Source organism: Periplaneta americana, chromosome 13 (assembly GCF_040183065.1).
Source record: "Periplaneta americana isolate PAMFEO1 chromosome 13, P.americana_PAMFEO1_priV1, whole genome shotgun sequence".
Taxonomy (NCBI): Eukaryota; Metazoa; Arthropoda; class Insecta; order Blattodea; family Blattidae; genus Periplaneta; species Periplaneta americana.
This window is the reverse complement of record NC_091129.1, coordinates 4,990,689-5,279,046: the sequence shown is the minus strand read 5'-3', so window position 1 is coordinate 5,279,046 and position 288,358 is coordinate 4,990,689. Positions and strand designations below refer to the sequence as shown.

Below are 288,358 nucleotides of genomic sequence, written 5' to 3'. Positions count from 1 at the left end.
GGGGTTGTATCCGTTTTCTTGTGCTATGTATTTGATTGTGTTTAGCTCTTCGTTGTAATCCTGTTGGTTCATTGGTATGTTGAGTAGTCTGTGTACCATTGTTCGGAATGCAGCTTGTTTGTGTTGTGTTGGGTGATTGGATGTGTTGTTGTTGTTGTTGGTTTTCAGTATACTTCGATTGTGTGTTTGTTGTCTACTTTTGTTATTGTGATGTATAGAAAATTTATGGATTTGTTGTTTTCAGTTTCTAATGTGTAGTGTAGCTTTAAAAATTTAGTGACAGTGTTAAACTTGTGTAATCTGGATGTATAATTCTCTTTTATAAACATATGAAACAAAAAAAAAAATGTTAAGGAAAGAGGGAATGAGTCTAAATTCCTTTGTTCAAGCAAATTATTGCGCATGATGTACGTACTATAACTACCTTTTGTAAACATATGAACGAGAAAATATTAATTGACAATGAATGAGTTAGAAGTTTCTTAGTTCGAGTTAATTACTGCACAGGAAATACTAGATTTGGAATTTGAAAACTGTGATTTAGAGGAACAGGTAAGTGAGTCTGACTCTGTTAGCTCTGCTTTTCTTTATTATCATTTTGTACAAAAGATGACGACGGCCTGTTAGGCGCTAAGTCCACTTCCGATGACTGCGGTTGATTTCTATTAAAATTGTTAAAATATAAAAGTCTGATAATTACGATTAAATTCCAGAAATTCAATTAGACCAACTGTATTATCTGAAATAACCTCATGTTGCACAATTGGAGTTTATTACCACGTTTTTCACTCTTCTCGCACGCTTCGCCCTTCAGTGTGAGTAATATTAATTCCCAAGTGTCTTGTGTAAAAAAAAAAAGGAGATCTATCTGATTTATCGCGAATTCCAAAAAAATGATGGCCGAATTAGGGACATTTTCCTATACTTCAACACGTAAGTTAGCCATTTGTAATCTTATTATTATGGCAATACGGTCAGGCTGTTACTGTGAGTTAAGAGACACAGGAACTACATAGGTCAGTTGTGCAAAGTTAATATTGCAAACGAGATGCTTTTCATTTTATTTTGCTGCCTTTATTGATCGCGAGGTCTAGTAACGATAAAAACCGGAATGTGAAAAAAACAGTTGGTGTTAATGTCAGACATCTAGTTGGTCTTTCTAGACTTACAGGTATTACGCAGGAACACTTCAGTGCCATGCATTAATAGACAATAGCAATATACGTTACAAGAGCGGTATGTTGATGTTTTCATGTTCGAGGAAAAGATTGAAAAAGCGAAACGTAGTTGAGCTTTTTTAATTTCCGAGAACATGAAAACAAACATACCGCTCGTGTATCGTACATTATTTTGTGAAAAGTTCGTTTATTACATACCTGAAAGAGGAATTTTCTAATTAGTTGCAATGAAATCTCCATCTTGGTTCCTGTTCAATGACGGCAACTTTGGAAAACAAATATATCTATCTTCAACATTGTTGCTATAAAATGTTTTCTGTGTTTACTATACTCCAGCAGGCCGTGATATACGTCTGTCTTTTTTCCCCCACTCTATAAATGCGAACTTAAAACAAACGGTACGGTTATGTAATGATTTATTTTTCATTTTAATATTTTAACAATATTGTTTATATAACATATTGCAGTAATAACATCGGCATCTGGAATCTTGTTGATTTTTTCACGGCTTCCTTAATGTTACTTGTATCAGGAATGCAGTAAGTTTCGTGGAGTAGTAGAGTTTACTTAATTTTTGCAATTATTTACAAACAATAATTAACATTGCAATTTAGATGAAATTGCAGTGGTAAGTTTCCAATTTATAATTATTATTATGTTAAACGTCTCTACAAATAATATGTTAAGAGCCTAAATTAGTAAAATGAATGTCGCGCTTAAGCGGTAAGAAGAGGGAAATTGTTGTGTGTTACGTTGGGAATACTGAATGTGGTATTTCACACTTACTGCGTATTGGTTTTGTGCGGAAAGCAAGCAAATACGCACGATCTCGCACAAAATTAGTTTTGCATGTGTTTTGGAAAACATGCGTGTGATCAGGATAAACCCTGAGTTCTGTAAGGATGGAATAGAGTCCCTTACAATGTTTTCAATCAGATGAAAGAAATGTCAATTATTGTTACTGTAATGTGCCGTGAATTGATCGCTGACATAGAAGACTTAACTATGTGCTGGCTTGCCTGTGCGAGAGGGGGGGGGGAGACGAATCCGTGTGCCTGCAACTTTTGCCCAATATGCTTCCTAAGAGCGGAAGGTTTTAGCTGCTCTTCAGACTTTAACATCTTTTTCCTCGGATAGACTACAACGAAAAATTGAAATTAATCTCAGATCAACACTTTTCTAAGACTGTTACACTTTTACTACGTCATACTACTTTTGACCAATAAAACGGTACGAAAGGACATATTTCAACAAATCATGGTTGCTTATCGCACAATTTTATCGCGTCCCTAGCATTTGTTTAATTTTATTGCGTCCCTAGCATTTGTTTCTTTGTTTGCCAACATTTCAAACTGCGCTGGCTTGCACGTCCAAAAAAAAAACAATAATAACAGAAAATTATAAACCACTCCATCGATGCACAGCAGTTTCAAATATGACTCGCATTGGTATTCAAGAACAAGAATTAATAAAGATCACTGGTCATAGCTATGCATCTTCCCTGAAACACTATTTACAAATAAATGAAGAGCATCATTCGGAAATCCTGAATAAGTTGAGGAATACACCATGTACATCAACGAGTTCACTTCTTTTAAGCACACGTCTAACATAAAACACTAACACCAACCACTAAATCATTCAAATATTTTACATTTTATTTTCAACAATTGTTTCTTTAAAATTATTCATGTTTATTTTTTATGTCATCATCGTTAATTAAACCTTTTCTTGTTTATTTCATCATCCCTAATTAAAACTTTTCTAACCCATATTTATATTATTTAGGTTATGTTATAGCTTCTGCTATATGATATTATGGATAGTCACGTATCAGAGATTGTTTAATACTAAGATTTATTGAAAATCATCTGTAAATTGGCGTTGTTTATTGGGATCCAGATAATTGAAGTGGAATGCAACTGTTTTAATAAAAATGAAATTGAATTAACAAAGTCTTCTTGACTAGTAACAGCCTACAGAGTTCAATGAAGATGCATAGTTGGCACACCTGATAACATCACGTAATCATAACACAGCACTGCCATCTAGCATGCATCTAGTGTAATATTTGTAATGTTGAGATGGTACAATAATACATTTGAAGATAGTTGTATTTTCGTAAGTCATTTAATATTTTATTGTATTGGAGTACTTCGTTACTTCTAATCTTTATATACTTTCTTCTAATCGTGTAATAGTCAATTAAATCCCTCTCGAGTTTTGATTTTCTGTAGATAAATCTAATTTTTAGTCTTATCATTAGAGAAATGATAAGGAATGATTTATCCCTTTGCAGTTTTTCGATAATATGGTAGGTTTTCTTGCTAATTAAATAAATATTTCGTATCGTTATTTCCACTGTTAGGAAGAATAAGATCTGTGCCGTAGTAACTAAGGCACGGAATGTTGCCCTTCAAACGTGAATTCGTGTGTATTTTTAGAACAGACAGTGATGAGCTATGGCCAAACTACACAGACATTCAGCCTAATTTTCTAATTAACCATGCACTTAATTATAAAACGCATAGGTAATAGATTAATGGAATACTTTGTCGTCTTGTATTCCGTTGCACTACAAATACTAATAGGCCTAAATGCACATTATATAGTCCAATGAAGTCCAGTGAATAGGGCAATGGGAGGCTCAGGATAAAGGAAGATGTACGCGGAAACGCGTCTGTGCAAAATATATTTGGGCCGAGAAGAACTGTATGAGGCCACCGGCGTGGCTCACTCGGTTAAGGCGCTTGCCTGTCAGTCTGATGTTGCGCTCGGGTGCGGGTTCGATCCCCGCTTGGGCTGATTATCTGGTTGGGGTTTTTCCGAGGTTTTCCCCAACCGTAAGGTGAATGCCAGGTAATGTATGGCGAATCCTCGGCCTCATCTCGCCAAATATCATCTCGCTATCATGAATCTCATTGACCCTAAATAGCGTAATAGTTGATACAGCGTCGTTAAATAAGCAATTAAAAAAAAAAGAACTGTATAGGCCTAGGTGAGGAGAGATTTATCGGAAGAGTTTTATGTGTATAATGGTTTACGACAAAGTGATCCACTCTCCCCAGTCATATTTAACTTAGCTCTCGAAAAAGCAATTAGAGCCATCAAAACAAACCCTGGAGTTACGATATACAATAGGTTAACCCAACGTCTAGCATATGCAGATGATGTGGCCATAATTGCAAGAACAAAGGCAGCACTATCAGGGTCACTACAAGAATTTGAGGAAGAAGCGAGAAAGCTTGGTTTGGAAATAAATGAAAGAAACCAAGTATATGAAAACATCTAGAAGAGAGGTACAGAAGCAGGACAAATATTTAGGTACAATGATTACGAACAATAATGATATATCCTCAGAAATAAAGACAAGAATAATGGCCGGTAATAGGTGCCTGTTTGGGCTTGGAAAACTATTTAAACTCGGTTCATTATCCAGATCTGCAAAGAAAATAATTTATAAAACTATTCTAAGACCAGTGGTTACATATGCTAGTGAAGCTTGGGTTTTAACAATAAATAACGAAAATATGCTAGCAGTTTGGGAAAGAAAAGTTCTGAGAAAGATATATGGTCCCCATTTTGAAAATGGTCAGTTTAGAAGTAGAACAAATAAAGAACTAATGGAACTGTATGGAGAGCCGAGTATAGTTTCCTTCATTAAGAAAGGCAGACTTAGATGGTTGGGACATCTTGAACGTATTCAGAAGGCCGACTACCTAAACGGGCATTATATGGACACCCAGGAGGATTAAGGAAGAGCGGAAGACCAAGGCTGAGGTGGCTTCAGGATGTGGAGGATGATCTGCGGAGAGTTGGATGCAAGAGATGGAGACAACGGGCTCAAGATAGAGATGAATTGTTTCTACTGATTAAGGAAGCCCAGGCCCTTCATGGGCTGTAGTGCTAATAATGAATGAATAGGCCTATGTGAACTCCAAGTCGTTTTGCCACTTGTCTCACTCCGATCTTCGCCTTCCTTTGAAGTAAGACTGCATGATTTTGAATGGGAATGCCGTGAATGGACATAATGTAATAGCAGCCACACAAAGGATAAGGAGAACCACGAGAGCAGCAACGACACAGGGTCGCCAAATATGTTAAAACCTGCACATCGCGTGAGACGCCGCATTCTTCACAAGAGAAGGGATCCGAACCCTTGTACTGTGTGATGGACACTCTAGGAAACTCTCTCTAGTACCCATGGCAATGTGTGAAAGCCAAGACTTCGATTTCAGAAGGCTTTGATTTGGAAAATATCGCAATTTGTACTTGTGTTGGGGTAAGAAGTGTATATATTCATACACTGTAGGTATGTAACAGTAATGGAAAACATTGCTTCCTATTTCAAAATTACCCCGCTACACAAATGCCAGTGTTACGTATTGTCTGTTTGACAGCGAACACGGATAAATTATTATAAAATATGTACTGAATATTATGACAAATTAAATGGTAATAAAATACAAAGAGGCCGAGAAGAAGACCTTGTGAACATTCGATTCGTAGTAAGTTTATAGTTAATTAATTAGGAATGACTTAAATGGGTTTGAAGTCTATCTTAAAAAAACACGCACTCTGCAAAATATTTCTAGCGAATTTATCTTTAAAAGGTTGAATAGTCGAAATATAAATATTCTGTTGTAACTGGTAATGGAAATTACTGGAAAACGGTTGGACGGATTTTAATAAATGACCCCTCATTTTGAAGCTTGGAACTCAGCGTTTTTCGGAAAAATAGTAGTTTTCAGTGAAATGTCAATTTTTAAACATAATTTTCCTATTTTCCAAAATCCATCTGTCGTCAGTTTTGAGAACTACCTAATAGCATTCACGGCCGACTTGATATACCCTTCCCTTTTTTGTAAATGAGAAGCGAAGCGAGCATCAAGTCGGCCGGTTGCATTTCAGAAAAAAAAAAAAACAAACAAAACACATACTACAGTAAACAATATTACACGAAGGCCATGATCTGCAAGAATGCTGACATATTTAGAGCTCAAATTAAATTGGTTATTAGAAACTTACCTTACTAAAAATAATTTACAGATTCGATTGTGTGGTGTGTAATTTTCTGGGTACAGCTGTGTATTAGATATTAAAAACTAGAAAACTTGAGGTGGTTTGATGACATTATTACCATTAGAAATGAAATATTATTGCAGTTAATGCCATGATGTGACTATTTTTCATTAATTATATATATTAAAGCTATATTGATGATATGAAAGTGAAACGTTTTGTGGTTATATAAGTAGATGTAGAGAATAACTTAAATTAGATTTTGATTTCTATATTTTACTGAGTGGCGGCTATATAGTATATGTTACTGAAAGCTATAAAACTTACGTAAGATAATAATATTATTAAAAATCAAATATTTTTATAATTATTAATCAAGTGGGGTTGGGTGTTTTTCATACATTTAATGGCGGTGTGGTGTAGGTATTTATATGCGTGGTTCTCTTCAGTATTGACTCGAGAGAGTATCTTTCATTGCTATGGAAGCAAATAACTTTCAGAATGTCTGGTATTCTTCATTGAAAATAAATTTGAAAAATGTTTATTTGAACGTCTAATGAACTTAGTTTGCAGCATTTGCTGCACAAGCCTCTAGTTATTTATAATCAGTCACCATACCTATGAAACACGCAGTTGTCGATGGCGAGTTGTCGAGGCTATGACCTTGCAACTATAGTCACAGTCTTAACCAGTGACAAAACTATGATAGCTACAAAATCACAGGTCATCAAATCACAGCCCGTGACTAATTATTATTATTATTATTATTATTATTATTATTATTATTATTACTACTACTACTACTACTACTACTACTACTACTACTACTACTACTACTACTACTACTACTACTACTACTACTACTACTACTACTACTACTGTAAAGAAGTCGAAAATGTTTTGGAAAATGTTCTTGCCTTCTTTTACAAGTCGCGTGTTGGACCTCGCTGCTGTAGACAATTGCTTCCGGCTTTTACTGATCACAGAATGAGTCACTGCATACCGACTATAGGAGATTGTTTATAATCGGTGAAATTGAAAGGCTTCAAAGACAAAATACGAGGAAGAATCAATAAACTACAAATTGAATTAGGTACAAGCAGCAACCAACATTTTTCAGCGAGGCGCTTAAAAATCTTCACCACAAGATGACGTTATTATCGATGGGCTCACAAGCGAAGCAAAGAAACAGCAGTTGCAAAAAGACGTGAACCGCTAATAGACTAATAGTGGTAGTGATGCAGCCAGGACTAACCTCTGCTATCCGCGATAGAATGCAGTCCCCTTCACCGCATCTGCTCGCATCAAATTATCAACCTGTTGCCTCCGTGAAAAATCTCCACTAGAAGACAGATTTGTTGTTCGATGCTTGTCTATGTTTCAGAGAACTACTGCATCCAAGTGTGGACAGCTTGACGCGACAGGCGATAGTCAACATACACGGGCAGCATTTCTTTCCGAATATCTGTTTCTCTCGAATCTTTTTCCCAGGAAAATCGCAGAACGTAGCCCCGGTCAACAATGACACAGTCCTGCACATGTTCCGCAATTTTGTAACTGCTGCTCTTTCTTTCGCTTGTGAGTACATCGATCACCTTGACGTAACCGTCATCTAGCGGTGCTAGAGCCAAAATTCTCATGAGAAGTATAAGGCGCTACTTCGATTTGTAGTTCGCCGTTATGGAGTAACGGTTACCACGTCTGACCGTGAAACTAGCTGGCCCGGGGTCAAATCCCATTTGGGACAGATTACCTGGTTGAGGTTTCTTCCTTCGTTTTTCCTAAAGTTATTAAGAGCAAATACTGGGAAATTTTCGGTGCTGACCCTGGACTCATCGTGCTAGTATTAACAAATTCATCTCATACAGACGCTAGATAAGTATATATCACATCATGATAAACCCAGAGGTATAATCTAAGGTTGAATATCACTGTTACAAATAATAGAAAATAAAACATTACTGTTCTCCAACCAGGAGATAAACCGTGAAAGGAATGTGCTTACTATTGAATCATCTATTGGAGCGAAGTAGATAGATAATATTACCGTTATAACGCGAGTTTAGAAACCATGTGCTCTCCTGCATATGTTATTTCCTGTATCGAGGGATTAAAAGACCAGGAGATTAACAGTGATCTAATTTTGTAACTATGGTAGTATAAATATGTGTGTAACAATGTTATTGTTTCTGCTGTGAGAGCGAGCCAATAGAGATACGAGTACCCACGTGTGTGACCTTATGACATCAACATTATTCACAGCATTACCCCGCTTCGTTTCATTCCGGAGAGACTTTCTCGTGGTCGGAGCACATTATCTTTACCACCGTCTTCGCCGCTATCTTCATCAAAGTATAGTGGAATTAAAGGCTACTACTTAAAACCCACCTGTTCAGATATTTATGAGATTGTAGATACGTAGATAATGTTAACTCTCAAGTTCTACAACTGTGATGTCGATACAGCTGACTATCAAGACCCACTGCATTGGCCCCCTAATCCAGATCTGCTGCTGAGGACTTTGTCTATGTTACTTCAGACATTGCGCCACTCTGATCTCTGGAGGAATATTCCCGGGTCAGTGAGACCTGCCAACCCATGCTGCAAAGGCTATCTCTGCTTTCTATTAATATCTGCAGACTGAATGCTGCAGTGCTAGAAGTGCGCTGTTGAGCTCTAATGGCGACGTGCATCAAACTCGGTCGAATTCAATGGTCAGAGCGCTTGGTACGTACAACCAAGGACCCGGGTTCGATCCCCGGCGTCGGATCGAATCTTTCTCCTCAAATATTAATTGTCAACATTACAGATATTATTTTGTAGGACAAATTATTAAAATCCATAATAAAATGCATTATATTTTAATTTGTGATAAAAATAATATTCAATATTAATTATTTTACTTCTGGAATGTATATTTTCCTTTATTTTCAGAACTAAAGTAAATAATGTAGGCTTAAAAATAGAATGAATGAATGAATGAATAAATGAATGAATGAATGAATGAATGAATACTAAGCCGCTCATATAATCAAACGTTTCCTTAAATCGTACAAAAATTATTTCCAGTAATCTATACTAATAATAAATCTGTAGCCGAAATTTTTCTGGTAATTTTCGATTTTCCAAAAATAATTGGTACTAACATATATAATTAACCACCCTGAAACCGAAAATCGCTTTTCTGAAATTTTTGTTTGTATGTCTGTCTGTATGTTTGTTACCTTTTCACGCGATAATGGCTGAACCGATTTCGATGAAAATTGGAATATAAATTAAGTTCGTTGTAACTTAGATTTTAGGCTATATGGCATTCAAAATACATTATTTAAAAGGGGGTTATAAGGGGGTCTAAATTAAATAAATCGAAATATCTCGCTTATTATTGACTTTTGTGAAAAATGTTACATAACAAAAATTTTAAAAAAAATCATTTGCGATAAGTTTTATTCTTTGACAAATTTTGATAGGACTGATATTTAATAATATAAATGAGTTTAAAATTAAAATAACAGCCATCTAAGGCGGTGTAATGAAATAAAAAACAAATGACTTCGTCTATAAGGGGCCTTGGTCAACAACAATCGAAAGCTATGAATCATAGCCTACAGAGAAAGTTTCTGTGTTCGTACGAAGTAATATCGGAAGCTAAATTAACCGATTTGTATAATTAATTATTATTTCACCATTGGAAAGTGTAGTTTCTATGTATGGACATAATGCTATAATGTTATTACAGTAACTTCGGAGTGAATTGAGGACAGGTAAGATTAAAATAGCTTCTTATGCACAAACAACTTGATAGGCTATTCTGTGTATTGGTTTCCAGTATTTCTTAAAATAATGTTTATCTCAGAGAATTAACGAACAACGAGAGTGTATTGATTTAGTATGCAGTAATAGTACGTTAGCTTAGCATTCCATTATTTTGTAATCCAAATTTTAACTATGCTCAATTGAATCTTGTCAAAATACATAAAATACATTTGCATTAAATGCAATGCAAAAAAATTGGGCAATGAGCCAAGCAGATTATGTTGCGCTGTTGTAAAATGAAATTTTTTCGTCCTGAGATTCAAGAGCCCCCATAACAAATTAAAAACTTACTTATCGGTGTACATCCGTTATCAACACATTTTATATAATATAATATAATTTAAGTTATTTGAAGGGTTCAGAACCATAGTGACCCAAGCGCCATTTACTGAATACGTAGAAAACAAGGGTTAAAATTAAGTTATTACCATAATTCAATGGAAACCTATAACAAGTAAAATAAAGTATACACATTAAATCTAAATGATATGTCAGTCTTCATTAAAGTATGGATGCATGTAATAAAAATTAAGAAAAATGTTAAAGGAATTGTCATTGCACCAAATGAGTGGTCTCTGGACCAAAATGATCGCATTATAATATTTTAAATACAATTTAAATTAAGTAACATATTAAACAATGTATCCTTCTATCAAACACAAATGTTCCCTGGATCAAATGTCCTATTTTAATTATGTAATTACTTTATATTTATTTCTAACGGGTGCAGCGGAGCGCACGGGTACGGCTAGTTAACAAATATATTTATGTTTCTCTTCCGTCGATGACCGCCGAACAGTTTAGATCAATAAATTTTCAAGTGTTCGAAGAAGTACACGGACTGGCAGACAATGGCAGTACAAGAAGAATAGACATGATTGCCATCCCACCAAATAACTACAATGGCTACATCATCGATCCCAACGTTAGATTTTAAAAACAAAAGAGCCAACCTGAAGATGTAAATAAGGGAAAAAAACGACATCTATGTAGCACCGTTCCATATTTCATGGACAAATACGGTCTACAACAAATTGAAGTAATATGCCTTATGGTTGAACTATTCCCGGTTTCTTCTTCCAGACCTGGCAACGTTTCGGCCTACAGAGGAAGGCAATTGATGACATCGTTCTTGCAGCTCTGAGAGGATCAATATTTATACTCCGCAACCATCTCTACGGTCAACAGTGACCTTCAACTGTTTAATTAGTACCTACTTATTTATTCAGTCATTTCTTGTCGTTGCTGTAAGACTGCCTTCAACTTGAACATATGTATATTATTTATACTTCCAACTGCCTATTGCACAATATGCTCTGTCTTTGTGGCAGCCTGTTAATACAGGGAGCTGTTATCGTTTAGATAACAAATAATTGTTTACTTACTAACTTACAAATTGTTTTAAGGAACCCGAAGGTTCATTGCCGCCCTCACATAAGCCCGCCATCGGTCCCTATCCTATCCAGTCTCTATCATCATATCCCACCTCCCTCAAATCCATTTTAATGTTATCCTCCCATCTACGTCTCGGCCTCCCTAAAGGTCTTTTTGCCTCCGGTCTCCCAACTAACACTCTATATTAATTTCTGGATTCGCCCATACGTGCTACATGCCCTGCCCATCTCAAACGTCTGGAGTTAATGTTCCTAATTATATCAGGTGAAGAATACAATCCGTGCAGTTCTGTTTTGTGTAACTTTCTCCATTCTCCTGTAACTTCATCCCTCTTAGCCCCAAATATTTTCCTAAGCACCTTGTTCTCAAACACCCTTAACCTATGTTCCGCTCTCAGAGTGAGAGTCCAAGTTTCACAACCATACAGAACAACCGGTAATATAACTGTTTTATAAATTCTAACTTTCAGATTTTTGGACAGCAGACTGGATGATAAGAGCTTCTCAACCGAATAATAACAGGCATTTCCCATATTTATTCTGCGTTTAATTTCCTCCCGAGTGTCATTTATATTTGTTACTGTTACTCCAAGATATTTGAATTTTTCCACCTCTTCGAAGGATAAATCTCCAATTTTTATATTTCCATTTCGTACAATATTCTCGCCACGAGACATAATCATATAATTTGTCTTTTCGGGATTTACTTCCAAACCGATCGCTTTACTTGCTGCAAGTAAAATTTACGTGATTTCCCTAATCGTTTGTGGATTTTCTCCTAACATATTTACGTCATCCGCATAGACAACCTAAATTAATTTAAATTAATTTATTTCAATTTATTTTAATGTTCACTTATATCATTTGTATTGGATTACCTTAATCAATTTATATTTATTCTACTTTATCTGACTGTTCACTTGTATATCGTCTTAGAACGAAGTTTCTGTGTATTGCATCTTTCTTAATTTCGTTTACTCTTCGTCATATTGACAGTCTGCTTTGCCAAGGTGATATTAAAATAAGAATAAACCATAAATAAACGAAGTATGTCTATAGCAGCGGTGCACTATGTTTACTGCGGCCCGATAATAAAGTTTCAAAATTAAAATTAAGAAATATAAATATTTGAACACTCCTGTATTATTAATTACTATAAATTACAGTAATCACTAGTTAATAAGACATTTAAGTAAATTATTTATTATTGGACGATGTCTCCGGAAATGTGTAGAACAAGTAAAAGCTGCTAACTTATTACTTCAGCGGTTAAATTCCGTTTACATTTCTGATTTATAGAGTTGAATAATATCTAAAACACTACATTTTCTCTGTAGAAATAAATAAAACTTTTATAAATAATACTTAAAGATTTTATAAATCTCATTAACATCTTAAATGAAGTATACATTTTAATTCCCTCCAATAACATTTTTTTAAATATTGGCCCGCAGTATTCATAAGGTTGAGACCCCTGGTCTATAGACTAAAGAGAGACGAACAGAGGAGATGATAATGAAATCAGTAACATTCCTCATACGCGCGATGATAAAAACAATGTAATAACAAATTCCTGTAGAATATAATATAACTTAAATACTTATTTGTTATTCAGTCTAAATGAGTTATCATCGTTTTAAAAAAGATCAATAAAATTTATAAATACAAATATTAAAGGGAGACTGTAGGTGAGTTAGGGTCAAAATCATTGATTTTTTGTTTTTGTAATTATCTGATAGTTTAGGGTCCGTTTTATCAAGATGTTATGTATTTTTTTCTGGAAATAGACCTAAAAGCACTTTAAAGGGCAATTTAAATTTCCTCTGCATGACATGCCACGCCCCCTTCAAGTTCTCCATCTCTATAGCTTTACTTTTCCTGTTTCCTGAGGTTTTAGAAAGAAATTTTGTGTTGTTTTGTTGCACAGTCTGTTTCACCATGCTCCTTTCAGCTGTTTCCCGCCAGTTTGTTGTTAGTGTTGTGTGTTTTTCTTGTAAGGGAAGAAAAATGCCTCGCCCTAGGAAAATTTTCTTGAAAAGAAAAGGAGGGGTGGAAGGAAGAAAAAAAGTGGTGTAAATAATGTTGTAAATAATGTAGATAATACTAGTAATATTGTAAATAGTGCAGTTATTGAAATTAATGAGAACAGTGATGAGGTTAGGTTAGAAACACCAGGTAGTTCCACTCCAAATTCACAATTCAGCTCTGTAAATAATTGTAGTGCATCACTGAAAGAGCTTGTTAGTGATGATACAAGACAGAATGAAACCCCAACAAGTGAAATAGAATAGACAATGGATGCAAAAATTACAATTGGGAATGTGATAGTGGATACTGAACTGTTGTCAGCTGCTATTTCTAGTTTTATGAAATGTAAATATTGTAATGCTTGTGATGAAATACTTTGTTATGAAAACTCTGATGAAAGACTAGGACTAGCAAGTTATTTAGTGTTTGAATGTAAATGTTGTAAGAAGAAACTCTCATTTTATTCTAGTAAAAGAACTGACAATGGTTATGAACATAATTTGAGATTTGTATACGGGCTGAGAAAAATAGGGAAAGGGGAAACAGCTGGGAAAAGTCTGTGTGCTGTAATGAATCTACCCCAAGGACCTACAAGATTTCAAAATTATAATAAGTATATTGGTGATGTGGTTAAAACTTATGCTCTGTCCTCTATGAAGAAGGCTGTGAAAGAATCTGTGAATGATAATGAAGGATGCACAGACATTGCTGTGGCCATCGATGGGAGCTGGCAGCGAAGAGGACATACAAGTCTAAATGGTGTGGTGTCTGCCACCAGTGTAGATAATGGGAAGGTGATAGACGTAGAAATTCTTTCAAAATACTGTCATAAATGTACCATTGAAACAAATGAAGAGAAACTGAAACAACACCAAGAAAGTGAGGAACGCAAAATGAATTACAAAGGTAGCAGTGGCGGTATGGAGGTGAAAGGAGCAAATGCTATTTTTTCTCGTTCTTTGGCTCTTCATGGTGTTAGATATACTAAATACTTGGGGGATGGAGACAGCAAAGGGTTCCTTAGTGTTGTGCAATCTAAGCCCAATGGTGATGTTGTGCCAGAAAAACTTGAATGTACTGGGCACGTGCAGAAGAGAATGGGGACACGTCTTCGAAAACTAAGACAACTACTCAAGAAAGAGCCATTGGAAGATGGTAAACTCATTTCTGGTAGGGGAAGACTGACTGACAAAGAAATTGACAACATACAAAATTATTATGGGCAGGCAATAAGAAGAAACATAGATAGTGAAAAGAAAATGCAGCAAGACATCTGGGCAATATATTTCCACAAACTTTCCACAGACGCTTCAACATTTCATCAACTCTGTCCATCGGGATCAACATCTTGGTGCAAATACAACCGTGCTCTGGTAACAGGAGAACAGTATAAGCACCAACATTCACTACCAGAAGCAGTATGTTTCACAATCAAGCCAATTTTCCGATCTCTAGCAGACCCAAGTCTTCTTCGCAAATGTCTCCATGGACGAACACAAAATCCTAACGAGTCCTTCAACAATGTGATAAGGACCAAATTGCCAAAAAATGTGTTTGTAGGTCATGACACTTTGTCATTTGGAGTGTATGAGGCAGTCCTAGCTTTTATTGAAGGTAACACTGGAAAGCTAGAGGTTATTAGATTGTTAGGAATGAATCCAGGAGTAAATATGGTTAGAATCTGTTAAAAATTAGACAAACTGAGGGTGAAGAAGGCTGACTAGGAGGTAGAATTGATTAGGAAAAAGATAAGACAACACTCCAGAGGTCTAAAAAGGGCAAGAGAAGAAGAAGAAAATGAGGATGACCCAGCATACGGAGCAGGAATGTTTTAGGTCAGTCATAAGATGTTGAAAATTGAATCCAGTTTTTCCAGAAATTTATTTTTGTGACATTAAGGATCAATTTTCTCAGGAGCTATAGGTCATAGAGCCATGAAATTTTTAGAGCATGTTTGTGTATAATCTGATAATGTTTTGTCATTTTTTGGAAGCCCTTGAACCCATAACAGTCATAACTCAATTTTGATTTTGGGTAAAAATGTTGAAAATATTTGTTTCTTGGAGAAAAATTCATAAAAAATACAATTTATGTTTAAATGAGTAAAAAAATAACAATATATTCAGGAAGGTTGTAACATACATTGCAGATAATTTGGTTACCATATCACAAATAGTTTCTGAGAAAATTCTACCTAAACTATGCTGATTTAACATTGCTTGTATAGGACGTACAGTCTCCCCTTAATTGAAGTTGAGGTTAAAATAATGCTAACGTTTTGCGCCTATTGGCATCTTCAGGCACTTTATCCAACAATATCATGTGATGCATTAATTTACACTAAAAGGTAAGGCTGTTGAATATATACATTAATCAATGTTAAAAGTAACATTAAAATCATTTTTGCAAATTAAATGATAAACTGTAGTTGAGTTGATTATTGTTTTGATATGTGTGACAGTTGAACTAATTATCCTCAACTCTACTTAAATTTACGACAATAATTAAAACAAATATAGGACACAAAGATTAAATTGTAGACATTAAAATGGATTCAAATTATATAAAATATTACCTTGTAATACAAATTGATTACTTCTATAATGTCTTATTGATGTATACATTTGGTCGTATATTTTTACAAATTACTGGTTTGTGTCATTGTTATTGATGTAATTATAAGCATTAAAATGATATAATCTTATGATTCTTATTGATTGCAATATTAAACGTCATATTGAGCGGACGTCGAAATAATTTCAGATGGTTGAAACGTAGAATGCAGGTATGGCTTTCAACAGAAAGTTGAGCTGTTCATGATGCAATTCGTTCTATACAGGGTGTTTAAAATATACGGGGCATAATTTCAGGTATGTATTTCCCACATGTAGACAATCAAAATATTTCATTACAACATGTGTCCGGAAATGCTTCATTTCCGAGTTATGGCCTTCACAACATTGAAATTCACCGGAACGTGTTTCTTTCCGCAGGTCGTTGTCATTACAGAAGATGTTCAAAATGTCCATCTCCTGCTTGAATACAGACCTCACATCGATGTCTCATTGACCTGCGAACACGATCCCAAACTCCAGGAGTATTGGGTATGTCCTCAGAACATGCCACAATTCGATTCCGAAGGGATTCCAAATCAGGCACCGGAAACGAATAAACTAGGAGAGTTAAATTTTCCATACTCGCACAGACGGTAATGGAGACGTACAAATGTCTTCCGATCTGGACATTGTCGCTGTGGGTACCTCTCCTGGTACAAACGACGAGCCAGCGCAACATTGCCGTCCGCCTTACCGTACATGAAGTGTATCTCTGCCAGCTCTTGATTTGAATACATGTCGCACAGTCTAACGCCTACACAACACTGAATGTAACCTTCGCCTCGGAATGAACTGTCAGAGTGCCCTCTTAATGTCTCCTTTGACGGCAACGACCTGCGGAAAGAAAAACGTTCTGGTGAATTTCAATGTTGTGAAGGCCATAACTCGGAAATAAAGCATTTCCGGACACGTGTTGTAATGAACTATTTTGATTGTCTACATGTGGGAAATACATACCTGAAATTATGCCCCGTATTTTTAAACACCCTGTATATATGTATCGTAAGTAACTAATATAAAATATTGCTCTGCTGCCTAAAGATGCTAATAGGCGAAAATGTTAGCATTATTTTAACCTTCAACTTCAATGAATATTTATATTTATAAATTTTATTGATCATTTTTTAAAACACTGATAAGTAGGGAACGGAATTTTGGAGTAGTAAAAGCTAGTATTGTCATCTACACAGCCATTTGTTCACAACCCTTTGTACCAAGTCCTCCCCTCCATGACATACTCGCAGATCTCTGCACGTCAACAACAGGTGAACGGGACAGTTGTCGCATAAGAACGTCAACATGCAGGTTTGCAGTTCAGAGTAGTGAAGTGCAGGTACAATGCCGAAAGTGAAACCAACTAGCAATACAAAATTGAAAGACTATATTTGTAAAAGCTCCAGATAGAGTATCAAAATTCAGGAAACAATTCCCGATGACGCGGCTGCGATTCAAATACGCCAGGAACTGTTAAATGATAGAACAATCTAAAAGGAAGTCAAGGATATTAAGTCAATTCTTTTATATTTACCGGATGCCATTATTTGGTTAGAAAAGTTAGGAGTAGAACTAGTTGAGCAAATAAATATTATGAGGACTATTGTAAATAAACTGAGTGCAGTAGAAGGTGAAGTAGGAAAATATGTTGGTGAAAAAATGAACATAGTTTGATTAAAATGATAGGTATAGTATTCTTAGTCGGATTTCAGATGTACTAACAAAGACGTGTCCCAATGACGTCATTCAATATGTGAATTTAATCGACGTATCTTGTTTCAAGTTCTCTCCAATTGTCTCTGCAGATGTAGAGCGGAGTTTTTCCATGTTAAAAAATTTCCTTCCTTGCAACAGAGCAAAGTTGTATTTTGAAAATTTGGAAATTATATTTACAATTTATTATAACAAGGCACAGCAGGAATAATTGTTTCATCAACAAAACCTAGCATTAATTGAAAATGCCATTTCGTTTGGTTCTACATTTTGATCAACATTTAATGATACTCTATTAGGCTATGTTGTAAATATTGTATATATTGTAAATACTGTAGTATACGTTGTATACATATTATCATATTTCATAATATTGTAAATAAAAGTTTTAATTTAACACGCTCCTGACAGAAAAACATACATATTCAGAGGCGAGTTCCATACAGAAGACAACTGTCTAACAGCCATCAATATTTCCACTGACACGCGAGGATGCAGAGGTTGATATTTAATTATGTATATTTGTAATGCTGAATAGTTTGAATAGTTTCGAGGGAAAAATTGTTCCGGAGCCGGGTATCGAACCCGGGACCTTTGGTTTAACGTACCAACGCTCTACCACTGAGCTACTCGGGAACTCTAACCGACACCGATCCAATTTTTCCCTCTATATCCACAGACCTCAAAGTGGGCTGACAACCGTCAAGCAACCAACTTCGAGTGCACACTAACTCCGTGTGACTTAAATTGTGGTTTTCTGTTAACGAACAGTAACGTGTATTATGCAAATCAAGATTTTCAGGTATAACTCCCTGTAAAGTTGATTTGAATAGTTTCGAGGGAAAAATTGTTCCGGAGCCGGGTATCGAACCCGGGACCTTTGGTTTAACGTACCAACGCTCTACCACTGAGCTACTCGGGAACTCTAACCGACACCGATCCAATTTTTTGCATAATACACGTTACTATTCGTTAACAGAAAACCACAATTTATGTCACACGGAGTTAGTGTGCACTCGAAGTTGGTTGCTTGACGGTTGTCAGCCCACTTTGAGGTCTGTGGATATAGAGGGAAAAATTGGATCGGTGTCGGTTAGAGTTCCCGAGTAGCTCAGTGGTAGAGCGTTGGTACGTTAAACCAAAGGTCCCGGGTTCGATACCCGGCTCCGGAACAATTTTTCCCTCGAAACTATTCAAATCAACTTTACAGGGAGTTATACCTGAAAATCTTGATTTGCATTTGTAATGCTGTTTATTGGTGTCTTGTGCGTTGCCAAGAAAAACACTTGTAGTTCAAAATGAAATGCAGATTTTGTATGTAGGCCACTATATGTCATTAAACTATTCCATATGTTTATTCTGAAATACGTTAACAGCACGTTGCGTGTAAGTTTGTATGAAGTGAACTGTACTCGTCCATGCGCCGTGACGCAGCTAGCTTGACAGTCACTGAGCTACGAATATCTATACTACGTTTCACCATTCTTTATAATACTCCAAATCCCTTTCCCCGCTGATAAGTCATTTAGACTGAATAACAAATAAATATTTATGTTAGTATATTGTATTGTATATTGACTTATCTGAAAATTACTACTACAAGAAAATTTTTGTAGGCCTATGTCGACAAGAACACAAGAGTTTCAACCTTATGGAATGTGAACAGAAACAGTCCTAAGGCGCCTCCCCCCTAGCCCAGTAACGTCGAGGGGAAGTAAGCAGTAGCCCTCTTAGACACTCTGTACTGTGATAATCACAACAAAACCGGCGTAAGTAACATTACGAGTTTTGCTGCTCTACGGCCAGTGTTTTCTTACAATAAACAGAAACTTGAAAAATAAAGCAAGAAAAGAAACGCAAATTAAATTTTATAAAGTAATGGCAGTACCATCTTTGCTATTTGGATCAGAAACCTGGACGATGACTGCAGCTGACAGCAAAAAATTACAGGCCGCTGAAATGAAGTTTCTAATGTCAGTCAAGGAATTTACTATATTGGATAAAATTAGAAATGATAAAATAAGAGAAGAATTGATGATCTTTTCCCTAGGAGAAAAAAATTAAGAATTATAGAAATCAGTTGGCAGAATATGTCAATAGAATGACACCAGAAAGAATCCCAAGAAGAATGATGAATTATAGACCTGGAGGGGGAAGACATCCGGGAAGACCTAGGAAGCGTTGGACGGATACACTATGAAGCCGGAATATGCTTTTTGTCTTATTACATGTATTTGTAACTTGAAAAAAAAATAATAAATCTATACTAATAATAAATCTGTAGCCGAAATGTTTCTGGTAATTTTAGATTTTCAAAAAATAATTGGTCCTAACATATACAATTAACCCCTCTGAAACCGAAAATAGCGTTTTTGACATTTTTGTTTGTATGTCTGTCTGTCTGTATGTTTGTTACCTTTTCACGCGATAATGGCTGAACCGATTTCGATGAAAATTGGAATATAAATTAAGTTCGTTGTACAATTCCAAATGTTGGAAAACTTGTCAATTTAAGTGTTCTTTGTACTGACTTTGCTATTATGCAGTGAAATCTATTTATACTAATTATACTTCGTTGTTGATTGCTGATAGTAGTATGGTGAAAAAATACAGCGCGAGCTACATTATAGTCTTTGACGGTTATATAGGCCTCCATTGATATAACGATGTTCAAACAACTGTTGTCGGAAAACTTTACTGAAAACCTATTAATTTTCAATTGCGAATATGCCGTGAAACAAAATGACAAAAATCCACAAATAAGTCGCAAATGTGATACATCCTTCTCTTCAGATGTTTTCTGCACGCTGTAGACAAATATTGTCTGTCATCTCCCAGTCCATGATATAAAAACGCTACACGTTCGAAATTATGTGCAGGTAAGTTGGCCGGCTCATGTGTAAACATTAATAAATAGACACAATTGACGAACCTCTAGCAAATGCGGCTGCGTGCATTCTAGGATCGAGTCCCGATCATATATTTCTCTCTATTTTTTCAGGCATTTCTAACTGAACTCAAGTTTTTCCATTTTACTGTATTACTTTTTGAAACAATCTTAAAAGAAATAAGCCAGTACTTATGGTCCATGACAGCGTAACTCCATTAGAGCTGTGCATACATCAACATTCAGCCTGTCTGACCTGCTAGGACTGGTGAACAGGCAAGAGCGTATTTAACCCAACAGTAAAAGCAAGTTTATATCACAGTTTAGTATATACAGTTGAGAAGCTTGGGATGATTTTTTGCAAATCTCGCGATAGTTGCTAGACGCTTGGAGCGCTGTGAGTACTAGGAACAATAGACTGTGTCACTGCCATCTAATAGAGGCCGTAAGGCAGACCATGTGACTCGCTTAACCCGATCGCGAAGGGAGGCGTTTCAACCATATAAATTAGTTAGAATGCATAAAGAGTAACATATATTTATCTAAAATGTAGTGTGATTCCATTAATAAAATTTAAAACAATGATTATGAGACACTTCAGACATAAATCGCTTGCGAGTTAAGATTAAATATTATTTTGGTGTGAAAATTACCTTATTTGTATGTGTAATACGGTACTTGCCTTTATTTCGATTAAATATTGCGAAATTCTTGTACATTCATTTATGCACAATTCAATAATTTTCAGTTGCACCGCACGGATATTTAGATATGTTGAAATTATAGGTTACTAGTGGCTTGTGAAGCAAATGCTGCTGCAAACTAAGTTCGTTAGACGTTCAAATAAAAATTTTTCAGATTTATTTTCAATGAAGAATACTTGTCTTTTTGATAGTTATTTGCTTCCATGATAATGAAACATACTCCCTCTGAATGGATTTTTTTAGACTAAATACTTTCTCTTGAACCTATCCAACTTCAGTTTTTGAGTTTCAACGCGAAAACGCAAGTATCAATGTCAGGACGATAGCAGTAGCTATTTCAGGTCATTGTGGATTGTAGGCAAAAGTTAAAAAAATGTCAGGTTTGCTAAGCTTTCGAAGAATAGCATTTTCGTATAGCTGCTGCATGTAGAGCTTGAAATGTAGAGCGTAAAATCATTTTATCCTACTAAGAGATCTTGCTGAAATGATCTGGAGACTACACAATTTTCTAGACCTCTTATTTTATCAGTGAGTAATACCATTTTATCTCTCCTTAGGAACTGTAATTTTTGCGCTCTCTCGAGCCAATACTGAAGACAATGACATATATCAATATCTACACTACACCGCCATTAAGTATATGAAAACGACCCACCCCCACTGGGTTAATAAGTATAAAAATATTTGATTTTTAATAACAATATTATTATATACTTAAGTTTTGTAGTTATATATAGCAGTCACTCAGTAAATTATAGAAATGAAGATCTAAATTAAGATATTCTCTACATTTACTTACATAACCTCAAAACGTTTCAACTTCACGTCATCAATATAGCATCAATATTATGTACAATTAATGAAAAATAGACGCATCATGGTATTAACTATAATAATATTTAATTTCTAATGATAATAATGTCATCAAACCACCTCAAGTTTCGTAGATTTGAATATCCAATAAACAGCTGTACTCAGAAAATTATACACTGCAGAATCAGTTTTTAATAACAAATTGTATTGAGCTCTAAATATGTCGGCAATCCTGCAGGTCATGGCCTTCGTGTAATAGCCTATTGTTTATTGTAGTGTGTGTTTTGTTCTGAAATTCAATCCAGTCGGCCGTGATTAAATATAATTAGTTCTCATAACTGACAACAGATGGATTTTGGAAAATTGGAAAATTATGTGGGAAAATTGACATTTCAGTGAAAACTACTACTTTTCCGAAAAAACATTGGATGCCAGGCATGAAAATGAGGGGTCACTAATTAAAATCCGTTCAGCCGTTTTCCCGTAATTTCCATTACCAGTTGAAATTATACATAGAGATGTTTACTGTCCCAGTTGCCCCTTTCTGTCTAATTTTAGTGGTCTATAATGCCCTGCTATTCATATGGAAATATTATAGGTTATGTTTACTATATCTTATATTCCTAAATTCGCAATTATACATTATAATTAAGCATAATGTCATGTTTGATACTCAGCACATTCAATTTGTCAGTATTTTAATACTACAATTGAGTATTGAATTATTGTATTTATCTACTACCTAAGAGACGAAGTAACAATCGTACGTACACTAATTTCATAGGAGTGGTATGATAAATTTTCTGTCTTTAATAAGGAAGGTAGATGTGCTATATTAAATCACAATATGAATTCTTTTTTATTAAACCTCAAAATAGCTTCCATTTTAAACTTGATGCGAAAAGATTTTGTTAACATATTATAAAATTCTCTTCACATTAAAATAACACAGTTTTGTAATTATTTCTTCCACATAGGCTATTATGCAACAAGAAGTAAAGGGAACTCATGGACACATTACAGTAAATAAAACTTATCAATGATACGCAATAAAGTTATAATATAATAATTCACTGAGGTCCATACACTGAAATAGAAAACCCGAACATACATTACGGCCTGGTCTAGATCGAAAAGGCATTGACTGTGCCGTGTTTCGCATTGTTGTGTAAACTGTGAAATGTTCGTTATCGGTTGTAATAACTGTAAATGGCTAAAATACAATAATTTCAATAATAATATGGGACAAGGAGACGTTTGTAGCACTGCAAATTCTAAGAAAAAGAGGTCAGAATTATCCTTCTTCCGAAAGTTCCAGGAAGGTGAGTTTATAAAATATAATATATACTTTATGAAAATAATATATAAACCTTATGTATTTCGTACATCAATAGTGGAACGAAAGTGTTAACTTTTCAAAAGAACACGATATCAAAAGTACAATACATTTTATCGTCTGCTAGGGAAAGAATCTGTGATGAGGTGATAGTAGCGATCCTGGTGGTGAGCAACTATTTATGGATGCATATTTTAACTGTCTGTGTTTGCATATTTAGTAAGTATTGAGCTTCGCAACTGTATATTCTAAACTGTGTTTATATGTTGTGTTGTGAGTCGGGTTCCACGTAAGCTTGCTCCTAGGATGGCAGACTCTTATCGTGCCTCTTCTGTTTTGTTTTACGTGTAGTTAGCTGTCACAGTCAGTACTGGATTCAATAAATATAAAAGTTGTGTCTAAGATAACCTATTAACTTTTTATTTTATTGTTAATTTCAAAGTTTATTTCTCGTAATGTAAAACTTCAATTATTGAAATAGGTCTAAGTAAATGCTGTTTTTAAGGAGAAAAAAAATATCCAATACGGCCTGTCCTAACTTTAAGAATCCTTTCCCTTCCACAGTAGAAATGATCTCAAAAGTTTCGCGCACATTTCCACACACCTTTCCACTGAAAAATCGTTATTAGTTTTCAAAATATTTTGTGCGAGATCGTGCGTATTTGCTTCGTTTCCGCACAAAACCAATCCGCGGAATGTGTAAAATTCCACATTCAGTATTCCCAACCTAACACACATAACAATTTCCCTCTTCTTACCGCTTAAGTGACATATTGATTTTTACTGCTTTAGGCTTTTAACATATTATTTTTAGAGACGTTTAACATAGTAATAATTATAAATTGGAAACTTACCACTGCAATTTCACCTAAATTGCACTGTTAATTATTGTTTTTAAATATTTGCAGAAATTAAGTAAAGTCTACTACTCTACGAAACTTATTGCATTCCTGATACAAGTAACATTAAGGAAGCCGTGAAAAAATCAACAAGATTCCAGATGCCGATGTTATTACTGCAATATATTATATAAATAATATTGTTGAAATATTAAAATGAATAATACATCATTACATAAACTTACCGTTTGTTTTAAGTTCGCATTTATAGACTGGGGGAAAAAAAAGATAGACGTATATCACGGCCTGCTGGAATATAGTAAACACAGAAAACATATTAAAGCAACAATGTTGAAGATAAATATTTTTGTTTTCCAAATTTGCCGTCATTAAACAGAAACTAAGATGGAGATTTCATTGCAATTAATTAGAAATTCCTCTTTCAGGTATGTAATAAACGATCTTCGCAAAAAATAATGTACGATACACGAGCAGTAAGTTTTCTTTCAATTGTCGGAAATTAAAAAAGGTCAACTACGTTTCGCTTTTTCAAACTTTTCCTCGAACATGAAAACTTCAACATACCGCTCTTGTAAAGCATATTACTATTACCCATCTTGAACTTTTCTTTCCACTTTACATAATATAGCTACACCTAAGAATGAAAACCTCGTATGTCTGATTTTCTAAATTTTACAGGAGAGAAAAATATCGATATAGAAGGTTTCCACATTTAAATAGATGACTCGTAAGTCGGAAATTCTATATGATTTCGACATATAAGGTTTTCACATTCAAATAGATGGCTCGTAAGTCGGATTTTCTATAATGACTAGAGATACGCGCTATTCATTTTAAAATTAAAGGATAAAGAGATACGTGGTTTTCAATTTTTCTCTTTTTTTCATGAAAAAGAAATTAAAAATGACAATTTTCCAATTGTAGACCATAAGAGCACGGGCTTTCCTATAAATTTGAGTGAAAATCGCATTTTCGAAAAAAAGTCGACTTACGAGGTTTTCATTCTTAGGTGTCGATAGGACGCAACATGCTTTAGGTATCTGTTTTCACTTTTAAAATCTTTCCGTACGTATTGAATTTCGCAGCACCCTCTGGTTTTAGTGTTTCTTTTTCATTTACACAAGAGAATTTTTTCCAGGCTTCAGATCCATTCCTATTTCCATTAACCAGAACATAGTCTCCGAACTTTAAATTTTCTTGCACTTCTTCTGAATCCATAGCGTACAGTTAAACTACACACAGGCTTCGTAGCAACCCATTGGGCTCGCTTGAGTCGCACTATGCTTGCGCTCTGCCTCTTGTTCACAAGGTCAAGAGCGGAATGTCAGACGTATTCTGAATGATGCGGGGCACGCAGTCTTGAATGGGAAAACGCACAGCTCAACTCCACGCTTGGCTCATGACCAGGCTTCGAGACTTGGGACCCGATACAATAAGTTTACTGTGCATGCACTATAGGTTGTTGACTCGCTGCAGGTAGATAGAGATGTGTTGAGGTAACAACGTTGCTGTTTAGAGTAGAGTATGGTAGTATGGGGAAACACACAAATGTAAATTCTGAAAGTAAGTATACATAACACAATGATAATGTCAAAAGAATGTGAAAAAGCATTTATTCTTCTATCTTTTATATGCATTTGTGTTTAATTATACACAGTGTTAATGGTGGAAATAAGCATGTAGCAGTTTTAATCTTTTCATTTATCCTATTGGTCGTCTTTAGGAAGTGCAGTTACAGTACCGAATTGCAATGTGCCTACTACAAGATACATTCTCAGTGTCTCAAACGTAAATCTTTTTCGGTTATCTGCCAAAATTTGTACTGTAGAAAGCTGCGTTCTACGTCGGATGACGTGATAGGAGCAACATGAAAAAACCTAACATCATTGCAGTCTCTAAGAGACAGTCCTTTATTCTCGGGTGACTCTATGTCCACTAATTTGCTGTTTATGTTACACAATGTTCCATATCCGTTATTTTTACATAAAATTGATTTCTACTTCTGTTTTACACGTTCAGTAACCGGTGTACTTGGTGTGTCATTAATTCTCTGCATCATTTTCTAAATTAATTTGAGGGCTTCCGGCATCTCTTCCCTGACTTTCCTAACCGTGTAATAGTTTCAGACAAAGTTTGTATGAAAACCAAATTATTTGTCAGAACCTTCAAATCCAGAGCGTTTTCCTTAGTGTATTTGTTGGTATTCATTCTACAGTACCCCCACCCACTGTACGCTTTACCACTATACTCAGTACGCCGTTATGCGGATTTACCACTGAACTGCTCTATTGGGTCAGAAGTCTCGAAGGCTGCTCATGACCAACTAGTTGAGGAGAATAGAGGTATGTAAAGAAAAATGAGTCCACGAGCCTTTAATCCTTTCATAACATACGTTATATAATAAGAAATAATATGTTCTGTTATTTTTATTCAAAGAATAGATTCATTTACTTGTATGCGAATATTATTATACATTGGTTGTAAATAAAGTAGTGGCAACACTGCTGAGAATGGGACATGCGCATTCGCATACGATGCGAAACAAATGGTGATCGCAATTGGACATATTGTCGATATAGTCAACGATAAAACCGGTTGCTAATAAAACAGACGTTGTTATTTTGCTTGGTTACATGCAGATCACACTTTTTAACACATCACTTTCATGTTTACTTATTTTGAACAACGATCGTGGATATAAATCGAGGTAACACGTAGTAGAATTTGCAAACCGATATCATCGAGGATTACTTGAAGCTTGTGGCAACGATGCACAACCGTATCGTTCTAATGCAAGATGGGTCTCCACATTTCATACGGGTCGGAATGAGACTCTCACAGGTCGCCCGTCCAATTGTGACGAACAGGTGGAGTTGGTGCGAGATCTGCTTGCTGTTGACCATCCCTGGACTGTACGAGGATTATCCAGCGAACTTGGACTCAGTCATCAAACTGTGTGACACATCCTTAAAAAAAACTTCCACATAAGAAAAACTGCAGCATGCTGACATCCTCATAACCTGAGAGAAGCATAGAAGTGGCACCGATACGCAATAGCTCAACTTCATGTACAGCAGTCTTGCGATGGAGACTAATAATTGCGAGCGAGAGCTCTTTCATGCCCGCGGCGCGCGCGCGGAGCTCTTTTACCAGTAAACATTGCTAAAGGATGTACAGATCTTAGAACACAGCGCATCATGAAGGAACGGAAGCGCTTAAAGCTTTCAAGGAAGAGTGGAAGATGCAATATTTATGCTTCGAACATGGTGATGAAGTCCAGTGTTTGTTGTGTAAAAAAACATGATTTGCATAAAAAAGCAACATAAAACGGCATTATGAGACGCAAAATAAAAAAAATATAGGCATTATTCAGGAGAAGAGAGAAATAAATTCATTCAATTGACATCGAAGGTAAATTAATTTACATTTGGGTCACCAGATAGTCTCTAGATTCCTTTTATTTCTTTATTTTAAATGTATTATTGATGTTTTATTTGTTGCTTGTTTCTGGATATTTACTTTTATTAGATCACGTCTTTATTTAATTTAGAAATAATATTTTATCTTTGATTGCACTTTGACTTATACTATTACTAAACTCAAAATGCTAATTCACTTTTATTCCGATATGTGTTTTCAGCATTTTTATCAAATATGAACTAAAGATTTTGAAAACTTTGATGCAAGGAGCTTTTTTAGTAACGTGAATATAAAATATACTTAAAAATATAATTTCAAAACTGTTAGACCTAATTGCACAAATTTTTATACAGGTGATATTATTATAGATCTGTGTGTATATAGTTTAAATTTCACAAATTTTGGCCGAAATTGTGGAAGTTGTAAAAGTCATACATATCCCCTCAAATGATCGACCCTAAAAATTACGATGGCTCTCATTATCTTAATTTAATGAATTTGTTTGTTTGTTTTTTTTTTTCATGTTACGTGGATTTCTCAAATCACTCTAAGAAAACTCATTACATAATCACGACAGGCGAGTAAGGACTACATTTTCACAATCACACAATAAATATACTCTATTTCAATCTATATTTCCATTATTATTTTTTCAACAAATACTCAAAAGTACTTAGAGATCACACACGTCGAGCAGGTAGACCCTATTAGTTTCTCCTAACCAATGAAGTGAAGTATTTACATAATAAATAATTGCTTTTAACAATAAAATGGTTTACATACAATTAACTTTTCCTATTTCTCTTTTTGTTCATAAAAAGCCTTCCCTTTGCGATTTGTTTATAAATGTACATGTATATTAAACAACTGAATAATTAGCCCTATTACATAGCCAGAAATTTAGTAACGCAAGTTATTGTAATAATTGCTGCCTTTATTCGCTGCATGTTACTGTACATCCCTGTTGTCTACGTTACTTTGGATGCACTATGCGAGCGTGATCAATGTCGAGCTCTTCTACCGTGATTGGGAGCTAATATCGCTTCATTCCTGATGTACCGAGATATCACAACGAAGGGACGTATGTATTCCAGCAACGTACCGTTGTCCACGCCTGTGGAGTAACGGTCAGCGCGTCTAGCCGCGAAACCAGGTGGCCCGGGTTCGATTCCCGGTCGGGGAAAGTTACCTGGTAGAGGTTTTTTCCAGGGTTTTCCCTCAACCCAATATGAGTAAATGCTGGGTTACCTTCGGTAACTACCGGCATTATCACCTTCATCTCATTCAGACGCTAAATAACCTAAGATGTTGATAAAGCGTCGTAAAATAACCTAGAAATGAAAATGGAAAATATCTTTGACATCTAATTCCTTAATGTTACTTGCATCACGAATGCAGTAACTTTAGTGGAGTTGTAGAGTTTACTTAATTTTTGCAAATATTTAAAAACAATACTTAACAGTGCAATTTAGGTGATATTTCAGTGGTAAGTTTCCAATTTATAATTATTACTATGTTAAACGTCTCTAAAAATAATATGTTAAAAGCCTAAAGCAGTAAAATCAATATGTCACTTAAGCGGTAAGAAGAGGGATATTGTTATGTGTGTTAGGTTGGGAATATTGAATGTGGAAATTTAGACTTTCCGCGGATTGGTTTCTTGCGGAAACGAAGCAAATACGCACGATCTCGCACAAAGGTATTTTCCATGCGAGTTAAGTAATATGTTTGTACAGTCTATGTTGCCACTATTTATTTACAACCCTCGTAACATATCCCATCAGATTAGTCAACACTGAGCCTTCTGAAGGAGCCCTCAAAGCCGAATAGATCAGAAGAGTCGAAGTCACCGCCTTGTCTTTTGCTCTCGTCGGACTTGAAGTTATCGTGTTGCAGGAACCAATCGTGGTAACTCTCTACTTTCTTAAGCCACAGATCTGAAACAGTCCCAGCAAGTCGTTAGACAGCAGCAAAACAAAATTTAGGAATAGTTTCGATAGAAATTGGGGCCAATGCACGACGCATTTTGTTAGCTATTTTGTTTTAATGTTATAAAGGTTTTTGAAAGGTAAAACATATTATGACTAGACCGCGGATTTGTGGGTAATAAATATAACAAGCTCTTTCAGTATCTCAATTTGGCTTTATATGCGTGAATCATAAAATACGCTTTAAAAGTGTAGGACAAAAACGCCTTAAATATTTAAATATTAAGAAACTAGCAAATTTATTGACAAAGAGGAAAAAGACAATCTTATACCCCTACAACTTAGTTGTAAACTGAAGGAACTTTCAGTTTATTGCCCAAAGCGTATTTATGTAAAATATTAAACTTTATCACATTTAAAGTATTGCTACTGTCACTTAAAATTATATGTATACACCGAAATATATTTCAGATTTGACACAAATTGTTTCAACTATTGAAACTTTAGTTGGCTTCGGAATAAATTACTAAAAACTTCTCTAAGTGTTGTAGAGAATAAGTTTGTCGGTGAAAAGGGTTCATAAGCAGAAATAAAATGTTCGACATTATCTGACGAGACTGGGGCTTATACAATTTTCGTTACACGTTGAACTAGAATTTTCCATTTAATTACAGCGGATTTCCCCACACGAGTACACTCTTTCTTCCACTTCTCTGACTATTTTCGCGAACCGTTGACTGCGAAAGGATTGATTGGTGGTAGTGTTTATGAAGAAATCACTTCAAAATTAGATTTTCTAGTTTCTAGAATAGAATGTTAGCTACCACATCTGCATGAGTAAAGTCACAGTAAAACTGATTTTTTTCTCTATTATTTAGAGGCTTGTCGTAAAGGGGTTGCTTACGTTTATATTTCTGTTTACTATTTGATAAAATAAAAACAGGGCCTATAACAATGTTAATTTTCATACAGTTAAATTGGGACACAATATTTTACTACTACTACACAAGTACGACTATACTTCTACTACTATTACTACTCTACTGCTACTACTACACTATTACTACTACTCTACTGCTACAACTACTACTGTAAAACTACTACTATTACTAATATTAATACTCTACTACTATTACTACTCTAGTACTATTATAATGCCACTACTATTACTACACTACTACTACTACTCTACTGCTACTACTACTACACAACTACTACTACTACTACCAATTACTGCTACTACTACTACTATACTGCTACTACTATTACTACTCTAGTACTACTATACTCCTACTAATATTACTAATCTACTACTACTACTCTACTGCTACTACTACTACACAACTACTACTACTCTACTGCTACTACTATTACTACAATACTACTACTACTACTCTACTGCTACTACTATTACTACTCTACTACTACAACTATTACTACTCTAGTACTAATATACTGCTACTACTATTAATATTCTACTAATACTACTACTACAACAAAACTACTACTATTACTCTACTGCTACTACTAATTCTACTCCACTACTACCACTCTACTGCTAATACTACTACTCTACTAAAACTACTGCTCTACTGCTACTCCACTACTACTACTACTACTGCTACTACTACTACTACTTCTACTACTACTATTACTACTACCACTACTACTACTGCTCTACTACTACTCCACTACTACTACTACTGCTACTACTACTACTACTACTATTACTACTACCACTACTACTACTGATCTACTACTACTCCACTACTACTACTATTACTACTACTACTACTACTACTCTACTGCTACTATTATTAGTACTCTACTACTACTACTACTACTAATTTACTCCTACTACTATTACTACTCTACTGCTACTACTACTACACAACTGCTACTACTACTCTACTTCTACTAATATTACTACTACTACTAGACTGCTACTACTCTACTCCTACTACTCATCTGCTACAACTACTACTACACAACTACTACTACTCTACTGCTAATAATATTACTACTCTACTGCTATTACTATTCTACTACTACTATTACTACTCTAGTACTACTATACTGCTACTACTATTACTACTCTACTGCTGCTGCTGCTACTACTACTATTCCACAACTACTACTACTACTACTACTACTACTACTCTACTGCTACTACTATTACTACTCTACTACTACTATTACTATTACTCTACTGCTACTATTATTACTACTCTACTACTACTCTCCTGCTACTGCTACTACTACTACTATTACACAACTACTACTACTCTACTGCTACTACTATTACTACTCTACTACTACTACTACTACTATTACTACTCTACTGCTACTACTATTACTACTATACTACTACTACTACTATTACTACTCTACTGCTACTACTATTACTACTCTACTACTACTACTATTACTACTCTACTGCTACTACTACACTACTACTACTACTACTACTACTACTACTACTACTACTACTACTACTCTACTGCCACTACTGTTACTACTCTAGTACTACTATACTGCTACTACTATTAGTACTCTACTACTACTACACTACTGCTACTACTATTACTACTGTACTACTACTACTATTACTACTCTAGTAGTACTATACTGCTACTGCTATTACTACTCTACTACTACTCTACTTCTACTGCTACTACTACTACTACTACTGCTACACGTTCTACTACTACTACTAAACGTTCCACTACTACTACTCTACTACTGCTACTTTTACTACTATTACTTCTACTACTACTACTACTACTACTACTCTACTACTACTGCTACTACTACTCTACTGCTACTATTACTACTCTACTGCTACTACTATTACTACTCTACTACTACTACTACTACTACTACTACTACTACTACTACTGCTACTAATAATAATATCTGTGATTTTTATAACTTCAGAATTACACTCTGGAAATTTTTACATAAATAGAATGTTAAAGAGGAAGTATAATAATTTTTTAACGTGAATAGGAAGAGAAATTGTACGGATTTAAGAAAATTTCCCCACGATGTCAAATAACTCACAGCTGTATGGGATTCTTTAATAACCTTATATCTATTGCTGTGCTGTACCGGTCAGCATGTCTTCCCGTTTAACGAACGGCTTCGGTTTCAATCCTGTTTAGGACAAGTAACATTCTTGACATATATTCGTGAACAAATTTGGAGGTAACTTTCAGCGCCAAACCCTGCAATCATTTTGCTCGCATTATCACATTAATTTCACACGCAATAGATTAACATAGCAGTTGATAAACAGTCGCAAAATGAACTAGCTAAAATAATATTACCGTGTAAGACTGTTGGTGGAAAATACAACTTTAAAATTATGGTTCGAATTAAAACACCAGCGCAAGTCCAGAAAACCAAATTTTACAGGTGAAGGTTTTATTTGAATTACTAGCCGTACCCGTGCGCTCCGCTGCACCCGTTAGATATAAATATAAATTAATTACATAATTAAAATAGGACTTTTGATCCAGGGAACATTCGTGTTTGATAGAAAGATAAATCGTTTAATATGTTACTTAATTTAAATTGTATTTAAATAATTAAAATGAGATCATTTTGGTCCAGAGACACTCATTTGGTGCAATGACAATTCCTGTAACATGTTTCTTAATTTTTATTAAATGCAACCAAAGTTAAATGAACATTGACATCATTTAGATTTAATTTGTATACTTTATTTTACTTGCTATATGTTTCCATTGAATTATGATAATAACTTAATTTTAACCCTTGATTTCTACGTATTCAGTAAATGGCGCTTGGGCCACTATGGTTCTGAACACTTCAAATAATTTAAATAACTCAAAAAATATTATAATGTAATATTTTATATTATATTATATTATATTATATTATATTATATTTTTATGTTATATTATGTTATGTTATGTTATGTTATATTATAATATATTATATTATATTATATTATATTATATTATATTATATTATATTATATTACATTATATTATATTATATTATATTATATTATATTATATTATATTACATTATATTACATTATATTATATCATATTATATTATATTATATTATATTATATTATATTATATTATATTATATTATATTATATTATATTATATTATATAAAATGTGTTGATAACGGATGTACACCGATAAGTATGTTTTTAATTTTGTTATGGGAGCTCTTGAATCTCAGGCGGAACAAATTTTATTTTACAACAGCGCAACATTATCTGCTTGGCTCATTACCTTTTTTTTTGTATTGCATTTAATGCATATGTATTTAATGTATTTTAACACGATTCAATTGAGCATAGATATTATTTTGATTATAAAATAATGGAATTCTAAGCTAACAAATTATTACTGCATACTAAATCAATACACTTTTGTTGTTCGTTAATTCTCTGAGATAAACATTATTTTAAGAAATACAGGAAACGAATACACAGAATAGCCTATCAAGTTTTCTGTGCATAAGAAGCTATTTTAATCTTACCTGTCCTCAATTCACTCAGAAGTTACTGTGATAACATTATAGCAGTATGTCCGTATAGAGAAACTACATTTTCCAATGGTGAAATAATAATTATTTACACAAATCAGTTAATTTAGCTTCCGATATTACTTCATACAAACACAGAAACATTATCTGTAGGCTATGATTCATAGCTTTCGATTGTTGTTGACCAAGGCCCCTTACAGACGAAGTCATTTGTTTTTTAATTCATTACACCGCCCTAGATAGCTGTCATTTTAATTTTGAAACTCATTTATCTCATTAAATATCAGTCCTATCAAAATTTGTCAAAGCATAAAACTTATCGGAAATGAGCTTTAAAGAAAGTTTTGTTATGTAACATTTTTCACAAAAATCAATAATAAGCGAGATATTTCGATTTATTTAATTTAGACCCCCTTATAACTCCCTTTTAAATAATGTATTTTGAATGCCATATAGCTTAAAATCTAAGTTACAACGAACTTAATTTATATTCCAATTTTCATCGAAATCGGTTCAGCCATTATCGCGTGAAAAGGTAACAAACATACAGACAGACAGACAGACAGACATACAAACAGAAATTGAAAAAAAAAAAAAAACAACAATTTTTCGGTTTCAGGGTGGTTAATTATATATGTTAGTACCAATTATTTTTGGAAAATCGAAAATTAACAGAAAAATTTCTGCTACAGATTTATTATTAGTATAGATTAATTTTTTCGTTGCATTTTCATAACAAATTCTAGGCTGTAAATTTACACAGGTAGGTAAACTGCATAAATCAACCATTTGTTTTATTTTAGCTCTTATTTCATATACTAAATTTAAAATACATAAAAATATATAAAATATAAAAATAGAAAAACATACAAACAAGCAAGAATGTCTACACAATATATATTTGAGATGGGAATAGTATTAAATTAGACCACATCTAAATATCGGTTATAAGAAAATTGCATAACATCACAAAAATATTGTCATCAACCTTGTCGTTTGACTTGCTTTTATGGAAAATTTTCTTCCATTTCCACATTTCAAGGGTAGTGTCATTTCCAACCAAGATTTTGGCATCCGAATCTTTACATTCTCAACAACACAAAATATTTTGGACGGTGAAAATTACTGTATAATCAAATTTATTGTAAAAGAAAACGAAATCTATTCAAAGATGCATGAGGTCTTTACTCAAGATTGAGTTCTGAATGCTTCTGGATGGACGTTGTTTGGTATAGTTTTGTCCTCACCAAAAATTTTCAATATCCTACGCTTATTTTGTATCCTTCCTACAGACTAGAGTTACCTCAATAACAGATTCACTCAAAACTTAGTTTGTCTGGTGAGTGCCCTCCATTTTCCAGACTTGTCAACCCAGTGACTTTCTAGCAACACACGATCCCAACTTGGCACTGCCGACAACGAAAGATAGACCAAGGCGATAAGCTTTAGATTTTGTTACATGGAAATGAAGGATGAACAGGTGACAAAATTTTATAAAGTCATGGACTTTGTCTATTTCTTGTCGATGGAAGGTCACTCAGCCTTAGTAGATCTAACATCTGAAGAAACCTGATTTTTGTAATGGAGGAGGAGATTTGGGCTATTGTTTTATTTGCGACCTCGATTGCATACTTAAATTTATTCCATTAATTCATTCGTTCATTCTTTCGTTTTTCGACTCTTCCACTCATTCATACATTAAATCAGGTGAATTCATACTATTACCATGTCATCCGAACTTCTCAGAATATCTACATTCATGTCACAACTCTCTCTTTTATTTTATTCCTGAAAGTCATCTATACAATATCATGCTCTTTCATCTACATTCCTTAATAAATAATGTTTTTCTTTAATTTTGTTTCAGAAGAAAATGCTGATACTTGACCATTTTTTAATGAATTTATTATTTATCAGACACTACCAAAGGTAGAGAAGTGATCTTGCATCATATTTTAGATATAACATACATAAATACACAATACACAATATTATAGTTAACAAATGTATGAATTATGAGGGAAACGCTTCATCACTACACAGTGAACTGCCACCATTTTGAATTTATCAAATAAATAAATAAATAATTTTTTAAATCGTAAAAAAATATATATTTTTTTAATATAGCAGAAGGACAGTGTCTTACACCTACCAATTTTCATTATTTTACAACATACAGTAATGGAGAAAAAAATGTTGAATATTTCCAAAAAATTTAATTCCTGTAAGATGTACCTAACCCCTTAAATACTTCGCAACGTCATAAATAATTTTAAGCGCGTCACTTTTCAAAAGCCTGCCGCGCACATTTGGTTCCCCTTCCATTATTATAAATCACAATCTGTTTCAACTATACACAATACGTCGAAATGGAATATTAATAATTGATTGAAAAGTGAAAGATTGGACGCGGACACGAGTGCTGTTTCGAATAGTTCAGAACGTACTCGCTGCGAGACGTCGACCAGGGAGCGCATCTACAACTCAACAGATCCCCTACTATGACAACCTGCGCACGAACGAACACTGGTTTGTGGCGCAGGATTTAATGTCAGTGGTCGGGCTATAATAATTGGTTAGCTGACACCTCATGTCCTTACAGTTTTCGATACATTCAACCTTATCTCAATAACTTTTAGTTAAAGCAATATAGTGTTCTGTGAAAAACTAGAAGAGGAAAAGGATCTTATTCTACTTGAATTTATCTTCCTTACAGATTATTCATAACACTTGACCTGTAACGAGACAGAAAAAGCAACGAAGAAACAACAAAAAGGAAAAACGGAACGGAATCGTGCATAGGAAATTCCTTCGTGTGAACCTGAACTGTCAAGGACTCAACCGAAGTCTTCCGAAGGGTACTTCTTGTCCAAGACTTTACTTCTATTAGAGTCTGTGTGATGTATCTTGTTTCACTGTGAAAAGAGAGAGAAAGGAGATATGTCTTACTTCGTCTGTATTGTTATGGCGATGGGGGAATGGAGCGGTGCCGTCCATCCATCCAGTGTCAGAAGGGACCAGTTGATACATTCTGTAGCGCAAAATAAAGTAACAAAATATCTCTCTTCGTACTGTGTAGTTCCGTCACTGAGCTTGTCTTACAAGAAATTGAGTTCCGGTAGCCTGCACAATAACAAGGTTTTGAAAGGAATACTGAAAATTTACAACCCTCCTGTAATCTCCACCCTCATTTGAAGGGACTTGGTTTTATTGCTACTGAGACAAGATAAACCTTACCAGGTATACCAGGCAGTACATCTCACTTGACGATGTGTGTCGGAGGAAGAACAATTAATGTTTGTATACATCTGAAATGCGATTAGTATAATCTGTTCATAGTCATCGATGTGTAGAAAAGAAGAAGTAATGAAACCGTCCAACCTACTAGATTATCTCCTGGATAAGTTCCCTCACCAGTAATACCTTACCTGTGTCCCTTATGAGATTTAAAACTTTCTTTGGACTGTTGACTTAACAGCACGGCCTACAGGTGTATAAAGAGATCTTTAAGGTCAGTCTAGCCCAGGCCTGCAGAAATGTAGCTCTTGAGAGCGACTGCTTTCCCCCCCTCTTTTACCCCACCCAACTTTTCTACCTGTGCGGTCACGGCGTTCTAGTTACGCTCGGCTAAATCAACATTCATTCTCGGGGCGGAAGTCGATCATCCCCAATAGAAGTGGAGTGAGGCTGACGTCATAGTTCCCCTACTTTGCGAGTTCTGCAGGCCAGGTCTAGCCCTCTACACGATCAGCGTATTCCGAATCTCACCGGTCCGGTGGCTTCAATGACGTCACGTTGCAGCGAAATATGGAACAAAACTGCTGGAAGGATCGATGGCTGTCATGGCGACTGTACAAGTTGTTGTCTGTGCTACGCTAGCAAAATTTTGCGAAATTTTCGTACTCCCATCTCGTTCAAAGAAAACCTAGCATAAACAATTTACTTCTTGAACCGGTAGTAATAGCTGGTCCGTTGACATGTTCGCTCATAAGCCATTACCATATTGTTTTTACGTTGTGCTCATTACAAACAATACAGCAGAACACACCGCCATGACACAACAGTGCACGATGTTATTCGTCTGCTAATTCCCGCCCTATACAAGAACCAATCAGATTCACTGATGGCGGCTGATGGAGACTGCCACCACCTCTGCAAGTTGATGGCACCGGTGCGACACCGATGGAGCATCAATGACGTCATCGGTGGAATTCGGAACACCGTGATGCCATCGGATTGCTCACCGTGAGATTCGGAATACGCTCTATAGTACAGGCCTGGGCGTAAATAACTCGATTGAGTCACTGCATACCATCTCTTAACTCCCCAGTCCACCCACCCCGGCTGAGACTGTATGTGTTGGTTCGGTATAAGTAGGCAGGACAATTATTATTTCAAGGAACATAAGTAAAAGTTACTTTAGGACAACGAATAATAGTTTTAATCTTTCGAACTCAGATGGTGTCAAATTTCGTGTAGATAATAAAGTAGGCCTAAATAACGAAAATGAACCGTTTTTGTTTCTTTCGTAATCCGCTGTTTCAAATTGTATCACTTAAATCTGTTTACAAAATAAATTAATCTTGCCGACACTCATTGTAACATAGACGCCACTTTTTCATATTTATAAGTTTTTATCATTAGCCATGCCGTACCTCAAGACCAAAATGGCAATGCAACGTACTACCAACAATTTCTGAAACACAACCTACGTCCAGCTATGCGACGCAAACTTCCATATTTCCTGAGAGATAATTCACCTTTCAACTTGCATCATAATGCTCGTTATCATGTCGCAGGAGCAATGGCTGAATTGCTACAGAGATGGGATTGGGAAGTATTGGAACATCCTCCGTATTCGCTCGATATGAGTTCTTGTGATTACGACTTGTTTCCACTGTTGAAAGAACAACTTAAGGTCAAGAGATATCCAGATATTTCATCACAGCTTCATGCAGTAGGGCATTCCATCAGAGAGATCTACAGAAACAACTTCGCTAAGGACATTTAACGGTTACCACAGATTTGCCAAAATATACAAGAACACAGCGGTGATTTTATTCAAGAATTGTAAATGTATTTTCCGTGTAAGTTCAATAATATGGTCGTACTGTCTATTTCCACTGCTTTATTTATAACCCTCGTAAAGTTCATCTTATATTTAGTCAACATTGAGCCTTCTGAAAGAGCCATCAAACCCGAAGAGTTCTCCAGAGTCGAAGTGACCTCCTTGCCTTTTGCTCTCGTCAGACTTGAAGTTATCGTGTTGCAGGAACCAGTCGTGGTAACTGTCTACTTTCTTAAGCCACAGATCTGAAACAGTCCCAGCAAGATGCTAGACAGTCGCAAAACAAAATGTAGAAATAGTTTAGGTAGAAATTGAGCCAAAGTACGACACATTTTGTTACCTATATTGTTTTAATATAATAAAGGCGTTTGAATGGAAAGTCGTGTTATGACTAGACCGCGGATTTGTGGGTAATAAAAAACAACAAGGTCTTTCAGTATCTCATTAAGCTTTATAAGCCTATGTTATAAAACATGCTTTAAAAGTGTAGGATAAAAACATAAATATTGAAAGAAATATTACAATATTAACAAATTAGCAAATTTATTGACAAAGGTGAAAAGGGCAAGATTATACCCCTAGAATTGATTTGTAAAAAGAAGGAAACTTTTGTTTATTATCCAAAGTGCGTTTGTGTAAAATATTAACCTTTATGAAATGTATCGGTACTGTCACTTAAAAATATATATGTACACCGAAATGCATTTCAGACTTTAAGGGGAGAGGATGGTATTTTTTTTTAATTTTTTTCCTATTTGGTGTAAAATATTAATTTTTTTAATGTAGAGAGCTCATAGCAGTGGAAACTCAACCAAATGAAAATATTTTGAAAAACAAATTATTTGGGGGCCCAAATTTGAAAACAAAAAATATCCAATGCAGGATTATACTAAAACCAATATATCTAAACCGTTTTTAAAGATAGATTCAAACAGTTATTGCAATGTATTTCCAAGCCATGCTCTACAAACTGTCGGTAACAGAATTTTGTTATTAGTCACTGCGTTTGTAAAATAAACAATTAAAATTTAATAACAATTTTGTGAGTTCCTTTCTTGCAAACAAACAGACGTATTTTTAAAATGAAATCAATTAACAAACTTCTGTTACAGAGAAACGTTTTCTAAAGGTCTAAAGAATGTGTGTTCTAAATTTCATGCATGTATGTTTAATAGTTCAGAAATTATATCCATTTTTGTCTGGCAATGTAGCAAAAAAAAAAATGAAGTTACTGGAAACCGAAAAAAAGCGGGCGTGTGATTTAAAAATCCATAGCGCAGGAAGTTGAAAAATGACGTCTCAACATCCGAAAAGGGCACAAATACCCACAAAATTTTATGCAATGCATTCCACACATCTTAAGGTGTATTTTAAAGATTTTTTTTTTTGAAAATGTAATTTACCGGAAACAAGAATAAAATTGGGCGAGTGATTTAAAAATCCATAAGGCAGGAAGTTTAAAAATGGCGACTCAACGTCCGATAAGGGCACAAATGTCTATAAAATGTTACGCTATGCATTCCACACACATATCAGTATATTTTAAAGATTTTTTTTTTAATTTATTCATTTTTCACCAAAAAATACCATCATCTACCCTTAACAAATTGTTTGAATTGTTTAAATCTTATTTGGCTTCGCAATGAATTACTAAAAACTTCTGTAGGTGTTCTAGAGATTACGTTTGGTACTTGTCGGTCAAAAGAATGTTCCACATTATCTGACCAGATGCGGGAATACAAAATTTATAGTACATGTTGAACTAGACTGTTGCATTCAATTACAACGGATTTCCCCACAAGAATATCTGCTGCTGCAGCACATTTCATTCAGTTACTTGTTTTTTGTAAAACACATTCCATATTTGTACACACTCTTTCTCACACTTCTTTTGCTCTCCCATGATTTTTCGTGTGAACTCCACCTAATGTAAGCCAAATCATGGGGGATGGAGGGATCTTGGAGTAACTGTGCCGCCGAAGTAACACAAGCAGAATCTTCGGGTAGATTTGTTATTATATGACTTACTGAATCTGAAAGAATTGCTCAGTATAGTACTTTGCTCGTATTCCATCAGTTAATTACTTGTTGATATGGCTGAGGAATATCTGAGATCTCATTTCTAAAAGCTCATATCTTTGACCGTAACTTACCGAAAATTTTATTCAGCGTAGAGATTTATTTATTGGCGCCAGGAATTTATACCCTTACTTCTGGTACGCGGTTCACATCTTAGGTAAGACCGTCAAGTGTAACATAAATGACAGAAAACACAAGGCAACGCCATTGCAACAAACATGCATGCCGTATTATCTATGTAGACGAACATCACTTTGTTTTCGTCAACTTTATTTGGATATAGTACTTTCGGTCCATTGTTCACAAATTGTGTGATTATTTCCTGGTTTGTGTAAGTAAGTTGGTATGTGTACGTAAGGTAAACTCGGAATGGCACATCTGGATTCAATATTCTGTCAACTAAATTCGCAATGTATCGACAGATATCGTCAGTCGTTTCGTCACTTGTTGTCCAGATATTAGTCGTTTCACTTGCTTTATGGAAAATTCTCGTCCATTTCAAGATGTCAAGAATTTGGCATCCGACTATTCACATTCTCCACAACATAAAACATTTCGGTCGGGGAAGAGCATAATCAAAATTATTGTGTAGAAAAAAAAAAACGAAAAAAATTCAAAGCTGCATGCTGTTTCACTCAAGATTGTTTGGTTTAGTTTTGTCCTCACCAAACGTTTTCTTTCCTTTACGCTTATTTTGTCTCATTTCTACAGACTTAACACTTCCAGAGTTATTTCAATATCAGATTCACTCGAAACTTAGATCGGCAGGTGAGTGCCCTCCGTTTTCCAGATATGTCAACCCGGTGACTTTCCAGCAACACACGATCCCAACTTGGCACTGCCGACAACGAAATAGAGACTGAGGCGATAAGCTTTAGATATTGTTACATGGAGACGAAGGATGAAGACGCCACAAACTTTATAAAGTCATGGACTTTGGCTATTTCTTGTCGATGGAAGCTCACTGAGCCTTAGCAGAGCTAACATCTGAAGAAACCTGAATTTTATAAAGCAGGCGATTTGGGATGTTGTCTCATTTGCGACCTCGATTGGATTATTCCGGCTTCTTCTATAAACGTATTTTAACTTTGCTCCATTAATTCATTCGTTCAGTCTTTCATTAATTCATTCTTCCACTCACCCACTCACTAATTCATTCATTAAATCTGGTGGATTCATACTGTTGCCATGTCATCCGAACTTCTCAGAACATCTACATTCATGTTACAGCTCTCAGTTTCAAAACTGCTTAGTACTCTGAGGATTTTGTGATTGTAGAATACTTACCCCAGTTCTCTTGCAGTGAACCTCCTGTCCCACCCAGATCATCGGGAAGGCACATTCGCGGTACTTGTTTACTGAAGTTTGTGAGATCCTTTCCATGAACAAATATCTGGAAATTGTAAGTTTTTTTTCTTTTTAGTACTATTCGCAATCGGATTGTTTTAATTATAAAATAGTTACAGAACTACAGTCAAGACAAATGAAATAATACTGCAAAAGTTATACAAATTAAATGATCAATTAAAGCCAAATATATCTAGTTCGTGAAGTAGGACTTTAACTTAATAAATGAGGTCCTGAAACCTGGAAGTTAATTATTTCAACAGAAAAGTGAAATTCGATTAATTAGCTATGTGGAGGAAAAGGTTTCGTTCTAGGTCTAACGTACTATGCATTAAGACACCCACCACTAACAAAGTATGCTACAAGATTTCACATAATGAACAAGACATAATTCTAAGTGTTTCATGAGGAACTTCCTGATTTATTTAACATCGAATCAGTAGAACTTGAATGAATTGCTAAATAATAGAATCAGAGGAGTTAAGGATTCTGAGAGGAAAGGATAAATATCAATGACGGGGAAAGAATAACTGTAAAAAATACCGACGATTACAGGTGAATCTTTCAAGATTCGCTGTGAAAGTAATTCATTTTAGTATTTTTAAATGGAATACCAAGAATGTATAATAGGGGACGGGGATTTATTTTCGTATTTTTATTTCAGTAGTGTAGTGAAAAAAAGTGCAGGGCAACTGAATTAATTCTGGGTCTCCACAAAACTTATCGGTCAGCTGCTCCTCAGACAGAATACTCTCTCTCTCTCTCTCTCTGTCTCTCTCTTTTTGCTTTATGTTTCCGCGATAAAATGGGAGTGTATATGTATATACTGAGGGTCCCTATCACCATAAGGAGTCACGGACACCCGATAGTGTTTTGACCTCCACCTTTTGGGTTTGGAGAAGGGCTAACAACACTTTACCGTAAAGCAAGGTGTTGTTACGAAACTCCAATGTAAACATCAGAATGTGACTGCTTCTTTGGCGCGGTAAATATTATAATCTCCAGCTAAGCACTTTAGCAGAGATTCTGTTTGTCATCCAATTAATCTCTTCCTTATATCTAACCTCTCCTGACGTATTTAAAATTAATATCTAATTCAGGAATCCACCCCTGAGGACGAGTTGTACTCTTTGAGCAGCGAGCTAAAGTTTGTCTGTACATATTATATTTTATGTTATAATTGTTAGCAAAATAAAAATAAATAAATTCACTGAATACGTTAATCCATGATTAGAGAAGGTAGATTTTCGAATTAACGATAGAAGTGAAATGTGGCCAAAAAGAGTGTAACAAAAGGTTCTGGTACAGTGAAAAAATCCATTTCTTTTTCAATTATATGATGGTAAGTAGCACATTGTCAGCGAAATTAATAATAAAGAGTTGCATCACTGCACAATAATGTAGTACCAACTCCTACACCTTGAAATTTGGTCATGGTTCCTGAGAAAATGGAAATTAGCAAAAGAGTAATTTTAACTTGCTCTTACAGAAACTTTTGTTACACACTGTATATTCAAAATTAGTAACTTTATGTCCAAAAACAAGTTATATATATATATATATATATATATATATATATATATTTATCATTTTAATTATTTTAAACTGGGGTGAAATATAAAAATTATTAAAAAATGCAGAACGTATGTGGTTCTGCAAAATAAGTTATAGATTACAATTTATGAGAACGTTTTAAAATCAGGGTTTACGTACCCGTAAACTGTCGCCACACGGATATTCTTACATAATTGGATCGTATTGTATTGTATTGTATTGTATCGTATTTATTAACATTCATGGTATTCATACATTGCTTACAGCTAGAATATGGAACAAGTCAAAAAACTTAATACTATTATTAAGTCTTAATTTATAGTGAAAGTCTAGTTGAAATATATGAGGTGTATATTTCCAAAACCCGACATTTGCTTTCTAAGTGGTTTAGAGAAAAAGCCAAAAAACTATATATAGTATTTCCAGTGTTGAGATGTGCAGGACATTTTTGTAATAGTCTTTAATAGTATACCTGAGGATAAAATTACATGTTTGAACTAAAAGTATGTATTTTTGTAAGAGTTATTAGATTATTAAATTTGGACATGTCGTGTTTTGGAACTAACTATTGCATATGTCGAATTTTGGAACTAACAATAAAATAGATGTTGGATTTTGGAACTAACAATAAAATTTATGTCGGGTTTTGGAAATTCTAATAATATTATTTCCCATAAATAATCCACATTTTATACTAAGAAGCTATTAATTTTATTGAATCCATGGAATATAATAAACAATTATCATTTATTTATTTATTTATATATATATATATATATATATATATATATCATCAGAAGATTATAACCTTTATTAAGTGTACATTTTAAATCCTGAAATTCTCTTCTCGCTATGGTTCACAGATAGTCAATCTTCTTCATACTGATCCTCGTTATAAATACGGTCTGTAATATTCTTGCAATATTCCAAAGTTTCCATGTCTCTCCAGTTATCTTAAACATTTCTTTAAGTAATTTGTTAACATTACTTAGTTCTTCCTTATAGATTATGCATGTGTTTTTGTGCAAGTGTGATTTTTCCATCCAGAGCACGTTTTCCCCTTGTTCAAAATCCTTTGTACAAATTTACAATTCTTCTATAGTTTTGTTCACCACTTATCGTAACTCCATTTTTATTCCTTTATCTTGATTCTTTTACAGAATTTTAGTTTGAAATGCCAGCCATTTGGTGGCTTCAAAACAGTTTGTATATTCGTTTTTCAGTCATAAACTGGACAGTCTATACTTAACTTGTTTATGGTGTCATTGTTAACGATATTGCAGTAATCTTCGGATTTCATAACGTTCATCTCCTTTGCCTCCTTCTCAATTTCATAAAAATTCTATCCGTTGGTATGGAGGAAATAGAGTAACTCATTTTACCTAATTGTTCGATGAAGTCTTTCATAGCATATCACTTTATTTCACATTTCTTGGTACATGTATCCTCTTCTCTTCTTTTTTTACTGGCGGAAGTCCAATTTTTAAATGCCACTTAAATAGAAGTCCCTCCCAATTCTTTGACACTTGCAAGATTTTTAAGAAAGTTTGTCGGTAAACTGGCAGAACACGACCTGCTCCCATCCCCTGATGTCTCACTGGTCTGTTAACAAAATATGTTTTAGGATAATCAGCTGTTGTGTATTGAGTATGAATTCATCTTGAACCAACTTATTGGGGACACTGTAAAACACTTATGCTGAGTTAGGAAACTTCATTGGTTTATGGATAAAGTTTTGAGTTCTGAGATAGTAGCTACCAATAATCAATACAAGAATGATCAAATACAGGCAAGCATCGAACAATCACTGTAAAGACAAACATAACAGTTACCATAAAACTTAACTTCCTATCCCTTTTCTATGTTTTGTCTAGTTCTTTGTGTCACCGACTCTCTTTCTTCCACGCCCAGGCTCTAAAGGCGAAATTTGTATGTGAGATTCTATGAAAATTTTACTTCTATAAGACGCTCACACAACACGTCAACACGTTGTAAAATTCTGCACAGCTCTGAAGTACCAATATAATGAAGCATATTCTTATTCAGCTAAAGTTCCATTGTCGATTTTCCCAGTAAGTTCCCTGCACTGAAGAAATATGATATTCTAAAAGAAAACACTAGTGGCATAAGGAAATCACACACTTTCTTTGTCTTGAGCAAAGATGTCGACTTCTGGAACATTACTGGCCTTCATAGTTCACACAATGGAAGTGTAAATGTCGGACTTTGGAATAAACTGCATATGTCGAGTTTTGGAACAATACCTTAACAAAATAAGTCGGGTTTTGGAAAAAAACTCCATATTTTAAAGCTTGATTTATGTTAGAAATATCGAGTTTTGGAGGATGAAATGGTATTTTTCCAATGTATTTCAACCCAAAGATATAAAACATGATCGTAACTCATTTTTCATAAAAATGGCAGATGTCGACTTTTGGAACTATACATCTCATATACAGAAGAGGTTTACAATAAAGTCTGCTAGTACAACATAGTGTTTAGGTGTCATTTTCAGCCCTCCATATTAGCTTTTGCAGTAGGAATAACAGAGGAAGGTGACCTATGTGACAGAGAGTAATAAGCACATACGAGAGAAGAAAACTTCATTCTAAAACAACAGAAAATTACCGTGGTGTTAAGCGCCAGGTCACGTTCTCAGAACTAAAAAACAAAGGAACGAAACATCGTGTTGAAAAAATGAGCATGTTGAAGGCACGATCTCTCTGTGTAAGAAGGTTCATGCCATGAGGCACGCTTCTTCATGGTGACAAATTCATTGCAGTGCAGTTCCTTTGCTTACTTATTATTTTCAAGAATTTGAACTAAAGCATGTAGAAAATTCACCTCTTCACTACCATGAAACTTCCTATTCTGTAGGTGAATTCATGGCATTCAATAACACTTCATGAAATTGATACTAAAACTATGTGTTGTACTAGTGGACTATTTTGTAAATCTCGTCTGTATATATTTCATCTAGACTCTGATTATAAATTAAGTCTTTATAATAGTATTAAGTTTTTTGACTTGTTCCATATTCTAGCTGTAAAGTAAAGTATGAATACCATGCAATGTTAATAAATGCAATACAATACAATACAATACAAGAAAAAAATATTATTTACACCAATTCAAAGTTTGTTAAATGCATTTGATAATTAAAGTACAATTTTCATTCTCATAAACTAGAAACTATGTACTTAATGGGATTTTACAAAGAGCAATCTGTGTTTCTTAATATTGGCCTGCTGAGATTTACATACTTTCGTATACTTTCCAGGCTTGTGTCACTTCTAATATGAAGATTAGGGATTTAAAATGATTTACTTGCTCTATTGTTTGGTATATTAATGTAAATGTGGATTTATTGGATAATAGGCGATATGTTTACTATGGAATCATAATTATATAATTTACCTTTAGTAAGAAAATACGTACCCTTGAAGTGAGTTTCGAGCTGAAAACAGCTTTCGTTATCGCTAAGAAGACTTCAGCATAAGAAGGTGCATTAATGATGTGAAGTGCTTTCATTCGAGTGCTGAACGCTTTCTGATAGTAGAAAAAATGCACATGATTAAAATCAAGCCTTTGTGTTTGTTGTGTAAGCAAGCAATCGCTATAGTAGTAACTGGGCATGACCATTTCAGGAAACATCTTCTACTAATGAGCTCATACAGCGAAAATTCCATCTGCATATCATTCGAGTTTTTGGGGTTCCAAAGGCAAAAACATGATACATCTTTCGAGCATATTCTTCCTTAAAAATTAAGAAAATACTGATGCTGAAATCCTTGTACATCATAAATGAACAGTAGTATGTAAACAAGAAACTAATAATCTTTCGTACTTAAGCCTTCAAAATTTTATAACCAGGCTTTGCATTTTTGTCACATTGAATTTATCTAGAAATATAAGCTTGTACGAAGAGAATTCAGATCTTTTTTGCTCACAGCATTAGGGGTAGTCTCCTTTAAGCCAAGCAACAACGATGTTCGATCACCTGAACCAGCCGTCGTGGTAAAGTCACTGAGAATGGAGAAGCATCTCCGAAACATGTCTGACTTTTACTAATTTTTAGTAATGTTATGTATTGTACAAGTGTCTGAGAAAATGTTACGCGCTTGCGGGAACCACGCTAACAGTGGGCCACAAATCACCCGCCATCTTCTCGCCTCGCGTCATAATAAAGTCCCTGTAGATTAAAATTTAAATAAAACGTTTTTCATTAGGAAATGAGGTTTGCGTTACCTATTGAGTTATTAGTGTGATACATTTAATTTCCTGTTTGCCTACAGTACTCGAATGAGAAATGTAGACGAGCAGATACTGTATGTCTAATTAATGAGAAGGTGAAAGATATCTTACCATAAAACAGACTTCGCCTTTCTTCACACTAGTAAACTTCATTTTGGAATTATGTCCGAGTGTAAAATTTTCCATATCCACTATAAGTATATCTGTGAAGCAATAATCTTCGCACATTCTGACTTCAGTTGTCATTAAAGTCATTCTAGCTTGATCTTCATACAGAAAATTAGTTGTATCCTTAGTCAGATATTTAATTATAATAACTCTGTCTCCTTCAGGTGTTAGTTCTGGCATTGGAAAGAAACAACTGTAACAACAGGAATCATATGTTTATTACTGGAGAATAATTTCCCAATGACCGCATTCAACAATAATAGGGTAATCATTTATGTAAATATCATTTACATAGATGAACGCCATCACCACCATTAACATCACTATTACCATCCTTATGACTGTAGACGATACATTGACCACGTGTAACATTACCAATACCACCACAGTAACCATGTCAGCACAATGATCGTTCCTGTTTGGCACCACATTATTAAAATCACCGCCATCATGTTCAATACTAGAATAGAGCCATGACTAATATTTAGTGCCTTCGATCTATCACAATACTTAATAAATAAACTATTTGAATTTAATCGATTTATCAGTTTTCTGTGATTTGTGACTATTTCACAACGAAGTTCAAAGTATCGTAGCAGAGTTTTCCCGCAACAAACTTTCTCATTTCAGTGTGTAGAAGCAAATCCCCGTAAGCAGAAACTATTTTTTCCAAGAGAGACAAAAACGTCCTCCTTTCCTATCATCATGACATATCACTTTTCACATACCACAGTAAACTGTTTTTTTTTTTCTTTATGAAACTAAACACACAACCTTCATATACATACTCAGTACAGAAACTGCAGCTCCAGCAAAAGTACAGTGGTCGAAACAGAAAACTGGGCCCTATCATAATCCGAATTATCAGATTTTACAAAAAAAAAGATAGTTACGCTCTTACTTGCGCACATTGTAGACATGGCTATTTTATAAGGAATGGGCGGGACGAATCCCAGAAAAGTATGTATTTGATATGCTAGGAAGATGAGCTGACAACAAGGTGGAAATTTTCTTGGAAAACCATAAAACTTAATAAGGGTTTTGCATTGTATTTCACCTTTCAATAGAGGAAGTCTAAGTCACTGTCTTCATATCACCATGTCTTTTATTTTTTACTTTATTGGGTTATTTTACGACTCTGCATCAACATCTTGGTTATTTAGCGTCTGAATGAAATGAAGGTGATAATGCCGATAAAGTGAGTCCGGTGTACAGCACCGAAAGTTACCCAGTATTTGCTAGTATTGGGTTGAGGGAAAACCCTGGAAAAAACTCTTGAATTTGATGCCAGCAAATATTAAGTCGTGGAAGGCGATTTTTTTTCCATTCTGTTAAGAGGGCATGCTTCAGGTCCAGTTTGTTCTTGAGTTGCGCTTCTCTGCATTTGGTTTCTAGCTACGCCCACATATGCTCTATTGGGTTTATATCTACTTACCATTAATAATATGCAAGGATCGATCACAAGCAGCGCTCATGCACCTCCAAACAAGAACATTGAGTTTCGGATTCATTTTCTGTAGCTTTGTGATTTTTTTTTCCTCCATACCATCCGAAGAAAATACATTAAAGTTGCTTTCGTCGGTAAATATGACTCTATTCCAAAACTTCTTTGCCATATTGACATGTATTTTAGCCAACATGTTCCTCTTTTTTTAATTTCTCTCATTGACATAACATTTTCTGCATGCTACTCTACTGTGAAAATTATTTGTTATGTAGGTTCTTACTGTTGAAGGACTGACCTTTAAATGAATTTCATGATTTAACTCGCAAGCTATTCTCGAAATACTGATTTGTGCATTTACTTCACTTTTCTGAGTATCATTGATTCAGCTCGTTTGTTGGAGGACCTGATCTCCTTCAACTTTTTAAAGATTTGGACTAAATAATTCTGTTAATTAAACTCCGAATGGATGCTCTAGGCCTTCCCAAAATTTTTGGTATTTCGAAAAGAGACTTACATTCATTACGCAAATTAATTATTACCTCACCTCTTCACTCGTTTCACGTCGTTTACACGTCATATTGCTATATTACTTCAACACAACACAAATGCGGCCTCCACTGGTACACAAATCGTAAAACTATCAACATTCAGTGTATTCCATCAAAATATAAGAAGTATAAGAAATAAGATTAATGAACTCCTTGCATCCTTAGATTCCGAACATTTAAATCCGAATGTGCTATGTATTACCGAACACCATATGAAACAACAGGAAATATTGTCTCTCTCACCGGAAGGATATAAATCAGGTGCTAGTTACTGCAGACAAACTCTTGAGGATGGAGGCGTGAGTGTATATCTCAACTCTGACCTTAATTTAAAAAATATTGATCTTTCATATTTTTCAAAAGAGAGGGATTTAGAAATTTGTGCTGTTGAATTAGAAAATGAAACATATAATTTCATTATAATATGTCTATATAGAGCACCATCTGGAGACTACGAAAATTTTATTCATTTATTGGAAAAGACACTACAACACTTACAGAAACTGAAACGTAAATGCATTATTTGCGGAAACATCAATGTCGATTATCTAACAGAATGCCATATGAAAGATCAACTAAATTCATTTCTAGCATCTTTCAATTTAATACACAAAGTAAACTTTCCGACCAGAATACAAGGGGATTCAGCTACTGCAATAGACAACATATTCGTCGGAAAAGAAAAAATAGGTACATCTCAAACAACCCCAATAATTAATGGTCTTTCGGATCATGATGTTCAACTCCTAAGTATAAATATTAACACATCGTCAAAAAAACCAACTGAAGTGAGATTCAGAATTATAACTAGGGAATCATTAAATAATTTTCACTAAATCTTAAAAGTGAAACATGGAAATCAGTGTACAGTCAAAGTGATATGAAAAGTAAATTCAACGAGTTTCATAAAACATTTCTAAATATTTTTGAATCCAGTTTTCCTGTAAAGTAAAAAATGAAACATTATGTAACAATAGATGGATTACACAAGGTATTAAAATCTCGTGCAAAACCAAGAGATCATTATACATACAGAGCAGAAATGGTAATAATACAAACTTAAAACAACACTATAAAAATTATTCAAAAATATTACACAAAGTAATTCAAAAAGCTAAAGATTTACACTATAACACAACAATACAAAACCCTGATAATAAAATTAAAACAACTTGGAACATAATCAAAAAGAAAAGTAGACGATCAAAAACTAAAGTAACAAACTATACCTTTATATCTAACAATACAAAAATATCAGACCAAAATGAAATTGCAAACATATTTAACAAATATTTTCTTACAATAACTGATAACCTCAACATCCCCCAACATAATGTTACCAACAGTTTAGATTATTTAGCACAATATTTTCCGACAAAATTCCCAAATATTCAAATATTTCCAACAAACAAACAAGAAGTAATTGCAATTATTAAAAATCTAAAGTAAAAAAACTCCTTAGGGCATGATGAAATAACAAACAAAATATTAAAAGCGAGTTCACTTATTATAGCTGGGCCATTAATTTATTTATGTAACTATTCAATGTTCAATGGTATATTTCCTTAGCGATTAAACTATTCAGTGGTTATTTCTATCTTCAAAATGGGAGAAACAATGTCTCCAGAAAATTACAGACCCTTAACACTTCTACGAGTCTTCTCCAAAATCTTTGAAAAAGTAATGTATAAAAGATTATATCATCATCTAGAAAGATACATTTTAGTCCCAGAACAATTTGGATTTAGGAAAAATGAAGGCACAGAAAATGCAACATTTAGTTTAACTGACAAAATCCTGGAGGCATCTAATAAAAAATTACAAGTTGGAGGGATTTCCTGTCATTTATCCAAAGCATTTGAATGTATAAATCATAAAATGCTGCTAGACAAATTAGAATATTATGGAATTAAAGGTGTTGCACACCAATGGTTTCATTCTTATCTCATAGATAGGAAACAAAGTTGAAATCAATACAACTATGAAATCTGCATCGACATGTGGAACTATTAATAGTGGAATTCCTCAAGAATCAATATTGGGTCCCCTACTTTTTCTAATGTTTATAAATGATCTTGCCCCACTAATAAAAGATGTAGGTCATCCCATATTATTTGCAGATGACACAAGTATAGTAATTACAGCCAATAACTCCAACACATTCCAATCTTCAACAGAGGAAATTCTCTTCAAAATATGTGACTGGTTCTCAGTCAATAAGTTGGTATTATATTGTAACAAAACTAATGTAATTCAATTTAAATCCTGTGCAAATTCAACCTCGCAAACTTCTAGCGCAATAATTAACAACAGATCCCTATTAGAAACAACGACAACAAAATTTCTTGGATTAAAAATCGATAATGCGTTAAATTGGAAAAATCATATTAAAGAAATTACCCCCAAACTAAATTCAGCTTGTTTTGCTATTAGAATTATGCAAAATATAGTAAATAACAATACCTTAAAACAATATACTTTGCATACTGCCACTCGGTAATGAGTTTTGGAAAAATATTCTGGGGAAATTCCACAGATAGTAACTGTATATTTCTATTACAAAGAAGAGTAATTAGAATAATAGTATGTGCCTAATGTAGGGAATCTTGTAGGACTACTTAAAAAAAAACTAAAAATAATACCCATGGCTTCTCAGGATATCTTTTCATTAATAGTCTTCCTCGTATGTAATCGTGAACACTTTATAAGTAATTAAACAGTTCATAGCATAAATACACGTCAAAGGAATGACTTTCATACTCCATCGGCAAGTATATCGTACTATCAAAGAGGAGTGCGTTGTATGGCAGTAAACATTTTTAATAGCCTCCCTATCGATATAAAAAATGAAACTCAAAACATGAAATTATTAAGGGCCAAATTAAAGATGTACCTAATTTCTCACGCCATCTATTCTGTAGGTGAATTCATGACATTCAATAACAATTCATGAAATTGATACTAAAACTTTGTGCTGTACTAGTTGACTATATTGTCTGTATATATTTCATCTAGACTGTGATTACAAGTTAAGACTTTATAATAGTATTAAGTTTTTTGAATTGTTCCATATTCTAGCTGTAAAGCAATGTACGAATACCATGGGATGTTAATAAATACAATACAATACAGTTGCATCTGGTTGTACCATGACCTGACCAGACTCTAGCTCCACCTGCTGCGAGGTTCACCTGTTTCAGAGGAAAACCTAGTTGTGTTTGAAGTCGTTTTTTGAGCATTGATTTGTAATATTTCTTTACATCTCTATTCTTTTAACAAATTTCCAAGTAGAGTTATTATTTTTCTTTCTTATATTTGTTTCATATTTGTATCTATCCCTCAACGTGATCTATATGTTATCAATTTCTATACTCAGGTTACAAACCGCTTCTTTAAGATATAATTATGTGGTTTTAATAGGTGTATGGTGACTTTCTACATTCATTGTGTGTTTGATTTGTAATAAGCTGGCTTCGGACCCAATAGAAGATTCCAGTGGGAAATCTGCATAACGGCGTACTGAGTATAGTGGTAAAGCGTACAGTGGGTTGGGGTACTGTAGAATGAATGCCAACAAATACGCAAAGGAAAACACTCTGGGTTTGAAGGTGCTGACGAATAATTTTGGTTTTCATACAAACTGTATCTGAAAGTATTACACGATTAGAAAAGTGAGAGCAAGAGGTACCGGAAGCCCTCAAATTAATTTAGAAAATGATGCAGAGAATTAATGAGACATCAAGTGTACCGGTTACTGAATGTGTAAAACAGAATTGGAAATTAATTTTGTGTAAAAATAATGGATATGGAACACTGTGTAACATAAAAAGCAATTTAGTAGACACAGAGTAACCCGAGAATAAAGGACTGTAACCTAGATGTTTATACAGCGTCGTAAAATAACCCAATAAAAATAAAGGACTGTCTCTTAGACACTGCAATGATGTTAGGTTTTTTCGATTTGCTCCTGTCACGACATGCGACGTAGAGCGCAGCTTTCTACAGTACAAAGTTTTGCAGATAACCGAAAAAGATTTACGATTGAGATACTGAAAATGTGTCTTGTATCACATTGAAATTCGGTACTGTAACTGCACTGCCTAAAGACGACCAATAGGATAAATGAAAAAAAATTAAAATTGCTACATGCTTATTTCCACCATTAACACTGTGTATAATTAAACACAAATGCTTATAAAAGACAGGAGAATAAATGCTTTTCACATTCTTTTGACGTTATCTTGTGTAATGTATATTTCCTTTCAGAATGTTCATATGTGTTTCCCCCTACTACCGTACTCTACTCTAAATAGCAACGTTGTTACCTCAACACATCTCTATCTACCTGCAGAGAATCAACTTATAGTGCATGCACAGTAAACTTGTTGTATCGGGTCCAAAGTCTCGAAGCCTGGTAATAAGAAAGATGACAGGACCGCACACGGCGATTAATTTTTAAACTCCGTGGATCAGTAAAATGGCGATATTCGTTCTTTGGCGGCGTTTCTACCAACCACCGCGATGTTATGGCTTTACTCCCAATAGTTTGTAATAGAGAGGTATTATTGATTATTGAATTGCGTCCATCTTCCATATCACTGCTATGGTTCAAGGATCGGCGAGATCACTGCAAGGGTGCTCGTGTTGTCTGAAGAATGTTCTGATGTATTTTATCTTTCGCCTAATGGAAGCGAATATAACCTTCCTTATGTTGAAAACATGGGTGAAAATGAATTACATACGGAAAGGTAGAAAACGGAGAATGTTTAACAAACTATGAAAGAATAATGTAGCAAGCGACGACGAATTACGACAAAGCTTGCAGAAGTAGTTCAGGAAAAATTGTGACAAAAAACTACAATACCTTTATTTATTTTTGTCACTCGAGAATGAATGTAAGATACTAATAACATAGGCGTATGCAGTGCAATGAAATGTTAGATTCAAGCTAGTGTCTGTCATTCAGGAACGACCATATTTCTGACAAGTTAGCAGCAAAACATTCAATCCAGTTGCTGCCAGAAGAAAATACGAGATGTCTACAGAGGAACAAACCATTTTCTGTAGGGAAACTGGAATCGAAAACCAACAGGATACATTTCTTATGGGATATTTGGAAAGGAGGACCATTAAGCAACATCAAAGAACTCTAAAACAACAGCACCGGTAATGTTTTTGAGTGTACAGTATCATGACTGAGAACAATTTTTATGCAAGTTCTTTATTCTGTAGTTGTTTAAAATATCTAAGAAAGAGTGATAACTGGACAAAAATTGGGAAAGTAGGTGTTGCCATAATGAGTAATGACAGAAATGAGAGGCAAACACTCCAATAATCCTAACAAGACTTGATGTTGTTTATGTTAAGTTATTAGGTCACTTAAAGTGGTGGGCCCTACAGTGTTTGTAAGCCTATATTATAGGTACTTTCAGTTAAAATGATAAAATGAAAAGAGTGGGATTAATTATTTGTAATGATATAAACATTTAGTAAACGAACACACTATATATGTATTTTTATTGTAGACAATACACTGTAATTACCTTCATTATTATAGTATAGATAAATACCTAGACTTGCATATAGAAATAAAGACAAGTTATCAGTATTGCAGTATTTTCAACGCTCCTCTATGGAAGAAGGGCTTAGTTAAAAGAAAGTGGGTGCTTCGTTCTCGTACAATATTGAAACATTAACCATGGAACTCATTGTAATCACAAGAGAACGTATCACCCTACAATATGTATGAATAGTGTCATATTCCAGCAAGAGATGCGGGTACAGATAGTTTTTGGGCATTATCTCAAAACTAAGCCTTCTTTGATACGGCTTTCTTGCAGCCAACCCCTAAATTATAGTTTCAAGCATTCAGAAATTAGGAGAAATATAAACGCTCACTACACATTGGAAAGCAGCAGAAATCTATTGGAATTCCGCGTAAGATAATATGAGAAAAGTGAATGAAAAATTTCACGCTTTTTTTTGGAGACAGAGAGAGAGAGAGATATCAAAATCATACATAATATAAAATCATAGAAAATAACAATTAAGAATATTACATCGACATGAATTCAAAAATATATCAATAAGTAATTAACATGACAATTTAACATAGGAATATAACTAGAGAATTTTTTATAGTCACCATATTTGAGCGGTGTCCTGAAACCATTTACTTCTAGGATTCCAGTCGCACATGATTTCTGGAGACAGGGACCTGAGTGTGTAGTACAAGTCTATGGACTGCTTGGTTCTCTCCATGCTGTTCTTGCAGCGTATCAACCAGCGTTCTAATCGGGCCTCGTGTAAACTGCCTGGTAGAGAAACTAAACAAATTACAGGCTTCCTAATTACCTCGGGAAATGTTGGAAAACCACGCAAAGAGACTACAATAACATTTTGAATTCATGAAGTTTAGGATATATCTTGGAGTGTGCGAAATTAAGATTTTGTTCACCACTCTAGGAAAACAAGTTTGAAGACTTTATTATATTTATAGTTATAGAAGGACCAAGTGAGAAAGAGATTAGAATTAATAAGTTAACATAGAAGTATCTAAAAAAGAATAACACAGAAGCTGAATAATTGACTCACACTTTCGCTTTATTGTTCTTGTTACATTAAGTAGACTTCATGGGATGTAAGTTTAAGGATGTTAGCGGGGACATCGGATGCACAAAATGAAAATTTTTAGGTGTATGTGAAATAATTTACTTAATTGCAAGATCGAATTCATACTATTTCATTTGCTGCCTGAATGTCAGCACAAATAAAATAGTTATTTCTGGTATTGTACTTGTGAGTTAAGTGCATCTTTATTGCACGAGTGGAATCATTTAAGCACGAGGCGGCAGCAGAGTGCCTAAATTACTCGAGTACAATAAAGATCACACTCACAAGTACCATATGTAATTTTATCCATGACCATAACGAAAAATTATGTTTTATGAAAGAAAATATGTTGAAAATAAGTCCTCATGTTCTTCTAGCTCAGTCACTCGAGTTCACAGTATCTCGAACCCCGGACCTTAGAGACAGTCCATTGAACTTCGAATTCAGGTCCCAAACTGCGGTCCACTGCACTCGAACTCAGTACTTCGGGCGCTCTCACAGCTGCAGACACACTCAAGTCGAACTGCGGTCTCGAAGCTGGCTTCACTGCTACACAAGACAGGCTGGCTTGCTGTCCAACGACTTCAACAACACTCCCGCTACTAAATTGCGTCTCTTCTTTTATAACCAAACCATAGTTACGAGAAACTTCGCGGTCAGTCGACTGATGCCCAGAAGATGACGCCTATCCAAACTTCTCTGGATTTCTCTCTTCAGCTGCTTTACTCCCTCCTCACCCTTCGTCACGTCCGCGCCGACACCTCGCGCCCCCTCTTACGTCTGCCCCCCCCCATGCCCCAGCGGCTGCAACCTTCTTCGCCGCGTTTTCCCGTGCTCCCCCGACCTATGTGGGACGCGATCGACTCCCGACTGTCACAATATACACAATTCTTCTTTCATTAGTTGTGTACTCATCGCTGGTTTAAGAGTACTCAATGATGTGCAACTATTGTCTACGCACGTGCCAATTACTAACGCCTCAGGTTTTCTGTGAGTTAAACTAGAATTCTGTTACTTACAGTGCAATTGTCTATGTAATTTTATAAAAAAATATCCACAGCGTCATATACAGTCGCGAAGCTCAATACGTAGTAAATATGCAAACAATATATAGTTGCTCACCACTAGGATCGCTAATATCGCCTCATAACAGGAAATGCAAAATAGTACCGTCACAGTCTTTTGTTTCTAACACCCTCAAAACTCAAGCTTCGTGACTGTATATAGTAGACTGTGGTCATATCATTCATTCGTCAATCATTCGTAAACTTACGAAGGCATTTACAAACGCAAAATTGTTTCATGTGGTAAGTTATTAATTATGGTTTCACTCATATCTCATAGATAGGAAACATAAAGTTGAAATCAATACAACTATGGAATCTACATCGACATGTGGAACTATTTATAATGGAATTCCTCAAGGATCAATATTAGGTCCCCTACTTTTTCTAGTGTTTATAAATGACCTTGCCCCCCTTATAAAAGATGTAGGTCATCCCATATTATTTGCTGATGACACAAGAATAGTAATTACAGCCAATAACGCCAACACATTCCAATCTTCAACAGAGGAAATTCTCTTCAAAATATGTGACTGGTTCTCAGTCAATAAATTAGTATTAAATTGTAAAAAACTAACATAATTAAATTTAAATCCTGTCCAAATTGAACGTCGCAAATTTCTAGCGCAATAATTAACAATAGATCCCTCTTAGAAACAACAACAACCAAATTTCTTGTCTTAAAAATCGATAATGTGTTAAATTGGAAAAATCATATTAAAGAAATTACCCCCAAACTAAATTCAGCTTGTTTTGCTATTAGATCTATGCAAAAGGTAGTAAATATCAATGTCTTCAAAACAATATACTTTGCATACTTCCACTCGGTAATGAGTTTAGGAATAATAATCTGGGGAAATTCCACAGATAGTAACAATATATTTCTATTACAAAAAAGAGTAACTAGAATAACAGTAGGTGCCAAATCTAGGGAATCGTGTAGGACTATTTTCAAAAAAGTACAAATAATACCCCTGGCTTGTCAGTATATCTTTTCTTTAATAGTCTTTCTCAAATGTAATCGTGAAAACTTTGTAACGAATTCAACAGTTGATAGCATAAATACACGTCAAAAAATGACTTTCATACTCCATCGGCAAGTCTATCGTGCTATCAAAAAGGAGTGCGTTATATGGCAGTAAAATTTTTAATAGCCTCCCTATCGATATAAAAAATGAAACTGAAAACATAAAATTATTTAGGGCCAAATTAAAGAAGTACCTAATTTCTCACGCCTTCTATTCTGTAGGTGAATTCATGACATTCAATAACACTTCATGAAATTGATACTAAAACTATGTGGTGTACTAGTAGACTAAATTGTAAATCTCATCTGTATATATTTCATCTAGACTATGACTATAAATTAAGACTTTATAATAGTATTAAGTTTTTTGACTTGTTCCATATTCTAGCTGTAAGCATGTATGAATACCATGGAATGTTAATAAATACAATACAATACAATACAATACAAATAGTATAGGCTACGCACGTATTGAGAAAAATTCTACAATAGTGGAAGTTTTCTAAAGAACGTTTTAAATTGTGGACTTTGCAAAGTTTTGAATGGGATATCAGCGCTCACTAACAATTTGCATCAATCTTCTCTTTACCCACATGTGTTAATTATCGCGGGGTTTGTAGCTACAACAGTAATTGCTTAGCAGAGGATGGCTCGACAAGAGGAACGGACATTGTTGCAGTCGATCAACAAAATCTAGGGAGTCTTATATTAGATCCGACAATACATTTGGATAAAGATCGGCACATCAATCAATGACGAATGCATCTAGAGTTTATGCACTTCTCATGTAATCGAGAGGAACAACATAGCAACAACTGCATGGGAGGTAAAGTGTCTCAGTCTTTGTGCAAGAGGAACATTAATAAATTTAAATTCACGAAATTCATAAAAATTCTCACTCACCTTCACAGTTGAAGATACAAAAATTATAATTTTATTATGATACTGAGGGATTCGTTATCCACTTTGCACAGTCATTTATATAGGGCCTAAATTTCTTTAAAATAATAATGTTGTCAGAATACTGTAGGGAATTTCTTCTTTTGCTTCAAATTGTTACTACAAACATTAATATGCTTATTATGTATTCTGGATTTCTTGTGTCGGCCGAAGTTTTCATTCAAATGTACCTTATTTTCAGATTTTTGTGCTGTAACTCATATTAAAATTAGATCTTTGTATATATATCTTCGCTTGCATTTAGAAGCGTATATTTGTTAATTTCCACAAACACATAACCTAGGTGTGTTCAGCGGGAGCATTTCTACCTTCTAAAGGAGGTGCAACATTAACCTAGAATATCTTTTAAGCGTATGCCTGCATACGATTCTGATATTCTACGTCACTATTGCATGTCATTTAGAACTAGAAATGCCCGCGCTAACATATCTGAAATGACACAAAAAATAGACTATGGCAGTGAACAAGCATATTGATTAACGTGCAACACATACGTGTATATTTGTTACGCACCAGATTCTTCAGGCAGATGGGGCTGCATAGCTAGCCAGTTCTTCAGAGCTTCTACTGATTCCTTCACTCTTTGCTCATTTAGTCCAAATTCTTGCCTGACTTTTTGTACCACGTCTTTGCCTGGGACACAGAATTCTTTCGCCATTATAATTTGTAGTCTGGAAATAAAAATTAATAAACAATAGTTTGATTAATAGATGTGTAATGCTTATATTTAAAATGATGTAGCTTTAATGAGTGGAAATATTGGTTCATACTGAATTCGTAGTCGTTCGTAACGTAGTGAATAAAATATAGTTCCTTAATACAACATTTTACACCTCCGATGTAACATACATAAATATTTAAAATAAGCGGCAGAACTTAACTTCTTGAGCCCTGAGATATTTCTTCTTTTATTTTAAAGTTTATATCAAAGAAATTGGCTGAAACGAGGAAAATGCTGAAAAAAATTGTGCACGTTACATTTAGCATACACATGCAATTTTATTCTTTACTACTGGTCTCTGCACATACATCTTATATCATAATCCTGTATAAAGTATGGTATTGTACACTATACTCTCAGGCCTCAGCAGCTTAATTTACGATCTTTGTCTCACATATCTTTGCCAACGATATAACGTTCCAGTAGACAGACGAAGTATCATTAACATGCCATTTATTTGAGAGCAGGGGACGATTTTCAATATTAACATGATCACATTTACAAATTGTTGCAGGTTTTTGGCACTTAATTTTGTGGGTCTATATTAAGAATAATCAAAGATTTATGAAGGGCTTAAATCATAACAAATATATTTGACATTAAGAATAAAGTAAATGAAGATAAAGAAAGAAGGAAAGTCAAGATAATTATAAAATCCATTTTTTTATATACAGGGACATCATTTTATTTGTACTTCAATTTTTATTGTACCTGAGTTTTTGAATGTACTTCACTCCCACACCTTCTACTCATGAAGTTCAACCGTTCTCCACACAGATCCATGTCCGCGTATACAGTCATAGTAGCCTTACGGTCATAGTAAACAGTACGTTCCAAAAATATGTACACGTTTTCCAGTGACGAAAGTGCTTTCAATATTGCATCATTTTCGCACAGGTACTGTCGTCCATTTGCCTACGACCCATCCCGGTTTCCCCCACCATCTTCTATTCGCCTCTCTGTAAAGGCTACTGGCTGGGCTGTCTTAGCTCTTTTCTGAGAATATCAATTTCTGTTAGGAATTGGACGTCTATTTAAAGTTATACACATACAACTGTTTAAAATAACTTAAATAGAAGGGTCTCGTTAATTAATTAACTGTCACGTGATTTCCCCCATTTCTACGACCCTGCGACATAACCACTTGAACGGACAGTAGATAGCATGTCTAAGTAATTTTATCTTTTCGGATCGGGTAGAAGTGAAGATTGAATTTACAGTACGTAAGGTACTCTTTTATAGAGTAGGTACAGGATTATTTGAGCATGAGTTACTAGTAGGAAGGACGAAACTGGTAATTGGAATTACACACATTAGAACTGAAGCCTGTATCAAAATGAACGGCCACCATTTTCAAAAATGTATTTAAAAATCCATTTTTTTTCAATTTAACTTCATTCTCTATAGTGTACGCTTATGTGCTGTAGACAGTATAATATACATTGCATAATGAATACGTCCACATGGACAGCTCAGTTTGTGAGTAAAAACACTCATTGTTAATACTGTACTGTATTTTGATTAAACAAAGCCCAATGAAAATTACCAAACTCAAAAGCGTGATATTTCCTAGTTTACGTTAATGGATGAAATACTTTTCTTCCGTCCTATACCTAGCAAAGCGATTTGTTTGTATATTATGCCAGTATCATCTAACTCCAGTCGTGGAAGGGGGTAGCAAACTGTTATCAACCGTTGATCCAAAGAAGGCATAGCCAGGTTAATATTAAAAATGTTAGTAAAAATGAAATGATGTCCCTGTATCATTATATGTAAAAATGTATTGATAAATTTATATGGAAATATTAAAGCCGTTCGTTCGTTCGTTGGTTTTTTCTTTGTCTTCCTTATTGACTCATTCGTAGATCCATTCCTTGTTTCATTCTTTCATTTATTGGTTTATTCGTTCTTTCATTCCTTTAAACATTCATCCACCTTTGCCTTTCTTTTTATTTTTTATATTTTCATAATTCGCAGAGCACTCGTGAAAAATGTTACTTTATATATATGTACAGTTTATGACAAAACTAAAATTATTTCAAACATTTATTAATATAATACATTGCTGTCTTAAATTGATTATGCATGTGGGGAATGAAATCTATGCCTTCCCCAAAACACGCAATATAAATAAACAATTATTGTCTTAAAAAGGAAGGAATATAATAAAAGTCGTATTAAACAATGTTGTTTGAAATAACTGAAAGAATGGCACCCTGAAATTAATGACATTGCTTACGGTTGACTCGCTGTACTTACATGCCATTATGATTAGTCATACGTTGACGTAATTGCTAGTTGTGAAGAAATGAAAATGATTTGAAATTAATGAGCACAGCTTGGGGAAAAGTAAGTACTCCTGTTCCTCGGTGCAGCTTGGCGCCACAAACAACTCATTCGTCTCAAAACTAAAGGCAGAACTGTTAGCTCTTAAGAATTGCTATATACAGGGTGTTTCCAAAGTGGTGTTACAAACTTTCAGAGATGATGGTGAAGGGCAAATGTATCAATTTTAGATCAGGAACAATGGTCCGGAAATGAGCCAGTCGAAAGTTATAAGAAAAAATAATTGTGTGGAAATAGAATTGTAATTTGGCACCACGTGCTCTCCTTCCCTTCTCTTCACTTTTCGAACAGTTGTGTAAAAATGATATGGTCCGGATGTCTCCTACGTGGGTACTTGTCCCGATACAGTCCGTGAGCTTGTCTACTGTTCCCATTGGCTCATCCGTATTCGAAAATCAGGTTTGCTTATTCCGCTCTCGTGTACTCCTCCATTTCACTAGAACTGATCGACTGGACAGTGCAATTTTTACACATACACTGCTGTCTACAGACCTGCATTTCAGGACCTTCCATGTCCGTTACACATTACGCTATCTGCATTGCTTGAAAGTAGTTTCCTGTCGCCATCCCTCAGATAGCGCATTGAATGGTATACTGTAAGTAGACAACGTAAACAACGTGAGATGAATACAGTAGGCTATGTGTAAGATGTAGGGGAGACTGTTGTACCTTTAAAGACTTTTCACATTTTATTTTTTTTTTAATTTGGGAAATTATATTTTTTAATTTAAAAAATACTTTAAATAATTATTGAAGATTCCTTTACAACTTCGTGTATATATTTTACTGTTCTACACATCTATTAAGGATGGAAAAAATAAAATGGAATATGTTCAAAGGTACAACAGGTTCATGTACCTTAAAACATATTCTCTTGTAAGTTGAAAAACATGTAATATAGGTGGGAATACAGCTGTAAGAACTGACAATCCTATTTAAAATGTATTTGCAATCATAAACCGTAGGAGGCTGCTCTGATTGAGATTTTATTTCCTGGAGGAGCAATAATTGCTTCAACAGCTTTCTTCAAGGCATCCAGATCAATTGAGGGGTTGGATGCAAGAAAGGCATTTCTCTCAAATGCAAGTTCTGAGAAAATTGATGTTGAAAATTCAAACCGTAATAATGTTACCTATGCACGCCTTTACATTTTGGGTACTCCTGCCTCCATGATCACAGTATTGAACTACAAATTGGTGATCATATGCTTAACAGATCAGAGAACAGAATGAAGCGTTTTACTCAAAAAGGGCACAGCCTCTAGAATGCCCTTCTTGCACCCAGCCCCTCAATTGTGGAACCTCTTAATTCCTGATTTAGTTCGTGGCATGATCTTAAATTAAAATAAAGCAAAAGCCAATAGTATTATGTACCTTCAAACATGTTCCGAGGTGCAAGATGTTCTGTGCTCAAAGGTACAAGAGGGTGTACGTTTAAACAAATGTGGCTACCAAAACTAGAGATTCGAATAAATCATGGAAATTAGAAAGTTTTTACTCACCAGATGATACGGAACACATTGTACTTAATGGATGGTAACATATGCAATCGGGTTTTATGTTAGATAACATATATCAATGAACGAAATGTTTACTTTTGGTACTAAAAAAGATTCTTTCGTTCACAGATCTCACACTTTGTATTAAATAAAACCAAATCTACGACCAGAGCTACTTAGCAGCTTTCTCTACAATCTACTTCAGTTTTAGTCCTCTAGGTAGTAGCAAAAAATGAAAAAACAAAAATGTTCAAAGGTACACTATGCTAAAGGTACAACAGTCTCCCCTACAGATAAATACACATAAATGAGGTATACAGAGGAATAAAATTATTTCATTTCCACACAACTATTTTTCTTTGTAAATTCCGACTCGGTCATTTCCGGACCAGGGTTCCTTATCTCAAATTGATACATGTGCCCTTCGCCATCATCCCTGAAAGTTTGTAACACCACCTCGGAAACACCCTGTATACATACATACACACAATATTACATAGAAATAATAGGGCTAACTGTCTGTGAAATTTCCGTACTTCAGAATTACTGTCCAGCATTATGAAAACTATATGTTAAAGTTCTCTTATTACTCGCATTTAACACGTCATAAAGCGCCATGATACAACTACCGACTACTGAGATAGTTCACTGAAGCCGACGACTCTGGTTACATTATACTCCGACCAATAAACATCATCCTGTATAAAATATATAACTGCTACAGATAATGCCATTTATTCAACATTTCCTTTCAGTTTCTTTTCTTCCATAACATCCACGTGTACATCAAAGGCAAATTACTTTAACAAGAGAGAATGAAACTAACACCGTGAGGATTGGAACTGAATTAGTTGTATGGAAGACATAATAAAAACATGCCACTCTTTGAAGGAAATAGAGTACACTAATTATGAAGTAGAGAAAGCAGATCTCGTTTTGTGTGTTAAACTATCAGTGAAGGTCCTATATGACGTCATGTGATACAAATTCGTACTTAACTAGTTCCAGCTCAGCTTACAGATTTGCAGACGTCCGTCAATCCGTGGTTTCCAGCTCTCACTGACTTTTTCTCTTGCAGACTGTTTCACGCTGTATTGTGAAATCGGTGGAACAGGTTTGTACGACATTTCTCATAATTGAAGATACGTCCTTTTTTATCGATTGCTATTTCAGTAAACGATTAAATCCTAACATCATTTCTAGTGAAAATAGTAAAATAAACTATCCATATACAGTAGCGTGCAAATTAATCCGAACACGACATATTTTTACATTTTCTGTCATTGTTGGCTCACAGCTGCTCATACCGCTTTAATTGACATCTGTAGTACGTGTAATTCCATTGTTGAAGGTCTGTCGTTATTATTTTTTATAATATGTCACAGTTTGCCTGTCGTCTTGTACTTATAAGCATTTCAGTTGTGTTGAAGACTTAATACTGCAATCCTGTGTGCATTCTGTCGTCTTCACAAATGGATACAACTCCACGAAAACGGTCTAAAATTATAACATTAGCAGAGCATTCTTCTATGACACAGAGGAAAATTGCTGCAGAATGTCACATCGGTTTGGCTACTGTTAATTCGATCATGAAACGATACAGGGAGACTAGATCCATCACACCCCAGGAAAAAAGGAAACTGTGGCCGAAAAAGGAAGACTTCACCTGCAGATGATCGTTTAATTGTCAGGAAAAGTAAATTAAATCCTAGACTAACTGCTGTCGACTAAACCCGCGAGTTAATGGCTACCACTGGAGCGAATATTCACGTCACAACAGTACGGCGTAGGCTTTTGGAAGCTGGACGAAGGGCTCGTAAGCCTATTAAGAAGCAACTGCTAACCCCTGTTATATGCAAAAACGCTTAATGTGGGCAAAATTACATCAACACTGGACAGTGAATGACTGGAAGAATGTACTTTTTTCCGATGAGTCTCATTTCGAGGTCCATGGCCACCGTGTTTCTTACGTACGGAAAGGATCCGAAAAAGTAACAGCAGCTCATCTCCAACAAGCACCCAAATACCCCCCTAAAGTAATGTTTTGGGGTTGTTTTACACATGAAGGGCCTGGAGCATTAATACCTATCAAGGGAATGACGAATTCTGACAAATATATTCACTTATTGGAAACCAGAATCGTACCCCAGCTGCAAAAATCATTTCCGGATGGCAGAGGTGTGTTCCAACAAGACCTGGCACCATGCCATACGTCTCGAAAAACTACAGAATTCTTCAACAAGAAGAATATTCAGGTTCTCCCCTGGCCAGGCAACTCACCCGACATCAACCCCATTGAGAACTTGTGGTCAATTTGCAAAAGAAGAATGCAAAAAATGGATTGTTCTACAAAGGAGAAGATGATTTCTGTCCTCATTGGTGTATGGTTTCGCGATGAAGAAATGAAGAATATTTGTGGGAAATTAGTGGAATCCATGCCAAATCGTCTCAGAGCTGTTATTAGGAACAAGGGAGGCCACATAGATTACTGAGGTATGTCTTAGATCCTTTTTTTTATCCCGTTTGAGTGTTTTTGCGTAAGTAATTACGTTGTTCGGATTAATTTGCACGCTACTGTATTTATGTAGAAAATTTAAATTAATGCGAAACACTTACGGAAATATATAACACGATAGTGCGCATATTAGCCTATATTAAATTACGAAACACAGAAGTACAACATGACTCCAATTCTGAGAGAGAGAGAGAGAGAGAGAGAGAAATAACTCGTCCGGCCTTAATTAAGGATGACCGCTAGGGTCCGGAAAATATTAGCAAACAAATATAATCAATTAAATATGAATACTGTTATAAAAATAAAATGTAATAATTAAGCACCATTGATTATCAATTATAAAATAAAATCTTACAAGATGACTATAAAATAAGACTTCTAAATAAAAGATTTTATTCAAAATTAGCATATTCTTAATTAAGGCCTTCTAAGTGGTATAAATGAAACTGTATAATCTGCAGGGAATCTTTAAGAATTTGCGAGATGATTTTTTGAATTTCAAAAGTTGATATTAATAATTGTTTTAAAAAAATTATATGTAAATTTTGGTAAAGAACTCCGACACCAAAAAATAAACCTGTCACTGACCAATTGAAGAGAGGGATGTTATGCTTGGCACTAAGGTAGGGAATACAAGGTTCATAAATGGCCCTCTTTTCCTGATCAACCTGATGAGCTTGGTTTAGATCTCTCTCCATGCGTATAGTTGGATCTATGATAATAGCCTTTTGTTGTTGCCTGTTTACTGCTATTATATCCGCTCTTCTGTGAGAGTCGTCTTCAGAAATACAGTGGACCTCTTCATGAACTTCCCAACCCTTGTTCCGAAGAAGACAGGCGATAGCTCCACGGACTCTATGATGCCTGTTGTTACGCAATAACTCTCCTTTCCGCCAAAAGCCCAACACGTGGCCAAGAGTTTCTGTCTCGTTGCAGTCTGGTTGACGGCAACGGGTCGTGCTGAAAGCTCTGCCAGGAACGGAGCGCACTGCAGTAAGGTTGCAGGACATCTTGATTGCATTAATATATTCCGAAGACTACAAATTATTTTTGGTGCTGACCCATGAATTGGCTCTTGGATATTCTTCATAGATGACTACCCTTTTTTCCTTTTGAGGTAACTGACACCAGGATTCAAACGATCTCTATCGCAACTCATCACGTACTGTAGATGTCTGGCAGTAGTTCGAGGTGTCATGCTGGTTGTAAGCGCACACTGGCATAGTAAACAATGATAAAGACAGTTCAGTTCAGGCTCTGGCACCGAGCACATTACAAACGGTAAGACATGTTTGTTAACCGGACGTCTTTACCCGTGCAACAGGAACTGCAAGTTATTCGTCGAATTGCAAACGACGGAAACTTTATAAGTGTCTCAGTAATTACAAAATTACTGCACTCACGTGATTTTTAATGTTACTGCCTGCTGGGTTAAGATTTGCACTGAAACCCTAGGGGCGGGCTGGAATAAGTTACTTACATATGAATCCGAAAGGACGACTTCTGAATAAAGTTCCCTCAAGTAAAATGCACCAGTCATAATGCTGGAGACACCACTCATACCAAAGCCGTTTGTAAAGTACTATTCAGTTTTTGTTTAAGAGAAGAGTAAAATTATACGAGTAACCTTGTTAAGGACTCTTTCAGTCCAAAAAATATCAGAGATCATAAAAGAAAAACAAAACCTGTTTATTTGATATATTTATTATTAAATGAATTAGATACAAATGAAGGAGTTCATAATCGTACCTATCTTTAAGATGGGGGACAAGAATAACTAGTAACTTTCGAGGAATATCACTTTTGTTGACGTCGTACAAAATTTTGTCCAATATTCTTTTGAGAAGATTAACTCCATATGTAGATGAAATTATTGGGGATCATCAGTGTGGTTTTTAGGCGTAACAGATCAACAATTGACCAGATATTTTGTATTCGACAGATAATGGAGAAAAAATGGGAGTATAAGGGTACAGTGCACCAGTTATTCATAGCTTTCAAAAAGGCATATGACTCGGTTAAGAGAGAAGTTTTATATTATATTCTTATTGAATTTGGTATTCCCAAGAATATAGATCGATTAATTAAAATGTGTCTCAGTGAAACATATTGCAGAGTCCGTATAGGTCAGTTTCTGTCAGATGCGTTTCCAATTCACTGCGGGCTAAAGAAAGGTGATGCACTATCACCTTTACTTTTTAACTTTGTTCTAGAGTATGCCATTAGGAAAGTCCAGGATAACAGAGAGGGTTTGGAATTCAACGTGTCACATCAGCTCCTTGTCTATGCGGATGATGTGAATATATTAGGAGAAAATCCACAAACGTTTAGGGAAAACACGGGAATTTTACTGGAAGCAAGTAAAGAGATAGGTCTGGAAGTAAATCCCGAAAAGACAAAGTATATGATTACGTCTCGTGAAGAGAATATTGTACGAAATAGAAATATAAAAAGTTGGAAATTTATCTTTAAATAGGTGGAGAAGTTCAAATATCTTGTAGTAACAGTAACAAATATATATGATACTCGGGAGGAAATTAAACATAGAATAAATTTGGGAAATGCCTGTTATTATTCGGTTCAGAAGCTTTTATCATCCAGTCTGCAGTCAAAAAATGTGAAAGGTAGAATTTATAAAACAGTTATAATACCGGTTGTTCTGTATGGTTGTGAAACTTGGACTCTCACTTTCAGTGAGGGACATAGGTAAAAGGTGTTTGAGAATAAGGTGCTTAGGAAAATATTTGGAGCTAAGAGGAATGAAATTACAGGAGAATGGAGAAAGTTACACAACACAGAACTGCACGCATTATATTCTTCACCTGACCTAATTAGGAACATTAAATCCAGACGTTTGAGATGAACGGGGCATGTAGCACGTATGGCCGAATCCAGAAATGCATATAGTGTGTTAGTATTAATAGTATTTAGTATTTATTTATTTAACCTGGTAGAGATAAGGCCGTCAGGCCTTCTCTGCCCCTCTACCAGGAGATTCCAACTACAATATCAACAATAAAATTACAGTTAGTATCAGATTTACAATTACAATTACAAATAACATTACAATTAGTATTAAATTTACAATTAGATGAGAGGCCGGAGGGATAAAGACCTTTAGGGAGGCCGAGACGTAGGAGGTAGGATAATATTAAAATGGATGTGAGGGAGGTGGTATATGATGATTGAGAATGGATTAATCTTGCTCAGGATAGGGACCAATGGCGTTCTTATGTGAGGACGGCAATGAACCTCCGGATTCCTTAAAAGCCAGTAAGTAAGTAAATGAATTAGATTGTGTTGAGCACTAACTTCGTATCTTCGTGTATCACATAATTCAATTTTTCAGGAGAGCGAAGAAATATTTTAATATCTCGATGTCATGAGGTGGTATTTATATCTCTTCTTGCGAAGTTTGTTTCCTTGCCTTGACTAAGATGTGTTTGCAGAGTTTTCAGGAAAGCTTCTTTAATGGGAATTGAGATAAACCTTAGCATATTGTCTTCATTTTCTCACACTTTCTGTACGAGGTTGGTGTTCAACACCATCGAAATATTGCATTATATAACACTGCGTACCTATTTGTTGCAGTATCGTGATTATGAATTTTCTCCTAATGTACCTGTATCACTGCAACCAAACGAGGTAGGCTCATTTAGTGAAGAATTTTGTACAGAATTGGATATGTTCTGTATTTCCGCTCACTTACTTATTTCCTTACTTACTTACTTACTTACTTACTTACAAATGGCTTTTAAGGAACCTGCAGGTTGAATGCCGCCCTCACATAAGCCCGCCATCGGTCCCTATCCTGAGCAAGATTAATCCAGTCTCTATCATATCACACCTTTCTCAAATCCATTTTAATATTACCATCTCATCTACGTCTCGGCCTCCCCAAAAGGTATTTTTCCCTCAGGCCTCCCAACTGACACTCTACATAAATTTCTGGATTCGCCCATGCGTTCTAGATGCTCTGCCCCTCTCAAACGTCTCAATTTAATGTTCCTAATTATGTCAGGTGAAGAATACAATGCGTGCAGTTCTCCATTCTCCTGTAACTTCATCCCTCTTAGCCCCAAATATTTTCCTAAGAACATTATTCTCAAACACGATTAATCTCTGATCCTCTCTCAAAGTGAGAGTCCAAGTTTCACAACCATACAGAACAACCGGTAATATAACTGTTTTATAAATTCTAAATTTCAGATTATTTTGACAGCAGACTAGATGACAAAAGCTTCTCACCCGAATAATAACAGGCATATCCCATAGTTATTCTGTGTTTAATTTCCTCCCGAGTGTCATTTATATTTGTTACTGTTGCTCCAAGATATTTGAATTTTTCCACAAACGATTAGGGAAAACACAGAAATTTTACTTGAAGCATGTAAGGCGATAGGTTTAGAAGTAGACCCCGAATAAACCAAGTGTATGATTATGTCTCGTGACTAGAATATTCTAAGAAATGAACATATAAAAATTGTAGATTTATCCTCTTAATGTGCTTGCATCACTGCAACCAAAAGAGGAAAGCTCCTTCAGTCAAGGATTTTATACATAGTTGGAGTTGTTCTGCATTTCCGCTTACAGACACATTTGTTGCCGCTCAGTACCTAGTAAGTCAACATTCTGATTTCTCACGTATTTCAAGACTCATTTGAAATGAGTTGGATGGCTTTAAAGTTATTAAAAGAGAAAATTTTACGCCGGCGCGCCGGAGGTCGAAACTGAAACTTCCAGTACTATGTCGAACCTAAATCCAGAGCACGCAAGGAATCTTTTTCGTTGGTACTCTTCCTTAGTACCCTTACTCCATTGTCGACATATTGTGTTATATTTAAATGTTAGGCCTATGTTTTATTTTACGACTTTCGCAACTGCCGAGGCTATACCAGCGTCCCCAGTGTGCCGGAATTTAGTCCCGCAGGAGCTCTTTTACATGCAATAAATCTACTAACATCAGCCTGTCGCAATTAAACACACTTAATTGCCATCAACCTGACCCGGGATCGAACCCGCAACCTCGGACATAAAAGGTTAGCGTTATACTAACTGTGCCAACCAGGCCGACTATTTTTTTAAGTTGAACAGTTAAGAAATATACACAATGAATATGAAGAGGCAAATTTGTGTGCGTGAATGTTAGTTTATACTGGGTAAAGGTAAAAGGTAAAGTATCCCCTTGAAATGCCATGAAGACACTTTGGGGCATGGAGGTAGAGCCCCATGCTTTCCGTGACCTAAGAACTAGAATGAGGTGGTGTGGTCGGCACCACGCTCTGACCACCTTTTACCCCCGGAAAAGTACCGGTACACAATTTCATTGGAGGCTGAGTGAACCTTGAGGCCGTCCGGGAAGTTCGGCAATGAGAAAAATCCCATCATCACCCAGGATCGAACCCCAGACATTCTAGTCCGTAGCCAGCTGCTGTACCAACTGAGCTACCAGGCCGCCGAATTTATACTGAGAATAAATTAAACTCCGGTGCTACGACTTAAAAGTTTTGGCTTTCAACACTCTTCAACAATGGATTTACTGCCCACCGGGCTTGAATGAAATGGAAGCTTTTCAGTCTATCACGACTGTATGCCCGCTGTTGCTTGATCAAACTATCATTAATTATTATTGGGAAGGACACAGGCATTAAATGTTTCTTTTATCTAGACTTATTGAGATGCAAAACTTGTCTTATCGAAAAATTAAAAAAAAAAAAAAAAATGAGTTAGCACATGTACAGACTTCTGGACTAATCACATAACAGTTCTACACAGGAAAGAATGAGATAAACGCACATAATTCTTAATAAAACAGGCACTGAAAATGCTCTGCTTATTCAAAACTTGTGTAATCCACTGAATAGTTAGATTCCAAACTTGTGTTATTCATATACGTATTTATGCAACAAAACTTGTTACATCCCAGGCACTTTCACTTCATATAATGAATATTTGTTTATGCTCGACCATGCCGAAATGTAGTAATTATACTCCTGGTAGCAGTCCTATAATGAATGTCATTAAAGTACACCTATTTATTAAAGTTCAGATTTTCGATTATTTTCGGATATGCAATCGAAAGACGAGGGAAACGTCACGGAGGCTGGAAATCCAATACTGTCGCAGAAGGTTATGTTCTGTTACTATAATAATTAGCGTTAATTGTAAATAATATTCAAATAAATTCAGTTTGTCATCTCGTTTTTCAATTCGAAATCAATTTCCAAGTTATACATTCTCTACATTACATCAAGGTCAATGACATTATTATTCCTCGGAAAAAAATCAATACTTTCGCGTCTGCGCACATCTCACAATTTCGAGCTATGAACAAGGTCAGTTCCGAACTACTGTCTTCATAAACAAACATACTTGCGTCTTAATTACTATCATTATAGGCTCGTTGCATAATGTACTATTTCAAAACTGTTGTAATCCAAAGATACTGTAGAATCACATTAATGATCAGTGTTGAGGAGGGAAAATTATAGAAAAATAAGGTAAAACCGGTCGAAAATTCTGTGTATTTTTGTTGGCATTACTTAATATAGGTTACGAGGTGCCAAAATAATGCATAAGACACACCCAGCTCCTTCCATTTCACTGAAGTTTGACTCTATAAAGAGTGCATTGTTAACTAGTGCAACATACAACTTTTTGCCTCTTTAAAAGTGATTATAACTCTACAGATTGTTTATTTTGAAATTGTATAAATTATAAAAATGAGTTTAAAGTTTTTTAGTTCGGGTTACTTACAGCACAGGAAGTACTAGACTTGAAATTTGTTAACTGAGATTTAAAGAAAGACGAGAGTGTGTGTGAACCTGTTTGCCCCGCCGTTCTTTCTTATCATTTTATATAGAAAAGTCTATCTGGCGCTAAGTCCACTTCGGAAGACTGCGGTTCATTTCTAATTGTTAAAAGATAAAATGTCTGATAGTGCCTATTAAAGTCAGGAAATTCTGTTATTATACAGGGTGTTTCAAAAATACGGGGCATAATTTCAGGTATGTATTTCCCACATGTAGACAATCAAAATAGTTCATTACAACGTGTGTCCGTAAATTCTTCATTTCCGAGTTATGGCCTTCACAACATTGAAATTCACCAGAACGTTTTTCTTTCCGCAGGTCGTTGTCATTACAGAAGATGTTCAAAATGTCCACCTCCTGCTTGAATACAGACCTCACATCGATGTCTCATTAACAGAACCTAACTCGAGCAGGGTAATCTGCTAGTGACAGGGCCTGTACACGTTGCAAATGATAAGGATATAATTGATACTCTTTAAACAGTCTCCAGACAGTCGTATGAGGAACATTGACTTGCAACGCTACCCTTCGTGTGCTGATAGAAGGAGTCATGTTCACAGCCTCCAGAATCTCCTCCTGTACTTCTGGAGTTGTAGATCTTGGTCGTCCCCTTCCCAAACCAGGAGACTTACATTTTCCATACTCGCACAGACGGTAATGGAGACGTAGCCTACAAATGTCTTCCGATCTGGACATTGTCGCTGCGGGTACCTCTCCTGGTACAAACGACGAGCCAGCGCAGCATTGCCGTCCGCCTTACCGTACATGAAGTGTATCTCTGCCAGCTCTTGATTTGAATGCATGTCGCACAGTCTAACGCCTACACAACACTGAATGTAACCTTCGCCTCGGAATGAACTGTCAGAGTGCCCTCTTAATGTCTGCTTTGAAGGCAACGACCTGCGGAAAGAAAAACGTTCCCGTTAATTTCAATGTTGTGAAGGCCATAACTCGGAAATAAAGCATTTCCGGACACATGTTGTAATGAACTATTTTGGTTGTCTACATGTGGGAAATACATACCTGAAATTATGCCCCGTATTTTTGAAACACCCTGTATTACCTCTCGTTGGATAATTAGAATTTATTACCACATTTCTCACTGTTTGCATTCACTTCTACCAACAGTGTGGAATGTTAATCCCCAAGTGTCTTTTGTATCGAATAGCGAATTTCGAATTACTGAAGTTGGAATTGCGACATTTCACTGTATTTCAACGAGTAGGCCTAAGTTGGCATTTATAATCTTAACATTATGTTAATGAGGTGGGGATATTACTGAGAGTTAATGTGTCAGGTCAGTGGTGCAATGTGAATAATACAAACGAGATGCTTTCCAGTTTATTGATTACGAGAGACTAATAATAATAAAAACCGATCTGTGAAGGACACTGTTGGTGTTGGCGTAACTGAACTTGCTAGACTTACAGGTGTTACGAAGTAAAATCTCAGGACCACACATCAATAGACAGAATTGTTGTTAACATGTGTTTTGGAAATCAAGCCTGCGATCAGGTAAACCCTGAGATCTGTACGGGTGGAATAAAGTGCCTGACAAAGTTTTCAATCAGATGAAAGAAATTAACACTACCGGCATGCCAGTTATTGTTACTGTTACATGCAGGGAATCGATCGCTAACACAGAAGACTTAACTCTGCTGGCTTGTGAGTGTGGGCCGAATAAGCGTAGGCCTACTTGCAAATCTTCCGCATTACGCTTTCTATATAGCTTCCTTACATGTTCTTTAGATTTTAATACAACCCGTAGAAGAGGGTAAAGTTGATCAAAATTTTGCAATTTTTTTATGATATTGAGGTTATGCAATGGAGAGAAGTTCCTCACAAAATACATTTTGTCGTCATATCCTTCACTTATGAAGACACGTTACAAGAATTTAATTACAATCTATAAAAAACTGTTTTTTTTTATTTGACTTGTGATCGAAGTTACCCGCTTAAATAGGGTAAAGTCGATCACCATTGAAGTTTTAGTTTAAGATCGATTTTAAAATATCGCGGAATAAAGTCGATCACTGTTAATGGTTTTACAAAACAAATTAAGTGTATTACATGTATTTTATTTGTTATAAGGTGTGTATAAACAATAATAAACTTCAAAATGCCTATAGCATTATATAGTGTATCTTTTGTTACTGTGATCATACTATTCGATACAATTAGGTCTATAGGTCTCCACTGTACAATCGTGACTATGATTGCCAACTTATAAAACACAAAAACACATTTTAATACTGCACATACCAACAAACAAAGATTTAAGAATTCAAAATTTGCATTGAAATACCACACTTCAATTATAAACTAACAGGCAATTCAAAATTGCTTAGGTTTATATAAGATGTTATTTGAAATCTTCCCCTCCTCATGTCACCTTAGAAACTACGTTGTTCCCATAGTCAGGTACAGAGGGGTGTAGGAAATATGTTCCTTTGGCAGTGCTTCTCTTACGCAAGAAATTCACCATAATTTCGTCTTCCTCTTTCCTCACTATCCCATTAATATGAGCAGTACTGTGCCACTTCTCTGTTTATAAGTGTTAGTTGGAGGTATTTCGGTGAACAATTTATTCTTCCTGCTGGTCCTATCTGTTTCGAGTAGGTCGATGGCATGATCGATTTAACCCTACGAAGGTGCAAGTTTTCTTAAAATAATAAGTTTCAATACTAACATTTACGGAATGCAAAACTATTATTTCAGGATACAGTCTCAACGAAAAGTACTTACGTATACTTCCAGTCTCTATTCACTACTGAAGATAATTTAGAGTTTGTAAAAAACTTTGTTTTCAATTAAGAGAAAAAGTTGAAAATACTAATTTTCACTTCAACGGTAATTACACAGTGTTCCCATTGTTGGCACTCGCTTACATTTAGAATGTAATGCAATGAAGTCAGCATAAAATTGTAACAAGTAACTGAGAAAATATATAATTTTCAATAAAAATCGGAAGTGATCGATTTTACACACAGTGATCGACTTTACCCACTTGTACGGTATTTCCTTGGGTAGACTACAAGAAATATTGAAATTGGTCTCAGATCAACACTTTCCTCAGATAAGAATATTTCTGCCAGATTGTGAACACATGTATCTTCAACATGTGGAATGCTTCTTCCTTTGTGAATGGCATTTTCCAAATAGGGAAATCACAGGGAGACGACTTGATGTGGACGAATAACCTAAGTTCACATGCAGTCACGAAGCTCAATACGTAGGGAATATGTATCGCATTACAGTTGAACATAAATTGCTAGCCAGTGCTTACGATTATCATTTATCTTCTACCAGTACAGTACGTACATAAACAACGTAACTTACAGAATTTCGCAGAAGATATCATTTTTGTTGTTTTGTGATTAAACAACAAAAATTAGAAAACATTTCCAGTAAAAGTTGTTTGTTATCAAAATAAGTTTCCAATGGAACATTCAGTGATCAACGTATGTTCTCATTTGAAATTTCGAATTTGACTACAGGCACTCCTATTTCCGGTTTGTTACTAGAGCTGGGGACGGAGCGAGTAGAACTGTTGAGTTGCTCGGTTCTATCGGTATATGTGCTTGGCAGCGGAGCACCGGAATTACTCGGTTAAGCGTAGCCGTTACCGGTCAGTTCACACGTTCAAACATAATTCACATGTTTTTCTTAATTCTAGCAGACAACAACGTAGGTACTGTTGTATTTAAATATTTTCTGCTGCAGGACAAATTATTTCCTTATCCCCAAGGCGGCCTGAAAGGCCTCTAGTATTGAAGACGAGTTCATCCTATTATATGACCTGTCAAGTGTGCCTTATGAACACTGACAGTCTGAACATATTACTGTACATAATAATAATAACAACAAAATTTTATGTTTTATTTAACGACGCTCGCAAATGTAGAGGTTATATCAGCGTCGCCGGATGTGCCGGAATTTGGTCCCACAGGAGTTCTTTTACATGCCTGTAAATCTACTGACATGAGCTTGTCGCATTTAAGCACACTTAAATGTCATCGACCTGACCTGGAATCGAACCAATAATAACACAACAAAAATAATAATAATAATAATAATAATAATAATAATAATAATAATAATAATAATAATTGAATAGGTTACATCAGCTTCTTGTCTATGCAGATGACGTGAATATGTTAGGAGAAAATACACAAACGATTAGGGAAAACACGGAAATTTTACTTGAAGCAAGTAAAGCGATCGGTTTGGAAGTAAATCCCGAAAAGACGAAGTATACGATTATGTCTCGTGACCAGAATATTGTACGAAATGGAAATATAAAAATTGGAGATTTATCCTTCGAAGAGGTGGAAAAATTCAAATACCTTGGAGCAACAGTAACAAATATAAATGATGCTAGGGAGGAAATTAAACGCAGAATAAATATGGAAAATGCGTGTTATTATTCGTTTCAGAAGTTCTTATCATCCAGTCTGCTGTCCAAAAATCTGAAAGTTAGAATTTATAAAACAGTTATATTACCTGTTCTTCTGTATGGTTGTGAAACTTGGACTCTCACTCTGAGAGAGGAACATAGGGTAAGGGTGTTTGAGAATAATGTGCTTAGGAAAATATTTGGGGCTAAGCGGGATGAAGCTACAGGAGAATGGAGAAAGTTACACAACACAGAACTGCACGCATTGTATTCTTCACCTAATATAATTAGGAACTTAAAATCCAGACGTTTGAGATGGGCAGGGCATGTAGCACGTATGGGCGAATCCAGAAATGCATATAGAGTGTTAGTTGGGAGACCGGAGGGAAAAATACCTATAGGGAGGCCGAGACGTAGATAGGAGGATAATATTAAAATGGATTTGAGGGAGGTGTGTTGTGATGATAGAGACTGGATTAAGCTTGCACAGGATAGGGACCGCTGGCGGGCTTATGTGAAGGCGGCAATGAACCTTCGGGTTCCTTAAAAGCCATTTGTAAGTAAGTAAGTAATAGTAATAATAATAATAATAATAATAATAATAATAATAATAATAATAATAGTGTGTTTGATTAATATCAAAGTATGTTAAAAAAGGAAGTGTATTATATTTTTCTTCTATTTGTGTTTATTGAATTTGTGTTACCTCATCAGTCATATTTTTATTTGTCTTTATTTCTACGAATTATATTACCTAATTACTTTAATTTATCAATAATATTAATTTTCACCAAAGAGAACATGATTGTATTGAAGGATAGTAATGTTATAAAATAAATAAACATTATGTTCATCAATTTAAGATTCCTCGTTTTATTGATTACTTTATCCACTTTCCGTAATAGTAAATAACTCTGTGTGTTATTTTTAAGATTTTAGGCAGCGCTTCATGGATCCCGGTTCTATCTTCTTTTTTTACTTAGCAGCAGCGTTTAACGTTTACCTCACATGTTAATTTATTAGCTGTTAATATTATAAATTATATTATTATCTTTATTTTGTCTGCCATATGTAACAATACTGAAAGTTAAATAGACATTTCGTACAAAATAACTCCGCAAATGGTTGTAATCACGCAAATGAAATTTGCTTGCAACCACCATTTTTTAATGAAGAGAAGCACTTTTTTCTCGTCAATTGGCAAAGCGAAAGCGTTTTAGTACAACGCTTTTAAGACACGATTGGTTTCACTTTCAAAGTACGTTTTAAAATCGACTCAATTTATCTAAATTTTAAATCTGCCGCGACAAATTTGTACTCGGTTCAACCGAGTAATGACGTCACAGTAACTGCTCCGAACCGAACCGCTCCGTCCCGAGCCCTATTGTTACGGAAAATAGTGCTACCACCAATCGATTTTTTTTACATAGGTTTTGGTGATCAATTTTTTTTTATGAATAACCAGTGTCATATAGTTTTCGAAAAAAATGCTGATACGGGTAGTCGTGGAGAACAGGTTGTCTTAGAGAGCAGGTAGAATGGAATGTGAACTAGCAGTGTACCGGGCGAGGATCGGAACCTGAGCGGAGTGGGCGGTGAAGTGGATAATGTTATGCTTTATTTGACGACGCTCGCAACTGCAGAGGTTATATCAGCGTCGCCGTAAGTGCCGGAATTGTGTCCCGCAGGAGTTCTTATACATGCCAGTAAATCTGCTAAAATGAGCCTGTCGCATTTAAGCACACTTAAATGCCATCGACCTGACCCGGGATCAAACCCGCAACCTTGGGCATAGAGGGCCAGCGCTATACCAACTCGCCAACCAGGTCGACGGGGGAAGAGGATCCCGGCAGCTTCGGACCAGGGCAGTGCGGAACACACACTAAGCAGTTTTGTGATCCTGATATTAGCCATGCTGTTGGTGATTGGAGGAGTGGAACTGAACCCAGGACCTGTGGAACCTGTGAAGTGTGGAGTATGCAGGAACAACTTGAGGACTGGTCTTCTGTGCAGCACTTGTCCGACGTGGTTTCATTTCAGCGGCCTAAAACTCAAGAGGAACCAGCATATTGAGGAGAACTCGAGGTTAAGGAATGTATGAGGGACATAGCTGTTGAGGCTATGGATACAGGAAATGAATCGCTGAAGAAAGACATGGCGGAACTGAAACGGAAGCTGCAGCAGACGGAAGAACGGCTGAGAGAGATGGAAACTGAGAACAGGCGACTATGCGAGGAACGACATTATCAAAATTTTGCATTGAATAAAAGTTATTGGAAATCATTTTGAAAGGAACTTTTGTTATGTAACATTTTTCACGAAAATCAATAAATGGGAGACATTTCGATTTATTTTATTCAGGTCCCTTATAACCCCCCTTTTGAATAACTTATTTTAAATGCCATAGAGACGAAAATCTAAGTTAGAACGAACTTACTTTATATTCAAATATTCATATAAATCGGTTCACCCATTATCGCGTGAAAGGTAAGAAACATCCAGACAGACAGACAGACAAACATACAAAAAAAAGTTTTTTGGTTTCAGGGTGATTAATTTTACATGTTGACACCAATTATTTTTGGAAAAGCTAAAATGACCATAAAAATTTCGGTTACAAATGTATTATTAGTATAGAGTAGATCCAAGATATGTTGTCCTACAAGTTAATCATACAACTTCCAATTGTCTGCAATCTGGAACTGTCATACACGTACAGAACCCTAGCAGCGTACAAAACCTTGTTCGCCCAATTATGGAATATGGAGCAGTAGGTTGGGATCCGTACAGACAAAACTTAATCCATTCAATAGAAACGGTCCAACGCAAGGCAGCAAAATATGAGAGATAGTAAAAGACTCAGGGTGGGAACCTCTCAAGTCAAGGCGACGAAAAACCAGACTCATCGCATTGTTTAAGGCACAAATGGGACACAAAGCATGGACCGATATCAATGCTAGATTAGCAACACCATCATACTTAGGAAGGACTGATCATATTAGGAAGTTTAAATGTAGAAAACAAAGAACGGACTTGGCAAAATTTTCCTTTGTTAACAGCACAATAGGAGACTGGAACAGCTTAACTGCGGCAATCTTTCAGGGTGGTCCTCTTAAAATCAATACATTTAAGGAAAGTTGAGAAGATTAGACTGAAAATGTAATTGGAGGTGCAGTGTAATTATTTAGGTTGTGTCATGCAATTAATTGAGTTGATATATAATTAATTACGTGGATATGTAATTAATGAAGATGATATGTAATTTAGTTGATATGTAAATAAATTAAGGCGATATGTAATTAATTAAGATGATATGTAATTAAGTTGTTATGTAAGTAATTAAGGTGATATGTAATTACTTAAATTGGTAATAGTTGTGTGAAAAAGAAGTAGTTATAAGTTAGATTTAATTTTGCTTATCGTAGGCATTGTTATAGAATAGTTTTTATTTATAGTCCTAGGTTTATTGCATCTACTATTTATAGATTTACGTTTATTTTATTTTATTTCATTTACTTTTATTTTATTTTATTTCATGTTGTAATTATTGTATATTACATATCAATACCACCGGGTGTATACCCAAATATAGTGTTAATACATACATGCATACGTCACCATAATTATGAAACACGTAGTTGTCGATGGCGAGTTTTCGGATCTCTGACCTTGCAACTGTAGTCATAGTCGGAACCAGTGACAAGCTTGTCATAGCCACAAAATTACAGATATTCAATTCACAGTCCGTGACTAATTATTATTATTATTATAATTATTATTATTGTTATTGTTTTGATTTTAAAGAATTCGAGAAAGTTTTGGAAAATATTCTTCCCTTCCCTTCCACGAGCCACGTGTTGGACCTCGCTGCTGTAGACTATTGCGTCCGGATTTAACTGATCACAGAACGAGACCCTGCATAACGACTGTATATAGGAGATTGTTATATAATTGGTGAAATTGGAAAGCTTGACCTGACATGATACGTGGAAGAATCAATAAAATACGAATTGAATTAGGTACGATGAGCAACTAACATTTTTAGTGGGGCGCTTAAAATCTTCATTAGTTGACGTTATTATAGATGGGCTCACAAGTGAAGCAAAGAAGCAGCAGTTGCAAAAACACGTGAAATTCGCGCAAGTGCACCATTGAGAACTTTATAAGATCATTAATTCACGCTATGTCTCTGACTGGTAGCGATGCAGCCAAGATTAACCTCTGGCTATCCGGGATAGAATATATTCCCGTTCATCGTATCTGCTGGCATCAAATTGTCAATCTGTTGCCTCCGTGAAAAATCTCCACTAGAAGACAGATTCGTTGTTCGATACTTGTCCATATTCCAGAGAATTACTGCATCCAAGTGTGGACAGCTTGACGCTACAGGCGATAGTCAACACACACGGGCAGCATTTCTTTACGAATATCCGTGTCTCTCGAATCTTTTGCCCAGGAAAGTCGCAGAACGTAGCCCAGGTCAACAATGACAGTCGTGCACATGTTCTGCAATTTTGTAACTGCTGCTCTTTCTTTCGCTTGTGAGTACATCGATCAACTTGACGTAACCGTCATCTAGCGGTGCTAGTGCCAAATTTCTCATGAGAAGTATAAGCCGCTACTTCGATTTGTAGTTCGCCGTTATGGAGTAAGGGTTACCACGTCTGACCGTGAAACCAGCTGGCCCGGGGTCAAATCCCATTTGGGACAGATTACCTGGTTGAGGTTTCTTCCTTCGTTTTTCCTGAAGCTATTAAGGGCAAATTCTGCGAAACTTTCGGAGCTGACCCTGACTCATCTTGCTAGTGTTACAAATTGATCTCATTCAGACGCTAGATAACTATATATCACATCATGATAAACCCAGAGGTATAATCTAAGGTTGAAGGTCACTGTTACGAATAATAGAAAAGAAAACATTACCTTTACCACCGTCTTCGCCGCTATCTTCATCAAAGTATAGTGGGATTAAAGGGTACTATTAAAACCTACCTGTTGAGATATTTATGAGATTGCAGTTACGTATATAATGTCAACTCTGAAATCCTTAGAAATGTGATGTCGGTAGAGCTATCAAGACCAACTGCATTAGCCCCCTAATCCAGATCTGCTGCTGAGGACTTTGTCTTTGTTAATCCTGACATTGCGTCGCTCTGAGCTCTGGAGAAAAATCTTCCGGGTCAGTGATATCTGCTCCTCGTGTAAACAAGTCAGCCGACCCATGCTGCAAAGGCTATCTCTGCTTTCTATTAATATCTGCAGACAGAATGCTGCAGTGCCACAAGTGCACTGTTGAGATCTCATGGCGACGTGCATCAAACTCAGTTAAAACGCAGTAGCCAAGGGTTAAGTACCACAGTTGGAAAACAACCGCTTTTAGAATGCAATTTCTGTGCACCATTCATTATCACAGGTTACTGTAGTTCGACCAACTAGAAAAAAACCTTCGACTTTTCCAATACTCACGTGGCCACGGAGGGGGAGACGTCATGTTCATGTTTAGTCAACTGTCCGAAGACAGGTCAAACAAACAAACAAATGAAACCAACAAGGCACCACTTATGAGGCAACTAAGCCTATAGATAATGGTATTTGGTGGCCAGTTCCTATCCTTCTAAAATGACAGCGTTACTCATAAAACATTTTGTACCTAAATCAGTTACTAGGAAATATATTTTTGCTATCGTAAATGGTGATCCTCTTCGTATTCCTTGGGAAATTTCGAATCTTACCCTTGACGCCTAAAGAACCTTATTTCCTAACCAAATTTCATGCCGTACTCTCAGTCATTCTAGCGGCAGAAACAATCCACATCAACTGAAAGGGGAACAAATGGAGAGAGAAGACAATTTTTTTTCAGGGAATGGTGTGAAAGGGATATTATTAGCACATTTGATCAGTTCCAAAGTGATGTTCAGCAAATAAATGTGGTTTCATTTATGATTGTTGTTTGAGGTGACTATGCTATTTTCTTAAATATGAAAGATGAAAGTGTAGATGAAGTTTCATCATTAATAGCCATACAAAGGTGTTGAACAAGAGAAAAACATTTCAAACCAATTATCGAGTAAAGTGAAAAGAAGTCATGACGATTTAGGCCTAAGTCTAAAATTGTCAAAACATAATGAACTGAAATTCAAGACGAATTAGGCTAAGAACCCTAGGTTCTCAACATCCATCTATTAAAATTAAAATATTAGCTGATTTATTATTAGTAGTACTAGTAGTGGTGGTGGTGGTGGTGGTGGTGGTGGTGGTAGTAGTAGTAGACCTTCTTGGTCTAATATTGGCTGACCTTGTTTATTTGTGTTATTGATTTTGAGTAAGTGTTATCGTTTTGTATGCCCAACAACTCAGGGAACATTTGCATTTACTGCAGTAACTCATGCGGAGTTCAGGATATGATTTTCAACTTTCTGAGAGCTATTTTCAGGCTGCGTTTGCACTGCCAAGTTCAAAACTTCATAGCAATGTGGTTCTACTCCTACCGTACTTACCTTGTTGTCTCGCTTTTGAAATTTAACCTAACATTGCTCATAAATTAACGCTGGACGTTTATTTAAGACAATATTTAGTAACTCAACTTAATAAATACGAAAAATTTAACTTTTTTGACATAAAGATATGGCAGAACCGTCTATATCAGATCAGGGCTGATCACTGTTGACTCGATTGAGTCACAAACACCTCCCCTCCTTTCCTCCCACTACTTCGCTGGCCGGTCGGTGCAGTTGTTTGTAGAAGATCATCATAAACATTCAGTGCCGTGTATTACTTCATCGTACGGTAATTGAAATATTTTAGTAGTACCATATGTGTTAGCAGTGCCATTATAATAGAATGTGGAAAGAAGAGGAAAGCTGAGAATAACCATAGGTACGATTTTCACTCTTTACTATCAGCAGACTGAAATAAAGCAGCATCAGCTTGTATATAATTTTACAACCTACAATGCGTAACTGATTATCCTACTGCGACCAGACGTCCACTTTTGTCTGGACTTGTCCTTTATAGACCTTCGTCCTGGGGCTGGGATGATTTAAAATAAATCAAGAATTGTCCTCCTTTCCATAACTTGCATGCCTAATATTTTGAAAGTACCTGCTTTGATGCCTTTTCAAGTAATCTCCTGTAGATGGCAGCAGCATTGATGGAATATACTCTTTGCCAACGATCATAACTCCCTTTGCTGCTCCTTGTTATGGTCGTTGCTCAGAGGTAGTTAATAAATCGAGGTGCGAATGTAAATCTAACTACAGGAACATCATTTTATTTTTACTTCTTTTGTCATTGTACCTGAGTTTTTGATCTAGTGAAAATCAACCGTCCTCCATACAGGTCCAAGACCGCATATACAGTCCTAGTAGCCTTACGGTCATAGTAAACAGTACGTTCCAAAAATATGTTCACGGTGTCCAGTGACGAAAGTGCTTTCATTATTGAATCATTTTCGCACAGATATTGTCGTCCATTTGCCTACGTCACATCCCGGTTTCCTCCACTAGCTTCTGTTTGCCTCTCAGTATAGGCTAGTGGCTAGGCTATCTTAGTTTTTTTCTGAAACATTAATTTCTGTTAAGAATTGGACGTCTACGTAACATTATACAACTGTTTAAAATAACTTAAATAAAAGGGCCTCGTTAAGTAATTAACTGTTACGTGATTTTCCCCCTTTGCACGACCCTGCAACGTGACCACTTGCACGGACAGTAGATAGCATGTCTGAGTAATTTTATCTTTTCGGATCGGGCAGAAGTGAAGATTGAATATAGAGTACGTATAGAGTATAGAGTGGGTACAGAATTATTTCAACATGAGTTACTAGTACGAAGGACGAAACTGATAATTCGAATTAGGTACAGTAATCTATAGACCGATAATATGCACAAAAGAACTGAAGCCTGTATCGAAATGAACGGCCACCATTTTCAAAAATGTGTTTAAATATCCATATTATTATTATTTTTCAATTTAACTTCATTCTCTATATTGTACGCTAATGTGCTGTAGACAGTATAATATACACTGCATAATCAATAAGTCCGCATGGACAGCTCAGTTCGTGAGTAAAAACACTTATTGTTAATACTGTACTGTATTTTTGATTAAACAAAAACCTAATGAAACTTATCAAACTCAAAAGCGCAATATTTCCAAGTTTACGTATATGGATGAACTATATTTCTTCCCTCCTATACTTCGTAAAGTGATTTGTTTTTATTTTACACCAGTATCATCGAACTCTAGTCGTGGAAGGGGGTAGCAAACGGTGTTTCCGGTTGTCAGCCGATCCAAAGGTATAGCCAGGCTAATATTAGAAATGTTAGTAAAAATAAAATGATATCCCTGTAGATATTTTCTGTTCTATTTAATAATTTTATTATAGTTCCCATGGCTTTCATATGTAGCTAAATGTAATATCAATATTAATTAGTTTTTCATAACTATTTTGTAATGAAATAGATATCAACATACTTTTAATATGATATAAGCATAAAACTGAACTGTAAATATTTTGTAATAAAATAGATATTGACGTGATATAAAATATAATATGTGGCTAAGCCTAAATCTAAGTACATTTTTCTGTTCTCCTTTTTCGAACAATATCCTCGTTTTTTAAGCTTTGTGCCCCCTTTCTTTATCGATGTGAATCTGCTCACCCCATATGATCCCTAATGAAGAGGCAGACAAAAACAGGAATTGTAGTGAATGGCAGAAATATTATTAGAAGAGAGACATTCATTCTTTCGCTCACGAATACATTACAGATCCAATTGTTAAAGTTGGCCCATTTTATATTGGACGCAGCTTTCAAAATCTAATTACTATAGCGTATAGAAATTCAACACAATATCTCTCCACCCCATATGATCCCTAATGAAGAGGCAGTCAAAAACGGGAATTGTACTGAATGACAGAAATATTATTGACAGAGAGACTTTCATGCTTTCGCGTATGAATACTTTACAGATACAGTTGTTTAAGTTGGCCCATTGGACGCAGCTTGGACGCAGCTTTCAAAATCAAATTACCATAGCGTATAGAAATTCAACAGAAGACCTCTCCACCCCATATGCTCCCTAATGAAGAGGCAGTCAAAAACAGGAATTGTAGTGAATGACATGAATATTATTGACCGAGAGACATTCATTCTTTCGCGCACGAATACTTTACAGATACAGTTGTTTAAGTTGGCCCATTTTTTATTGGACGCAGCTTTCAAAATCTAATTACCATAGCGTATAGAAATTCAACACAAGACCTCTCCACCCCATATGATCGCTAATGAAGAGGCAGTCAAAAACAGGAATTGTAGTGAATGACATGAATATTATTGGCCGAGAGACATTCATTCTTTCGCGCACGAATACTTTACAGATACAGTTGTTTAAGTTGGCCCATTTTTTATTGGACGCAGCTTTCAAAATGTAATTACCATAGCGTATAGAAATTCAACACAAGACCTCTCCACCCCATATGATTCCTAATGAAGAGGCAGTCAAAAACAGGAATTGTAGTGAATGACAAAAATATTATTGACAGAGAGACATTCATGCTTTCCCGCACGAATACTTTACAGATACAGTTGTTTAATTTGGCCCATTTTATATTGGACGCAGCTTTCAAAATCTAATTACCATAGCGTATAGAAATTCAACACAAGACCTCTCCACCCCATATGATCCCTAATGAAGAGGCAGTCAAAAACAGGAATTGTAGTGAATGACAGAAATATTATTGACAGAGAGACATTCATGCTTTCCCGCACGAATACTTTACAGATACAGTTGTTTAAGTTGGCCCATTTTATATTGGACGCAGGTTTGAAAATCTAATTACCATAGCGTACAGAAATTCAACACAAGACCTCTCCACCCCATATGATCCCTAATGAAGAGGCAGTCAAAAACAGGAATTGTAGTGAATGACAAAAATATTATTGACAGAGAGACATTCATGCTTTCCCGCACGAATACTTTACAGATACAGTTGTTTAAGTTGGCCCATTTTATATTGGACGCAGGTTTGAAAATCTAATTACCATAGCGTACAGAAATTCAACACAAGACCTCTCCACCCCATATGATCCCTAATGAAGAGGCAGTCAAAAACAGGAATTGTAGTGAATGACAGAAATATTATTGACAGAGAGACATTCATGCTTTCCCGCACGAATACTTTACAGATACAGTTGTTTAAGTTGGCCCATTTTATATTGGACGCAGGTTTGAAAATCTAATTACCATAGCGTACAGAAATTCAACACAAGACCTCTCCACCCCATATGATCCCTAATGAAGAGGCAGTCAAAAACAGGAATTGTAGTGAATGACAGAAATATTATTGACGGAGAGACATTCATGCTTTCCCGCACGAATACTTTACAGATACAGTTGTTTAAGTTGGCCCATTTTATATTGGACGCAGGTTTGAAAATCTAATTACCATAGCGTACAGAAATTCAACACAAGACCTCTCCACCCCATATGATCCCTAATGAAGAGGCAGTCAAAAACAGGAATTGTAGTGAATGACAGAAATATTATTGACAGAGAGACATTCATTCTTTCGCACACGAATACTTACAGATCCAATTGTTTAAGTTGGCGCATTTTATATTGGACGCGGCTTTCAAAATCTAATTACCATAGCGTATAGAAATTCAACACAAGACCTCTCCACCCCATATGATCCCTAATGAAGAGGCAGTCAAAAACAGGAATTGTACTGAATGACAGAAATATTATTGACAGAGAGACATTCATTCTTTCGCACACGAATACTTACAGATCCAATTGTTTAAGTTGGCGCATTTTATATTGGACGCGGCTTTCAAAATCTAATTACCATAGCGTATAGAAATTCAACACAAGACCTCTCCACCCCATATGATCCCTAATGAAGAGGCAGTCAAAAACAGGAATTGTAGTGAATGACAGAAATATTATTGACAGAGAGACATTCATTCTTTCGCACACGAATACTTACAGATCCAATTGTTTAAGTTGGCGCATTTTATATTGGACGCGGCTTTCAAAATCTAATTACCATAGCGTATAGAAATTCAACACAAGACCTCTCCACCCCATATGATCCCTAATGAAGAGGCAGTCAAAAACAGGAATTGTAGTGAATGACAGAAATATTATTGACAGAGAGACATTCATGCTTTCCCGCACGAATACTTTACAGATACAGTTGTTTAAGTTGGCCCATTTTATATTGGACGCAGCTTTCAAAATCTAATTACTATAGCGTATAGAAATTCAACACAATACCTCTCCACCCCATATGCTCCCTAATGAAGAGGCAGTCAAAAACAGGAATTGTAGTGAATGACAGAAATATTATTGACAGAGAGACTTTCATGCTTTCCCGCACGAATACTTTACAGACACAGTTGTTTAAGTTGGCCCATTTTTTATTGGACGCAGCTTTCAAAATCTAATTCCCATAGCGTATAGAAATTCAACACAAGACCTCTCCACCCCATATGATCCCTAATGAAGAGGCAGTCAAAAACAGGAATTGTAGTGAATGACAGAAATATTATTGACAGAGAGACATTCATGCTTTCCCCCACGAATACTTTACAGATACAGTTGTTTAAGTTGGCCCATTTTATATTGGACGCAGCTTTCAAAATCTAATTACCATAGCGTATAGAAATTCAATACAAGACCTCTCCACCCCATATGATCCCTAATGAAGAGGCAGTCAAAAACAGGAATTGTAGTGAATGACAGAAATATTATTGACAGAGAGACATTCATGCTTTCCCGCACGAATACTTTACAGATACAGTTGTTTAAGTTGGCCCATTTTATATTGGACGCAGCTTTCAAAATCTAATTACCATAGCGTATAGAAATTCAACACAAGATCTCTCCACCCCATATGATCCCTAATGAAGAGACAGTCAAACACGGGATTTGTAGTGAATGACAGAAATATTACAGACAGAGAGACATTCATTCTTTCGCACACGAATACCTACAGATCCAATTGTTTAAGTTGGCGCATTTTATATTGGACGCGGCTTTCAAAATCTAATTACCATAGCGTATAGAAATTCAACAAAAGACCTCTCCACCCCATATGCTCCCTAATGAAGAGGCAGTCAAAAACAGGAATTGTAGTGAATGAGAGAAATATTATTGACAGAGAGACATTCATTCTTTCGCACACGAATACTTACAGATCCAATTGTTTAAGTTGGCGTATTTTGTATTGGACGCGGCTTTCAAAATCTAATTACCATAGCGTATAGAAATTCAACACAAGACCTCTCCACCCCATATGATCCCTAATGAAGAGGCAGTCAAAAACAGGAATTGTAGTGAATGACAGAAATATTATTGACAGAGAGACATTCATTCTTTCGCACACGAATACTTACAGATCCAATTGTTTAAGTTGGCCCATTTTATATTGGACGCGGCTTTCAAAATCTAATTACCATAGCGTATAGAAATTCAACACAAGACCTCTCCACCCCATATGCTCCCTAATGAAGAGGCAGTCAAAAACGGGAATTGTAGTGAATGACAGAAATATTACTGACAGAGAGACATTCATTCTTTCGCACACGAATACCTACAGATCCAATTGTTTAAGTTGGCCCATTTTATATTGGACGCAGCTTTCAAAATCTAATTACCACTACCTATAGAAATTCAACACAATGAAGACTTCTCCACGCTATGGTCCTGAATAGACTACAGTAGCCCGTGATTGTCCATTCTTCTTTCATCGGCTTGTAAACAAACGGTAAGACTCTGTCAGGACCGTCTCCAGTACAGAGAAACGATAGCGACCGATGCGGTCCAACCATTTCCATTTATATCAGGCATGTCAGAAATCAGACTCTGAATGTGCAGTCATGTGCGCGGATTGCCGGTCTGTGCGGACTGCATCATTCAAGCGTTGCTCTTACCCGTTCTTAGCTGGAGGGATGTACAATAATCTATTCTGCGCTTCTAGGGTTGGATTAAATAGACATTTGGACATTATAAACGTAGTTAGCAGAACGAAAAAACACAATTATTAACATTGTCTATTTTTGACAATTGTAATACAAGAAACTTTAGGCTTACTCTGTTATACTTCACATAGAATTGGATTGTAAAGCATAATTTATTAAAATGATTTTTTATAGTACTTGAAGAAAAAAACTGCAGTATTTTCGAAACAACAAGAAACGAACAATTATTTCATTTTACGTAGTAGGTAGTAATTATTTTAAAGTAATAGACCCTACTCTTTCATTTTTCGTAAAGCATTATTATTTACTGTGACCATTGGTGCACAAATGTTGAAGAAAATATTATACTCCCAATTAATTACATGCAGTAGGACATTGTGAAGTTTTTACACTAAAATCATTTCTTTGCTGTATGTCAATATAAATTAATATTAATATTAATAGCCTATATATAAATTAAGTTTAGAATTTAAATTCACATATAGTTTATTTGAAAACGTTGAGAGCAAATATCGAAAAGCTGGGAGCGTTACGCAAAGGAATTAAAAGCGTAGTTCACAAGCTGTGAAGCGTCGATATTCCCTTTATGTCAGATATAAAGATTTATAAATATAAGTATATTGAATTAATATTGTGGCGTGAAATGGAAAATTTGATATTATTTATTTTCCCAGAAAATTTTTCCGCCTTGCAAATAGTTTTTTTCTTCTCTCCTTACAGCCTCAAGGGCCTCACATGTATTGCTCACTGTATTCTCATCATTTACCAGTTTATGAAATGAAAGTAGTAAGTCGTCTAACCTTTGATGGCTGTGTTAGTACAGAGTCCAAAACAACGCCATTGTCAAGTACGTTTTTCCGTGAGAGTACTGATTAAGAAATAAGCGTTGGCAATATCATATTTTGAGAACATTACAAATCTGATCTAAATTGTCACCTCACAACACTATTACCTCGACATATGCTGATGAAAGCATTATTATTGTTGGCTGAGGAAAACATTATAACAATTATTTTATATGATTCGTAAATTCTCCTCTCCGTTATCTGTGAACTCCTCACTTTATTTATCATAACTCATTCACAGACAGCCAAATCGGCACTCGTACTGAAACTGTGTTACTGAAACAAAAGCTGCTGCAGGTATTGTATAGCCCTGTCGCGTTCCCCTCCAAGGCGATTCACTCCCTCCAGGTAGGGGAATAGAGAGTGCACATCGCACAGAGACAGTTGCACAATGTACAGGATTTTGACATGCCTGTCTTATATAGACCAGGTATGCCCACAAGCAAACGGCAGGGGACGGATCTGGTGCTCCCAATCCGTCTTATACGTAGCGAAGTACAATCTACAGATAGCGGAATCTTGGCTATAGGTTTAACATGCACAATTTTTATTTCAAGGAACATAAGTAAAAATAACTTTATGACAACGAATAATAGTTTTAATCTTTCAAACTCAGATGGTGTCCCATTTAGTGTAGATAATAAGGTAGGCCTAAATAACGAAAATGAACCGTTTTTGTTTCTTTCGTAATCCGCTGTTTCAAATTGTATCACTTAAATCTGTTTACAAAATAAATTAATCTTCCCGACACTCATTGAAACATAGACGCATCTTTTTCATATTTGTAAGTTTTTATCATTAGCCATCCCGTACCTCAAGACCAAAATGGCAGTGCAACGTACTACCAACACTCTCCGAAACACAACTTACGTCCAGTTATGCGACGCAAACGTCTATATTCCCTGAGAGACAATCCAGGTTTCATCTTGCATGATAATGCTCGTTATCATGTAGCAGGAGCAGTGGCTGAATTGCTGCAGTGATGGAATTGGGAAGTACTGGAACACCCTCCGTATTCGTCCGATATGAGTCCTTGTGACTACGACTTGTTTCCACTGTTGAAAGAACAACTTAGAGGCAAGAGATTTCCAGATATTTCATCACAGCTTCATGCAGTAGGACAGTCCATCAGAGAGATCAACAGAAACAACTTCGCTAAGGACATTTAACGTTTACCACAGATTTGCCAAAATATACAGGAACACTCTCGTGACTGTATTGAAGCTATATAAATGTATTTTCCTTGCAAGTTCAACAATATGTTCGTACTGTCCATGTTTCCACTGCTTTATTTATAACCCTCGTAAAGTTCATCTTCTATTTAGTCAACATTGAGCCTTCTGAAAGAGCCATCAAACCCGAAGAGTTCTCCAGAGTCGAAGTCACCTCCTTGCCTTTTGCTCTCGTCAGACTTGAAGTTCTCGTGTTGCAGGAACCAGTCGTGGTAACTGTCTACTTTCTTAAGCCACAGATCTGAAACAGTCCCAGCAAGATGTTAGACAGTCGCAAAACAAGTTGTAGAAATAATTTAGATAAACTGTGGGACGAATGTACGACACATTTTGTTAGCTAGGCTATGTTGTTTTATTATAATAAGGCGCTTGAATGGAAGTGGAACTCGTTCTTGTACATGGTGTATTCCTGAACGTATTGGTGATTTCCAAATGGTGCTTTACATTTATTTGTAAATAAGGTTTAAGGGAAGATGCATTTTTATGGCCAGTGATCTTTATTAAGTCTTGTTGATGAATGTCAGACGAGTCATATTTAAAATGCTCTGCAGCGACTATAGTGTGGTTTGTAATTTTCTGTTTTTTTTTTTTTTTTTTTTTTTTACGTCCAGACAAGTACAGTTTGAAATGTCGGCAAACAAAGAAATAATTCTAGGTTATCGATAAGAAAAACAAATGCTAGGGAAGCGATAAGATTGTGCGATGACAGCCATTAACGGTTGAAAGACGTCATATCGTAAAATTTTTATTGGTCAAAAATAATGTGAAGTGTTAAAAGTGTAATAGTCACTTTAATTTCACATATTTAATTTTAAAATTGGCATTCGAAATAAAACACAAGCCCAAGTCTAGAAAACTAAATTTTACAAGTGAAGATTTTATGTGAATTACTAATTTCGGGGTCCTATTTTATCAACATTTGTTAGGTTGTAGTTTTACACAGATAGGCAAACTGCATAAAACATCCACTAGTGTTAATTTAGCTCTTCTCTGCTATAGTGGATTTAAATTGGGTTCATTAAAAATAAATGAAACATACAAAAATTCACACAAACAAACAAGAATGTCTAGACAAAATATATGTCAGAGAATAATACTATATTAGACCACATCTAAATATCGATTATAAGGAAATTCCATAACATGTTAAAAATAATCTTGTGAACCTAGTCGTTTGACTTGCTTTATGGAAAATTCTCGTCCATTTGAAGATGTCAAGAACAGTGTCATTTCCAACCAAGATTTCGGCTTCCGACTACTCACATTCTACACAAAATCAAACATTTTGGACGGGGAAAGCATAATCAAAATTATTGTGTAAAAAAACGAAAATATTTAAAGCTGCTTGTTGTTTTACTAAAGATTGTTTGGTATAATTTTGTCCCCACCAAACGTTTTCAATTCTTTACGCTTATTTTGTCTGATTTCTACAGATTTAACACTTCCAGAGTTATTTCAATATCAGATTCATTCAAAACATAGTTACGGTGGTGAGTGTGCTCCATTTTCCGTACTTGTCAACCCAGAGACTTTCCAGCAACATACGATCCCAACTTGGCACTGCCGACAACGAAATAGTGATCGAGGCGATAAGCTTTAGATATTGTTACATGAAGACAAAGGATGAAGACGCCACAAACTTTATAAAGTCATGGACTTTGGCTATTTCTTGTCGATGGAAGGTCACTGTGCCGTAGCAGAGCTAACATATGAAGAAACCTGAATTTCATAAAGAGGCGACTTGGGTTGTTGTCATATTTGCGACCTCAATTGGATTCTTCCGGCTTCTTCTATAAACGTATTTTAACGTTGTTCCATTAATTCAATCGTTCATTCTTTCATTTTTCCATTCTTCCACTCACCCACTCACTAATTCATTCGTTAAATCTGGTGGATTCATACTATTGCCATGTCATCCGAACTTCTCACAACATCTACATTCATATTACAACTCCCAGGTCGGAACTGCTTAGCACTCTGAGGATTTTGTGATTGTAGAATACTTACTCCAGTTCTCTTGCAATGAACCTCCTGTTCCACCCAGATCATCGGGAAGGCACATTTGCGGTACTTGTTTACGGAAGTTTGTGAGATCCTTTCCATGAACAAATATCTGGAAATTGTAAGTTTGTTTCCTTTTAGTACTATTCGCAATCGGATTGTTTTAATTATAAGATAGTTACAGACCTACAGTCAAGACAAATTAAATAATACTTCAAAAGTTATACAAAGTAAATGATCGATTAAAGCTAAATATATCTAATACGTGAAGTAGGACTTTAATTTAATAAATGAGGTCCTAAAACATAGAAGCTATTTCAAGAGAAAAGTGAAGTTCGATTAATTACCTTTGTGGAGGAAAAGGTTTCCTTCTAGTTCTAACGTACTATGCATTAAGACACCCACCACTAACAAAGTATGCTACAGGATTTCACATAATTAACAAGACATAACTCTGAGTGTTTTATGAGGAACATCCTGATTTTTTTAACATCGAATCAGAGGAAATTGAATGAATTGCTAAATAGTAGAATCAGAGGTGTTAAGGATTCTGAGAGGAAAGGATAAATATCAATGATGGGGAAAGAATAACTGTAAAAAATACCAACGATTACAGGTGAATCTTTAAAGATTTGCTGTGAAAGTAATTCATTTGAGTATTATTAAATTAAATACCAAGAATTTATAATAGGGGACAGGGATTTATTTTCTTTTTTTTCAGCAGTGAAGTGAGAAAAAGTGCAGGGCAACTGAATTAATTCTGGGTCTCCAAAATACTTACCGGTCAGCTGTTCCTCTCTCTCTCTCTCCCTCTCCCCTCTCTCTTTGTCTCTGTCTCTCTCTCTCTGTCTCTCTCTGTCTCTGTCTTTCTGTCTCTGTCTCTGTCTTTCTGTCTCTGTCTCTGTCTCTGTCTCTGTCTCTGTCTCTGTCACCATAAGGTGTCACGGACACCCGATAGTGTTTTGACTTCCACCTTGGGGGTTTGGATAAGGGCCAACAACACTTTACCGTAAAGGAAGGTGTTGTTACGAAACACCAATGTAAACATCGGAATGTGACTGCTTCTTTGGCGCGGTATATATTATAATCTCCAGCTAAGCACTTAAGCAACACTTAATTATTTTAGAATTTTGTAAGCAGAGATTCTGTTTGTGACCCAATTAATCTCTTCTTTATCTCTAACCTCTCCTGACTTATTTAAAATTAATATCTAAGTCAGGAATCCACCCCTGAGCACGAGTTGTACTCTTTCAGGGGCGAGCTGAAGTTTTTCTGTGCATATTACATTTTATGTTACAATTATTAGCAAAATAAAAATAAATAAATTCACTGCATATGGTTAATCCATGATTAGAGAAGGTACATTTTCGAATTAACGATAGAAGTGAAATGTGGCCAAATACGAGTGTAACAAAAGGTTCTGGTACAGTTAAAAATTGCAGATTTTTTTTCAATTATATGATGGTAAATACCACATTTTCAGCGACATTATTAATAAAGAGGTGCATCACTGCACAATAATGTAGTACCAACTCCTACACCGTGAAATTTGGTCATGGTTCCTGAGAAAATGGAAATTGGCAAAAGAATAATTTTAACTTACTCTTACAGAAACTTTTGTTACACACTGTATATTCAAAATTAGTAACTTTATGTCCAAAAACAAGTCATATGTATCACTTTAATTCTTTTAAACTGCGGTAAAATATAAAACTTATTAAAAATACAGAAGGTATGTGGTTCTGCAAAATAAGTTATAGACTACAATTCATGAGTACTTTTTAAAATCAGGATTTACGTACCCGTAAACTGTCGCCACACGGATATTCTTACATAATTGGATCGTATTTTATTGTATTGTATTTATTAACATTCCATGGTATTCATACATTGCTTACAGCTAGAATATGGAACAAGACATAAAACTTAATACTATTATTAAGTCTTAATTTATAGTGACAGTCTAGTTGAAATACATACAGACGAGGTTTACAATATCGTCTACTAGTACAACATAAAGTTTTGGTATCATTTCCACCCCTCCATATTAGATATTACAGTAGGAATAACTGAGTAAGGTGACCTATGTGACAGAGAGTAATAAGCACATACGAGAGAAGGAAAACTTCAATCTAAAGACAACAGAAAATTAACGTGGTGTTAAGCGCCAGGTCACGTTCTCAGAACTCAAAAACAAAGGAACGAAACATCGTGTTGAAAAAATGAGCATGTTGAAGGCACGATCTCTCTGTGTAAGAAGGTTCATGCCATGAGGCACGCTTCTTCCTGGTGACAAATTCATTGTAGTGCAGTTCCTTTGCTTACTTATTATTTTCAAGAATTTAAACTAAAGCATGTAGAAAATTCACCTCTTCATTACCATGAAACTTTCTATAAAACGTACCATCACAGAACGCTAAGTTATAACATTAAAAGTGCTGTAAAATGGTAAATTAAATTTTTTATAAGTAGTTCAATGCTAGCATCTCTACCTGTAATTTCTCCTTTCTTCTTACACCTGAATTGTTTTCAAGATGTAGGTCATCCCATATTATTTGCAGAGGACACAAGAATAGTAATTACAGCCAATAACTCCAACACATTCCAATCTTCAACAGAGGAAATTCTCTTCAAAATATGTGACTGGTTCTCAGTCAATAAATTGGTATTAAATTGTAACAAAACTAAGATACAATTCAATTTAAATCCTGTCCAAATTCAACGCCGCAAATTTCTAGAATAATAATTAGCAATAGATCCCTATTAGAAACAACAACAACCAAATTTCTTGGCTTAAAAATCGATAATGCGTGAAATTGGAAAACTCATGTTAAAGAAATTACCCCCAAACTAAATTCAGCATGTTTTGCTATTAGAACTATGCAAAAGATAGTAAATATCATTACCATTAAAAGAATATAACTTGCATACTTCCACTCGGTAATGAGTTTTGGAATAATATTCTGGGGAAATTCCACAGATAGTAACAGTATATTTCTATTACAAAAAAGAGTAATTACAATAATAGTAGGTGCCAAATCTAGGGAATTTTGTAGGACTATTTTCAAAAAAACAAAAATTAATGCCCATGGCTTGTCAGTATATTTTTTCATTATCCACGTATTTAATCGTGAATACTTTGTAACTAATTCAACAGTTCATAGCATAAATACACGTCAAAAAATGACTTTCATACTCCATCGGCAAGTCTATCGTGCTATCAAAAAGGAGTGCGTTATATGACAGTAAAAATTTTTAATAGCCTCCCTATCGATATAAAAAATGAAACTCAAAACATAAGATTATTTAGGGCCAAATTAAAGAAGTACCTAATTTCTAACGCCTTCTATTCTGTAGGTCAATTCATGACATTCAATAACACTTCATGAAATTGATACTAAAACTTTGTGTTGTACTAGTAGACTATATTGTAAATCTCGTCTGTATATATTGCATCTAGACTGTCACTATAAATTAAGACTTTTTAATAGTATTAAGTTTTTTAACTTGTTCCATATTCTAGCTGTAAAGTAATGTATGAATATCATGCAATATTAATAAATAAAATACAATACAATACAATGCAATACAATACAATACAATACAATAAAAAATATTATTTACACCAATTCAAAGTTTCTTAAATGCATTTGTTAATTAAAGTACAATTTTCATTCTCATAAACTAGAAACTATGTACTTAATGGGATTTTACAAAGAGCAATCTGTGTTTCTCAGTATTGGCCTGCTGAGATTTACGTACTTTCGTATACTTTCCAGGCTTGTGTCACTTCTAATATGAAGATTAGGGATTTAAAATGATTTACTTGCTCTATTGTTTGGTATTTTAATGTAAATGTGGATTTCTTGGATAATAGGCAATATATTTACTATGGAATCCTAATTATATCATTTACTTTTAGTAAGAAAATACGTACCCTTGAAGTGAGTTTCGAGCTGAAAACAGCTTTGATTATCGCTATGAAGACTTCAGCGAAAGAAGAAGCATTAATGATGTGAAGTGCTTTCAATCGAGTGCTGAACGCTTTCTGATAGTAGAAAAAATGCACATGATTAAAATCAAGCCTTTGTGTTTGTTGTGTAAGCTAGCAATCGCTATAGTAGTAACTGGACATGACCATATCAGCAAAAAACATCTTCAACTAATCAGTTCATACAGAGAAAATTCCATCTGCATATCATTCGAATTTTTGAGGTTCCAAAGGCAAAAACATGATACTTCTTTAGAGCCTATTCTTCCTTAAAAATTAAGAAAATACTGATGCTGAAATCCTTGTACATCATAAATGAACAGTAGTATGTAAACAAGAAACTAATAATCTTTCGTACTTAAGACTTTAAAACTTTATAACCAGGCTTTGCATTTTTGTCACACTGAATTTATCTAGAAATATAAGCTTGTACGAAGAGAATTCAGATCTTTTTTGCTCACAGCATAAGGGGCAGTCTCCTTTAAGCCAAGCAACAACGCGGTTCGATCACCTGAACCAGCCGTCGTAGTAAAGTCACTGAGGATGGAGAAGCATCTCCGAAACATGTCTGACTTTTACTAATTTTTTAAAAATTATATTATATTTATTAGTGTTCATATAACTGTAATATATAATTTATTTCGTTTCTTGTTAACAATTTGTTTATCTGAAGATGTCATTTGTGTGCGGCGGAAAATGGGGGGTCATTTTCAGCAACGCCTGTGAGCGAGGGCAATATAAATTATTTAAGATTTATTGTCAGTAATGTTATGTATTGTACAAGTGCCTGAGAAAAGGTTACGCGCTTGCCGAACCACGCTAGCAGTGGACCACAAATCACCCGCCATCTTCTCGCCTCACGTCATAATAAAGTCTGTGTGAGTAAAAATTTAAATAAATCGTTTTTCATTAGGATATGTGGTTTGTGTTACCTATTGAATTATTATTGTGATTCATTTAATTTCCTGATTGCCTACGGTAGTCGAATTAGAAATGTAGACGAACAGATACTATATGTGTAATTACTGAGAAGGTGAAAGATATCTTACCATAAAACAGACTTCGCCTTTCTTCGCAATAGTAAACTTTACTTTAGAATTATGTCCAAGTGTATAATTTTCCATATCGAGTATAAGTATATCTGTGAAGGAATAATCTTCGCACATTCTGACTTCAGTTGTCATTAAAAACATTCTAACTAGATCTTCATGCACAAAATTAGTTGCATCCTTAGTCAGATATTTAAGCATATTAACTCTGTCTCCTTCAGGCGTTAGTTCTGGCATTGGAAAGTAACAACTGTAACAACAGGAATCATATGTTTATTACTGGAGAATAATTTCCCAATGACCACATTCAACAATAATAGTGTAATCATTTATGGAAATATCATTTACATAGATGAACGCCATCACCACCATTAACATCACTATTACCATCCTTATGGCTCTAGACGATACAGTGACCTCCTGTAACATTACCAATACCACCACAGTAACCATGTCAGCACAGTGATCTTTCCTGTTTGGCACCACATTATTAAAGTCACCGCCATCATATTCAATACTAGATTAGAGCCATGACTGATATTTAGTGCCTTCGATGTATCAAAATACTTAATAAATTAAGTATTTGAATTTAATCGGTTTATTAGTTTTCTGTGATTTGTGACTATTTCACAACGAAGTTCAAAGAATCGTAGTAGAGTTTTCCCGCAACAAACAATCTCATTTCATTGTGTAGAAGCAGATCCCCATAAGCAGAAACTATTTTTTCCAAGAGAGACAAAAACGTCCTCTTTTTCTATCCTCATGACATATCACTTTTCATATACCACAGTAAACTGTTTGTTTTTCTTTATGAAACTAAACACACAACCTTCATATACATACTCAGTACAGAAACTGCAGCTCCAGCAAAAGTACAGCCCCTATTGTAATCCGAATTATCAGATTTTACAAAAAAAAAAGAAGATAGCACATTGTAGACATGGCTATTTTATAAAGAATGGGCGAGACGAATCCCAGAATGGTATGTATTTGATAAGCTAGGAAGATAAGCTGACAACAAGGCGGAAATTTTCTTGGAAAACTATAAAACTTAATAAGGGTTTTGCATTGTATTTCACCTTTCAATAGAGGAAGCCTAAGTCACTGTCTTCATATCTCCATGTCTTTTATTTTTTATTTTATTGGGTTATTTTACGACTCTGCATCAACATCTAGGTTATTTAGCGTCAGAATGAAATGAAGGTGATAATGTCGATGAAATGAGTACGGTGTACAGCACCGAAAGTTACCCAGTATTTGCTAGTATTGGGTTGAGGGAAAACCCTGGAAAGAACTCTTGAATTTGATGCCAGCAAATATTAAGTCGTGGAAGGCGATTTTTTTTTTCCATTCTGCTAAGAGGGCATGCTTCAGGTCCAGTTTGTTCTTGAGATGCCCTTCTCTGAATTTGGTTTCTAGCTACGTCCACATATGCTCTATTGGGTTCCTATCTGCTTAACATCAATAATATGCAACGATCGATCACAAGCAGCGCTCATGCACCTCCAAACAAGAACATTGAGTTTCGGATTCATATTCCGTAGCTTTGTGTTTTTTTCCTCCATACCATCCGACGAAATACATTAAAGTTGCTTACGTCGGTAAATATGACTCTATTCCAAAACTTCTTTGCCATATTTACCTGCATTTCAGCCAACATGATCCACTTTTTTGTATTTCATTCATTGACATAACATTTTCTGCACGCCACTCTTACTTACTTACTTGCTTACTGGCATTTAAGGAAACCGGAGGTTCATTGCCGCCCTCACATAAGCCCGCCATTGGTCCCTATCCTGAGCAAGATTAATCCAGTCTCTACCATCATATCCCACATCCCTCAAATCCATTTTAATATTATCTTCTCACCTACGTCTCGGCCTCCCCAAAGGTCTTTTTCCCTCCGGCCTCCCAACTAACACTCCATATGCATTTCTGGATTCGCCCATACGTGCTACATGTCCTGCCCATCTCAAACGTCTGGATTTTATGTTCCTAATTATGCCAGGTGAAGAATACAATGCGTGCAGCTCTGCGTTGTGTAACTTTCTCCATTCTCCTGTAACTTCATGCCTCTTAGCACCAAATATTTTCCTAAGAACTTTATTCTCAAACACCCTTAATCTCTGTTTCTCTCTCAAAGTGAGAGTCCAAGTTTCACAACCATACAGAAGAACCGGTAATATAACTGTTTTATAAATTCTAACTTTCAGATTTTTTGACAGAAGACTAGATGACAAAATCTTCTCAACCGAAAAATAACACGCATTTCCCATATTTATTCTGCGTTTAATATCCTCCCGAGTGTCATTTATATTTGTTACTGTTGCTCCAAGATATTTGAATTTTTCCACCTCTTCGAAAGATAAATCTCCAATTTTTATATTTCCATTTCGTAAAATATTCTGGTCACGAGACATAATCATATACTTAGTCTTTTCGGGATTTACTTCCAACCCTATCGGTTTACTTGCTTCAACTAGAATTTCCGCATTTTCCCTAATCGTTTGTGGATTTTCTCCTAACATATTCACGTCACCCGCATAGACAAGAAGCTGATGTAACCCGTTCAATTCCAAACCCTCTGTGTTATCCTGAACTTTCCTAATGGCATGTTCTAGAGGGAAGTTAAAATGTAAAGGTGATAGTGCATCTCCCTGCTTTAGCCCGCAGTGAATTGGAAAAGCATCAGATAGAACCTGGCCTATACGGACTCTGCTGTAAGTTTCACTAAGACACATTTTAATTAATCGAACTAGTTTCTTGGGAATATTAAATTCAATAAGAATATTATATAAAAGTTCTATCTTAACCGAGTCATGCGCCGTTTTGAAATCTATGAATAACTGATGTACTGTACCCTTATTCTCCCATTATTTCTCCAATATCTGTCGAATACAAAAAATCTGATCAATAGTCGATCTATTACGCCTAAAACCACAATGATGATCCCCAATAATTTCATCTACACATGGAGTTAATCTTCTTAAAAAGGTTATTCGACAAAATTTTGCACGCTACTCTATTGTGAAAATTATTTGTAATGCATTTTCTTACTGTTGAATGTCTGACCTTTAAGTGAATTTCATGATTTAACTCACTCGCTATTCTCGAAGTACTGATTTGTGCATTTACTTCACTTTTCTGAGAATCAGTGATTCAGCTCGTTTGTCGGAGGACCTGATCTCCTTCGACCTTTTAAAGATTTTGGCTAACAAATTCTGTTAATTATATTCTAGTCCCTCCTAAAATTTTTGGTATTTCGAAAAGAGACTTACATTCATTACGCAAATTAATTATAATCTCTCCTCTCCAGTCGTTTCACGTAGTTTACACTTCATATTGCTATATTACTTCAACACAAGACAAATGCGGCCTGCACTGGTACACAGATGCAGCTGGGTGTACCATGAACTGAACAGACGCTGCCTCCACCTGTAGCAGAATTTCAGCTGTTTCAGAGGAACACTTAGTTCCGTTTGAAGACGTTTTTTGAGCAATGATTTGTAATATTTCTTTACATCTCTATTATTTTGACGAAATTCCAAGTAGAATTATTATTTTTCTTTTTATATTTGTTGTGTATCTATCCCTCAACGTGATCTATATGTTATAAATTTCCGTACTCAGGTTACAAAAGGCTTCTTTAAGACATATTTATTTTATTTTAAAGGTGGATGGTGACTTTTTACATTCATTGTACGTATGATTTGTAATAAGCAGGCTTCGGACCCGATAGAGCGGTTCAGTGGGAAATCCGCATAACGGCGTTCTGAGTATAGTGGTAAAGCGTACAGTGGGTGGGGGTACTGTATAATGAATGCCAACAAATACGCAAAGGAAAACGCACGGGATTTGAAGGTTGTGACGAATAATTTGGTTTTCATACAAACTGTATCTGAAACTATTAAACGATTAGAAAAGTCAGAGCAAGAGATGACGGAAGCCCTCAAATTAATTTAGAAAATGATGCAGAGAATTAATGAGACATCAAGTGTACCGGTTACTGAATGTGTGAAACAGAAGTGGAAATCAATTTTATGTAAAGTAATGGATATGGAACACTGTGTAACATAAACAGCAATTTAGTGGACACAGTGTAACCCGAGAATAAAGGACTGTAACCTAGATGTTTATATAGCGTCGTAAAATAACCCAATAAAAAAAATAAAGGACTCACTCACAGAGACTGCAATGATGTTAGGTTTTTTCGTTTTGCTCCTGTCACGTCATGCGACGTAGAGCGCAGCTTTCTACAGTACAAACTTTGGCAGATAACCGAAAAAGATTTACCTTTGAGACACTGAGAATGTATCTTGTAGTACATTGCAATTCGGTACTGTAACTGCACTTCCTAAAGACGACCAATAGGATAAACGAAGAAATTAAAATTGCTACGGTGCATGTTTATTTCCACTATTAACACTGTGTATAATTAAACACAAATGCTTACAAAAGACAGGAGAATAAATGCGTTTCACATTCTTTTGACGTCATCTTTGTGTAACGTATATTTACTTTCAGAATGTACATGTGTGTGTGTGTTACCCCATACTACCGTAGTCTACTCTAAATAGCAACGTTGTTACCTCAACACATCTCTACCTACCTGCAGCGAGTCAACAACTTATAGTGCATGCACAGTAAACTTGTTGTATCGGGTCCAAATTCTCAAAGCCTGGTAATAAGAAGCAAGAGAGGATCGCACACGACCAATAATTTTAAAATCCGTGGATCCGTAAAGTGGCGATATTCGTTCTTTGGCGGCGTTTCTACCAACCACCGCGATGTTATGGCTCTATTCCCAATAGTTTGTAATAGAGAGGTATTATTGATTATTGAATTGCGTCCATCTTCCATATCACTGCTATGGTTCAAGGATCGGAGAGGTCACTGCAAGGGTGCTCGTGTTGTGTGAAGAATGTTCTGATCTTTCCTATCTTTCGCCTAATGGAAGCGAATATAACCTTCCTTATGTTGAAAGCATCAGTGGAAATGAATTCCATACGGAAAGGTAGAAAACGGAAAAGGTTTAACAAACTATGAAAGAATAATTTAGCAAGCGACGACGAATTACGACAAAGCTTACAGAAGTAGTTCAGGAAAAATTGTGACAAAAAAAATATACAATATTATTATTTATTTTTGTCGCTCGAGAATGAATGTAAGATACTAATAATACAGGCGTATGCAGTGCAATGAAATGTTAGATTCAAGCTAGTGTCTGTCATTTAGGAACGACCATATTTCAGACAGGTTAGCAGCAAAACATTTAAGCCAGTTGCTGCCAGAAGAAAATACGAGATGTCTACAGAGGAACAAACCATTTTCTGTTGAGGATTTTGGGAAACTGGAATCGAAAACCAACAGGATACATTTCTTATGGGATATTTGGAAAGGAGGACCATCAAGCAACATCAAATAACTCTAAATCAACAGCACCGGTTATGTTTTTGAGTATACAGTACCATGACCGAGAACAATTTTTATGCAAGTTCCTTATTCCGTCGTTGTTTAATATATCTAAGAAAGAGTGATAACTGGACAAAAATTGGGAAAGTAGGTGTTACTATAATGAGTAATGACAGAAAAGAGAGGCAAACACTCCAATAATCCTAACAAGACTTGATGTTGTTTATGTTAAGTTATTAGGTCACTTAAAGTGGTGGGCCCTACAGTGTTTGTAAGCCTATATTATAGGTACTTTCAGTTAAAATGATAAAATGAAAAGAGTGGGATTAATTATATTTAATGAGACTATTACACTCTTACTACGTCATACTACTTTTGACCAATAAATCGGTACGAAAGGACGTATTTCAACCAATCATGGCTGCTTATCGCACAATTTTATCGCGTCCCTAGCATTTGTTTAATTTTATCGCGTCCCTAGCATTTGTTAAATTTTATCGCGTCCCTAGCATTTGTTTCTATGTTTGCCAACATTTGAAACTGCGCTGGTCTGGACGTCAAAAAAAAAAAATATATATATATATATATATATATATATATATATATATATATATATATATATATATACAATTACAAACCACTCCAGTTGATGCACAGCAGTTTCAAATATGACTCGCATTGGCATTCAAGAACAAGAATTAATAAAAATCACTGATGATACCTATGCATCTTCTGAAATGCTATATACAAATAAATGAAGAACACCATTCGGAAATCCTGAATAAGTTGAATACACCATGTAGGCCTAAATCAACAAGTTCCACTTCTATTGCGCACACGTCCAATATAACATCAATTGAACCACCAACCACATTCAAATTTGAAAATTGTACATTCAATAATTATTCCCTTTAAAATTATTCATGTTTATTTTTATGTCATCGTCGTTAATTAAAACTTTTCTAACACTTGTGTATATTAGTTAGGTTATGTTATAGCTTCTGCTATATGATATTATGGATAGTCACGTATCAGAGATTGTTTATTATTAAGATATATTGAACATCATCTCTCAAGTGACGTTGATTACTGGGATTTGGATAATTGAAGTAGAATGTTGCATTTTAATAAAAATGAAACTGAATCAACAAAGCCTTCTTGACTAGTAACATTGCCATCGTGTATAATAGATCGATAACTTCTCGACGAGAAGGCATTGCTCACTACTGCCATCTAGCATGCATCTAGCGTAATATTTGTAATGTTGAGATGGTACAATAATACATTTGAAGACAGTTGTATTCTCGTAAGTCAATTAATATTTTATTGTATTGGAGTACTTCGTTACTTCTAATCTTTATATACTTTCTTCTAATCGTGTAATAGTCAATTAAATCCCACTCGAGTTTTGATTTTCTCTAGATGAATCAAAACGTCTAGTGAGATTACTATTGATAAACATTTAGTAAACGAACACATTATATATGTATTTTTATTGTAGACAATACACTGTAATTATCTTCATTATTGTAGTATAGACAAATACCTGGATTTTCTTATAGAAATAAAAGCAAGTTAACAGTATTGCAGTATTATCAACGCTCTTCTATGGAAGAAGGGCTTGGTTAAAAGAAAGTGGGTGCTTCGTTCTCGTACAATATTTAAACATTAACCATGGAACTCATTTTAATCACAGGATAACGTATTACCCTACAATATAAATGAATAGTGTCATATTCCAGCAAGAGATGCGGGTACAGATAGTTTTTATTGATTATCTCAAAACTAAGCCATCTGTGTTACGCCTTTCTCCCAGCCAACCCCCCTATTATAGTTTCATGAATTGAGAAATTAGGAGATATATAAACTCTCATTACACATTGGAAAGCAGCAGAAATCTATTGGAATTCCGCGTAAGATAATATGAGAAAAGTGGATGTAATTTTCAGGTTTTATTTTGGAGAGTGACAGATATCAATTCCATAGATACTATAAAATCATAGAAAATAACAATTAAGAATGTTACATAGACATGCATTAAAAATTATGACAATAAATAATTAACCTGACAATTTAACACAGAAATGTAACTAGAGAATTGTTTATAGTCACCATGCTTGAACGGCGTCCTGGAACCATTTACTCCTAGGATTCCAGTCGCACATGATTTCTGGAGACAGAGACCTGAGTGTGTAGTACAAGTCTATGGACTGCTTGGTTCTCTCCATGCTGTTCTTGCAGCGTATCAACCAGCGTTCTAATCGGGCCTCGTGTAAACTGCCTGGTAAAGAAACAAAACAAATTACAGGCTTCCTAATTTGGTTATTTAGATACAGTGTGGTAGCTCGTGCATCAGTGAAAAAGGAGGAAGAAATTACCTCGGGAAATGTTGGAAAACCACGCAAAGAAAATACAATAACATTTTTAATTCATGAAGTTTAGGATATATCTTGGAGTGTGCGAAATTAAGATTTTGTTCACCACTATAGGAAAACAAGTTTGAAGACTTTATTATATTTATAGTTATAGAAGGACCAAGTGGGAAAGAGATGAGAATTAATAAATTAACATACAAGTATCTAAAAAAGTATAACGCAGAAAATGAATAACTGACTCACACTGTCGCTTTATTGTTCTTGTTACATTAAGTAGACTTCATGGGATGTAAGTTTAAGGATGTTAGTGGGGACATCGGATGCACATAATGAAAATTTGTAGTTGTTTGTGAAATAATTTACGAAATTGCATTATCAAATTCATATTAGTTCAATTGCTGCCTGAATATCAGCACAAATAAAATAGTTATTTATGGTACTGTACTTGTGAGGTAAGTGCATCTTTATTGCACGAGTGGAAACTTTTAAGCACGAGGCGGCAGCAGAGTGCTTAAATTACACGAGTGCAATGAAGATCACGCTCACAAGTACCATACGTAATTTTATCCATGACCATAACGAAAAATTATATTTTATAAAAGAAAATATGTTGAAAATAAGTCCTCATGTTCTTCTAGCTCAGTCACTAGAGTTCACAGTATCTCGAACCCCGGACCTTAGAGACAGTTCATTGAATTTCGAACTCTGGTCTCCAACTGCGGTCCACTGCACTCGAACTCAGTACTTCGGACGCTCTCACAGGTGCGGACACACTCAAGTCGAACTCCGGTCTCGAGCTGGCTTCACTGCTACACAAGACAGGCTGGCTTGCTTTCCAACGACTACAACAACACTCCCACTACTAAATAGCGTCTCTTCTTTTATAACCACAACATAGTTACGAGAAACTTCGCGGTCAGTCGACAGATGCCTAGAAGATGACGCCTATCCAAACTTCTATGGATTTCTCTCTTCAGCTGCTTTACTCCCTCCTCACCTTTCGTCACGTCCGCGCCGACACCTCGCGCCCCCTCTTACGTCTGACCCCTCCAGACCCCCGCGGCCCTAATCTTCTTAACCGCGTTTTCCCGTGCGCCCCCGACCTCTGTAGGACGCGATCGACTCCCGACTGTCACAATATACACAATTCTTCTTTCTTCAGTTTTGTACTCATCGCTGGTTTAAGAGTACTCAATGAAGTGCAACTATTGTCTACGCACGTGCCAATTACTAACGCCTCAGGTTTTCTGTGAGTTACACTAGAATTCTGTTACTTACAGTGCAATTGTCTATGTAATTTTATAAAAAAAATCCACAGCGACATATACAGTCGCGAAGTTCAATACGTAGTAAATGTGCAAACAATAGATAGTTGCTCACCACTAGGATCGCTAATATCGCCTCATTACAGGAAATGCAAAATAGTACCGTCACAGTCTTGTGTTTCTAACACCCTCAAAACTGAAGCTTCGTGACTGTATATAGTAGACTGTGGTCATATCATTCATTCGTCAATCATTCGTAAACTTACGAAGGCTTTTACAAACGCAAAATTGTTTCATGTGGTAAGTTATTAATTATGGTTTCACTCATATCTCATAGATAGGAAACAGAAAGTTGAAATCAATACAACTATGAAATCTACATCGACAGGGGGAATTATTAATAATGGAATTCCTCAAGTATCAATATTAGGTCCACCACCTTTTCTAGTGATTATAAATGATCTTGCCCCACTTCTAAAAGATGTAGGTCATCCCATATTATTTGCAGATGACACAAGTATAGTAATTACAGCCAATAACTCCAACACATTCCAATCTTCAACAGAGAAAATTCTCTTCAAAATATGTGACTTGTTCTCAGTCAATAAATTAGTATTAAATTGTAACAAAACTAACATAATTCAATTTAAATCCTGTCCAAATTCAACGTCGCAAATTTCTAGCGCAATAATTAACAATAGATTCCTATTAGAAACAACAACAACCAAATTTCTTGTCTTAAAAATCGATAATGTGTTAAATTGGAAACATCATATTAAAGAAATTACCCCCAAACTAAATTCAGCTTGTTTTGCTATTAAATCTATGCAAAAGATTGTAAATATCAATACCTTAAAAACAATATACTTTGCATACTTCCACTCGGCAATGAGTTTTGAAATAATATTCTGGGGAAATTCCACAGATAGTAACAGAATATTTCCATTACAAAAAGGAGTGATTAGAATAATAATAGGTGCCAAATCTAGGGAATCTTGTAGGACTATTTTCAAAAAACTACAAATAATACTCATGGCTTGTCAGTATATCTTTTCATTAAGAGTCTTCCTCGTATATAATCGTGAAAACTTTGTAACAAATTCAACAGTTCATAGCATAAATACACGTCAAAAAATGGCTTTCATACTCCCTCGGCAAGTCTATCGTGCTATCAGAAAGGAGTGCGTTATATGGCAGTAAAAATTTTTAATAGCCTCCCTATCAATATAAAAAATGAAACTCAAAACATAAGATTATTTAGGGCCGAAATAAAGAAGTACCTAATTTCTCAGGCCTTCTATTCTGTAAGTGAATTCATGTCATTCAATAACACTTCATGAAATTGATACTAAAACTATGTGTTGTACTAGTAGACTATATTGTAATTTTCGTCTGTATATATATATATATATATATATATATATATTTCAACTAGACTGTGACTATAAATTAAGACTTTATAATAGTATTAAATTTTTTGACTTGTTCCATATTCTAGCTGTAAAGCAATGTATGAATACCATGGAATGTTAATAAGTACAATATAATACAATGCAATACAATACAACTCTAAATGCCCGCGCTAACATATTTGAAATAACACAAAAAAATAGACTATGTAACTGATCAAACTTGTCGATTAACGTGCGACACATACGTGTATATATGTTACCTACCAGATTCTTCAGGCAGATGGGGCTCCATGGCTAACCAGTTCTTCAGAGCTTCTACCGATTCCTTCACCCTTTGTTCATTCAGTCCAAATTCTTCCCAGATTTTTTGTATCAGGTCTTTACCCGGGGCAAGGAATTCTTTCGTCATTATAATTTGTAGTCTGGAAATAAAAATTAATAAACACTAGTATGTTTAATAGGTGTGTAAAGCTAATATTTATAATGTAGTAGCTTTAATGAGTGGAAATGATGGTTCATACTGAATTCGTAGCCGTTCGAAACGTAATGGTTAAAATATTGTTCCTTATTACAACATTTTACACCTCCGATGTAACATACGAAGCATAAATTTGCAATTATGGAAGATTTAATATAAGCAGCAGAACTTAAGCCCTGGATCCCTGAGATATTTCTGGTTTCATTTTTAAAGTTTATACCAAGGAAATTGGCTGAAACGAGGAAAATGCCAAAAAGAATTGTGCACGTTACATTTAGCATTTAAATGCAGGTATGTTATAGTACACTTCTGGTCTCTGCACATACATCTTATACGATAATCCTTTACGAAGCATGGTATAGCATAATATACTCTCAGGACTCGGGAACTTAATTTACAGTCCTTGTGTCCCATATCTTCCCGACGATACAACGTTCCAGGAAACAGACGAACCATCATTAACACACCATTTATTTGTCAGCAGGGGAGGAGTTTGAAAATGATCATGATCACATTTACAAATTATTTCTGGTTCTTGGCACTTCATTATGTGGGAATATATTAAGCATAATCGAAGATTCATGAAAGGTGTAAATCATAAACAAAATTTTTGGAATTTAAAATAAATTGAAGGCGAAGAAAGAGATAATGTCAAACTGATTATAAAATTCATTATTTTAATATATAATCCGCCATGTTTACCAACATATTATTGTCTTTTAGATCATCTCAGGTCATTGATGTATCATTATCATATGTAAAATTGTATTCACAAATTTATATGAAAATATTCCAGTCATTCTTTCCTTATCTTCCTTTATTGACTTTTTTGTATTCAATCAGACGTAGGTCCATTCCTCTGTCAATCCATTCCTTGTTTCAACCATTCATTCATTCTTTTATTGGTTTATTCGTCATTTCGTTCATTCGTTTCTTTGTACATTCATCCATCCATCTTTGCCTTTTAGTATTATTGACCAAATATCCGGCCTTCCTATAATTTATAGAAAGACCCCAGGATTGATAAAATTTGTTTAATATTTTGGCCATAAATTCCAAAACAAAAAAGATCTTGGGCAATCACTACTTGATCGTCTGCAAATTGTAAATTAATTAGGAATGTATCTTCTATTTTTATTCCCATTCCTTGACAGATTTGTTTCCATTGTTTCAATATCTGTTCGATGTACATATTGAACAGTATTGGTGAGAAGCTGCAGCCTTGTCTGAACACTTTGGAAGTTTGTATTTGTTTTGAAAAGGTTTTTCCAATTTTAATATAAGAACTATTATCTTTATACATTTCTCTTATGACGACAATTAATTTTTTATTTATATTGTTCTTCTTCAAAACTTCCCAAAGTTTATTGCTTGGTACTGTATCGTAGGCTTTTTCAAGATCTATTAATGCCAAATGTGTTTCTTCTCCAACTGCAATGCGTTTCGCAATTATCTGTTTTTACAAATAATGCCATTCATTCACCATTTCCTTTGTTCCTTTTCTTCCATAACACCCACGTGTACATCAAAGGCAAATTACTTTAACAAGAGAGAATGAAACTAACACCGTGAGGATTGGAACTGCATTAGTTGTATGTAAGGCCTAACAAATCATGCGTTTCGAAATACCACTACTTCATGGAAATAGGATACACTATGAAGAAGAGAAAGCAGCTATCTTTGTGAGCTGAACTATCAGTGAAGGTCCTATATGACGTCATGTGATAATTATAAATTCGTACTTAAGGGGCGAGGATGGTATTTTTTTTTTGGTGAAAAATGAGTAAATTTTCAAAAATTAAGTTTTTTCTTTAAAATGCTCTGTGATATGTGTCGAATGCATAGCATAATATTTTGTGAGTATTTGTGCCCTTATCAGATGCTGAGACGCCATTTTTCAACTTCTTGCGTTGTGGATTTTTAAATCACTCGACCAGTTTTATAATTGTCTCCGGTAAATTGAATTTTCAAAAAAAAAAAATGTTTTCTTTAAAATACTCTTTGATATGTGTGGAATGCATTGCAAAACATTTCGTGGGTATTTGTGCCCTTATCGGATGTTGAGACGTCATTTTTAAACTTCTTGCGCTATAGATTTTTAAATCACTCGCCCCCTTTCTTCGGTTTACAGTAACTTCATTCTTTTTGCTACATTGCCAGACAAAAATGGATATAATTTCTGAACTATTAAAGATCCATGCATGAAATTAACAACTCACATTCCTGAGACTAATAGGAAACTTTTCTCTGTAATATAATTTCGTTAATTGATTTCATTTTAAAACTACGTCCGTTAGTTTGCAAGAAAGGAATTCAGAAAAGTGTTATTAAATTTAATTTTTTCATTTTACAAACGTAGGGATCAATATCAAACTTCTGTCAAAGACAGTTTGTAGAGCATACGTTTGCAAGTACATTGCAAAAACCGGCACGAATCTACCTTTAAAAATGGTTTAGATATATGGATTTTAGTAAAATCCTGCATTGGGTATATTTTTTCAAATGTGGGCCCCCAAATTTTTTTTTTCAAAATATTTATTTTTAGTTGAGTTTCTACAGGTATGAGCTCTCTACATACAAAAAATTAATATTTTACACCAAATAGGAAAAAAGTTTAAAAAATACCGTCCTCTCCCCTTAACTAGTTCCGACTCAACTCACAGATTTGCAGACGTCCGTCACTCCCTGGTGTCCAGCTCTCAATAACTTTTTCTCTTGCAGACTATATTGTGAAATCGGTGGAACAGGTTGCACGACATTTCTCATAAATGAAGATACGACTATTTTTTATCGATTGTTATTTGAATAAATGGTTAGATCCTAAGATCATTTCTAATGGAAATAATGAAATAAAATATCTACACAATTATGTGGGAAATTTAAATTAATGCGAAATCTCTTACAGCAAAATATGACGCAATATCAAACACGATAGTGGGCGTATTATATTAAATTAAAAAACATATCGTATAAGACAAGTACAGCACGACTCAAATTCTATGAATGGTTGTAAGCGTAACGTGTCTTAGTAAACAATGATGATGCCAGTTCAATTCAGTTCTGGTACTGGCACCGAGACTGTAACAGATGTCTGTAAAGAGGACGTCTTTAAACGTGCATAAAAATGTGCAATTTATTCGTCGAATTGGAAACGACGGAAACCTTAAACATGTCGCAAGTGTTTTCAAAATTAGTGCTTCCACTCGATGAATAGTGTCGCTGCCTGCAGTGCTCAAATATGCACTGAAACTCTGAGGGCAGACTGGAATAAACTACTTGCATATGAATTCGAAAGGCCCATTTCTGAATAAAGATACCTTACGTAACGTCACCTGCCACTTTTTTTTTGCAGACACGTCTCCTATCAGATCCGTTTGTAAACTACTGTTCAGATTTTAAGAGCAAAGTAAAATTATACGAGCAAATTTGTTCAGAACTCTTTCAGCCCTAAAAATATTACAGTTCATAAAAAATAAAAACTGTGTCTTTGATATATTGAGATGAAATTTTCTGCCTAAAGTTAAAGAAATCAATGTTGTTGAACAGGAACCTTGTATCTTCGTTTATCATAAAACTCCATTTTACAAGAGAACGAAGAAACATCTTAATTAGTGCTGTCGTTCGATCAACATATTTAATCGATTAACGATTTGAATTTTGACTAACATAACGCCATTTAGACAAAACATTTACCATACCACTCCTATGAAATTATTGTACGTACAATTGTGTTACTTCGTCTCTTAAGTAATAGATAAATACAATAATTCAGTACCCAATTGTAGTATTAAAATAGAGACAAATTGAATGTCCGGGGTATCATACATGACATTATGCTTAATTATAATGTATGATTGCGAATTTAGGAATATAAGTTAAATATAGTAAACATAACCTATAATTTTCATGTGAATAGCAAGGCATTGGAGATCACTAAAATTAGACAGAAAGGGGCAACTGGTACAGTAAACATCTATATATATATATATATATATATATATATATATATATTGAACTGGTAATGGAAATTACGGGAAAACGGCTGAACGGATTTTAATAAATGGCCCCTCATTTTGAAGCTTGGAAGCCAAAGTTTTTCGGAAAAGTAGTAGTTTTCAGTGAAATGTCAATTTTCCTACATAATTTTCCTATTTTCCAAAATCCATCTGTTGTCAGTTTTGAGAACTAATTTTATCGAATAACGGCCGACTTGATTGAATTTCAGAACAAAACACACACTACAATAAACAATAGGCTATTACACGAAGGCCATGACCTGCAGGATTGACGACATATTTAGAGCTCAATTCAATTTGTTATTAAAACTGATTCTGTAGTATATAATAATTTTCTGAGTACAGCTGTGTATTGGATATTCAAATCTACGAAACTTGAGGTGGTTTGATGATATTATTATCATTAGAAATTAAATATTATTATAGTTAATATCATGATGCTTCTATTTTTCATTAATTGTACATAATATTGATGCTATATTGATGACATGGAAGTGAAACGTTTTGAGGTTATGTAAGTAAATGTAGAGAATATCTTAATTTAGATCTTCATTTCTATAATTTAGTGAGTGGCTGCTATATATAACTACAAAACTTAAGTAAGATAATAATATTGTTATTAAAAATCAAATATTTTTATACTTATTAGCCCAGTCGGGTTGGGTCTTTTTCATATACTTAATGGCGGTGTAGTGTAGATATTGATATGTGTCATTGTCTTCAGTATTGGCTCGACAGAGCGCAAAAATTACAGTTCCTGAGGAAAGATAAAAAAGTATTACTTACTGATAAAATAAGAGGCCTAGAAAATTTTGTAGTCTTCAGATCATTTCACCAAGATCTCTTAGTAGGATAAAATGATTTTGCGCTCTACATTTGAAGTTCTACATGCAGCAGCTATACGAAAATGCTATTGTTCGAAAGCTTAGCAAACCCGACATTTTTTTAATTTCTGCCTACAATCCACAGTGACCTGAAATACCTACTGCTATCGTCCTGACATTGATACTTGCGTTTTCGCGTTGAAACTCAAAAACTGAAGTTGGATAGGTTCAAGAAAAAGTATTTGGCCTAAAAAAATCCATTCAGAGGAAGTATGTTTCATTATTATGAAAGCAAATAACTATCAAAAAGACAAGTATTATTCATTGAAAATAAATCTAAAAAATTTTTATTTGAACGTCTAACGAACTTAGTTTGCAGCAGCATTTGCTGCACAAGCCACTAGTAACCTATAATTTCAACATATCGTGCGATGCAACTGAAAATTATTGAATCGTAAAGTACAAGAATTTCGCAATATTTAATCGAAATACAGGCAGTTATTACACATACGAACAACGTAATTTTCACACAAAAAATAATATTACACCTTTACTCGCAAGGAATTATGTCTGAAGTGTCCCTAATCATTGTTTTAAATCTTATAAATGCAATTACACTACATTTGATAAATATTTATTTTACCCTTTATGAATTCCAAATAATTTATATGATTGAAACGCAGCCCTTCGTGATCGGGTTAAGCGAGTCACATGGTCTGCCTTACGGCCTGTATTAGATCACGATGGCTGTGACACAGTCTATTGTCCCTAGTACTCACAGCGCTCCAAGCTGCTAGCAACTATCGCGAGAAATGTAACTCGTTGGCTAAAAATCATCCCAAGCTTCGTGACTGTATATAGTAGACTGTGCTATTACTCTGAGTTAAGAGAGACAGACGGTACCAGTAACTTGTGCAATGTGAATATTGCAAACGAGATGCTTTCCATTTTATATTATTGATCGCTAGAGTGTAGTGATAATAAAAACCGGAATATGAAGGACACTGTTGGTGTTAGTGTAAGATATCGCAACTTATCTTTATAGACTTAAGGCCGAATTCATAGTGAACACTTATCGTAAGGAAACACTTAAACAGTTGCTTATAATAATTTCCAATTCATAAATCCCACTGAAGTGAACACTTATTCAAATAAGGTAGCTTGTCAGCTTACTCAAGTGTTTCCTCATATGCATTGTAATCAGCTGATTCGGTATACAATAGATGATGATTATGATTTAATTTTATTTATTGAGTTCTGTAATTAAAATTAAAATGAGTTTCGGCAAGCAAAAGATATATCAGAAATATGGAAAACCTTTTAGAGATGTATAATGATCAACAATTTAAGAGGACAAGACAATAACACTGTTGTGAATATTCTGGTGTCTCTCGTTTCAATTCACAATACAACCATGAGGCTTACCGATTTCGCCACTGCTGAAAGTACTGGTTGCTTTGAGATTTTATGATACAGCAGCATTTCAGATAGGTTTGAGTGGTATTTTTTTTTTCCGAAAATTATTCTCGTCCCAACAAAGTGTCATTTGCATTTTTGTTTGTATTCTACCCAAGGAATAAGCTGTTAAAATTTGCGTGATTATATCATTTCCACTTTGTTTAGCATAGAAATAACTGAAAAATAAATGAAAATGATTTACTTACAGGAATATTTCCGGAGTTTGCATTAAACTCAACTGCAATTTTATTCCATGTCAACTTCTTCTTTTGGAGACAACAATTATCAATTAATTTTCCTTTCGACGATGTCTCCATATTTCATAACTAGTTATCTTCGCTCACTTTTTTCTTTTCTGTAAAATACTTTCTTGTATAATTTTAGCCCTATAATATTTACTTCTGTATTTGTGTATGACAATAATACCGATTTAACAATTTGAAGGCCCTGGAAAACAATTGAATGTAGGAAAGCGCTCACGTCTAGGCATGTTGCCATATTTCTTTCGATGTCAAGGGAATGCTCAGGGCATATGAATGAGTAGCGTCTCTGCAATACGATCTGAAATAAGTGCTAAGGAAATGCTCATTACTTAAGTGTTTCCTCATTTTATAAGTTAAGTCTATGAATTCGACCCTTACAGGTGTTACGCAGTAAAATGTGAGTGCCACACAATAATAGACAAAATTACAAGACGGTTGGTGAGTTGTGTTTTGGAAAACGAGCGTGTAATCAGGATAGACCCTAAGTTCTGTACGGATGGTTTACAGTGCCTGACAGATTTCACAATCCGATGATGTACACTGGAGTGAAATCCTCCCAGGCTGCTGAAGGGAATATGTGAAAGCCGATTGCAGAAGATTTACATTTGGAAAACATCGAAATTTGAGAGTGTGGGAGAGGGATATAATAGTCATAAGTATTGAACAGCAATGGAAATATTCCTTTCTATATTGAAATTACCCCGGTATACAAATGCGAGTTTTACGTATTTTCTGTGTGACAGCAAACACGGATGGTAAATCGTCGTGAATCACCCTGTAGCTACTGAGCAACATGATGTTAAATTGAGACGGAATATAATGAAGTCAGGGAAGAAGGACTTGTGAACAATCCATTCGCAGTAACTTTACAGTTAAAGAATGCAGGAAATGGGTACGAAGTCTACGTTAAGGGTACTTACTTACGTACTGGCTTTTAAGGAACCCGGAGGTTCATTGCCGCCCTCACATAAGCCCGCCATTGGTCCCTATCCTGAGCAAGATTAATCCATTCTCTACCATCACATTCCACCTCCCTCAAATCCATTTTAATAATATCATCCCACCTACGTCTCGGCCTCCCCAAAGGTCTTTTTCCCTCCGGCCTCCCAACTAACACTCTAAATGCATTTCTGGATTCGCCCATACGTGCTACATGTCCTGTCCATCTCAAACGTCTGGATTTAATGTTCCTGATTATGTCAGGTGAAGAATACAATGCGTGCAGCTCTGCGTTGTGTAACATTCTCCATTCTCGTGTAACTTCATCCCTCTTAGCCCCATATATTTTCCTAAGAACCTTATTCTCAAACACCCTTAATCTCTGTTCCTCTCTCAAAGTGAGAGTCCAAGTTTCACAACCATACAGAACAACCGGTAATAAAACTGTTTTATAAATTCTAACTTTCAGATTTTTTGACAGAAGACTAGATGACAAAAGATTCTCAACCGAATTATAACACGTAACCTAACAGTAAGCCTCGGAATGGGACTGATTCTCCTGCACGACCACAGCAAAGGAAAAAATTATAAGATTTGGTACATGGGACGTAATTAGTCTTTATACAACAGGAGGAGTAACATCAGTAGCAAAAGTACTAGCTAGATATAGAATAAAGTTCGTGGGAGTACAAGAGGTTAGGTTTGATGGGAATGGCATATCACAAATAGGCGATTACTTACTGTATTATGGGGAAGGAAACGGTAATCACCAATTAGGAACAGGATTCTTTGTACATAAAATAATAAAACCAGCAGTAAAATGTCGAATTTATCAGTGACAGGTTATCGTATTTAGCACTTAATGGTAGATGGTGCGATATCGTAGTTACAAATGCTCACGCCCCTATCTTATCAATATGCAATTTCTAGTGAATTTATCTTTAAAAGGGACATAGAATGTAGAGCCTGTTCCTGTAAATATTTTGTAATTTAGACTTCTGCTAATATTACTCAAGAATGGATTTTTCCCCCACAATCCCGAATTAATGAGATTCTACTGTAAGGATATTGATTGAAGCTGTAGTTATAATGCAGTAATCTGTGATATAATGCCGAAAAAGAAAGGATTTAACATAGGAATGTTGCCAATCATCGGTGGGGTTAGACAGCGATTTACAATCACTCCTCCGAACTGCAATAGCTACGGAAAAATCTCTGTGATAGATAATAGCGATTTTGTCACAGTGCGATTTTTGTGTTCGATTGGGAATGTTATAACGCCCTAGAATACACAGTCATTCATTGAAGTTGGCAGCAATACATTCCTAATTCCAACGGTATCGACGTCTGTCGTAATGTAAAAATTTGTTGTTGCTACAAGTTCCAAGTTGTCTATGTTCTTCACTTCTTTCATTCGCGATCATTTTACAAAATGAAGGAATATATTCTTTGCAAGGGAGACATACCGTGTCTATAATCCTTATGCGTACATATCCACAGTAGCGTGCAAATTAATCCGAACACGACATATATTTACATTTTCTGTCATTGTTGGCCTCACAGCTGCTCATACCGCTTTAATTGACATCTGTAGTACGTGTAATTCCATTGTTGAAAGTCTGTCATTATTTTTTTTATAATATGTGGCTTTTGCCTGTCGTTTTGTACTTATAAGCATTTCAGTTGTGTTGAAGACTTAATACTGCAATCCTGTGTACATTCTGTCGTCTTCACAAATGGATACAACTCCACGAAAACGGTCTAAAATTATAACATTTGCAGAGCATTCTTCTATGACACGAAGGCAAATTGCTGCAGAATGTCACATCGGTTTGGCTACTGTTAATTCGATCATAAAACGATACAGGGAGACTTGATCCATCACACCCCAGAAAAAAGGAAACTGTGGCCGAAAAAGGAAGACATCACCTGCATATTATCGTTTAATTGTCAGGAAAAGTAAATTAAATCCTAGACTAACTGCTGTCGACTTAACCCGCGAGTTAATTGCTACCACTGGGGCGAATATTCACGTCACAACAGTGCGGAGTAGGCTTTTGGAAGCTGGACGAAGGGCTCGTAAGCCTATTAAGAAGCAACTGTTAATCCCTTTTATGTGCAAAAAACGCTTAATGTGTGCAAAATTATATCAACACTGGACAGTGAATGACTGGAAGAATGTACTTTTTTCCGATGAGTCTCATGTCGAGGTCCACGGCCACCGTCTTTCTTACGTACGGAAAGGATCCGAAAAAGTAACAGCAGATCATCTCCAACAAGCACCCAAATACCCCCCTAAAGTAATGTTTTTGGGTTGTTTTACACATGAAGGGCCTGGAGCATTAATACCTATCAAGGGAATGATGAATTCTGATAAATATATTCACTTATTGGAAACCAGAATCGTACCCCAGCTGCAAAAATCCTTTCCGGGTGGCAGAGGTGTGTTCCAACAAGACCTGGCACCATGCCATACGTCTCGAAAAGCTACAGAATTCTTCAACAAGAAGAATAATCAGGTACTTCCCTGGCCAGGCAACTCACCCGACATCAACCCCATTGAGAACTTGTGGTCAATTTTCAAAAGAAGAATGCAAAAAATGGATTGTTCTACAAAGGAGAAGATGATTTCTGCCCTCATTGATGTATGGTTTCGCGATTAAGAAATGAAGAATATTAGTGGGAAATTAGTGGAATCCATACCAAACCGTCTCAGAGCTGTTATTAGGAATAAGGGAGGCCACATACATTACTGAGGTATGTCTTAGATCCTTTTTTTTATCCCGTTTGAGTGTTTTTGCATAAGTAATTACGTTGTTTGGATTAATTTGCACGCTACTGTAATTTAAACTAATAAGGCAACATTATGTACAAAATAATTATAGTCATATACTAATAATAGTGTACCATGCTTTAAAACTATTTCTTAGAACGTTAATTTACAATCAGTTTTTATTTTAAGCCATTATTAACAAAAATATTAATAAATACATTACTTTGAAAATAAAACTGTATATCATTTATATTCGTACATTTGAGTAATGTTGACTTATTCGGGGGTGCCGAGCCTTAATGGTAACAGCGAGTGTGCATTGCCGCGTGCTCTAGGGTTTGTTTTGGTTCAGCAGTCAGTTCTGTTCAAAATGGGCAAGTCGAAGGAACTCAGTGCCGAGCTAAGGGAGACGATATTTAGACTGGCTCTTAAAGGTTATTCTTTACGGAAAATAGGCAATATAGTGAACAAAAGTCATTCCACGATACAATACGTGGTTAATAAATTGAAATACCGTGGATCTACTGCAAATAAGAAGGGTAAACCAAAAGAAAAAATACTAAATGAGGGGGAAGAAGGTTTCATAAGACAGATAAAATCAAATCCACGGTCAAGTGTGCCGAAACCACGTTCTCTCATGACAAAAACCATAAGGAAGACTGTTAGTGAAACAACGGTGCGGCGTGTCCTATATAAATATGGATTTCATGGTAGAAGGATAAGATAAAGTCCTTTTGTAAGTAGAAAAAATCGAGACTTAAGAATTAAATTTGCTAAAGTTCATGTAAATAAGGAGAAAGAATTTTGGGACAGTGATGAGACCAAGAATAATATTTTCGGATCCGAGGTACCTATAGAGTGTGGAGAAAGGAGAATGAGGCCGATAAAGTGGATAACAATCTTCCCACTGTGAAACATGGAAGTGGCGTCATAATGATTTGGGGCTGTAAGTCCTCGAAAGGCGTGAGTAACATCGACATAATTGATGGAATTATGGACAATGTAGTCTATAACAACATCTTGAAAAATAATGTCAAGGAAAGTGCAATAAAATGCATTTGCCGTCTGTCTACATTTTCCAACAAGACAACGACAGCAAACATACGGCCGAAATGAACAAACACCGGTTTATATGGAACGCCACGAAACAACTCCATAGTCCTCCTCAAACACCCGATCTGAATCCCATTGAGCATTTGTGGTCAAGACTTAAGGAAAATGTACATAAAAATATAATTTCGTCCAAGGAACACCTCAAAACTGTTGTGCTGAAATAATTGTCAATATTCACTCTGCAGCAATGTAAAACGTTGGTAAATTCCATGCAGAGAAGGTGTCAGGCAGTGATCAAAGCAAGAGCATATGCAACTAGGCATTTGAACGTAATTGTTTATGTTATTTACCAATTGCACACATAAATTGTACAGCCTAAACACACAAACTATCTAAACTAAACGCACAAAAACGATACAATTGAACACAAAAATTATACTAACTAAATACATGAACTATACCACTATACACGGAATCAAACTATCCAAACTAAACACACAAACTTTACAATCCTGTAATGTATCGAACACAAAACGTAGCCTAAACATCCTTTTGAGACCCAAACCATTACTTCTAACTGGTGACCATTGATGTGTTTAGTCTTCTCTTTCAAATATTCCACAACATACGATTATTTGAGATTGTATAGTAATCAGTAATGAGTGTTCATTTGTTAAATTAATCTAAATTAATCGTCTTAGCAATATGGGCTAGGCCCATTTAAATTAGCAGTATATTTAACCGAACATTTCAATGTTTCTCATGACAAGTCGAGTTATGTTTATTCCTCTGTGAGTGGAATTGATACAGAATAAGTGAACAACGGTGTTATATCAACAATAGTGATTAGCGCGAAAAGTATACTAAAAACAAAACACAGTCTGGCCTGCGACACCGCCATGTGTCCTAGCAATGTTTACGAAGGTGAGTCAATCGAGGTAGAATATAGCGATTGCACATATCTTTCATCTTCAATATCCATGTGTAGTCCACTTTACCTTTAGAGTGGGTCGATAATTATTCGTAATTAGATCCAAGATATGTTGTCCTATATGTAAATCGTCCGACTTCCAGTTGTCTGCAATCTGGAGCTGTCATGCACGTACATCAGTCGGCATAACTATGAAACACGTAGTTTTCGAAGGCGAGTTGTCGAAGCTCTAATCTTGGAACTACAGTCACAGTCAGAACCAGTGACTAAACTATGATAGCTACAAAATCACAGGTCATCAAATCACAGCCCGTGATTAAGTATTATTATTATTATTATTATTATTATTATTATTATTATTATTATTATTATTATTACTACTGTAAAGAAGTCGACAATGGTTTGGAAAATGTTCTTCCCTTCTTTTATCAGTCGCGTGTTGGACCTCGCTGCTGTAGACAAATGCTTCCGGCTTTTACTGATCACAGAATCAGTCACTGTATAACGACTATAGGAGATTGTTTATAATCGGTGAAATTGAAAGGCTTCAAAGACAAAATAAGAGGAAGAATCAATAAACTACAAATTGAATTGTGTACAAGCAGCAACCAACATTTTTCAGTAAGGCGCTTAAAAATCTTCACCGCTAGATGACGTTATTATCGATAGACTCACAAGTGAAGCAAAGAAGCGGCATTTGCAAAAAGACGTCAATTTTGCGCAAGTGTACCATTGGGAACTTGATAAGATCATTAATTCACGCTATGTCTCGGACTGGAAGTGATGTACCCAAGACTAACCTCTGGCTGTCTGGGATAGAATATAGTCCCCTTCATCGTATCTGCTCGCATCAAATTGTCAACCTTTTGCCTCCGTGAAAAATCTTCTCTAGAAGACAGATTTCTTGTTCGATACTTGCCTATCTTCCAGAGAACAACTGCATCCAAGTGTGGACAGCTTGACGCGACAGGCGATAGTCAACATACACGGGCAGCATTTCTTTATGAATATTTGTTTCTCTCGGATCTTTTGCCCAGGAAAATCGCAGAACGTAGCCCAGGTCAACAATGACACAGTCGTGCACATGTTCCGCAATTTGCTAACTGCTGCTCTTTCTTTCGCTTGTGAGTACATCGATCACCTTGACGTAACCGTCATCTAGCGGTGCTAGAGCCAAAATTCCCATGAGAAATATAAACCGCTGTGGAGTAAAGGCTGGTTCACAATAAACCGGAAACGAGAATCAGAACGAAAACGAAAACCGGTAAAATTGTTAAAATGTATACATTTAAATGTGAACATTCACAGTTAACGAAAAGCTTGCCGGAGCCCGAGATCGGGAACGGAGATTTGGCCAAGTTTCAAATTTGGCGTTCACGTGTTCCGATCACAGCCCACTAGATTCAATCTATTGCCATCCAAAAGCTATTTTGTCGTAGTATATTTTGTAGCAAGAAGACCGTGACATAAACTGTGCATTATTTTGTTCTGTGCTGTGCATCATGGAGCAAGTTTTATTTGATGAGATTCTAATATCGAAATCCTCACATTTACGATAATCTGCGGACTCGTATAAAGATGAGAAAATGGAGGAGAATACGTGGCTTTGAATAGCTGCATCTTCGAACTCCGATCGGAAGCGAATCATATTTTATTACTGTATTGGTTGTATTACACACTACATATTCACGCTTCAATTCAATAACTACTGTTTTATTTATTTTTGTTCTATACAAATGTTTCTTTTCTAATTATTTTACGTTATGGTAGACTTAAAATAGGTTGTGATAATAAAGATGCATGGGCATATTTATAGTACCGTACCTAATGAAATGTTTCAGTTGAATTTCGAGGTTGGTTAACTGTGTTTATGTTGGCTGCTTTGTACTCATGAGAGAACGTTATTGGTCAATTATACACAAATAACATCAAAATGCGTAATATCGACTTTACATATCGTTATTGACATGCATATCGATATGCATAGTCGTCTACGTTCTCGATTTATTGTGAATCAAAAATTTTCACGTTCACGTCCTCTCCTTCCCGTTTTCATTCTTGTTCTCGTTCCCGGTTTATTGTGAACCAGCCTTAACGGTTACCACGTCTGACCGTAAAACTAGCTGGCCCGGGGTCAAATCCCATTTGGGACAGGTTACCTGGTTGAGGTTTCTTTCTTCGTTTTTCCTAAAACTATGAAGAGTAAATTCTGGGAAAGTCTCGGAGCTGACCCTGGACACATCTTGCTAGTATTAACAAATGCATATGATTCAGACGCTAGATAACTATATATCACACCATGATGAACCCAGAGCTGTAATCTAAGGTTGAATGTCACTGTTATAAATATTGGAAAAAGAAAACATTATTTATATCACCTTCTTCGCCGCTATCTTCATCAAAGTATAGAGGAATTAAAGGCTACTATTAAAACCTACCTGTTCAGATATTTATGAGATTGTAGATAAGTAGGTAATGTTAAATCTGAAATCCTACAACTGTAATATCGGTAGAGCTGATTATGAAGACCAACTGCATTGGCCCCCTAATCCGGATCTGCTGCTGAGGACTTTGTCTTTGTTAATCCAGATATCGCGTCACTCTGAGCTCTGGAGAAAAATCTTCCGGGTCAGTGACATCTGCTCCTCGTGTAAACAAGTCTTGCGACCCTTGCTGCAAAGGCTATCTCTGCTTTCTATTAATATCTGCAGACAGAATACTGCAATGCTAGAAGTGCGCTGTTGAGCTCTAATGGCGGAGTGCATCAAACTCGATTACAAACTTAGTAGCCAAGGATTAAGATTCACTGTTGAAAAACAACCCTTTTTAGAATGCAATTTATGTGCACCATTCATAATCACAGGTTACTTATAAATTGTTAGCTGACACCTGATATTCCTACAGTTATCGATTCATTCAATCATCATAATAACTTTTAAAGCAATATACTGTCCTGTGAAAAACTATAAGAGGAATATTGATATGGGTTACAAGAGCGGTATGTTGAAGTTTTCATATTAGAGGAGAAGTTTGAAAAAGCGAAATGTAGTTGAGCGTTTTTAATTTCCGTGAATTGAAAGAAAACATACCGCTCGTGTATCGTACATTATTTTGTGCGAAGATCGTTTATTACATACCTGAAAGAGGAATTTCTAATTAGTTACAATGATATCTCCATCTTGGTTTCTCTTCAATGACTGCAAATTTGCAGAACAAAAAAATCTATCTTCAACATTGTTGCTTTAAAATGTTTTCTGTGTTTACTATACTCCAGCAGGCCGTGATATACGTCTGTCTTTTTTTTCCCCAGTCTATGATGAGTCTGGAATCTTGTTGATTTTTGCACGGCTTCCTTAATGTTACTTGCATCACGAATGCAGTAACTTTAGTGGAGTTGTAAAGTTTAGTTAATTTTTGCAAATATTTGAAAACAATAATTAACAGTGCAATTTAGGTGAAATTGCAGTGGTAAGTTTCCAATTTATAATTATTACTATATTGAATGTCTCTAAAAATAATATGTTAAAAGCCTAAAGCAGTAAAATGAATATGTCACTTAAGCGGAAAGAAGAGGGAAATTGTTATGTGTGTTAGGTTGGGAATACTGAATGTGGAATTTTAGACTTTCCGCGGATTGGTTTTGTGTGGAAACCAAGCAAATACGCACGATCTCGCACAAAAGGATCTTACAGTCCTTGAATATATCTTCCTTATAGATTATTCTTATCACTTGATATATAAACAGACGGAAAAAAAACAAAGAAGCAACACAAAGTAAAAAACTAAGACTTTACGTCTAATTTCAGACAGTACATCTCACTTGACGATATGTGTCACAGGAGAACACCTTTATTGTTTGTATACATCTGAAGTCTTATTAGTGTAATCTGTAATTAGTGATAGATTTAAGCAATAGAAGAGGGTATGAATTGGCCAATCTACCAGGTTATCTCCTGGCTTAGTTCCCTCACGAGTGATGCCTTACCTGTGTCACATATCTTTCTTCGGACAGTTGACTTAGCAGCAAGGCCTGCAGGTGTATAAAGAGACCTTTAAGATCAAAATTTAGACCTCTACGCTATAGTATAGGCCTGGGCGTAAATAACTCAATTGAGTCACTGCATACTACCTCTTAACCCTCCACTCCACCCTCCCCGCCTGAGACTGTAATGTTTGGTGCGGTACAAGTAGGCAGGACGTCAGTCACGAGTTGTATCTGTTAGACATCATAATTTCTACGAACTTCTGGCATTCTTTGATCGCCTAAAGCCACCACTCATGCACAGAGTCTTGTCTGTTTATAAGTCTGTGTAAGCATAATGGACAAGGACGGGGGTTTCTCTGCACCTCTCACTTCCCCTTTGTGTCCAGGGCTCCTGTAGTCTATTCGGGACTATAGCGTGGAAAGGTCTTGATTGTGTTGAATTTCTATAGGCTATTGTAATTAGATTTTGAAAGCTGCGTGCAGTATAAAATGCACCAACTTAAACAATTGGATCTGTAAGTATCCGTGTGCGAAGGAATGAATGTCTCAATGTCAGTAATATTTCTGTCATTCACTACAATTCCTGTTTTTGTCTGCCTCTTCATTAGGAATCATATGGGGTGACCAGATTGACATCGATAAAGAAAGAGGGCACAACGCTTAAAAAACGAAGACATTGTTCGAAAAAAGAGAACAGAAAATATGTACTTAGATTTATGCCTAGGCTCACGGACAGGAGAACGCGAATTCGATTATGCGCACTGTTCAAAACATACAGAGGTGAGCCTGCCTGGAGAGAAATAAAAAATAGGTTGCAGTCGCCAAATTACTCTTCAAGGAACGACCACTCATATAAAATGAGGGAAAGAAGGCAGAGGACGGACACTGGAAAGTTTTCTTTTCTCAATCGTACTATCAGGGACTGGAATGCTTTACCTGCAGACTTACTATAGGCTTTACCAACAACCAAAAGTGTATTTAAAAATAGGCTTAAGGACTTTACTAATAGACGGTAATTATACACAGTATTTAAAGGGTGTAAATGATATGTTGTTATTGAAGTGTTGTATCAGTGAAGAAGTATGTTGTGTCAGTGCAGTGTGCTGTGTAAGTGAAACGTGTTCCTGTCAGTGAAGCTTTATAGTTTATAGTGGCAGTGCATAGTATTTGAACAGTGAAATGTTTTTGAAGTGTTAGTGAAATCAGGATAGAATCAGTGAAATGTGTCGTAGTTCCATTGCAGTGGGTGAGTTGACAGCGAAATGAGTGTAATTTGTGCAGATATGAACATATCATACTCGTGGGTTTTAGTTCGATCTTAGTTTTAAGATACAAATTAGATTTATGTCAAATGTTATTTTAAGTGATCGTTTCATTTGATTTAGTATATTCCCTGTTGTTGTTGTTGCTATTATTATTATTATTATTATTATTATTATTATTATTATTATTATTATTATTGTTATTAATTATTGTTAGTATTAATTATTAGTATTATTATTAATTGTATTTTTAATTAATAAGTTTATTAATGTCATTATTGAGTGTAATTAGCTACCACTGCCACCGAGTATAGGCTATACCCACTGCAGTGTGAATAAATACATACACATATATTATACTTCAATTACGTCAATATTTATTTTATTACAAAATATTTACAGTACAGATTTAGGCTTATATCATATTAAAAGGATGTTGGTATCTGTTTTATTACAAACTAATTATGAAAAACTTAATAATATTGATTTTACAGTGATGCACATATGAACTACCATTATTATTATTATTATTATTATTATTATTATTATTATTATTATTATTATTATTATTATTATCATCATCATAATTATTATTGTCATTATAAAGCTCATGCAAGCTGAGTTTATAATAACCTGCCTTTAGGCACAATACTATCATGTGAGTGAGTGAGTGAGTGAGTGAGAATCTTTTTCATTTTTGATAGATTGTTTCTTAGAGAATAACTGTACACTTTTCCACATTTTCTACCAACAGCCGTGAATAGTACATAAAATCTTGTCATTTCTTTGTTTTGCAGCCAGGATTCGGATTTAGACATCTACAACTGAACTTCACTCCCCCTGCTGTTCCTGTAGTACCGATTGGTGAGCTTTTTACGATAATATATGTTAGTAATCACCGCCACTCCCATCATCATCATCATCACAATCATCGCCAAAGTGAAAGCACTTGGCCTTGTACTAGAAAAGTTATGGCTCCAGTTTATTTTCGTATTTGCTGATATTTTCTTCCTTTGGCTTGTATAGCATAGCTGAATAATATAGCTTGATGACATCCAATCTAGTATTTGTAGCAGGTTTCTTCCTTCTTTGTTTGGTTTTCTGCAATTTCATGATTAATACAGAATGTATATATCTGGTCTCATATACAGTGTGTAAGGTGCATAAGAGCCATTATTTTAACAGATGATTATTCATGTCATAAGGAAGAAAAAATGTCCTTACAATTTTTTTTCTAATTGCAATATATAACTAATTTTTTAAGTGTACAGTATTAGACGTTTTTCAACGTTGCTGAAAGGAGAGGAGGAGGTTTAGAAGTACACAGTACAGCTCAGGCAGGGAAGAGGGATTTACAAGTACACAGTACAGCTCAAGCGGATACAGACATACGGGACAAAACAGATGCTCTGTTCTAATGCAGGAGCGGGCCATGACAATACTGTTGTCTACATAAAACGATCATCAAAAACAAACTTTCAATCTCATTAATAGAACATTATGATAAATTCACATTTTATGTAACAATATTGTTCCATTTTTTTATTGTACGTCTAAAAAATGAACAAAATGGTTTTCTGCACAAAATCACAGAAACGTTTTTTTTCTAATGCAACATTGTAATCTCTCCCGGTTCCGTAAAGTAGTATCATTTTTAAACAAATGTCTGGTTGTGTGATTTTCGAAACGGGGTAAGATACTTCCGGTTTCTAATAATCGTTGAGAAATTGCTACAAAAGTCCGCCGACTAGGTAATCTTGTTTGAGGAAAACGTTGACGGTACATATTTCTTGCCTCGCTTGAATTATGGCGACTTTCTCCATTAATTAATAACATACGATATTCCTAAACTGTGAATTACATTGTAAGTTGTTATCGAATACCCTGTACTGAACTGCCATCCGCTCGGCAGTAGAGCTATGGACAGGGTGCTTGAACTCAGCTGACTCGTACTTACGTCTGTGCAGAGTACTGCCTGCTGAACACGTTGCCACGTCTCTCACGCCAGAATATCAACAGATTTAAGCATGCATTTGTATTTAATTTCACGAAAACGCAATATAACAGACAAATATTAATTTAAAATAATATTAACTCTTTGCTAGATATATCTACTGATGTAAATTGTTTTCGTAATTTTAGGAACGATATAAGCAGTATAAAGCAAATTATATAAGGATATAAATATTTTTCCTCGGAAAACTATCGAGTTTTGACCCTATGTTGTATGGACAATTTTTGATCCTGTAGACCAGTCATGTCAATTGATGCCCATAGCAGCAAGTGCGCGCTTTAGAGCTCAGGAGAGCCTGAGCGCTTTACAGCGGAAAGGAAAGAGAGTATATTGTATATATATGTATATATATATATGTATATATATATATCCATCGATTCATAGAGTCATTCTACCTAAGAGCCAACTGACTAGTCTCTGAAATTGAGACAACTCATCCTGCCTAAGGTTTTTCCGTAGTTTTCCTAAGGCGCTAAGACAAATGTCGGGATGAGCCCTAAAAGAAATGGGCCATGGACCTGCACTCATATCCCCATAAATCCCCCTAAATACTATAAATTCATTAATAATTACATCTCTCCCCTCTCTTCGTAATTGAGTCACCATAAAGCCAAATGGCTGGTCTCAAAATTTAGGCGATTCAACAAGGCTCATGACAACAATCACCTACTACCTAGCCAAATTGTCTAGTCTCTTATATGAGACAACTCATCCTTCCTAAGGCGTAAGACAAATGTCGGGATGAGCCCTATAAGAAATGGGCCACGGACCTATATGCCCTTCCCCATATATATTCCCCTTTTCTTGTAAACGACGTATGCTCTAGTTCAGAACCTATAAATTGTCTAGTAAATGTACGAGGTCACTCAATTAGTCGCAATTTGAAAGGTCAGGGAACCTCTCAAATCGCAGATTTAGATTTCACGGCGCTTCTTCTGACGGCCTTCACTTGCCTTGTCATCGAACAACAGATGACAGAGTCTTCACGACTCAACTCCATGAGACTCCATGGATAGTGCAACCGCTTTGAAATGACCTTGTCTTAACTGGGCTAAACAAAATCCCTCCCTAACAATATCTACATTTGTTGATCGATGGAACAATCATAGAGCCAATGGGCTATAATATACCTGGTTGAGGATTTTCCGGGGTTTTCCCTCAACCCAATACGAGCAAATGCTGGGTAACTTTCGGTGTTGGACCCCGGACTCATTTCACCCGTATTATCACCTTCACATCATTCAGACGCTAAATAACCTAGATGTTGATACAGCGTCGTAAAATAACCCAATAAAAAAAGAACAAAATGTCAATTCAGCGTACTACCAAACACAATCTCGAACACAACCTACGTCCAACTATACAGCGCAAACTTCCACAATTTCTGTGAAACAATCCACCTTTCATCTTGCATGATAATGCTCTTTGTCATATCGCAGGAGTAGTCACTGAATTGCTACAGAGATTTATTTATTTATTTATTTATTTATTTATTTATTTATTTATTTATTTATTTATTTATTATTTTGCTAATAATTGTAACATAAAATATAAAATATACAGAGACACTTCAGCTCGCCCCTGAAAGAGTAAAACTCGCGCTCAGGGGCGGATTCCTGAATTGAAATTAATAATTGTACAATACAATTATAATTAATAATTATACAATACAATTTGCAATTATAGTATATAAATTTAAATTTACAATTTTTCAATTTTTATAAAATCCATACATAACTTTTTAAATATAATACTAGAACTATTTGAATTGACAAGATTAGGATATTTAAATATAAATTTGTTATATATTCTTGGGCCTAAATTACTACTATGATTAAATACTGTAACAGTGTTGCATTTTGGTTCAAACAAGCTTAAAGAATTCATACCTTTTGTTTCATAACTATGAGAAAACAATTCAAAATTATTTCGATTTTTATGTATGAATTTTATTAATAGAATATAATAAATTTGTCTTACGTTAAGTACATTAAAGTCTATAAACAAATTTTGAGATGGAAAATCAATAGGTTTATGAAGACACATTTTAATTATTTTCTTCTGTAATAAATAAAGTGGATTAAAATTGGATATAAATGAGCTACTCCATCCTATGAGATTGGGAAGTATTGGAACATCCTCCGTATTCGCCTGACAAGAGTCCTTGTGACTACGACTTGTTTGCACTGCTGAAAGAACCGCTTAGAGGCGAGATTTTTCCAGATATTGTATCAGTGCTTCATGAAGTAGGACAGTGCGACAGAGAGATCAGAATAAACAACTTCGCTAACGACATTTAACGGTTACCACGGATTTGCGAAAATATACAGGAACACGCTGGTGGTTATATTGAAGGGATGTAAATGTATTTTCCATGTAAGTTCAGTAATATGTTAGTACTGTCCATGTTGCCACTACTTTATTTATAATCCTCGTGAAGTTTATCTTCAATTTAGTCAACATTGAGCCTTCTGAAGGAGCCATCAAACCCGAAGAGATCTCCAGAGTCGATGACACCACTTATCCTTTTGCTTTCGTCAGATCTGAAGTTCTCGTGTTGCAGGAACCAGTCGTGGTAACTGTCTAATTTCTTCAGCCACAAATCTGAAACAGTCCCAGGAAGATGCTAGACAGACATAAAAAATTTAGATGCAATGTAGATAGAAAGTAGGGTCAATGTACGACATATTTTATTAGCTATGTTTTCTTAATTTAATAAAGAAGTTTCAATGATATGATGTGTTATGACTAGATCTGTAATAATCAGTTGATTGTCATAAAAAGGTTGCTTACGTTTAGATTTGAGTTTGCTCATAGAATACTATTTGATAAAATATAAGAGCGTTCAGTTCCATACAGTTGCATTGGCGCGCATTGTAATAATATTAATAATAATAATAATAATAATAATAATAATAATAATATTAATAATAATAATAGTAATAATAATAATAATAATAATAATAATAAATTATGTGTTTAATTACAGAACTACACTTTGGAAATTATTTTTACACTAAATATAATGATAAGGAGAAAATAGAGTATTTATGCAACGAGAATAGGAGAAGTAATTTTATGAATTTCAAGAAATCTTCCCCATGGAGTCAAATATCTCATGGGTTTCAACGAATTCGATTATCAATATATACAGGGACATCATTTTATTTTTACTAACATTTATGATGTTAACCTGCCTATACCTTTGAATCAACGGTTGCTAACCCCTTCCATGACTGGAGTTCGATGGCGTAATATACAAACAAATCACTTTACTAGGTATAGGAGAGAAGAAAAGTAATTCATCCATTTACGTAAACTATGAAATATTAAGCTTTTGAGTTTGATAATTTTCATTATGTTTTTGTTTAATCAGAATACAGCACAGTATTAACAATTAGTGTTTTTACTCACGAACTGAGCTGTCCATGTGGACGTATTTATTATGCAGTGTATATTATACTGTCCACAGCACATTAGCGTACACTATAGAGAATGAAGTTAAATTGAAAAATAATCATCATATGGATATTTAATCATATTTTTTCAAAATGGTGGCGGTTCATTTCGATTAATGTATGTAATTCCAATTACCAGTTTCGTCCTTCGTACTAGTAACTCATGTTGAAATAATTCTGTACCTACTCTCTAAAAGTGTACCTTACGTACTGTAAATTCAATCTTCACTTCTGCTCGATCCGAAAAGATAAAATTACTCAGACATGCTATCTACTGTCCATCCAAGTGGTTATGTCGCAGGGTCGTAGAAAGGGGGGAAATCACGTGACAGTTAATTACTTAACGAGGTCCTTTCATTTAAGTTACTTTAAACAGTTGTATGGATATAATATTACGTATATGTCCAATTCCTAACAGAAATTAATGTTCTCAGAAAAGAGCTAAGACAGCCCAGCCACTAGCCTTTACCGAGAGGCGAATAGAAGCTGGTGGGGAAAACCGGAATGCGACGTAGGCAAATGGACGACAGTACCTGTGCGAATATGATACAATATTGAAAGCTCTTTCGTCATTGGAAAACGCGAACATATTTTTGGAACGTACTGTGACGGTAAGGCTACTATGACTGTATATGCGGTCTTGGATCTGTGTGGAAGACGGTTGAAATTCATTCGCAGAAGGGGTGGGAGTGAAGTACATTAAAAAACTCAGGTACAATAAAAATTGAAGTAAAAATAAAATGAAGTCCCTGTACTTCAAGAACCATGTATTCCATCGCTGTGCTGTACCGGTTAACATTTCTGGCCGTAAAACGAGCGGGCTTGGAATCAATCCTGGTTGGGGGAAGTAACATTGTTGATGTATTTTCCTCAATAGAATAGAAGCAAAATCCTGGGTAAAGTTCGGCGCTAGACCCTGAATCATTTCGCTGGCATTATCACCTTGATTCCATCCAGACGCTACAATACCATAACTGTTGATAGAGCGTTTCACAATAAACATACAGTGCGTTAGTAGCTCGGCCGGACCGTTACGCGGCGGCCTTGGACTGGGTGAAGATTGGCGCGCCTGCCAACATTAGGCTTACCTGCAGCACAACAGATTTTGAAAGTGATGACCTTCAACTCGAACACATTTCCTACATATCCGAAAACATTCTGGTTCACTTGCAAAAGTTCATGTTGACTGATTGTCTATATTTCTCTCGTGATGTTGTCCTTCAATTCTTGTAACGTGTGCGGATTTGATGTGTACATTTTATTCTTTAACGTTCCCCATAAATAAAAATCGCATGGTGATAGGTCAGGGTAACGTGGTGGCCACAATCCTCGACTGATTATTCTGTCACCAAACACTGAATCCTGCTGAAACCAGTCACTCAATCGTTCATTTCTTGTTAGTTGCGGAAAAAATTATTTGAAATTGAAGTTACATAAACGTGTGAATCAACTGTTGTGTTGAAAAATATGGGACCGATAATTCTACTCGCACTCACTGCACACCAAACCCCAATCTTTGCAGCGTGGTGAGAAACTTCATGAATAATATGGGGATTTTCGGTAGCCCAGTATCTATTGCTCTGAGTAGAAACGTGACCGGGAAGATGAAACCACGCTTCATCAGTGAAGAACGTTACGAGTGGGTCCAAGTCGCCATTATGAACGACTGCACAAACCAATTGCAATAATTAACCCTACTTACAGGATCTTGTTGTTGTAAAGCATGAACTACAGTTACCCTGTACGGCTTAAGTTTCAGACGTTTCGTTGCCACAAAAGCTGTCGTCTTGGAAATGTTAACCTCTTGTGTTAAACGTCGCAGTGATTTGCGGGGTGAGTGCTCTAACCGGGTCCCTACTTCATCAAGCTTCTCTTCTGTCAGTACAAGGCGTTGTTGAACACGTTTCTTGTTCAAAAAAGATCTTGTATGTCTGACTTTATTGACAAGGTCATGAGCAGTTGATCTGCTAGGAATTCGAACACCTGCAAACCGATGTTCAAATTCTCTTCGACACCTTCTTGTACAAGAGTATTTTACATACGCATCATACAGAAAAATATGTTGTTCTAAAGTGTACTCAATCATTGTTAATAGACACTTTATCACCACGAGACAACACAATTTTATTCACAACACGCGCACATACGTCTTTCCCTCACGACAGATCCAACTCGACTGACTGGCGCGTCAGCGGTAGCTATAGCGCTACTCTGGCGGCAGGCGCGCCGATCTTCACCCAGTCCAAGGCTGCGGCGGAAAGGTCCAGCCCAGCTACGAACGCACTGTACTAAAATAATAGAAGCGTGTTCCATTGTAGATAGAAAATAGTAATATGCGTTACAAGAGCGGTATGTTGAAGTTTTCATGTTCGAGGAAAAGTTTGAAAAAGCGAAACGTAGTTGAGCTTTTTTAATTTCCGGGAAATGAACGAAAACATACCGCTCTTGTATCGTACATTATTTTGTGCGAAGATCGTTTATTACATACCTCAAAGAGGAATTTCTAATTAGTTGCAATAAAATCTCCATCTTGGTTTCTGTTCAGTGACGGCAACTTTACAAAACATAAATATCTATCTTCAACATTGTTGCTTTAAAATGTTTTCTGTGTTTATTATACTCCAGCAGGCCGTGATATACGTCTATCTTTTTTTTTTCCCCCAGTCTATGATGAGTCTGGAATCTTGTTGATTTTTTCACGGCTTCCTTAATGTTACTAGCATCACGAATGCAGTAACTTTAGTGGAGTTTTAGAGTTTACTTAATTTTTGCAAATATTTAAAAACAATAATTAACATTGCAATTTAGGTGAAATTGCAGTGGTAAGTTTCCAATTTATAATTATTACTATATTGAACGTCTCTAAAAATAATATGTTATAAGCCTAAAGCAGTAAAATCAATATGTCACTTAAGCGGTAAGAAGAGGGAAATTGTTATGTGTGTTAGGTTGGGAATACTGAATGTGGAATTTTAGACTTTCCGCGGATTGGTTTTGTGCGGAAACCAAGCAAATATGCACGATCTCGCACAAAATAACTTTACAATATTGGATCCGAAATGAAACACCAGTCCAAGTCTAGAAAAGCAAATTTTACAGGTGAAGGTTTTATTTTATTTTTATTAACAAATTTTGGACATAGTTTTAGACATAGGTAGTCAAACTGCATATACCATCTAGTTGTTTTTTTAGCGCTTCTTCGCTTTAGTGAATTTAATTTTGGTTCATTAAAATGTACGAAATATATAAAAATTCACACAAACAAACAAGAACGTCTAAAAAAATATATTTCAGAGTAGCTATAATGCTAAATTAGGAAACACCTAAATATCGATTATAAGAAAATTTTATAACATCATAAAATACCTTTGTGAATCTAGTCGTTTGACTTGTTTTATGGAAAATTTTCGTCCATTTCAAGATGTCAAGAAAAGTGTCATTTCGACCCAACATTGAAACGAAGGATGAAGACGTCACAAACGCCTAGGCTTGGTCTATTTCTTGTAGCTGGAATGTGACTCTTCCTTAGCAGAGCTAACATCTCGATTTCTTAAAGGAGACAACTTGGGCTGTTGTTTTATTTGCGACCTCAATTGAATTCTTCCGGTCTCTTGTGTAATTTTATTTCAATTTTATTCCATTCATTCATTCATTCATTCATTCATTCATTCATTCATTCATTCATTCATTCATTCATTCATTCATTCATTCATTCATTCATTCATTCCTTCATGCATGCATTCATTCATTCTTTCTTTAATTTTTTCACTCTTCGATTCATGTAGGTCTATTTAAAAAAACTACAAATAATGCCCATGGCTTGTCAGTATATCTTTTCATTAATAATATTCCTCGTATGTAATCGTGAAAACTTTGTAACTAATTCAACAGTTCATAGCATAAATACACGTCAAAAAAATGACTTTTATACTCCATCGGCAAGTCTATCGTGCTATCAAAAAGGAGTGCGTTATATGGCAGTAAAAAGTTTTAATAGCCTCCCTATCGATATAAAAAATGAAACTCAAAACATAAAATTATTTAGGGCCAAATTAAAGAAGTACCTAATTTCTCACGCCTTCTATTCTGTAGGTGAATTCATGACATTCAATAACACTTCATGAAATTGATACTAAAACTTTGTGTTGTACTAGTAGACTATATTGTAAATCTCATCTGTATATATTGCATCTAGACTGTGACTATAAATTCTGATTTTATAATAGTATTAAGTTTTTTTACTTGTTCCATATTCTAGTTGTAAAGCAATGTATGAATAACATGGAATGTTAATAAATACAATACAATACAATACAATACAATACAATACATCAACACTAAGTAGTTAATTAATTAATTAAATCAGGTGGACTCATATTATTGCCATATCAACCGAACTTCTCAGAACATCTACATTCATCTTACAATTCTCAGTTCGGAACTACTTAGTACTCCGAGAATTTTGTGATTGTGGAATACTTACCCCAGTTCTCTTGCAATGAACCTCCTGTTCCACCCAGATCATCGGGAAGGCACATTCTCGGTACATGATTACGGAACTCTGTGAGATCTCTTCCATGAACAAATATCTGGAAATTGTAAGCGTTATGTCTTTTTAGTACTATTCGAAATCAGGTCGTTTTCATTATAAGATAGTTAAGAAACAGCAGACAAGATAAATGATAATTAATTCTTTAAAAGCTGTCTTAAGTAAAATTATGAGTTAAACTTAAATGTAACAATTATCGAAAGTAGGACTTGAAATTCATAAATGAATCCTGAAACACAGAAGTCAGTTATTTCTAGGGAAGAGTGAAATTCGTTCAATTATCTTCATTGAAGAAAAGGTTTCATTGAAGGCATAACATATTACATGCAGTATTTTAAGACACCCACCACTTACAATGTGTGCTACAGAATTACACATATCGAACAAGGTATATGTTCATATATTTTATAATGGCGAACCGTCTGATTTATGTAGCATCAAATCACCAGAGCTTAAAAGGGAATTATTAAATAGCAAAATCAGAGCTGCTGAGGATTCTGAGAGAAAAGGATTTATTTATTTATTTATTTATTTACTTATTTATTTATTTATTTATTTACTTATTTGATTATTTACTTACTTAATTATTTATTTTCTTATTTATTTATTTACTTATTTATTTACATATTTATTTACTTATTTATTTACTTACTTATTTATGTAATTACTTATTTATGTATTTAATTATTCACTTACATATTTATTAATTTACTTATTTATTTATTTACTTACATATTTCCTTACTTAATTATTTATTTATTTATTTACTTATTTATTTACTTATTTACTTATTAACTTATTTATTTAATTACTTATTTATGTTTTTTAATTATTTCTTACATATTTATTAATTTACTTATTTATGTATTTATTTACTTATTTATGTATTTATTTATATATTTACTTATTTATTTATGCATTTATTTATTTACTTATATATTTACTTATTTATTTATATATTCATTTACTTATTTCCTTACTTATTTATTGATTTATTTATTTATTTATTTACTTACTTATTTATTTACTTAGTTACATTTTATTTATTTACTTAGTTATTTATTTATTTACTTATTTATTTATTTACTTACTTATTTACTTACCAACTTACTTACTTATTTATTTAGTTACTTGCTTACTTATTTACTTACTTATTTATTTAATTATTCATTTACTTACTTACTTACTTATTTAATTATTTATTTATTTACTTACTTACTTATTTACTTATTTATTTATTTACTTAGTTATTTACTTACTTACTTATTTATTTAATTATTTATTTACTTACTTATTTATTTAATTATTTATTTACTTACTTACTTATTTATTTGTTTATTTACTTATTTATTTATTTACTTACTTATTTACTTATTTATTTACTTATTTATTTAGTTACTTGCTTACTTATTTACTTACTTATTTACTTAGTTACTTATTTATTTAATTATTTATTTACTTATTTATTTATTTACTTATTTATTTATTTACTTACTTATTACTTACTTACTTATTTATGTACTTATTAATTAATTACTTGCTTACTTATTTACTTACTTATTTATTTAATTATTTATTTACTTACTTACGTATTTATTTATTTAATTATTTACTTACAAATTTATTTATTTACTTATTTATGTATTTATTTATTTACTTACTTATATATTTACTTATTTATTTATGTATTTATTTATTTACTTACTTATATATTTACTTATTTATTTACTTACGTACTTATTTCCTTACTTATTTATTTACTTATTTATTTATTCATTTATTTACTTACTTACTTATTTATTTACTTACTTTTTATTTATTTATTTACTTATTTATTTATTTATTTTCTTATTTATTTATTTACTTACTTATTTACTTACTTAGGTATTTATTTATTTACTTATTTATTTACTTATTTATTTATTTACTTGCTTACTTATTTATTTACTTGTTTATTTATTTAATTATTTATATATGTACTTATTTATTTATTTATTTATTTATTTATTTATTTACTTAGTTATTTATTTACTTACGTACTTATTTACTTATTTATTTATTTCCTTATTTATTTATTTACTTATTACTTATTTATTTATTTATTTATTTGCTTATTGATTTATTTACTTACTTACTTATTTACTTGCTTACTTATTTATTTATTTACTTATTTATTTATTTATTTATTTACTTGCTTACTTATTTACTTATTTATTTATTTAATTACTTATTTATCTACTTACTTATGTATTTATTTACATAAGGGTTTTATTTTTTAAGAAAATGATCTGGCTTCAATGAGGGTGACCGTAAAGATCCAAAATAAAATCACTACAGAATAATTTGAAAGACAAAAATGATTAAATACAGGAATTGTTAAGTAAAAGATCCAGAGAATTGCAAATCCAATAGAATCATTAAATGCTATTATGTAAATGGTAATATAATATTTGGATTGAATCATGAATAAAATCGAATAAAATTTTTTGTATTTAAAAAATCGGAGACAGAGTGTTTTTAAACATAAGGCCTACATATGAATTTAGAAAGTGTGTCACGTGCACCAAACAAAAGACCAGAGAATCTCAATTTGAATAGTATTTCCTGAAAATGAAGAAGAAATTAAATTGTATGGACTCCGTGGAATGCGTGCATACTTAAGGGCTCTTTTTATACGTTCATGTCCGATGGAGTCGAAGGCCTTAGATACATCTAGAAATACGATACAACAATATTTTTTAAACTTTTTTCGCTGATTGAAGACAACGATTAACAATTGAGGAATTTATATGCGTACCAGGCAGAGCCAAAAATCCTCGCTGATGTTGATTAATCCAATATAACTTCTCAATTTTGAATCCAACACAATACGTACCCTTGAAGTGAGTTTGGAGCTGAAAACAGCTTTAATTATCGCTATGAAGACTTCAGCATAAGAAGGAGCGTTAATGATGTGAAGTGCTTTCAATCGAGTGTTAAACGCTTTCTGAAAATAAAAGAAAATTTAAGAAGATATTATTAAAATCAGTACCTCTGATTGAGGTTCTGGCTGATATGTACGTCTATTTTCAGACAGCACAACTCACTTGACCATATGTGTCTGAAAAGAACCTAAAATCTGATTAGTGGAATATTTAACTGGTAAAGGAACTGGCTACCCTACCCCATTATCTCCTAGCCTAGTTGCCTCATGAGTGATACCTTATTGGTGTTACTTATGAGCAGGGAAAGGATTTATATGTAAATACATATTTACTTATAAAGCTAATATAATTTATATTTTGCATTATCTTTATGTTTCACAATGTGTAGGGTTGAAAAATCCTACTTTTATTTTCCATATTTTTCCATATTTTAGAGTTTAGTACATATTTTCGTTAATTTCCATATATTTTCCATATTTCATATAAAACAGTCCGTATTATATTAGGTTTAACAATAAAACAAAACAAAATTCCATTAACTTTTAAAAATACATTTCAACAATAGAGATTTAAACACATGTTCAGTAATCCCTTTAACATCAGAGTTATTTGAAAATTAGCAGTCCTATCAACAATGGGAAAGTAAGTTACAAAACTGTATTAATTTAATTTAAAATTTTTAACAGACTTCAGTTGTGCAGCTCAACAGTTAAATGCCAGTCAGAGTACACATAGGTTCAGTTTTGTAAATCATACTATAAAGACGGTAAATATGCCAAAAGTACGTCATTCAGTCAATTTAAAATCAAAACTAACAAGTTACATTTCAGAATTTAAAGAAGATGGTTTATCAACTGACAATAAAATATTATTTTGTAATTTGTGTCAGTGTGCAGTATCATCTACACAAAAGTTCCTGGTGCAACAACACATTACAACTAGTAAACATCAGGCCAACAAACAACTAAATTCCAAGCAGAGACAATTGTTTTTAACACAACCAACAACATCGAATGTAAGATCTGAGTTTAACATCGACCTGTGCCGTTCTCTCATCTCTGCTGATATTCCTCTCTACAAACTAAAGAATAAGGTCTTCAGGGAATTCCTTGAAAAATATACTCAACATACAATCCCGGATGAGTCAACACTTAGGAAGACGTATGCTCCATCCATCTACGATGAGACAATACAGAAGATAAGAGATGAAATTAAAGATAGTTCAATTTGGGTTTCCATTGATGAGACTCCCGACAAAGAAGGTAGACTTGTTGGTAATGTAGTTATCGGTTTGTTAAGTGAACAATATTCTGAACGAATTCTTTTACATTGTGATGTTCTAGAAAAGTGCAATAACAAAACTATAGTTAAACTGTTCAACGAAGCTATGGGTATCCTGTGGCCAAAGGGTATTATGTACGATAATGTGTTATTCTTTATTAGCGATGCTGCCCCTTATATGGTCAAAGCTGGACAAGCATTATCTGTTGTATATCCTAAATTGACTCATTTTACTTGTGTGGCGCATGCATTTCATCGTGTGGCAGAAGTGGTCAGAGACAATTTCCCTAAAGTAGATTTGTTGATTTCATCAGTGAAAAAAGTATTTCTCAAAGCTCCCAGTAGAGTTAACGTGTTGAAAGAAATGTACCCTGAAATTCCATTGCCACCAAAGCCAATTTTAACTAGATGGGGTACATGGCTAGAAGCAGTTGAATATTATGCCGAACATATAGACTCTATTAACAATGTTCTCCTTGCATTGGACTCTGAAGATGCAGTCTCAATTGATACTGCGAAAACAGTTACCTGTGACATAAGTGTGAAGAATGACTTAGCTCACATTCAGCATACATTTTCATGCATCATAAAAACGCTCAAAAGTCTCCAAAATAGGCACCTTTCACTATCTGAAAGTTTTGAAATTATAAATAGTACTGTGGAACAACTGAATCGTGGTAGAGGTAAAGTTGCAGATGCAGTAAGAGCTAAGGTGGACACTGTACTTTCAAAAAACCCTGGATATGAAGAACTACAAAAGGTTGTTGCTGTGATGAGTGGTGAATCAACAGTGAAGATTAACTTGGACTTATCCCCAGCAGACATTGTGAAATTGAATTATGTACCAGTTACTTCTTGTGACGTCGAACGCTCTTTTAGTCAGTATAAATCTATCCTCAGAGACAATAGAAGAAGATTCACTTTTCAGCACTTGAAAGAAATGTTTGTAACCTATTGTTATGGTAACAGACAATAAAAATTGTGTTTTGTTGAAACTACATTGGAAGATAAGGTACGTCCATTATATTTTTTGTTTAGTTTGATTAAAATGTACCAATATTTAACGTACATAGTCATTTTTTTATAATTTTAAGTCCATATTTAATTCCATATTTTGGTAAAAATCCATATTTAATTCCATATTTTGGTAAAAATAACTACATATATATTTACATATTTCATATATTTTTAGTCCATATAAATCCGTTCCCTGCTTATGAGGTTCGACCCTGTCTTCGGACAGTTGGCTCAATAGCAATTAAAATCAAGCTCTTTGTATTTGTTGTGTATTCAAACTGCAAATGCCCATTTCAGGAACCATCTTCAATAATTATTCAGTTCATACAGAAAAAATTCCATCTGCATATTCGCTTACATATTTGAGGTTTGGCTCCCTTTAAATTAAGAAAACAATGATACTGAAGTGCTATATGACACGTGAACAGTACTATATATAGGAGAAAAATTATAATCTAGCGTACGTAAGACGTTATGTGACATAAAACGGGATAAATAATACTTACTTACTTACTTACTTACTTACTTACTTACTTACTTACTTACTTACTTACTTACTGGCTTTTAAGGAACCCGGAGGTTCATTGCCGCCCTCACATAAGCCCGCCATTGGTCCCTATCCTGAGCAAGATTAAACCATTCTCTATTATCATATCCCACCTCCCTCAAAACCATTTTAATAATTATCTTCCCATCTACGTCTCGGCCTCCCTAAAGATCTTTTTCCCTCCGGCCTCCCAACTAACACTCTATATGCATTTCTGGATTCGCCCATACGTGCTACATGCCCTGCCCATCTCAAACGTCTGGATTTAATGTTCCTAATTATGTCAGGTGAAGAATACAATGCGTGCAGTTCATAAATAATAATAATAATAATAATAATAATAATAATAATAATAATAATAATAATAATAATAATAATAATAGCAAATAGATGAAAAAATATATAGATAGACCTAAAGAAATAGATCAATAAATACGTAAATAAATAGGTTTAAAGTACATAACAAGCAATATGAGAAATAAAATATTGATTATAATAGATTAATCCAATGGTAACAAGTGTACCCATAGCAACAAATTGATTAAAAAAATGACACTCAATCTCTTATATGTCTCATGGAACCAAATATACTGCAATGATTAGTCCCAGTTCTCAAAGGAAAATATTTCATATTTTCCAATATATACTGTAGTTCACTTTACTGGCATCGACCATAACAATTAACCATAACCCTGTGAACTATAATAAAATGGGATGTGAATGAGTCTTAAAACATATATGTTGGTGTTTCAGACCACCCGTATCAGCCATTTTTCTCGAAAACTATATGATACTGGTTGTTCATAAAAACATAATTTGATAACCGAAACCTATGTAAATAATCTCTTCGTGGTAGTACCATTTCCCGTAACAAACCGGAAGTAGGTGTACCTGTGGTCAACTTTGAAATTTCAAATGAGAACATGGGTCATTGAAGGTGCCATTGGAAACTACTTTTAAAAAGAAACAACTTTTACTCAAACATTTTTTTCTAACTTTTATTGTTTACTTACAAAGCAACAAAAATAGTATTTTCTGAGAAATGTTGTATGTTGTTTATGTACTAATATAAATGCTACTCGGGAGGAAATTAAACACAGAATAAAAATGGGAAATGCCTGTTATTATTCGGTTGAGAAGCTTTTATCATCCAGTCTGCTGTCAAAAAAATATTAAAGTTAGAATTTATAAAACAGTTATATCATCTGTTGTTCTGTATGGTTGTGAAATTGGATTCTCACTTTGAGAGGAACAGAGCTTAAGGGTGTTTGAGAATAAGGTGCTTAAGAAAATATTTAGGGCTTAGAGGGATGAAGTTACAGGAGAATGGAGAAAGTTACACAACACAGAACTGCACGTATTGTATTCTTCACCTGACATAATTAGGAAGATTAAATTCAGACGTTTGAGATGGGCAGAGCATGTAGCACGTATGGGCGAATCCATAAATGCATATAGAGTGTTAGTTGGGAGGCCAGAGGGAAAAATACCTTTAGGGAGGCCGAGATGTAGATAGGAAGATAATATTAAAATGGATTTCATGGAGGTGGGATATGAAGATAGTGAATGGATTAATCTTGCTCAGGATAGGGACCAATGGCGGGCTTATCTGAGGGCGGCAATGAAGCTCCGGGTTCCTTAAAAGCCAGTAAGTAAGTAAATTATTTATGTACTACACTCTTCATTGTAAGTGTTCAAAATGTCGGCCACACTGGACAAAGCAATGTTCTAATATCTTCCTAACATCCGTGATTGCACGGAGACCTTCAGCACAGCTGAGAGACATAGAGGCTTCTCTAATTCTTTGTTTCATATCTTCTCTAGTTGTTAGATGCACCTGGTTGAACATGTCTTTGATTCTCCCCCACAAGAAAAAATTTGGAGCGAAGTCAGGAGATCGGGCAGGCCAGGCTACTGCTCCTCGTCCAATTCACCGTAGGGGAATAACCGGCTAATAACTTACCGATTCCTAAGTCAAAATTGATCCGGACAGCTGCCCTGCTGAAGCTAAATCGTTAACCGAAGTGCAAGGGAAATATCGTGAAGGAACTGGTGCAAAATGATTCGGAGTAAACGTGCGTTCTATCATTAAAGTTCTCCTCAAAAATGTATGGTCGTATGACTCGGTGTCCGAGGAGGCCACACCATGTGTTGAGGCTCCACACGTGCTGGTAATCCACTTCACGTATCCAGTGTGGATTAACCGGAGACCAGTAATCGGAATTGTAGAGATTCACCTGACCATTACTTTTGAAAGTTGTCTCGTCAGTTCACAGAATTCTGAGCTCGAAATCACGGTCCATGTTTAGAAATCAGTTGCAGAAATCAACACGAGTCTGGAAGTCATATCCCCTAAGTGACTTCAGTTACAATTCCGCTATCCCTCTTAAGGAAAATTTCAAAATATGAATGAAATATATAGTGAGATATGAATGCATGTGAATCTTTCATATTGTGACAGCCCCGTCGAGATTCGATCACGCGTCCCACAGAGGGCAGGGTGCGACGTGGCGAAGGAAGCTGCAGCCACGCAAACTAGAGGGGCGCGACGTAAGGGGAAGGAAGCCAACTGCGGCTCGAGGAAGGGGGAGAAGAAGCAGCGTCACAGATTATTCTCGAAAACGAATTGTCCAGTAACGGAAACGTCCGGAAGGCCCGCGAAGCGTTGCCTAGCAAATAAAAGGAAGCCAGCCTCCGAGAGGAGTTCAGATTTGGACAGCAAGCCAGTTAGTCTTGTGTAGCAGTGAAGCCAGCTTCGAGACCGGAGTTCGACTTGAGTATGTCCGCAGCTGTGTGAGCATCCTTGCCAGTGGACTGTCGCCGGAAGTCCGGAGTTCGAGTGCAGTGGACCGCAGTTGGGGGACCTGAGTTCGAAGTTCATTGGGCTGTCTCTGAAAGTCTGGGGTTCGAGATAATGTGAACTTGAGTGACTGAGCTAGAAGAACTGTGAACTGAGAACTGACAGCTCTGTTTTGTAAATAGTGCTTTGTTAACGTTAGTTAAGTTTAACAGTTCATTGTTGTTCACAATAAACCAAGTAAATTGTCATTGTCGTCTGTGGAGTGCAATAACGAATACTGTGTTGCTATGTGGAGTGGAAATCCCATTGTTTACGGAAGTATTTACATTCAATTATAGAAAGTAATTATTGTTGTTTTGAATAGAAGTTATATTCTTGTTTTGTGTAAAAGTTACAATATTAACAGTTGGAAACCCCCTATTTAAAAATCTGTTCAATTGTATATACTCTAATATTTGATCTACAAAACGTCTAGCAAAACATTGTGAGACACGAATTAGGTTGGTAATAATGTACTCGAATGATATGATCTGTTGTGCTAGTACTCCCAGAGACTCTTTAACTTGCTAACAAAGAGAAGTCACATGGATCACTTCTTACAGATGCCTCAAACTAGGAAGCTGCCTGGAGAGGGGAAGTAGTAGAGCTAACGGAGGGGGCCCACCTAGGCTCCGATACCCAGGTATAGTCATATTATCTGAAACGTTGATCTCTTGACGATGTATTCAAGATGTACCCTCCCTATGCAGCCTTCTCAACTGTTATTAGAACTGAGCTGTACCGTTCTAGTCCACAGTGCACAGCAGTAGGCGGACAGTGGTAGGGGAGAAGTGCTGTATGCGCCTGCGCGAACGAGACAGCTTGCTAGTTTGAGGCATCTGTACATAAGATAAGAACCCGAATAGAAACTTATAGATGGAAATATAAACAAATCGTTATTCATTATTAAATAATGAATAATATTGTGATAAATTGACAATCGAACATGAGAAATATGGTAGAGCACAGATTGCAGGTCTAAATGTTGAGAACAAAAAGTGTCTTACCATCAGACAGACTTCAGCTATCTTCGCAGCAGTAAACGTAATTTTAGAAGCATGTCCAAGTGTATAATTATCCATATCAAATATCACTATATCTCTGAAGCAGTATTCCTCGCACATTCTGACTTCAAGTGTCATTAAACCCATTTTATAATTATCTTCAGGCACATAATTAATTGCATCCTTTGTTAGATATTTCACCAAAATAATTCGATCTCCTTCAGGCGTTAGTTCTGGCATTGGAAAGAAACACCTGTAACATCAGAAATTATATGTTTATAACTAGATAATTATTTCTCCATGATCATAGTCAACAATAACGGAGTAATTCCGGGAGTAAATATCATATATACCAGACCTGCAGAACTGTAGCTCCTGAGAGCGACTGCTTTCCTCCCCTTTCTTACCCTACCCACCTTTTCTACCAGTGCGGTCATGGCGTTCTAGTTACGGTCGGCTGCATCTCGCGGCGGCAGGTATACAATACGCTATCAAGAATTACAAATGAACAGATAATAAAATCCTTAGGAACATACCTTTAGAAAGTAGGAGAAAAATGAATGAGGGAAATGAATGAATTAAAAGACATGTAAAATAAATTTTAAAATGTATTTGTGCATATAATGTATGAAGGTCTCCCTATGTATATATCGTCCTATTACTAGTAAAGCCGATTAAATCCACTTTTTGTGTAAAATAAGTTAAGTACAGTCCCCGACTTGTTTTTCCGTGCTCTGTATTCTACTAAAATGAAATAAGTCCGAAATGTGCATGCAGGCAACAAACCAATTACTTGATTTGAAGAATTTATTATGATTTTTCGTGCATTAATAAAGTTTTAATTCCTGCTTTTACAAACTTGTAATAATGGTCTTAATTGGTTTTACTAGTAATATTACGATAAATAAATTGTACGTTGATAAGTGAGTGATAGCTATATGACCGGTTGTCAATGCTGTCATTCAACATTGTAACGCTCTCGAGCCAAATGAATGAATGAATGAATGAATGAATGAATGAATGAATGGATGAATAAATATGTAAATTGTAAGTAAATAAATATAAAGTAAATAAGTAAATAAATAAATAAGTAAATAAATAAGTAATTAAGTAAGTAAATCAGAAAATAAATAAGTAAATAAATAAGTAATTAAGTAAGTAAATCAGAAAATAAATAAGTAATTAAATAAGTAAACAAACAAACAAATAATACGCGTACTGCAGTTTAAAGAGAACAGGAACATGGCAAAATCTAAACCCGTAAAGGAATACTACTTCCAAAGGAAATGGGAATATGATTATTTTGTTGAAGAGGAAAGAATTGCTTGTTTACTGTGTCCCATCCAATTTATTTCCACTCATCAATTCAATATTAAGCCACATTTCAACAAAGTCCATATTAAGAATTATGGAATGCACAAACTTTCGGGTAAGTTCATTATTACGAATTGTATATTGATTATTTATTTATTTATTTATTTATTTATTTATTTATTTATTTATTTTTTATTTATTTATTTATTTATTTTTATACTGTTAAATTAAGGACGTCACTCGTTGTGTTCATTTTGAATTGAAATTAATAGTGACTCTCAAGGTTCATTACTTAAATTCTATAGATTTCTGTTTCCGTAGGTGATGATAGGAGGAAAGTTTTCGAAAATCTAAAACAAGTTAGGTGCAAAGATATCTCAAAGAAACTACCGACAGGAAATCTAGCATAATTATAAACCTTGAAACGAGATAACGAATTATAAAAACAATGCATTTATTACAATCCTTTTTAGAAAATTACATGCCGCCACTGATCGGCCAGAGTATGTAAATTACTCTACGCGGAAGTCGATCACCCAATAGAAGAGGAGTGAGGCTGACGTCATATTTCCCCTACTTACGAGTTCTGCAGGCCTGATATAGATCAACACCAACATAAACATACACTATCGCCATCCTTACCACCATAGACGTCACATTAACCACCTGCAACATTACCAATACCACCACAGTAACCACTATAACCATGTCAACACAATGATCGTTACTGTTTGGAATCACATTGTTGAATTCACCGCCATCATGCTCAATACTGCAATACAGCCATGACTAGTATCAGCTCTGTCTAATAACTTCCAGTACAGCTTTCATTATACCACCCTCATAACCACCAATTCCACCACCATTGCTATTTCCACGTAAAGCTTTGAAGTTATGATCGTCAGAGTTAGAAATGATAGCCTAATATTAACATTATTATCACTAGAGGCGGTACATGCAGGCACGAGGAAGGTTAAAAATAAGGATACAAAAAGGCACTAAATCATTTGGAATAGCCATGCAAAATAGTCACTGTAAATGTGAACCAATATTAAAATTATTTACAATGAATTTATAAATTATATATGTCTTCTGTTCCTCTACTGGAATTTTAACATTTATGATACTGTGATTTATGGTGTTTTAAATTGCATTCGTTGCCACATTTCACCTGTGAAAAATAATGTCACTATCCGTTTACCTATTATTCATTATTAAAAATGCACTACACAATTTGAAATTTACCTCCGCGAAGATAATACTGTACCTGTTTTTAATCCATTTTCATGAGTATATTGTGAAAACAATGCTTAAAATGTAACATCACGTTACACACAACACAAACAAGCTGCATTCCGAACAATGGTACACAGACTACTCAACATATCAATGAACCAACAGGATTACAACGAAGAACTAAACACAATCAAATACATAGCACATGAAAACGGATACAACCCTAACACGATAGACAACATAATACGTAAGACAAAACATAATCACAAAAAACATAAGAATACAACACAAAAACAAGAACTCAAAAAATACATCACACTAACATACGAAAACAAAAACACACATAAAATTGCAACCTCATTCAAAAAATTAAATTACAACATCGCATACAGAACAAATAACACTCTACAAAAACATCTCAACACACAAACAAACAAATATAACCACACAGGCGTATACAAACTCAAATGTAAACCTGCAACAACTTCTACATAGGACAGACAGGCAGATCGTTTCAAACACGTTACAAAGAACACATCACAGCCATAACAAAATTACAAAACACCTCCACATATGCAGAACACATCACAAATGCTAACCACACCCACTGAGACATCAACACAGACACAGACCAAAAATCCAGAAACTAAACACACTAGAACAATATGAAATATACAGACACATGAAAACACACCCCAACGAAATTCTCAACACACAACTCAACTTCAAAACACACACTCTTTGACTCTACACTATAACACAGGAACACACTCTCACAGGAAACAGAAAAAGTGGCGCCAAGACCAACAACGACCAGTTCTGAAGATGACCCATAAAACGTCGAAACATATAAACGAGGTACGTTAGAATTTAACACAGGAAAGTCTTACTATACATATTCCGAAGTGATACAGTGTTAAAAGTTGTGTAATCAAGATGTATATATTTTATATATTCTGCATCGAAAACGAGTCCGCGTGCCAGCTGGTAACATGCGTGTCATACATATGTTGGCTACCCCTGTCCTACACGATTACTTAGATACAAAATGTAAAGAGGAAAATGTGTTATTTGTTATACTATGTAACCAAGTCTTTGTTAGTTATCAGGATACCGGTATCTTTTCTTCTAGAAGTAGACAAAAATATTTTGTTGGGAAATATGTCAAACCCATTTCCCTAAAAAACACATAACCAGTAAGAGTGTTACATTTCCTTGTTGGATTTAGTTATCTGGTGTGTTCCCACCCATGTTACTTATTTTCGCATTATCTGAATATCACAGGTTCAAATTATTGATAAGATGCAATAGAAAATTCAAATTCAAAATCATTCCCCTTTCTTCCTCCTATTTCCATCAATTCATACCCAGCTACAACAAAGAATTACCAAAAAGCCTGCAGAATATCTTTTGAATTTCAATTATCCGAAAAGTCCCGTTTAAATTCACAATCAGATATTACAACCTTACAAGAGACCTAAATCTTACAAGAAGATAACCAGAAATATTAGGTTTTGACTATAAGATGGAACCTTCTGCAGCCGGCCATCATAATATCGGCTTTCATAAAGACTTCTTCTTAGGTATGGTCATATATTTTTTTTGGAATAAAGAGATAAATTATTTCTTTACTGTATCGACATGTATGGGTTTCTGACCACTTAACCCTTTGGTGCACGCATTTGGGACGGAAATAAAAAATTGTGTTTGCAATAAAATTAAACCTTTATTTGTCTAAGAGAAGTGCCTCAAATTTTAAAAATTTAAAAAAAACTTCCATTTTTTACACAGAAAATGGGTGGTTTCATGGTAAAACCACTATGCAATACTGCAGAACACAATGTCTTCAGACTTATTGCGAATGACACAAAAGGAAACAGTTTCTGGTTTCATTAAGGCAAAGTGCCACTTCACATGTGTTGCGTGGTAATTAGAAAGGAAAAGAATGGACCTTCTGTCCTTCCACTTGAGCCAGGACTCTCCGGCATATGACGTACGGCTATCACTCTCACCTCGTTTCATGTCGCGGTCTCTTCTTTCGTCGTGTGGTAAACCAATACGCCCATATCTAACTGTACCACATGCATAGATATTTTGCTCCCTTAGAGATCATCATATCCAAACTTGTGAAAAAATTGTCAAAAACATTTTGTGATTGTCACCAACCATCTCTTCCTTATAGCCATGATGAAAAAGCTGACTCAAAAATGGAACATTTTGTTGGATATGGTAAGCATAACTACCCTGTTTGCGAAGTGGTTACGTTTTGAAACCACCACATTAATTCTATATTGACGCCACATTTGTCGAAGAAATTACAATCTTGTTACTGAAATATGTTGTAAAAGACCGAAAGACAAATAATACTAAATAGAAGCTTACGTAGCTGTGATATTTTAGTATACATCTGAAATAAAAACACTTACCGTAGTTCCCCCTAACTATGGTCCAGATTTGTCACATTTTTCTTGGTATATTCAGTACTATTCATCCAGATTAAGTGAACTTTTGGCTGCTTCGGACTCTTGTAAGTGTGCATTAAATAAATATTGACACATGCGTTTGAAATTATTTAATTACAAGTGTTGAAAAAATAATAAGCATTGGTACATAGTTGTATTCTGAGTTGCCCAACTATGGTCCACTCATATATTCATGCTTGAAAGCATGAATGGGCTGTAACTGGATCTGTAAGTATTCGTAAATCAATAAATTGAGTTTCTAATTTAAGGGTAGAAACATAATCTAGCACAGAAATATTAAAAATAAATGAAAATTACATGGATTATTTTTATTAGTACACATTGCATAAACACACAATAAACAAGTGAAATCTGAAAGTCATTTTCCTGCAATAATGAACAACTACACTCACCGGCAAAAATACCGGGCCACCTAAAGTTTCTCAATTTTTTTTATGAGGTGAGAATCAGAAAACCCATTATGAAATTAAGAAAACATTGCTTCCCAGAAAAAAAAAAAAACTTTTTTCATTATCACTTGCGCTATTATTTTCAACGCCAAACAATGGATATAATTAAAAGGTGTTAAAACTTACAAATTGTTTCAATTTTCTTCCAAATGTTCAACTGATTTTGTGGCCACCCAGATGTTACTAATAGCGGATATTGCCTCCCCTCAGTAATTGCCGCTTCTTACTATACATGAAACAACAGCTCCATTGTTCTTCACTTCCAAAACTTTCCATGGCCACAATTCTTCCTCATAAGTAACTACCATATAACTATGTGCCTTTAGCATTATTTTAACAGATTTCGTCCTCTTTTCCACATCTGACTCACTGTCTGTAAATATGGAGAGTACACCGGAAACATCATAATCTGTATCCAATTCAATTTCATCGCTCTCATAGTCACTTACAGGGACGGTTGTGATCATTCTACCCTGAAGTTTTCGTTTTACCGGACCATTATCCGTGCTAGTACCATTGATGCTGGAACAGCCTGTTTCTTTATTTACTGGACTATAATGTTAAATGGTGTTTTAGAATATACTGAGATACCGTATTTGCGAAGTAAATAATCAAATTGTTCACATTTCATTAAAACAAATATTTCAAAATAAAATACAACTATGGTCCACGAAAAATCGTGGTACATAGTTGAGAACTGACTTGTAGCCTTGAGGTTAAACATTTTTCACGCAGAGTCCTTAACCTCTGCCAGTGTAATTATTACGTGAAAGTAAACACTATATAGCCAGGTTTAATTGTGCAAAGAATCATATATATATAACTCACCAGTTCTACAGAGGAGAGCTAAATAAAACAGACAAACACAAACTGAATGATTTCTGTCTTCACACATTCAATAGAACGATGCACACTGACCTTGTTAAGCATCCATATCCTTGCCACGTGTAATGGTAGATAGAAGCATCTATGGGGAACATAATTCCATCACAGTGGCGCCTTAAATGGCAAACACCGAACTCTTGGGGGACTAAGTAGTACATAATGCGTTTTGGACCATATTTGGGTGCCTGGACCATAGTTATGGGAAATTACGGTAGCGAGTCTTCCACACCCCAACTATACACTATAACATCGGCCATCTTAGTGGAGCAACACAAATATAGGGAAAATAAAATTCTTCTACAGTTACTAGGGATCAGTGAAACCAGCGCAGTAGTTTTGAAATAAAAATCACACTGTAAGTAGGCGGAAAACTCAAATTTAAAAGGTGGTTATGTACTGTAACCACTGCGCTTCAAAGGGTTAAGTACGGAGCATATTCCTGATGAGGGGCGTCTGTTTATAACTTCTGTAGGTGGTTAAAATAGAGAATTGTGTGTGGAATTTCATTTGCGTGTGTGAAAATATGAAAAATGATATTGTCTTAGGAAACTACGGAATTTGAATTCCAAAGGAAATGACGATACGATACGCTGTATTTCTAATTCGGATTCAGTGCAGAGAGATTAGTGGGAAGAATCAGTTTTATTTCAGGGGAAGATGAAAAGGTAAAATTTACTCTTTAATATTGTTAACCTTATTCAATACTTCCGTATATAGCAGGCAGTTACTCAGCTGACTATAGAAGGAAAATAATTCTTTTCTATGTAATGAGCTGTTCAAAATTCTTTGCTGGGAAGTAAGATTTTATTTCAGCGTTATCTGGAATTAAGAATTATATTTCACACTTATAAGAACAATTTAATAACCCCGATGAGATTATGAGATTATAATAATAATCTCATTATCTCATTATAAAAATAATAATAATTATTATTAGTTATTATTATTAAAACTGTATTATTTTACTTAGTAGTAGCAGTAATATTAGTAGTAGCGGTAGTGGCATTGGTGGTGGTGGTGGTGGTACAAAATTAACAAATATTAAAACACAATTGAAGAACAGTTATTTATCATTTCATCCCAAAGCAATATATATTGTAATTAAAATGTCTCCGTTCTAATTATGTCGTCTGTGAAAAACAATCAATTAACATTCAATAGCTACAGAAACAGAATAAATGTTAGTTCCCGGTCAGTCCGTGCTTGCAATATATTGAAGTCATCACATTAATATTATTATTAGATTGAATAGATAGGTACTAGAAAATAGTACATTATGCAACAAGCCTATAATGGTAGTAATTAAGACGCGAGGATGTTTATGAAACGAGCGCAAGCGAGTTTCATAATTTTCATACGAGCGTCTTAATTACCATTATAGGCAAGTTTCATACGACTTTTTATGCTCGACCATATTTCTAACTGGAAATTATTTATAAGTATTCATGTTATTCTTATCTGACTGGGGAGCGGAACTGACCTTGTGCAATCTCGTGAATTGTGAGATGTGTGCAGACGCGAAAGTATTGATTTTTTCCGGGCAACGAATGTCGATGACCTTGATATAATCTAGAGAGTAAGATAAACGTTAAACTTGATATAACCTTGAAATTGAATTCGACATTGAAAAACGAGATGACAATAGCAATATACGTTACAAGAGCGGTATGTTGACGTTTTCATGGTCGAGGAAAAGATTGAAAAAGCGAAACGTAGTTGAGCTTTTTTAATTTCCGAGAACATTAAAACAAACATACCGCTCGTGTATCGTACATTATTTTGTGCGAAGATCGTTTATTACATACCTGAAAGACGAATTTCTAATTAGTTGCAATGAAATCTCCATGTTGGTTTCTGTTTAATGACGCCAACTTCGGAACACCAAAATATCTTTCTTCAACTTTGTTGCTGTAAAATGTTTTCTGTGTTTTCTATACTCCAGCAGGCCGTGATATATGTCTGTCTTTTTTTTTTCCCTCAGTCTATAAATGCGAACTTAAAACAAACGGTAAGGTTATGTAATGATTTATTTTTCATTTTAATATTTTAACAATATTATTTATATAACATATTGCAGTAATAACATCGGCATCTGGAATCTTGTTGATTTTTTCACGGCCTCCTTAATGTTACTTGTATCAGGAATGCAATAAGTTTCGTGGAGTAGTAGACTTTACTTAATTTTTGCAAATATTTAAACACAATAATTAACATTACAATTTAGGTGAAATTGCAGTGGTAAGTTTCCAATTTATAATTATTACTATGTTAAACGTCTCTAAAAATAATACGTTAAAAGCCTAAAGCAGTAAAATGAATGTCGCGCTTAAGCGGTAAGAAGAGGGAAATTGTTATGTGTGTTACGTTGGGAATACTGAATGTGGTATTTCACACTTACCGCGTATTGGTTCTGTGCGGAAAACAAGCAAATACGCACGATCTCGCACAAATTGAATTTATTTGAATCTTATTTACAATTAACGCTAATTATTATAGTAACAGAACATAACCTTCTGCGACAGTATTGGATTTCCAGCCTGCGTGACGTTTCCCTCGTTGTTTTTCGATTGCATATCCGAGAATAATAAAAAACCTGAACTTTACTGAATAGGTGTACCTTAATGACATGCATTAAAGGACTGCTACCCGGTGTATAATTACTACATTTCGGCATGGTCGAGCATAAAATCCTTTATACAACTAGACACTAAATAGCTTCTTATCACTCATGATTCTTATGGAAGGCAGCTTTCGGTTCGTGCCAATAAATGAAGCCCTCGTGAATTTCCGCCTCGCTTTAGCCTCATGTTGTTTGTATAACTGTATACCATCCATCATTATCGTAACCATGATTATTATAAAATTATCATAATTTATTTTCGTGGGTTGAAGAATTTGGATCACCCTGTCCTTAATATTTTGAGAATTATAAACTACTCTTATACATTGAAAAGTAGGTGTCAGCTGTTAGAAATCCGCATAACCATATGAGAAAGTGGATGAAAGGAACTCATGCTTCTTTTGGGGAGAGACATAAAAATTAAATAGATATTACAATATCCTAGAAAAGAACAATTAAAAAGAATACAATGATATGAATTTTAAAATATCTTAATAAATAATTCATATGAAAATTAAACATAGAAATTTAACTACAAAATTGTTCATACTCACATTGTTTTGATGGCGTTCTGATACCATTTACTTCTAGGATTCCAGTCGCACATCATATCCGGAGACAGAGACTTGAGTGTGTAGTACAAGTCTATGGACTGCTTGGTTCTCTCCATGCTGTTCTTGCAGCGTATCAACCAGCGTTCTAATCGGGCCTCGTGTAAACTGCCTGGTAAAGAAACAAAACAAACTACAGGCTTAATAATTTGGTTATTTAGATACAGTGTGTTAGCTCGTGCATCAGTGAAAAAGAAGGAAGGCAGTACATCGGGAAGTGTTGGAAAACCACACAAGGAATCTATAACAGCTGTGGTGAAAACGTAATTGTGCGCCGAGCCACTGTGTAACCTGCAACATGCATAGCACCTATGGAGGGAGGCGGACACCCGAAGGGGAAGTGAAGCAACTGTCTGACTTATTAACGGATTTGCATTTTCCTTACGTCAAGCTCTTAAATATAATTTTATACAGTACAAGACTACAAACTAATGTTTAGTACGTCTAACGAAGAAAGAAATGAACAAGAAAACATAGGACACATTATCACAGCCTAAAATTAACTGTCTTCAGAATGTCTCTGCGACAGAGTTTCAAAATCAGGAAATATGTCACTTACTGCCAGTCGTAGTTGATCACGAAGGTATTTGTCTGTCAGTCGTGATCTAAATTTGGTTTATACTATCTTCACTGTTGAAAATAATTTTTCACAAACGTAAGTTGTAGGGGACATGGATTGAACAGAGCAAGCGAAAGAACGAAGCTTCGGATATTTATTTTTGGCAAAGATTTGAAAAGTTCAACATTTGTCAAGTCCTTACATCTAGCTTTCATTGTAACATTTATACTAATAATAAATCTGTAGCCAAAATTTTTCTGGTAATTTTCTATTTTCCAAAAATAATTGGTGTTAACATGTATAATTAACCATCCTGAAACCGAAAATCACTTTTTTGAAATTTTTGTTTGTATGTCTGTCTGTCTGTCTGTCTGTCTGTCTGGATGTTTGTTACCTTTTCACGCGATAATGGCTGAACGGATTTCAATGAAAATTGGAATATAAATTAAGTGCCTTGTAACTTAGATTTTACGCTATATGGCATTCAAAATACATTATTAAAAATGGGGGGTTATAAGGGGGACTGAATTAAATAAATCGAAATATCTCGCTTATTATTGATTTTTGTGAAATTTGTTACATAACAAAAGTTTCTTTAAAAATGATTTCCGATAAGTTTTATTCTTTGAAAAATTTTGATAGGACTAATATTTAATGAGATAAATGATTTTTAAAATTAAAATAACTGCCATCTAAGGCGGTGTATTGAAATAAAAAACAAATGACTTCGTCTATAACGGGCCTTGGACACTACAATCGAAAGCTATGAAACATAACCTACAGACAATGTTTCTATGTTTGTATGAAGTAATATCGGAAGCTAAATTAACCGATTTGTATAATTAATTATTATATCATCATTGCAAAGTGTAGTTTCTCTGGATGGACATAATGCTATAATGTTATTACAGTAACTTGTGAGTGAATTGAGGACAGTTCAGATTAAAATAACAACTTATGCACAGAAAACTTGATAAGTGATTCTGTATATTCATTTCCTGTATTTCTTAAAATAAGGTTTATGAACATATTCATTTTTATCTCAGAGAATTAACGAACAACGAGAGTGTATTGATTTAGTATGCAGTAATAGTACGTTAGCTTAGCAATCCATTATTTTATAATTCAAATTTTAAATATGCTCAATTGAATCGTGTTAAAATACATAAAATATATATGCAATAAATGCAGTGAAAAAAATTGGGTAATGAGTCAAGCAGATTATGTTGCGCTGTTGTAAAAGCTGTTCCTCCTGAGATTCAAGAGCTCCCACAACAAATTAAAAACTTTCTAATTCGAATACATCCGTTATCAACACACTTTTTGCATAATATAATATAATATAATATAATATAATATAATATAATATAATATAATATAATATAATATAAAATAATATAATATAATATAATATAATATAATATAATATAATGTAATAATAAATCTGTAGTCAAACTTTTTCTGTTAATTTTCGCTTTTCCAAAAATAATAGGTAATAACTTATTAAGAAACCTTTTAAAGGAATTGTCATAGAACCAAATGAGTGGGCTCTGGATCAAAATGATCGCATTTTAATATTTTAAATACAATTTAAATTAAGTAACATATTAAACGATTTATCCTCCTATGAAACACGAATGTTCCCTGGATTAAAAGTCCAATTTTAATTATGTAATTACTTTATATTTATTTCTAACGGGTGCAGCGGAGCGCACGGGTACGGCTAGTAACATAGTAAATCTGTGAGTTTAAATTGAAGATCTAACCGCATTATCCGTACATCTGCTGAAAAAAGATCGACGTACAGAGATAATAATAATAATAATAATAATAATAATAATAATAATAATAATAATAATAATAATAACACAACCTTTGATGTTTCATGAGTAACATGTAGTATAATGTCCTCCGATCCTAGTTGAAACTTTCGTTTATGTAGAGGTACATGGTTTCGAGAGAAACATTGCGAAGATACGCCACTCGCAGGTCAGAGACGAATACAAATGGAACGGAGTTTGACTCCAGTGAGTGAGATGGTGGGGGTTGGGGGAGCAAGAGACATGCATAGCTATCATTGCGAGCCACAAGGTGCTCGTGAGTTACATTTTCGCCACGGCTGATGTAGACACACATTTGAACAGATATTGGTACGAATAGAAAAAATAGAATTACCGGTGTCATTAGACGCAGTTTTCACAATGGCCAAGTGTTAAAAGAAACAAGAGGTGGCGACGGTTGAAGGATGAAAGTACTGATCCTTTAGTCATTGACCCCAGTACATACCTGAGTCAAACTATACATTTTAGGTCAATTCTGCACGAGTTATGAGGATGGAAAACGTTTTAGATATACAGTATTAATAATGTCACTCTAAACATTAATTACAATCATACCAATTATGATCATTCCAATTATAGTCATATAAATTATCATGCCAATTATAATCACACGAATTATAATCATACCAATTATAATCATTCCATTTATAATCATACCAATAATAATTTCAAAATAATAATACTAATTATTATTCCAATTATAATCATACCAATTACAATCATACCGATTACAATCATTCCCATTATAATCATACCAATTGTAATCATACCAATTATAATCATTCCAATTATAATCATACCAATTACAATCATACCAATTATAATCATTCCAATTATAATCATTCCCATTATAATTATACCAATTACAATCATAACAATTATTATCATACCAATAATCATTCTAATTATAATAATTCCAATTATAATCATACAAATTACATTCACACCAATTATTATCATTCCAATTATATTCATACGAATTACAATCATTCCAATTATAATCATACCAATAATCATTCTAATTATAATAATTCCAATTATAATCATACCAATTATCATTCCAATTATATCCATACGAATTACAATCATTCCAATTATAATCATTCCAATTATACTCATACCAATAATTATTCCAATTAAAATAATACCAATTATCATTCCCATTATAATCATACCAATTACAATCATACCAATTACTATCATTCCAATTATACTCATACCAATAATTATTCCAATTAAAATACTACCAATTATCATTCCCATTATAATCATACCAATTACAATCATACCAATTATTATCATTTCAATTATATTCATACGAATTACAATCATTCCAATTATAACCATACCAATAATCATTATATTTATAATTATTACAATTATAATTATACCAATTACAATCATACCAATTACAATCATACTAATTATTATCATTCCAGTTATATTCATAAGAATTACAATCATACCAATTATTATCATTCCAATTATATTCATAAGAATTACAATCATTCCAATTATAATCATACCAATAATCATTCTAATTATAATAATTCCAATTATAATCATACCAATTAGAATCATACCAATTATTATCATTCCAATTATATTCCTAATAATTACAATCATTCCAATTATAATCATACCAATAATCATTATAATTATAATAATTCCAATTATAATCATACCATTTACAATCATACCAATTACAATCATACCAATTATTATCATTCCAATTATATTCCTAAGAATTACAATCATTCCAATTATAATCATACCAATAATCATTCTAATTATAATAATTCCAATTATAATCATACCAATTACAATCATACCAATTATAATCATACCAATTACAATCATACCAATTATAATCATACCAATTACAATCATACCAATTATTATCATTCCAATTATATTCATACGAATTACAATCATTCCAATTATAATCATACCAATAATGATTCTAATTATAATAATTCCAATTACAATCATATCAATTATTATCATTCCAATTGTAATGAAACCAGTAATCATTCCTATTATAATCAATGCAATTATAATGATAGCAATTACAATCCTACCAATTATAATCATTCCAATTATAGTCATTCCAATTATAATAATACCAATTAACATTGCAATTACTCGTATAACCATACCAATTACAATCATTCCAATAATTATAATCAAACCTTTAATCATTCCAATAATTATAATCATACCAATTATGTCCCTACAGTAAATGGGCGCTTATGACAATAGTATAGATTCTGGAATCTTAAGGCCATTCGACATTTTCGTTCAGATGTTCGTCTTTTTGGAAATTTGTTGTGCAACTCATATTGAATTTTGATGGTTTTAATTTCAAGGCTTGATTTAGTTCCGCAGAATTGTTAATGGTTGACACAAACTTAACCCAGGTTTGTTCAGAGCGGGCATTTCTTGCCTGTATGAGGTCCCACAGTCACAGAGCGTGTGCCTTCTCGCGATTCTGGTATTCTGTCTCACTGTCGCACCTGGTTTAAAGACTAGAACATACTTCACTTAACAGGAATAAATAGTTCATATAGACCTAACTGAACAGATGTATGACTATAATTATATGTGTACAAAACCGCCTTTGCTTATCATAAAATAAATAAATTTTCATTAACGTTTTAGATACTTGTGTATCATCTTCAGATGTGAAATGTTAGATTAATATGATGAAAACCTTGCCTATTAGATGGAACTTAATGTGGTAATTTTCGGGTCATATTAGTGTGAATGCTTGGACTTAACTTAGGTTGATCTATGATATACATGCTATGTTAGGTTAAATCACTGCGAGTCATATGATATGATCTAAAATATAAAATAAAACTGTTTAAGAATTGTAACCACTATTAGCGTAGTCATTGAAATGTGAACACTTTGTATAAACACTTTAAAAGTTTAAATCACTTTGAACATGTGTTGGCTGTATTTGCCGATTTAAATCACTGCAAGTCATGTGATATGATCTAAAATATATGAATAAAACTGTTTAAGAATTGTAACCACTATTAGCGTAGTCATTGAAATGTGAACACTTTGTATAAACACTTTAAAAGTTTAAATCACTTTGAACATGTGTTGGCTGTATTTGCCGATTTAAATCACTGCAAGTCATGTGATATGATCTAAAATATATGAATAAAACTGTTTAAGAATTGTAACCACTATTAGCGTAGTCATTGAAATGTGAACACTTTGTATGAACACTTTAAAAGTTTAAATCACTTTGAACATGTGTTGGCTGTATTTGCCGATTTAAATCACTGCAAGTCATGTGATATGATCTAAAATATATGAATAAAACTGTTTAAGAATTGTAACCACTATTAGCGTAGTCATTGAAATGTGAACACTTTGTAAAATCAGTTTGAAAGATTATAATCACGTTGAACATATGTTGGATGTATTTGCCGACTTAAAGTTCGTTCAATAGGGCAGTTTAACCTAACATAGCATGTATATCATAGATGAACCTAAGTTAAGTCCAAGCAATCACACTAATATGACCCGAAAATTACCACATTAAGTTCCATCTAATAGGCAAGGTTTTCATCATAATAATCTAACATTCCACATCTGAAGATGATACACAAGTATCGAAAAGTTAATGAAAATTTATTTATTTTATGATAAGCAAAGGAGGTTTTGTACACATATAATTATAATCAAACATTAATAGCTTATCGGCAAACTTCGACATGGAATTGAACAGATGCATTGATTAACGTGCAACACATAGGTGTATATTTGTTACGTACCAGATTCTTCAGGCAGATGTGGCTCCTTGGCTAGCCAGTTCTTCAGAGCTTCTACTGATTCCTTCACTCTTTGTTCATTTAATCCAAATTCTTGCCAAATTTTTTGTACCACGTCTTTACCCGGGGCTTGGAATTCTTTTGCCATTATAATTCGTCGTCTGGATATAAAAACAAATAATCATTAGATTATTTCATAAACTTGTAATGCATAAATTTAAAAGGATGTAGCTCCAATGTGTGGAAATGATGATTCAAACTAAATTCGTAGCTGTGCGATATGTACAAATTACAATATTATTATGCCTTACTACAATATTTTGTATCTTCGATGTAACATACATGAATACAAAGCGTAACTTTGCAATTCTCAGAGATTTAATTGAAGCAATAGAAGTTAACATGGAGAAGAACTTAATTTATGTTCCCTGCCTCGTGTGTCCTTCCCAAAGATATAACCATCCAGCGCTGACCTTCTATGCCCACGGTTGCGGGTTCGATCCCGGGCCAGGTCGATGGCATTTAAGTGTGCTTAAATGCGACAGGCTCATGTCAGTAGATTTACTGGCATGTAAAAGAACTCCTGCGGGACAAAATTCCGGCACATCCGGCGACGCTGATATAACCTCTGCAGTTGCGAACGTCGTTAAATTAAAAAAAAAACATAACATAAACATATAACCATCCAGTAGACAGATGGACTGTATTGAATTACTATTTTGTTTGGCAGCAGGGGAGGAGTTTCAGAATTAACATGACCATATTTAAAATTTTAGCACTTTCCTCTAACTTCATTATTTGAGACTGTATTGAGCATAATGAAAGAGAGATAAAAGATTTGCACCATAATCTATATATTTCTCAGTGAAAATAAAATAAAATATAAAAATTATTATCAACAGTAATCTCACTAGAGGTTTTGATTTATCTAGAGAAAATCAAAACTCGAGTGGGATTTAATTGACTATTACACGATTAGAAGAAAATAGGCTATATAAAGATTAGAAGCAACAAAGTGTACAATAAAATATTAATTGGCTTACGAAAATACAACTGTCTTCAAATGTATTATTGTACCATCTCAACATTACGCTAGATGACAGTAGTGTTTTATGATGATGTTTTCTTGTTACCGGTATCAGTTGTGCCAACTATATTTATTTATTTATTTATTTATTTATTTATTTATTCTGGTGTAGTTAAGGCCATCAGGCCTTCTCTTCCACAACACCAGGAATACAAATACAATAATATAAATAAACAGAAATAAATACACTATAATATACAAAGTAAAGCTGCTCAAGAAATAAAGAGAGAGGAAAAAAACACTATAAACAAAGTAAAGCCACACAAAAATATACAGGTTGCAGTCACACAAACTTTAAATGAGTGATTAAGTATCATAATTAATTCCATCCTAACTAATTAACTAACATAAACAAGAAACTTGCAATTTTAATCTAGGTTAAAAAGAAAAAAAAAACACAAATCAATACTTCTAGCAATACCTAAAAAACATTAACTAAGACAAAATTTTCCAATTTAATTTTGAATTGTGATAAAGTCCGGCAGTCCCTGACATCATTAGGTAACGAATTCCAGAGGCGAGGTATTTCTACAGTATAGGAAGATGAGTATAAAGACGTTCTATGATGAGGGATAGAAAGAAGTGCTTGATGTCGGTTTCGAAGAGTTGTAAGAAATTGAAAGCGCGATAACAGATATTTCGGAGTAGAAGTATGCATGATTCTAAACAGAAGAGACAGTGAATGTATTGTTCTTCGTTCCTTCAGACGCACCCATGAAAGTAACTGGAGGGAAGGTGTTATATGGTCAAATTTACGAGTATTGCAGATGAATCGTATGCACACATTATGAACACGTTGTAGTCTCTCAGCTAAGCGTGAACTTACATTAGTTAGCAAGGAATCGCAATAATCAAAATGGGGCATTACAAGCGTCTGAATAAGATTCTTTTTTAGACTAAGTGGTAGAAATTCTTTCATATGAAACAAGGAGTGAAGTTGAGAAAATATTTTTTTGCAAATGTGTGTTACTTGAGTATTCCAATTTAGATCGCTATCCATAAAAATGCCAAGATTTTTAACGGTTTCACTGTATTTAACAATAATCCCATTCAATATTATATGTGGTATAGTACTGCTATCAAGAGTGCTTCGTAGACGATTATGCCCCATTACGATTGCTTGCGATTTCTCTGGATTTAACCTTAATCCAAATTTGTGTGCCCACAGTGAAATCGAATTCAAGTCTTCGTTTATTTTGTTTACTGCGTCACTAGTCTCGTCAGGGTGGAAATGCAAATAAATTTGCAAGTCGTCAGCATACATATGGTATTTGCAGTGTTTTATCATATTAGTCACGTCATTAATATAGATCATGAAGAGTAAAGGTCCGAGAACTGATCCTTGTTGAATTCCAGATTTCACGACACACCATTTTGAAGAATAATCGCATGCAATGACACATTGTTGACGGTCGCGAAGGTAGGATTCAAACCAAGTAACAGAACTTTCAGAAAGATTCAGAAGTCTTAATTTACATAATAGAAGGTCCGTGTCAACTGTATCAAATGCCTTACTGAAGTCAAGTAATGTCAGTAATGTTAATTTACGTTCATCCGTGGCTTCACGTATATCCTCATTCACTTTTAGTAGTGCTGTAGTCGTACTATGTCCATTTCTGAACCCGGATTGGTATTCGTCCAGTAAGGCATGTTCGGTTAGATAGTTCATTAGTTGTTTGTGAACAATACGTTCCAGAGCTTTTGATAGGGCAGGTAGGATACTAATTGGACGGAAATCATTTGCACATAATGGGGTTTTGATTTTAGGGATCGGACGGATAAAGGCTTTCTTCCAGAGGTTCGGGTAGGTAGAAGTTATGAGTGAGGCGTTGAATATATGTGTTAATGTCGGCAGTATTATGTCCAATATTTTCTTCAATAATATTATACTAATATTATCCACACCTTCAGCTTTAGAAGTAATACGTTTTATTGTCGCTCTTACTTCAGTTTCTGTGACATAAGTGAAGTAAAATATTTCTCTATCCGGAATTGGAGTCATTTGTAATTCGTTAACTGTCTGCTGTTTGTCGACCGTATCCAAGGTTATTGACTGTACAGTTGCAAAATGGTCATTTAGTTCGTCAAGAGAAACTGGCACACTGTCTACCTGAGTCCTGGGATTTCCTAAACCAATTGTCCGTAGGTTTCTCCACAGATTGGAAGGGTCAGCTCCCCCCTTCAAGATGTTATGAAAATGTCTCAGTTTTGCGTTTCTAATGGCTTGAGTAGTTCTGTTACGTAAGAGTTTATAATAATTATAAGAGATTTCTGTCTTGTCATGTTTAAACGTTTTGTATGCAGCGTTTCTGTCCATAATCATACTACGTATGTCAGCAGTCATCCATGGTGCTGGTGTCCTTTTTACGCGTTTAGATTTGATAGGAGCATGCTTGTCATATAAATTTATAATGTATTCATTTAGTTTAACAAGTTTCTCGTCAACAGTATGTAAGGTCCATATTGAGTCCCAGGGAATCTTCATTGCGTCTTCAAGTAGTTGGGTTTCATCAACACGTTTCAAGTCACGGTACCTTATGAGTTTAGGCGTGGGCTTGGGACACTTCAAGGAATATACTAGATAAATAATATCATGGTACGAAATTCCCGAAGCAGCACATTGTCCATGTTTTTGTACTTTGTCTGCATTCTTCGTAATAATTAAGTCTAATAGGGATTCGGAAGATTGGGTATGGTGGGTGGGTTCAAGGGGAAGGACTGCTAGATCAAGAGCCTGGAACATGGTCAATAGATGTCTAGTGTAGTTCGAATCAGAGGCTAACAAATTTGTGTTAAGATCACCCATTATTAAGACGTGTTCATAATCTGTGATGAATTCCAACAACGATCTCTCGATCTCTGCAACATCGTTAATCTTCGGGGGTTGGTAAATTACACAAATAAGACATTTCTGAAAGCTTGTCGAGACTTCTACAAATAGCATTTCAGGTTTTCCGGCATACTCGCCAGGAGATGTGTATATTATTCTGGGATTGAGATCTGATCTAACATATGCAGCAACGCCGCCCCCTTGTTTATCTAAACGATCATTTCTCAATAGCGTATAACCATCTAGGTGTAGTGTCGCTGAGGATAATGTAGGCTTTAGCCAAGATTCAGAGATGAGAAGAGCATGCAAATTCTGATTCGAGAATATGGATTGAATTTCGTCAAAGTGTGCAACCAAACTCTGAGCGTTAATATGGGCTACGTGAAGGAATGAAGATTTCTTGGAAAATGCTGTTGTTAAAATGTTGAATGCTTCAGGGTGAGAGAGAGGGTTCTGGTTAGCAGGTATAGGGGAATGGAGTGAGTGAAGGTCATTGTATAATGTTCTGTCAGAGACAACCGGATTATTACTGTCAAGAATCAGGGTATCCAACTTAAAGGAAAGAAAAAAAAATTTTATATAAAAATATGAAGTTGCTACAAGTAAAGATTTCCTATTAATTAATAACTTAGCTACAATTAAGTTCAAATAAATAAAGATGAATAAACACTACTGGCACTAACAAGTATGAATAAGTGGTTTAGACTTTAGTAATTTAGAATATGATATAACTTAGAAGAGAATAAAATTTAGTAAAGGCAGACAAAAGAAAGGAGAGAAGTTTTAGACTAAATGTAAATTATTACACTTTACTTACGTAATTACTAAATGAGCACAAGCACAAGCACACGCATACACACACTCTAGTGCCTTGGAATATCGTCTTCACATGTCACTCTCATTTTTGCTTCACCGATCTTCACAATAATGACTCCGTCTGTGGTCCACACATTTCCAACACCATATTTCGCGATGCAGTCCATCAACAGTTTATGTCGTATTTTGGTGAGATCCTCACGAACGGTCACACCAGTTTGTTTCAACAATCTCTTGTTTCGGAAAAGCTCACTACGCTTCCGGTAACTTGTGAACTTGATAATCACTGGCCGCGCTTTGTCCTCCCTCCTGATGCCCACACGATGACTCCTGTCGATGTCAGCCAACTCCAACTTTACACCGATTTTCTCAGCTACATCGATGGCAATTTTATCTATGGAATCATCATTGAACTCTGTGGACTGTTACTAGTCAAGAAGGCTTTGTTGATTCAGTTTCATTTTTATTAAAACATTTACATTCCATTTCAATCATCCGGATCCCAGTAATCAACGTCACTTGACAGACGATTTTCAATAAATCTTAGTATTAAACAATCTCTGTTACGTGACTGTGCATAATATAATTATAGCAGAAGCTATAACAAACATAACCTAAATAATATAAACAAGTGTTAGAAAAGTTTTAATTAGGGATGATGAAATAAACAAGAAACGTTTTAATTAACGATGATGAAATAAAAAATAAACGTGGATAATTTTAAAAGAAACAATTATTGAAAGTACAATTTTCAAATTTGAATGTTTTGGTGGTTCAGTTGATGTTATATTGGACGTGTGCGTAAAAGAAGTGAACTCGTTGATGTACATGGTGTATGCCTCAACTCATTCAGGATTTCCGAATGGTGCTCTTCATATATGACCAGTGATCTTTATTAATTCTTGTTCTTGAATGCCAAAATGCGAGTCATATTTGAAAGTGATGTGCATCGACTGGAGTGGTTTGTAATTTTCTGTTTTTTGACGGCCAGACCAGTGCAGTTTGAAATGTTGGCAAACAAAGAAATAAATACTAGGTTAGTTATAAAAATAAACAAATGCTAGGGACGCGATAAAATTAAACAAATGCTAGGTACGCGATAAAATTGTGCGATAAGCGGCCATGATTAGTTGAAAGACGTCCTTTCGTACCGTTTTATTGGTCGAAAGTAGTGTGACGTAGTAAAAGTGTAATAGTCAATATAAAATCAAGGTGATTATAAAATTTATCATTTAAATACATTAATCCCTATCTTTTTGACCATTTTATTTTAGAACACTCAGATCATCTATTTAGTATTACCTAATTGGAAATGTTAATTCAAAAATATATATGATAATATTCATTTAAAGGTTTCAAAGTGCCGTAATTTTGTATGGTAATTATTTCCAAATTTCATCTTCGGATGTGTTGTTAGAATGGACACTGAAATATTATGATAATAAACAAGAATAACTTAATTGATAGCTGTGGCTTCCACTACACCTCCTTATAGAAACCTCTTTTTCTGTTATGACCTCCTTTCTGCGAAATTACTCAAAGGAGTAAGCATCATGTTGAGATGTGACACTGTTTCCAGTAAAAAAATAGCTCTATTCAAGTTGTATCTAAAATACATTGTTAATATGGTATGTAGAAAAAATTAGTTATTTTATTTCTAAATATACAGCATTACGGTGTATAAAACATTTTCAAAACTTATCATTATATACAGAAGATTTTGTTTCCATCATAACGTGATATAAAACTTATTCCGTAACTCAGTAATTTATGTGGTATCTGTATAACACACCATTTCCTGAAACACTGAAAAATAGCCTATCTTATTATTATTTCTGTTTAAAACTAATATACGAACTGAATTCACCCATAATTTTACGTAACTCAAATTGTCTATGTTCTTACTAAAATGAACAATTCAATTGCAATTTACAAACTGCTATGAAATTCTGTGTACTATTTAGATATTAATCAACTCTAAAATAATCGCCATTTTCTACTCTCGGTGACTTTTCAGTGAATGCAGCAGTTAACATTACATCATTGATGGATGTTCTCTTCTTCCTTTTGATGACGATTTCTTCCTCAAAATTGGCTCTCGTATAAGACAGTTTTTACAAAAGTGAATTGCGTGATCCTTTATAAACTTTCGATACTTTTATATCTGCAATCTTTCATTAAGAGAGAAGTTTTATATAATATTCTTCTTTGACATTCTCATCAATTTTGTCTGCTTACCTAGCTTTCCTCTTTTATCCACTTTAATAAGGACATTAGCTACCTTGTTTTGTTTCTCCGATACTGTGTAAGTGTGACGAATATTAACATATAAAGAATTCATTAGGAATAACTAGCAGACGTGGAAACGTTTTTGGTAATTATGGGGAAAATAAAAGACCACATTTTTTCGTGTAGATGGTCTACTGCCCCAGCACAAACGAGATTATTCACGAAAATCAGATTCCGGGACTGGCTTCGTTCACTATTTGCTTTCCTTGGTGCATTACTATTACATTCAAACCCTGAAATTACGAAATTTTATAATCTAAAAATCTGTCTCTTAATTGAAATAATGTAATATAAATAAATTTCTAACAATAACGTTGTTAATCTAAATATTACAAATTACTCTTGCATGTCCATAACTTATTTTCAGCAAGAGTGTCATAAGTTAATTGAATTTGAAATTGCTTCTCTCAAAATGACTTCAAGATTAGTTGGATTAACGTCATAAGTAGAAATAGTAAAACCAGGGGGTGGATATTTTACTCGGAATCGTATTTCGAAATATGACTCTCTGGGCTTATAATATTTTTTCTCCAAAGACGTCATATTTCCAAATGTAACTCTTTACAATTAAAATTATGACAACTTGGTTATGCTTACTTTTTCGTAATTAACGTCACATTCTTAAATAATACTCCATTGATACAAACAAAATTAATCTTAGATTTGTCTCTTCTCGACCAGTAAAGTTTCAACACAACATGTAGCGTTCTTCGTGCAAAATAAGTTATGATACAAGGGTAGGACCTTAAGCACAACTGAAATATGCGATTCGTGCTATTAAAGGAATTACGAAGTACTGAGTGCAACGACGTCACAACTATCCTCATGGAATTCGCTGCCGCTGGAAATCAGGGGTAGTCTTAGTCCTCAGTTGTTTAAAATTAGGTTGTTTAGAAATATTTTAAATGCGGAGAATTAGTTTTTTAGATATAATTTTTATTTATTATTATTATTATTATTATTATTATTATTATTATTATTATTATTATTTTACACAGTCATTACTTTCTTTTTCCATTAACACTAATATCTAGGTAATTGTCATTGCCTCAATGTAACACGTGCTGTGCTGATCATACTAATTCTACAATTCCTTTAGTTATGAGATTATATTCATATGTATTAATTCTTTTTTTTAAGTTAATAGCCTACTTGTATACTAGAATGTATTTTCCTGTTTGTGATTATGTATTTAGTCTCTTTTTTATTCTATATATATTTATTATTATTATTATTATTATTATTATTATTATAAAGTTAATAATGATTGTGTTTATGTATTCAATCTCTATTTTTTAATTAATTCTGTTTATTATAATGTTTAAGTTAATATTTGTATACCGGTATGTATTTTTCTGTATGTGATTTGATCCTGGTTGAGTGGAAGAGAAGGCCTAATGGCCTTAACTCTGCCAGGGAAAAAACTATTATTATTATTATTATTATTATTGTTATTATTCCTTTACTTTTTAACTTCTCTCTAAAATATGCCATTAGGAAAGTTCAAGATAACACAGAGGGTTTGGAATTGAACGGGTTACATCAGCTGCTTGTCTATGCGGATGACGTGAATTTGTTAGGAGAAAATCCACAAAAGATTAGGGAAAACGCGGAAATTCTAGTTGAAACAAGTAAAGCGATAGGGTTGGAAGTAAATCCCGAAAAGACTAAGTATATGATTATGTCTCGTGACCACAATATTCTACGAAATGGAACTATAAAAATTGGAGATTTATCCTTCGAAGAGGTGGAAAAATTCAAATATCTTGGAGCAACTGTAACAAATATATATGACACTCGGTAGGAAATTAAACGCAGAATAAATATGGGAAATGCCTGTTATTATTCGGTTGAGAAGCTTTTGTCATCTAGTCTTCTGTCAAAAAATCCGAAAGTTAGAATTTATAAAACAGTTATTTACCGGTTGTTCTGTATGGCTGTGAAGCTTGGACTCTCACTTTGAGAGAGGAACAGAGATTAAGGGTGTTTGAGAATAAGGTTCTTAGGAAAATATTTGGGGCTAAGAGGGATGAAGTTACAGGAGAATGGAGAAAGTTACACAACGTAGAGCTGCACGCATTGTATACTTCACCTGACATAATTAGGAACATAAAATCCAGACGTTTGAGATGGGGAGGACATGTAGCACGTATGGGCGAATCCAGAAATGCATATAGAGTGTTACTTGGGAGGCCTGAGGAAAGAAGACCTTTAGGGAGGCCGAGACGTAGGTGGGAAGATAGTATTAAAATGAATTTGAGGGAGGTGGGATATGATGGTAGAGACTGGATTAATCTTTCTCAGGATTGGGACCAATGGCGGGTTTATGTGAGTGCGGCAATGAACCTCCGAGTTCCCTAAAAGCCAGTAATTAAGTATTATTATTATTATTATTATTATTATTATCATCATCATCATCATCATCATCATCATTATCCTCTAACGGGTAGATTTACAAGCTGACTTATGACGATGTATCACATAGGAATGCATCTACAAACGATTCCTTCTATAGCAGTAAGTCATGGCTGCTCAATTTTGAGTTATAACATCCTCTTCCCAAATGATCGACATGGAAATATGTTCTGTGAAATTGCCGCACTTCAGCATTACATTATTGCAGCGCCATGATACAACATCTACCAACTGCCGAGGTAGTTCCACAATCTACTATATACAGTCACGAAGCTTGAGTTTTGAGGGTGCTGGAAAGAATAGACTGTGACGGTATTATTTTGCATTGTCTGCAATGAGGCGATATTAGCGATCCTAGTGGTGAGCAACTATCTAGTGTTTGCATATTTACTACATATTGAGCTTCGCGACTGTATATACACAGTCTACTATATACAGTCGCGAAGCTTGAGGTGATTTTTTTGCAAATCTCGTGATAAAGCGCTCCACGAGGTTAGCAACTAGAAACAATAGACTGTCCACGGTCGACTTTGGACTGTGTCGTATTTCCATCGAGTGCTAGCTCGTTGCGTATTTCACATTGATGCTTGTGAAATGTTCGTTATTGGTTGTAATGAAAATGTTAATGGCTAAAATACAATAATTGGAATAATAATATTTTACTAGAGACGTAGAAAAATTAAAGTTTGTTTTAATGAAATTTATTGATCACGTTTTATTTTCAATTCTGGTGGGATTATTATTGCTTAGGCCTACTTTTTTTTTCAAAGGATATGTTTTTAATCATAGCTGTTAATTTTGTTGTTATATTTATTTGTTACTTTACTAGAGACGTAGACAAAGTCTGTTACAATAAAATTTATTGATCACGTTTTATTTCCAATTCTGGTGTGATGGCGGGCTTATGTGAGGGCGGCAATGAACCTTCGGGTTCCTTAAAAGCCATTTGTAAGTAAGTAAGTAAGGTGTGATTATTATTGCTTAACCTCATCCCACTTTGTTAACTATGTAAGCCTACACTACAAGTACCGGTACACGTAAGTTACTCCATTAATTCATATTTCCATTATTATTGTTGTAAAGGGAAATGCAAATTAATATTTATTGTTTTCATAGTTAATTATCGCTATAATCTTGAATGAGTGAAGCGATTATAGTAAATTTCAGTTCGTTTTGCACAAACAAAAATAATATTAACCTATTTCTTGCGGGTATCTTCGAGTTTATGGTGGAATTTAATATACTTCATTAAAATAATAAATTAACTTCATGCATTTAATATTTCAATCATGGAAGGAAGGTGTTAATTTTTCCAAAAGAACACAACGAAAGTGTAACATATTTTGTCGTCTACTAGGAGAGAGATCTGCGATGATGAGGCGATAGTAGCGATCCTAGTGGTGGGCAACTACCCATGTTTGCATTTTTACTACATATTGAGCTTCGCGACTGTATATAGTAGACTGTGGTATATACTAGACTGTGGTATTTCGCTGAAGCCGATGTCTGGTTACATTATACTCCGACGAAAAAACAACATCGAGTATCAAGTACATTAGGTATTGGAGGCTTATTTTTCGAGATAATGTCATTTATTCACCATTTCCTTTTAGTTCCTTTCATTCCTTAACATCAAAGGCAAATTACGTCAGCAAGTGAGAATGAAACTAACAACGTGACGATTGGAACTGATATAGTTCTTTGGAAGACCTAATTAGCACATGCACTTCGAATTACCACTATTTTATGGAATTAAATTGCACTTAATTAAGAACAGAACTATCAGTGAAGCTCCTATATGACGTCACGTGATATAAATTCGTACTTAGCTAGTTGTGGCTCAACTCACAGATTTACAGACGTCCGTCAGTCCGTGGTTCCCAGCTAACACTGACTTGTTCCCTTGCAGATTGTGTTATAATAAGAATTCGGTGGAACATGTTTGTACAATATCTCTAAAAATTGAACAATCGCCAATTTTTTTATCGCATGTTATTTTAAAACACGATAGTGGGCATATATGTTGTATATTAAATTACAAATCATATCATATAAGACACAGTACGACTCCAAATCTGTGAAGGGCTGTATAGGCCATTCGGCTTTTCGTGAAACCAATCTGCACGTAAGGAGAAAGAAGAAGTGGATTGGGAAGGTTCTCTCCCTGGCCACACTTTCGCTTGCAGGTATACTCTATTTAATTTCAAGGACTGCAGTTCGGTGGCTCCTTTGAACACCCACAGATTTATGACTTCCTACACAAACACCTCTGACAATTCCATCCTGTCCCCTCGTCCCAATATTGCACACTTGCCACAATCCTGGTGACCCTCGAAATGAGACAGACGGGATTCTTGGAATTCGGAAAATATGCGGCAACTCTGCCTCCACGTGGATTTGACGGAAGCCTATCAATTCTTCTGAACGAGGGTTGTGATTGGTTACTAACAGGAGAAGACAAGATTTACGTCACAGTAAGGAAGACATTTATTTATGACACGCAACTAACAGCGTATTCCGAATCTCACCGGTCCGGTGGCATCAATGACGTCGCGTTGCAGCGAAATAAGGAACAAAACTGGTGGAAGGATCGATGGCTGTCATGGCGACTGTATAAGTTGTTGTCTGTGCTACGCTAGCAACATTTTGCGAAATTTTCGTACTGCCATCTCGTTCAAAGATAAGAGAGCATAAACAATTTATTTCTTGAACCGGTAGTAATAACTGGTTCGTTGACATGTTCGCTCATAAGCCATTAACATATTGTTTTTACGTTGTGCTCATTACAAACAATACAGCAGAACACACCGCCATGACACAACAGTGCACCATGTCATTCGTCTGCTAATTCCCGCCCTATACAAGAACCAATGAGATTCACTGATGGCGGGTGATGAGACTGCCACCACCTCTGCAAGCTGATGGCACCGGTGTGACACCGGTGGAGCATCAATGACGTCATCGGTGGAATTCGGAACACCGTGATGCCATCGGATTGCTCACCGGTGAGATTCGGAACACGCTGTAATAGGGGTAGCAGAAGGTCTGTCGACAAAGTCCTTTCTGTGAATCTGCACTCCATGAAATAAAATACAGTTTAGCTTAGCTCGCTTACAACCACCGAACAATATGGGTCACACGTCGCTACATTTGCTGCGCAACTTTTCTCCTGCAGCTGCAAAGGTTGCGTGTCGTGTTGACACGAGTTGTCGTGAGTGCATACAAAACATCCATTCGCATGCATACAAACATGTTATGTCGTTGATGAAGCTGGCATTTATCACAATTTGTGTCACACCAGCACAACCTTTGAGAGCACGGCCATTATCGAGTATGTATGCCAACTATGTGTTGTGGTTCAACATATCGTGACCTCCACACCATTGCTGGTCACATGTCTGTCAAAAGTACGATCAGATTATCTTAGAGTAATTTATTTGTGAAACTATTTAGAGATACGAGTTTATTGATTGGAAGTAAGTTAACAAATGGAAATATACTGGTGTTGTAACAATATTACACTCTTTTATAGCAGTGAGAGAAACGTAGGAACTGCAATACCTAACAGTTGTGAAAGTGTGATGCTCAACGTGATGCGACTGACTAGTCAGGGGTTAAAATTCTAATCTAGATGGACAAATTAAAAAATCTGATTTTCCACTTATTTAACCGATTGATATTAGATATACAGAGTTGCGAAAATTATTAGAATAATCTTAATTTTAAAGGTTTTTTAATAGTTCCTTCACAAATATTCATTGAATTGATGAATATTGGTATATAATATTACTATGTATTTACTACTAACAATGCCGGAAAGCATTGTTGTACATTGGTATTTTTCTTATTTTACAATTGTTGTGGGAATTCAGAAATTATTATATTATGTTGGCGGAATTGGAAACATCAAAAAATTAATTAAGAAATGCTTTAAACAAATTGTTCTTTGCATTTACATTGTTGTGAAGGTTCAAATGAACGTATACATCTGTTTTGTGCATATAATTTTTTATGTTTCCAATTCCGCCAACATAATATAATAATTTCTGAATTCCCATAACAATTGTAAAATAAGAAAAATACCAATGTACAACAATGCTTTCCGGCATTGTTAGTAGTAAATATATCCTACATCAGTATAGTAATATATACCAATATTCATCAATTGAATTAATATTTGTGAAGGAACTATTAAGAAACCTTTAAAATTAAGATTATTCTAATAATTTTCACACCTCTGTACATGATTGTAAATAATGTAGTGGCAACACTGCCGAGAATGGGTGATGCGCATGCGATACGAGACATGGTGATCATATTTGGAGATATTGTCGATGTATTGAATAGAGAATTCTGTTATTGGGAGCAACTCGAGATTAGAGACCAAATAACCTGGGCAGGTAGATTATGCAGATGGTTGGAGGAAATAGGCATGGGATTTATAATAAAGGAAGATTGCAGAAACAAATGTCTGGCGGGAAGTCAAGAAACGTCTGAAGGATACAGACAGGCAAATAACAGAAGAGGAATATAGGGATAAGGTTGCTCTGTAGATCCAAACGATGATAAAAAAATCGGGGAACCGAATTATATCTGTATGGAGGAAGCAGAGAAGGTAGACTGGGTTTAATCTGGTTTCGTCTTGGAGCCTGGAGGGCACAAAATCGTCAACGAAGAGGGGGCGAGAATAGTTCCTCTTTGCGCTAGGGGCGAGACATGACACCATATTTTACCTGAGTGTGAAGCCACAGAAGCTCTGAGGAAACGATTCCTGCCAGAGGCCTTCATTACATGTAGCAGAGGGCGTTTGGTAACATACGACATATTAAATAACGCTAAATTCCTTGACAGTGTGGGGAAATTTATGGCAATAGTTCGACAGTTGAGGGTGGAACTGGCCGCGGGGGAGTGAACCGAGGAAATAAGGGAAATGGTTATTTATTAGTGTTGTAATGAGTAATATTAACAATGAGCGAATGAGGTAATTAGGGGATAATGTTATTTTTGTATTTATTGTCTTTTTTCTGTTTGTAATTTATTGCGTGTGTATGTATTTTTATTACCTTTATATTTACTATTTGGATTATTTGGTGCCGCAATTAGTAGTGACAATGGAGTTAGATTAGTCAACTTTGCCACATCGAAACATTTAATTGTCAAAAGTACAACATTCCCCCGTTAAGGATGTACATAAATATACTTGGACTTCTCCAGACGGATTGACACACAACCAAATAGATCACATCTTGGTAGATAAACGGAGACATACTAGTATAGTAGATATTCGAACTTTCAGGGGTGCAGACTGTAATTCTGACCATTATTTGGTGATTGGAGAATTAAGACAAAGATTATGAGTAGCCAAGCGAGTAGAGCAACAGGTTAATATTACTAAATTCAATATTTTGAAATTAAAGGACGAGGTAGCTAAGCAAAATTATGAGGTCGAAATTTCGAATAGGTTTGCCGCTTTAGAAAGTTCCGACGAAGTTGAGAAAGAATTAGATGTTAATAGGTTGTGGGAAAATATCAGAGATAATATCAAACTTGCAGCTGAGCAGAGCATAGGTTATAATGAAACTAAGAAAAAGAAACCGTGCTTTGATGAAGATTGTTGCAGGGTAGTAGAAAGAAGGAAACAGGCAAAATTGAAATCCTTACAGGATCCTGTTGAGGAGAAGAGAGATAATTATTTCAATGAAAGACGGGAAGCAAGTCGTACACCTAGGAATAAAAAGAGAGGTTACTTGAAGGAAAAACTGAATGAGGTAGAAACAAATAGTAAGAATAAAAACATTAGAGATTTATATAAGGGTATAAAGGAATTTAAGAACGGATATCAGCGAAGGGTAAACGTGATCAAGGATGAGAATGGTGACTTGCTTGCAGACACTCCATCAATCCTAAACAGATGGAAAAACTATTTTGCGCAACTACTAACTGTACATAGGCCAAATAGAAATGATCGGCACGAAATTGAAATACAAACTGCTGAGCCATTTATACCCGAATCCACGTTTTCAGAAGTCGAAATTGCGATAGAAAATCTGAAAAAGTACAAGTCTCCAGGTATCGATCAAATTCCAGCAGAATTAATACAAGAGAATGGAAGTGTATTATATAGCGAAATTAATAAACTTGTACTTGCTACCTGGGAAAAGGAAATTGTACCGGAACAATGGAAGGAGTCCATAATTGTACCTATTTTTAAAAAGGGGGACAAAACCAACTGTGGTAACTTTCGAGGAATGTCACTTATGCTGACGTCGTACAAAATTTTGTCCACTATTCTTTTGAGAAGATTAACTCCATACGTAGATGAAATCATTGGGGATCATCATTGCGGTTTTCGGCGTAATAGATCGACTATTGATAAGATTTTTTGTATTCGACAGATATTGGAGAAAAAATGGGAGTATAAGGGTACAGTACATAAGATATTCATAGATTTCAAAAAGGCATATGACTCGGTTAAGAGGGAAGTATTATATGATATTCTTATTCAATTTGGTATTCCCAAGGAATTAGTTCGATTAATTAAAGTGTGTCTCAGTGAAACATACAGCAGAGTCCGTATAGGTCAGTTTCTATCTGATTCTTTTCCAATTCACTGCGGGCTAAAGCAGGGAGGTGCTCTATCACCTTTACTTTTTAACTTCGCTTTAAAATATGCCATTAGGAAAGTTCAGGATAACAGGCACGGTTTGGAATTGAACGGGTTACATCAGCTTCTTGTCTATGCGGATGACGTGAATATGTTAGGAGAAAATACACAAACGATTAGGGAAAACATTGATATTTTACTTGAAGCAAGTAAAGTGATCGGTTTGGAAGTAAATCCCTAAAAGACAAAGTATATGATTATGTCTCGTGACCAGAATATTGTACGAAATGGAAATATAAAAATTGGAGATTTATCTTTCGAAGAGGTGGAACAATTCAAATATCTTGGAGCAACAGTAACAAATATAAATGACACTCGGGAGGAAATTAAACGCAGAATAAATATGGGAAATGCGTGTTATTATTCGGCTGAGAAGCTTTTATCATCCAGTTTGCTGTCCAAAAATGTGAAAGTTAGATTTTATAAAACAGTTATATTACCGGTTCTTCTATATGGTTGTGAAACTTGGACTCTCATTTTGAGAGAGGAACATAGGTTAAGAGTGTTTGAGAATAAGATGCTTAGGAAAATATTTGGGGCTAAGAGGGATGAAGTTACAGGAGAATGGAGAAAGTTACACAACACAGAACTGCACGCATAGTATTCTTCACCTCACATAATTAGGAATTTAAAGTCCAGGCGTTTGAGATGGGCAGGGCATGTAGTACGTATGGGCGAATCCAGAAATGCATATAGAGTGTTAGTTGGGAGACCGGAGGGAAAAAGACCTTTAGGGAGGCAGAGACGTAGCTGGGAAGATAATATTAAAATGGATTTGAGGGAGGTGGGGTGTGATGATAGAGACTGGATTAATCTTGCACAGAATAGGGACCAATGGCGGGCTTATGTGAGGGCGGCAATGAACCTTCGGGTTCCTTAAAAGCCATTTGTAAGTAAGTCAGTAATATTTGGTGCAATTTAAATAAGGAATTGAATATATCACTTTTTTGTGAAATCTGGTATGACGTTAGATTAGTTGTAATTGTGATAATTAATGATAACGGTAGTAGTAATAATAATAGCTGTTCTTTTACTATTTTATTATTAGTAGTATTATTTTCGTTGTGAAGATTCAAACTGTGCATAGTTATAACACGAACTGCCGTACAGGCTCGTCCGAAGGATCTTGTGTACATGAGTTTGTATAATTTATTAAGCATCAATAAATGCACTTATATAATCTAATCTGATAAGACCGGTTGCTATGACAAAATATGTTGTGTGTGGATAAATGTAGAGTAATATGTTTTACTGCTCTGAATAAAGTTTACTACATTTGAGCTCCAATCGTGGATAAAAATCGAGATAGCCCGTGGTAGAAATACATACCAACGTCAGTAAGTGTTACTTGAATCTTGTGGCAACGATGGACTACCGTAACATAGCGGCGGTTGCAACATGGGTCTCTGGATTTCGGTAACGGGTCACATTGAGACGGAAAATATTTTTCACACAGGTCCCGCTAAATTTGTGACGAACAAATGGAGTTAGTGCGAGGTCTCCTTGCTGTTGATAATCGCTGGACTATACGAGAATTATCCATCAACGTTGGACTCAGTCATCAAACAGTGTGACACATCCTGAAGAAATACCTCCATATTAGAAAAATTGAACCACGCTGTTTTCCTCAAAATCTGTCAGAACCACAGAAGTGGCAACGATACGCAATAGCTCTATTCTACTTACAGAATTACAACGACGGAGGAACGTATTCCTGCAACGTATTGTTGCAAATGACGAAAAGTCTACATGACCATAAGAAACTGAAGTAAACTGTCAGTCTAATTAATGGCACCACAAACCACCACCATGTTCAAACAGAGTGCGATATGAACCCTCTAGCATAAAAGTCATGTTGATATTGGCAGTGAAGTTTTTATCAATAGCCATCTCAAGACCAAAATGTCAATGTAGCATATAACCAACTTTTTGTCGAACGCAACTAACGTCTAGTTGTGCGACACAAACGTCCAAGTTTCCTGAGAGATAATCCACTTTTGATCTTGCATGATAATGCTCTTTGTCATGTCCCAGGTGCAGTGGCTGAATTGCTACAGAGATGGGATTGTGAAGTACTGGAACATCCTCCGTATTCCTCTGACATGGTCTTTATGAGTACGACTTGTATCCACGGTTGAAAGAATCACTTAGATACAAAAGGTTTCCACATATTTCATCAATGCTTCATGCAATAGGGCAGTCCGTCAGAAATGTCAACAGAAACAACCTCGCTAACGACATTCAACGGTTACCACGGATATGGTAAAAGATACACGAACACGCTGGTGATATATTGAAGGGATGTAAATGTATTTTTCATGTAAGGTCAATAATATCTTCGTATCTCTATGTTGCCACTACTTTACTTACGAGGGGGGCCCAGGAAATAACGACCGTTTAGTTGTAATAATTAAACAAATACATATTTATTTGAAAAAACAAAGCCTGTTACATAACTGAAGCTTCCTTTACTTCTCTACATAATCACCACCTACATTTAAACATTTGATGTATCTGTTCACCAGCTTTAGAATTCCCGTGTTATACTCCTCTGCCGCCAGTTCATTAAGCCAGGTGTTCACTGTCTTCTTCAACTCTTCATCACTTCCAAAACGCGTACCACCCAGAAAGTCTTTCAGCTTAGTGAAAAGGTGAAAATCGCTAGGAGCAAGGTCTGGACTATAGGCGATTGATCAAAGATTTCCCAACCGAATTGATCCAGCAATTCTCGAGTTGAAGCAGCAGTGTGCGGGCGGGCTTTGTCGTGAAGAAGCACAACTCCCCTCGAAAGCATTCCTCGCCTCTTGTTTTGGATGGCTCGCCGTAGTTTTCGTAAAGTCTCACAATAACGATTTGCATTGATCGTAGTGCCTTTTGGCATGAAATCCAGCAAGAGAACACCTTTGCGATCCCAAAAGACGGTAGCCATGACTGTTTGTGTTGAGAGAGTCTGTTTGAATTTTCTCGGTTTCTTGGGTGATGAGGGATGATGCCACTGACGTGATTAGCGCTTGGTCTCTGGGGTGTTGTGAGACACCTAGGTGTCATCACCGGTCACAATTTGATCAAGAAAGGCGTCTCCATCTGTGTGATATCGCATCAAGAATGTCAATGCTGAGGCCATTCTCTGAGTTTTGTGTTGGTCACTCAGTTACCGTGGAACCCATCGTGCACAGATTTTGTGATAGCCAAGATGTTGCGACACAATTTCACCAAGCAAAGAACGAGAAATGTCAGGAAAGGCAATATGCAATTCGTCGAGTGATGTGCGCCTGTCTTGCAAGATTCTGTCGTTCACTTTAGTCTTCAGGTCTTCTGTGATGAGTGATGGACGTCCGGTTCGAGTTTCATCGTGGACATTTGTTCGCCCATTGTTGAACATTTCGCACCATTTTCTCACATTTCTTTCATTCATTACAGTATCACCATATACTTCTTTTAATTGCCGGTAAATTTCTGCAGGTTTCAAATGTCGGGCATTCAAAAATCGAATCACACTCCTCACCTCACAGTCGGCGGGATTATCAATCACGTCGTTCAATTTGAAGTAACACAAAATGCACAATGACGACTTGTTGCAACCAGTACTCACAACATTATGAGAACACATGTTAAGGAAGCCAGTTGAACTTCAAACAAGGAAGGGGAGTCAGCTGCGCGGCGGGTATGCGCGAACGGTCGTTATTTCCTGGATACCCCTCGTATAACACTCGTAATTTATAAACGTCTCTCGCATTGTCTCACATGTTTATTTTGGCACCTGCTGTGAATTTGCGGGCTGTGCAGATTGACAAGATTCCGATTTGAAGAAAGCAAGTGTGGACTGATCTGCAGTTTCTAAAAGTATGTCATTGAATAAGAGTTATAATACTGAAGTGGGACGAGATATTATTTCAAGAAGTAACAAATTGATTCTGTAGAGCCGGAGCGGCAAAGACTCTCGCGACATGAGCGACCTCGCGTAGTTCAGTAATGCCCGTTTCGTAATCACCAGTCATTAATAAAAACTCGCATTGTTCATAAACATTTTCATATCTTGTACCTAATGCTTATCGTCTACTTCATTCGCGACAGTTAATAATGCCCGTTTCGCAATCACCCAAACTTACACACAGCGAAATGTTTTACAGCTGTCAGCTTTCACGTTATAACTTTGGAGTTTGTGCATGTGATACAATGCAGTCTTATATGTGTATGTGGGATGAAAGCATCGCGAGTAGAGGTGCCAATGAGATTGCCTCGTGTGTACTAAAACTGATGAATTTGGACATAACAAACAAAAAGAATCTGATAACTGTGCAGCTGAAAACAAAAACCGTGTAATGGTTTTCATGTGTCTCTTTTTAGTTGCCATTGGTTTATTTGAGCACATAAAACAACGTTTCCTTCTCAGCGGCTACAGTTTCTTGCAATGCGATTCTGATTTCGCTTTGATTGAAAAACGACAGAACGTGACAAAAGCCTTCATTCCTAGTGACCTGCTTAAAATCGTACAAGACTCTAAAGTTGTAAAACCATTTCAAACGTTTTCAATGCTAGAGTCATATTTCCTTTATATGCAAGATGTTGCTGATCAACTAATTTCCATCAAGAACTTGAATATTTCTAAGGCATGTTGCATTCAGTGTGATGTTAGTAAAGCAGGTAGTGGTTCTGTGAAACTGTCCCATGATAATGAAGCAGTGCATACCATTAAAGTGCTTAAAAAGGGGGGAAAAAAACATGAAAGATTTGCAGTCAGTATTGTTTCAAGTTAAAGCATAAAATAGGGAAATTACTGAACAAAAGAAGGGGGAACTACTAGCAATGACTCCCAATCTTCCAAATGACGAGCATTGGCAGTTCTACAGGCAGATCTGTGAGTAAAAATTGCTCCAGAATAGGAAAAAATAGGTATTGGACTTTGCACCATTCTACTGCAACTATACCCATTACTTAACCCTTTTCACAATCTGTGTTATATAATTAAATATGGAGAAATAATGTCTTTACATACGACTATTATTAATGAGTAAACACTGTACTATTGTTGTTTTCTATCAGTAAAAAAAAAACATGTAACAAATGTGTACAATTATTCTTATAGCTACATTTTTTTTAATCTCATCTCCAATGTTTCATTTTGGCACTTTGCACCCTTCTACTTTGAAGTATCCAAGTGTGTTAAGCTTATTTTGATTGAAATATTTCAAAGAATGACATTTTAAAATTAATGCTATTACTTACAATTCACCCTGTATTTTGCTGGAGTTGTTTACTGAATGTCATTAAATCATGAAAGTAGAATTTTTTTTTTAAACATGGCCCTGATTAAGACTTCTATTGAAAATAATGTTGAAGCAAATGAACTTCATAATAGAGAAAACTAGGAGCAAGTTTGTGTCTGATGACATTAACATTCGCACACTTATGATGCTTGTGCTGCTGGTTTATAAGTGTTTCATAGTGCTCGGAATTGTGACGATGAGTGACTACTGTTTCGACGTTGAAATAAAATGAATTTGTTCTTGAAGCGTGTGTTAATACACACTTGCAGATTGATAACAGCTTGTGCAGTGCATACAAAACATCCATTCGCATGCACACAAACATGTTACGTCATTGATGAAGCCGGTGTTTATCGCAGCTTACGTCACACCAGCACAACCTTTGAGTGCACTGCCATTATCGAGTATGCTTGCCAACTATGTGATGTGGTTCAACATATCGTGACCTCCACACCATTGCTGGTCACATGTGTCTCAAAAGTACGATCAGATTGTATTAATGTAATTTATTTGTGAAACTGTTTAGAGATACGAGTTTATTGACAGGAAAAAAGTTAATAAGTGGAAGAAATACTGGTGTTGTAATGTTACATTATTTTATTTCAGTGAGAAAAGATAGAAACTGCAATACATAAACAGTTGGGAAAGTCTGATGCTCAATTTGATGCCACTAACTAGTTAGGGTTTAAAATTCAAATCTAGGTCTTTCTCTTCTTCTTCTTTTTCTTCTTCTTCTTATTCTTCTTCTTGATGTAGGCCTAAAGACCTGTTAGTTCCAGGGAGTTGCTCCCACTTCTTTTAGGACGACCGGGACTCCTCTTGCCGACAGATATGTTGTCTCTTACTATTCCAGTCATACGATCTTCAGGCATCCTTGACACGTGTGCCGCCCATTGCGATCTTCCTGTTTCTACCCATTCACCTATCTCTTGAATTTGGCATTGGTTCCTTATGTCCGTATTTCTTATTTTATCCAGTCTTGTTTTTCCCACAATTTTCCTTAATGGTTTCATTTCTACAGTATTTATCAATTGTAAATCTAGGTCGACGAATTAAAAAAATAACTGCCTTTTCTCTTTACCTAACCAATTGATATTACGTATACATGGTTGTAAATAAATTAGACGCAACACTGCCAAGAATGGGTCATGCCCATTCCCATTCGATAGGAGACAACTAGTGATCGTAGTTGGAGATATTGTCGATGTATTGAATGATAAAAGCGGTTGCTATGACAACAGATGTTATTGTGTGTGGTTAAATGTAGAGCACTATTTTTAACTGGTCTGAAGCATGTTTACTGAGTTTGAGCTGCGATCGTGCATAAAAATCGATATAGCCCGTAGTAGAAATGCACGCCAGTGTCATTAAGGGTTAAGGCTCATTCACAATGAAAATTAAACATAACGTAAGCGTTAACTTAAGAATGTAAACCTTACGGTAAAATCAAGAAATCATCCACGATAAACATAATACCAAACATACTTGGTAACCATGGAAACATAACAACGACGCCGTTTCCTCATATTCTGTCGTATACCTCAGCGCTCCACGATTGTATTCTGTTTGCAAATCACGCAAGCATAAGCATGAAAGTTTGGAGTTTACGGTAATGTTTAAGTCAATGCTTATGTGAATGATCCCATTTGGTAGCCTGGGCGCAAACTTCTGTGTTTATGTTACGGTTATGTTTAATTTTCATTGTGAATGGGCCTCAACTTGAAGCTTCTGGCAACAATGCACTGCCGTATCGGACGGTTGCAAAATACGTCTCTGCATTTCGTACGGGTCTGAATGAGATAGCATATGTGGTTCGCACAGGTCGCCCGTCCGTTTGTGACGAACAAGTGCAGTCAGTACGAGGTTTCCTTGCTGTTGACTATCGCTGGACTGTACGAGAATTATCCATCGAGGTTGGACTCAGTCATCAAACTGTATGACAGATCCTGAAGAAAAACTTCCACATGAGAAAAACTGCAGCACGCTGGTTTCCTCAAAACCTGATAGAAGCAGAGAAGTGACACCGATTAATAGCTTAACTCAACTTTCAGAGGTACCACGACGAAGGGGACGTACACCTACAACGTATTGTTGCCATTGACGAAACGTTGATACAGGCATACGAGCCTGAACCAAAGCCAGGCTAGTGAATACCACCACAAAGCACGTCCAAACAAAGTGCGATATGAATTGTCACGTTGATAGTGGCAGTAAAGGTGTTATCATTAGCCATGCTGTACCTCAAGACCAAAATGTTAGTGCAGCGTACTACCAACATTTTCTCGAACACAATCTACATCCAGCTATGCGATGTAAACGTCCACATTCCCTTAGAGACAATCCACCTTTCCTCTTGCATGATGATACTCGTTGTAATGTCTCAGGAGCAGTGGCTGAATTGCTACAGAGATGGGATTGAGAAGTACTGGAACATCCTCCGTATTCCCCTGACTAGAGTCCTTGTGATTACGACTTGTTGAACTGTTGAAAGAACCGCTTAGTGGTAAGAGGGTTCCAGATTTGCATCAGTGCTTCACACAGTAGGGCAGTCCTAAGGAGAGATCAACAGAAACAACCTCGCTAACGGCTTTCAACGGTTTCCACGGATTTGGCAAAAGATACAGGAACACGCTGGTGATTATGTTGAAGGGATGTAATAGTAATATGCGTTACAAGAGCGGTATGTTGAAGTTTTCATGTTCGAGGAAAAGATTGAAAAACGAAACTTAGTTGAGCTTTTTTTAATTTCCGATAATTGAAAGAAAATATACCGCTCGTGTATCGTACATTATTTTGTGCGAAGATCGTTTATTAAATACCTGAAAGAGGAATTTCTAAATAGTTGCAATGAAATGTTCATCTTGGTTTCTGTTCAATCAAGGCAAATTTGCAAAACAAAAATATCTATCTTCAACATTGTTGCTTTAAAATGTTTTCTGCGTTTACTATACTCCAACAGGCCGTGATACACGTCTGTCTTTTTTCCCCCCAGTCTATGATGAGTCTGGAATCTTGTTGATTTTTTCACGGCTTCCTTGACGTTACTTGCATCACGAATGCAGTAACTTTAGTGGAGTTGTAGAGTTTACTAATTTTTTGCAAATATTTACAAAACAATAATTAACAGTGCAATTTAGGTGAAATTGCAGTGGTAAGTTTGAAATTTACAATTATCACTTTATTGAACGTCTCTAAAATATGTTAAAATCCTAAAGCAGTAAAATTAGTATGTCACTTAAGCGGTAAGAAGAGGGAAATTGTTGTGTGTGTCAGGTTGGGAATACTGAATGTGGAATTTTAGACTTTCCGCGGATTGGTTTTGTGCGGAAACCAAGCAAATTCGCACGATCTCGCACAAATGTATTTTCCGTGTAAGTTTAGTAATATGTTCGTACTGCCTATGTTGCCAATACTTTATTTACAACCCTCGTAGCATTTCACTTCAGATTAGTCAACATTGAGCCTTCTGAAGGAGCCCTCAAAGCCGAATAGATCTCCAGAGTCGAAGTCACCTTCTTGCCTTTTGCTCTCGTCAGACTTGAAGTTCTCGTGTTGCAGGAACCAGTCGTGGTAACTGTCTAATTTCTTAAGCCACAGATCTGAAACAGTCCCAGCAAGATGCTAGACAGACGCATAAATAATTAGAAATAATTTAGTTAGAAAGTGGAGCCAATGTATGACACGTTTTGTTAGCTATTTTTTTTTAATGTAATAAAGACGTTTGAATGAGATGATATGTTATGACTAAACCACGGGTTTATAGATAATAAACATTAATAAATTATCAATTTTTAATTGACAAATGCCAAAAAGGTAACATAGGACCTATACAATTTAGTTGTGATCTGCAGGAAATTTGTTTTCATTGTCCAAAATGTGTTTATGTAAAAAATTAAACTGTGTCAAAGGTATTCGTTAGTGTCACTTTAAAATTATATGCAAAAACAAATAAAACTCCACAGAACTTGTTTCAACTGTTCAAACCATAGTTGGCTTCGCAATAAAATACTACAATTTCTCTAAATGTTCTAGGGAATTAGTTAGGGGCTTGTCGGTGAAAATAGATTATAAGCAGAAAAAGAGCATTCCACATCAATTGACGAGACGGGGGCATACTTCAATTTCGTCACATGTTCTAGTGAAATGTTATTCGATTGCAACGGACTTCCCCACAAGAATATCTGCTGCACACAATTCATTCAAGTTGTTCTTTGTAAACAATTTTCATTATTGTACTCACTCTTTCTCACACATGTCTTAGTGCTTTGTAATTTCTTCTTTGAACTCCTCCTAATGTAATCCAAATCACAAAAGATGGAGGGATTTTCCACCAGTTGTTTTGCCAAAGTGACACAAGCGGCACCCTTTGGTAATTTTTTATGACATTTTGGATATGTAAGGAATGCTCACTATAGTACTTTCTGCTTTACCATGTATCCTATCAGGTAAGAACTGTTTAACTTTTTCCACTCTTCGACTGCTTCAATAATTCATTCATTCATTCATTTAATCGCATTCATACTATTGCCATTCGTCCGAACTTCTCACAATATCTACTTTCATGTTACAACTCTCAGTTTCGAAAACTGCTTAGTACTCTGAGGATTTTGTGATTGTAGAATACTTACTCCAGTTCTCTTGCACTGAACCTCCTGTCCCACCCAGATCATCGGGAAGGCACATTCTCGGTACTTGTTTACGGAAGTTAGTGAGATCTTTTCCATGAACATAAATCTGGAAATTGTAATTGTTATATGTTTATGCTCGACCATGCCGAAAAGTAGTAATTATACACATGGTAGCAGCCCTTTAACCCTAGCACTACTAAGCTTCGATCTGTCACGTGGATGGCTAAGGGGGGCAAATATTGCCCGCGCTTTGTTTTGATTTTTTAATAGACTAAGAATTACTTTACTATGTTACTACACGATTTTCTATATCAGGAACATTAAAAAAAGACACACATATAAGTATTTATGAAAATAGTCTTATAAAAACGTACATTTCTCACATAGGCTAATGCTTCGGATATTTAAACTTCAGACTTTTCTGTACTAAGTAATGAACAAAACATTATTTTAATATTTAGCCTACTACACAATTGTCTATATCAGGAACATTCTAAAAGACACATACAGTATATGAGTTTTTGAAAATAGTCTTATAAAAACGTATATATCTCATATAGGCTAATGCTTTGACTTTTTAAACTTCAGGCTTTTCTGTACTAAGTAATCAACAAAACTATTGTAGACCACAAATAACAAAACTAAAAATCAAAGTCACAAATTGCTCAATTGTCAATATTTTTTTTTTCACTCACTTTCACTTTCATTTTCACAATTGATGCATATGATTGTTTTTGCAGAATGAGTGGAACAAACATATTTACAGCACCTGCAGCAAACTATAGACACTTTTGTCATTTTGTCTTTTTCCCTTTTAGAGCTTTTTGTCTTCAAGCAGAGATGACATCTTCCCCGTGAATACGATGCACCAGAAGGAACAACTACACTAGTACTGGGAAGCGTTTTCCCTAGAACACTTTCTATTGCAGAGATGATAGGCTTTTGCAAACCTATAATATTCTTGGCTCTCTCTTCCACAACTGGCCTAACTAGTTGTTGGCCCAACTCTAGCATATAGAGCCTTCTTACATTATGCTTCTTCTTATTCCAGTCGGGGTTGTTTTTCATGAAAATTGTTCCACCATTGAGACATGCAATATCTATCAAGGTGAAAAATATAGATAGTGGCCACCTTCTAGTCCCCCGCTTCACAGAGTGATGTCGCGTCATTTGATCAATGCTGTCTATACCTCCTTTTGTTTCATTATAGTAGAGATTAACATCTGTTTTCTTTTTCTCTGTCGACTCATCCACTTTTCTATCATTATGTTGTGTGGATAGAAGTAGGAGATTCTTAGTGGGCTTGAGTCTGGTGATGTATGAAACCAAGGTAACTGGTGCCTTGCCTGTTTTTGGGTCTGTGAATAAGAATCTAGAGGAATATAGCTCTCGACCCTGCGTCTTCTTTAGCTCTTCCGGTATGTGCTTTCTGTTACTCTTCAATGTCCCCACCAAAGTCAGCTTGTCATCATTGTAAAGTTCCTCCGCTAGCTCGATGGATGTATAATAACGATCCGTTGTTACATTTCTTCCGGTTCCTTCCAGCGGCTTTACTAGGCATCTAACAACTGCCTTTGCACTCCGTTCCTCGGCGGGTCGCTCGTCCTTTCCTGCATAGACCTCCATTTTCAGAATGTACCGGGTGTGTGCATCCGATAACATCCTAATCAATATGCCATATTTGCCTGGCTTGTCTTTCATAAAGACTTTAAACGGACATCTTCCTCGAAAGAGCGAGAGCATTTCGTCGATTGTTAGATGTGCACTAGGTATGTAATATTTTACAAACAATTCGTCAATTTTATAGAAAACTTCACGAATGGGGCAAAACTTATCTTGCTTTCGTCTTTCAGTTCTTGTTTGCTTATCATCAAATCTAATCAAGGACAGAAGTTCTCCAAATCGAATACGACTCATTATAGCTGTGTAGATGTTCTTGCCCAGTACTTTTCCCCATAAATCATCAATTGGCAGTTCACTGTCATTATTTGCACCCATGAGTATCAAAATACCAATGAAGGAATATAATTCTTCTGTGTTTGTAAGTTTTAGATTCCTAATACGAGCTTCTTCGTTAGTATGATGCACAATAATGTTCACTATTTCAGGAGTTATAAATTTTTGAAAGATTCTGACGCATTAGAGGTCAAAACTTCATTTGTCAAACCTTCATGGAAACTCACTATATTCTGTACTGACCTGCGGACTTGCCTTCGAGGTGCAGTAGTATATTCCCTACCACTTCTTGCTATAACAGCGATGTCAGAAGTAGAAGCGTGCTGCTGATCAGGGGATGAACTTCGCGAACTTGAGTCACTTTCAATTTCTCTGTGATATTCAGTGTCACTGTCGTATATCACAACATTATCATCTTCTTCTGGATCACTTGCATCATCTATATTATCTTCATTTACCATAGCTGTCACCTCTTTTTCTGTGAGAAAACTCCGAGACATTTTGACACTCTGATTATTACGAGAAATTTCACACAACTAATTTCCAACTGTTCCAGTTTGAATAATAAGACAGTTATTACTTTAAAAGCAACAATGACAACATAATTTGAATTAAATTTGTATATCCAGTGGTACCAACAATCAAACAATGTATATTAATCTGATTATTGATCAATCTTTTCAGACAGAAAAATTGTCACACCCATGTCTAAGGGGGGGCAAAAATTGCCCGCACTATAAATGAAGATGGTTGGCAGATTTAAATAAATCATAAAAATTATAAGTCCATGTCATTATATAATTGAGATATTAATCTACAACTACCTACAATCTTGTTTCTTCAGGTCAACAATTACATATTCTACACAAATAAAACAAATAGTGCGGGCAATTTTTGCCCCCCCTTAGCAGTGCTAGGGTTAATAGATCTCATTAAAGTACACCTATTCATTAAAGTTCAGGTTTTCCACCAATCAGGAAGCAATATGAAAGCGCAAGTATCGATTATTGTTGGATATGCAATCGAAAGACAACTAGCGAAACGTCACGGAGGCTGGAAATTCAATATTGTCGCAGAAGGTTATGGTCTGTTACTATAATAATTAGCGTTAATTGTAAATAATATTCCAATAAATTCAATTTGTCATCTTGTTTTTCAGTGTATAATTCAATTTCAAGATTATATCGAGATTAATATTTATTTTATTCTCTAGATTATATCAAGGTCGTCGACATCTGTTTCTCGGAAAAAAATCAATACTTTCGCGTTTGCGCACATCTCACAATGTACGATGTAGGCTATATATAATAGTTAAATATGATCCAGAATAAAAGCACGACAGAATAATTAGAAAGACAAAAATGATTAAATACAGGAATTGTTAAGTAAAAAATCTAGAGAAATGCAAAATCAATAGAATCATTAATGGCCAAAATATATATGGTAATGTAATATTTGGATCGAATCATTAAGAACATGCAATATACTTTCTTGAATTTAAAAAATTCGGAAACCGTGTGCGTTTATAATATTCCATGTGAATTTAGGAAGTGTGGCACGTCCATCAAACGAAAGACCAGAAAAACTCCACTGACTATTGGGAAGGTTATATTTCTCATTTAGGTATGGGATGTAGGACTCATAAGTGGATTTCTTCTCCTCATAAACGTTCTGTGCCTGCAGGACATCCCTCTCAAACCGGATTGTAGGATCAAGAACTATATCCTTAGATTGAGTCCAGTGTATGGCTGCAATATCTGCTCTTCTATTCGGATCCAAGGATGAAACACAGTAGATCTCCTCTTGTACTGCCCGTGTCTCACTTCCTGAGCAGAGAGCTCATAGCCACGCCTCTTATGTCTGCTCGGACCGTCACGGAAGCTGTAGCGTGCAGCACGGCAGCATACTACATGTGCTGAAAACATTACCCTATGCCATTGCAGGGTTCTTTACTGTTTATAATACTGGATAATCTAATCATGATTACAACTATCGCTATTATCTCTGATGGCGATTTCCGAAAATGTACGTAGGCCTACACACTATGTCACTCTTCGTTCAGTCTGGACAACTGCTGAATTTCCATAGAGCAGCGTTTTTCAAAGCATGTTGCCGAGGTACCTTGAGCCCTATACGATTTCAAATTTTATTTTATACTTTTTTACTTTGTTATTTAAAAAGTGGCATTCACCGTTATGCCCTCATGTCTTCATTTGCTCTCTAGTGCTATTAATTAAAGCAAGGTCATCAACGAATGCTGGCGGAGACAAATGAGGTAGTTGATCCGATAAAGAATAGCCATATTTAGTAGAAATATCAAAATCAGTCAGATTTTGCACATGATTGATTGCCAAATTATATAATATCTATCGGTGATAACGGAGAACCTTGTGCTAAGCCAAAATTATAGGTTATAGGTTTTTTAAATACTGTTTTCAGATAATGAAGAGGACATTAAATTTTAGAGATTCCGTGGAATCCATGCATGCTTAAGGGCTCTTTATATATGTTCACGTCCGATGGAGTCGAAGGCCTTAGATACATCAACAAATACGATACAGCAATTTTTTTTTTTACCTTTTTTCATGATTGAAGACAACCATTAACGATTGAAGAATTTATATGCGTCCCAGACCGAGCCATAAATCCTCGCTGATATTTATTTAATGCAATAAAACTTCTCAATTTTGAATCCATCACTCTTTCAATAATTCTTTACAAGACAGGAAAAGTTTTTATCGGTGTCCTGTTTTTTATTTTTTTTTATTATCACGCTTATAAATTATCTTTCTATAAAAATTACCATCCCTGAACGCTACAGAATGCTAACTTATAACATTAGAGTGCTATAATAGTACATTATGCAACGAGCATATAATGGTAGTAATTAAGACGCGAGTATGTTTATGAAACGAGCGCAGGCGATTTTCATAATTTTCATACGAGCGTCTTAATTACCGTAACAGGCAAGTTTCACACGACTTTTATGCTCGACCATATTTCTAACATTAAATTGTTCATAAGTATTCATGTTATTCTTATCTGACTGGGGAGCGTAACTGACCTTGTTCAATATCTCGTAAATTGTGAGATGTGTGTAGACGCGAATGTATTGATTTTTTCCGAGAAACAAATGTCATTGACCTTGATATAATCTAGAGAGAAACATAAACATTAATCTTTATATAACTTTGAAATTGAATTCGACATCGAAAAACGAAATGACAAATTGAATATATTTGAATATTATTTACAATTAACGTTAATTATTATAGTAACAGAACATAACCTTCTGCGACAGTACTGGATTTCCAGCCTCCGTGACGTTTCGCTAGTTGTCTATCGATTGCATATCCGAGAATAATCGATACTTGCGCTTTCTTATTGCTACAATGGTGTCTTCTGATGGTGGAACACCTGAACTTTAATGATTAGGTGTACTTTAATGAGGTCTATTAATGGGCTGCTACCAGGTGTATAATTATTACATTTCGGCATGGTCGAGCTTAAATTTAATTTTTAATAACTTCCTTCAATACTAGCATCTCTCTCTTACACTACGGCTTGGATTGTCTTGAAGAATATTATTTACATTAAATTTAAATGTCTTACATTCATACGTACCCTTGAAGTGAGTTTGGAGCTAAAAATAGCTTTTATTATCGCTATGAATACCTCAGCACAAGAAGGAGCATTAATGATGTGAAATGCTTTCAGTCGAGTGCTGAACGCTTTCTGAAAACAAGAAAAAAAACATATTATTAAAATAAAGCCTTTGGGTTTGTTGTGTAAGCGAGCAATCGCTATAGTAGTAACTGGACATGACCATTTCAGCAAAAAACATCTTCAACTAATCAGTTCATACAGAGAAAATTCCATTTGAATATACGCCTACATAGTATATTGTGACAGCCGGGAAACGATCTCACGACCGGCAGAAGGAGGGCAAGGTCGGCCTTGGCTCGGCGCGGTAAATGAAGTTGCGCGCGCATCTGCTTCCTGGGGCATGTGCTGTGGCGTAGAGAGGAGAGGAGAGACGGCGATCGCGACAGTGAGGGGAGAAATCCAGAGCATTCGAGAGGTGCCATTTTCTAGGCATCGGTCGATTATCGCGAAATCGTACTCTCCAGAAACTATGGTTTAGATATAAATACAACACGCGAGTGAACTTGAGCAGCAGTTAGTTAGTTGCAGTCGTCAGCTTTGGTCAGCCAGTGAAGCCAGCTTCGAGACCGGAGTTCGACTTGTGTGAGTGTGTCCGCAGCTGTGTGAGTGCAGTGGACCGCAGTTGGGAGACCTGAGTTCGAAGTTCAGTGGACTGTCTCTGAAGGTCTGGGGTTCGAGATACTGCGAACTCGAGTGACTGAGCTAGAAGAACTAGCCAAGGCAAACGAACTGTGAACTGACAGTTCTGATTTGTAAATAGTGCTTTGTAACATTAGTTAAGATTAGCAGTACATTGTTGTTCTCAATAATCCAAGTAAATTGTCATTGTCGTCTGTGGAGTGCAATAACGAATACTGTGTTACTGTGTGGGGTGGAAATTCCATTGTTGACGGGAGTGTTTACATTCAATTATAGAAAGTGATTATTGTCGTTTTGAGAATAAAATTACATTACTGTTTTGTAAAAAAGTTACAATATCATTTGGGGTTTGCTTTCTGAAGACACAAAAAAAGACATGCCATCTGTTTGGGACCTATTCTTACTTCAAAATGAATAAAACAGTGATACTAAAATGCTATTATAGGCCTATGACTCGTCAGCACTATTATATATAAAAGAAACATTATAATGTAGAATATGTAAGACTTTATGTGACGTAAAACGAGATAAATTATACTAATTAGAATAACCAAAAATAAAACACAAGTAAATAGACCTAAATAAATACATTAATAAGTACGCAAATCAAATCGATCCAATTCCAGCAGAATTAATACAAGAGGGTGGAAGCGCATTATCTAACGAAATTTATAAGCTTGTACTTGCTATTTGGGAAAAGGAAATTGTACCAGAACAATGGAAGGAGTCCATAATTGTACCTATTTTTAAGAAGGGGACAAGACTAACTGTAGTAACTTTCGAGGAATATCACTTTTGTTGACGTCGTACAAAATTTTGTCCAATATTCCTTTGAGAAGATAACTCCATATTATATAGATGAAATTATTGGGGATCATCAGTGTGGTTTTAGGCGTAATAGATCAACTATTGACCAGTTATTTTGTATTCGAAAGATAATGGAGAACAAAATGGGTGTATAAAGGTACAGTGCATCAGTTATTCATAGATTTCAAAAAGGCATATGACTCGGTTAAGAGAGAAGTTTTATATGATATTCTTATTGAATTTGGTATTCCCAAGAAACTAGTTCGATTAATTAAAAATGTGTCTTAGTGAATCATACAGCAGAGTTCTTATAGATCAGTTTCTGTCATATGCGTTTCCAATACACTGTGGGCTAAAGCAAGGAGGTGCACTATCACCTTTACTTTTTAACTTTGCTCTAGAGTATGCCATTAGGAAAGTCCAGGATAAGAGAGAGGGTTTGGAATTGAACGGGTTACATCAGATGCTTGTCTATGCAGATGACGTGAATATGTTAGTAGAAAAACCACAATCGATTAGGGAAAACACGGGAATTTTACTTGAAGCAATTAGAGAGATAGGTTTGGAAGTAAATTCCAAAAAGACAAAGTATATGATTATGTCTCGTGACCAGAATATGTACGAATGGAAATATAAAAATTGGAAATTTATCTTTTGAAGAGTTGGAGAAGTTCATATATCTTGGAGCAACAGTAACAAATATAAATTATACTCGGGAGGAAATTAAACAGAGAATAAATATGAGAAATGCCTGTTATTATTCGGTTCAGAAGATTTATCATCTAGTCTGCTGTCAAAAAATTTGAAAGTTAGAATTTATAAAACAGTTATATTACCGGTTGTTCTTTATGATTGTGAAACTTGGACTCTCACTTCGAGAGAAAAACATAGGTTAAGGGTGTTTGAGAATAAGGTGCTTAGGAAAATATTTGGGGCTAAGAGGGATGAAGTTACAGGAGAATGGAGTAAGTTACATAACACAGAACTGCACGCATTGTATTCTTCACCTGACATAATTAGGAACATTAAATCCAGACGTTGGAGATGGGCAGGGCATGTAGCACGTATGAGCGAATCTAGAAATGCAAATAGTGTTAGTTGGGAGGCCGGAGGGAAAAAGACCTTTAGGGAGGCCGAGACGTAGATGGGAATATAATATTAAAATGGATTTGAGGGAGGTGGGATATGATGATAGGGTATGGATTAATCTTGCTCAGGATAGGGACCAATGGCGGGCTTATGTGAGGGCGGCAATGAACCTCCTGGTTCCTTAAAAGCCAGTAAGTAAGTAAGTACGTAAATAAATAGGCTTAAAATACGTAACAAATAATATGAGAATTAAAATATTGAATATAATACATTAATCCAATGGTAACAAGTACACACATACCAGCAAATTAAAATAGTGGACTTATAAAAAAAAAAAAAAACTCAATCTGTTATATTATGTCTGATGGAACTGAATATACTACAATAATTGTAATAATTTTTATTAGTCCAAGTTCTCAACAGAAAAGAATTTAATATTTTCCAAAATATAGTCTATTTCACTGACATCGAAGATAAAACGGATTTGGAAACAGAACTATATATTAAATCTCCGAATTGTTCATAACCTTATGAACTATAATAAAATGTGACGTGAAAGTGTCCAAGAACAGCTTACATGTCATGCAAACTAAGAAATGTATCTTAGGGCAGACATTAATTTAAGAATTTGTATTTAGTTGGAGGAATGAGTTCCGAAAATAATTGTAACATACGCTGAAACGTCTGTACCCAGAGGAGAGAATATAGAGTAAAAGTTTTCTTCCATATCTGTGAAATAATATAAATTTAAATTTTCCCAGGCGAAGTAGTAATGACTTTTCTTAGGGATCGTTAATCAAGTGGTATTTAGAAGACAATCGTTGTATTGTTAAAAGCAAGATGAAAGTTATTTTCTAAAAACAGACGCGAAATCAGAAGACGTCGATTGCAAAGAAGGGAGGTTCGTCTTCTTCAGGATAGCCCTCGTACGCGAGCCTTCAGATAGTCCTATAATTTTGTATCTTCGAAGGTTCTCTTAAAGCAGTGGCGGCTCGTGATAAAATATTATATGTGTTCACAACTTTATTTTCCAAAATCGAAGAGAATTTGAAATCGTACGTTTAGCCTAATATAAGAGTCATGATTCCAATGTTTCACTATCGAAAAAACCGTACATAAATTCAAAAGAACATATCTGCAGTTCTTGGGAAAAGTGGCATAAGTCAGTTTCCACAAACCTTTTTTGATAATTTATTGACAACTTACACTGGTTTATGTCGATTTGATTTTTTTCTGTATGAATTATTGTAATGGGAGAAATACTTATGTATTTTTTTCCAAGCGAGCAGATGTTCCGTAAGTTGTATGTATGTATGTATGTATGTATTTTTTTTGTATTTATTAAAAACGGCATGTTCCATTGCACTGAGTAATACTACATGCACTGAGCTCTCTTATAATATTACAGTTATTTACAATCATCTATAACAATTCAAAGTTTACAATCTAATTTGAAGATCAGTTGCTTTTGTTTTTTCCATTCACTTATTTCTCTCGACATATATGCTGCATTTATATTGATTTTCTGCAATTTAAAATTTACAATCTGATTTGGATTACATTCTTTTCCACAATTTTCTCTTATTTTTTCTCTATAAAATGTTCTAAGGTCACAGTTAATTATAGCTATCTACCGTTTATAGTTTACCATTTATTGTTAGACTGTGATGTTATTGCAGATTCTAAAATTATTGTTTTTTTATGATACTCTAGTTTTACAATTATTTACAATTTCTACCATTTACATTTAACATTATTTACAATTCTTTTTTTTTCTACAACTGGCTAATTTTCTCAAAAGGTATATGTATGTATGTATGTATGTATGTATGTATGTATGTATGTATGTATGTATGTATGTATGTATGTATGTATGTATGTATGTATGTATGTATGTATGTATGTATTTATTTATTCACAATGTCATGGGTATATATCCGGTGGCAGTGGTAACTAATTACACTCAATAATGACAATAATAAACTTATTAATTAAAAATAAAATTAATAATAATACTAATAATTAATACTAACAATAATTTATAATAATAATAATAATAATAATAATAATAATAATAATAATAATAATAATAATAATAATAGGGAATATCCTAAATTCAATGAAGCACGATCACTTAAAATAGCATTTAAAATAAATCTAATTTGTACCTTAAACCTGAGTTCGAACTAAAACCCACGAGTATGATATGTTCATATCTACACAAGTACCTTTCAACATTACATTCATTTCGCTGTCAACTCACTCACTGCACTGGAACTACGACACATTTCACTGATTCTATCCTGATTTCACTAACACTTCAAAAACATTTCACTGTTCAAATACTCTGCACTGCCACTATAAACTATAAAGCTTCACTGACAGGAACACGTTTCACTTACACAACACACTTCACTGACACGACATACTTCTTCACTGATACAACACACTTCACTGACACAACATAATTCTTCACTGATACAACACTTCAATAACAAAATATCAATTACACATTTTAGATACTGTGTATAATTACCGTCTATTAGTAAAGTCCTTAAGTTGTCAATATATTATCAACTAATGTTTGTGGAAACTGACTTATGTCAGTTTTCTCGAGCACTGCAGATATAATAATAATAATAATAATAATAATAATAATAATAATAATAATAATAATAATAATAATAATAATACTAATACTAATAATGAAACACAGTCTTTTTATTTCCAATTTTTCCTGGTAAGCCAGTTTACCCAGTTCTTTCCTGTTCCAAATTTCTTGAACAGAGTTGATTGTTTAAGTTTGTTAAAAATTAACACATATCATAATGCCGTTATTTAGAAAAGCGTGTGTTCAGTAATATATTTTGATTCACAACACAATGATACATTATCGCCTATACCAGTACTGTAATCCCATTCCCATAGATTGATTATTATAAATACATTCCAGTAAATATTATTCTTAAATAGGGTAAACTAGGATCTGTTGGACATTCGGGTATGTTGGACACTCTGTACTTTAACGTGTTACCTCGCCACTTGTGGGCACCACATTCTGCTACTTCCGTCATTGACTTCTAGCAGAATATGGTGCCCACAAGTGACGAGGTAACACGTTAAAGTACAGAGTGTCCAACATGCCCGACTGTCCAACGGACCCTAGTTTACCCTATTATACACTACCATACACATACTTAAATTCATACCACCACATTCAGCCAGCACGTGTTTCAAAGCTACACTATGCTATTATGCTGACACTGTAGTATAGTAATTCACAAACTACACTCTCGTAGCAGCACTGTACACACATCCACATAAACATCGTATTCCGAATCTCACCGGACCGGTGGACAACAATAACGTCACGCTGCAGCGAATTAGGAACAAAACTGCTGGAAGGATAGATGGCTGTCATGGCGACTGTATAAGTTGTTGTCTGTGCTACGCTAGCAAGTTTTTGCGAAATTTCCATACTGTCATCTCGTTCAAAGAAACGAGAGCATAAACAATTTATTTCTTGAACCGGTAGTAATAACTGGTCCGTTGACATGTTCGCTCATAAGCCATTAACATATTGTTTTTACGTTGTGCACTTTACAAACAATACAGCAGAACACACCGCCACGACACAACAGTGCACGATGTCAGCTTAGCTGTGGTGTAGGGTAGGCTGTAATATTGGACATAATACTGCCGATATTCAACGCCTCACTCATAACTTCCACCTACCCGAACCTGTGGAAGAAAGCCTTTATCCGTTCGATTCCCAAAATTAAAACCCCATTATATGCAAATGATTTCCGTCCAATTAGTATCATACCTGTTCTATCAAAAGCTCTGGAACTTATTGTTCACAAACAACTAATGAACTATCTAACCAAACATGCCTTACTGGACGAATACCAATCCGGGTTCAGAAATTGACATAGTACGACTACAGCACTACTAAAAGTGAATGAGGATATACGTGAAGCCACAGATGAACGTAAATTAACATTACTGACGTTACTTGACTTCAGTAAGGCATTTGATACAGTTGACACGGACCTTCTATTATGTAAATTAAGACTTCTGAATCTTTCTGAAAATTCCGTTACTTGGTTTCAATCCTAATTTCGCGAACGTCAACAATGTGTCAATGCAAGCAATTATTCTTCAAAATGGCGTGTCGTGAAATCTGGAGTTCAACAAGGATCAGTTCTCGAACCTTTCCTCTTCGAGATCTATATTAATGACGAGGCTAAAATGATGAAACACTGCAGATACCATATGTATTCTGTCGACTTGCAAATTTATTTGCATTTCCGCCCTGACGAGACTAGTGACACAGTAAACAAAATAAACGAAGACTTGAATTCGACTTCACTGTGGACACACAAATTTGGATTAAGGTTAAATCCAGAGAAATCGCAAGCAATCGTAATGGGACATAATCGTCTACGAAGCACTCTTGATACATATAATATTGAATGGGATTATTGTTAAATACTGTGAAACAGTTAAAAATCTTGGCATTTTTATGGATAGCGATCTAAATTGGAACACTCAAGTAACACACACTTGCAAAAAAATATTTTATCAACTTCACTCCATATTTCATATGAAAGAATTTCTACCACTTAGTCTAAAAATAATTTTATTCAAAAGTTTGTAATGCCCCATTTTGATTATTGCGATTCCTTGCTAACTAATGTAAGTTCACTCTTAGCTGAGAGACTACAACTCGTTCATAATGTGTGCATACGATTCATCTGCAATACTCGTAAATTTGACCATGTAACACCTTCCCTCCAGTTACTCTCATGGGTGCGTCTGAAGGAACGAAGAATAATACACTCACTGTCTCTTCTGTTTAGAATCATGCATACTTCTAGTCCGAATTATCTGTTATCGCGCTTTCAATTTCTTACAACTCTTCGAAACCGACATCAAGCATCATGGTTGTACCTCGCTGAATATTACAATTCTATTCAGGAAAGCCTCAAGTTCAGAAGAATATGAGCCAGGTTGTCTTTTGTTTGCTTGCTAATTCGCAAAATGTGACTGTCGTACGTACAAATGAAAGTTTTCAGAAATGACTTCAGTTACAAATCCGCTATCTCTCTTAGGGTAAGTTTTTGAATATGAATGAAATGTATAGTAAGATATGAGCACACATGTATATGAATCTTATATGTTAACAGTTTGAAACCCTGTTTTAAAAATCTGTTCAAATGTAAGAACTCTAGGGTGCTATGCATAGACATTTCGCTAGCTCTCGCTACGAGCGTGCTAAACTAGCCCCGGCTATGGACTGGTTACTTGTACAGGATTCATATCATGCCATATCTCTAACACTGGTTTATGAATACGAAACACGTTAGTTCGCTGGTCATCCACCGGAAGCCCGAGCTAAGAATGTCTACGAATACGGCCCTAATTTTTATTCTACAAAAGTCCAGCAAAAATTGTGAGACACGAATTAAATTTGAAATAATGTATTCGAATGAAATTATGTGTTGTGCTTGTACTTCCAATGACTCTTTTACTTGCTCACAAAGAGAAGTCACATGAATCTCTTTTTATACAAGAGAAGAACCCGACTAGAATCTTATAGGTCCAAATTTAAATAAGTAGTTGTTCATTATGAAATGAGGAATGCGTTACCCATTTAATAATATTGTGATAAATTGGCAGTCCTGTTTGCCAACAATAGTCGAACATGAGAAATATGGTCGAACACAGATCGCAGGTCTAAATGCTGGGAAGAAAAATAGTATCTTACCATCAGAGAGATTTCGGTTTTCTTCGTAGTAGTAAACGTAATTTTACAAGCATGTCCAATTGTATAATTTTCCATATCAAATACAATTATATCTCTGAAGCAGTATTCTTCGCACATTCTGACTTCAGTTGTCATTAAAAGCACTTTACAATTATCTTCAGGCACAAAATTTGTTGCATCCTTAGTTAGATATTTTATCAAAAGAATTCGGTCTCCTTCAGGTGTCAGTTCTGGCATTGGAATGAAACAACTGTAACAACAGAAATTATATTTTATTACCATGTAATAATTACCGCATCGTCACAATAATAATAACAGGATTATCACCGGTTTAAATATAATACAGATCAACTCCTACATCAACATAAATATCACTATTGCCATCTTTACCACCGTAGACGTCACATTTATCACCTGTAACATTACCAATACCACTAATACTATCTTCATTATCACTAGGGATCGGATGTGCAGGCACGGGAAATGTTGAAAATAAGCATACAAAAAGGTACTAAATCATCTCAAGTACAGTATGGCATAGTTGCGCCCCGCGGTCAGTTCGGAAGCCTAGGCATGGCATAGTTGCGCCCCGAAGAAATCAGGTAGCAGAATGGAAATGGCATAGTTGCGCCCAGAAGAAATCAGGTAGCAGAATGGATATGGCTTAGTTGCGCCCAGTAGAAATCAGGTAGCAGAATGGATATGGCATAGTTGCGCCCAGTAGAAATCAGGTAGCAGAATGGATATGGCATAGTTGCGCCCCGAAGAAATCAGGTAGCAGAATGGAAATGGCATAGTTCCGCCCAGAAGAAATCAGGTAGCAGAATGGACATGGCATACTTGCACCCAGAAGAAATCAGGTAGCAGAATGGATATTACATAGTTGCGCCCAGAAGAAATCAGGTAGCAGAATGGATATGACATAGTTGCGCCCAGAAGAAATCAGGTAGTAGAATGGATATGGCATAGTTGCGACCAGAAGAAATCAGGTAGCAGAATGGATATGACATAGTTGCTCACAGAAGAAATCAGGTAGCAGAATGGATATGGCATAGTTGCGCCCAGAAGAAATCAGGTAGCAGAATGGATATGGCATAGTTGCGCCCAGAGGAAACCAGGTAGTTGAATGTACATGGCATAGTTGCGCCCAGAAGAAATCAGGTAGCAGAATGGATATGGCATAGTTGCGCCCAGAAGAAACCAGGTAGCAGAATGTACATGGCATAGTTGCGCCCAGAAGAAACCAAGTAACAGAATGGACATGGCATAGTTGCGCCCAGAAGAAATCAGGTAGCAGAAGGGACATGGCATAGTTGCGCCCCGATGGACATAGTACACACGAAAGTGATTGTCATAAAATAAACAAATTACTTAAAAATATTACAGTGATAACTGCATTGAAATCAGGTAGGCCTAGCATATGATCAATTTTACTATTTAAAATAACACTTTTTTTTGATCACACACAATAAATGTAGTTCATTTTTTGTTTCTACATCAATATCTTAACCTTACGGTACAGGGTTTCGAAATTTGAAACTTAGAACCATTGTGAATTATTAACTCTTTACCCCTTTCACTAAACTTAACATTAATTTTAAATTAATTTCACTATACGCCACAGACGGTGTGAAAATCGCTAATAAAATGTCAAAGACTGCTAAGCCCCCATATTTCAACGGCTCACTCATTTCAATATATCAGTTAATAAAGTACTGCCAACTTTATGATGTTAATCTTAACGGTAGGCTATTGATAATCACTGCATAAACAGTAGAAAAACAGTTAATAAAGTACTGCCAATTTCATGGTGTTCATTTTAAAGGTAGGATATTGATAATCACTGCATAAACAGTAGAAAAACAGTCAATAAAGTACTGCCAATTTCATGGTGTTCATTTTACTGCCAACTTCATAGTGTTCATGTTAACGGTAGGCTATTGATAATCACTACATAAACAGTATAAAAACAGTTAATAAAGTACTGCTAATTTCATGGTGTTCATTTTAACGGTAGGCTATTGATAATCACTGCATAAACAGTAGAAAAACAGTTAATAAAGTACTGCCAACTTCATGGTGTTCATGTTAACTGTAGGCTATTGATAATCACTGCATAAACAGTATAAAAACAGTTAATAAAGTACTGCCAATAAACAGTTAATAAAGTACTGCCACCTTCATGGTGTTCATGTTAACGGTAGGCTATTGATAATCACTGCATAAACAGTATATAAACAGTTAATAAAGTACTGCCAATTTCATGGTGTTCATTTTAACGGTAGACTATTGATAATCACTGCATATACAGTAGAAAAACAGTTAATAAAGTACTGCCAACTTCATGGTGTTCATTTTAACGGTAGGCTATATATAATCACTGCATAAACACTAGAAAAACAGTTAATAAAGTACTGCCAACTTCATGGTGTTCATTTTAACGGTAGGCTATAAATAATCACTGCATAAACAGTAGAAAAACAGTTAATAAAGTACTGCCAACTTCATGGTGTTCATTTAAATAAATATTAAATCGCATAAGAAATCAATATGGTTGGTTGATTATGAGACTCGAGTTTCCGTAATGTCTTTTTCTCTATCTATTTCATCGGGGCGCAACTATGCCTTTCCCTTTTCTCTACCTGATGGGAACGGGCACAACTATGCCCACAAAACATTATCTACTGCATTTTATCTTACCGTGGGGCGCAACTATGCCCTGCCCCTCTACTAAACACTCAAAATGGTCACTATAAATGTGAACCAATATTTTTTAAAAATATTTATAATGGAATTTACCTCCGTGAAAATAATATATTTTTTTAACTCATTTTATCGCGTAGATTCTGAAAATAATGCTTCAAATGTCACATCACATCACAATTTTTAGGCATCTTACATCGAAAACGAGTTCACGTGCCACGTGGTAACACGCGTGTCTTATGTTGGCTAATTTCTCCTGTCATGTAAAGATGAAAATGTGTTATTTGTTATACCATCTAACCAAATCTTTATCAGGTATCAGGATACCGGTATCTTTTCGCTTAGAAGTAGACATAGGTAAGAGATAAACCCAGATATAGATCATTCTGGCACGTCTAATGTGGTTGTAAAGTATTATTATTTCGTTCATAAAACGTGATGTAACTTATGTGAGATTACGTGTTTCTGTGTAGACGTTAATGGTTTAATGAGTGAACTAAGGAGCTGAGCTTAATCCATATGACACAGGGAATTCAACTTAGAAACATATATTATTGATTTCATTGATTTGGTAAAAGCATTCGATATGGTGAACAGAAATAAATTATTAAATGTATTAGCCACAGACCATGTTCCACAAAAATTTATAGCAAATATAACAAGTCTAATTGCAGTAGGGTGTGGCAATAAATTATCGCATTGGACAGAACTTCATACAGGAGTAAGACAAGGTTGCGGCCTTTCACCGTTGCTGTTTATATGAATCAAATAATTAGAGAATGGAAACAATTACATCTTGGATATATACAACTCAATAAACATTTTCAGTTAGATTCATTACTTTTTGCAGACCATTTAGCTCTGGTGGCATACTCAGAAGATGAATTACGACGTTCAATTTTTAATTTTAACAAAATTGGAATTAAATATGAAATGAAAATCAATAAGGAAAAAACTAAAATTACGGCCTTTTGCGGAAAATATCCTGTGCCTAGCAAAATACGTTTAGATTTAAAAAATATTAGAAAGACTAAATTATTTTACATATCTCGGATACACATTATCTTTTTTCGATGAAGTAGATATTTCACAGAAAATTTCTAAATATACCAGAACAATGGGAATAATTAACAACTTTACGTAACCTTCCCTAGTACAAAGGCATACTAGAATTCGCTTATACAAGACCTTGGCGAGACCTGTACTTTGTTACGGCAGTGAGGCATGGACATTGAGGAAGAAAGACGAAAGCAGAATAACGGCTAATGAAATGAAATTTATGAGATATACAGCGGGATATACGAAATGGGATCACAAACGCAATGAAGATGTAATGAAAGAAATACAACTAGAACCAGATATCTAATCAAGTAAAAGATTGTCAGAACCGGATAAATCATCTGCATCGAATGCATAGAGATAGAAACCCCAAAAGATACGCTTCACTATCGTCCAAACAGGAAGAGTTCTCTCGGTCGTCCAAAGAAGCGCTGGATTCAAAATTAAACTGTGAGATCGTAACAGGCCATATGGCCTAATACGCATAGCCATATGTCAAAGTGTATAAAAGGAAATAACGCATCTTTTGGAGACAGAAATAAAAATTAAATATGTATTACAATATCATAGAAAATAATAATTTAATGTATTACATTGATATTAATTTTAAAATATGTTATTAAATACCGGTAATTAATATGTAAATTAAACATAAAAATTTAACTAGAAAATGTTTTATATTCACGTTGTTTGGACGGCGTCCTGGTACTATTTACTTCTAGGATTCCAGTCGCACATCAGATCTGGAGACAGAGACTTGAGTGTGTAGTACAAGTCTATGGACTGCTTGGTTCTCTCCATGCTGTTCTTGCAGCGTATCAACCAGCGTTCTAATCGGGCCTCGTGTAAACTGCCTGATAAAGAATCAAAACAAATTACAGGCTTCCTAATTTGGTTATTATATACGGTGTGGTAGCTCGTGCATCAATGAAAAATGAGGAAGAAAGTACCTCGGGATTGTTGGAAAACAACACAATGAATCTACAATAATGTTTTAAATTTTTGGAGATCACGAAATGGCTTACAGTGTGCTTCAAACCCGCGAAATTAAGAACGAAAAAAAAATTGTTCACCATTGTACCAAAACAAGTTAGAAGACATTATTATACTTATAATTATAGAAGGACCAAGTACATAAGAAAGAGATGGAAATCAAGAAATTCACAAATAATTATCTAAAAAAGAATAACTGAGACACTTAATAATTGACTCTGTCTTTTATTGTTACCAAATCACTGATCGAAAACAACAAGAGTGTGCTCTGATAATATTGTTACGTTTGTAGTCGCGTGGTGGCCTGCAAACCCCCCAACATCTTCGAGTCACTCTACAACGCTAACTAACGTCCTAACAATAGAGACAAAGACTTTACATTTCTGAATAAGATCTTTTAGGAAAGTAGTGAAGCTCCAAGCATATGTTCGCGTAGGCTTCCGCGGCTGGTGTACATGGTGTGTGGATAAGCTTCAGGGCTTCTACCGCGTTGTCTTGGTGTTGGTGGCTGACGTTTCGACCGCTTTGTTGTGGTCATCTTCAGAGCAGTTGTTGGATAAGGAAATAGTCGAAATCGAAAGAGAATTGGGAGGACAAATTTAAAAGGTACGCAAAACGCATCCTTGCAAGGGGTTTGGGGGCTGTTCAAAACTAAATATGTGAGCTCCAAGCCTGTTGGCTACTAGTCTCACTCCGGGTTACACTGCTCCACTGAAGGAGCTCTAGAAAATGTTGAAGAGGAAGCAGAAATTGGACGTAACCTCTTAGGTACCACATACGCGAGGGGGACTGAGATTTGATCAAGTGATCACGGAACGGGGCGAGGAGGAGATGGCTGGTGTTTGCCTTTAGGATGGCAAGACGCTGTTATCTGTTGTTCGATGACAAGGCATGTGAAGGCCGTCGGAAGAAGCGCCGTGAAATCTAAATCTGCAATTTGAGAGGTCCTTGACCTTTCAAATTGTGACTAATTGAGTGACCTCGTACATTTAATAGACAATTTATAGGTTCTGAACTAGGGCATACGTCGTTTACAAGAAAAGGGGAATATATATGTAGAAGGGCATATAGGTGCGTGGCCCATTTCTGGCATCTGATTGGTCCTACGTTGTCCAATCTGGTTGAGGTCTGTATGATGCCAGAAGGAGAACCTACGACCAATATTATACTTAGGAACTATAAACCAGGACTCCACATGTACGCGGCGCCCCCCTTCTTCCGGACATCGGGCACGGTATCAAGGTCACTCTTTCGGACCTTATCTGGGCCAGTATTTGATATGAATACTCCCCTTCATACAGACCTCAACCGGATTGGACAACGTAGGACCAATCAGATGCCAGAAGGAGAACCTACGACCTATCACCGCAAGTACTCCCCCCATCGAGACTACTATATATATATATATATATATATATATATATATATATATATATATATATATATATGTATATATATATATATATATACCAGCTCGCAGACTATTTCCTTGTCCTCCTACATTATAGCCAAATTGGCTAGTGTCTTATATATGAGACAACTCATCCTGCCTAAGGTATTCCGTGGTTTTCCTAAGGCGTAAGACAAATGTCGGGATGGGCCCTATAAGAAATGGGCCAAGGACCTATATGCCCTTCCCCATATATATATTACCCTTTGTTATAAACGACGTATGCCCTAGTTCAGAACCTCTAAATTGTCTATTAAATCTAAGAGGTCACTCAATTAGTCGCAATTTGAAAGAACATGGACCTCTCAAATTGCAGATTTAGATTTCACGGCGTTTCTTCCGACGGCCTTCACATGCTTTGTCATCGAACAACAGATGACAGCGTCTCGTCATCCTAACGGCAAACACCAGCCATCTCCTCCTCGCCCCGTTCCGTGATCACTTGATCGAATCTCAGTCCCCCTGGCGTATGTGGTGCCTAAGAGGTTACGTCGAATTTCGGCTTCCCCTTCAAAAATTTTCTAGAGCTCCTTCAGTGGAGCAGCGTAACCCGGAGTTTGACTAGTGGCCAACAGGCTTGGAGCTCACATATTTAGTTTTGAACAGCCCCCAACCCCTTGCAAGGACACGTTTTGCGTACCTTTTAAATTTGTCCTCCCAATTCTCTTTCGATTTTTTCGACTATTTCCTTGTCCAACAACTGCTCTGAAGATGACCACAACAAAGCGGTCGAAACGTCAGCCACCAACAGCAAGACAACGCGGTAGAAGCCCTGAAGCTTATCCACACACCATAATAGTTATACACCAAAATTCATAATCTTGGGGCCTACCAGACCACCACGTCACTACTTACGACATAAAGTGTACTAATGAGATGTAAGATGAAGAATGTGAATATTGACATCGGATGCACATAATTGAAACTTTGTAGGTTAACGTGAAATACAAAATTACGAAATTACAAGGTCAACTTCATACTTTTGTATTTTAAAATAAGCTTTTGTACAAAATGCGTGTGCCTTCTCGCAATTCTGATTTCTACGTCACTGTTGCACCTCGTTTAAAGACTAGAAATTAGCCCGCTGAACATACTTCACTCAACAGGAATATAGTACATTATGCAACGAGCCTATAATGATAGTAATTAAGACGCGAGTATGTTTGTTTATGAAACGAGCGCAAGCGAGTTTCATAATTTTCATACGAGCGTCTGAATTACCATTATAGGCAAGTTTCATACGACTTTTTATGCTCGACCATATTTCTAACTTGAAATTATTCAGAAGTATTCATTTTATTCGCATGTCACTGAAGAGCAGAAGTGACATTCTGCAAGCTCGGAAATTGTGAGATGTGCGCAGACGCGAAAGTATTGATTTTTTTCGAGGAACAATAATGTCATTGACCTTGATGTAATGTAACATGAACTAATTTTGATACAAACTGGAAATTTAATGCGACATTGAAAAGCGAGATGACAAATTGAATTTATTTGAATATTATTTACAATTAGCGCTAATTATTATAGTAACAGAACATAACCTTCTGCGACAGTATTGGATTTCCAGCCTCCGTGACGTTTCGCTAGTTGTCTTTCGATTGCATATCCGAGAATAATCGAAAACCTGAACTTTAATGAATAGGTGTACTTTAATGGCATGCATTAAAGGACTGCTACCAGGTGTATAATTACTACATTTCGGCTTGGTCGAGCATAAAATAATTTATGTAACTGAAGAAACGCATTGATTAACGTGCAACACATAGGTGTATATTTGTTACGTACCAGATTCTTCAGGCAGATGGGGCTCCATGGCCAGCCATTTCTTCAGAGCTTCTACTGATTCCTTCACTCTTTGTTCATTTAGTCCAAATTCTTGCCAGATTTTTTGTACCACATCTTTACCCGGGGCACGGAATTCTTTCGCCATTATAATTCGTAGACTGAAAATAAAAATAATAATCATTAGTTGTTTCATAAATGTGTAATGCATAAGTTTAAAATGATGTACCTCCAATGTGTGGAAATGATGATTCATATTAAATTAGTAGCTGTGATTTACGTACAAATTACAATATTATTATGCCTTACTACAATATTTTGTCTCTTCGATATAACATTCATAAATGCAAAGCGTAACTTTGCAATTCTCAGAGATTTAATTGAAGCAATGGAAGTTAAGATGGAGAAGAACTTAATTTATGTTCCCTGCCTTGCGTGTCCTTCCCAACGATATCACCATCCAGTAGACAGATGGACTGTCATAGATTTACTATTTATTTGGCGGCAGGGGAGGAGTTTCAAAATGAACATCATCCTCTAATTTAATTAAGTGGCACTATGTTAAACATAATGAAAGGTTCATTAAAGATTCACATCACAATGTATATATTTGTGGGTAATAATAAAATAACATATATATATATAAATATACAGTAGAACTTGGTTATAGCGACCTCGTTTTGTGCGACACCTCGCCTATAACGTCAAATATTCTGTGGTCCAACTAATTCCCCATGAGACATATGCTTTCCTGCCTTGCTTAATACGACAAACGCATATGCGTCTACCTCGCATAGGCCTATAACGTCATTTTCAACCTCAGTTTGGAATAAGATTTTCTAAGAAACAAAGTATTTTAAGAAATATTTTGTTGAAATCTGACCTTGACAAATTCTTTACAATCTCCTTCTGTCTTAGACCTCTGGTATGCAGACGAATTCCCCACCCCATTGTAACCTGCCCGAATTCATGCGGTATTAGATCAGTTTCGACAGGAAGTTTTCACTAAGTGCACGCATTTTAACGCAGTATGGCCACTAAAAGAAGTGAGTGACGCTTTAGAAGTCATTAGAATTATGAACATGTTCTATGAAGCTAGGGGAGGGAGCAGTGAAATTGCAACTGAAATTATGAACATAGAACGTAATTTAGCCCTAGAAAGTGTGTATTGGGCAAGTAGAAGACAACAGAGTAAAATGACTGATTACTCCACTTCTAAGTAAAGTAGTTTGGTGAGTACTGAACAAACTGTTTTAATACAGAATACTGTATTTATAATTGTAGGCCTAGGTATATTTCATTATGTTCATTGTAGGCTTAAAAGTCAATATACATAAATCTAAAATAAGTCTAACAAAGTTTGTTATTTTTAATTTTCCACCTCACTAGATTGATAATGTGAAGTCCACCCGGTTGGCAAGTTGGTATAGCTCTGGCCTTCTATGCCCAAGGTTGCGGGTTCGATCCCGGGCCAGGTCGATGGCATTTAAGTGTGCTTAAATGCGACAGGCTCATGTCAGTAGATTTAGTGGCATGTAAAAGAACTCCTGCGGGACAAAATTCCGGCACATCCGGCGACGCTGATATAACCTCTGCAGTTGCGAGCGTCGTTAAATAAAACATAACATTTTTGATAATGTGAATCTCGGTTACTACAACATTCGTTTATAACAACACAACATAATTTTTAAGGTCCCTTGGATGTCCTTATAACCAAGTTCAACTGATATATATATATATATATATATATATATATATATATATAAATTATGATCACAATAAATAAATTCAAGGTGACTATAAAATGTATTACTCAAATATATTATTCGCTATCTTTTTGACCATTTTATCTCTGAAACTCTCAGGTCATCTATGTAATATTATATGATCTGAAATTTTAATTAAAAAATGTGTATGACAATATTAGAGTCATTTAAATTGTGTGAAGTCCTGCAGTTTTGTATGGCAAATATTTCCCAATTTGATCTTAGGATATGTTGCTAGAATGGTCACTCATATATTATGACCAGAGACCGGAAGTTTAGGCATTATGAATCATTAAAATAGGCAGGCAAAAAGGCATTATAAATAGCTAAAATAGACAGGCAAAAAGGCGTTATAAATAGCTAAAATAGACAGGCAAAAAGGCGTTATAAATAGCTAAAATAGACAGGCAAAAAGGCGTTATAAATAGCTAAAATAGGCAGACAAAAAGGCATTATAAATAGCTAAAATAGGCAGGCAAAAAGGCATTATAAATAGCTAAAATAGACAGGCAAAAAGGCGTTATAAATAGCTAAAATAGGCAGGCAAAAAGGCATTATAAATAGCTAAAATAGGCAGGCAAAAAGGCGTTATAAATAGCTAAAATACGCAGGCAAAAAGGCATTGTAAATAGCTAAAATACGCAGGCAAAAAGGCATTATAAATAGCTAAAATAGACAGGCAAAAAGGCATCATAAATAGCTAAAATAGACAGGCAAAAAGGCATTGTAAATAGCTAAAATACGCAGGCAAAAAGGCATTATATATAGCTAAAATAAGCAATAAAACGCAATTCCAAAAACCTTGCACTAGACCCACAACTTTGCACAATTCACAGAGAGATTTCGGCAGGGAGAAAATCTTTACACAAGTCGAATGCAAATTGAGATTTTCGACTCGATGTTGCAATTACTGTTGGAAGCAAAGAAATCTTCCCAGTAGCCTTGGAAAGTGCATTTTTGTGTTTGGTTGTACTGATATGTTGTCATATGAAATATTTCTTTTCGTAGTTCACTGGCTGCTCACGTATTTTGCATGTATGTAGTACAAAATAATAATAATAATAATAATAATAATAATAATAATAATAATAATAATAATAATGATTTATTTAACCTGGCAGAGTTAACGCCATACGGCCTTCTCTAACACTCAACCAGGAGTAAAAACTGCGTTACAAAAAACACTACAAATTTACAAAGTACACTACAATTTTACACAAAAAACTGAACATGATAATAATAATAATGAAATGTAAAGAACAAGTAAGAAGAAATCAGACATAATATATAACATAGAGAAAGAAAGAAAAAAGCATAATAAAATGTGAACAGCAGGTCAAAAATAAATGAGGCATACAAAGTATTAAAAAATAAGACAATTATTGATAATAATAGTAATAATAATAATAATAAATAAGAATAGTAATAATAATGATAATAATAATAATAATAATAACAGGCCTAATAGTAATAATAATAATAATACTAATAGTAGTAATAAAATAGTGCAGTACAAAGCATACAATAAATACAATATTTGTAAGAATACACAGTAAGGGAAATTATGATTACATATAGCTCAAGTTATCACATTAGAGATATACCATTATCGGAAAATATGAAAACAAAAATTTAAATAAGTTAAATATCAATAGAACATAAAAATATGTGAATACGTGGAAACATGCAATACAACACTTGTCATAATAGTAAGTTAGTTTGGCAACTCGTCATAAGATAATTTTCTAACTTGGATTTGAAAGAGTTCAATGTTCGGCAGCCCTTGACTTCAGGCGGCAGAGAGTTCCAGTGACGAGAGGTAGCAACAGTGAAAGATGAGGAATACAGAGATGATGTGTGAAGTGGAATTTCTAGCGTGTTATCGCGTTGTGATCGAGTATTAATATTATGATAGCGAGAAAGAGTATGAAAACGAGCGAATAAATGATAGGGGGATGAAGTGTGCATAATTCGATATAGGAGAGAAAGTGAGTGCAGATTTCTCCTCTCATGTAACCTAAGCCATGATAACTTCTCGAAAGAAGGTGAGATATGATCATAGTATCGAACATTACAAATGAAGTGGACGCACGCGTTATGAACACGCTGTAGTTTCTGAGCGGAATCGATCCTGAGATCACTGAACAAAACGTCGCAATAATCGAAGTGAGGTAGAATGAGTGTCTGTACCAGCGTCTGTTTTAATTTAGATGGATAATGATACAATCTTTTTAGTGAATGGAGAATAGAGAATGTCTTCTTACATGTATATTTAATATGCGTATCCCAACTAAGATTAGATTCGAAATGCACTCCGAGATTGTTTACGGTAGAGCTAAACGAGACGATTGTTTTATTCAGTTTCACAGGTGGAATATTCAGGTCGTTGACTTCAGGAATTAATCAACGGTTCGCGAACAGAATAGCCTGTGATTTACATGCGTTTAGGTTAAGCCCAAATTGTTGAGACCAGGAAGAGATGGAATCAAGATATTCATTAAGACTATTAATGCTATCATTTAGTGCATCAGGATGGGCTGAAATATACAATTGAACGTCCGATCCAAAAGTATTAACGTAGCTTTGCAATTTACTGCGTAAAGGAACTCTGAATTTCGGCATCTTGCTGCTAGCTACAACAACGTCGCAATGAAAACTGGAAGAAAAATAACAGTTTGAAAATAACATTAGACCCGCACTCATTGTTGCCTTGTCAAATAAACACAAGCGATAATTAAAACGCTTACTGTTATACATTTTTTCACGGCAGCACTCATTGTTGCAAAGAGAATATGAACTGAGTGAAAGACAATAATATACATTCGGTGAAGGTACTTTCATTGTAGTGGTTACAGAATAAATTAAAATATACCTGTAAACAATTTTTAATAATAAATTACAGATAAATAATCAAATAAAGGCAAAAAAGCATTTATATTGTAAATTAGAAGGAAGAAAAGGACAACATAAAACTGTGACGCTTCAATCACAAAGGTATGATTCGTATAGATTTACTTTCAAAAATGAAGATAGATTTAACACATTTAAAAAGGCATTCTGACAAAGTTCCGGTCTCTGATTATGATTAAAACACGAATAATTTAATTGATAGCTGTGGTTTCTTCTACACCTCCTTATAGAAACCTCTTCTTTTGTTCTGACCCCCTTGCTACGAAATTGCTCATGTTGAGATGTGACAATGTCTCCGGTAAAAAAAAAAATGGTTCTCTTGAAGTTGTATCTAAAAATAAATTTTGTTAATATGGTATGGAGAAAAGATTAATTATTTTATTTCTAAATATACAGAATTACGGTGTACAAAATATTTTCAAAACTTATCACTGTATACAGATATGTTATTTCGGTAAAAACATTCATAAAACTTATTCCATAACTCAGTAATTTATGTGGTGTCTATATAACACACCATTTTCTGAAACACTGAAAAATAATCTACCTTTGTGCGAGATCGTGCGTATTTGCTTTTTTCCGCACAGAACCAATACGCGGTAAGTGTGAAATACCACATTCAGTATTCCCAACGTAACACACATAACAATTTCCCTCTTCTTACCGCTTAAGCGCGACATTCATTTTACTGCTTTAGGCTTTTAACATATTATTTTTAGAGACGTTTAACATAGTAATAATTATAAATTGGAAACTTACCACTGCAATTTCACCTAAATTGCAATGTTAATTATTGTTTCTAAATATTTGCAAAAATTAAGTAAAGTCTACTATTCCACGAAATTTATTGCATTCCTGATACAAGTAACATTAAGGGAGCTGCGAAAAAATCAACAAGATTCCAGATGCGGATGTTATTATTGCAATAATGTTATATAAATAATATTGTTAAAATATTAAAATGAAAAATAAATCATTACATAACCTTACCGTTTGTTTTAAAGTCGCATTTATAGACTGGGGGGAAAAAAAAGACAGACATATATCACGGCCTGCTGGAGTATAGTAAACACAGAAAACATTTTATAGTAACAATGTTGAAGAAAGATACTTTGGTGTTCCGAAGTTGGCGTCATTAAACAGAAACCAACATGGAGAGTTCATTGCAACTAATTAGAAATTCGTCTTTCAGGTATGTAATAAACGATCTTCGCACAAAACTACGTTTCGCTTTTTCAATCTTTTCCTCGACCATGAAAACGTCAACATACCGCTCTTGTAACGTATATTACTATTGTGTTGAAAAATATTAACCTGGCTAATAAGAAACCAAATTCACACATAATTCAATTTACCTATAATTGTTTATGCCCTTACTACAGTAAGGGATTTAATTGCAATTTACAAACTGCAATAAAATTCTCTATAGTTTTAAGATGTTAAATTCTTATTAGCCAACTTAGTATTAGTATTTGCTCGGTTCTAGTGATTCAATTTTTGGTATTGATTCAGTGAACTGCATAAAACTCTCTTTGATATTCCCGTCACTTTTTGGCTGCTTACCGTGCTTCCCTTATTATCCCTTTCCATAAGAACATTCGCTACCTTAATTTATTTCTCTAGTACTCTGTATTTTTTATGTTACTTGGGTACTTAACGACGCCGTATCAACTACGAGGTAATTAACGTCGATGGAATTGGTGATAGCGAGATGATATTTGACGAGATGAGATCGAGGACTCGCCATAGATTACCTAATATTTACCTTATGGTTGGGGAAAACCTCAGAAAAACCATAACCAGGTAATTAGTCCATACGGGAATCGAACTCGCGCCGAACGCAACTCCGGATCGGCAGGTAAGCATCTTAGGCGACTGAGCTACGCCGGTGGCCAGTACTGTGTATATCGGACGATTATTAACATATAAAGATTAACTTGCACAGTCGGACACTTTTTTGTCATTGAGGGTAAAATATAGGGGGACTCTTTTTCGTGTGGATGATCTACTGCCCCAGCACACACGAGATCATTCACGAAAATCCGATTCCAGGACTAGCTTCTTGCACTATTTGCTTTCCTTGTTATCTCACGATTGCATTCAAACGATGAAATTACGAAATTTTGTAATCTAAAAAAAGTCTTAAGTTGAAATAATCTAATATAAATAAATTGCTAACAATAACGTTATAAATATAAAGATTACAAACTACTCTTGCATGTCCTTAACTTATTTTCAGCAAGAGTGTCATAAGTTAAATTGAATTTAATTCCTTCAAAATAAATTCAAGATTAGTTGGAATATGTTTTAAGTAGAAATAGTAAAACCAGGGGGTGAATATATTTCTCGAAAACCGTCGTGTTTCGAAATATGACTTTCTGGGCTCATATTTGTACTCCAAAAAACGTCATATTTCCGAATGTAACTACCTTCAATTCAAATGATGGCAATTTGGTTATGTTTACTTTTTCATACTTACCGTTACATTCTAAAATAATACTCTATCCATACACACAAAGGGAATCTTTGCTGTCTCTTATCTCGACCAATAACTTTTCAACATAACATGTTGCGTTCTTCGTGCAAAGTAAGTTATGATATCAGGGAAAATGTAAAGCACAATTTGAATATGCAATTGTCGCTGTTAAATGAATCAGCGCAACGACGTCACAACTAAGGTCTAGTGGGTAAAATTGAATGTTGAGTTATGACGATTTACCAGAACAAATGCATCTAATAACGATTCCTTCTATAGCGGTAACTCAAAACTGCTCAGTTTTGAGTTGTAACATCCTTCTTCCAAATGAGCGACATGGAAATAATTATTTTCTGTGAAATTGCCGCACTTCAGAATTACATTATTGAATTATAAAGACTACGAGTCAAAGCTCTTTTAGTATTTAACACGTCATAAAGCGTAATGAAACAACACTACCAACTACTGAGGTAGTTCGCTGAAGCCGACGACTCTGGTTAAATTGTACTCCGACCAATAAACAACATCGAGTATATAGTAATGTATGTTTATTTTTCCAGAAAATTCTATTTATTTACCATTTCTTTTTAGTTCTTCTTTTTCATAACATCAACGAGTAAACAAAGTCAGATTAATTGAACAGGTCAGCATGAAACTAACAACGTGAGGATTAGAACTGAATTAGTTCTTTGGAAGACTTAATTAAAACATGCACTTCGAAATACCACTACATTCTAGTATTAAGTTGCACTCATTAATAAGAAGAGAAAGGAGCTGTCTTTTGTGTTCAAGTATCAGTGACGACCCTATATGACGTCATGTGATGTAAATTCGTACTTAACTAGTTCCGGTCTACTCACAGATTTGCAGACGTCCGTCACTCCGAGATTCCCAGCTCTGACTGACTTGTTCCCTTGCAGATTGTGTTATAATATGAAATCGGTGGAACAGGTTTGTACAGTATCTCTCAGAATTGAACATACGCCAATTTTTTTATCGCATCTTATTTCAAAACAAGATAATGAACATATTTATTGTATATTAAGTTACGACACATATATGATACAAGTAAAGTACGACTCAAATTCTGTGAACGGTTGTATAGGCCATGCGCGTAAGGTGAAACAAGAAGTGTACTGCGAAGGTTCCCTCCATCGCTACATACAAACATACAATAACACACCCACAACATATACTTAATACACAATTAGAGGAACATGTGACAGGACGGGGTAGTTAATGTTTGAATGCTTTTATTTGGTATCAAATAATGTAAATGTATATGTTTTAAGATATATATGCTTTTATTAAACTGTAAACAAGTAAAAAAATATGCACTTCGACTGAAATCCGGTCATTCTAACCTTAAAATCAACTAGTTTTTCGAAATGTGTGTTTTGCCCCGTTCTTCCCCCACGTATGGGGCAAAATGGGGTATCTATTTTTTGTAATAATTAAATGGCAAAAGTGACAAAAATTATATACTGAATGTGTGAATACTACAACATTTTACAAGTTTACTTGAGAAAAAGTCATTCGCAAAATACGCAAATGCGCGTGGCATCCTCGTCTTCACTGTCTATCCTGTACAACAATTGTGAGCCCATTTCAGACACACGCATCTAATCCAGCCTCCTTCTGACAAACAACAGAACGAACAACCCATTACAGGAGGTGAAATTTAATTAAATATGACGTGGGGCAGGACGGGGTACTGCCCTGTTATGCCCCACCCCGTTTTGCCCCACAGTCACAATTTCTAAGTTATGAGATATTGGCAGGAAAAGTAAAGCACGAAATTTAAGAAAGTTTCGGAATTAAAAGCCAGGTAAGCACTCTATAATATGACATTAAAATTGATTATCTAAATAAATCTCATTTCTACTTACGTGTGACAAGAGAACACTTTAGAGTTGCAAATGGATGATATAATATGATGCAGCAACCGAATAACATACAACAGATGCAAGAAATGGCAGTAAGTGTTGTGTGATGATATATTTACATGAGTTGACGAAGTTCGAAAAAAAATTCGGTAGATTGCAGTACTTGTTGGGAAGATAGAGGCTATACCCCGTCCTGCCCCATATTCCCCTACACTTCAATACCCACACATTATTCGACATCATGATACATAGCACACAAAAAACCACCCCCACCATAGGAGCAATACACCCACACCCCTACAACTGACGAATAAAAATGGCGGAATGCAAGACCAACAAGAACAACAGTAGGTCGTAAGACACTGAAGATGACGCAGCACTGGCGTCGAAACGGGCCATCTGTCTAAGGTACATAACCTTTTTTAAAAATTTTGACATTTTAACGTGTCGTTTAACAATTTTAACTTTTTAAAATAAAAAGTGTTAACGTGAGCCAGAATCAATAAAGCCTTTAAATTTTTGTTGTGGGAATCGCCATTGCAAATTCCACGAGCACCCCCTTGTTTCAAGTATGTCTGCTATTTGTTCTTGTGTCCTAAGTTGTATTCAGAAATTGATAGTATTTTCTTATAAAGCTATTACAAAAACGCCTATAACCAACAACATATTCTCGTAAGCAAAGTTGGCAACACTGCTGTTAGAAACTACGCTACAGAAAATTTAAAAAAAAAATAATTATTATTATGTCATGACCATATATACTCTGACTGTATGTGGGCCACGTTTAATAATTGCTAAAAATAAATTATTTTCATCACGTCAAACATTAAAATATATCCTAACAATATAAATTATCGTTGGACATTTGTATGGCAACACTGGTCGCAACCACGGAAAAGTTTAATAATAATAATAATAATAATAATAATAATAATAATAATAATAATAATAATTTATTTAATCTGGCAGAGCTAAGGCCAGTAGGCCTTCTCTTCCACCCAGCCAGACTCTACTTCTACTTGAATACAATTGCTTAAATAGTTATTACATTAATATCTAGACCATAAAACAACATGAAAGTAAATAATGAAAGTTGGATAACTAATGTTAGTGTGACAATAAAAAACATTGGTAAGAAATAGTAATAATAATAATAATAATAATAATGATGATAATAATAATAATAATAATAATAATAATAATAATGAGATAATTTAGATATTCATCTGTTATATATATATATATATATATATATATATATATATATATATATAACCATTAAACATTGAGAAAACTGAAACAGCTATTATTGTTAACAATAATTGTTAGAAAAATATTTCGTTAGCCTATTCTTAAATTGGTTTGATGTCTGACAGTCCCTGACATTACTCGGTAGGGAATTCCAAAGCCGAGGAACAGCCACAGTGAAAGAAGATGAATATGAGGATGTTCGGTGGGAGGGAATGGATAGTATTGAGGAGTGTTGTGATCGTGTGTCTAGGTTATGATGGGTGGATAAATTTTGAAAACGAGACGCAAGATAGACAGGAGTGGAGAAATGCAATATGTGAAAGAGAAGGGAAAGACAGTGGATTTTCCTACGATCTTCTAGACGGAGCCAGGACAACATTTCGAGGGATGGTGTTACGTGATCAGCCCGGCGAATATTGCAGACGAAACGGACGCATATATTATGAACACGTTGTAGTCTCTGCGCCGAAGTAACGCGTAGGTCAGTAAGCAGAATATCGCAGTAATCGAAGTGGGGCATCACGATTGTTTGCAATAACATTATTTTCATGGGAAAGGGGAGAAAATTCTTCAATCGCCTAAACGAGTGGATTGATGAGAATAGTTTCTTGCAGGTTTCTGCAACTTGAATGTTCCAATTTAAACGTTTATCCATTTAAATACCTAGATTCTTTACTGATTCACTGAACGGAATTTCGGTGCCGTATATTTTAATCGGGGACAAATTAGGTTTGATAATAGTGCTTAACAAACGTGAATGGCCCACAATGATTGACTGTGATTTTTCTGGATTAAGTTAAGGCGGAATTTCCGTGTCCATGTCCAGATTGAGTCCAGATCGTCATTAATTTTAGTTATTGCATCATTTATTTCGTCAATGTGGAATTTTATGTATACTTGAAGGTCGTCTGCATAGGGATGGTGTCGGCAGTAATTTAGAGATTCTGATATGTCGTTGATATAAATTGTAGATAGTAAAGGGCCAACAACTGATCCCTGTGGGATCCCAGACCTCACGGCCTGCCAAGAGGAAGAACGATTTCCAGCTATCACACTTTGTTGGCGGCCATTAAGGTAAGAGTCAAACCACAGGACAACTTGCTCTTCCAGGTGTAGTCTTCTGAGTTTACATATTAACAAGTCAATGTCTACAGAATCGAAGGCTTTGCTGAAGTCAAGTAAAGTCATTATTGTCAATTTACGTTCGTCCCGGGCCTCGCGTAGGTCTTCCGTGATTTTAAGTAATGCTGTACTTGTGTTATGTCCGGCCCTGAAACCTGAATGATAAGAGTCGAGAAGTTTGTATTTGTTTAAATATTCTGTCAGTTGCTTGTGTACAATGCGTTCCAATGCTTTGGATAGGGCAGGTAGGATGCTGATAGGTCTGTAGTCGTTATAAGATGTCGGTGTTTTGGTCTTGGGAATTGGGTGGACAAAAGCGAGTTTCCATTGCTGTGGGTAAGTCGAAGTTATACGTGGTACAGTCATTAAGTACTGACACTGACGCCTGAAGGGTAGGCACCCACAAGAATCTGGATGTCTCAGAAGATGCCGCGTGATACGGCGTACACTTAAACAGATCGACATCCTCCCTCGATATAGTCGCCGTTGGCCGCTATGCACGTCTGCCAACGTTGGTGTAGCTGCTGGAAGCACCGCTGAAAGATGTCGGCAGGAAGGTGCTATACGGCCTCTCTTGTGGTAGTCATGACCTTTTCGGCCGCATAAAAATTACGCCCTCCTAGGATTGATTTCATGAGGGGAAAGAGAAAAAATAATCGCATGGTGCGAGATCAGGTGAGTACGGAGGGTGTGGCAAAACAGCGACCTGTTGCCTTGCAAGTTCCTCTTGGACAAGGATGGAGCGATGTGCAGGGGCGTTGTCGTGTAGCAACAGCCAATTCTTCCTATGTCAAAGCTCAGGACGCTTACGACGAATTGAATTGCTTAAACGGCCAAGAATCTCTTTGTAGAGGATCTTGTCTACAGTTGCACCTTGTGGGATGAATTCTATGTGAACAATTCCATTTGAATAAAAAAAAACTGTTAAAGGATCACCTTGCCTTTTGACCTGTCTTGTTGCGGATTTTTATGTCGTGGAAATAATGGCGTTTTCCAGATGGCGGATTATCGCTTCAGTTGCGGATCGTAAAGGAATCACCATGTTTCGTCTCCAGTTATGATCAGTTATAGAAGTTTCGCCTAATTTCTGACAGAACGTGACGTTTGCCCGTTGCTCAAACTGCAACATACTCGAGTTCCGACGCGCGCATTCAAATCACCGTCACAACAAAGACCGTAGTTCTGCTTACAGTGCATGCACTCAACTGTCTCTTGTTGGGTCGAGAGACTGACTGACAAGGTATCATACCATGGCGCCACCTATGCGCTATAGTGCACCACAACGCCACTATGCGCTCAGTATTAGAACTTAATGACTGTACCACGTAATTGAGGCATTGAACATGTGGGTCACAGTCGGTAGTATTACGTCTATGATTTTATTTAATAACGAGATATTGACGTGGTCTGGTCCTTCTGCTTTAGATGTGATTCGTTTCAGGGCTTTAAGCGAAACCGATATAAAAAATTGCTGTTGTTGCAACCCTGAGAACTCTTTTCACAGGTCCCTACTGTCAAGCTACGGACAGCAGGTTCGGCAGCCGCTACTTTTCCAGTTGCACCGTAGTTCACACGCCGCTGTACGAGAGGTTCACTGTATTTGTGTACTTCAGCGCTGCAAAAGTAGATTTCTGCACATTTGAAGGACGAAACTAACATTCTTTCAATCATTTATTATCATAATACACAGCTTCCTTAAAAATACTCAGCATATTTTAAAATTAAGTCAATGGCTCGTTCAAAACGCGTCAAGAAATATTTCATACGAAACAGTTTTTATTTCAAGAAAGAAGCAAAGACGAACAAAACTGTGTTAAGCTTATTTTGATTGAAATATCTCAAATTATGAAATTTTAAATTTAAAGATACTACTTTTCATTCTGTTTGTTGCTGGAGATATTTATTGAATATGATTGAAACATTAACGCAGAAACCTCTTTAAACCCTGCCCTAATTAAAACCTAAAACGAAACTATTGTTGAAGTGAATAATCTTCATAATAGCAAGATCGTTTCTCATGACAATAACATTTGCCCAATTATCATTCTTGTGCTGTTTGTTTTTAAGAGTGTCACATAGTGCTCAGATACGCGAGGATGAGTGATCACTGTTTCAATGTTGTTGTTTTTTAATTGGGTTATTTTACGACTCTGTATCAACATCTAGGTTATTTAGCGTGTGAATGATATGAAGGTGATAATGCCGGTGAAATGAGTCCGGGGTCCAGCACCGAAAGTTACCCAGCATTTGCTCGTATAGGGTTGAGGGAAACCCCCGGAAAAACCTCAACCAGATAACTTGCCCCGACCGGGATTCGAACCCGGGCCGCCTGGTTTCGCAGCCAGACGCGCTGACCGTTACTCTACAGGTGTGGACTTCAATGTTGTATTAAAATGATTTTGTGCTTGATGCGTGTGTTAGTACAGATTTGCAGACTGACAACGACTTCTGCAGTGCATACAAATGCTGCATTCTCATGCACACAAACATGTTACGTCGTTAGCGAAGCCGGAGTGTATCGCAGCTTGCGTCACACCAGCACAACCTTTGAGTGCACGGCCATTATCGAGTATGCATGCAAACTATGTGTTGTGGTTCAACATATCGTGACCTCCTCACCATTACTGGTCACATGTGTCTCAAAAGTACGATCAGATTGTATTAATGTAATTTATTTGTGAAACTGTTTAGAGATACGAGATTTTTTAACGGGATGTGAGTTAATAAGTGGAAAAATACTGGTGCTGTAATAATTTTACATTATTTTATTGCAGTGAGAAAAAGATAGAAACTTTATTGTGAAAGTCTGATGCTCAACGTGATGAGACCGACTAATCAGGTGTTGAAATTCAAATCTAGGTGGAAAAAAAAAAAACTGACTTTTCCTTTTATCTGATTGATTTTAGATATAGTACATGATTGTAAATGAAGTAGTGGCAGCACTGCCGAGAATGGGTAATGCGCATTCCAATGCGATACGAGACAAATAGTGATCGTATTTGGAGATATTGTCGATGTATTGAATGATAAAACCAGTTGCTATGACAACAGATGTTATTGTGTGTGGTTAAATGTAGAGCACTATTTTGAACTCCCCTGAATGATGTTTACTAAATTCGAGTTGCGATCGTGGATAAAAATCGAGGTAGCCCGTGGTAGAAATGCACCCCAGTGTGATTAAGTTTTACTTGAAGCTTCTGGCAACGAGCACTACCGTATCGGACGGTTGTAATATAGGTCTCTGCATTTCGTACGGGTCTGAATGAGACGGCATATGTGGTTCGCACAGGTCGCCCGTCCATTTGTGACGGACAAGAGGAGTTAGTGCCAAATCTCCTTGCTTTTGGACATCGCTGGTCTCTACGAGAATTATCCATCGGGGTTGGACTCAGTCATCAAACAGTGTGGCACATCCCGAAGAAAAACCTGCACATGAGAAAAACTGCAGCAGTCTGGTTTCCTCAAAACATGACGGAAGCACAGAAGTGGCATCGATACGCAATTGCTCAACTCCACCTACAGAGATACCATAACGAACTGGATGTATTCCTGCAAAGTATTGTTGCCATTCACGTGGGCACTGCATGTGTCAGTCTAATGAATGGCACCACAAATTATCACCACGTCCAAAAAAAGTGCGATATGAATCATCTAGGGTGAAAGTCATGCTGATAGTGGCATACAACAGTGAAGGTTTTATCATCACTCATACCGTATCTCAAGACCAAAATATCAATGCAGCGTGTTACCAACATTTTCTCGAACACAACCCACGTCTAGCTATGCCGTGCAAAGGATCACATTTCCTGAGAGACAATCCACTTTTCATTTTACATGACATAACATCGGTACTCTTATGGATCCCAGATCCTTTAAAGTTTCCGTGGCTTTACGCCTCGGTTGGAAAATCTGTCACATTCATAAATGTATCTGTGGCAATATTGTAGATTCTTACGGCCACCATGCCTTAAGTTGTGTCATGAGTAAGGGGCGTCTCTCTCGTCATTCATCGCTCAATGACATCATTAAAAGAGCATTAACATCCTCAGGGGTTCCATCCATCTTAGAACCTTCCGGGATCAGCCGTTCAGACGGCAAGAGACCCGATGGTCTGACTCTAGTCCCGTGGCGTGTATTCAAATCCTTAATTTGGGATTCCACATGCATGGATACACTGGCCCCTTCTCATTTGTCTTCAACCTCTTAGTCGACCTGGTTGGCGAGTTGGTATAGCGCTCGCCTTCTATGCCTCAGGTTGCGGGTTCAATCCCCGGCCAGGTCGATGGCATTTAAGTGTGCTTAAATGGGACAGGCTCATGTCAGTAGTTTTACTGGCATGTAAAAGAACTCCTGCGGGACAAAATTCCGGCACATCCGGCGACGCTGATATAAACTTTTCAGTTGCGAGCGTCGTTAAATAAAACACAACATCAACCTCTAAGACACCAGGATCTGCAGCAGAAAGTGCCCTGTCAGTAAACACCATAAATATAAACATCTTGCAGATAATTATATTTTTGTCCCTTTTGAGGTTGAAACGTTTGGATCATGGTGTAGTGAAGCCAAAGCTCTCATCTCCACCATAGTCAGAAGTTTAGTGCAGCTTTCTGGGGACCCTCGAAGCAGTCAATATCTACGTCAGCGTATTGGTATCGCCATTCAGAGCGGGAATGCTACAAGTATTCTGGCGTCCTTCCCCGAGTCCTCTTATTTCGATGAGATTTTCTTCCTTTAATTATTAAATTTATTTGTATCTTATTATAGTAGGCCTATACATGATAATGCTCCTTGTCATGTCACAGGAGCAGTGGCTGAATTGCTACAGAGATGGGATTGGGAAGTACTGGAACATCCTCCGTATTCACCTGACCTGAGTCCTTGTGACTACGACTTGTTTCCAGAGTTGAAAGAACCGCTTAGAGGCAAGAGGTTTCCAGATACTGCATCAGTGCTTCAAACAGTAGGACAGTCCAGCAGAGAGATCAACAGAAACAACTACGCAAACGACATTCAACGGTTACCACGCATTTGACAAAATATGTAGGAAAACACTGTTGATTATATTGAAGCGATGTAAATGTTTTTTCCATATAACTTCGAGATTATGTTCGTACTGTCCATCTTTCCAGTACTTTATTTACGAACCTCGTCTTTCAGTGCTGGACCCCGGACTCATTTCACCGGCATTATCACCTTCATATCATTCAGACGCTAAATAACGTAGATGTTCATACAGCGTCGTAAAATAACCTAATAAAAATAAAAAACAAACCTCGTAATTTATAAACATCTGAGACATTGTGGCACATGTTTATTTTGACACCTGCTGTGAATTTGCGGGCTGTGCAGATTGACAAGCTACCATTTTGATAAAGCCAGTACGGACTGATCTGCAGTCTCTGAAAGTGTGTCATGGAATAAAGGTTATAGTATTGAATTGGGACGAGAAATTAAGAAGTAAAAAATGGATTCTGTATAGCTGGAGCGGCAAAGACTCTCGCGCGTATTAGGGATAGTCGACCGAAGCGAGTGGAATCCTGCTGCCTGGGGCCTGTTTCTCAAAACTCACGGACTAGTAATACTAGTCTGTACAGTAGTAATATTAGTTTATTTTACAAGTCTGTGTTTCTAGAAAATACAAGGGCAAAGTAGTAGTTACCAGTTCACAGACTAGTAATATTGGTCGATTTCACCAGTTCATAAGTGATTCTGTTTCTCAAAATGCTAATCTAGTTGATTATACTAGTATTCAACAGGAATATTCCTACAAGACTCTAAAGACTGGTGATTTCTGTATTATCAGTTACCAGTGAAAATCTTTCTCAGATAATCCAAGCAAAATATTGTAATTAGTTATTTTATATGGGGTTTAGTGATTCTGATTCGAGTGATTAAGTTGTTGTGAGAAGAGCTAAAACTATATCGAGATAGAACAATATTCTTTTAGGAGAGCATTGTTTATATATAATGAATTGCTTAGGTAAGGTGCTGAAAGCTTGAAGAGTTGTTAAATATAGCAGGACCTGCCATAACAAGACAAAGAAATAGAAGTCATGCATTATCAGCAAAGCTTCAAGTACAAATTGCTCTACAAATTGGGATGTTGATTATTTTAATGCCATTAGGTCTTTCTGTTCTAGACCAGCAACACTTGCAGAATTTTTTCCTAATAATCTAATACCAATTCATCAACTGCAGTAATTTTTGCGGGCTTTCCTCCTCCACTGCCAGTTCTTCCGACATTGTCAACTGTAACCTACAAATTAAATATAAAACTACACTAATTTATGAATAGATCAAATGTAAAATTGAAACAAAAATTAGCGAATTTGTCATCAAGTCTTAAGGGGACACTCAACTTAAAAATTGGAGAAAAAGTGTCATAGAAATGAAAAATTAAATTTCTACACTAATTTACGTGACAGAACTAAATCAATACGCAGAATTCTTCCCCTATTCATTGAGAAGTCACAGTCAAATGCACAAAGCCAAAAAATAAAAAAATGATGATTAAAAGTGATATTTAAATTAATGATTGATTAAAAATTGAAATATTTTTTTTTATTTTGAAAAGTATTGGATCTAATGAGCTGAGATTTTGCATGTTACTTTCCATGGGTATATTAAACTTTTTCTCCAAATTTGAAAAAGATTGGTCAAATAGGAAAAAAGTTCCAAAATATAGTTGAGTGTCCTCTTAAGTGATATTCACGTCGACAGCAGACCCACTAGCTACATCATATGTTCATATTATGATAGTAACAGTTAACTTGAATTGGTACTCATCAAAGTTGCTTTCTTAATGTTGGGCCAGTAAGTGTCTTTAACGTATGCATAATCTTTGTTCTGAAGTATCAATTCCATAGCCTCATACATTACAACATTTTTGTCAATTCGTTTATTTTATTATTTTTTTGATAATATGCTTTTTTAGTGGGTTATTTTATGACTCTGTACCAATATATTAGGTTATTTAGCGTCTGAATGACATGAAGGTGATAATGCCGGTGAAATGAATTCGAGGTCCTGCACCGATAGTTACCCAACAGCTGTTCATATTGGCTTGAGGAAAAACCCCACAAAAACCTCAACCAGGTAACTTGCCCCGACCGGGATTCGAACCGCTAACCGCTACTCCACAGGTGTGGACTATTAATATGCTTAAAAAAGCAACGAATGATACACCCTTTGATTCATTAATCATATTGAATATAGTTAATTTGTGTTCAATTGATGGTATTTCAGCCAAAAAGAAATCAAAACTAAAACGCAAACAAATTTTCCTTCTAACCTCAAATCACAATACCTACCAATGACTATAAACAAATGAACTCAATCAGCTGACTAGTGAAAGACATCATGGGCCGTATTCATAGACATTCTTAGCGCGGGGTTCCGGTGGATGATCAGCAAACTAACGTTTTTCTTATTCAGAAACCAGTGTTAGCGATATGATATGATATATGATATGATATGATATGATATGATATGATATGATATGATATGATATGATACATGATATGATATGATATGATATGGTATGATATATGATATGATATGGTATGATATATGATATGATATGGTATGATATGATATGATATGATATATGATATGATATATGATATGATATGATATATGATATGATATATTATATTATATATGATATATGATATGATATGATATATGATATGATATGATATGATATATGATATGATATGATATTATATATGATATACGATATTATATATGATATGATATTATATTATATGATATATGATATATGATATGATATATGATATGATATGATGCGATATGATATGATATATGATATATGATATGATATGATATGATATTATATTATATTATATTATATATGATATATGATATGATATATGATTTGATATGATGTGATATGATATGTTATGATATGATATGATATATAATATGATATATGATATGATATGATATATGATATGATATGATATGATATGATATGATATGATATGATATGATATGATATGATATGATATGATATGATATGATATGAATCCTGTACAAGTAATCAGTCGATAGCCGGGGCTGGTTTAGCACGCTCGTAGCGCGGGCTAGGGAGATATCTATGCATAGCATCCCATGTGACTAGTGAAAAATTGTCACAAGTTACTAGACTGGTAAAATAGTTTGAGAAACAAAATCTACTAGAGTTGGTGAAACATAATCTGGTAACTTGTAACTGGTGAACTACTAATCTAGTATTTTTGACAAACAGGCCCCTGCAGAGCCACTTGTACTGATAATGGACGAATGTTACAGATTCGCCGTACAGTCAGTGAATAGAAAAATGGACCACTAAAAATTTGCACGCGCGTTCATAAGCATTGACATTAGGAAAAATTGATTCAACATTAGGACAGTTTAATTTTTTTCTCTTATTGTCGTATGTTCTAAAGTTCGATACAACATACTACATTCACGCAGTGTCAAAAAATAAAATTAATTATTCGACAGATATTGGAGAAAAAATGGGAGTAAAGGGTACAGTACATCAGTTATTCATAGATTTCAAAAAGGCGTATGACTCGGTTAAGACAAAAAGTTTTATATAATATTCTTATTGAATTTGGTATTCCCAAGAAGCTAGTTCGATTAATTAAAATGTGTCTTAGTGAAACTTACAGCAGATTCCGTATAGGTCAGTTTCTATCTGATGCTATTCCAATTCACTGCGGGCTAAAGCAGGGAGGTGCACTATCACCTTTACTTTTTAACTTCGCTCTAGAATCTGCAATTAGGAAAGTTCAGGATAATAGACAGGGTTTGGAGTTGAATGGGTTACATCAGCTTCTTGTCTATGCGAATGACGTGAATATGCTAGGAGAAAATCCACAAACGATTAGGGAAAACACGGAAATTCTAGTTGAAGCGAGTAAAGCGATAGGGTTGGAAGTAAATCTCGAAAAGACTAAGTATATGATTATGTCTCGTGACCAGAATATTGTACGAAATGGAACTATGAAAATTGGAAATTTATCTTTAGAAGAGGTGGAAAAATTCAAATATCTTGGAGCAACAGTAACAAATATAAATGACACTCGGGAGGAAATTAAAAGCAGAATAAATATGGGAAATGCCTGTTATTATTCGGTTGAGAAGATTTTGTCACCTAGTCTTCTGTCAAAAAATGTGAAAGTTAGAATTTATAAAATAGTTATATTACCGGTTGTTCTGTTTGGTTGTGAAACTTGGACTCCCACTTTGAAAGAGGAACAGAAATTAAGGGTGTTTGAGAATATGGTTCTTAGGAAAATACTTGAGGCTAAGAGGGATGAAGTTACAGGAGAATGGAGAAAGTTACACAACGCAGAGTTGCACGCATTTTATTCTTCGCCTGACATAATTAGGAACATAAAATCCAGACGTTTGAGATGGGCAGGGCATGTAGCACGTAGGGGCGAATCCAGAAATGCATAGAGAGTGTTAGTTGGGAGGCCGGAGGGAAATAGATCTTTGGGTAGGCCGAGACGTAGATGGGAGGGAGGTGGGATATGATGGTAGGGACTGGATTAATCTTGCTCAGGATAGGGACCAATGGCGGGCTTATGTGAGGGCGGCAATGAACGCCCGGGTTCCTTAAAGCCAGTAAATAAGTAAGTAATAGACGCACTGTATTTTAGTCTATTTCTACGTGGTTCCATTTTGGTGTAACGCATTCATCATTCTCAATAGCTCCTTATTAATGTTGCGTCGCTGTTATTTCTGGCGTGACTACTCTTCTTTCCTTATGACTTAGGAAGTGAAGGCTCTATTAAGTCCTCGTAGGTATTATCGTTCGCCATTTTTGTTCTTTCGTTGCCGAGTTACCAGACGAGGAATCTGTAGAACCGTAGAAAAAAATTCTAAATCAAATTCTATTTTGGGAAGTGAGAAAAACAAATGATTATCTTGGAAGTGAGCCGTCCAAATTAGACATTGACATGATAAGCGACACATTTCTTAATTCTTCACGTTAGATAGGGGATGAAAGCGATAGAAACGTTTAGGAAGAATGGAAATTACTTTTAATAGTTGCTGCTACTCAAAATCTTTACTGGTTTCAGCGTTACGGCGAGTTAAAGAAATGCGTTTTTCTTTTTCTGCCTCTCTCGTATGTAGAGAGACAGCTTAGTGAAAACTACGTTTTTTCATATAAATCATCGCTCTGATTTCAAATTTGTTTTCAAAGTATTTTCATTGCTTTAAGGTTTTCGAGTTAATCGTGAGTTCTGAAATGTAGTTAAAATCTTCTGGTACGTAAATAAAATCTACACTGACTAAACACTAGCATGACATACTTTGAAATTGAGAAAAGTGAAAAGAATGTCATAGTTGCTTTTAAAGGTCTTGTGGGTATACTGTCACTATTATTATTATTATTATTATTATTATTATTATTATTATTATTATTATTATTATTATTTATTTTTTTAATAAATTTAAAAACTTTGGTCTCTCTTCTAAATACGTGACTTGGTTTGAAAACTATTTAACAAATAGACGACTAGACGATTCTCTCTCGGATCCATTTAATAGTTTATGTGGAGTTCCCCAAGGATCTACATTGGGCCCTCTATTATTTTTATTATTTATAGATGACATATTATGTGAAAGAATAAGTTAAAACTACCTGTTATTTGCTGACGATCTCTTTCGCACAATAAATAGCCCGGCAGATTGTGAAACTCTTCAAAATGATATTAACTCTATAAATTTGGTATAACGATAATGGAATGAAAACTAATTAAACAAAAACTTTTGTCATTTGGTACTCACGAAAAACTACTTCCATAAAATCCAATTATTCTCTTAATAACGTCCGTAATATTAGGAAAAATTCTATTAAATATCTTGGTGTATTACTTGATTCTAAATTATATTTTCATGATTATGTTCATCATATGAGAAAAATATGGACTTATGTCTCAATGTTTTCAGTTTTGCTACAATGTTTTCTTCCAAAATATTTTATTAAAATTATTATTAAGTGTTCGAAAGAATAATACAATTTACAGGTTATATTCAGCACACTTCTCAATTTGTCTTCAAAGTTCCTAATGAATGGTTTTAAAAGTTGATAAGATACAGAGCAAGCTGTGGACAGTTGTATGTTGTAGTAGACGTGCCCTTCTTGTTATCTTAAACAGGTTTGCCTCATAAACATCGAGATTGGTCGTACTTGTAAAATTGTCTTGTTCGGGTTCAGACAGACTTGTAACACAGTGAATGTAGCAGACATGGATTATAACATTTCTTGATATATTAATAATGGATAGTAAAAAATGATTACAAATATTAGTCTTCAATAAAACTGCTGTATATTTGTCTTTCTTTACATGAACAGATTCAAGTCACATTACAACATGTATTGTTACCAAAGTGATTCTTGACATAAGATACACGAAACAAGTATAGATTATTGAACTGTTACACATGAGTTATATATTACAATGTGCCGAAGTAGATATGATATTTCAGTGCAGAAATTCTGCGTCATAATATGATGATGGAAGAGTGCAACAGAGAAAATTTCTCTCTGGCACCGGGATTTGAACCCGGGTTTTCAGCTCTACGTGCTGACGCTTCTTTATTCACTAAGCCACACCGGATTCCCATCCCGATGTCGGATCGAATCCTCTCAGTTTTAGTTCCACGTTTTGGGTTCCCTCTAGTGGCCTACCCTCATCCACTGCGTCATATAGATATATGACAATGGCACAATGTCCACACATGTGCTGAGGTGCACTCGTTATGAGTGACTAAGTGACCGGGATCCGACGGAATGAACGCCGTCTTAAATCACTAAGTGATTATTTTTCGCATGTCATATATTACAATGTACCGAAGTACATATGATATTTCAGTGCAGAAATTCTGCGTCATATGATGATGGAAGAGTGGAACAGAGAAAAATTCTCTCCAGCACCGGGTTTAAATCTCGGTGCAGGAGAGAAATTTTCTTTGTTCCACATTTCCATCATCACATGAGTTATAGTTAATAATAGTACCTACTGATTTATGTGGGTAGGTATAAGTCAAATGTTCAACAGATCAATTTTTCAAAGTAGTTCTTCTTTTGTGCACAACTTATTGTAGACTCATTTGTACAAAAACAGTTATTCAACATCTGCAAAATTAACTGATTAAAAACACATTTACAGTGAACGGAAATTTAATCAATTAATTTTGTTCTTTATTACACAAATGAAGCGTTTTCGAAGAAATGGCAAAGGAATATATTTTTCTTTGGCTTGTTCTTCGAATTCCTATCTTACCACTCAATACCCAATAGTTTTACTATAATGGGAATCAAACTTCAGATAGTTTTCTTTCGGGTAAACCATTATTCAAATATGAAAATGACACTTAACTTTTTGGTTACTTACAACATAAAGATTCTGTTCTTAAAATTAAGGCAGTTTTACTCCTCTCACACTACACAAATAAATTATTTGTTGCCTTTTGTTTTTATGCAGAAAAATGTCTAATGTTCATTACTGTACAAATTATACTAATTCAGAAGAAATTTTAATATTTCCACAGTCTACTGTATACAGTCACGACGCTTGGGATGATTTTTAGCAAATCTCGCGATAGTTGCTAGCCGCTTGGAGCGCTGTGAGTACTAGGACCAATAGACTGTGCCACAGCCATCGTGATCTAATACAGGCCGTAAGGCAGACCATGTGACTCGCTCAACCCGATCACGAAGGGCGGCGTTTCAACCATATAAATTAGTTGGAATGCATAAACAGTAACATATGTTTCTCTAAAATGTAGTGTAATTGCATTAATAAAATTTAAAACACTGATTATGAGACACTTCAGACATAATTCACTTGCAAGTTAAGATGTAATATTATTTATTGTATGAAAGTTGCATTGTTTGTTTGTGTAATACCTGCCTTTATTTCGATTAAATATTGCAAAATTCTTTAACATTCATGTATGCACGATTCAATAATTTTCAATTGCACCGCACGGGTATTTAGATATGTTGAAATTATAGGTTATGGCCATTAATATGAAAATTACAGGTTATTTTTTCTATAACTTATATTCCTAAATTCGCAATCATACATTATGATTAAACACAATGTCATGTATGATACCCCGGACATTCAATTTGTCTGTATTTTAATACTACAATTGAGTACCAGTACTGAATTATTGTATGTATCTACTACTTAAGAGACGAAGTAACATAATTGTACGTATACTAATTTCATAGGAGTGGTATGGTAAATGTGTTGTCTAAAATTAAGAAATGTAGATGTGCTAAATTGAAATCACAATATAAATTATTTTTTATTAAACCTCAATATATCTTCCATTCTAACTTGAAATGTTTACGCGAACAGATTATGTTATCATGTAAACTTCTCTTCACATTAAAATAACACAGTTTTGTAATTATTTCTGCAACATATTATGCAACAAGAAGTAAACGGAACTTATGGACACATTACACTAAATAAAGCTTAGCAATGATACGCAATAAAGTTGTAATATAATATTACACTGAGCTACATACACTGAAGTAGAAAACCCGAACAAACATTACGGCCTGGTCTAGAGCGAAAAAAATATTGACCGTGCCGTATTTCACATTTTTGTGAAAAGCTATGTAAACTGTGAAATGTTCGTTATTAGTTGTAATAAATGTAAATGGCTAAAATACAATAATTTGAATAATGATATGGGACGAGGAGACGTTTGTAGTACTATAAATTGTAATAAAAATAGGTTAGAGTTATCCTTCTTCCGAAAGATCCAGGAAGGTGAGTTTATAGAAGAGAATATATATTTTATGGAAATAATATATAAACCTTATGATTTTTCATATTTAAATAGTGTTCATTTTTTCAAAATAATACGATATCGAAAGTACAATACATTTTGTGGTCTGCTAGGGAAAGTCTCTGTGATGAGGCGATAGTAGCGATCCTGGTGGTGAGCAACTATCTATGGATACATATTTTAACTGTTTATGTTTGCATATTTAGTAAGTATTAAGCTTCGTGACTGTATATACTAGACTGCGATATTACCAAAATTTTACTACTGTGAACTGTTTGTGATCTCTTATTCATCCAATATTGTCATCTACTTATTTCCTTTCATGTTTCATAAACTGTCAAATTTGTCTTCATCTTCGTCACCTGGATCACTCCTCCCATGACACACGATCCCCTTCCACTAGTCAACGTTCAGTTTCCTAAATGAACCCTCGAACCCAAAGAAGTCGCTACTGACAGCATTTCCTCCTATGCGCTTCTTCTCATCAGATTTCACGTTTTCGTGTTGCAGGAAATAGTCTTGGTACTTTTCGAGCTTCTTCAACCATAGGTCTGAAACAACATCAGGTTAGTTTTAATACTAAGAATGTTTTAAAATAATATTAATTTATATGAGTACATCGTGGCGTACAGGGAGGTTGCGATGTAGCCATGGAGATAATGAAGACACGGGAGTCAGCTTGAATTCATTTGTTTACATTTGAATTGATTTGTTTGCATTCAAAATTTAACGTCTTTTTAACTCTTGTCTGGGGGATCGGGGATCGAGTTTCTCAGTGCGGCCACATTTAAATGATGGCGGTAGTATTGGTGCTGATAGTAGCAGTAATAGGTACATAAATTTTAATGATATGTTCAATCAAATCAAACTCCTGTATCTCCTCATGAGGAGCATAGGGCATTCACAAAGTGCCTCCATCGGACCCTATTTGTAGCCAACTTCTTCACTTCGCTCCATGTTTTCCCCTCCCTAGCAATTTCCTCCAAAACTGTTCTCTTCCATGTATTTTTTGGCCTTCCTCTTGTTCTACTACCCTGGGGGTTCCAATCGAAAGCCATTCTTTCTACTGCTCCATCTTCTTTCCTGATTGTGTGCCCTATCCAATTCCACTTTCGTCTTTTGATTTCTTTCTGATTTGTTATCTTCCATAGTTCTGAGTTTGTGATTATATCTAGCCATCTAATTTTTAAGATTATTCGTAAACATCTATTAACAAATGTTTGCAGTTTATTTTGTATAATTTTACTAGAGGTAATTGATGCATTGGATAGCACAGACAGTTCCGCTGTTGCAGCTGTAAAATCATTGTATTGTGAACAGCCTTTGCAAGATATTCTGTTCGTTGATTCTAATTTTAAAATCGTGTCCAAAAGCATCACCCTGTTAGAATCGTCTAAACTACAACTCTCAGACGCCGTTAATATAGTGGATAAAGTATCACAAACCGTTATCGAAAATAACAATTCACTAATTTAAAAAAAAGTGAAATATAAGTTAAGAAACATTATTGCTAAAAATTCAGCCTATTCACAACTTCGTATTATAAATGATGTACTATGAGGTCATGACAAGACGTCTGAAGTTCGTGTACTAAAAAGTAGTGACTTCCTGTTCTTCAAATATCGCACGTATTACATCGTGTGATGTTGAACGTACATTTTCCCAATATAAAAACTGTTTGAGTGACCATCGGAGGAGGTTCACTTTGCAGTCGCTCAAAATGTACGTAACTCTTTACTGCAGCGCACATATTCAAGGATGATGTATCTTACATTTAAGAGTTAATATATCTTACTATAAAATAATTGTGTATTTAATGTTTAGACATTTCCTACTTCAATGATCATTCATTATATTTCTTCAATGCAGGATACAGGTTTTATTGTAACCGCAGTATATTGCTCAGTGTTTACATCAGAGGCATACTCCATCCGTCACACGTCCCCTTCTCATACAGTCTATACCGCGTGCATAGTAAACCTTACGATTCTCGTGGCAATTCCACGAAGTCTATTCATAAGTATTCATGTTATGGTTATGTAAGTGAGGAGCGGAAGTGACCTGAATTGTGAGATGTGCGCAGACGCGAAAGTATTGATGTTTTCCGAGGCACGAATATCATTGACCTTGATATAATCTAGGGAATAACGTGAACATTGGTCTTGATATAACCTGGAAATTGATTTAGAATTGAAAACGAGACGACAAATTGAATTTATTTGAACATTATTTACAATTAACGCTAATTATTATAGTAACAGAACATAACCTTCTGCGACAGTATTGGATTTCCAGCCTCCGTGACTTTTCGCTAATTGTCTTTCGATTGCATATCCGAGAATAATCGATACTTGCGGTTTTATAATGGTACAATGGTGATTTCTCATTGTCTGAACAACTGAATTATAATGAATAGGTGTACTTTAATGAGGTGCATTAAAGAGTAAAACCAGGTGTATAATTACTGCATTTCGGCATGGTCGAGCATGATAGCACATTATGCAACGAGTCTATAATGATAGTAATTAAGAAAGCGAGCATGGATGTTTATGAAACGAGCGCAAGCGAGTTTCATAATTTTCATACAAGCTTCTTATTTACCATTATAGGCGAGTTTCATACGACTTTTTATGCTCGACCATATTTCTAACTTGATATTATTAATTTTTTAGCAATGTCCCGTATATTGTGAGATGTGCGCAGACGCAAAAGTATTCATTTTTTTCGAGGAACAGATGTCCACATTGACCTTGCTAGGCCATAAGAACCTACAGAGATAACATTGAAATAAAATTAGACATTGAAAAACGATATGACAAATTGAATTTATTTGAATATTATTTACAATTAACGCTAATTATTATAGTAACAGAACATAACCTTCTGCGACAGTATTGGATTTCCAGCCTCCGTGATTTTTTCGCTAATTCTCTTTCGATTGCATATCCGAGAATAATCGATACTTGCGGTTTTATAACGGTAGAAAGCTGACCTGTCATTGGCTGAACAGTTGTAAGCTGAGTCGTCATTGGCTGAAAGACCTGACCTTTAATGAGTAGGTGTACTTTAATGACATGCATTACCAGGTGCTACCACGTGTATAATTACTACATTTCGGCATGGTCGAGCATAAAAATATATATATGCTTCATTATTAGCATTATCACCATTACGAGCTCTTCTTTTTACTTCCAAATTTACAGGGACGAGCCAACATTACAGGCCCGAGTTCAGTGTTGCATTTAATGTCTGAAGTTTGCTTAACAAGAAAGTTCTTATAAAATTAATTTGAGCCGTCTTATATTATTTTTGAGAATAAATTATATCAGTGAAAATAACAAATGAAAGAGAGTTAATAAGAAGTGACAAACACAGGAAATGTAAATTTGAGGGTGTTAAGATGGGATGACAGACACAGGATGTGTGAATTTGAAAGTGTGACATTCTTACTCCAGTTGGCTATAATAGAACCTCCGCATCCTCCCATTTCTGTAGGAAGACTCTCCTTTGGGACTTGCTTGTGTAGCTCTGTGAGGTCTGTCCCGTGAACATGTACCTGAAACATGGGACAGCTTTGTTTATATAAAGAAATGGTATATCAAAGAAGGAACATAAAATACAGACGTTTGAGTTGGGCAGGACACGTAGCACGTATGGGCGAATCCAAAAATGCATATAGAGTGTTAGTTGGGAGGCCGGAGGGAAAAAGACCTTTGGGGAGGCCGAGACATAGATGGGAAGATAATATTAAAATGGATTTGAGGGCCAGGATAACAGAGAGGGTTTGGAAGTGAACGGGTTACACCAGCTGCTTGTCTATACGGATGACGTGAATTTGTTAGGAGAAAATCCACAAACGATTAGGGAAAACACGGGAATTTTACTGGAAGCAAGTAAAGAGATAGGTTTGTAAGTAAATCCCGAAAAGACAAAGTATATGATTATGTCTCGTGATGAGAATATTATACGAAATAGAAATATAAAAATTGGAAATTTATCTTTCGAAGAGGTGGAGAAGTTCAAATATCTTGGAGCAACAGTAACAAATATAAATGATACTCGGGATGAAATTAAACACAGAATAAATATGGGAAATGCCTGTTATTATTCGGTTGAGAAGTTTTAACATCCAGTCTGCTTTCAAAAAATCTGAAAGATTATTATATTACCGGATGTTCTGTATGGTTGTGAAACTTGGACTCTCACGTTGAGAGAGGAACATAGGTTGAGGGTGTTTGAGAATAAGGTGCTTAGGAAATATTTGGGGCTAAGAGGGATGAAGTTACAGAAGAATGGAGAAAGTTACACAACGCAGAGCTGCATGCATTGTATTCTTCACCTGACATAATTAGGAAAATTAAATCCAGACGTTTGAGATGGGCAGGGCATGTAGCACGTATGGGCGAATCCAAAATTGCATATAGAGTGTTAGTTGGGAGGCCAGAGGGAAAAAGACCTTTGGGGAGCCCGAGACGTAGATGGGAAGATAATATTGAAATGGATTTGAGGGCCAGGATACCACAGAGTGTTTGGAAGTGAACGGGTTACATCAGCTGCTTGTCTATACGGATGACGTGAATTTGTTAGGAGAAAATCCACAAACAATTAGGGATAACAGGGGAATTTTACTGGAAGCAAGTAAAGAGATAGGTTTGGAAGTAAATCCCGAAAAGACAAAGTATATGATTATGTCTCGTGATGAGAATAATGTACGAAATGGAAATATAAAAATTGGAAATTTATCTTTCGAAGAGGCGGAGAAGTTCAAATATCTTGGAGCAACAGTAACAAATATAAATGATACTCGGGATGAAATTAAACACAGAATAAATATGTTAAATGCCTGTTATTATTCGGTTGAGAAGTTTTTATCATCCAGTCTGCTGTCAAAAAATCTGAAAGAATTTATAAAACAATTATATTACCGGTTGTTCTTTATGGTTGTGAAACTTGGACTCTCACGTTGAGAGAGGAACATAGGTTAAGGTTGTTTGAGAATAAGGTTCTCAGGAAAATATTTGGGGCTAAGAGGGATGAAGTTACAGGAGAATGGAGAAAGTTACACAGCACAGAACTGCACGTATTGTATTCTTTACCTGACATAATTAGGAACATTAAATCCAGACGTTTGCGATGGGGAGGGCATGTAGCACGTATGGGCGAATCCAGAAATGCATATAGAGTGTTAGTTGGGAGACCGGAGGGAAAAAGATCTTTAGGCACGCCGAGACGTAGATAGGAAGATAATATTAAAATTGATTTGAGGGAGGTGGGATATGATGATAGAAAATGGAGTAATCTTGCTCAGGATAGGGACCAATGGCGGGCTTATGTGAGGGCGGCAATGAACCTCCGGGTTCCTTAAAAGCCAGGAAGTAAGTAAGTATGGATTTGAGTGAGGTGGGATATGATGGTAAAGACTGGATGAATCTTGCTCAGGATAGGGATCAATGGCGGCTTATGTGAGGGCTGCAATGAACCTCCGGGTTCCTTAAAAGCCAGTAAGTAAGTAAGTATATCAAAAAGGGAAGCGACTATCAGAAAAGAAGCTCAAAATTTATGATATTTTCTAAGTCTTATAATAACGGAAATTAAGTGCTTCGATATAGTTTGGGAGACCTCAACAGTGGTGTAGGAAAATATCATGGAGAAGTGGTTGGAGACTCGTCAAAGAAGTGTTTTAATCCACGTACCCTTGCCGCAAGCTTAGAAGACAGAACAGATTTGAGTAACTCGACGAAAACTCCAGCAAAGGGCGGTGCGTTGATGACGTGGAACGCTTTCAGACGCGTACTGAATGCTTTCTGAAAAATAGAAATGTAAACAAGTTTTATTATGGAACACTCACTATTCCTTTATAGGAAAAAGAGTATGTAATAGTTTCTGTTATGTTCCATGTCTTTAGATGACAGTAGGTAAAATGGGCCAAAGTTGACCCAAATTTTGTGAGCTATTGTGAATGGCATGTGTAGACAGAGTGAGGTGCGCCACGAGGTGTAAGTTCATTAGTTTATTATGGATTGTGTAGCTTCACCGTATATCTGTCTGCTTTTCGATGTAGGCACATGGACACAAATGGAGATAATTTCACTTCGTACACTGGCTCGAAAAATTTTTATCCTATCAAATGATGTGGAAGTGAAGTTTGTGAGATATTATGTTGGCAATATGTCTACATACTCCACTCCACATGTCGTCCTGGGAAGGGAGGTATTTGAACTCCGAGTTGCAGGTATATACCTAGCTAATCGAACCAAAGACAACCTTTTAGAGCAATAAAGATATATGTAACCGACAGAAATACAACATTGAGTTTATTTTGCACCGAAATGTTTAAAACATGTAGTTTATTTCTCTTGAGTATTATATAATACTAGCCGTACCCGTGTGCTCCGCTGCACCCGTTAGAAATAAATATAAAGTAATTACATAATTAAAATAGGACATTTGATCCAGGCAACATTCGTGTTTGATAGAAGGATAAATCGTTTAATATGTTCCTTAATTTAAATTGTGTTTAAATAATTAAAATGCGATCATTTCGGTCCAGAGACCACTCATTTGGTGCAATGCCAATTCCTTTAACATGTTTCTTAATTGTTATTGCATTCACCATAGTTTAATGAACATTGACATCATTTAGATTTAATGTGCGTACTTTATATTACTTGCTGTATGTTTCCATTGAATTATGGTAATAACTTAATTTTAACCCTTGTTTTTTACGTATTCAGTAAATGGCGTTTGGCCCACTATGGTTCTGAACCCTTCAATTAACTTAAATTATATTATATAATATTATATATAATATTATATTATATTATATTATATTATATTATATTATATTATACTATATTATATTATATTATATTATATTATATTATATTATATTATATTATATTATATCAGAAGTTACTGTAATAACATTATAGCATTATGTCCATCTAGAGAAACTACACTTTCCAATGGTAAAATAATAATTAATTATACAAATAGGCTAATTTAGCTTCCGATATTACTTCATACAAACACAGAAACATTCTCTGTAGGCTATCTTTCATATCTTTCGATTGTTGTTGTCCAAGGCCCCTTATAGACGAAGTCATTTGTTTTTTAATTCATTACACGGCCTTAGATGGCAGTTATTTTAATTTTAAAACTCATTTACCTCATTGAATATCTGTGCTATCAAAATTTTTTCAAGGAATAAAACGTATCGCAAATTATTTTTAATGAAACGTTTGTTATGTAACATTTTTCACAAAAAACAATAATAAACGAGATATTTCGATTTATTTAATTCAGGCCCCTTTATAATCCCCCTTTTAAATAATGTATTTTGAATGTCATATAGCCTAAAATCTAAGTTACAACGAACTTAATTTATATTTCAATTTTCATCTAAATCCGTTCAGCCATTATCGCGTGAAAAGGTAACAAACATACAGACAGACAGACATACGAACAAAAATTTCGAAAAAGCGATTTTCGGTTTCAGGTGGTTCATTATATATGTTAGGACCAATTATTTGTGGAAAATCGAAAATTACCAGAAAAATTTCGGCTACAGATTTATTATTAGTATAGATTCCAGGAAAATTTTTCATCTTCCCTGCACATATTAATACCACGTTGGATCATAAACATGGAATAGAACACATAGCGTTTTGACAAGAATATTATGAATATCCATGGGAAAATGTAATATTTTCAGATAAAAAGATTTTCTCAAACAATAGTCATGGGCCTATTCAGGTATTGAAGAAAATTTGACTTCCCAGCAATATATCCACATACTGGAAAATACTGTATACTACCTAGCATGCGCATATTGCAACCTGATATAATAAATTATTTTTGTGCGAGATCGTGCGTATTTGCTTGCTTCCCGCACAAAACCAATACGCGGTAAGTGTGAAATACCATATTCAGTATTCCCAACGTAACACACATAACAATTTCCCTATTCTTACCGCTTAAGCGTCATATTCATTTTATTGCTTTAGGCTTTTAACATATTATTTTTAAAGAGGTTCGATATAGTAATAATTATAAATTTGACTTACCACTGCAATTTCACCTAAATTGCATTGTTAATTATTGTTTTTAAATATTTGCAAAAATTAAGTAAACTCTGCAATACCACAAAAGTTACTGCATTTGTAATGCAAGTAACATTAAGGAAGCCGTGAAAAAATCAACAAGATTCCAGACTCATCATAAACTGGGGGAAAAAAAGACAGACGTATATCACGGCCTGCTGGAGTAAACACAGAAAACATTTTATAGGAACAATGTTGAAGATAGATATATTTGTTTTCCAATTTTGCCGTCATTGAACAGAAACCAAGATGGAGATTTCATTCAAACTAATTAGAAATTCCTCTTTCAGGTATGTAATAAACGATCTTCGCACAAAATAATGTACGATACACAAGCGGTATGTTTGTTTTCATGTTCTCGGAAATTGAAAAAGCTCAACTACGTTTCGCTTTTTCAATCTTTTCCTCGAACATGAAAACTTCAACATACCGCTCTTGTAACGCATATTACTTATTCAACAGGACAATTCCTCCATCTACACATCTTTGTTGTATCAGATGTGGTTCCAATATCATGTTTGGTGTTGAAAGCACAGACATTTGCTATTTCTATATGCATTGCTTATTTTTTAGTTTGTTCCATCCACATTTTCGTTCCATTACTATATGAGAGTAATGTGCAAACCTTTTTTTAATGAAAAAAAATATAAATTAAACTGATGTATCCTACGTGATATAATTGACAATCAAGTTTTAAATTATACACATACCCACAAAAATGTGTCTGCAGTAATGTCACGAGAGGTCTGAGATCTGCCGATAAATCCACGAGCGAAGCGAGTGGATTTATCTGGGAAATCTCAGACCTCGAGTGACATTTATTAGGACTATTTCGTGAATAAAATAAAAATTTAAATAATATATCCCTAAAATTCGATCACAAAATGTTAATAATCGTATATTAACGAATACTTAACCTATTCAGACATTGTGAAATTGAAATACTCGTAGATGAATATCGATTATTGCAATAAAGAAATTCGATGTTATTATTCAGTAATGCCAATTGCGAAAAGGGAAATACTGGTTTAACAATGTTAATTACATGTACTGCACTTTTCTATTATTATTATTATAGCAAATACATTTTCATTATCTGCTGAAATCATTATTTAATTTAACAGTAACAGTGGGGACAGCTATATACCAATGCTTATGTATTCACAGCGAGACATGTTGCTACACAGTGAAGCCATCTCTGTATAGATAGGCCTAATTAAAACACGAATTTTATTACGCCATACGAAAGGCAGTTTGATCAAAGACATTATTACTATGCAAGTTTTTTGAGTTTGATATGCGATTATGTTACATAAATTTGAACGTCTATTAATTGTTTAATTTCAATACAAATGTTATAGGCTACAATTTTATAGGTTACGTTAGGCCTACGTGTGGAAGCAGGACCAATGTCAGCTGTGTCTTGTTTCGACCGTTACTTACAATGAGTGCTACACGAAAGCATTTTTTATAGCTCGACAAACGCATTCTCGCCATAGTGTGTAACGGAACTAAAGCTGCATCTACACAGTTCAATATTCCAATCGCGTATGCGTGCAATCTGGGAAGAATATTGAAAGAATCAAGTTTAAAAGTTACGTTCAATTAAGATACATAAAGATTTTGTGTCTACATGGTGCGCCGTTTTGAAAATGGTCTTCACTGCATAAATATATTAATTAATATTAAATATCAATCTTGCATTCATTGCTTTAAAGTTGAAAGAAAAGTTTAAGCGTGTAGTTGCAGCTTAATGTATTCATGATCATCAATTAACGGGGAAATAGTTGGCGACAACGACTAAACAAAAGAACGACCATGCGATAAATTGATAGCGATAAATCTAGCTGCAGAAATTATCGCAAAGTCTGACTGTGATTGGTTGGAATTCAAAATTTCATTACACTTCAGTGGTCGAAAATGCAATGACGTCTTATAAACGAAATAGTTTTAATAAAATTATTTACCAGATTTTTTAGAATATTAATCCATTGATTGTTAGTGGCTCCTTTAATCAATGTAATTTTATTAACGTAGTGTTATTACCATGACAACAGCCAAAGAAAAACAAGCTATAGGCGCATTATAACGCAAAGAACCGTGGCGTGAGGAGAAGCTACAAAATACCGTGTTTATTAAATTTATCTATATCACTAAACCACTAAGTAAACATATTGGGTGCTATTCATAGACATTTCGCAGCACGCGCTACGAGCGTACTAAGCTAGCCCCGGCTATCCACTGGTTACTAGCACAGAATTCAAATCATATCCTATCGCTAACACTGGTTTATGAATACGAAAAACGCTGATAATCCACCGGAAGCCCGCGCTAAAAATGGCTATGAATACGGCCCTATCTCTATAAGGGCCGATTGTATAAACCATTTAATCTTAGATCAGAGATTAAATTGATCCTCGTTCTAGCTGAACTTGGAATTTTGTGTTGTATAAAGTCTAATCTGAGATTAATTTGTCTTAAACTAAAGTCAACTTTGACTGAAGAAATTTCTCCGATTAAGTTATATGATCCAAGTTCAGTTATTTCTTTTCTGTTTGAAGTATACGAGTGGCAGATTGTGCAAAAAGAAAAACCATTATTATTAATATTAATAGATATGGTAGATATATATATATTTTTTTTAATTTCTTGCCTTAATATACTAACATTCTTATATTTTATAAGGTTTTATCGTGTTCAGCAGTATCAAATAACATAACCTATAATTATATTATGTTTATAACAACCATTAATTATTAATGGATATGATAGGTACATCCATAAATTTTCAATTAACTGTATTACTAAACGAAAATTGTCGTTTTATAAAGCTTTATTATGTTTAGCAGTATCAAACACCATAACATGATAACAACTCGGAGAACAGTCAACCTTCTTATTGTCCGCCATTATCTACAACCCACAACACAAACCAGTGTCTCCAACAGAGTGTGCGGAAAGTCGCTAGATTTCTTATTATCAACGAAGAAAGATTAAATTTTCTCACTATGAGTTGCTGAAAAGGTCGCTAAATCCCTATTTAAGCAATATAATAGTTAAAAGAAATTGTCGTTGAAAAGGGAGTTAAAGTCGCTAAATTGACTACACTGAAAAAACCTGTATAACATGGCCCGCGCATCACATACTTCACCTGTTTATGCGATGTTGCCAAGTCCTTTTCACGTGAACTTAGATTGCATTTGAACCAAGGTAATTTGATCGCAGTTTTATACAATAGAAGAAGTGTCTGAAGACGGTTCACTTTCCGATCTTCGATCAAAATTGATCTTTAGACAGGGAGTTTTATACAATTGGGCCTAAGTTTATTAAGTAGCTTGGTTCAACCTTTCTGTTGTGAGGAGGGATGGTTTGTTACCTCCTGGGAGACTATCTGCCGCCTAAGCAACTGTCCTAGAATGAGTACAAATACCAACTTAAGAACGAGAAAAACTGTACAGTATATCGGAAAAAAGTTTTGCGAGCCAATGTACCTCACGTTAAACCGGAGCAGGACAACTGGACCAATAACAGCAGTGAGAAACATGTGAGGGGCAGCTGAGAGCGCGGTGTTGGCTGTCACGTGGTCAGATGTGGATTCATACATTTGTCTGCAGTACGACAGCACTTCGAGATTAAACATGACGAGATACATTCTTCCACATATTTGAAGAAAAAAAACAACTTCTTAAAATGAAAACACTCAAATAATTTCGTAAATGAACTAAATAAAGTCATAGGTTTTTTTTTAATTAATTTGGAAATTTAATTATTGATTTAAAATATTTGATGTTGTTGAATAATTTCGAGGGAAAAATTGTTCCGGGGCCGGATATCGAACCCGGGACCTTTGGTTAAACGTACCAACGCTCTCTAACTGAGCTACCCGGGAACTCTACCCGACACCGATCCAATTTTTCCCTCTATATCCACAGACCTGAAAGTGGGCTGACAACCGTCAAGCAACCAACATTTGAGTGCACACTAACTCTGTGTGAATTTAAATTGTGGTTTTCTGTTACGTACAGTGACGTGTATTATGCAAATTAAGCTTTCAGGAATAACTCCCTGTACGTAATAGAAAACCACAATTTATAGTCACACAGAGTTAGTGTGCACTCAAATGTTGGTTGCTTGACGGTTGTCAGCCCACTTTGATGTCTGTGGACATAGAGGGAAAAATTGGATCGGTGTCGGGTAGAGTTCCCGGGTAGCTCAGTGGGAGAGCGTTGGTACGTTTAACCAAAGGTCCCGGGTTCGATACCCGGCCCCGGAAATATTTTTCCCTCGAAATTATTCAAATTAATTTTACAGGGAGTATTCCTGAAAGCTTAATTTGCATTTGATGTTATTGTTTAGTTAACTGTCGAAAGACAGGTCTAAACGTGACAAGTGATACCAAAATGGCACCAATTATGAGGCAACTAGGACAGAAGATAAGTGGGTAGCGTGACCAGTTCCTTTCCCCCTCCATTGCATACATCGCCGATTAGCTACATATTACACTAGTCAGACTTCAGATGCATACAAACAATAATTGTTCTTCCTCTGACACATATCGTCAAGTGAGATGTACTGCCTGATAAATAATATATGTACATATGAGTCGTTCAGAGCAGAAGTGGTGTAAGTCAATTTTGACTTACACCGCTTCTGCTCTGAACAGCTCATATGAGCCAGAACATCAACCACAGGTTAATATTTTTGTTCTTTCACTAGAATTTGGAAATTACCTTATTGTGTTTTATTATAAATATTTAGCTATGAAGCGATGTATACTGTTCCTTAAAAGCTTTATGGACACCCCTTCAAAATTGATGTTTCACTCCTGATTTTATACTTACGTGAAACTTCCTGATATTTATAAATGGAACAAATGCCTGTTAAAAAATGATATTGTTTACTTTAAACCTATCTCTTTATCTTTCAAACGGTGGTTTATATGATATTGTTTCTGTTATGAAAACTTATAGAAAAATTATTTAATTTAAAAAAACAATTTTATAGATGAACAGAAAATTGCATTTTTCCCACTTTTTTTTTTACATTTCGGGACAAAAATATAATTCAATTCAGGACACACCATTACAATCCAGGTCGTCTGACAACCCTGCTAAATGCAATGAGTAGTTTCCCTTATACAAACGTAACCAGAATTTGCATATAAAAGAAATAATGTATACTATTTGTAACGACTGCATAAAATTTCTTGAAAATCTGTTAGATAGGAGAAGAGCTATTAATTTTGTGCAGCTAGGTTTGCGTTTCGGACCACTGTGCCCTGCTTGAAGAGTAAATGCATCGCATCACCTGATCATGACGTCAGAACACGGCGACCAGCCAGTGTTCAGTTTTACTTAAATGTTTACAGATGGCACAGCAACGAAAAATGGCGTCAAAATGGTAAATCTTTTTCTGTTAAAGAAGTGTATAGAAAACGTGTTTCTGTTAGTAAATATATACCTAAGTAACATAGACTTGCATAGATAAACTTATGCTAAAAACTTTCATTAATGTAACAAGTTAAATTCGTTGATTTTTGTGGAGTTGTGTAGTGAAAACAAGTTTCAGTGAATTATGTGCCAGTGTAACATTGTATTTCGGAATGTTATTCGTCTCAAATCGTAGCTACGTAGGTACGAAGCTAACACAAGTGTTCCTATTCTGCCACAATGGAAAAAACAGTTATACTGATTTGACTCTCTTTCTTTCTCTCTTCCCATCAACAAGAAGGAAGATTTTTTGCTTCTTAACGACACAGTGAGTATTTTGTTCAGATTTTCTTGTAGTACTGGCTTAGTTTTCTTTGTGTCTTCAAGCAGATGGTACACATATGTTTAAGTATTGTCCAGCGTTCTTTCACAAATTATTCTCTAATCTTGGGTTCAGAAATTGACATTACGTGACATTGTTTATGCATTACTTCGAAATAAAGTGGAAAATAAATATTTCCAGTGTACAGTAGGCTAACGTAGTCCCGTTATTGTGATTGATTATTTATCACATCATCAATGACGTTGTTTCCTTGATTTTGGCTCGTGGTTAGTTAAATGATATGTTTTATTTAACGACGCTCGCAACTGCAGAGGTTATATCAGCGTCGCCGGATATGCCGGAATTTTGTCCCGTATGAGTTCTTTTACATGCCAGTAAATCTACTGACATGAGCCTGTCGCATTTAAGCACTCGTGGTAGGTAATTTCAACATAATTATTATTTCGATATTTTTCTTTTGTAATTTGGTATTAGTATTTTTATGAATGGGATAGTGGTATCAATATATTTAGGCCTATATATATTGTGCTATAGCTCGCCTCTTGAATTATTACATTTATTCATAAAAATCTTGGTAGTGAAGCTACGTTTATTACTGTGAGTCTCATACCAAGGACGGACGGTCCTATGTGGAGATGCAAGAAAGTAAACGAAGGACTGTTCATTTCTCATCGTGGTTTTGCAGGTCTAAAGTTTGTAAAAGAGATATTGTTTGTTTGACGTATTGCTTTTGTTTTCGTTATCGTATATTTTATATCTGTTCATGAGTATGTTGTAAGAAATGTTACGCTATTATTTGAGTTTTAATTCTTTACAATAGCGTTACCACGTTAAGAGATCAAATGTATTTACGTATATCGATTCTAGTCAAGTCACGTGTACGTAAACAAAATAAAAAGTGAGTGCCAATACCAATTTCGCACCGCAATAAGGGTGGAAGTAGTTATCTACAGCGATCAATTTTCTCCAATCTTACCTATTTTCTAGCAGGCCTATGTTTTCAAGTTAACTGATGTTCTATACGAATCTTCTCATTCCAAACTACATTACCCTCTAAAGCTTATACCATTCTTCCACTTTTTTCTGTCGGACATCACTATGACAACAACAGTACTGTCGATCCTTATTTCTGTGCGAAATTGTTGATGATATTAAATTTGGTATACGATATGTATGACTCGACTAAAACCAAAGGCTGTAAAACCTACATATGTACCTTAACGTGGTAACGCTATAGTGAAGAAAAACTTTTTATTTATTTACATATTTAATTACTGGCGTATATTAACAACCTGGATATCCAGAGAAAAGATACAATAAATAGATTATTTGTATTAATTTCTGTCTGGGTCAGATTTGTTATGTCTCCGCATGTGTTAATATATATTTGAACATGTTGTAAGGAAAGAAAATTTGTTTACATTAATTAATTTTTTCATACTTAGACGATTATTTTAATTGATTGGGTGTGTAGTTAATTGATTCGGCGCTATTTTCCACCTTACGAAGTAGGTAAAATTAGAAGTGGGTTTGAGGGGGCCCTTAGGTTAGACTTGTTAGGTTAGTGTAGATGAGCTGGATTAGCAAAGATTTGTATATTTTAGGCTTTTAAACTTATTTTATGTGCAGTGGCATATATTTGCATTTCGTATAGCGAAATTATAACTATTTCAACAAATAATTTCTGTTAGAATATTTTATAGGCCTACTTCAGATTTGTTGAGAGTGAAAATACCCATTTGCGGGCAAAACATTTATAAGCGTTCTAAAATTATGGCAATAATTCCATATTTTTTGCGAATTTTTCAACCTCAAATAGACGAAGTTAATGTAAATAATTACATTTATTTACTTATTATTTATTTATTTTTTCATTTATTCATTTAATTATTTATTTATTCATTCGTTTCTTTGTTTGCTTACTTCTTTAATTATTTACGCATTTCTTTATTTATTTGTCTATTTATTATTTACGTATTTACTTATTTATTTACTTATTTATTTATTTACTCATTTCTTCATTTACTCCTTTATTTATTCATTCATTTATTCGTTCCTTTGTTTATCTGTTCGTTTATTATTTATTTATCTACTAATTTCTTAATTTACTTACTCGTTTATATATTTATTTATGTATTTATTTATTCATTTATTAGTTTGTTTGTTTGTATGTATATTTATTATTTAGTCATTTCTTCATTTACTTACTCGTTTATTTATTTATTTGTTTATTTATTTACTTATTTTTTTGTTCCTATATTTATTTAGTCATTTCTTCATTTACTTGTTTAGATATATTTATTTATTCATTTATTCGTTTCTTTGTTTGTTTACTTCTTTATTTAGTCATTTCTTCATATACTTACTCATTTATTTATTTATTTATTTATGTATTTATTCATTTATTCGTTTCTTTGTTTGTTTACATCTTTATTTAGTCATTTCTTCATATACTTACTCATTTATTTATTTATGTATCTATTCATTTATTCGTTTCTTTGTTTGTTTACATCTTTATTTAGTCATTTCTTCATATACTTACTCATTTATTTATTTATCTATTTATTCACTTATTCGTTTCTTTGTATATTTATTTATTAAGATATTTCTTCATTTACTTACTGCTTTATTTATTTATGTGTTTATTTATTTATTCATTCATTCGTGTCTTTGTTTTTCTGTATATTTATTTATTTAGTTATTTCTTCACGTAATTAATCGTTTACTTATTTGTTTATTTATTTATTTATTTTTTTATTTCTTTGTTTGTGTATATATTTATTTAGTCATTTCTTCATGTACTTGTTTATTTATGTGTTTATTTATTTATTCATTTATTCGTGTCTTTGTTTTTCTGTATATTTATTTATTTAGTTATTTCTTCACGTACTTAATCGTTTAATTATTTATTTGTTTATTTATTTATTTATTTATTTATTCGTTTCTTTGCTTGTGTATATATTTATTTATTTAGTCATTTCTTCACGTACTTGTTTATTTATTTGTTTATTTATTTATTCATTTATTCGTGTCTTTGTTTTTCTGTATATTTATTTATTTAGTTATTTCTTCACGTAATTAATCGTTTACTTATTTGTTTATTTATTTATTTATTTTTTATTTCTTTGTTTGTGTATATATTTATTTAGTCATTTCTTCATGTACTTGTTTATTTATGTGTTTATTTATTTATTCATTTATTCGTGTCTTTGTTTTTCTGTATATTTATTTATTTAGTTATTTCTTCACGTACTTAATCGTTTAATTATTTATTTGTTTATTTATTTATTTATTTATTTATTCGTTTCTTTGCTTGTGTATATATTTATTTATTTAGTCATTTCTTCATGTACTTGTTTATTTATTTGTTTATTTATTTATTCATTTATTCGTGTCTTTGTTTTTCTGTATATTTATTTATTTAGTTATTTCTTCACGTACTTAATCGTTTATTTATTTATTTGTTTATTTATTTATTCGTTTCTTTGTTTGTGTATATATTTATTTATTTATTTATTTAGTAATTTCTTCATGTACTTGTTTATTTATGTGTTTATTTATTTATTCATTTATTCGTGTCTTTGTTTTTCTGTATATTTATTTATTTAGTTATTTCTTCACGTACTTAATCGTTTATTTATTTATTTATTCGTTTCTTTGTTTGTGTACATATTTATTTAGTCATTTCTTCATGTACTTGTTTATTTATGTGTTTATTTATTTATTCATTTACTCGTGTCTTTGTTTTTCTGTATATTTATTTATTTAGTTATTTCTTCACGTACTTAATCGTTTATTTATTTATTTGTTTATTTATTTATTTATTTATTTATTTATTTATTTATTTATTTATTAGTTTCTTTGTTTGTGTATATATTTATTTAGTCATTTCTTCATGTACTTGTGTATTTATGTGTTTATTTATTTATTCATTTACTCGTGTCTTTGTTTTCCTGTATATTTATTTATTTAGTTATTTCTTCACGTACTTAATCGTTTATTTATTTATTTGTTTATTTATTTATTTATTTATTTATTTATTCGTTTCTTTGTTTGTGTATATATTTATTTAGTCATTTCTTCATGTACCTGTTTATTTATGTGTTTATTTATTTATTCATTTATTCGTGTCTTTGTTTTTCTGTATATTTATTTATTTAGTTATTTCTTCACGTACTTAATCGTTTATTTATTTATTTGTTTATTTATTTATTTATTTATTTATTCGTTTCTTTGTTTGTGTATATATTTATTTATTTAGTCATTTCTTCATGTACTTGTCTATTTATGTGTTTATTTATTTATTCATTTATTCCAGTCTTTGTTTTCTGTATATTTATTTATTTAGTTACTTCTTCACGTACTTAATCGTTTATTTATTTATTTGTTTATTTATTTATTTATTTATTTATTTATTTATTTATTTATTTATTTATTTATTTATTTATTTATTCGTTTCTTTGTTTGTGTATATATTTATTTAGTCATTTCTTCATGTACTTGTTTATTTATGTGTTTATTTATTTATTCATTTATTCGTGTCTTTGTTTTTCTGTATATTTATTTATTTAGTTATTTCTTCACGTACTTAATCGTTTATTTATTTATTTATTCGTTTCTTTGTTTGTGTACATATTTATTTAGTCATTTCTTCATGTACTTGTTTATTTATGTGTTTATTTATTTATTCATTTACTCGTGTCTTTGTTTTTCTGTATATTTATTTATTTAGTTATTTCTTCACGTACTTAATCGTTTATTTATTTATTTGTTTATTTATTTATTTATTTATTTATTTATTAGTTTCTTTGTTTGTGTATATATTTATTTAGTCATTTCTTCATGTACTTGTGTATTTATGTGTTTATTTATTTATTCATTTACTCGTGTCTTTGTTTTTCTGTATATTTATTTATTTAGTTATTTCTTCACGTACTTAATCGTTTATTTATTTATTTCTTTATTTATTTATTTATTTATTTATTCGTTTCTTTGTTTGTGTATATATTTATTTAGTCATTTCTTCATGTACCTGTTTATTTATGTGTTTATTTATTTATTCATTTATTCGTGTCTTTGTTTTTCTGTATATTTATTTATTTAGTTATTTCTTCACGTACTTAATCGTTTATTTATTTATTTGTTTATTTATTTATTTATTTATTTATTCGTTTCTTTGTTTGTGTATATATTTATTTATTTAGTCATTTCTTCATGTACTTGTCTATTTATGTGTTTATTTATTTATTCATTTATTCGTGTCTTTGTTTTTCTGTATATTTATTTATTTAGTTATTTCTTCAAGTACTTAATCGTTTATTTATTTATTTGTTTATTTATTTATTTATTTATTTATTTATTCGTTTCTTTGTTTGTGTATATATTTATTTAGTCATTTCTTCATGTACTTGTTTATTTATGTGTTTATTTATTTATTCATTTATTCGTGTCTTTGTTTTTCTGTATATTTATTTATTTAGTTATTTCTTCAAATACTTAATCGTTTATATATTTATTTGTTTATTTATTTATTCGTTTCTTTGTTTATCTGTTTATTTATTTATTTATTCATTTCTTCATTTACTAACTGGTTTACGTATTTATTTTTATATTTATTTTTTATTTATTCGTTTTTTGTTTGTCAGTATATTTATTTATTTACTCATTTATTCGTGTACTTGTTTATGTATTTATTTGTTTATTTATTCCTTTCTTTGTTTATCTGTATATTTATTTATTTACTCATTTCTTCATATACTTACTCGTTTATTTCTTTGTTCATTTACTTCATTTATTCACTCACTCGTTTAATTTGATGGAGTTATGGCTATCAGGCATTTCTAGTACACCACGAAAAATACTGACACACTTACAATATAATGCAGAGATAAGAAGTAAATAAGAAAAAGAATTAAAACTCTTATACTAATACAGATACAAGAACAAATGCAAATGAGGGAAGGATATAAAATGAAAGTAGAAAAACCAAAGTTAAACATAAAATATTAAAAATTTTGAATATAACATAATTAATTACTTACATAGTCTACTAGTACAACACACAGCTTTAGTATCAATGCTTAAAACAATTCAGAAATATTCATGGAGAGTTGAATATCATGAATTCATCTAAGGAATGGAAGGCGTGCCAAATTAGGTACGTCTTTAATTTTGCCCTAAATGACTGAACAACAAATTTTTACTTTTTGTATTGTTCTTAAAAAAAATAGATGAATAATACTAATATGTGTGCCCTAAATCTGAATTCAAGATCAAAATTACCCCATCATGTACCATTTTTCGGGAAAAATGAATTGATTTTTTTCTGAAAAAAACTTTTTGATTTTTTTCACTGCTACTGGCAAAATTACTACACACTAGGGATTCAAAATGCCTCATAATACATAAAAAATGTGTACTGGATACAAAAATGATGTTATATAGTTTAAAACACAACAACAAAATATTTCATGCGTATAATGACAAAAATCTCGGAATTTGAACTTACATTTAAAAGACTTTTCTGAATGGTTTCTGAGCTATCTATTCGGACGTATTCATTATGCAGTGTATATTATACTGTCTACAGCACATTAGCGTACAATATAGAGAATGAAGTTAAATTTAAAAATAATCATAATATGGATATGTAAACACATTTTTTAAAATGGTGGCCGTTCATTCGATACAGACTTCAGTTCTTTTGTGCATATTATCGCACTATATTTTACCTAATTCCAACTACCAGGTTCGCCCTACGTACGAGTAACTCATGTTGAAATAATTCTGTCCCTACTCTATAAAAGAGTACCTTACGTACTGTAAATTCAATCTCATTTCTGCCAGATCCGAAAAGATAAAATTCCTCAGAAATGATATCTACTGTCCGTCCAAGTGGTTACGTCGGAGTGTTATAGAAAGGAGGGAAATCACGTGACAGTTAATTACTTAACGAGACCCTTTTATTTAAGTTATTTTAAACAGTTGTGTAATATTACGTAGACGTCCAATTCCTAACAGAAATTAATGTTTTCAGAAAAGAGCTAAGACAGACCAGCCACTAGCCTTTACAGAGGGGCGAGCAGAAGCGGGTGGGGGAAACCGGAATGCTACGCGGCGTAGGCAAACGGACGAAAGTACTTTTGCGAAAATATGATTCAATATCGAAAGCTCTTTCATCATTGGAAAACGTGAACGTATTTCTGGAACGTATTACATTCACTAACTCAGTACTGTTTACTTTGACTGTATACACGGTGTTGGTTCTGGTGGAGGAAGGTTGAAGTTTACTAGTAGAGGGAGTGGGAGTGAAATACATTTAAAAACTTGGGTACAATAAAATTTGAAGTGAAAATAAAATGATGTCCCTGCATATGTACAGTATATAGCCAATTTTATTGCAAAAAGGAGGTAGCCCTATTATTAGTTTATATTTTACCCCCCCCCCCTAAAATTTCTGATTATAATAAATGATTTAGTAATGAAATGAAAGTCTTAGGCACCTAGAACATACACTGAAAAAGGAAAAAAGCTAAGTTGAAGATTTAAATTTTTTTATTTTTTTTTTGTGGTTTTTGCACAACTTTGTAAAAGTGATGCATTTTTATTGCAGGGAATCTTTTAATTGCCTTTACAAAAATACTACTCTATTAGTTCAGTGAGAGAGGAAATAGATTCATAAGCGTACTTTCTCTGAAATTTAGGTTGTCTGGATAAATCAGGGAAGCGTTTTGCAATCCTAACCCCAGTCATTGTATCAATATGGCCGAGTAGTACCTGCAAGATATTTTGTGCGAGATCGTGCGTATTTGCTTGGTTTCCACACAAAACCAATCCGCGGTAAGTCTAAAATTCCACATTCATTATTCCCAACCTAACACACATAACAATTTCCCTCTTCTTACCGCTTAAGTGACATATTGATTTTACTGCTTTAGGCTTTTAACATATTATTTTTAGAGACGTTCAATATAGTAATAATTATAAATTGGAAACTTGCCACTCCAATTTCACCTAAATTGCACTGTTAATTATTGATTTTAAATATTTGCAAAAATTAAGTAAACTCTACAACTCCACTAAAGTTACTACATTCGTGATGCAAGTAACATTAAGGAAGCCGTTTGTTTTAAGTTCGCATTTATAGACTGGGGGGGGGGGGGAAGACAGACGTATATCACGGCCTGCTGGACTGTAGTAAATACAGAAAACATTTTGTGCGAGATCGTGCGTATTTGCTTGTTTTCCGCACAGAACCAATACGCGGTAAGTGTGAAATACCACATTCAGTATTCCCAACGTAACACACATAACAATTTCTTTATTCTTACCGCTTAAGCGCGACATTCATTTTACTGTTTTAGGCTTTTAACATATTATTTTTAGAGACGTTTAACATAGTAATAATTATAAATTGGAAACTTACCACTGCAATTTCACCTAAATTGCAATGTTAATTATTGCTTTAAATATTTGCAAAAATTAAGTAAAGTCTACTACTCCACGAAACTTATTGCATTCCTGATACAAGTAACATTAAGGAAGCCGTGAAAATAATCAACAAGATTCTAGATGCCGATGTTATTACTGCAATATGTTATATAAATAATATTGTTAAAATATTAAAATGAAAAATAAATCATTACACAACCTTACCGTTTGTTTTAAGTTCGCATTTATAGACTGGGGGAAAAAAAAAGACAGACGTATATCACGGCCTGCTGGAGTATAGTAAACACAGAAAACATTTTACAGCAACAATGTTGAAGAAAGATATTTTGGTGTTGCGAAGTTGGCGTCATTAAACAGAAACCAACATGGTGATTTCATTCCAACTAATTAGAAATTCGTCTTTCAGGTATGTAATAAACGATCTTCGCACAAAATAATGTACGATACACGAGCGGTATGTTTTCATGTTCTCGGAAATTAAAAAAGCTCAAGTACGTTTCGCTTTTTCAATCTTGTCCTCGAGCATGAAAACGTCAACATACCGCTCTTGTAACGTATACTACTATTGTGCGAGATCGTGCGTATTTGCTTGGTTTCCGCACAAAACCAATCCCCGGAAAGTCAAAAATTCCACATTCAGTATTCCCAACCTAACACACATAACAATTCCCCTCTTCTCACCGCTTAAGTGACATATTGATTTTACTGTTTTAGGCTTTTAACATATTATTTTTAGACACGTTTAACATAGTAATAATTATAAATTGGAAACTTACCACTGCAATTTCACCTAAATTGCACTGTTAATTATTGTTTTTAAATATTTACAAAAATTAAGTAAACTCTACAACTCCACTAAAGTTATTGCATTCGTGATGCAAGTAACATTAAGGAAGCCGTGAAAAAATCAAGATTCCAGACTCATCATAGACGGGGGGGGAGACAGACGTATATCACGGCCTGCTGGAGTATAGTAAACACAGAAAACATTTTAAAGCAACAATGTTGAAGATAGATTTTTTTTTTTTTTTTTTTTTTTTTTTTTTTTTTTTTTTTTTTGCAAATTTGCCGGCATTGAACAGAAACCAAGGTGGAGATTTCATTGCAACTAATTAGAAATTCCTCTTTCAGGTATGTAATAAACGATCTTCGCACAAAATAATGTACGATACACGAGCGGTATATTTTCTTTCAATTCTCGGAAATTAAAAAAGCTCAACTACGTTTCGCTTTTTCAAACTTTTCCTGGAACATGAAAACTTCAACATACCGCTCTTGTAACGCGTATTACTATTTCAGAATGAGCCACATCTAGGTTTAGACCAGACATCGGGGAATAATTTGCTCTTCCAAGTGTATTAGCAATACCTACCCATACGTATCATCTAGAAAAGTGCCCCAGAATGAGGATTACAGGCAATGCGTTTAATAAAAGAATGAAAGAATGAATTACTATATTGCAGACTTCGACTTTCTTCATGGACGGAAATGAAAACTTGGCCACGTGTGCGAGTGTGTAATTGGCCAAATCAATGACGAAGATGTCCCTGAGACTGTAGTCCTCACACATTCTAACTTCGACGGTCATCAAAGATATTCTGTACCAATCTTCTATCACTAAATCTGTTGTGTCTTTTGACAGAAGCCCGAAGCATACCACCCGTTCGTATTCCGGCGTCATCCGGGGCATGGCGGTGAAGTACCTGAAATAAGAGAATATTAAATTTCAGAAATTGTAATTGAAACTTGTACATTTGTTCAATAAGTGATTTCACTCTGTTATCACACAATACACAAAAGGGAAGATTTATGATATTGTACTAGTATTTATAAATCTTTTGTTTAGAGTTATTAGAATACTAAAGCGCGTTTGAGAATGTGTTCAATTGCAAATAACTGTGTTACTACAAAAACTTTAAAGTTACTGGGACAGCAGACTTCCTAATTTAACTCTTGAGCGTATCAGAGATTGTTTAATACTAAGATTTATTGAAAATCATCTGTCAAGTGACGTTGATTACTGGGATCCGGATGATTGAAGTGGAATGCAAATGTTTTAAAACAAATGAAACTGAATCAACAAAGCCTTCTTGACTAGTAACAGTCCACAGAGTTCAATGATAATTCCATAGTTGGCACAACTGATACCGATAACAAGAAAACATAATCATAAAACACTACTGCCACATAGCGTAATGTTGAGTTGTTACAATAATACACTTCAAGACAGTTGTATTTTCGTAAGCCAATTAATATTTTATTGTATTGGAGTACTTTGTTACTTCTAATCTTTATATACTTTCTTCTAATCGTGTAATAGTCAATTAAATCCCACTCGAGTTTTGATTTTCTCTAGATAAATCTGCTTGTGTTCGACTCGCAGATTTGTCGATAAAATCAAAACCTCTAGTGAGATTACTGTTGAGAAAATCAAAACTCCAATGGGATTTAATTGACTATTACACAATTAAAAGAAAGTGTATAAAGATTAGAAGGAGTGGTTTCTAATTTTCTCTCTTTTTTTTTTTTTTTTTTTTTTGACGTCCAGATCAGTGCAGTTTGAAATGTTGGCAAACAAAGAAACAAATACTAGGGTAGTGATAAAAATAAACAAATGCTAGGGAAGCGATATAATTAAACACATACTAGGGACGCGATAAAATTGTGCGATAAGCAGCCATGATTGGTTGAAAGACGTCCTTTCGTACCGTTTTATTGGTCAAAAGTAGTATGAGTAGTAAAAGTGTAATAGTCTGATAAATACTGACACTGTATATACATCTTGGTGAAAAATAATATAAATTATCAATGCACTGATTATACAGGGACATAATTTTATTTTTACTAACATTTTTAATATTAACCTGTCTATATCTTTAGAGAACCGGAAACAGCGCTTGCTCCCCCCTACAAGACTGGAGTTCGATGATACTGGCGTAAAACACAATCAAATCACTCTACTAGGTATAGGATGGAAGAAAAGTAGTTCATCCATTTACGTAAACTAGGAAATATCGCGATTTTGAGTTTGATAATTTTCATTAGGTTTTTCTTTAATCAAAGTACAGTACTGTATTAAGAATAAGTGTTTTTACTCACGAAGTGAGTTATCCATGCGAACGTATTCATTATGCAGTGTATACTGTCTATAGTACATTAGCGTACAATATAGAGAATGAAGTTAAATTGAAAAATAATCATGATATGAATATTTAAACACAATTTTGAAAAGGTGGCCGTTCATTTCGATACAGGCTTCAGTTCTTTTGTGCATATTATCGCACTATAGACTATTGCATCTAATTCCAATTGCCAGTTTCGTCCTTCGTACTAGTAACTCATGTTGAAATAATTCTGTACCTACTCTACGTACTGTGAATTCAATCTTCAATTCTGCCCGACCCGAAAATATAAAATTACTCAGACATGCTCTCTACTGCCCGTCTAAGTGGTTATGCCGCAGGATTGTAGAAAGAGAGGAAATCACGTGACAGTTAATTACTTGACGAGGCCCTTATATTTAATTTAAATTAAACGGCTGTATAATATTACGTAAACTTCCAATTCCTAAGAGAAATTAATGTTTTCAGAAAAGAGCTAAGACAGCCCAGCTTTTACAGAGGGACGAGCAGAAGCAGGTGGGGGAAATCGGGATGCGACTTAGGCAAACGGACAGTACCTGTGCGAAAATATGATTCAATATTGAAAGCTCTTTCGTCAGTGGAAAACGCGAACATATTTCTGGAACGCACTATACTCAGTAACTCAGTACTGTTTACTATCTGCGGTCTTTGTTCTGTGTGGAGTTGGAACTTCCGTAGTAGAAGGGGTGGGAGTGAAGTACATTAAAAAATCAGGTACAATAAAATTTGAAGTAAAAATAAAATGATGTCCCTGTATAACTTAGTCTTATCATGGGAGGTTATATTCTTACCGTTTATCTTAGACCTTGAATAGGTGATCCTTCAAATGTCCCTCTTGATAAAACACTCAGTTTAGCATGGGAATGACTCACACCACTGTTTTTGAGATGAGCGATTTATATTATAACCACGTTTTTCAGTGGTTCTGAGCGTACAAGGTCACGTACATCCCTTTTAAGAAAAGGGTCGTGCAAAATTTCATGATATCAACTGAAAAATTATGTAAGTTATGATTTAAGGGGAAAGGATGTTATTTTTTGCTGAAAAATGAGTGAATTTAAAAAAAAAAAATATTTAAAATACCCTGTGATATGTGTGGAATGCATATCATAACATTTTGTGGGTATTTGTGCCCTTATCGGATGTTGGGTCACCTTTTTTAAACTTCCTGCGTTATGGATTTTTAAATCACTCGCCCACTTTTATTGTCGTTTCCGGTAAATTAAATTTTCAAAAATTATCTTTCTTTCAAATTCACTTTGATATGTGTGGAATGCATTGCATAACAGTTTGTGGGTATTTGTGCCCTTATCGGATGTTGGGTCACCTTTTTTAAAATTCCTGCGTTATGGATTTTTAAATCACTCGCCCACTTATATTGTCGTTTCCGGTAAATTAAATTTTCAAAAATTATCTTTCTTTCAAATTCACTTTGATATGTGTGGAATGCATTGCATAACAGTTTGTGGGTATCTGTGCCCTTATCGGATGTTGGGTCACCTTTTTTAAACTTCCTGCGTTATGGATTTTTAAATCACTCGCCCACTTTTATTGTCGTTTCCGGTAAATTAAATTTTCAAAAATTATCTTTCTTTCAAATTCACTTTGATATGTGTGGAATGCATTGCATAACAGTTTGTGGGTATTTGTGCCCTTATCGGATGTTGAGTCGGCTTTTTTAAACTTCCAGCGTTATGGATTTTTAAATCACTCGCCCACTTTTATTGTCGTTTCCGGTAAATTAAATTTTCAAAAATTATCTTTCTTTCAAATTCACTTTGATATGTGTGGAATGCATTGCATAACAGTTTGTGGGTATTTGTGCCCTTATCGGATGTTGGGTCACCTTTTTTAAACTTCCTGCGTTATGGATTTTTAAATCACTCGCCCACTTTTATTGTCGTTTCCGGTAAATTAAATTTTCAAAAATTATCTTTCTTTCAAATTCACTTTGATATGTGTGGAATGCATTGCATAACAGTTTGTGGGTATCTGTGCCTTTATCGGATGTTGAGACGTCTTTTTTTAAACTTCCTGCGCTATGGATTTTTAAATCACTCGCCCACTTTTATTGTCGTTTCCGGTAAATTAAATTTTCAAAAATTATCTTTCTTTCAAATTCACTTTGATATGTGTGGAATGCATTGCATAACAGTTTGTGGGTATCTGTGCCTTTATCGGATGTTGAGACGTCTTTTTTAAACTTCCTGCGCTATGGATTTTTAAATCACTCGCCCACTTTTATTGTCGTTTCCGGTAAATTAAATTTTCAAAAATTATCTTTCTTTCAAATTCACTTTGATATGTGTGGAATGCATTGCATAACAGTTTGTGGGTATCTGTGCCTTTATCGGATGTTGAGTCGCCTTTTTTAAACTTCCTGCGCTATGGATTTTTAAATCACTCGCCCACTTTTATTGTCGTTTCCGGTAAATTAAATTTTCAAAAATTATCTTTCTTTCAAATTCACTTTGATATGTGTGGAATGCATTGCATAACAGTTTGTGGGTATCTGTGCCTTTATCGGATGTTGAGACGTCTTTTTTAAACTTCCTGCGCTATGGATTTTTAAATCACTCGCCCACTTTTATTGTCGTTTCCGGTAAATTAAATTTTCAAAAATTATCTTTCTTTCAAATTCACTTTGATATGTGTGGAATGTATTGCATAACAGTTTGTGGGTATCTGTGCCTTTATCGGATGTTGAGTCGCCTTTTTTAAACTTCCTGCGCTATGGATTTTTAAATCACTCGCCCACTTTTATTGTCGTTTCCGGTAAATTAAATTTTCAAAAATTATCTTTCTTTCAAATTCACTTTGATATGTGTGGAATGCATTGCATAACAGTTTGTGGGTATCTGTGCCTTTATCGGATGTTGAGTCGGCTTTTTTAAACTTCCTGCGCTATGGATTTTTAAATCACTCGCCCACTTTTATTGTCGTTTCCGGTAAATTAAATTTTCAAAAATTATCTTTCTTTCAAATTCACTTTGATATGTGTGGAATGCATTGCATAACAGTTTGTGGGTATCTGTGCCAGTATCGGATGTTGAGTCGCCTTTTTTAAACTTCCTGCGCTATGGATTTTTAAATCACTCGCCCACTTTTATTGTCGTTTCCGGTAAATTAAATTTTCAAAAATTATCTTTCTTTCAAATTCACTTTGATATGTGTGGAATGCATTGCATAACAGTTTGTGGGTATCTGTGCCTTTATCGGATGTTGAGACGTCTTTTTTAAACTTCCTGCGCTATGGATTTTTAAATCACTCGCCCACTTTTATTGTCGTTTCCGGTAAATTAAATTTTCAAAAATTATCTTTCTTTCAAATTCACTTTGATATGTGTGGAAAGCATTGCATAACAGTTTGTGGGTATCTGTGCCTTTATCGAATGTTGAGACGTCTTTTTTTACACTTCCTGCGCTATGGATTATTAAATCACACTCCCACATTTATCGGTTTCCAGTAACTTCATTTTTTTTTTTGCTAAATTGCCAAACAAAAATTGATATAATTTCGGAACTATTAAAGATACATGCATGAAATTTAGAACACGTATTCTTTAGACTATTAGCAAACGTTTCTCTGTACCAGAATTTTGTTAATTGATGTCATTTTAAAAATACGCTCGTTTGTTTGTAAGAAAGGAAATCAGAAAATTGTTATTAAATTGTAATTGTTTATTTTACAAACGTAGGGACTAATATCGAAATTTTGTTACAGACAGTTTCTAGAACATGCTTTTGCAAATACATTGCAAAAAACTGTTTGAATCTATCTTAAAAAACGGTTTAGATATATCGGTTTTAGTACAATCCTGCATTGGATAAATTGTTTTCAAATTTGGGCCCCAAATAATTTTTAAGTTTGAAAGTAATTTTATTAGGTTGCGTTGCCACAGCTATGAGCCCCCTACATACAAAAAATTAATATTTTACTCCAAATAGGAAAAGAGTTTTAAAAAATGCCATCCCCTCCCCTTAAAGAATTTTGAAAATACAGTTTTGAGAAAATTAGAGGTAAACTTGCAGATTCCTGGCTGGTATTGCGTTTGCATGTCATGATATTTTAATGCAGTTTCATTATATCTTAAAGCTACTCTCACAGTTATGAAACTAGGGACTGTCCCACCAGTCTGTTAATTTTCATGCAGTGTTGCCCTGAATAGGCCCCCAAGATGCTATACCTGGTGGTCAGCGACAGATGAAATACAAATGGCTCGTTAAGACGTAAGCTTTGCATTAAGGTATAACAAAACTAGGAGTCCACTTACGCTAGTTTACTGATAGTTTTAAACCACTTGCTCTGTAAGTTCCAGTCGCACATCATTTCAGGCGAGAGAGACTTGAGTGTGTAGTACAAGTCTATGGACTGCTTGGTTCTCTCCATGCTGTTCTTGCAGCGTATCAACCAGCGTTCTAATCGGGCGTCGTGTAAACTGCCTAAACACAAAGAAAATAAAATCGAATAAGAAAGTTTGATCTCGTCTGTGCACTGTGTAAGGCGATAATTCCATAATTATTTCGAATTTTTCGACCTGAAATAGACGAGGTAGTTAATGTAAATAATTCCATTTATTTATTTATTACTTATTTATTTTAATGTAAATAATTCCATTTATTTATTTATTGAATAATTCATTTACTTATTCATCTATTTATTTAATTATTTATTTATTGGTTTATTTATTTATTTATTTACTCATTTCTTATTTATTCCTTTGCTTGATCATTCATTTATTCGTTTTTTTTCTTTATCTGTTCGTTTATTTATTTATTTACTTATTTCTTAATTTACTTACTCGTTTATATATTTATTTGTTCATTCATTCATTTATTCGTTTCTTTGTTTTTCTATATATTTATTTATTTCGTCGTTTCTTCGTTTACTTATTCATTCATTCATTCATTCATTCATTCATTCATTCATTCATTCATTCATTCATCCATTCATTGGTTTATTCATTTACTTATTTATTTATTTTTAATGTAAATATACCCATTTTCTTATATATTTATTTATTTATTCATTTACTTATTCATCTCTTTATTTATTTTAATTATTTATTGATTTATTGGTTTCTTTCTGTCTTTATTTATGTATTTATTTATTTATTTATTTATTTATTTATTTATTTATTTACTTATTTATTTACTTATTTATTTATTTATTTACTTATTTATTTACTTATTTATTTACTTATTTATTTATTTACTCGTTTCTTTATTTACTTCTTCAATTATTATTTACGTATTCACTTATTTATTTATTTGTTTATCTATTTATTTACTCCTTTCTTCAATTACTCCTTTATTTATTCATTTATTTATGCGTTTATTGCTTGCTTTGTTTATCTGTTCATTTAATTATTTATTTATTTATTCATTTCTTCATTTACTTACTCGTTTATATATATTTATTTATTTATTTATTTATGTATTTAAATATTTATTCGTTTCTTTGTTTGTCTGTTTCTTTATTAATTTATTTAGTCATTTCTTCATTTACTTACTTGTTTATTTCTTTGTTCATTTACTTCATTTATTCACTCATTTAATTTGTTGGAGTTATGGCTTACTTACTTACTTAGTTACATACTTACTTACTTACTTACTTACTTACTGGCTTTTAAGGAACCCGGAGGTTCATTGCCGCCCTCACATTAGGAGGAGCTACAAAATGCCGTGTTTATTAAATTTATCTATATCACTAGACCACTATTAAACATATACTCTTTAAGTTTACTAAGGCCCAATTGTATAAAACTCCCTGACTAAAGATCAAATTTGATCGAAGATCGAAAAGTAAACCGAGTTCAGACACTTCTTCTATTGTATAAAACTTTTCTGCGAACAAACTACCTTGGTTCAAATGCAATCTAAGTTCACGTGAAAAGGATTTGGCAACATCGCATAAACAGGTGAAATACGTGATGCGCCGACAGGTTTGTTCAGTGTTGCCAATCTAGCGACTTTAACTTTTTTTCAACAACAATTTCTTTTAACTTTTATATTGCATAAATAATAATAATAATAATAATAATAATAATAATAATGATTTATTTTAGCTGGCAGAGTTAAGGCCGTAAGGCCTTCTCTTCCACTCTACCAGCAGAAACTGTATATACATATGCATGAACTTACAAAGAATTCAACAATTTGATTTAGATGAGAGTTACATGTATACAAGAGTTATTTACGAATTAAACAACAAAATACTACGAACTATTAATTAAACACTGAAATAAACTGTGTAGCAGAATTAAACTACAATACATAGAATGTTAATATATTTCAAATAATATTAGATAATAGAAAGAGATTATTATGAGACAATTTTGAAAATGCAGCACAATCAGGATGATGTCTAAAGGAAAAAGCAACAGTGTAGTCAGTAATATTTTAAATCAGTATGATTGGAGTGAAATGCTAATAAGGTTATCTTTTAAGCTGTTCTTAAAGGTGTTTGGGATTTAGTGACCTTTTTAACATCCCATAGTGACAAAATTTAATCTTTCTTTGTTGATAATGAGAAATCTAGCGACTTTACAACTACTTTTTGGCGACTCTCCGTACACTCTGTTGGAGACACTGTTTTTTGTTGCAATGTAAAGAATGGCGGACAATAAGAAGAAGATTGACTGTTCTCCAAGTTGTTATCATGATACGGTGTTTGATACTGCTAAACATAATAACGCTTTATAAAACGACAATTTTCGTTTAGTAATACAGTTAATTGAAAATGTATGAATGTACCTATCTTATCCATTAATAATTAATGATTTTTATAAACATAATATAATAGGTTATGTTATTTGATACTGCTGAACACGATAGAGCCTTATAAAATATAAGAATGTTTGTGTATTAAGGCACGAAATTGAAAGAAATATATACATAAATGTACCTATCATATCTATTAATATTAATAATAATGGATATTTTATTTGCACAATCTGTCACTCGTATATTTCAAACAGAAAAGAAATAACTGAACTTGGATCTTCTAACTTAATCGGAGAAATTTCTTCAGTCAAAGTTGACTTTAGTTTGAGACAAATTAATCTCACATTAGACTTTATACAATACAAAATTCCAAGTTCAGCTGAAACAAGGATTAATTTAACCTCTGATCTAAGATTAAATGGTTTATACAATCGGGCCTAAGTAGCTTGGTTCAACCTTTCTGTTGTGAGGAGGGGTGGTTTGTTACCTGCGGGGAGACTACCTGCCGCCTACGCAGCTGTCCTAGAGTGAGTACAAATACCAACTTAAGAACGAGAAAAACTGTACAGTATATCGGACAAAAGTTTTGCGAGCCTGTGTACGTCCTTCGTTCATAACGTTTTTTATCTACTGTATATCAGGAGTTAAGCTGGTGGAAGGTACTCGCAATACCGATGTCAGATGCAAGTCCGTTATCCTTGTTCTCCCCATTGACTTGACGATGTTCATTATAGAAAATACGTACGTACGTAGATCCATACATTGCTAACAAGCGACCAGTAAAACTACAAATATTGGGGAATTTATTTCCAAGCAGAGCTTTAAAAAACTCGTGCCTACTTTTTTATAATCTTATTGCTGTACAGTTCTGGACATCAGCTAATTGTAATTGCAGTGATGCTGGTGCCTCGAATGATTGAACAGAAAACTTATAATTGAAGAGTCTCCATTCCATATTCATGCATGCAATATGTAAAAATCTATCTTCAGAGCTTTTGTAACGTAAGTTTATATATATTGTACAGGGACATCATTTTATTTTTACTAACATTTCTGATATTAACCTGGCTATACCTTTGGATTAACTTACCAACTTCCACGACTGTAGTTCGAAGATACTGGCGTAAAATGCAAACAAATCACTTTACTAGGTACAGGAAGGAAGAAAAGTAGTTCATCCATTTAGGTAAACTAGGAAATATCGCGATTTTGAGTTTGATAATTTTCATTAGGTTTTTGTTTAATCAAAATACAATACAGTATTAACAATGAGTGTTTTTACTCAGTAACTGAGCTGTACATTCGGACATATTCATTATGCAGTGTATATTATACTGTCTACAGCACATTAGCGTACAATATAGAGAATGAAGTTGAATTGAAAAATAATCATAATATGGATATTTAAACACATTTTTCAAAATGGTGGCCGTTCATTTCGATACAGGCTTCAGTTCTTTTGTGCATATTATCGCACTATAGACAATTGTACCTAATTCCAATAACCAGTTTCGTCCTTCGTACTAGTAACTCATGTTGAAATAATTCTGTCCCTACTCTTTAAAAGAGTACCTTACGCGTTATAAATTCAATCTTCACTTGTGCTCGATCCGAAAAGATAAAATTACTCAGACATACTATGTACTGTCCGTGCAAGTGGTTATGTCGCAGCGTCGTAGAAAGGGAGGAAATCACGTGAAAGTTAATTATTTAAGGAGACCCTTTTATTTAAGTTATTTTAAACAGTTGTATAATATTACGTAGACGTCCAATTCCTAACAGAAATTAATTTTTTCAGGAAAGAGCTAAGACTGCCCAGCTACTAGCCTTTACAGAGGGGCGAGCAGAAGCGGGTGGGAGGGATGCGACGTAGAAAAACGTATTACAGTACCTGTGCGAAAATATGATTAAGAATTGAAAGCTCTTTCGTCACTGGAAAACGCGAACATATTTCTGGAACGTACCATACTCACTCAGTACTGCTTACTGTGGCCGTAAGGCAACTCTGACTGCATATGCGGCTTTGTTTCTGTTTGGAGAACGGTTTGAAGTTTACTATTAGAGGGGGTGGGAGTGAAGTACACTCAGAAACTCAGGTACAATAAAATTGAAGTAAAAATAAAATGATGTCCTTGTATTTATTTACTACACCAAGAGAAGGAATTGAATTTTTGAAGTCTGGAAAATTGTTGAAAGCTATTTATTTCAAATTGTTGCGAAAAGATTTCAAGTTTTGACATAAATATCTATATAAAATCCGTAAGGTTTACATTATTAGTATGGTTCTTTCCTTGCAATTCAATATTTAACTTGTCTAGATTATTTGATAAATCTGCAAGGAAAGCGAAATCGCATATCCATTCTTAATTGGATAATTGAGGTAGTGTAATTCTGTGGGACTTCAAGAATACATCTATTTCTTCTCGTAAGGCCAAGAAGCGTCTCACTCACCATCGCCTTACTTAACCACCGTACTCTTCTTCAACCTCTTGCAAGTATGTCTGAAACCGACGATGACAAAGAGACCTTCCTTCAATCGCATGGACGGTTTTTACGACTATCTGCATGGCATTATCTAGACATACTGCTTTAGTACGTAATGCCACTCTATTATACAGTGAATTGCAACTATTTCATGTTATGAGTCTTTAATGGATCTTAATATAGCTACAAGGCCATTATGTTACTTTATGCTCGACCATGCCGAAATGTAGTAATTATTGACCTGGTAGCAGTCCTTTAATGCATGTCATTAAAGTACACCTGCTCATTAAAGGTCAGGTCTTTCAGCCAATTACGACTCAGGTTACAACTGTTCAGCCAATGACAGGTCAGCTTTCTACCGTTATAAAACCGCAAGTATCGATTATTCTCGGATATGCAATCGAAAGAGAATTAGCAAAAAGTCACGGAGGCTGGAAATCCAATTCTGTCGCAGAAGGTTATGTTCTGTTACTATATTAATTAGCTTTAATTGTAAATAATATTCAAATAAATTCAATTTGTCATCTCGTTTTTCAAATGTCTAATTTAATTTCAATGTTATCTCTGTAGGTTCTTATGGCCTAGCAAGGTCAATGTGAACATCTGTTCCTCGGAAAAAATCAATACTTTCGCGTCTGCGCACATCTCACAACATATGGGACATTGGTCAAGGTCAGATACAAAGAAAATTAATAATATCAAGTTAGAAATATGGTCGAGCATAAAAAGTCGTATGAAACTCGCCTATAATGGTAATTAAGAAGCTCGTATGAAAATTATGAAACTCGCTTCCGCTCGTTTCATCAATATCCTTACTCGCTTTTTAATTACCTTCATTATAGGCTCGTTGCATAATGTACTATTATCATTGTTGGGGCGTCATGTGTGGTTATATAAATCAATTTTTCCCAGGATAATTCATACTTTGTCACAACTTGAAAGACAGCTTCGAAACTAACATTATCCAGTGTAGTCATTCGCGTGAACAGTGTTAAAATGTCGTCGCACATTAAATATGGCATAATACTGCTCTTTCGAGCACAGTAAACAAAATGCCTTATCACAGTCGCACAGTATGCAATTTTTCCGATGTAGATGTACAAAAATCAAATTTCGACTTGAATAATTTCAAGGGAAAAATTGTTCCGGGGCCGGGTATCGATCCCGGGGTCTCTTATTGAACGTACCAGCGCTCTACCACTGAGCTACCCGGGAACTCCACCCGACACCGTCTCAACTTTTCCCTTTTTATATCCACACAACTCGCGTGGGCTGACGAAACGCCAGAGACCCACAACGAGTGCACACAATCTCTGTGTGACTTAGAATTGTGGTTTTCTGTTAACGTACACAGTAACGTATATATTATGCAAATCTAGTCTTTCAGGTGAAGCTGCCTATAAAGCAGATTTGAATAATTTCAAGGGAAAATTTGTTCCCGGGTAGCTCAGTGGTAGAGCGCTGGTACGTTCAACCAGAGGCCCCGGGATCGATACCCGGCCCCGGAACAATTTTTCCCTTGAAATTATTCAAATCTGCTTTACAGGGAGCTTCACCTGAAAGACTAGATTTGCAAATTTCGACTTGTTTAGTTATGCATAGGTGAATATGAATTCGTGTCCTTTAACATTTGGAGAATGTTGTGAGAAATAGCTTTTACTGATTGATCAGCGGCAAACTATATTTAGAAGGACATAAACTTTGAGTTCTTCCTAACACTTCTAGCTCCGGTTCAGTCGTAGACAGAGAGGCTTACTATGTGGGTGAAAAAGAGCCAATTGTTAGTGATTTATTATGTTGTAAAACAAGGAATTTGTTCATAATACGTTCTTACTAGTGTAACTTCAATTATAAGTTTATAAAGTATTTTCCTTCTTGCAATAGGGTTTAAATATTAGAATTGAAAAACTTCTGTTTTTAAAGTTCTCCAAATATAATGTGAGTTTTAGTACAGCCAGTCACGTCCGGTTACAACAATTCTTTTACGATTTAATACAGCATCAGTTAGAGTGTTGAATCCTTGTTTCAAAGTTTGCGCGTTCTTGCGCATTTATCAGTAATTAATTTTTTCAGCTGTGGGGCATACGGTAACTGTTCCATGTTTGGCTTAACAGCAGAAAAGAATCATTGACTAAGGAAGTTTTTAATCACCGTGACAGTGTTTTAGGTCTACAATATTATTCACATGACATGGAATATCAGTTTAAAAATACATTGGACACATTTTTATCTAACCTTAACAAACGCATAGGGAATCAGAACGCAAATCATTAGCTAGACAAAATTAATAACTACTCTGCAGTCTGACGCATTGTTATGAAACTTTGTACATGACTTACAGATGGCACATATGATTTGTGTACAAACTATGATTACGTTTGAACAAGAAAAACTACCCTTTTATAGCGGGTGCATTAGAATTAATAACTTCTCTCCTATCTAAAAGATTTTTTTTTTATACATTGTACGGAAGTTACAGATACCATATATTTTTTCTGCACAATCTATATTTACGGTTCCATAAGTGAAGCTAGTCCTTTTAGGGATGCATTAAACAACATTAAAAAATTCTCTCCTATCTAACAGATTTTTATGAAACTTCATACAGCAGTTTCAGGTGAAATATATTTTTTGTCTACAAGGTCTGATTATGTTCTATAAAAGGAATTGCCTCTTTACAGTGGTGCATTTATGCAAAATTAACAACTTCTCCCCTATATAATATACAGGGTGTCCGGGACAAATTTTACCAATAAGAAAGTTTAATAACTCACCAAATAATTGATGGATGAAAATGCTGTTTACGGGAATTGACAAAGGGACTTCCAAAGTTTCGAGTGACCACTAATAAACTTCTATGTGTGCACCTCTTGTAGCACGACAGATGTCCCGGCGATATTCAAGTTCTTGCCAAACGGTCCAATCACAGTTTCATGTGTAAGTCCGCACCAAACATTAATCTTAGGGCTGTCACTTTCCAATTCCCTCACTACATGCGGATTTTCTGATCCCCAGATGCGACAATTATGCCTGTTGACGATCCCACAGACGTGGAAGGTGGACTCATCACTAAACACGACCTTCTGCAGATATCCATTTTCAATATCAATTTTCAACAGCATGTCACTAGCGAAATCATATCGTGCAGGCAAGTCGTTTGGTTTCAACTTTTGAACCAATTGAATCTTGTATGCATGCAGACGTAACCTCTTGTGCAGAACATCGTGGATAGTTGACTTTGGAATTGCAAGTTCCCTGCTGGCACGGCGAACAGACTTACACGGGCCTTACACATTGTGTGCCTATCTGGTGGTTGCTTCTCAGGCCACTGTTGTCTAAATCTTCTCTCCACTATGTTCGGATACTTGAATTCGGCAAGCCAATAGCAGCATTGAAGTTTTTGTTGCACTGTGAACGCCATTTTAATTACAGCTATGTCAACAACAATGACCAAATGTTGTCAACATCACACATAAAACTTAAAATGTCCCTCTTTCATTTGCCGCAAATTTCATTTTCCTATCTCCATTATTCCGCGAGTTATTAAACTTTCTTTTTGGTAAATTTTGTCCCGGACACAGTGTATTTTATGCAACTTTGTACAACTACTAGGCCTAAAGATAACATACAGATGTAATCAGAATTTATACACAAAAAATAATATATGCTACCTGTAACTCCTGTACAAACTTTCATAAAATCTTTTGTGTAGGAGAGAAGTTAATCGTGTGTAATTGCACACCCTGTAAAGGGGTACTTTCTCCTTTGGAACTGTAAATACAATTTGTACACACACAAAAAAACATATTCTACGTGTAACTTCCGTACAATTTTTCATAATAATCTGTTAGATAGGAGGGAAGTTACTATTTTTGTCTAAAACCATCCAGTATAAAGGGGTAATTCCACTTACACAATCGTAGTCAGAGTTTGTACACGAAGAATATGTGCTATCTGTAAGGTCTGTACAAAGTTTCATAACAATCCGATGGAATGCAGAGAAGTTATGAATTTTGTCCAGCTAGATTTGCGTTATTGCACATTGTGAGCCATGGCGAAAATGTGATCATGCGCCGAGCCACTGTGTAACCTGCAACGTGCATAGCACCTATGGAGGGGGCGAACACCCGAAGGGGAAGTGAAGCAACTGTCTGACTTATTAACGTATTTTCATTTTCCTTACATCAAGCACTTAAATATAATTTTATACAGTATAAGGTTACAAACTAATGTTTAGTACGTGTAACGAAGAAAGAAATGAACGATAAAACATAGTAGACATTATCACAACCTAAAATTAACTGTCTTCAGAATGTGTCTGCGACAGAGGTTCAGAATCAGGAATTATGTCACTTACGGCCAGTCGTAGTTGATCACGAATGTATTTTGTCTATCAGTCGTGATCTAAATCTGGTTTTTACTATTTTCATTGTTGAAAATAATTTTTCACAAACGTAAGTTGTAACGAACATGGCTTCAACAGAGCAAACGAAAAAACGAAGCTTCGGATATTTATTTTCTGGCATAGGTTTGTAAAGTTAAACATTTGTCAAGTCCTTACATCTAGCTTACATTTAACATTACATTGTAAATCAGTGAGTTTAAATTGAAGATCTGACCGCATTATTCGTACATCTGCTGAAAAAGGATCGACGTACAGAGATAATAACAATAATAATATTAATAATAATAATAATAATAATAATAATAATAATAATAGTGGTAGTAATAGTAGGAGTAGTAATAATAGTAATAATAATACAACCTTTCATTTTTCATCAGTGACATGTATATTATTCTATTGTGCCGAAGTACATATAAAGTTCCCATGCAGATATTCTGCGTCATCGTACGATGAAAGAGTAGTGGAACGGAGAAAAATTCTCTCCGGCACCGGGATTTGAACCCGGGTTTTCAGCTCTACGTGCTGATGCTTTATCCATTAAGCTAAACCGGATTCCCATCCCGGTGCCGGATCGAATCCTCTCAGTTAAAGTTCCACCTCTTGGGTTCCCTCTGGTGGCCGCCCTCTGCACTACGTCATAGATGTCTATGAACGTAGGACCAATGTCCACACATGTGCTGAGGTGCACTCGTTATGAGTGACTAGTTGGCCGGGATCCGACGGAATAAGCGCCGTCTTAAATCACGAGTGATTTACGCATATCTTATATATTATTTTAATGTACCGAAGTAAAGACGTAAGTTCACTCACCTTCTTCTTTTGGTAGATGTGGCTGTGACTGTATCCAGTCCTTCAACATGTCCACTGCTTCTTTAATACTTCTTTCGTTGAGTCCATATTCTGCCCATATTTTCTCTATAACTTCTCTATTGGGAAACCCAAGCTCATTTGCCATAATTCTGAAAATATAAATGCAACTAATTACTTACTACATGTAATCAATCTCCTGCTTAGTTGGTTCCATAGCAACGGACTGGAAAGGCAAAAGTAAAATTGAAAGCGGAAATTCGTGTTATTCTCAGTCTTTGACCGAACCAATTTCTCTGTTTATAATCTTTCTCCACACGAGTAAGGCCCGTAACACACTTGAAGAGTTTTCGCCAGCGAGAAATGTGTTGCGAGAAAATTAAAAAATTGATAACATGGATTCAAATGGACGTCCACACACTGGAAGAGATTCTCGTTCGAGGCAAAAACCTCGCGCGAGTTTCTCGCTGGAATCGGTAGCTCAGCGAATTTTCTTGATACATTTATCAAAGATGTTTGACATTTATACTCTTTATGACGAATGAATGTAGAAAAAGATATCACAGGTGGCAATGAATTGTATTGTTTTTATTTGAAAATGAGGAAAGATGGCTGGTGATTGCAGTCAGAAACTTATCGAACTTGTACGATGTCACCTGTAGGCCTATTTATATGATACACTGGATGAAAACTATAAAAAAACGAAACTTAAAGAAGAAATCTGGAGACAAATATCAGATGATCTGAAAATAAATAGGCCTATATTTTATTTTGATGAGATTTAATAGTAATAATTAGACATTTGAAATAATGTATCTATATGTCTTAACATTTTACATAATTGTATTCAGAACATAGCAAAGAATCCTCTATCATATCATGAATAGCAAAAAACTGAGGTCTATTCAACCTGAAATAATGCCTTTTTTTAAGTACCAGGTCGAATTTGACCCATTCCTTTTAAAAGAAGTGTAGGACAAGTTAGAACATAAAATATTTCAAGGCAACGTTACTCTACCAATAGTAGACTGAGCAAATTGATAATGTCATGTACCAAGTTACCAATATTCAAAATTTATCGTTTCAAAGTGGGACAGGACTAACTGGAGTAACTTTCGAGGAATATCACTTTTATTGACGTCGTACAAAATTTTGTCTCATATTCTTTTGAGAAGTTTAACTCCATATGTATATGAAATTCTTGGAGATCATCAGCATTGTTTTAGGCGTAATAGATCAACTATTGACCAGATATTTTGTATTCGACAGATAATGGAGAAAAAATGGGAGTATAAGGGTACAGTACATCAGTTATTCATATATTTCAAAAAGGCATATGACTCGGTTAAGAGAGACGTTTTATATGATATTCTTATAGAATTTGGTATCCCCAAGAAACTAGTTCCATTAATTAAAATGTGTCTCAGTGAAACGTACAGCAGATTTCGTATAGGTCAGTTTCTGTCTGATGCGTTTCCAATTCACTGCGGGCTAAAGCAAGGAGATGCACTATCAACTTTATTTTTAAACTTTGTTCTAGAGTATGCCATTAGGAAAGTCCAGGATAACATAGAGGGCTTGGACTTGAACGGGTTACATCAGCTGCTTGTCTATGCGGATGACGTGAATATGTTAGGAGAAAATCCACAAACAATTCGGGAAAAAACGGGAATTTTACTGGGAGCAAGTAAAGAGGTAGATTTGCAAGGAAATCCCGAAAAGACTAAGTATGATTGTCTCGTGACGAGAATATTGTACGAAATGGAAATATAAAAATTGGAAATTTATCTTCTGAAGAAGTGTAGAAGTTCAAATATCTGGGACCAAAGTAACAAATATAAATGATACTCGGGAGGAAATTAAACACAGAATAAATATGGGAAATGCGTGTTATTTTTCGGTTGAGAAACATTTATCATCCAGTCTGCTGTCAAAAAATGTGAAAGTTAGAATTTTTAAAACAGTTATATTAACTGTTGTTCTTTATGGTTGTGAAACGTGGGCTCTCAGTTTGAGAGAGGAACATAGGTTAAGGGTATGTGAGAATAAAGTACATAGGAAAATATTTGGGGCTAAGAGGGATGAAGTTACAGGAGAATGGCGAAAGTTAAACAACACAGAACTGCACGCATTGTATTCTTCACCTGACATAATTGGGAACATTAAATCCAGACGTTTGAGATGGGCAGGGCTTATAGCACGTATGGGCGAATCCAGAAATGCATATAGAGTGTTAGTTGGGAGACCGGAGGGAAAAAGACCTTTAGGGAGGCCAAGACGTAGATGGGAAGATAATATTGAAATAGGTTTAAGGAAGGTGGGATATGATGATAGAGACTGGATTAATCTTGCTCATGATAGGGACCGTTGGAGGGCTTATGTGAGGGCGGCAATGAACCTCTGGGTTCCTTAAAAGCCAGTAAGTAAGTAATTAATATCTGATATTTTACATTAATCAACCTGTCTCGACAAGAGCACCTTCCTTCCCTTTCTACTGTTTCCAACATAGTCTCTTAAGGTGCCTCAACCGTAAAGCGAATGTCATGTAATCTATGAAGAAAATTTGGACTCATGTCGCCAAAATACTGTCTCACTAACATCAATTCACTTGACGCTAAATAACCTAGTCTAGTAGATGATGGAACGACATAAAATAACCCACTAACAACTATATAAGGCATCTTTCAAGAATCATTCTATGCTTTCACGGTTCATTCTACGCTAGTGAACATTTCAGTGACACTAGTAGTTTTAGATAGTACCTTTTATAGGGAAATTTTAATTTCTTTTCCACATTTTCTATCCGTGGTTTTGTTCTTTATCAGAATTAATATTGTGTTACAAAAAGAGGTTATACAGGGACATCATTTTATTTTTACTAACATTTCTAATATTAACTAGGCTATACCTTTGGATTAAATGGAAACACCGTCTGCTATCCCCTTCCACGACTGGACTTCGATGATACTGGCGTAAAATGCAAACAAATCACTTTACTAGGTACAGGAGGGAAGAAAATTAGTTCATCCATTTACGTAAAGTAGGAAATATCGCGATTTTCAGTCTGATAGTTTTCATTGGTTTTTCTTTAATCTAAATACAGTACTGTATTAACAGTAAGTGTTTTTACTCACGAAGCGAGTTATCCATGCGAACGTATTCATTATGCAGTGTATATTATACTGTCTACAGCACATTAGCGTACAATATAGAGAATGAAGTTAAATGGCAAAATAATCATAATATGGATATTTAAACACAATTTTGAAAATGGTGGCCGTTTATTTCGATACTGGCTCCAGTTGTTTTTTTCACATTATCGAGCTATAGACAATTGTACCTAATTCCAATTACCAGTTTCGTCCTTTGTACTGGTAACTCATGTTGAAATAATTCTGTACCTACTCTACGTACTGTAAATTCAATCTTCACTTCTGCCCGACCCGAAAATATAAAATTACTCAGACATGCTATCTACTGTCCGTCGAAGTGGTTATGCCACAGGATTGTAGAAAGGGAGGAAATCACGTGACAGTTAATTACTAAACGAGGCCCTTTTATTTAAGTTAAATTAAACAGCTGTATAATATTACGTAAACTTCCAATTCCTAAGAGAAATTAATGTTTTCAGAAAAGAGCTAAGACAGCCCAGCTTTTACAGAGGGGCGAGCAGAAGCAGGTGGGGCAAACGGACAGTACCTGTGCGAAAATATGATTCAATATTGAAAGCTCTTCCGTCACTGGAAAACGCGAACATATTTCTGGAACGTACTATACTCAGTAACTCAGTACTGTTTACTATCTGCGGTCTTGGTTCTGTGTGGAGTTGGAACTTGCTTAGTAGAAGGGGTGGGAGTGAAGTACATTCAAAAACTCAGGTACAATAAAAATTGAAGTAAACATAAAATGATGTCCCTGTATTAGATGACGATGCTGTGGCACAGTGTATTGTTCCTAGTACCCACAGCGCTCCAAGCGGCTAGCAACTTTCGCGAAATTTGCAAAAAATCGACCCAAGCTTCGAGACTGTAAATAGTAGACTGTGATAAAACCCCTGTTTAGCCAGCATATGGGCTTAACCAATATAAGTTATAAATTCCGATATATCGGGGTTTGAAATTAGGGTCTATTGGTTATACCCTCAGCACTGAGCCACGTAGCTGATTTTGTTACAAATATTATTCCTTGTTATTTGTTCTCCTTGATCAGTAATTGTTATAATAAAATAAATTGAGGCTGAATTTGAATTTAGAGTTTAATTACATTCATGATTGTAATGAAGTTCTGAATTCAGGAAGCGTTTACTTATTCTGTCGGTATGGCATAGTTGCGCCCCGATGGGCATAGTACACACGAAAGTGATTGTCATAATATAAACAAATTACTTACAAATATTACAGTGATAGCTGCATTGAAATCAGGTAGGCCTAGCATATGATCAATTTTGCTATTTAAAATAACACTTTTTTTATCGATCACACACAATAAATGAACTGCATTTTTTGTTTGTACATCGATATCTTAACCCTACGGTACAGGGTTTCGCAAATCGAAACTTAGAACCTTTGTGAATTGTTAACTCTTCACCCTTTTCACTAAACTTAACATTCATTTTGAATTAACCTCACTATACGCCACAAACGGTGTGAAAATCACTAATAAAATGTCAAGACTGCTAAGGAACCATATTGCAACGCCTCCCTCATTTGAATATGTCAGTTAATAAAGTACTGCAAACTTCATAGTGTTCATTTTAACGGTAGGCTATCGATAATCACTTCATAAACAGTAGGGGTGCTATTCATAGACATTTTGCAGCACGCGCTACGAGCGTACTAAGCTAGCCCCGGCTATCCACTGGTTACTAGTACAGAATTCAAATCATATCCTATCGCTAACACTGGTTTATGAATACGAAAAACGCTGATCATCCACCGGAAGCCCGCGCTAAAAATATTTATGAATACGGCCCTAGAAAAATAGTTAATAAAGTACTGCCAACTTCATGGTGTTCATTTTAACGATAGGCAATCGGTATTCACTGCATAAACAGTAGAAAAACAGTTAATAAAGTACTGCCAACTTCATGGTGTTCATTTTAACGGTATCGATAATTAATATTAAATCGAATAAGAAATCAATAAGGTTGGTTGATTACGAGGCTCGAGTTTCCGTAGTGTCTTTTTCTCTAACTATTTCTTCGGGGCGCAACTATGCCATCCCCTTTTCTCTACCTAATGGGAACGGGGCGCAACTATGCCCACAAAACAGGGACCCTTTTTTATCTGCTGCATCTTACCTGACCGTGGCCAGTGTGTAATTTAGCGAGTCTAGCCGGCCGAAAATCATTTCTCGAAAACTAATCGCTCAATTATCATAAAATTTAGTATGTACCTTCAATTATTGAAGTGGATAAGTTTTTAATAATGAAAATGAAAATAGCAACTATTTTTACTGAAAATAAAAATAGTAATATTGTAAAAAAAAATTCGATTCGAGTGAAAAAAATTAATTAATGTTCAAAATGTGGAATTAGTGTTCATAATGTGGAATGCACTTACAATTGAAAGCGTAAGGCGAAGGAATATTGCAACATATCTTACTCGTTCGGACGTCAGATGCATCCCCATCGGAATCTGTATCCTCGCTGCTAGTCTCAACTTTGACAGCACCGACTAATGGCGGCTCGGAGACAACTGCAGCACTACTATTGAAATTTTGCGGAAAAAAATCACGACGTCGTATTCAGAAAAGTATAATAAATATCTCTACAAAATTTTATCGAGGTGATAGAGGGCTGCACCTTTTAAAAGTCAACTCGAAATATATAATAAGGTAAAGCTCAAACTCTTTGCACATGTTTATCCAGACACTTATTCTAGACAATAAGATAATAATTTTTGTCAACAGTAATCTCACTAGACGTTTTGATTTATCTAGAGAAAATCAAAACTCGAGTGGGATTTAATTGACTATTACACGATTAGAGGAAAGTATATAAAGATTAGAAGTAACGAAGTACTCCAATACAATAAAATATTAATTGACTTACGAAAATACAACTGTCTTCAAATGTACGTATTATTGTAACATCTCAACATTACAAATATTACGCTAGATGCATGCTAGATGGCAGTAGTGTCTTTATACAGACACTGTAATGATTACTATTCAATAAATCTTAATATTAAACAATCTCAGATACGTGACTATCCATAATATCATATAGCAGAAGTTCTTTTTATCCTCTCAGAACAGAAGCTATAACATAACCTAACTAATATACACAAGTGTTAGAAAAGTTTTAATTAACGACGATGACATAAAAAATAAACATGAATAATTTTAAAAGGAATAATTATTGAATGTACAATTTTCAAATTTGAATGTGGTTGGTGGTTCAATTGATGTTATATTGGACGTGTGCGTAATAGAAGTGGAATTCGTTGATTTAGGCCTACATGGTGTATTCAACTTATTCAGGATTTCCGAATGAATAATTTTAAAAGGAATAATTATTGAATGTACAATTTTCAAATTTGAATATGGTTGGTGGTTCAATTGATGTTATATTGGACGTGTGCGTAATAGAAGTGGAACTCGTTGATTTAGGCCTACATGGTGTATTCAACTTATTCAGGATTTCCGAATGAATAATTTTAAAAGGAATAATTATTGAATGTACAATTTTCAAATGTGAATATGGTTGGTGGTTCAATTGATGTTATATTGGACGTGTGCATAATAGAAGTGGAACTCGTTGATTCAGGCCTACATGGTGTATTCAACTTATTCAGGATTTCCGAATGAATAATTTTAAAAGGAATAATTATTGAATGTACAATTTTCAAATTTGAATGTGGTTGGTGGTTCAATTGATGTTATATTGGACGTGTGCATAATAGAAGTGGAACTCGTTGACTTAGGCCTACATGGTGTATTCAACTTATTCAGGATTTCCGAATGGTGCTCTTCATTTATTTGTAAATCGGATTTCAGAAGATGCATAGGTATGATCAGTGATTTTTATTAATTCTTGTTCTTGAATGCCAATGCGAGTCATATTTGAAACTGCTGTGCATCGACTGGAGAGGTTTGTAATTTTATATATATTTTTGACGTCCAGACCAGCGCAGTTTCAAATGTTGGCAAACAAAGAAACAAATGCTAGGGACGCGATAAAATTAAACAAATGCTAGGGACGCGATAAAATTGTGCGATAAGCAGCCATGATTGGTTGAAATACGTCCTTTCGTACCGTTTTATTGGTCAAAAGTAGTATGACGTAGTAAGAGTGTAATAGTCACGAAAATTAACTTATATGTAAGTACATACCTCCTTATAATATATCCACACTCTGTATTAGAAAAAAATACTGTATTAACTTCACCACTTTGCACCATCCAAACACATACTTCGCGCCCGCCTCTGCAGCGTAAATGATCTTATCGGAGACATGCAACTTTCGCTCTGTTGTGAGGGTCCCCTAACAGATGTAAGCATCTGTCTACACTTGGATAGTATACTTTGGAGTGTTATAAACACGTCTATACAAGAATTAACATTAAAGATAGGGCGTGAAAATTGATTTTTGGCCGGCTAGCTGCTTGAAATTACACACTGTGTGTGGGGCGCAACTATGCCCTGCCCTATTCTGTAAATAATGTATTTCATTTCATCTGAGCAGCAATATCCTTTGACAGATTCACTTTACATTTCTTTCAAGAATAGACTACTATTTGCATTTATATAAATATCAAAGTAGTGCACTTACCGACCACGTCTCTACTCACTCAACAACGGATCCTGAGCTTCTCCTTGACTGTAGCACTTCACAGAACGTACTGGTTTGCCTCATTATCAAGCCCGGCCAACACAAAATGTATAAAAGCGGAACTGGTCAAACCACTCGAATAGCAACATTGTGTAGTTGTTCTCTGTCAGTCGTGAAGCCCGCGTGAATTATGACAGCACATATTTAATCTAAGTTTGATACCTAGCTTAACACACTCGCTGTTGCCCGAAAGAAGGTTCTTTATCACACCTTTGTCGCGTCAATTAAAAACAAATCGTCTTACTTCTTTTCTTTCTTTATTCAAATTTTAATGGTTATGGGATGTATACTTTTTCCTTTTCTTTTCCGTTAAATATGAAATTTACACGCTACAATTTTAAGGAACCTAGTAAATTCCTTATTAATTTACAGCAGTGGAGAAAAACTTACCTATACCTCTTCTAAAGATGGAGATAATGTTTAAAAGTTATTAATTATTTATTCATTAACAGTAATAGAAAAAGTGCAGTCTCTCTCTCTTCTGAATTCCTTAATTTATTAACAAAAATGGAAAAAGTACAATCTGTACCTGGTCTGCAGACAGAGTCAATCTTTGAAATGGAAATTCCTTTTTTATTAACAGTAATGGAAAAAAAAAGTACAATCTACACCTGTTCTCAACACAGAGATAATCTTGGAAATGTGAATTACTTATTTTATTAACGGTAATGGAAAAATACAATCTGTACCTGTTCTGAAGAAAGAGCCAATCTTTGAAAGGAGAATTCCGTATTGTAGTAACAGTAATGGGAAGAGTGCAATCTATTTATTTATTTATTTTATTTATTTAATTAATTAATTAATTTACTGTATTTATTTATTTTTATTTAGTTATTGCTTTATTTATTTATTTACTTTATTTATTTATTAATTTTATTCATTATATTTATTTATTTATTTACTTACTTATTTATTTATATATTTCTGTATGTCTTTATTTCTTTCTTTCTTTCTTTCTTTGTTTCTTTCTTTCTTTTTTCTTTCTTGCTTTATTTCTTTGTTTGTTTGTTTGATTGTTTCTTTCTTTCTTTCTTTCTTTCTTTTTTCTTGCTTTATTTCTTTCTTTCTTTCTTTATTCCTTTGTTTGTTTGTTTGTTTCTTTCTTTCTTGCTTTATTTCTTTCCTTCTTTATTCCTTTGTTTGTTTGTTTGTTTCTTTCTTTCTTCCTTTATTTCTTTCTTTCTTTATTCCTTTGTTTGTTTCTTTCTTTCTTTCTTTCTTGCTTTATTTCTTTCTTTGTTTCTTGTTTCTTTCTTTCTTTCTTTCTTTCTTGCTTTATTTCTTTCTTTCTTTATTCCTTTGTTTGTTTCTTTGTTTCTTTCTTTCTTGCTTTATTTCTTTCTTTGTTTCTTTGTTTCTTTCTTTCTTTATTTACTTCTTTCTTTGTTTCTTTGTTTGTTTATTTGTTTGTGTCTTTCTTTCTTTCTTGCTTTATTTCTTTCTTGCTTTATTTTTTCTTTCTGTCTTGCTTTATTTCTTTCTTTGTTTCTTTCTTTGTTTCTTCTTTCTTTCTTTCTTGCTTTATTACTTTCTTGCTTTATTTTTTCTTTCTGTCTTGCTTTATTTCTTTCTTTGTTTCTTTCTTTGTTTCTTTCTTCCTTTGTTTCTTTCTTGCTTTATTTCTTTGTTTGTTTGTTTGTTTGTTTCTTGCTTTATTGCTTTCTTGCTTTATTTCTTTCTTTCTTTCTTGCTTTATTTGTTTGTTTGTTTGTTTCTTTGTTTCTTTCTTTCTTTTTTCTTGCTTTATTTCTTTCTTTGTTTCTTTGTTTCTTTGTTTGTTTGTTTCTTTCTTTATTTCTTGCTTTATTTCTTTCTTTCTTTCTTTCTTGCTTTATTTCTTCCTTTCTTTCTTTCTTGCTTTATTTCTTTCTTTGTTTCTTTCTTTGTTTCTTTCTTTGTTTCTTGCTTTATTTCTTTCTTGCTTTATTTCTTTCTTGATTTCTTTCTTTCTTTCTTTCTTGCTTTATTTCTTTCTTTATTCAGTTTATTCATTCATTCATTCATTTATTTATTTAATCTGACAGGATTAAGGCCATCCTATCAGATAACACATATAAATACAAAAAAGAAATGGAGACGCTGATGAAAATAGTATATTTTGTACCTGTTCTGAAGATAGAGCCAATCTTTGAAATGTGAACTCCCTGTGCATTAAATACAATGGAAAAAGTCTAACGTATAAGATCTGTTCTTAATTATTTGCTTTCTCAGCAAGAATCTTGTGAGTCTTTGACACGCTGCAAAATTATCTTAATGTGACTATTACATTCTTACTACGTCATACTACTTTTGACCAATGAAACTGTACGAAAGGACGTATTTCAACTAATCATGGCTGCTTATCGCACAATTTTATCGCGTCCCTAGCATTTGTTTCTTTGTTTGCCAACATTTGAAACTGCGCTGGTCTGGACGTCAAAAAAAAAAAAAAATATATATATATATATATATATATATATATATAAAATTACAAACCACTCCAGTCGATGCACAGCAGTTTCAAATATGACTAGCATTCAAGAACAAGAATTAATAAAAATCACTGATCATATCTATGCATCTTCTGAAATCCGAGTTACAAATAAATGAAGAGCACCATTCGGAAATCCTGAATAAGTTGAATACACCATGTAGGCCTAAATCAACGAGTTCCACTTCTATTACGCACACGTCCAATATAACATCAATTGAACCACCAACTACATTCAAATTTGAAAATTATACATTCAATAATTATTCCTTTTAAAATTATTCATGTTTATTTTTTATGTCATCTTCGTTAATTAAAACTTTTCTAACACTTGTGTATAGTATATTAGTAAGGTTATGTTAGAGCTTCTGCTATAT

The 288,358-nt window shown here is 34.8% G+C and overlaps 5 protein-coding genes across 14 annotated transcripts in view; all 5 read right to left on the bottom strand.

Annotated features, from left to right (window-relative positions):
* Positions 1-66,001, bottom strand: part of LOC138711699 (alpha-tocopherol transfer protein-like) — a 190,140-nt gene extending 124,139 nt beyond the window's left edge. Inside the window, exon 1 of one of the 4 annotated variants that reach the window (XM_069842841.1) lies at positions 65,952-66,001. Coding sequence is in view for 2 of the 4 variants with exons in the window: in XM_069842839.1 (XP_069698940.1) it covers positions 25,430-25,578 (149 nt within the window). In the remaining 2 variants the exon portion in view is untranslated. Of the gene's footprint in view, positions 1-8,588; positions 8,742-25,429; positions 25,664-65,951 lie in introns of those variants that run through there. The other 3 variants (XM_069842839.1, XM_069842838.1, XM_069842840.1) reach the window with 3 other exon arrangements.
* Positions 39,277-83,808, bottom strand: LOC138711700 (alpha-tocopherol transfer protein-like). Of its 3 annotated transcripts, XM_069842845.1 has the most exons (8): positions 83,649-83,808; positions 63,928-64,029; positions 60,882-61,039; positions 56,851-57,031; positions 48,654-48,903; positions 47,727-47,837; positions 42,675-42,780; positions 39,277-39,553 (listed from the first exon to the last, which is right to left on the bottom strand). In XM_069842845.1, exons 3-8 carry the CDS (start codon positions 61,024-61,026, stop codon positions 39,402-39,404), a joined length of 945 nt encoding a protein of 314 aa, XP_069698946.1. In that variant the 5' UTR covers positions 61,027-61,039; positions 63,928-64,029; positions 83,649-83,808; the 3' UTR covers positions 39,277-39,401. The 3 variants fall into 3 exon arrangements, with proteins under 3 accessions (XP_069698946.1, XP_069698945.1, XP_069698947.1); XM_069842844.1 differs by lacking the exon at positions 63,928-64,029 and having other exon boundaries at positions 83,649-83,807; XM_069842846.1 differs by lacking the exon at positions 63,928-64,029 and having other exon boundaries at positions 56,851-57,019; positions 83,649-83,806.
* A 7,408-nt stretch (positions 83,809-91,216) lies between these two features.
* LOC138711695 (alpha-tocopherol transfer protein-like) lies at positions 91,217-126,664 on the bottom strand. 3 transcript variants are annotated; one of them, XM_069842832.1, is made up of 7 exons: positions 126,400-126,664; positions 111,491-111,648; positions 108,287-108,455; positions 100,763-101,012; positions 99,660-99,770; positions 95,729-95,834; positions 91,217-93,962 (listed from the first exon to the last, which is right to left on the bottom strand). In XM_069842832.1, exons 2-7 carry the CDS (start codon positions 111,633-111,635, stop codon positions 93,811-93,813), a joined length of 933 nt encoding a protein of 310 aa, XP_069698933.1. In that variant the 5' UTR covers positions 111,636-111,648; positions 126,400-126,664; the 3' UTR covers positions 91,217-93,810. The 3 variants fall into 3 exon arrangements, with proteins under 3 accessions (XP_069698933.1, XP_069698932.1, XP_069698934.1); XM_069842831.1 differs by lacking the exon at positions 126,400-126,664 and adding an exon at positions 126,121-126,218; XM_069842833.1 differs by lacking the exon at positions 126,400-126,664 and adding an exon at positions 124,029-124,211.
* Positions 126,665-132,686: 6,022 nt separating this feature from the next.
* On the bottom strand, positions 132,687-220,607 carry LOC138711697 (alpha-tocopherol transfer protein-like). 3 transcript variants are annotated; one of them, XM_069842837.1, is made up of 7 exons: positions 220,556-220,607; positions 164,634-164,791; positions 158,383-158,551; positions 148,845-149,094; positions 142,105-142,215; positions 139,164-139,269; positions 132,687-133,826 (listed from the first exon to the last, which is right to left on the bottom strand). In XM_069842837.1, exons 2-7 carry the CDS (start codon positions 164,776-164,778, stop codon positions 133,675-133,677), a joined length of 933 nt encoding a protein of 310 aa, XP_069698938.1. In that variant the 5' UTR covers positions 164,779-164,791; positions 220,556-220,607; the 3' UTR covers positions 132,687-133,674. The 3 variants fall into 3 exon arrangements, with proteins under 3 accessions (XP_069698938.1, XP_069698936.1, XP_069698937.1); XM_069842835.1 differs by lacking the exon at positions 220,556-220,607 and adding an exon at positions 175,917-175,992; XM_069842836.1 differs by lacking the exon at positions 220,556-220,607 and adding an exon at positions 175,893-175,973.
* A 14,675-nt stretch (positions 220,608-235,282) lies between these two features.
* LOC138711696 (alpha-tocopherol transfer protein-like) lies at positions 235,283-285,598 on the bottom strand. Its single transcript, XM_069842834.1, has 7 exons — positions 285,452-285,598; positions 277,681-277,829; positions 267,530-267,698; positions 261,566-261,815; positions 243,481-243,591; positions 241,238-241,343; positions 235,283-238,338 (listed from the first exon to the last, which is right to left on the bottom strand). Exons 2-7 carry the CDS (start codon positions 277,823-277,825, stop codon positions 238,187-238,189), a joined length of 933 nt encoding a protein of 310 aa, XP_069698935.1. The 5' UTR covers positions 277,826-277,829; positions 285,452-285,598; the 3' UTR covers positions 235,283-238,186.
* Between the last annotated feature and the right edge of the window lie 2,760 nt (positions 285,599-288,358).

What these genes read in the sequence shown, in the direction of transcription:
- LOC138711700 (XM_069842845.1), bottom strand. Translation starts at nt 61,026, where the DNA reads ATGGCGAAAGAATTCTGTGTCCCAGGCAAAGACGTGGTACAAAAAGTC. An exon ending in CCATCTGCCTGAAGAATCTG is followed by an intron (nt 57,032 to 60,881) that starts GTGCGTAACAAA and finishes TAATTTGTTTAG; the next exon opens with TTTCTCTACCAGGCAGTTTA. An exon ending in CAGGACACCGCTCAAATATG is followed by an intron (nt 48,904 to 56,850) that starts GTGACTATAAAA and finishes CTGTTGTTACAG; the next exon opens with TTGTTTCTTTCCAATGCCAG.
- LOC138711697 (XM_069842837.1), bottom strand. Translation starts at nt 164,778, where the DNA reads ATGGCAAAAGAATTCCAAGCCCCGGGTAAAGACGTGGTACAAAAAATT. An exon ending in TAGCTGAAGTCTGTCTGATG is followed by an intron (nt 142,216 to 148,844) that starts GTAAGACACTTT and finishes TTTTATTTTCAG; the next exon opens with AAAGCGTTTAACACTCGATT. An exon ending in TTCATTGCAAGAGAACTGGG is followed by an intron (nt 133,827 to 139,163) that starts GTAAGTATTCCA and finishes GGACTGTTTCAG; the next exon opens with ATTTGTGGCTGAAGAAATTA.
- LOC138711696 (XM_069842834.1), bottom strand. Translation starts at nt 277,825, where the DNA reads ATGGCAAATGAGCTTGGGTTTCCCAATAGAGAAGTTATAGAGAAAATA. An exon ending in ACATCTACCAAAAGAAGAAG is followed by an intron (nt 267,699 to 277,680) that starts GTGAGTGAACTT and finishes CTTTGTGTTTAG; the next exon opens with GCAGTTTACACGACGCCCGA. An exon ending in AAAACTATCAGTAAACTAGC is followed by an intron (nt 261,816 to 267,529) that starts GTAAGTGGACTC and finishes CTCTTATTTCAG; the next exon opens with GTACTTCACCGCCATGCCCC.
- LOC138711695 (XM_069842831.1), bottom strand. Translation starts at nt 126,203, where the DNA reads ATGTGTCCAGGGTCAGCTCCGAGACTTTCCCAGAATTTACTCTTCATA. An exon ending in AAGGCGAAGTCTGTTTTATG is followed by an intron (nt 99,771 to 100,762) that starts GTAAGATATCTT and finishes TTCTACTATCAG; the next exon opens with AAAGCGTTCAGCACTCGATT. An exon ending in TTCATTGCAAGAGAACTGGA is followed by an intron (nt 93,963 to 95,728) that starts GTAAGTATTCTA and finishes GGACTGTTTCAG; the next exon opens with ATCTGTGGCTTAAGAAAGTA.